Below are 271157 nucleotides of genomic sequence, written 5' to 3'. Positions count from 1 at the left end.
GTCACGTCTCAGTCTCCCTGACAACACCACACCAGCTGACGAAGTTTGGTAGAAGTGAGAAGAGATATCTGTGTCTTTCTCTGTTGAAAATGATTTCTGTGACTAATTTTGTAGTGGTGGTGGACACTGGAGCCCAACTGTCAGACAGAAAAAGGACAGAAGAGCAGAAGAAAGCTAAACAGGAGAGCTAAAGACTAAAACAAGAGCTCAACTCTTTGTGATAACCCACAGTCAGCAGTTATTCTGCAGTGGTCTGTTCAAACTTGAGAGTCTATCAATAAAATGAAGAGTGAGGTTAGTTAGCTCTGATTGGTAGATGACTGGCAGGCCATAGCTAACCAGGATGTACTATCGTTTCACATAACAGACATGTCTTAGAGCACCGGGCTGTCAGCTGTGCTAAATATAGACAGCTACTAAACTACATACAAACTGACAGCGTTTACTAGTTGTCTCATTAGCCTACAGAGTAGGGCTGGACTATTAATTGGATTTTAATCATGATTTCAATTTTGCCATCTGACAATCATAAAAAACAATATAATCGAAGAAAAACAATTAATATGCCACACAGTGTAGATGTATGCAAGTTCCTGTGCTTCATAGCTCTTCTTTGTTCCATGTGCAGCCACAGCGAGTATGTGTGACTTATGTGTATCAATAATACTGTATGTGCCACTTGCTGGTTCTTTAAAGTTGTGTTTAAATCAGTACTGAAGTTTTTAAATAATTAAATAATTGTTTATATTAATTGTGATTTCAATATCACTTAAAATAATTGGGATTCTTATTTTTACCATAATCGCCCAGCCCTACTACAGATATGTCGAAGCACCAGGCTACCGATAGTGCTACATAAAGCCTGCTACTGCGACGTTTCAAACCATATCTCTACTAACTGTACTGCTAAATACCTTGCGTTGTATCAAGTAAAAAGTTGTTTTGAACACAGAAAATTTATTCCCATCTGATCTTCTTTTAATTCCAAAACAAACACACACCTTGCTTTAAGTCATTCCGACAGTGTGCGTGAGACTCCGGCCAGAGGGTGGTGAGGCAGTCCAATTAAAACAGATCCACCTCATAGCATATCTTTATATATTGAGATTTATGTGGGTATCAAAGTAAAATGAGAAGTTTTATTTAGGGATGTCCCAATATTACATTTTCACTTCCGATACGATACAGATACTGCAGCATTGAGTATTGGTCGATACCGATATTAATCCGATACTATATCAGCATTAAACATGCATACTTTTATTACTAATTCTGTAGAATGTCTGTCATGTTAGAAAAGGCTTGATTAAGTGATGTTATTCAAACAAAGAACTGTAGTCAGCAACAGTAGGTAAGAGGAAAAACTGACCCATTTATTATTAACCAATGGGTAACAGAAACTGCTTATATCAGAGATTTTAGATGCATTCCGATACGATACCGATACTCGTTTTTTTGCTGATATCGAACCGCTATCCAATATCAATATCGGACTGGGACACCTCTAGCTTTATTTACCTGCAGGCTCCAAAAATCCCAACAGGCATTCCATTAAAATTCAACTGCTAGATTTTTTTGCACTCTGTGGCCCAGAGAAGACAATTGTCAACCAAGTTAGAAAAATGTCTGCCAATTATACACACATGGTCGCATCTTGTTTTAAAACACAGCGCTCAAAAGGGGGAACGTAAACACCAAAAACACATTTATAATACCAACAAATGACATACTTTTTGCTACCAGGACTGGGGTTGGACATGAGCGTTACATGCAGTGCCCCCAGGCTCCAACATCAACCGTGATTATCTCAAATGCAAGAATGACAACTTACCTTTCTTGCTTTGCTACCACTTGCCATTTTCTCAACAGGAGACATTAGGAGGAAACTCGACATAGCATGGCATTCAGGTGTAGGCACAACTGTTAAAAACAGAGAGGGTAAGAGGTTAGACTGTAAGATAAAAATCAGAACCCTTTCAGTATTTCATTATTTGTTGCTGAACCTGTGTTGGCTAATGGATCTCCTCCAGGCCTCTGTTTGGGGTTGAGTTATTAATGAGTGCTTTAGTTTGTCTATGACCTTGTTTCAGGTCAAACAACTAATTCTGATATGACATTGAGATGATTAAAATCTCACTTTGGTCAGGATGGACTTGTGAGTTAGTATGGTTGAATATCCTGTCATATAAAAAAAAAGTACAATGTTTTTTGCACCATTCCATGCTAAAATTTCTTTTATTTTCTATAACCTTCATGGATTAGAGACTGCTGTTAAAATTCCAACCAAGCCCTTTACTTTAAACCGCATGGAGGTTTTGAATCCAGGACAGATCAATAGCAAGAATCTGATGTTGCTTTGGGGTGTTGAAACCTCTTGCCATTTACCTCTGGATCACTTTACATGCAAGACGTAAAGTAAACACACTCTTGCTACTGGTATTTTTCACACATCATGTTTACAAAGAAGAAATGAAATTGATTCCACCCACTAATTACTGTAAACACTGCAACAAAGAGCAGCTACAGCGTTTGACATGTGTCAGCTTTATTTCCTCTCTGCTTTGCTCACCAACATAATGACTTGTTAGCAACAGGGACATGATTTTGCCTCCAATTATAAGCTTGGTTTCGACTCACTGTAATCATAACAAATCCTATTTAATATTTATTTGTCTGGCTTTAAATACAAAAATGTCAAAGTTAAAGGACGAATAATCATTGTGCAATAGAGTGTGATAGCAGGGTCTGAACGGCTCACTCTGCTGAAGCACAATAAATGGATTTCTTGTGTAATGTCTCATTAAAGTGTCGATTTTCATAGTTTTCATGCACAAATGTCATGATATTTTTTACTCAAATGAAAAGAAAGCTTTATTTAAATGAGTTTTGACATAAATGTCTACTCAAGCATAAATAATGGCACCTATGACAGCTTTCAATTCAGGTCGTTGCAAACATGGTGAAGTGAATGTGAATAAGAATCTCAACAATAAGAAGTCACAGCATGCAGCAGGTTGTGCTTGTGAAACTGAATACCCCAGTGCAATGACTCAAATTGTCTCTGCATATTATGTCTCTGTCTTGGAGCCTGTAATCCCAAGAAAGAGGATTGTTTACTCAATTTGGTTTTTAATCAGTTTGACTCAGTGCTAATAATCTTTCTGAAGGGCATCACTTGTGTTTCCCCAACAAGAGTCACATCCTGCTGCTATTCAGTCCTCACAGCTAAGGAGGGATATTAAACAGAGTCATAGTCACACCAAAAGTGACTAAAAATTTGTGACTCTTTACACTACTTTTCTTTGTCAAGACAGCCTTTACAAGATGGAGAAGCGATTAGGTAATGCATTTATTTGTAGCTACGTAGCAGCATTGTTAGATACATGACAACAATCAAACTTTGTAAGCTCGCTTTATACTGCTAAACTTTACAGGCTGACGTAGTGTTGTCATAAGGATTTAAGATCTAAATGCCATAAATAGATTCATGTTCTACTGGGAAAATCAGACCTTCTTGCAGTAGGGCTGCAACGACGAATCGACAAAATCCAGAAAAAAAACGATTAGCAAAAGCGTAAATGTTTTTCCATAATCGATGCACTTTGCTGCGTCATTACTGTATTAGTTTCTCTTCAGTTTATTTGTCTTCTCCCTTTTTGTTGGATTATTTAGCGATTGGCAACTAGCTGAAGGTGCATTACCTACACATACCTCCAAAAAATCCCAGTTTAGGAGCATTTCATGGTGAGTAAAAGCACGCAGCATGTTAATTGACAAAAATGACCTTGGATGGCACGGCAGTACGACTGCAATGATCCAGCACTTAAAGCTCAAACATGTTGGGCTCATCGATGACGAGTCAAGGAGCTCATCAGCGAGGTGAGGAGCTACAAAATCCCACATTTACTCCTTTTATATGCTGTGAAATGCATTTTATGTCTTTTAGAACTCGTTTAGGACTTTTATTAAATCACATAAGGAGTTCATTAAACTAGCGTGAGCATTAGCGTTAGCTGCTACAGATAGTGGTAGGGCAGAGGGGGTGAACTGTTTGACCTGCAAGTGAAAAGATTGAAAACGTATTTTATATATTTGCCTTTTTGACCCACTAAGGTCTTAATCTGATAACATAACAATGTACTTTTTGTTATTTTGCCCATACTTTTGATTCTTTAAGTGACAATACATTCAAACCACTTTTTATGCTTAATGTAGCATGTACCACGCAATGCGGAAATTGACTCTTGCTTTAGTGAAATCTTGGTTTGGTTCAACTGGTGGTCCTGGGAGAGGAAGTGGAAAAGAGACTACACTGTACATGATCACTCATGATGACTCCTGTCATAATATTCCAAGTTTAGCTGAATCCACTGAGTTGTTGATCTTGGTGACAAAAGTATTATACATTGATGTAAGCGCCGTAAATAGCATCTTCAATGGCTGTTATTCTCAAAACAAAAAGTTCAGTGAATCACATCTGAAGCTCTTATTTCACATTGCGTTATTCAAAAAGCATCATAAGCGCACAGACTAGCACGCAGACAATGCAACAGCAACCGGCATAAATGCACACATGCACAAAATCAAGTTCTCCTGCCAGCTTAACGCACGACCCCGACAAGTATATTTTTCTTCTACTTGTGCTACTTGATCAATGCAACAGGCTTTGAGGACTAAGAGAATACATTCAGCTTTTTCACTTGGTCTGGTGTTAAAGAACCAAACTGGAAATTGCAAAAATTGGGAATATCGAAGAATCGTAACGTATTGAATCGGCACCCCAAATATTGTAAAAGAATCGAATCGGGAGAAAAGCATATCATCCCAGCCCTACAGTTTAGTCAATAAGAGATCTAAAAACTGGCTCCCAAGAGACTAGATATCTCAAAAAAATGCTGTACTTAGATACCACAAACAGAGCTGTATGCGGTTCGGAAAATTGATGCTGTAAATCATGACGTGCCAATCTGCCAGTTATCAGCATCTGCAACGGTTTACATGATCAATCTGTTCTGCTCTTACTGCTCATTATGGAGCTCTAAGGAGACAGATTACAGGACAAAGTTTACAGTGACACATGTGAAAGAAGTAATGATGCATTTTACGTGACTGGCACACGTTGGTGCTCTGAGATTCAGTGGGTGCTCGGCCTCGGAGCACCCACTGAATCACCGCCTGTGGTTCAGAGATTGCCCTTACATTACAAAATATATATTAGTTGTTTTTTTGAGTCATGATTCATTAAAGACACCTCTACTTTGGAAAATCCAGAATCTGGTAATAATCCAGAAGACCATCGTCTCTGATTAATGGCTTTCTCCATCAGAACACATCTATTCATATCAGAACTGTGTGCCTTGTATCGCTGACAAGTGTCTCCAAGGACTGAAAAGAGCACAGCATTTCTTTGCATTTGTACTCCTCCAGATGTACCAGTATGTTCACGTTTGTCAGCTCACATTTATGTTTCTATGCGGGTTCAAGCATGTGTATGTGCAGCATGTAGGCGTGTGTCTGAGGACATCTGTTTTTATGGCTGATATCTGTGTGTATCCATGCATATCTGTGTCTTTATGTGGCTGCATGAATGCACAAGAAGAAAATCTGGCTCAGATTTTTCTTTTCATGCTCTTGTTTTGTCTTCTGACGGGGGGTAAAGCCACTGTCCCTGTGGTGATATTTACATGCCTTTAAAGTTTACTGGTGTGTGTAAACATGTACACTAAGCCGAACCATGTATGACTCCCCGTTGTAGTTGCCAGCAGCTGCACAGTAGGAAATGCCTTCATGTCCTGGAGTAGGACAGCATCAGAGAGGGAGCAGCTGGGCAGTAATGACTGCTCACTATTCTCCAATCCTTCACTGGCCTTTAGCCTTATGGGCCCCAACTGAGGCCTCATGGGAGCTCCCTCGATTGCTTGATACTTGAATCTCCCAGTAGAGACCGTTTCCTGAGCAAATGTCTCTCCTCAAGTGGCACTTCACAATTACTGCCGCAGTATTTCATGGCGAGTCGCCCTGTAAGTGCCAGGACACACAATCAGAGTTACATGCGCGACATATTCCTCGTACTTTGGCAGAAAAATGTGGCAATAACCTTGTATGTGATGGACCTTCACATTGCACTGGAGTCATTATGATTTACTCTGACTGTAATTTTGAAAGCAGGCTTTGCAGTGCTGCTGAAATGGATGATTCAAAATGTTCTACATTATGTGGTCTAATGTATGTTTTTGCTAACATCTCCCTTGCTGTCTTTAGCCACTGTGCATATGCAGTGCTGCAAAATCCTGAAAATCTGCAGAAGCACCAAAAAGTTTTAATATTGCAAGGGCACACAAGACCTTCACAGCATGAAAAGCCCCCTGCGAAAGCCAAAGTGTTATGTTACTACTTGATGGTAGACAGAGCAACATGGGCCAGTGCTATGATGAAACGGTTTATGAAAAAATCTGAGCCGTTCAGTTTTCCTCATATGCGCTTTCTTCGCTTCGTGTTTTTCTTTTTTCTTCATTTTACCACTCAGATTGAAGCAAGTATGTAGCTCTGATCATACACGTGCAGGAGTACAGCAGGACACTTTGTGGGGAAGCGTGTGTGTTGTGTACATGACAAGCAGAGAAGACAGTTAGAAAGTGTACTTGTGGCGTTGAGTCGTTCTGATGTCTGGAAGCACTTCAGATTCAGTGTGAGCTCTGATGGCGGCGGTAAGAAAGAGAAGGATAAAACTGAGTGTTGCTAACTTAGAGACTTTGTCGCTGCATTTAATGACTTTCAGACCCCTCTGGAGAGTTTTTTTAAAGACAATTCTTGCAACTTTCCTGGGGTTTGGAGAATCTGACGTTAAAGCATATCTTGATCACTTCAATGGTCATCCTGAGTGATCTTGAGTCCTTTCCTTATCCAAAACACAGAGACAGTCCTCCTCACTTGCAGCAGATGAAATCATGTGTGTCTCATCATGGTCACTTCTGCCGGTCCCCAGCCAGATAAGGAAGGAGCGTTGATATTTAGACATTAAAAAAAAAAACAAGAATCAACAGAAGAAACTTAATTTGTAGTTCTTAATATATTCATGATGTTGTGTTTACCTGCTTTCTGTCTCTCCCCCGTTATTTCTCTCTCCTACAGAGTCCATGACAATTTTATGCAAATGGATTATTTTGCAAATTAGGCAACACTGTCATATAGTGGCATTTAGTTACTTTTAGTGACTTCTGGGACAGCCAATAGTGACTTTCCTATGTTTCACTCAGCTTTAATGATGTTTTAAATGGGAAACAGCCTCGTTCTTTCGGGTTTTTCATGACAATACATGACATAATTGATAAAAGCAATCTGTTAATAGTTAATTATCAGGGTGTATAAGTTATTAGTTGCTAGGCGCCGCTCTGTTGGTTATGGCAGCAGCAGCAGCTGCATTTCTTGTAGTTTTTTGTCTTTTTCGTAGTCTTCATATTTGGAGTGTATTGTTACTTTGTATGGCTTATTTGTCGTTTATGGACAACAAACTTTTTGTGTCTTCAGTTATTTTTTACTACTTTTGCTCCTGTGTTTGTCTGGAGATCCTACGTGTAACCATGGCTGCATTGTTTACATGTGAACTCAGCTGTTTGCAGCCTGTAGCATGTCAATGCTAACTGGTGAAAGGCCTGATGTTTCCCCACAAGGTGAGGAGAAGGAAGTGAGGACGTGCTGGTTCTCAGGTGTGAGCTAAGAAGTGAAGACATGGACCTGTCCTTCCATCCATCGTTATTGGGAACGTGAGATCTATCTCCAATAAGATGGACGAGCTAGCCATGCTAACCCAGCAACAGAGGGAATACCAGAAGGTAGAGTAGGATCATGCTATTCACAGACATGGCTAACAGAGCTAACATCAGACACTAACGCCACATTGGAAGAACTTCACCTGCTGTGAGCAGACAGGATCCAGGAGACAGAGACTGAACAGACTGCTGAAGAAGCTCAGTCCTGGACCCTGTGGAGGTGGAGGCTGGCTGAACTAGAGAGTGATGGCCAAGCTGTCATCATCTATTTTCTTATGGACCTTTTTGCACTTTCTATACACTTTCTTACTTTTGTTTTCTTGATTGCTGCTGCGAGTCCTCCTGAATTTCCGGGGATAAATTGAGTATTTTCTATTCCATTTTTATTCTATTCTTTACGGTAATCCGGGGTGTTAAAAATAACAATGCACACCAAACCAAACTGAAAACCATGATGAAAGTCAAAGGTTTTTGTAAACCGTTCCATCCCTACTATCTTCCCTGTTTTTGTCTTGATGGTCCTCTTCATTCAACTTTGAGTGGCACAAAGCAGACCGGGTAAAAGTATTCTTTGCCATGATAAGTTTCCAGGATTCGTCAAGACAGTCAGACACTCAGGGGTGGCTGAATGTCTGTGCATGCTGCACACTCACCCTGAAAAAAAATGTTTGTGTGAATACAGCTTTTGTCTCTACTGTGATGCACATACCGAGAACGCCAAGCTTAGACTGAGATCTGGTATTAGCTTTTCATTTCGGGCATACGGCCAGACAGCTATGCCATAAAGCATCATGCTCAAACAGGAGACTGTAGCTGCCCGAATTAAATTGCATAATGCAGAAACAGATGTTCAGAGCACAGAGTGATAGTGATGGAGGCGCTTGTCCCTTTACTATGGGATGAAATCATTTTGCAAATAAGCAATTTGCAAGTAAAAAAGTTGCTTTAAGTGAGAAACATTGATGGTAGCACTTATTGTCTGCCACAACGTATGTTGATAAATGGATAATCAAAAGCAAAGTGGATGAAGATGTGAGGGTTTAAAAATACTTAAAATGTTTAGAAGTGTTTTCCTCACTTTCTGAATGCAACGTTTGAGTGATTCTGCTTCTTTAGAAACTTACTGAGACTTACGGCGATAAAACAATAGTGTTGTTGGTACTTTACAGCTCAAACATGTCATGTTTTCTCTCCTACACTCCCTATTGTCTCCTCCAGCGGCAGCAGCAGCAGGACGTGTCCACCCTCTTTATCCCCTGACACAAGCCACCCCATGAAATGAAATCCATACCCTTGATAGTGTGATACTACAGGAGGACAGACGAACAAGAGATAAGCCAGCTGGAAGCTTTGCACTTCTCACCCCTGTTGACATTTCAAAAATGCCATCCCAAATCATCCCCTGGCTTAAATCATGTCACACCGACATGAAGTCACTGCCGCCCTGTAATCTGTGCAGGACAGCTGCTTCACATGAGGAAATCATGGTGTTAGAGGGGAATACATTTCAACGATGTGTGGAGATGACATACACACCACTACTACACCCTGTGCATACAAATGGTAAACAAGTATCATAAAAGAGCCAAAAAATGTTCAAGTCAAAAGGAATTGTTAAACATTAAGCTGTAAAAAATCCATCCCTTTAAATTAATGATACAGTGTTTTAAATATGCATTACGAATTAAAGTCCTGAGGTAAATGGGGTCTTTGAAGTTGATATTGTGTATTATTTTGTAGTTCTTACTCTGCTGACTTTGCCTTCACGCACATCAGCTCACAGTGAGTCAGTGCTGCACAGTGACTGAGCAACTCAAGTTCAGAAACTCAGTTTACAAATATCAGGATACCAGTGACCTTCTGCTGAGTTACACCACGCAACAACTCATTTCATGCCTCGATTATACGAGAAATAACAACTGTTTGCCTGTCATTTTTTTCTACCTGTCTGCACTACACTTCTACCTTTTTTCTCCCTGTCCTTATGTGCACTGGAACCTTTGTTTTCTACCTCTCTACATGTGCTCTCCTCCTTGTCCTTTTGAGATGTAGCAACAAATAATAGCACTAAAGAAACTGGGGATTTCACTGGGCCTGTCCAACAGTATGTTTTCTTTGAGATAATTGTAATTAAATGTCAGTGAATCAAGTTTCTGCTTAATATTACATACCCAAGCCTAAGTATTATGTAGTTAAGGCAAAGTGGAAGCTTTGTCTTTGTCAAAGCTGCTGAGGGGAACTCTTTATCCATCCTGCCAACACTGTGAACAAAGCCGTGAATCTCATCTTCCTGTTTTTGTTTCATCTGACATGAACCAGCTGGGAAAACTTTAATCTAAACATAGCTTTATAAAGGTGACTTCTGTTACTCTTGATTGTCTAGTTTTAGGTCACCTCAAACATGAACCTTTAGTCTTCATGTGTAAAGCTTACACAGAAGTACCGAAGCTGCAGTTCCTCAAATGTCCACTTGAGGCTGGCTCCAAAAGCCACATGCACACCCATGCAAAATAACTCATTTTTTACACAGGAGTAAACATATGTACAGCCTAGTACTAAAACAATTTTGGCCTTAATAGCTAATTTTTCTACCCTCACGTACTGTAGCAGATAAGCTTTTTTTCAGCTCATAAGTTCTGACAGCTGTACAGTTAGGAGTTTTGCACAATTACAGGCACAGCCATCTTGACTGAAAGGTGGGCACACTGTGTCCATCAGGCTGGAGGCTATGGCCTGTCTCTTTGTCTAAAGCCCCATTTCCACCAAGTGGTTCAGTTCGGTTAATCTCAGCACACATTTTGTGGCATTTCCACTGACTAATCGCGGGACAGATCCCCAAATAACTGAGACGAGCTGTCCCACTTTTTTGGACCTTTCCATTGAGGTGCCAGAGTAAACGGATTTCCTCCCAGAAGGTGAAGCTACAACACTACAGACCGTTGATTGGTCGAAAGAATTATCACTTGCTGAGCGACAGCAGCTGTACTTCTCCTAGCAACACACTCTGAAACAAAGCTAGGTTGAGCTTTGTTTAAAAGAGCAACATGCCAATCAAAAAGAAGGCGAATTGCCAGATGTTTTTCATCGTTGCTCTTTGTTTTTAAATGTGTCATGTTTTTCTTCTTCGTTGGATTTATTAGTAGGGTGTTGCGCTGCTATGGCGTCACACCATTACATAACTGATGCAGCTATCAGCACCTGGCTCACACACCACCTGCCATAAGGGGGCACACTTAGCTGTGGAGATGCAAACAAGACCAGGCTAAACCGAGCCAACTTGCACCAAACCGTACTGATCTAGACTGGACTGCTTGGTGGAAACAGAGCTTTAATGAGTACAGCTGATGGAAAGTTAGGTTAACCTAGCTTTTCAAACTTTTGATGTCTTGGATTGTTAAACTGCTTATGTGCCTTGCTTCTTCAGACTTAAATCATCCATTTCACCAAAAAACACCAAACAAAAGTCCACAGCTAACACGTATCTTCTTTCTCTTTGTGTAATGTTTGGTCTCCACCAATCACATTCTTCCGAAATCAACTGGCAATATTACTGAGACTACATCCAAGCATTACAGTGTATATATCCCATGTAGTTAGGGATAGGTACCAAATTGGGTTCCTATCCCTACCGGATTCTGTCTGTAGTACCGAGTTTCGTAAAATCAAAAGGTCCCGTGTTCAGGTACCTAAAGGCATCCTTGTGACTGTGAGACAGAGGAAGAGTAGGTGAGTTTCTATGCTAGACAAAAACACAGCATTGGAAGTTCATTAATTAAAAAATGAACAGGTTAAATTGGAAAACTTTGAGATTTTACTACTTAACAAATTAATATTTATTACCACATAAAGACACACTTAAGTACCAAAAATTGGTACAGCTGAGTACCGATACCGGTTGCCAGGTACAGGGCATTGGTACTGTATTGTTTCAAATGTGAAAGGTACCCTTCTCTACATTTTGGTACACAAATTAGCTTTTATTTGGATAACCAGCTATAAAAATCCCCGATGAAAAACAGACTTATGAACATTTAGCAAGTGAAAATTGTAAGATAAACTAAGCTGGATAAACTGAAGACTCAAGTAATTGGATAAAACTCTTCACCCATGGTTGCTCCTTCTACTGAGGGATTTAATTGGCACAGACTTTGTTTTCATTAGAAAGAAAGGCAGTTGAAAGATATCCTCTGATGTAATTACCTGAATGACTCTGTAGGTAAAAAAAAAAAAAAAAAAAAAAAAAAAAGTAAATAAATCAGGAAAATGTGTCAGAGTCTGTTTTGACTGGGAAACATTCTCAGGGTTGTGATTTATGGGAAATTTTATGCTACAGCTTTGGGAATGATGTATCATCCAGCATACTGTTGGAACTGATAGGGCTTAACTTGTTTAACTCCACAGCTGTGGTCATATCCACACACAAAAACATGAGCATTCAAATTTGCAGAAAAAAAAAAAACATTCCCGGTGATTTAAAGTCTGATATTGGAACGATTCACTGACAGTAATCTCTCAGGGCATCTCTGTCTGCATTTCTGCTCTGCTGCTAAATGAGACATTCTGAAGGCAACAGGCTGGTGGGCTGAGTGTGTGTGGATGTCAGTTTACATCCACCTCTGATACCAGCCGTGCCCTCACTCAGTCACTATCATTGTACTACAGCTATTCAGACCAGACCAAACAGCTATCTGCCCTGAGGCAAACTCTCTGCATGGGCAAAGATACAGGCTGAAGGTTGGCATGCTCTCTTTATGTCTCTCTCTTTTTGTGCACACATCCAACAACTGCTGAACCAACTTTTTCCACAACTTTAGCTCCAGCTGTAAGCCGGGCCAACACCTGCTCATTAGAGGTACATCATCTGATTCATTCAGCCTTGACAAAATTACCTTTGTTTACCTCAGAGGATTAAATATCATTATTGGCTCTGACAACGCTGCTCATTTCATTCTATATCTGATATCTTATTTTACAAATTATGTTAAAACATATTAAAAAGGTAAGCAAATGTGCATTTTTGCTAGGCGCCTCCCTGTTGGCTATGGCTGTCCATTGCAGCAGCTCTCTCTTCTTTGTCCATTTCTTGATTTTTTTTTCATCTATTTTTCGTAATCTTTGTCTTTGGAGTGGATCATTACTATGTACGGCTCATTTGTTGGTTATGGACACCAAACATTTTGTGGCTTCAGTGATATTTTTACTACTTTTTCCCCTGTGTTTGTCTGGAGATCCTACACGTAACAATGGCTGTATTGTTTACATGTGAACTCAGCTGTTAGCTGTAGCATGTCAATGCTAACTGGTGAAAGGCCTGATGTTTTCCCACAAGGTGAGGAGAAGAAGGTGAGGACGACGTGCTGGTTCTCAGGTGTGAGCTAAGAAGTGACGACATCGACCTGTCCTTCCATCCATCGTTATTGGGAACGTAAGATCTATCTCCAATAAGATGGACAAGCTAGCTGTGCTAACCCAGCAACAGAGGGAATACCAGAGGGCAGAGTAGCATCATGCTATTCAAGGACATGGCTAATGGAGCTAACATCAGACACTCACGCCATGTTGAAAGAGCTGGAGAATGATGGACGAGCTGTCAGCATCTATTTTGTTATGGAGCTTTTTGCACTTTCTTACTTTTGTTTTCTTGATTGCTGCTGTGACTTCAATTTCGTTGTACTTGTTACAGTGACAATAAAGTTCTATTCTATTCTATTCTATACAGTAGATTGTGCATGTGGCAATAAATCTTATACTGTTGGGAAGTCTGTGTATTTCCCTTTAAAATGGTTCCACATTTGTAAGGAACATACATTTGTGGGATGAACAGAAATGCTGATATGTGGGTAATCTATCATAAATTTGCCAAATCTTCTCTGCTAATGTTAAACAGAATATTCTGCTGTAACTATTGCCTCTTATTTTGAGCATATGGTACCCTCAGGTGCTGACCAAGGGTACCTGTTTTGAACCGTAAGCATGGGCCCTGCTGCACTGCTGGGTATGTATCTGCTCGAAGAATCAAAAAATCCAAACTCAGATTGGAAATAAAAAAAAGTAAGATACTTAATTATCTTGATCAAATTCATAAAATAAATGTAGTTTGAATATTATTGCAGAATAAACACTTTTAATGTGACAAAATATGATTTAAAAAAATAATTGTTTGTTTTTTTTCTTTAGTCCAAAACATAGTTGAAGGGTCACGGGGTATTTAATTTAGACGTCCCCAATAAAATTAAAATAAATAAATAAATAAATAAATAAATAAAAAATAAAAACAAGAAAAAGATACATCCTTTAATTTAGGAGGCTGAAGCTATGACTTTTAGGAATAGTTTTGTCTTCTCAAAAGTGTTAAAGGGATAAACAAACTAATATTGAGATTGCTTGGTTGATTGCCCTGCAAATGATTTAATACGTTTCAATAAATGTGTCCAGAGTGGCAACCTCTGTTACTATTTAGGTTAATTTGGTTAACTATTACAGTTAATATTCCAAATAGCAACAGCACACTCATATGAGGGGCAGTTCACCATCAAAACTCAGATAAGTCTGTTGGAAAATAAAATTAATGCAGAATTCATTTATTCATTTGATTGATGAAAAATCACTGTTTCTTACCACAAGGTGGCATCTTGTATCTGTGGTTATACTGCCCTCTAGTGCTCCAGGCTGGCAATTAAGTACATCCAAAGAGTCAAGAACTGTATTCCCTTTGGACAAAATACAGCCCCACTTGTATTTCCTTCACAGAAATCAAAACAGTTGGTGCTGATATCGCTTGGCACACTCAATTGTCATGAGGATGTTTTTACACCACCTCTTGTGGACGTCTAATATTTCGAAAAAAAAAAAAAAAAAATTAAAATCTGCTGTCACAGAAACTCAGGTGACACATGATAATCCACGGCTCTGACACACTTATGAAGAAATGTCAAGTCTCAAACAGACCAAGGGGGAGCGCCAAGAGAAAATGGCAAATGCAAATTCTGTCATTAAGTTTGGATAACTTTCTCAGGTGGCGAACAGAATGAAATGAACACGTGGGAGAAACAGAAAGCTCCTCCACAAGAAATATGCAGAGAAAGCTGGCAAGGACAATAGAAAGGACACAGTTCAGTGTAATTATGGTGACACATTGCCTTATGCAATTCCTTTTATTACACAATGCAGTGGTAAATGCCAATTTCTTTGTCTATTTAAAAAAATAAAATAAAATAAAATAAAAAACATTATAATCTATTTACTCTTTAAGGTATAGACCTTGTCAAATGTCACCCTTTGCTGCTTTTGGGCCTAGCATGATTGCAAGTTTACACACCTATGTTAAAGATTGGTGTTTAGACCTTAAAAGTATTTGGCAGTAATGGGGTTAATGTTGTTTAAACCAACAAACCAACTGTTTTATTTACATTTTTTGTATAAAATTAATAATTCAAATTTTGGCCTTTACTTCAACATTGATTTTGTTCAGCTAACTTAATGAATCCGTTTTAGCATTTCACCAGAGGTGTTCTGACAAAAAAAGGTCAACATTAAGCCACACCAAACACCAAAACAAGACTCACTGAAGATATTTCTAATGTTACAAATCTAGAAGGAAGTTTTTATCAGCCTCTCTTCCAGAAAATAGTGGTTCTCTGTAACCCTCCTGATCTGTGTTCCCTCTGTTGCCTTATTAGTGCTGCCTCGCTGCCTCAGGTCTGCTCAACCTGAAAATATGTCACCTATCTGTGTCATTATGTCCTCATCTCTACGGGGCTCACAGTTCAACATCTTGGTCCTGCTGAGGTCTATTATCTCATTTTAACTAGACTTCTGGAGACACCGTGGTAGCACCCCTGATGGGGTCAGTAAAATCCAGGGTCAGTGATTACCTATTTGTTGCTCAATAACTCCAAAACAGCGGTGAACTCGCCTTAGCACCTGAGCTTATCAGAAAGTCTGCATCTGACCTGAAACAAACTGCAAAAATGTGGTTCAACACCTGATCCCTCTTTTTCTTAGAAGTCTCAGAAACAATCTTGCATAATACCCTCTAAGAGGCTATCAAAACCTGATATTTTTTCTTAGGCTCCCGTTTAAATTGCATCAAAACTAACTGGATAACTATGTCCCCAGATTCACAGCTGGAGGGAAAACAGAGCTTTTCAGTCAACTGACAGAATATCTTCCAAATAAACCAATTACAATCAACAAAGGGCAGTAAGGTGGGATTCTTCAAGCTTTAGTTAACTGTATCTGGTTTTTATGAAAGGGTAACAAGTGGATAAATATAGCATCTTCATTCCAAGTAAACTGGGTGTCCTGAAATGCAGATGCAACACCTTTATGAGTGAACTTTTACAAGCCAGAGAAGACACAATAAACACCTGAACCAGACCTTAGGGTTACAGTTCCAACCTTGACATAATTTCATGACCAACTTCTTCCTCAGAGTTTTTCCATAACTGTAAAGAACAATAAGGTAATTTCAGGGTCTTTGATTCAGCACCCACCTATTGTGCCTTACTGATCTATTTCTGATTATTCACCCTCATCCCCAGGTTTTCACTGCAATGCTGAGATGTGTCTTAATTTAACTAGGCTTTACCATTGCATCACAACTGCCATCCATTTGGGGAAAAAAATATCTAGCCATATCATCATCGTATAAAGGAGGAAAAAACAGAAGAATTGATGTAAAGCAATTAGAATTGGAATGAATACTGCAGTGTCATTATAACTCCATAAACTGCACAGTAGTCACGTTGAATTCAAGACCTGCGAGTTACTTAATTACACAAATTAACTCAAAAAGTCCAAAGATCATGTTATGTTTCGCTGTGAGATGAGCACAGTTTGTACTCAGCTTGTGGTGGACTCACTGCCTGTGCTCAATGTTGGCTGCAGTTACAGATCTGTGAACCCTTTATTACTGTCTGAAATGGAAGTCTATGAGGCATTTGCTGTCTGCAACAGTTGCAACATTTTTTATATTTTCCCAGCTTATAGTTGACCTGAGCAGGGTGGATAACTGCAACTAGCTTGTATTCTCATGTTAGGAGGTGAAAAGGCTATAAAGCTATAACAATGCAATTAAACAGCTGTAAACACCACAATTACATCCTGATCCATTAGATGCCATCATTTACATCTCATGGAAAATGCATGGAAACAACTTACACATATTTTTTATTTCTAAATAGGAGAACCATTAATTTACTGTTTTTATATGTTATGATTAATACCTACAGGGTAACCAATTTTATTTTCACATTCTCGCCAAAAAATAGAGGCTAAATTAAAAATGTAGGTATAAATATTTGCGGGATGTAGCAGCAAGTAGGAAATAATGTATGTCTGACTAGAAAAGCACTCAGAGAGCGCAGACCTTCGCCAAGCTTATTGTGATTGTCACCCAGCACTTAAGTCCGACTTTAATGTTATACTCCCTTTCAGCAGACTGTCTGCTACAATTTGGTGTTGTTGCAGGTTTGTATGATAACTTGTTACTTGACAGTGTTGAAAATTATGATGACCTAGTACATATTTCATACTCCAGATCTTAGTATCCAGAATATTGCCAGGATCTGGATCGTACTTTTACATCTGTCAAAAAATATTGTAACATCTTGTATTGTTTTGCAAATCAATCGGACCATTTATAGTGGAGTTATATACACATATGGTTAAAAACGGCCCTATCTCAAAATGATAAAGAATCCTTTAAAATGATCCTGAATCCAGACGGTGATCCGGATCACCTCCAAAATTTAATCACTCCTTCCTTATCCCATTTTGAACATTTCCTGAAATTTTCCAGGTCTGTTTGTTACTTTCTAAGTTATGTTGTTCACAGACAAACAAACTCTTCCCAAAACATAACCTCCATGGCAGAACAAATATAGAAAAGTCTTCTGCTTTCACTTCTGCTGAAATGAAGATATGAAAATATGCAGGTAGTTGACATGAGTGTTGTAAAGCAAAGACATTTGAATTAACAAAGGTACGCATTGAAAACAACAGTCAGGGAACAATTTATTTAGAATTACAAAGGAAAATTTAATTCAAACCAAACTGCTTCTGTTCTTTGTGGTCAGAAGTTGTTTGTGTATTATGAAAATTAAGTCTGAGGAAAACTGTCAATAAATAACTCTCTCATAATAACCCTGGAACAACAACAAAGAATAACTTTCTATTTCACTTTGTTGGCAACACGGACACAAGTTTTATGAATATTGTAAACATTGAGTAGTGTAATCTATGTTGAGTTCATTTCAGGATTTGTAGTCTAGTTCTGCTAAAACTGATCCTAGATCACTCTGAGAACTTTAAAGTGTTCAGAGTTCCTGTCATGGGAGGGTCAGCTATAGTATTGCGCAAAAGAAATACACACAAGAGGATTAGGGCACTGGGGAAAAAATCTAAACTTGCTCTCTGTGTTGCCTTTTCAATAATCCTAAAATATTGAAATACAGAAAAATCAGAGCTATGAAAAAAACAGATTAATCTTTAAACAAAGTAAAGTTTATAACTGATTTGCATCTAAAAATAAGTCAGCACACATGTTTCTTGGCACAAAAGGCTTTTTCATAGAGTGGAAAGTAGCTATTGTGCACTGTGAACTCACTCCCTAATGAGTGTGATGTTTGTTTGAGAAAGCTGACACAATAAGTGAGAGATTACACACCCAGGTCGATGATTTCTGTGAACTCCTGTGGACACTGAGTTTACAAGAAGCATCTTTTTATGCAATTTTGTTTCTCATCTTTTGCAACTCAATTTGGATCAAAGGCAAAGGTTACCTTTGGGTTTGCAACCTGCAAGGTTACATAAATCAGCTATCAACCCATCTCCAAAAAAATGTTAGAGTGAATTAAAAGATTTTCCTTGTCATTGTTCTTACTATGCGTTGAAAAGTGACCCCTTTACATATCAAACTACTAACCTACAATTAATCCCAAACTGATCATATGTCAACACAAAAGCTGTGCTTGCCTCTTTTTTTTACCATGTCATGATCTGTTCTGTTCTCCAATTTTTGTCGTTTTCCTCACTGAAGGAGAAAACAAATGCTGATAAAGATCAAAATCAAGATTACCATTGTGATTGTGCCAAAGACTGTTATGACCTTGTGTTTTGGGCTCTCGCCAGTTTGCTCACGGACAGGATAGAAGAACAAAAGCTATTGTCATATATGATTCAAAGATTTTAACGACTGTATTTTAGTTTCAGGTCTTGGCCCTGTTGTTATCACTTGTCAACCACATCTGTTTTTTTAGGGTATGAGGATCTATTTTAGTCCTTTCATTATTGGGTGGTTGTATTTTTGTTGCCATGAATGTTCCAACTTCAAACCATTTTATTTGACCTTTGCGTAGTAGCACTTCTGTGTACAGTCACAGGTTGCCACTGTGAAGGACGGGTATGACCTTATTTTTACTTTAACAAGAGGGAAGAAGTTGTCTCTGACCCCAGAGAGGTGCAAGCCTATAGCCCTGTAATAATTAACAATTGTGCTATTGAGAAAGTGTGTTCTAAGAAATACCTGGGCATACATCCAGATAATAATTTAAATTGGTCCGCCAGTGGCGACTGAGTTTGTGTCACTTTTAACAGGATTAATTTCATGTATACTCAGGAAAACCTCTCCCCCTGAAATCTTTAAAGGTCAGTGTTCACTCAAGCCCCACACAGCAGGAAGTTTTTCATATCTCATGAAGGGGGGAGGAGTTCAGGGGGTATGACCTCATGATGTAAACAGAATGCTGCCATATTAATAGTTTTGTCATTTATGATTTTGCCCAAGAACTGATCAGTTTCACCTCTGATGAACCAATGTGCATTCACCTTTAAGCTGTTATGCCATGGCCCAACAGAAGAGTCTGTTGTTGCTCAGACTTTGATAACATGACAACGCTTCACCCCAAAACATGGAAATGCTGAGGGACTGAAAATGCTGTAGTAAGCATGCCAGGCCGATAGTTGGCGCTATAATTGTCTTGTCCAGAAGTGGCTGTTGGTAGATCTCCACCAAAGTAGAGTTGGGTCAATCATCTGGTGTATTAGTGAATACTAAGTGCAGAAGTGGAGCAACAGATGCACAGCTTGTTGAAAGACAGTCAGCAGATACAGCAGCACAAGCACAACATGGCAGTCCACGACGATCATAACAACAGTACTGTTGTACAGATGTACGTGCGAAGTGTGACGTAAGCATTTCCACTGAAAACGCTAACTTGCCGTTTATACAGCAGTGGTGGCTGCAGTGTTTCAGAAAAAAATCCACTCTGGAGGCCATTGCCAAAGTTAGCATTTTAGGTCGGCTAAAACACTGGTTCCATGTAAACGAGAGGCCAAAACGCAATGATACGTTTGCATTTCATCCTAAAACCCTTGTCGTGTAAACAGCCTCTCAGATGTAAGGTTGGAGAGTCAATCCCTTTAGGGACCATTTACACAACAGGTTTTAGGTTGAAATGCAAAAGTTTTGTTGCGTTTCAGACTCACATTTACACGGAAACAGCGTTTCAGACGACCTAAAACGCCAACTTTTGAAAATGGCCTCCAGAGCGGAATTTTTCTGAAATACTGCTGGCACTGTTGCCGTGTAGACAGTAAGCCGGCGTTTTCAGTGGAAACGCCGACGTCATCTGCTTCAGGCATACAACAAGACAACAGTACCGTTGCTTCAATTGTCGCTGACTGATGTGCTTGTGCTGCTGAATTTGCTGAATCTGCTGACTGTCTTCATACAAAATGTGCATTTGTTGCTCAACTTCTGCACTTAGTATTCCCCAATACAGCAGATGATCAGCTCAACTTTACTTCAGTGGGGATCTACCAAAAGCTGCTTCTGGACAAGACATTTATAGCACCACCTGCAGGCCTGGCGTGCTTACTACAGCACTTTTAGTCCCTCTGCGTTTCCGTGTAAACACAGATTTTTTTCACTGAGTTTTGGCGTTTTTGGATGAAACGTCGTGTAAATGGGCCCTTAGTCCAGCTGTCCACATGCTGAGATGTCTATTGGCAAGACACTTAGGACGCGGTCTCACTGGCCAATCGTGCTGTGCCTAAGCACGTTTCAGCCGTAAAGCACGTTTGTAATGGCCAGTGTGACCGCAACTGTACCGTGCTCAAGCACGATTCCCTTCCCTGCTTTGGCACGCTTCGAAGAGGTGGGCTTCGGCACGGTTTACTTCATGCACGAGCACAAGCACACAGACAGCGCGTGCGATCCATCACGTATAATCACCGCGAGTGCATCTATCACAATCATTTTAAACAAAGCAGGGGTGTTAGAGGGCGGTGTCGGGTGAAAAAGACTCACCATAAGTCCAAAAGTCTCTGAAGTTGTAGCAGTGCTCTCTGTGTCTCATTGTGCTGAGTCTGATAAGATCGCGCTTCATGTAAACAAATGCTTCACGATGACGCAGGCGGGCTGTGCGCGTGTCTGTTACCCGCTAAAGTCTGGTTCATATTGGGGCAGTGTGACCGCAGTGTGACTCTACAGCTGGGGATCGGCGCTGCAGGGGGGCAATCGTGCTTAAGCACGGCATGTTTTGGATGGCGTGTGACCGCGTCCTTAGACTCAACCTGCCCCCTGTGGTTGTACTGGAAGAGTGTGAATGAGGTTGGTTAACACTGATGAGCTCTTTACATAGTAGCCCAGAGTGCCCTAGCACCAGTAAACTGATGAAATTTATTCCTGTGTTCCTCATTTTTATTGACTGAAGCTTGGGTTTTATGGAGTTATGATACTGTTAAATAAAGTTTGTTTGTTTTGGCAAACATAATCACACGTGATACCAGCTTTTAACTGAATGAAACATTCACCCACCAGTCTTTCATTTTGATGGGACTGAAGCAACCTATTGCATACCTATAATCTTCCTCTGCCACGTCTTCATGAGGACCACTTGTGATACATGTGGGACTCCATAAAATTTAAATCCTATCCCTCTTTTATAATGATATAAATTAAAGGTGAAACCACAAACAGGCTCCTAGGACACCTTTATAGCAGCAGAGCAGAGCAGTCACATGCCATTTCAGAGATCCTTGGACTGTGCCTCCTGAATATCATGAATGTGGATCATACTCTGCTGGGAGACACTGGTTTAGCATAACAGTGAAGTGGAAAACGTCTCACAGGACAATCACACTTACATACGAAAGAGTCTCAGCAGGGGTTAGAGGTAGTTTCCTCACACCTACCTCCCCCATGTTGCCTCCTCACCTTCCACATCACCTTTCGCACATAAAGTCAGCTTCCCTGTGATTGGCAGGGAGGACATTAAGGTGTTATTCATTTGTAGTCACTCATTCCCATCTGACTGTGGGCCTGGCTTTGTGAACACACATGCTGCGACTCTCAAACAGGAGCAACATTTTCCGCTTTGCGCTCTATTTAGAGTTTATTATGTGCCATATTTGAAATATATGGTTGTTTTGTCTGCATCGCAAGAATCCTAAGATGAAAACCAAGAAGGAGGCGGAGAAGATGTCAGGAGACACTTTGAATCATTTTACTAAAGGTAAGGGAAGTAAAAGTCAAACTAAAGCTGCATTACATAGAACATGGTGTAAGATTTTTCCAGCGGTAAGACTATCTTAGAAATAATCTCATAGCTGGTGATTTCATGCGTATTGTTCTAATGTTTGGAGAGCTGATGACACAGGATAAATCATCTATTTGGATGCATTTTTCTTCATGAAGTTAGATTTATTTCCAGTCTGTTGGATCACAACACATATTTCCTCGAAAAACACATTTCCCTTTGAAATACACACATTCCAGTTGGACTTACAACAAACAAGGAAACTACAATTCAAGGAAGGAGATCACGTTTTATTGGAGAAAGAATAAGCCTTTAAAGTTATTATGAAAGCAGTCTACAACACTTATCGTCTAGCTTTCAAATATGAATAATAATTACTTTGGCTGCCTGCACATGTGCTCATATTTAATGTTTGACTGCAAAATGGATCATTGTAAGCTTTGCTAAAGCCCTTTGTTACACATTTATAGCTCTCAGCCTGTGTAATATCATCAAGGGATTGATTCAACAGCTCTTATTTCTCATATGACACTGATCTGAGGCCCTTTCCTGAAATTTGTTCAGTGTTTGGTTATTAACAGACTTGAATTTGCTCATTTTTCAATTTTTTTTTTAAATAACACAGTGTTTTGTGTTCCTGTGATAGTGCCCTTCTGGTGTTTAGTGCGTAAGTGTGTTTCCCTCTGGCTCTCATTGCGTTCGATTAATGTTTTACAAATGTTTCACAGACTCTGAGCGTGAGCCTCAGAATACAGAACATTAGTTTATTAATGCAGCATTTCATTGCTTTCCTGGCGTCTGTTTTAGTGTTGCTCTGGTCACTCTTTGACTTATTGCTATGCCAGTGATGAAAGTCCAGCTGCGCTGCATTCTGCATACAAAAATGTTGTTGTGTGCCTGTGGAAAAATGGGTTGAGACTGAGTTATGTGATGTCAATAAGTGCCTTTGACTGAGATGTCAGTGTGACTTCTTTTTATCAGGACTTTTACAGACTGTGCTGAAGTTCTGCATGTTTTACATGTCGAAGCTTTCTTCAAATCCAGCTTGAGACTTAGTTTCTTTTATCTTTTAACATGTGTTAAGGCTGTTTTTCCAAACCTGATAGTAGTTTAAGATTCAAGAAGCTATATTGTCATACTGGTACATGTTATAGATAGCACAAATTTTTACTCTCAAGGTTCTATTTTTAAGTCCGATAAATATCAAAAAAATGAATAAAATTCAGAGGAGCAAGTAGAAAATATAACATTTGACTAAACATCAAAGTAGAAATAATATAATAATATGGATATGTCACAACTTTGTTGTAAAGCCAAACAAGCCAATAAATGAATTAATAAATATATAAAAGGCTCCGCTAAGACATTAAAAGATATTGGATAAGTTCTCCAAACAGAATATTAGACCTTCTTTAAACTAATTTTATTTTAAGTTTATCCAGAGAACTTGCGTTTATTTTTGTAGAATTACACTTTATAATGTTTCTGATTGTATTTTGTATACATTAAAGTTGCAATTTCTTAAACAAAAGCTATGGGTACACTGTGTTTTGACAGGGAACTAAAAGGGTGACAAAGAAATGAAAGATGTTTCTTTCTGCAGTAAACAGAATCTAAAATTGATTTTTATTCTAGTTTTGGACAAAAGCTCTGTTATCCTTTCTTTTTGACCAGTTCACTATATTTTTCAGGCAAAAAAGAAAGTAAATCATTTATAAAATATTAAATGGACTGAAATAGTGCTTGTATATTTCACCTAAGCAGGGAACAAACAGGCAGAGACTAGGGGGTACCAATCCTATACCATGATTGGCTATCTGCTTTCTCAGAGTCGCCACTTACATTTCAATAAACTGCTTGGGTTGTGATTTAGCAGACTGCTGGCAGCTTCTTTGTGTTTCAAGGGTAACATTCCCTTTTGTTAAGTGCTTTAAAAAGGTGACATTTCTTACCTAATAAATTCAGTTTAGCATTTCTAAATACTGTCTTTCTGCTGATTTACCTTTCAAAGTCAGATACAAATGACAAAACTATTAAATTTTTAAGATTCTTGAATATTAGAAATAAAAGCAGAAGTGATGACTGGAAATAACTCTCCCAGATTTGGGGTTAGCACATTGTGTTTACCCTGCAGGACCACAAAAACCTGTACTCCAGTCTCTGCCACTGAGCACAGATTCCCCTCATTATGCTGTATTGTTTTTTAATCTTCCTGTAGAACATCATAAATTCAAACCTGGATGAACGACAGATCTTTATGGTTTTATTTTCTCTTGTAAAGTGCTCAGTGTCACTGTCAGACTCACAACTTCCCTCTTGGCAATTCAGTTGCTAAGTATTGAATCTAAATATAAACAAAGTCTGGTTCTGCTTTGAGCTTTGAACACTGACCTGTGCTGCCCTCTCATGGACAACTGAGGAACAGTCTGCACTTCTACCTTTCTTTTGCCCTTTCACCTCTGTTTAAAGAGTGAAACTGATGGCTACACCGCTGTTCATATTTTCTTCACTCCTTGAAAAAACATGTGAGAGGATCTCTGGAGACCTGGTTAATGATGTTTCAGTCTCTGATCAGAACTCAAGCTGCCCTGCATAAAACATTTGAGCTCAGAGGATGCTCAGAGTGCTTTGAGTGTGCCATGTAGCTGCTTTTTATGATAATCAAAGTGAGTCTGTTAAGTTTTACAAGCTTGTAGCATTTAGAATAATAACAAGCAGGTTTCATGTGTGCAGCTGGAGCATGTAATTAGGGATTCAATGGAAGAAACATTTTTATTTTAATGCAAAAAATGTTTATGAGAAATCTTTTCTCTTGAAAAGGTCATTTCTGTTTTTCTTTTCCTTGCAACATTAAAATTCAAGTGCGGAAACAGAATAGTCAGATAAAAACACAGCATAATAATTCCTCCTACATGCAAACCAGTGAAAAGAAATAAGTCGAGTTTGTCCCTCAGGACTGAAATTAGCATTCCTCTGGAGGGAAAGTCACTCAAAAACATCACAGTCTGAATAAATAAGTGAGAGCTGAGTCACATTTTCTCCTTCACTTCAGCCTCATTCAGTCAAAGTGACAAACTTTTGAAACAGCCATGGAGTGTGCTGTTTGGGATACAAGTTATATTTCATCTTGTAGGAAATCTAGAGTTTGGTTTATGCCTTTTGATTCCTCAATTTCTAGATAAACAATTGGTGTTGTTTTCTTTAACAGTGATATCTCGGCAAGGTCTGTGTTAGTGTAACAAGCATGGACATACATCAAAGTAAATACGCGTGTTATAAGCAGATATCATTAAATTATTGCAGAAGAAACCAGGAAACAGAAGAAGATGAAGAGTAGATCTGCAACCTACATGATAGCATACTAATGTAGACTAGCAGAGGTTTTTATCATAACCTTTCAGCCCTGCAGGTTGAACTTCTGATGAATTCTATTAATCTTTGTAAAGTTCTTTTCTTTATGGTAGAAAAACCAAAATATGTTTGTCAGACCACAAAATATGCAATGAGATTCAGAAATGTTAACCACACCACAGCAGAACTTCTGCTAGAGTTTAGAGACAGTGACACATCAACATTACAAGCCTTTGACACAAACCACATCCTCTGCAAGAAAATTCACTAAAGGCACAAAATCCACAAAATGCACACGTACAGTGGCAGGGGATTAAACTGCTTGACTAAATGCAGCTTGACCAGCACTTTGAGGAGTATCACTTTGACTTTACAAGCCTCAAGAATCAGGCAACACCACTAGAAAGGAGAAAGCGAATAATGAGTTATCTGGACCTGATGCTGCAACCCTGAGGAGCCAGTGTGACCAAAACCAAAAACAGTTTCTTCACTGGACCAAAGCCAAACTTTACAGCTATATGAAATATGTACAGTTATTTAAATGCATGTATGGCAGGGGTTTGCAAACTTTACTTTCATAGGAGCCATTTTGCCTCAGCTCAACTGGATTTAAGTAATTCAGGAGCCACAAAATTAACTTTATCATCACAAAAAAATACCGTTAAGTGTATAAAATTCTCTATAAATTAAAATCTAGTGATTTATTATCTAAAATTAAAGTGACTCAAATTTATAAAATTGTACATGAGATGTCTAAAAAAAATTTTTTCAAATCTGTATTTTTTTTAAATTAGTTTTAGAAGTTGCAAAATATAATTTCAAGAACTGCAAAATTAAAAAAAAAAACCAAATACAATGACCTTTTTAAATTTGCAAAAAAAAAATCAAAATTGAGTAAATTTGCAATTAAATTGAAATTTCCCCCCAAAATTTAAGTTTAGAAAAAATGACAAATTTGTTCTTATCTTTTTGAAATGTTAAAATTTTGCAAGAATTTCAAAAATGTTCAAAACTGCAACAATTTTAAAAATAATTGAAATTAAAAAATTGCAAAAAACTAAAAAAAATGTAGTAAATTTGTAAAGATATGGAAATATTCTTAAAAAATACCAGTATCTGATAACATACATTATTTAATTTATCTCCTTATTTTTTCTTCTTTGCTTATGTATTGCCACATACCAAGCATGCATATAAAGTTGGCTCTTAAATGAACCACTCACATTTAAAATCCATATTTGCTTCCTGATTTGTCTTTTTGTAGATTTAGTTATCTTACCAGGGGTGTAAAACTTGAGGTTAGCCACAGGAGAGTGGGTAGGGCGGTAGCAGGCTTTGTTGCAAGACGTGAAGCATGTTTAGTTCAACAAAATGTTAAATAATGATTTTGTTTAGAGTCAAAGTCTTTAATCATCAATACTCTCTGTAAGACCAATACAAATTCTTTATTTCAATTCTATTTTTTAAGCTACAAGGAGCCACTGCAAAAGAGTCAAAGAGCCGCAGGTTGCAGACCCTTGATGTATAGAATAGCGATAGTTCAGATTATGGCTTCTCTAAAGCTGTATGCACTGTATCACCAAACTAAGAGTCACAGAAAATACCTGTTCAAAGTCTCAGTGTTGAAATGAACGGATATAATCATTTCTGCGAAGTCCACTTCTTATTAACAGTCTCTTACTCTGAGGTGTAATAGAAAAGGATCCATTCTGTGCCGTTTATAAAGATTATCTTTACATTAGAGACAGAGAAAGTATTAGTAATAGGATTTAAATACAGAAACATTTGAAGGATTTATTGAGGTAATGATAAAGTTAAGGAAAATAGAAGAGATTCAGAGTCACAAACTTTCATTACCATAACACAAACTGCTCCAAACGATTATTCTGGACTGAAAGCTGCTTATACTCAACTTCATATAGGCACAAGGACCCAGCAGAAACAAACACCCCTCTCACCCCCTCTGACTTCTCTCTCTGCCCTCCCACTTCCTCTCTCAAACCCATGTGCTGCTGGAGGAGGTGCAGGAAGGTGCCTTTACCTCAACATGTGTGTGTTTGGTTGTGTGTAGGAGAGACTCAAAGAGAGGATCAGCAGTGAGAGCAGGGTGTGTGTTTGGGAGCGAAGAGAATGATGATGGGTTGACCTTTCAGGGGAGCATCTCACCTTTAGAAAAAAACAAACACAGGCTGGAGAACATGGAAACTAAAAAGGTCCTCCTTTTTGTGCCATCTGGTAAGTTTAACAGGGGTGGAGTGGGGTGAGATCTTTCATGGTGCAACCTGAGCCAACTGTGTCAAACACGTGGAGGAAGCATCTATCTCCTCAGTGTGTGTGTGTGTGGGTCTGCTGATCTGAACATCTGCTATTTATGTGAAACACGTGTTATGGCGTACAAACAGCAAGCTTTTATTCTCTGAGTACAGTCATTCCTGTACAGGACTATCATCTCCACTTTCTGCTCCTTTGGCTGCTTCATGTGTGCTTCTGCTTTGTCTCCTTGATAACAACTACACACAACTTGCTCAGGATGTCTTTATCGCCAACAGCAACAGGCGACAAAAGCTATGGGTACAGGTCAATATTTACAACGTGGCAATAAATGATATGATAGACTTTACTGTCATAGGAGGTTTTTACAGCTGACCTCCAGACAGTGTTGAGCTTCTGTTTGAACTCACTGATAGCGCAACACCAGAGTTGTTCAAGAAAAGGACATCAGAAAATACATCTGGCCAAACTTTCTGTAGCAGTAGCTTTGTTAAGAGTGAGAAAATAGATGAAGACTTACTTTCTGAAATGTTTCAAAGCTGAGTTTTCAGGAAAGTTCAAAAACTGTTGCAAAACTGGAACAAAAAAGGATTTAGCTTTTTTAAAGTGAACACTTTCTGCTTCTGTTGTCAGGGTTGGTTAGACAGATGGCGAAACATTACCTGTCTCCACACTTTCAATTCCCACCTCTAAACTCATTTGTTTTGTTTAGCCTTTTCTGTTTGACCACACCATGCTCACTTCTGTTTGTAGTTTTTATGCAATTGATTGTGTTCTTGTTTTTATGAAACTATACTTTGCTATAGAAGATGGCCCTGAGTGTTGTGAAACGCGCCCATAGTTAAAATGTATTATTTATTTATCTATTTTCAATAAAGTTTTGGATTATAAGAACATTAAGTTATTTAATTAAGGAGGCAAAAAATTAAGATATTAGATGTTAACACTCTAAAATAGATGTATTTTTTTCTGTATGTTCCACTAAAGGGTTAACAAATTCAACTTGACTCGGTCAAGGTCATAGATTAACAAGATTAACAGAAAAATGCATGATATTCTAATCTGGTTTATCTGGTTTCAGCCTTACTTCAGGCACACTCTGGTTTAAGTTTCTGAAAAAGTGCCAGCTATAACTCAATTATCAATTATTACTACTCCAAACCAGCAGCATTCTCATTTCTTTTTGTCTCAATAACTGAATTACTGTCTGTCTGTGGTGGTTAATGTGTCTTTTAACTCTTTGCTCTCACAGAGGATTTGTGTCATTGCTGCCACTTAACATCTTTGATGTCTGAGTGAGACCCTGAAACCCTCCCCCCTCCTCTGTGCTTTCTAAAGTATGACTTGTGTGACTAATATTACCGTTGGTCCAGTGGTCATTTTCAGCATGCTGGAGAAACAAATATTAGGTTGTCTGTACCGCCGGTCTCTGAGGTGTTGAAGTGGAATGAGCTGTAGTTCCTCTTTCCTGTTATCAGCTTTATTTCAATATATAATGTGTACATTGTGACCCACAGAGTACACACTGTTCACGGTGCAGCTGCTTGGACGGTTAAAGCCCTAACAGGGCTGATTAGCCTCAAAGAGTTGAGCTGTAGGCCTTCTGTGACGCAGCACAGATAAAGCATTAACCCCTCTAATTCATAAATACCATGTCCCATCTTTCCTGACGGTTTAACCTTGCAGAGTTCAGTGTAAAGTTTTCCGCTTTACAGTTTGGTGTACTAGTTTCCAGAGACCCAACAAAGTTTCTTCTGTTTCCTCTTGCTCAAGGACATCCTCCTCCCACAGATATCACACTGGCAGGGATTATTAAACATGCCCCGGGCTTTGAGTTAGTCCTGCTCGTCTCGCCAGATTGAGGAATTAAAAACATTAAATCACAGGCAGTAAAGTCAGGCCAGTAAAAGCTTTGGATCAAAAACAATCAAGTGGAAAAGGAAAGCTAAAATAGTATTCAATTGTGAAAATGTCATCCATTTAATACTTAATTTGGTTAAATCATGAATAATTCATTGCACACACTGTCCAATGCTGATAAATAAACTCAGGGGGCTCAGTTTTGGGTAATCTGTCATATTTTTTCCAAATGCAGACGTGGTTTGACAATAACAGGAAATTTTTGAAGGACTATTGGCCACCAACTTAACTATTAAACTCATGGCTTAGTGTTGTCAGGGCGAACAGCCAGGAGCTTTCTGTATGAGTGTGTAAGCGTTATTCTACTAAATTATTTCAAAATGTTTATGTTTTGCAGGCTTTTTACTCAGATTAAAAAACATATTCTCTGAAATCATTAATTCAGGATTAAAGCTTAGAAAGTACATTTACATACTTGTGTTTCTGAGAACTGTAGTGCTGTAACTAAAGGCGCTTTTACACTGGAAGTACCAGGAACTCCTAGCTTCTCCTCAAGGAACTAAATGGTTCCTGTGGTCTATTGTTGTCTGTGTTTCCATTGTGGGCTGAAGCCCAATTAAGATTATCCAGATCAGCACAGAGATGTATGAAGAGGCAATTAAAATATTTGCACTAAACTTCCAGACCAGTAGAGGGCAGTAAGAAAGAGACACAGACCATAAAACAATGATGATGCCACAGACAAACATTTTTTGTTTTACATTACTGTTGCCTATTTTTGATTATGTTTAATTTGTACCGCAAATAAAACACTTGGAGTAGACAGGTGCTTTTGCAAGCAGACTCAAAACACTAAGTCTTCAACTTGAAGCAAGAAGACAGAGTTTTAAAGTCATTGCAGAGGTAGACCGGTGTTCCACTCTAAGGAATGATCGCATGAACTGATGACTTTTGACATTTTAATAAATAAATTATGTTGCGTTCACAAGGACTCCTTTCTGTGTTGCAATATGCCAACTAGCTACTGATACTTTCAGCTAAAGGTCATCAGTTTACAGGGTCACTCTTTAAACTGTAACTCCAGGATATTTTTTTAAGATCCTGTTTCTTATACATAAGATTTATTAAGAAGTCTCTTGTTCTTGGGGAAAGTACCCAAAGTTGAAAAGCACCTTAAAGTGATACTCCGGGATGGAATAAGTTGGTTTCTATCACAAGGTTTAGGGCAGAAATTACCCATACAGCAGTGTTTTTGTGCAGCAGAAGCCCAGGGCGCACGTCGGAGTGCAGAGGAAACCAACAGACGAGCAGGGAGGGGGTGTTTGGTGCGTGCGCTCTGGGCTTCTGCTGCACAAAATCACTGCTGTAGGGGTAATTTCTGCCCTAAACCTTGTGATAGGACCCAACTTGTTCCATCCTGGAGTATCCCTTTAATGAACATGTAAATATCACATGGATTGTATAGTAATAAAGGTTCTTTGTCTTTCAAATGCATTTTATAATAATGACCACTGTTTTCTAAAGCTCATGCAGAATGTCTCAAATGTCTCATAATGCGCACAACCCAAATATAATCTGTTCGTTGCCATTCAAGAGTAAAGCAAGCAGATAATTTCATATCCAATGACTTATAATCAGAGAATGAATGGCTTGTTTTCTAATGTCTCATCACAACTCTATGAAGCCGTTCAGGAAAAAAGCCACACCAAATCCTGTTTTGCTCCTGTTGGATCAGGGTGTCACACAGCAAACTATTTTAGGAGTCGTGTCGGTGTCAGTGTTGTTCAGCATCTTGAGGTTAAAAGGTTTGACAGACTTCAGTCATTGTGCAGCGTAAGCACGAGGAAGTCAGGCTGCCTGCCGACAGGAAACACACAAGCATGATAACCATCAGGGGCCTCAGGCCCGAAGGAGGCCGCCAAACCTCATCTCCGAAAGACTTTCACTGAAGCAGCCAGTATTAACCAAAGAGATTATAAACAGTGGAGTGTGCTGTCAGTTTTTACCTCTAAAGCACAGATTTTTAGTTCTGTTCTCACTCAGGCTTCACTGTTGTAACTAATGAGGGCAGTGTGTTGAATTACTCACTGGCAGTGCCAGGCGGTCTGTCTCGCTGGGTGATCATGCGGCTAAGATAAAGTCAAAACTTTCAACAAACTTGACCTTTATCTTTATTAGACAGGACAGCAAAGGTCTAAATCTGGCAGACTAAATCATGCTCCACATTTGGTCCAAACAGTTCATTGTGTAAGCTGTGAGGCTCCCTGTAGTCTGTAGAGACTCCTTTGTTGTGAGGGAGGCCTGGGAATGTTCTGTCTAATCTAATGCTTTGAGATACAGCCTTACTGGGGAGTCCCTGGAGCCATCTCTGCCTCTGGCAAGGAGAAGCTCATCTCTACAGCTGCTGCAGCGTCTCACAGATACATGAGCGCCCACACAAACAGCAGACACAGCTGGAGGCAGGTTTTTGTTGTAACCGAGAGCCAAGGTGTCTCTTTGGAGTTTCTGAGCTTGTGACATCTTCTATTGTCATTTTAAATACCTCTGTAACTGAGATCACCTTCTACCTCCTCGAGCCCCCCTTTCTCATAGGCTATCTGTAATTATGTGTCAGGTTAATTAAAAGGTCAGAGGTCACACTGACAATAACAGTTCAAGAAGTCAAGCCAGTCTTTGATGGAAAACTGTTCAAATTTTGAATTACATATCTGTCATTTGATGCAGTTCAAATGGCAAGAGGTGTCATTGTTTTTCTGCATGGTAACAACCTGCTGGTAAATGGAGACTGTTTTCTTATGAGCGTGTGTTAGGGGGAGCTCCTGCTACATCAAGCTGAAAGAACAAAATCACACTGGGGCCAGTGAGTTCACTTTCACAGCTTTATCAAACATGCTGGTCAGTTTGGGAAGACAAAATCTAAAATAGTAAAATGCAGTTTTCTCATCTATCTGCATCCTTGTGGTTCAACATAGGTATCAAGTGCCTGAACTCTCTCTGACTTCTAATAGTTTAGTCTCTTTGGCCATAAAGCAACCAATGAATTAAAAATTTAATCACCTTTGATCAGGAACAGAACATAATAATTTGTTGTGTTTAACTGATGTGTTTTGTAAACCATAAAAGCACATGTTCACATCATCTTTTTGTGGCTTTGGATAACCAAAATGGTTGTCTAATTGTTGTTAAAGTGGTAAATCCTTGGCAAGGACGTTTTGGATTCAAACACAGATTTATTTTAGTAGAGTGAGGTCAGAAAAACGCTAAAATGGACCTGAAATAAACTCATAGTGTTTGGTTTTGATTAAATCTGCATAAATTGCTCCTCAAGCATCTTAGTTCACTAAGGCCAAGGCTCTTTAACCATTTAGCTTTTGTTTTGGTTTAGTGGAGCCGCATCAAGGATGGAAAAAAGAAATATCTTTAATTAATTTTGAGAGAGTAGATATAATCTTACCATATCAATTTTTGTTTCAATAAGAAAAAAAAATGCATAAAATATTTAGTGTATGTGCAAACTATTGCATAAGGTGAGAACATGAGGGCATGTATCATCCTGTTCCATGAGTGTCCAGTTCAGGCTGGATCCAAAAGTTTTGAAGACTCAACCAACACAACCAACACAAATGTGATGATGTCTGCTTTCACAGCAGAAAGAAATGATTAGCCTGTTACAGAAGATGGTTTTTGGTCTGAATAGCCCATTTCTTCATTTTTAGACAGGGCATTGGGGGAACTGTACCTAGTTTGGCACAATTAGTAGCTGTTGTAGTTGTGACATGCATCATGAGTGAACTCAGATCACCACCTCAACTCCACCTCTTCACAGAATGTTAAGTTGAGTCAAACTTTCCAATATGGTGCCCATTGGGACTTCAAACTTTGCATTGACAACCATAACCTAAAATGATAACCTTGTAATGATAAATTCACCTTTAGGGTCTTATAAATCTCATCCTCAAAGGTAGGGTCTGCAGATATTTATGTTACTTGTTAGTAAACAAAACATTCAAACCGGGATCCTCCTTCTTGGCTCTATGCCAGCGGCAGCATACATCCACAGCTTTTGACTGTGACGACTACTGTGTCCCAAATAGCGTACTTTGCATTTTAACGCACTATTTTGAGCACATAAGTGTGTTAAGACTGACGGAATGAAAATGTAATGCTATAATGACAACATAGAGGAAGGGGCAAGAACAAATTGAAAGGAAGGTTGATGGATGTAATTGATGAAAACCTAATGAATGAACACTTGTGAAATGCGATTGTAGTTTCCAGTACGTGCGAAGCTGTGGTGTTCAATTTGGGACAACACTACTTTGCATGATTGCGTGCACTGTTCCAGTAAGTGCTGGCTGTATGCAGTGCATTTCATGTAAGTGTGCTCCAGTAGAGCACAAATTGAAACACAGCATACCTGAACAGATTTACTAGCCTAGCAACAAATTGTAGCATCCTGTTTCTACTTGGAGGGACCAACCTCTATATGAAACAATGTGGAAAATGCCAAAATCTGCTGTTTCTCAAGTGTCCACTTGAGGCTGCTTCTGGAAGTACAGAAAGTCACATACACACCAAGCCAAACAGAAAAAACATTTTCACAGCAGACATTAACCTATTTACAGACTGGTTCAATAAACGTCTCCGGTCTGAAACGCTAATTTCCACCACCCAAACACACTGTATGTGGGTGATTTTGATTCTAACTCCACAGTAGTGTTGTGTGAATCATGAACGAATCGTTCAATACCCGAGAATCACTTTACTGACTCGAGAATCATGATTCTTCAACCCAAATGACTCATTTACTGACTCAGTACAAAGCTCACGGTAGCCCAGCCCCTCTCTCACATCACGGGAGAATGACTGGTACGTAGAATGGCTCAACACACAATGTATACGGGTCATCAACTCACCCACAGTACATACGGATCACTAACTCACTCACAGTATGACTCAAAGCACATACGAGTCACTCGCCAGCTCGAACGTATGTAGCATGGCTCGACTCTTAGCACATATGGGTCGCACAAACTCACTCACAAAATGACTCAAAGCACATACAGGTCACTCACGCACCCCCTTCCTCCCCGTGAGTTACGAATCACTCAATAGCTTAATACGTTGCACGGCTCGACTCACAGCACATAATCTCACTCACCTCCCGCTGGCACAGATACTTGAGTTTGCAAACTTTTTCCAACTTGCAATGTATCGCCATATCGCTGTCATCTCACAGTTTATTCTCCTGTCTATGCTGATCTCTCATTAAAACAGCACTGCTGCCACCTATGAATCTCTCTGAAATGTAGATTTCTATGCACTTTCTGGGTAACTGACTCAAGTGACTCAAATGACTCAAAAACCCGATTCACTTTGGTGAGTGACTCATTTAAACTCGATTCAGTAAAAAGAATCGAGTTTCCCATCACTACTCCACAGTTCAGAAGAGATCAAGATCGCGAGCTCGCCCAATCAGAGGCACAGCTCAGGTCACGTGAGTAACAGGCGCCCGAGCTGTACTCTAAGCCCCTGCCACTTCCAATGTAGCTTCAAAAATCCGTTTCAGAAACAGACGGGTGACGTCGGGGAGACTGCGACCATTAATTATACACTCTATGGGAGAAACTCGAGAGCCTTGCGCTCACTTAGCATGTTAGCACAAGCTAATCACTGGGTTATTTGACACATACCTGCTCAGTGGAAAGTCGTCTTGCGTCGTCCTCGGCTGCTCTCCGAGTGCTCCAAAGCAGGTGAAAGTCGAGCTAGAGTCCACCCTTGTGTTGAAAAAGCTTAATCTCTTTAGCGTTTTTTTTTTTTTCAATTTTACTAGCTGCTCGGGATAGCTTCCTCCACTCGCTACAGAACACGCAAAGTCACTTGCACTGGGCGCGCTGTGATTGGCTGATCTAACTATCCGCCCAGAAACGCCCCGATGCAACCAAAATATCAACATACAAGTTAAGGAGGAGGTTAGAGGCTCAGAAGTGACGTTTGAGCATGATTATTCCTTTAAAGCTGGCATTTTATTTTTTTTAACAATCATGCAGACTTTACCTTTAAGGTGGTGTAAAAATCAGAGCTACATTGGGCACAGCACCTGAAACCAGCCTGCAAATCCAATCAAATGTTACTCAGAAACTGCTTAATGTGTTTGCTAATGCAGCGTCCACAGCTTAGTCTGTAGCTCCCAACTGTTTCAAACTTATTATCTCTGACTCTTTAATATGACTGACCTCTCTACTGTGTGGTTAGATCTCAAGTCAACAGTAACACTGATGAACTGTTTTAATTTAAAAAGCTTTATGAAATTGTGTTGATATTATGTTTGTTTTGTCTCCCACAGATGCTCCATCCACAGAGGGGCCTAAGAATGGATATGCGTTCAGTGGGATGGGTGTGTATCTGCAATAATACACATTTTATTTACTTTAATTGTGCTTTCCTGCGTGTGCTCTGCTCTTTTATGTACTTTGTATCAACAGCTGCACAATTACAGAAAACATTATTCAGGTGGTTTCCCTCAGGGTCCATGGTAGAAAAAAACAGTGTTTTACAATTAAATGTAAATTCATTGCAGTGCTTATTCATGCTAATGCTTCTGGCTGCTCACTGATGACCCATTTCACATGCTGGTGAGCACAGTCTGTCCCTGTACTGATGTGTTATGAGGTTAATTAATGGGCAAATAATGAGGCAGATGATCTCTGAGTCAGTGATGGACAGAGGGAATTACTGTAGCTCAAAGGTTTGTCCATGAAGGGTTAAGGTTAATTCTTTAATTCTGCTGCTCTTCCTGCAATCCCAGTTCTGTTTTTATCTTCTGCACAATTAAGGAATTTACAAGGCGGCTGCTATTGTTATACTGCTGCATGTCTGGTTTGAGGGGGAGTTTTATTGGGTCTTGCTGTCTCCCTCTTATTATGTGCTTGTCAACAGATGGCAGAGTAGTGGGAGGCTAAATTAAATTCTACCCTACCAAAGATACTGTCTACATGATAGCATCTTATCCTCGATAATCACGCAGCTTTATCACACTGTTTGATTAGCCTTGTAGCTATCGTCTTTAGGGTACTGTAAAAGTAAAGCTGCTAAGAAGCAATAGCTTGAGAAATGAATGAACTTTGTTGTTTACACTAAATCTTGTGTTTCACCAACAGAATTGCAGGATGGAGGACATGAGGACTGTGAAAGAGACTCACCTATTCCTAACAAAGACCACATTTATGACAACCAGATCCAGATCAGTGCTCCAGGTATGTTTAAATTAGTTATCAGGAACAATTGATTTGCAGAAATGTTTTCATTTTACTTGTTAGAGAGAAGACAACACAGGTCAAAAGTTTCTGCATTGGTTTCATGTCAACGTGTTTCCTAATCCTGTGACTTCCATTGTCAGAGAATAATATGCAGCCTCCAAAAATAGGAAATCATGTGTGCCAGCTCTGATCCCCTGAGCGATACGAACTGAGTCAAAGTTCATGAACATAGAGCAGCTACCTGACGATTAACACTGAAGATAATGAAATATGTTCAAGTTATTTTAAGACTGACTTGACGAATATGAAAAGTCAGTTTGAGTTGTCTCCAGAGAAAAGGAGTTGACTGAAACTAGGTAAAATATATCTGCTCTTAATTATTGTGTTGCTTTCATTTGCAGATCCTGAATTTCCTGGTTTTGGACTTTTAAGTACTACAAGAAAAGTAAGATGTTTTTTTTATTCAAGCTCTCAATGCAGCATGTACTTTTAGAGATGGAAATGGACACAGGAAATGTAATGGTATCAGCAAAGGGGTTTATGGAAAGGAGTAACTTCATTTGTTTTTTTATTTTTATTTTTAAACACAGTGGTATAAATATAAACAGTCAAAACAAACTCACCTTTAAAGTGCGTACATAAATTCTTTAGATTTAACTAAAGTGATTTGATTCATTTCATTCTCATCGAGAATGAGAATTAACATGCACGAATATGATAAAAGTATTTTTTCCCCTGCCATTGCAGTCCATAACATAAACTTAAGATAAAAAGAGCTGACTTATTTTAGGCCAGACTTTCAACCAGGGTTCTGTCTTTTCTAGCTAATAAAGTTACACAAAAATTTACAACTTTTAATAAATAAAACAGTTTTCAGATTTTTATCTGAGGAGTCTAGGACCTACAATATTCTGACATCATGACCCAAACTCCTACACTGCAAAAAAAAAAAAGAGAGAAAGAAATACTATCAAGTGTTTTTGTTCCATTTTCAGTAGAAAATTTCTTTATAGACTAAATATGAGCCACACTGACTTGACCAGTCCAGAAAATGTATTGTCTTAAGTTATTTTAAGACAAAAATGTCTAAATGTCTAAAGTGCCTGTTACAAGTAAAAAAATCGTCTGCCAAAGGGACAAGAAAAAAATGCTCAAAATTTGCTTAAAAACTAGAACAATGTCTTAACACAAGTCAAGACATTTTCTGGAGTGGTCAGGTGAATGTGGCTCCTAATAAGTCTTAAAAGACATTTTGTACTGAAAATACATTAAAAAAACTTGATAAGATTTTTGTTTTTTTTTAATAGATTAGCATTCTGTCTTTTTTAATAAAATACATGCTATTAGACTTTGTCTCAGAATATACTCAGAAAAAGAAAAGGAAAATCAGTGAACATAATCCTTTTTGTAAACAAATGCATGGCAGCATGTTCTAAGGTCACTGTCAAATGCTATTTGCACGCCTGGAGAAGTCTATGACTGTTCACCAAAAGATTCAGGAGACTCTTGCCCTTTCCTTTTTTATTCATTGATTTAAAGGGACAGTGCATATAAATTAACATTTCGGCACAGCATCCATGTGAATGTGCCAGAGTTAGCCAAAAGGCTGCTGTCCCCGGCAGGTCAGAGCAGAGTTCATTGCAATAGAAATAGATACAAATTACAGCTAGAACAGTACATCCTGGAAGCATAAAAATAGAAACAAAATAAGCTACAATTATATCACCTGTATAAAATGTGCAACAAAGCATCAAAGTCCTATTTAGTGAAGTAAAGTGCTACTCCTAGCGTTGCACCACAGAAAAAGTTGCCTCTAGTTGACTGATCCAACGTTTCAATAACCTGTTTCATACAAATAAAATGTACACATCCAGACCAGTATTACTAGCACAAGAAAACATGGATATACTTACATGCACCCACATCCACACAGAGCAATGGATACAGATTAGTGACCACAGACCTGGTGTATGTTAACAGACAGCACAGAGGGGCTAAAAGTAGTACATCTATGTGGTATTGCTTGTATACAAATGGTTTCGTTTGGTGGTAAGACAGACAGTAGATATGGCACTCTCCTCCTCTTATTTTCTGGCTCTCTGGCTGTCATGGAGGTCCTCAAGGCTTGTAGTGGAGGGATAATTATAGTCGGTAAGGCAGGAGGAGGGACGCTCCCTTATATGATCTTATCTTCTGCAAACTCTTGGTGGCCCAACTCATCCACAGCATCTACACTTGAAGAATTAAATTTATAGGAACAGGGCTTTTTAAACCCAGAGAGAATGATTAATGAGGCTTTCTGTAAAACACACAGACATCAACAATACTACAGTAACAGCCAGTGCATTAACTAACTCAACAAATATATGACATCAGAAAAACTACTGTTGTGTTTATAAGGAAAACCTCTGCACTAACACAGCCTAGTTAAAGAAAGCTATCAACACAAATGTGGGCTTAAATAAAATGCTAAAGTGCAACATCATCTTACGTTGCAGACATACACTGCATATTCAATCACACACTGAAACACATCATGACTTACTTATGGTCAAATGAGTCTCTCCCAGCAGTAACTTCTCACATCTCCGGCACAGGAAGGCATGATCTTCTACCAGTTGTTTTCAGCTTTAAACTCAGAAACAGGGTGTGTCTTTCGGTCAGAACAAAACAAAAAAAACGCTAAGCCTCTAGGTCAGCGGGTCCAGCAGTCTATGAAACAGCAACAAGACTGCACGCAGAGTAATTTTACCACTATAATGTAAGCCAGAAAATGGTTTTAATGATATTCTGGACAGTTTCCAACAGGGGTGATTTTAGGATCAGACCTTTAGGGTGCTCAGCCCCGAAAGAGATTTGGAGTTCAATCCTATCACCTGATGGATCATTTTACTGAACAACAAAAAATATTTTCCGACAGATGAGATTTTGAATTTTAATAACCTGAGTTTTAAACCATATTATGGAAGGAAAATAGGGATGGATTATGTTATTACAAAAATGCACAGGTATTATTACATTATTACAGCTAAGATTACTACCTTAACATGCAGGTCAGACAAGGAAAGGTGATGCAGGATTTAATAACATTACATCAAAAAAAGACGTCACCTTCATTCCATCTCCTAAGATGAGTAAAATGACACATAAAGACAATTTTTTCTTTTATTAAAGCCTACCTGTGGTAAAAGAAAAAATAGCCACCCAGCACTGAAATAGTCACAAACTACAATTTGAGTTAAATGCCTGCTTATACATCTCTTCAGCAACATCAAAGATGAGCTATTCAGCAACTGGACACTTTTAACTAAACATCCTAGTATCGTTTTTGTCACAAAGAGGTAAAACAAAGAGGGAAAAGGAGCCATGTGCAGACAAATGTGTCGAAAATTGGAGAGTGTCGAAATCATTAAAAGTAAAGATATCAATCAAAAACTTGGGACAGAAACTGCAATGTCCAAAAAATAATATCCACAAAAAAAACATCCAGAGAAAAACCTGTAAACCAAAGACGCAAGGTAATGCAGGTATTATATACATACTAAGTAACGAGTAACAGGTGTTTCAAAGAGACACAGGTGAAACTGATGAGGTACGATCAAAGAGGTCAAGAGGTAAAAGTAGATCAGACACACAAGGAGCAAAAACTACAAAACAAAACAGGAAACACCTCTTTAAATTTTAGTGTTGAAATAGCCCTGGATTTGTTCAAGTTGTGGAAAGTGTGAAAGACATTTGAAAGGGTTAGCATCTTATCTCTCCTTTTTGGCTGGGGGTAGTTTCTTACTCTTTTGTTTTTGAAAGGCCTCTGAGGGCGCTGCTTTTGAATGTGCTTAAACACAGGATTGGATTAAATCCTCTTTGTCACTAAGACCTATAAAAGCCTTTGGAGTCCTCATTCAGCCAAACACAACCATTAGTGAGATTATTCCATCTCATACATCTATGGCATAATTAAAAACTAATGTAACAGCCAGTTTGTACTACCACTAAAACACACTATGTGTCAGTTAAAGGAGTTATTTGTGGAACGACTGCAGTGAAAAAAAAAAAAAGAAAACCTGCAGATCACTTCATCAGTTCAATCAGATTTATACAAATCGCATCCTAAGTGGATACAATGGCGAGATGGAAACCAGTTTAAACTAATAGAAATGTGTTTGTGTTTTTTGTTTTATTGTGATGCACTTTCTTTTCTTCTGTTTTATTATCCTACACATGCTCTGACAGATTAGACTATAAATGTGCAAAAATAAGAGGGTAGGACTAGAAACATTTTTTTTAACTTCATCCTACACCCTTTTGAACAAGGTATAATGATCTACGTTATTCAAGTTGTGTCTTGAAGTGTTTTCTTTTTTCTCTGCTTAAACAGATTGCACATCTGATTTATCTCGGTTTTGTTTTTTGTTTTTTTTTAACCTATTTGAAGGAACAAATACATAAAATAGAAGCTCAATCAAACCTTGCTCCCTCTTTCCTTCAACAGTATGTGAAGCCGATGAACTTCAAGGATGAAGTGCGTGCCCGGAGAGACCTCCGCAGCTTCCTGGACCAGGCGAGCATCCTCTTGGATGAAAAAGCCACGACTCTGGATGAGGTCCTGAGAGGGATGCTGACTCATATCGTGCGGGATGGCCTTAAAGGCTGTGATGTGGAGGAGGTCATGAACTCTCTGTTTACAGATGCAGGGGGAAAGGAGTGTAATGGTGAGAAAGACAGAACACTCTCAGAAGCACTCTGAGATAACCTCTAAAGACCTCATGTACATGTCAGAGTTAAAAAGCCTTTTTGGACTCATAGCTGTAATATTTCACACTCCTACAGTTCACCTTCTGTCTGAGACCATCCAGGGCGTGACTTCTACTTCCACTGGAATCCGTTATCAGCAGTCTTGGCTTTGTATTCTGTAAGTTAATCTGTGATAGAGCTGAAATGAAACAATGTTATGTTTTGTCTAATTCTTGCAGGCAGCTGTGTGCATGCTGTGCAGATCTGGTTACTGGGTTTTCTTGTGCTGGGACTCAAATTTACTCTTGCAAATACAAACTGCTATTCAGTAAATCATTTTATAGGACTGATTTGAGATAGTTTGTCTTTTATATAAATTTTAGCTCCACCGTGAGGAGTCTGCAGAGGCGTCATGTCTGCATCGCCCGTCTGGACAGAGCACAGAACTGGGGACAAAATTGCTGCGAGGCCCGCTACGTCATCCTCATCCTGACTCCTCCCAGAACGGTAACAGGAAATTTCTGCAACAGCAAAATAGTCTCTTTTATGAGCTGAAGGCTTTAGCTACTCTGGTCTTAAGATGAAGGGATAACAGGATAAAGAAACAAAAAGAAACTCAATTATCAGCAACTGTTTGCTAATCAAATATCCATCTATTGTTCTGGGAAACATGCATCATCATTTTGTATGCAGATGACATATTAATCGACAATCAAGATAAAACTGCGCCCCAACTCACTGATGTTGTGTCAAAGATCACATTTGGGTTTCAAGATTTCAATCTTTTGGTGAAATTAGCATACAATTGCTCAACAGCATGTGATGATTCAAGACTCTGCTTCCAAACACACATCAAGATGATCTTTGGAAAAAGAAAATTTAATCTCTTAATATCTGACTAAGTTTCTCCCTCCAACATCAAATAACATCCAATAATTAAGTCTTAACTGCACTCACATTAAAACCATTTTAATGTTAATTATAAAAAAACTCAAATTTTGAAAATAGAAGCTGTCAAGTTTAGATCAATTCCAGATTCAACAGAAATACAATCTGCTTTCTGCAAAACAATCTGTTTTTCTGAGAAAACTCATTTGCGTGTGGCCTTAACAAGTGGCTTAAAGAGGAAAAATCTGCTTAAACTGGACCTGGAGGAAGGTATTTGAACTTGGACACCATGTCAAAGGGCTGGCAGTGGTTTTGCATCAAATTTTGAACTGAAAGGGGCTGGACCTGGCTCCAGAGGTGGAAAGGCATCATAGGTCTCCCCAGCCCTGACTGGACCGGTCAGATCCACAGAGGTTATAAAGCTTCTGTGAACTGAGATATAGTGACACACAGTCATGGACAAAAACGTATTCACACCCCTGCTGAAGAAGCCCCGGATCTTGGTGGGCGCTAGCGTCTTTGATGAACAACCACAGGTATGGAAGACGATCGCTTAAGATTTTCATTTCAGGAATTTACAGTTAGAGATGTGGGCAGAGGGTGTTGTGTTTGGCTGTAGAGCATATTGACATCTGCTTCTCTTGAGTAATGTAACAAGGAGGAAAATACTTCCTCCTCTATTAGCTTTGGGGCAAACTTCTTGTGTATGCATTTGTCCTCTTTCACCATTGAGGTGCAAAATGTTAGAGGAAATTTACGACGCGTTTAACTTCTGGTAAAGCAGCACGACAGAATGGTTACACTATCTTTTTTTATTTCTTTTTATTAATATCATCAGGGTGTACCGTTACTGTTTCTAATCTTATTATATAAGGATATTAAAGCCATGCAACAGGAGCACAGCTTTCTTCTGCAGGTTACACTCACAAGTGGGAAAGCTCCATCCTCTAAGCTCATTAAATAATAGTTAAGTATTTGCAAACACTCTGGCAATGCATCTTGAGAAAGTCATCTCTGTATTAACTCGTTTAGACCAAGAGGGTTTTTATTACTGGATTTTATGCTGAACACAATATGAGAAACTATTTCAGGTAATGTCAGCGGCTTCATATCAGCAACGCCCAGCTGATGCAATCTCACTTGATGCTTAAAAATCATTGAAAGAATAGAATGGCATTGTCCATCTCACATGTGTGCAACATGATTTTGGTCATGAAACATGTAACTACATTATATCTACGTGTGTTGAATCCAATTCCTCCAGTCTTAAGAAATGAAACCAATGTGGAAGCCGCGAAAACTGCAGTTTCTAGCATCTCTCCTAGTGTCCACTTGAAGCTGGCTCCAAAAGCCTCATATGCCACATACACACCTTTTCAAAAAAGCTTTACTTCAAAACATCAGATTACTTCTTTTCTTTATCAGCACACACTTTACAGGGCGTGGTTTTATTTTAAAATTCAGCAGTTCAGACAATATTAAGAGGGGGCAGCTCACCTGATTGACAGATAGGCATCCTGTAGCTGTCAGGGAGCAGGCTCAGAGCCCATCTTTCCAATATGGCCCCTGCCAACGATTGACTGCAAAACTCTGCAATAGAAACAAATGAGTGATGTCACCAATACTATGTCCATTTATTGTTCAGTATATGGTCAAAACTAATGGATTAAAACCACACCCTCTAGATCAGTGTTTCTCAAATTGTTTCAGACCAAAGACCACTTTTTCCCCCTGGAAAAATCTTGTTGAGCACCACAAGCTAAATAGCCCCAGAACAACACCCCAGAGAACAAACTGATACAGTATAAACTCGAATCATACATGTTACAACTTGCTAGGGCTGCAACTAATGGATTATTACACCAATTATTTTAAATATTAAAATTATACATACTATTTCTTCAATTCCATTTATTCAGAACAAGTATTTGTCACAATGACAATGACTAGAGTAAAAAAAAAGTCAACTTAGTCCCTCATAGTTTTTTTTTTTTTTTTTTTTCAGAATGAGGGAGAAAATGGATCTGAAAATCTGAATATAACTACATTAGTGATATATTATTCCATAATACTTAAAATTTCCAGTATTTAAATACTTAAATACTTAGATTAAATTAAATTACTCAACGCTTTTATGAACTAATTTTTGTAGATTTTATCAATTTGTGTAGCAGCCGGGGCTGCACGGTGGTGCAACGGTTAGCGCTGCAGCCTCACAGCAAGAAGGTCACCGGTTCAAATCCCCAGCTTGGCCGGTGGGCCTTTCTGTGTGGAGTTTGCATGTTCTCCCCGTGCATGCGTGGGTTCTCTCCGGGTACTCCGGCTTCCTCCCACAGTCCAAAAACATGCTTACCAGGTTAGTTGGTCTCACCAAATTGTCCCTAGGTGTGAGTGTGTGGGTGCATGGTTGTCTGTCTATGTGTCAGCCCTGCGATTGACTGGCGACCAGTCCAGGGTGTACCCTGCCTCTCGCCCAATGATTGCTGGGATAGGCTCCAGCCACCTGCGACCCTAAACAGGATAAGCGGTATAGAAAATGGATGGATGGATGGGTGTAGCAGCCGAACAACTCACAACCCCAATCCCCTCTTTTTTCTTGAATGTTCTATCTACAAAACCCCACAATTTCCTCACAGTCGTTGCGAACCACTAGGGGGCGCTGGCAGACCACAAGTTGTCCGTGGACCACAATTTGAGAAATACTGCTTTAGATTTACCTGAACAGGATGCTCTGCCCCAGCAGAATAACGTCATCTCCAAGTTCAAACTGTTCCAGTTGCCAAGTTGGAAAAAACTTGCCATAACAGCAATATATCTGTATATAAATATCGAATAAAAGTATGTATACGGCTGATTTATTGCAACAAACACTTGTCAGAAATTCGAAAGTAAAGGGAACATAACAGGAGCTTAATAACTGTTCACACCCAGGGCAGCCATCTTTGATTGTAAACTCATGGTGTGGGTCCCCCGACTTCCCAGTAGGAAATTCCGACGTCAGAGTTCAATGCTAGTGTAAAAATAATAGGAACCCTTTTTTAAAATAATTATAAAACAAAAAATCTTTGTTGATTACATTGATACAGATGATCTAATTGTATCCAACAAACCAAAGTGTTCGGTCCCACATTTTCTCTCTGGCCTTATATCTGGGCACACAATTCACTGGTCTAAGAGTGGAGTTGCTCCTTTAACAGAATGGGGTTTGAGGGGCCCTAAATGTCTTGAAAATTACACAGAACTCTATTTATCACAACTTTAAGAGAATATTCATTGAGATGGACATATTTGCCTTGTATTTTGTAAGAGAAGGAAGTTCCTAAAATGAAGAATAAACTTGAAGCGTAATAGTATAACCATAACTTAAGTATCGTTCCACTCTAAACAGGAAAACAACAATAATTTCCAACAAAAAGGTTCAGCTGTTGCGTAAACATCATGAAATCAGTGGTCTATTGTCCTTTATGAAAAAGCACAATAACACATTATTTACAGCAGGAGGTAAACCTCTTTTCCGTGACATTTGGCACGACATGAAGAAAATGCTGAACTATTATTACAGGATAAAAATATAATAGACTTACAGATTTTGGTTTGGTTTGGTTCAAACAACTCAAAACTCTTTCAGTACATGAAGCTAAAATCTGTCCTGTGCTATTACATAATCCAGATGGTAATAAAACTATAATAATGGATTTAAAGGTAGCTCAAAATTACTGTTTGATATGCAGAGCAGGTATAATAAGTAATTGTGAGAAAGATTGTGTAAGTCTTAGTAAAAAGCATTGGGAAGCAGAGATGAGTCTTCAAAATCTCTGTCAGAGGCTGTGGGATATAAAGTTAGCTAGATGAAGAGTCCATGGATGGCGCATGTTCCCCTCAAATGGAGGAAATGAACTACAATCTCTTTTTTGGCACTGCTTTAAAGTCCCAAAGTTCTGGGTTCATGTTCAAGGCCATTTTTTGTGAAAACATAGGTAGGAACACTTCCCTGTTGGAAAAAGACATTTGGGTTTATTCAATTCTCTGCTTCAATCTCTTTTCAGAAAAGCACCAAGACGGCCACAGAAATCGGAAGAACATTTTCCACAATGTTCTCCGACATTTCCTTCAGACAGAAGCTTCTGGAAGCAAAGACTGAAGATGAGTTCAAACAGCACTTGGTGATCCACGAAGAGCATCTCTCAGCGGCCACTTCAGAGCGGGTTATAGAGGAAGTGGAGGACTCAGATCCACGTCGAGGGAAACCAATTGAGGTATGGAAGAAGAGCAAAGCGTAAAAGTAAATAATCAGCTCCCTATTTCAGACAGAATATGTCGTTTTACTACAGTTGAATTTCAGTGACAAAAAGCATCAACAGCATTTTATCTTACAGAAATAGAATTCCTCCTTACACACAGTTTATCTCATAAACCAACACTCATTCTCTGGACTGATTATTAGGGCCTGCCACATGGGGACCACCCTCATGATTTCTTGCTCCATTCAGCCACATAAAGTTGTGATACATTAAATGAAAACATTTGAGCCAGATTATCTGATTATCCCATTTCCACACTTTATCGGCCAGGCCTGAGGGCTGAAAAGCAGCTGGCCAACAGATTGAGAGTGCTGCCAAAGTCTGCTATGGTTTCTGGCAGCAGAATGTCTGCAGCTCCACGTGCCTTGTGATTAAATTAAGAGGAAGTGTGTGTGTCGAGTAGGAGGTTGGACAAATGGGAACACTCAAAGACTGCCAAAAGAGAAAGGGTGAATTAAGGTAGTAAAAGAGCCACATTTACAACAGGTTGTGGCTACACCTTATGCCCTGAATGGTTTTAAAAACAGCTGTTAAGCAGGGATTGTTGCCATGAAACCAACCTGATTTGGCAACTCCAACATTGTGTAATAAAAATCAGGCTATGCAACACTTTGAATGATGACATTTACTGGCTGTAAGCTGTGTTCCTCAAAAGTAAATGCTAAAAGGGGGCTTATTAATTCAAAGCATTAAGTTCGTAGATCAGTTACGAATAGGAGCTTCACATAAGCACAGCAGAAGTCTGAACAAGGAAAGCTTCAATGCTTCATGAGAAATGCAAAATATATTCAAATAACTATTGCTGTATGCAAAAATTAAAAATGTCTTTTTCTAATTTTATTCCATCTATGGTCTGATAACCAAGGTAGGTGGTTAGCTTGGCCTTGGCCAAGATGTGGCACCGTTTAAAAGAGAAATAAACCAACTTTCCAGTGGTATAAAATCAATTGCCAAAAACAATGAAACAGCATTATACTCTACAGAACATGAATTTTATTACTTTTTGTGCTAATTTAAGATTAAGTTTCACTTTCCTTTGGGATTTTGGTTTTTATGGAAGCCCATTTCTGACAGTAAAAAAAATCTAAAAACTAAAAATTATGAGATGAAAAGACAAAATTATGAGATAAAAGGTCATAACAATAAGATAAGTCAAAATTGTGATAAAAAAATGTCATAGGAGATAAAGAAGCTTTATTAATGAGATAGAAAGTCAAAATTATGAAATAAAACATCATAATTCTGAGATAAAAAGTCAAATTTTGAGATTAAATAGTCCTAATCCTGATATAAGCAGCCAAAAATAATGAGATAAAGTGTGGAAATTATGACATATAAAGTTCATCTCTTTTTTATTGGAAGCCCATTTCTAGCAGTACAAAATAATAATAATAATAATAACATTTAGAGATAAAAGGTCATCATAACGAGATAAAGAGTCAAAGTTATGATTAAAAAGTCATGATTATAAGATTAAATGTCAAAAGTATGATAAAGAAGTTATAGTTATGAGATAAAGGGCCTTATTAATGAGATAAAAAGTCAAAATTATGAGACAGCTAAGTCAAACTTAAAAGACAAAAGTCAAAATGAAAAGACAAAAGTCAAAATTACGACATAAAAAGGTCATAATTCTGAGATCCAAAGTCAATATTATGAGATAAAAAGCCATAATTATCAGATAAAAAAATGAAATTGTGACAAATAGAGTTCTTCTTGTTTTTATGGAAGCCCCTTTCTGACACTAACCCCTTCCCCCCTGAAACGGTAAAAAAGGCATAAAAATGAGCTAAAAAGTCAAAATTATGAGATAAAAGGTCATAAAAATTAGATTAGTCAAAATTATGATTAAAAAAAAGCCTTAGTTAGGAGACAAAGATCTTTATTAATGAGATAAAAAGACAGAATTATGTGATGGTTTAGTCAGAATTATGAGATTTAAGTCATAAGTCTGAGATAAAAAGTCAAAACTATGACATATGGAGTTCATCTAACACCTACAATGTTCTATCTCTTTATTATTAAATAATTTTGCCTTTTTTTTTTTTTTTCTGTTTCTTTATTTACTGTCAGAAATTGGCTTCCGTAGGTATGTTCAGAGAATGAAGGCTAACTTTTCAGGCTTTATGTTGGTACAGGCTGTTATCAGAGAAGATGGTCTCACAACACATCAAGCATCGTTAGAAGTGAGAAGAGACAGTGATGAGACATAACACAAAAACAGGGGAGCTGCATTTAGGAGCAGTTATGTATTAAAAGGTGTTACAGCTAAACTGTACTGAGGTGACTGTGTGGGCGCTGTTTTGATTTTCATTTAAACATTTTTCTGCTCTCATACGAGCTCATGGTGGAGATTATACCCTTGGTTCTGAATATGTGCAGCAGTATTTTTTCAGCAACCACAGGGATTCAATTCTTCCAAGTAGTTTTTACAATAAAATACAGACATATTTCTGCTGTCAGTTTGAAGTCTGAAGAAAAAATACTGATACGACTGAACACACTTGACTCGGAACTTTACAAGTTGCTCTGTCAAAAGTTTTTTTTTTTTTTTTTTACATTATCGTTGGAAAGTTTGGAACAAAATTGAGCCAATTTTGCAATGTCCAAGCCAGGAGTGAACAATCTGCTTTCTTTTCTGGAGGCATGCTCGCTGCACATGAGCAGTCATGTGATATGTGCTGGAAAAGCGAGTTGATTGTTATCAATGTTCTTGACACTTGTCTGCACAAGAGTTTTCTTTTTACATCACAAAAATTAAAGCAATGCTTATAAACGCTTGTTTGACCCAAGCCCAAAAACATACGAGCACGTGCTGTGTTAGATAACCTTTTGTGTAGTTCCGTTTACATCTTTTGAGGTTTATACTGCAACAAATTTCCACATTTATGTTAACCTTACTGCTTTATGGATCATTGTTTGCCCCACAGCCGTCAAACTGGTTAAGTGTTGTCTCATTTACCAACTTTGTGCCAACATGGTCAGTCCTAAAGCCGGATAAAGAAATTTAGTCCAGTACTCATTAAAAACTTGGGCCAACTGTAAGAATCTCATCCAACATATTTACCTTGTTTCACCCTTGTAGAGTGAGGACCAAGCTGTTTCCTGGACTGTTACACAACTACGATTACCTCAATGTTCCTCTTTTTAGTAAATTTGTTGCTCATGCTGCTCATGATTGGTCTTAAAGTAAAAGTTCCTATTCAAAAGCTCTTAAACTCATCCTGACACTCGAGTTAGAGCATGGGACTATTTCTGTTTCCTGTGTAGCCTGTCACATTGATTTTCTTTTTGTTTTTCTCTCACAGTGCATAGATTTCTTTAGATTCGGAAGAGGTATTTACAGAGACCTCCGCCGCAGACTCCCACTCTACCCATCAGACTTCACAGATGGTAAAGTTTCCCATCAGCAGAACTTCTGCATCAGTACACAATCACTGTATCCATTCAGCAGATTTAAAACTGCCACAATCATCAAATCTCTTTATTAAAATCTTAAACCAAGTAGATTTTTGTTACTTTGACTTTGCTAGCTTGGTCAGGTGTTGAATCTCTGATAACTTGTTGAATGATCCATCCAGGAATGTACGGGAAGGAACGCTGTCTGCTGAAATACACTACCACTGCTATCTTCCTCTATATTATTATTCTGCTGCCTGCCATCGCCTTTGGTTCACTGAATGATGAAAGCACGAGAGGAGAAATAGGTACACACTGCTTACTTTCTCACCCTGGTCAATAATATCCTGTAAAATGATGAATTATTAACTATTAAATCTGAGGCTTACAAAGGCACTGACATGTTACTGTTTGTGTTGTGACAGATGTTCAGAAGACCATTGTTGGCCAGAGCATTGGAGGAGTGATTTATGCTTTATTCGCCGGCTCACCACTTGTTATTCCACTGACAACTGCACCGCTGGCTATCTTCATAAGTGGTGTGTATTATGACTATACTTCACAGTAGAGGGTGTGTGATGCTGATTCAGAATCAGTTCCAAATATTGACTGTATTTAGAGTGGACAGTGTGGCTCCGCCGTTAACCATTGTATGGTTTTGAAGCCAAAATGCCCCCGGTCACAGGCGCCACCATTGGCAGCAGTTGTGCAGCCAGAGTCTGCTGACAAAAATAATAATATTTTTTTCTTTCGAGAGTCTAATCTCTTCTTGGCTCTCCTTCCCAACATATTTTATAATCCCTGAAAAAAATGGAACAGCAGCTGTCAATCATCATTAAACATGACGTAAAGCCATGTTTTTAACCTTTTATAACTAATGAAAACGAAACGTTGAAGAAAAAGAGGACTTCAGTACAAGGCAGCCAAATAATACCTTCAAAACACCACAACAATCAGATGTGATAAACATTTCTACCAGCTATATTAATTTTTTAAAGTTTGACCTCAGCCCATCTGGAATGACTGGGGTGATGGATTTTTTGACCTATACTGCTGCCAGCCACCAGGGGGAGCAGTTTTAGTGGCGACCTCACTTCAAGCTGAGCAAGATGGCGTACATTTTTTTTTTTTTTTTTTTTTTTTACAGTCTATGGTTACTAACAACTTGGATTCCACTCTTGTCAAGTCACACATATTTTGACCTGAGAAGGAGGAAAACACATTTAAGAAGTAACAGTTACCTCGTTAACAGTTGTTATGATCAACATTTTGTTTTTTCCAGTGCAAGGCATCAGTTATGGGTCTCAAGCAGTGGCGATTGCTCTAAGACTGCAAGAGAAGCTCAGCTTTCCCTAAAATGTCCCTAAAAAAAGTGGAGATATGTTCTGCTGTGTGTACATTCCATTAACAAAACATGGGCTAGAATTCCTTCATCTTTTGTTCAGAATCAGCTCCTATCACAGGTAACTGGCTCCACCTCCTTCTCATTCATCCCCGCAGCGTCTCACGGTTGAACAGTCGGACGCTGAGCGTCTTCTGACTTCAGCGGGGAAGCGTAGAGTGGGTTGTTCCACTGTGGAAACTGGACGATCATTGGACAAACGCTGGGCTTTGCCCACTCATCGGACGCTCAGCGTCTCTGGGGGTCTATGAGGCAGTGGGCTGGCCTGGACCCTCGGCTTCTGCATATTTATTGGATGATCTGTCTGAGGCCGAATCCCTTTTTGATTGACAGTGAAATGATCCAGTCAGTGATCTTGAAGTATAATTCTCCACTGGAGCATCTTCTGAGTTTTACAGTCAGTTGTTCTGGACTGATCCAGAGGCTTTATCGATCCCCAGTGAGTTTACCTTTTTTAAAAATGACAAGCGTTGAGAGAACAGTGGTAAAATTCCTGTAAAAAACACCTGGTTGGTACGACAGGGTCACAGATCATTTTACTTGAAAAGGATCGAAGGGTCGAATTTACGTTTACATAAATAAACAAATATATGATGTAGTAGGCCGGAAAAAAATAGCTTCCCCTCCTTGACTGACCAGCAGCTGCCACTGTTTTTAAGTATATGTGATTCTTCTAGAAAAATCTGCAGTATCAGATTTTCTGACCTAAAGTGGTGACAAAAGTGAAACATGACTATTAGTAAAGAAGAAACCTTTTACAGGCACCAGTGAGTGTTGATAATTTCATTTCTAAGCATCTGTGGTGATGTTGTAGATGAGAAATAGCTCGACCTGCGGTTTTAATCTGACAGTGATGAGTTACATTTGCATCCATTTTCACACAATTTATGAGTCTCCCGCTTCAAAGAATGATACTCTGTTAGTGTTGAGGTGTAATAATAGAAAACAATTCCACAAGGCAAATGAATGTTGTAGCTGGCTTCCACTTTTCACTTACAATCAGCCAAAGGACAATGTCTCTCATTATGATGGCTTATTGCATTTAAATGAATTTCTTCTGCTTTGTTTCACAGTCATCAGAGGCATCTGTGACGACTACGACCTAAACTTTGATGCTTTCTACGCCTGCATCGGCTTATGGAACAGTCTGTTCCTCATCCTCGGAGGCTTATTCAATGTCAGCCTGTTCATGAAACTCTTCAAACGGTGAGCACAAACACACACACACACACACACACACCTCAGAGCTTCACACTGAGGAGGCTCACTGATAAGACTAGAAAAATCTGTTATGACTTCCTTGTCTCAGCCATAATTATTGGTTTTGTTTAGTGTACTCTCTCAGTGTCTGTGCTGTCATTTGTCCTTGAATGGGCTGTTATGTCTGTGTCTGGAATAAAAAAAAGCTATTGTGATGAAACATGAGCGACTGTGCTCTGCATTTTAACAAATGTTCTGTTCCCATTATCTCCCAGCTCAACAGAAGAAGTCATTGCCTTGTTCATCTCTGTGGCGTTCGTCGGGGATGCCGTGAAAGGCACCATCAAAAGTGAGTCAAGGGCAGGCCACATTAAACATGTTAGCAATGTTCATGCAGCTCCTCTCTGCAGGGGGGAGTCTCGGTGTCCTGTCAGACCTTTGTTATATTTAATGTAGCTTAGCAAATGCAGGAATATATCAAGAAGTCTTTAGAGGGAAAGCAAAGCATGAAATCAAATAAGACCCCTCTGTGTGTTCTCCCAGAATAATAGACTCTTTATCTTTGCTCCAGTGGGATAATGTTTGTTACTGTGATTTATCAACACAAGCATAAATGGAAGAGCATGAGGTGGATTCTTTATCTTACACAGAGGTCCACAGGCTGTTTCCTATTCAACCACCAACTGAGCAAACTCTGTACACAGCTTTGATCGACACAAAGAATAAACACATGAAAGAAAAATTTAATTTATTAGTCTGAGATGGGATCGTTAGTAGTGAGACATGCAGCAGAGTGTAAATTTGACATTAGGTTTTTTTTTTTTTTTTGATATCTCGAGTTTTGCTTTCCCGATCTCAGACATGCCTTGCCTTTCAAGTCATGTAAAGTTTTCCTGTTCACTACTTTTCTACAGTTTCATCTAGCAGATACTTTTGTCCAAAACGAGGTACAACACAAGCAAGAATTTAGATCAGGGGTGGCCAACCTGTGGCTCGCGAGCCGCATGTGGCTCTTTGCCTTTCGGTGTGCAGCTCTTTGATCCATTCATTAATATATAGATATATATTGTTATGCGTAGTGGTGTGCTGATCAATCTAAAATATTGATATACTGATGCCTACGATGGCATCATTATTGATCAATACTTGGATAATGAGATTGGTACTTAAGTTTCGGTTTCTCTTCTCTACATGTGCTCCTCTCAATCGCTCATGTGCTCAAAGATATCTAGATAGATAGATGGATATGTATTACTTTTCATTTTATGTCATTTTGTTTATATGTGAGAGGAAGTGTGTCTGTAAGACCACGTGTGTGATGTGGCTCTTTGTAGGACCACAGCAGTTTTTGTGGCTCTTGGTCTCTGACTGGTTGGCCACCCCTGATTTAGACAGAAGGAAAAACCTAGTTAGTGTGACAAAAGTGCTAACCACAATCATTTGCTGCAACAATATACTTCAAACTTCAACAACATTCAGTAATAAGTGCTGAAAATTCACTTAGAGCTGGGCATGAGACCTTCTGACACTATCTCCCCCTGTGCACAAAGAGGAGAAGGGTCAGATTAAGTGCTCAAGTGTTTCCCAAACAGATTTGTCTTCAGACATCTGTTAAGAGTAGAAAGGCTCTTGCAAAAAAAAACTGACATTTTATCAAGATTTTTTTTTTCTTGTTTTAAGTAAAAAAAAAAGTCTTATTCTACTCAATATGAGCTAAAAATGTCTTGTTTCAAGTTATCTAAAGACAAAAGTGAGGTCTGAATTACTTATAACAAGTAAAAAAAAATCTACATAGAGATTTTTTTTTGGACTGATTAGGTGAATGTGATTCATATTAAGTCTGAAAAGACATTTTCTTCTGGAAATAAGACAAAATCACTTGAGAAAGTGTCTTTTTTGCAGTGGGGACTCAGCAGATCAGACTTTCATCAGACTTTTGTCAATAAAGCCAAGCAGTTCAGTTCAGTTTGTCTCAGCATGGCACGCATTTTAGAGTGTACCCGTTTTTTGGGACCCTTCCAAAGGGGTGCCAGACTAAACTGATCCGATCCCAGAAGGTGGAGTTACAACACTGCAGACTGTTGATTGGTCGAAAGAATCGTCACTGACCATGCCACAGCAGCTGCATTTCTCCTGGTGGCACACAGACTTCTCTGAAACAAAACTTGATTGCGCTTTCTAACAAAGAGCCACATGGAAATCACAAAGAGGAAGAATTGCTGGATGTCTCTGGATGTCTGTTACTCTTTGTTTAAGGTTTTTCTTTGTTGGATTTATTAGTGGGGTACACTGTGTTGCACTGTTATTTAACTGATGCAGCTATCAGCATCTGGCTTACATGCCACCAATTGCGAGGGTGCATGGTTGTGGAGTCTGTGGAAATGAAAACAGGACCAGGCTTAACCGATGCAATGCTACTATATTTAAAACGGAATACACCTTTGGGAAAAAAAAATGACATAACAATTCTCTAATAACTGCAATTAAACAGTGCATATCTACTATAACTATCATTTCTCATCTATCTCCCCCACAGTCTTTCAGCACTACTACCACGGGCCTGTACTGGCAACCACAAACAGCACGTTTGTGCTCCAGCAGATCACCGAAATCCTCGACAAGGCAAACAACCACACCAATATTTTTGAGACCGCTAAAGGGAACGGCACAATGCTGGCGCATGTTGAGAGCTACGTCTACCTGCCTGAGTCTCTAGTTGTGTGCACGAGAGAAAGACCCATCCTGTGTCTGCTGCTGATGCTGGGGACTCTGTGGTTTGGTTACGCCCTTTATCTCCTGAAGAGGAGGTACGGTCACTCTCTGGACTGCACAATGCCACACAAATCTCAGATTTCACTACTTTAAATAAGTTGAGGCAACAAGTGAGCTGTTAGTAGGTCAACCATTTCAAAAAAACTTTGAAACTCTGTGTATTTCAGTTCGTAAATCCTAGGATACTATTGTTTTTCCGTTTTGAGGCAGTCACTACTTGACAAGGTCTATCACAAGCTGAGAGAGTATCTGCTATAAACTGAGCTGTAAGTTTGATGTGTAAATGTGTCACTTCCTCCCCCACAGCCCGTACCTGAATGACAAAATCAGAGAGGTGGTGTCTGACTGTGCTCTGCCGATCTCTGTGGTGGTTTTCTCCTTCATCGGCTCCTACCTGTTCCTCGACATAAAGCGTGAGTACACGTCTCTCAAACTCGAGAACTGACGGAGGATCCCCCCTGAGACTTAAAGCCACAACTCTGGCACAGTAAACACCTTGCACTGTTCTTTTAATGTCTGCTGGCAGAGGAAACAAGGAAAATATTTGCTCCTGGAGAGCTTTCAGCTCAGTGTGGGTTCGTCGGTCAAAGGTTCTTGGTTGAGTGCCTGTTAAAAAAAGAAGCTTACTTGCAGAAAGTTTACTTTCCACACTGTTTTTTTCACTTCCAATGTGATGCTGTCAGTTTTTTAAGCTCTGAGTTGTTTTTCATGAACCTTTTGCATCTTTCAGTTCCTGTGTTTAGTGTCCATGACCACTCAATCTTCACCTTCCCTCGGTTTGAGAAGCTGTCAGGCATGAACGCACTGAGCGCAGTTGGCCTGGGATTCCTTCTTGCATTGCTCATCTTCATCGACCAGAACATCGTCATCTCTCTCACACATGTACCAGAACACAAGTAAGATGAACCCTGCTTTTCACATCCCTTCCTTCTTTCACTTCCTCTCACACCTGCTGTGTGTTACATTTAACGGCTAGATTCTGTGAACAGTTAAGTAACATCAAGAGGAAGTGATGAGTTGTAGAGTAAAGTTCTGCTGTGAGTCACTCTCAGGCATGCTATCTTCATGCCAAAGATAATACCAGCAGTGCTGATTCCTGGTGCAACGTCACAACCTGGAGAAGGTTATTGGTTTCATACAACAGTTCAACAAAAGTGGTGAAACAAAAATAATCACAAACGCATAATTTCTGCTCCAGCAACTCATCTATTACCTCAACTAATCTGAAGATTATCTTGGCCAGAGAAAAACTGTCGAGTACAGAAGAATTATTTGTTTATTTACAACGCCAGATGCTCGCGCAACTTGGGTGCAGAAGCACTGCGAAGTAAAATGGTTTGTCAACTGACGTGGAGAAGTTAACCACTGAAAAACACATCTTTAAACTAAATTTCAGCACTTATTCAGATGGCAAATGGCTCCCAGGTTTGTGAAATAGCAGTAAGTGGACAGAAGAGATCAGCAAGTGGACATATATTAGGTAGACAGATGTATTTTAACGTGCAACTGTCACTCGATGTCCATGACTGCATTATCAGTGGACACTTACCAGACTGTGACAGACCAGAGGCCTATAGCACGAAGCGCGGTCAACTTATCCGCGGTGACTCACATCTATCCAGGATTGAGTAACCATAACAATGGCAATCAGGATAATTGATGGCACGACGCAAGTTATCAACACAGTAACTCAACCCAGGATTGTCTCATCAAGAGCTGTGAACGTGCACGTAAAAGAGGAGGGCTTAGAGGCAGCTGATCAATCACAATCATCACCGCTGAAGAGCAACGGCTGATAATGCAGCAATACAAGGAGGAGAGAAGCAATAACTCAGTAAGGGGGAACACGGTAGCAGCAGCCAACCACAGGCAAAATGCATAGCAACGCATAACGGACTGTGTAAACGCCTAAGTTACTCATCAGTGGCTCAGTATGATAGTGATCACACTTCTAAATCTCATAAAATAATAAATGCTACTACATAAGGTGTCAGAAGTTCACCAACCTGTCACCTGTGTCCTCCCTACCTCCGCCCACTGAGACGACAAACAAAGGTCAAAAGCCTTAGACACCAAAATGCAGACTTTGGTGGAAAAACCATATAATTCCTCAGAGAAAAAGGAACTGGGAACATGTTTATATAAAACCAGAGCAGGGTGATTCACGGTGAGGGTTTTGGGAACTTGATCCAGTATTTCTTTATTGCCCATGAAATTGAGTATGATGTGAAGCAACACACGTCATGAAGTAAAATCTACAAGAAACATAGAAACATCTACAAGACCATAACAAATAGCTGATACTCTAAATGTTTACAGTAACAATATTTCACAAGCTCTAAAAAAATTATAGTTTCTTTTCTGAAATTTTACAAGTAGATTTTTAAATAGATTTTATGAGTTTTATTTTCAGTGACTTGTGCATTTCCTTGTCTTTCGAATTGAAAAAAATCCATTAAAGGGAGAAAAAGCAAAAACACACTCTTTGTCCCACATCTGGCTTGTAACCACCTGGTCACCCTAGTTGAGTAACAACACTCAATTGCATCCTTCTGCACACAAGATCATAGGCTCACTTCTTTTTTGTATGTACATATTAAACATGAAAAGAAGACACATGTCTACTGTCAGTTTCTTAGATCTCCTTTGAAACAAACAAAAAAAATCCTGTTATTTGGAATCAGTACTTGTTTTACTATCTGCTACCTTGTGAACATCACTCTGTCTGTTCCAGGCTATTAAAAGGAACAACGTTCCACTGGGACCTGATGCTGACTGGCTTCATCAACATCCTCATGTCCTGTCTGGGGTTGCCATGGATGCACGCTGCCTTCCCACATTCCCACCTACACGCCCGTCAGCTGGCCAAAGTGGAGCAGCATGTAGAGAACGGACATGTCTACACAACGTGAGTCAGGTTCAAAACAAGGGCACAAACCCAGCAGTGCACCTTAAACCGGACACAGCAGTTCATCTAAACCTGTTGAACCCTGTGTGAGGGGAGGGGTGGAGGGGTTTGGAACAAGGGAGTCAGTCTGAATGCAGACCACAATGACTGAAAAGTCTCTTAATGGAATCAGAAACACATTTTTTTCTCAGATTATCTCTGCTTTTGTATAAAACAGCATCGTCAGTGTGAAGGAACAGCGTCTGACGTCTCTGGTGGCAAACATCCTGATCGGTGTGTCTGCGTTCATGCTGCCCGTCCCTCTGCAGTGGATCCCAAAACCGGTTCTCTACGGCCTCTTCCTCTACATCGCAGCCACATCACTGGATGGAAACCAGATGATGGATCGGATGGCTCTGCTACTGAAAGAACAGGTATGGGGACAGGACGGGGGTGAGAACCAGAAACAAGGACTAAAAAGAGACGATATGGGGCAAAGGAGTTCAAAACAAAGGGCTCAATCCATTTACTAGTAGGGATGTAACAGTACACTAAACACGATTCAATATGATTTACGATGACTAAAAAAGATTCTTTCAATTATTTCCGCAAGTGAAGAACACAAACCACGCAATAACTACAAAATATATTTTCTCTTATTTGAAATTAATTAAAAACAATTCCCTTTTAATTTTCTGAAGTAGGGTAAACTGTGCAAAACAAAGTATGTCCTTTTCTTAAAAGTGCAAGTGAAATAATATTTTATCTTGAATGACAAAAATAGATTAAAAAAGATGTCTTTTAAACAAATCTCATATTAAGATAACTACATGAATATTAAAAATAAACAAATTATCTTGAAATAAGCAATCTGAGGTTTGCTTGCCATCTGCTGTTTAAAGGGCAATGCGATTTTTTTTCTAGGTCTATTTGAATCCTCACACATTCCTAACGTTTTTTAACTGTCACGCGCTGCATCGTCACATCCCTTTTTGCTAGTTTAGTACTTGATCTACTTCAGAATAAAAAAAAATGACACAAAATGTCTCTGGAGCAGCATTTTAACCACATTATATCCCAATTTCTTCATCTAGACGTCATATCCTCCTGCCCACTACATCCGGCAAGTGCCTCAGAGGAAGATCCACTTCTTCACTGGACTGCAGATGATCCAGCTGATCATCCTGTGTGCGTTTGGACTGTACCCTCTGCCCTACATGAAGATGGTTTTCCCTCTGCTGATGATCCTGCTCGTTCCCATCAGGTAAGACTGAGACAGAAGCCCCAGAAACCAGCACTGTAACCATAATGTCTTTGTGGGGTTTGCAGAAGTTTTAGGTCACTCTTGACTTGTCTAAATGTCACAAAAGGAGAAAACTTAAATCTTTTTGTGCCCATTAGAACTACATCTCAGAAACCCTGAATGTGACTGGCACCTTAAATCTCTGAACCTGCTTTTCAGGACAGTTTTTAGTTTCATGGAAAAAAAACTAAACATCATGCTGGGAGCTTGTTATAGGAAAACTCAAGGTATTCCATGAAAAAAGGATCAGCTTCCTCGTTACACTCAGCATGTAACAGCTGGACGCCATCCTCTGTGACTCTGGGCAGAACTTTCTGAAGTCAGTGAAAATAAGTGAGGAGTAAATTTTAGAGTTATTTTAGCCTAGTTCAGAGAAATGTAGAGAGGTTTTCATAAATTGATAATTCAAGTCCTATCAGTGATGTACAGGGTTTAGTTAGGTGTCTTTCTCAAGTTATAAGAAAAACATATGATTGTGTAAAACTAAATTTCTGAGTTTCATGAATTTAGTAAAACATATGGATTCCAGGATAAAACCCTCAGTAAGCACTTAAAAAACAGTTAGCAGGATGACTAACTTTTGTTCTTTAACCCTATATTTTAAATAATAAGATATGATTTTGAAAGATCTGATAGACTGTTGAGTATATATTGTTTAAATGTTAGTACGCTTGTTTTATCTTTTGTATTGTATGTTTGTTTGACATCTTCCTGCCCAGGGACCACAGGTGAAAATTAGCTCTGTTGCTAACTCTGGCTTGACGGCTTTCTTGTTTTGCATGGTTGCCTGTCAAATAAACTGATTTGATAAAAGAATAAATAAATAAATAAATAAATTTTGCAAAACGTATCATATTTGATACGTGAGTTTCAAAGGTTTATAACCTAACGACATGATGAATAATTTCCTTGAAAACCTGTTGAGAAATTTTAATAAAGTTATATTTTAGTCCTTTTAAAAAATGGCTGCGCTCATGAAGTCATCCTCACACATTTTTGGGCAAATCATTGCTCATTTTCAAGAAATAATGGTAAAATTAACAACTAAATTTTTTCATAATACGTATGTTTTGCATTGAGAGACTGCCTATTTACTAAAAGCCAGAAAACTTTGCGAAAACTGCCAATTTTATTAAATGTGATCCAAGGAAGACAACTTTTCTGGTTATTTTTAATGGGTCAGGCTTTTAAGGGTTTATTTGATGTTTGGCATTCAAAAAATAATGGGAAAATTAAAATAAAAAAAAAATTAAGAACTTGATTGCAGCAGCAGAATCAGAAACAGTGAAATAGAAACAGACTCCTGCCCTGGGTCTGTATAGTATCATCTCCAACATCGTGTCTTTCTGTTCTCCCTCAGGACCAGCCTGCTTCCCAAAATGATCGACGAAAAGTATCTGGACATCCTGGACTCTCAGCACATGTAGCACCACACCGACCGCTAAAAGAAAAGATTCAGTTTCTACAGCCGGAGGGAGACAGACTCACAGCTCAGTGATTGTGTTACTAACTAAACTAAATGCATTTGGACTGCAAGAATTTAATGAGCTCTGCACTCTGCTGGTGACTGCACGGGTCATTTCCCATCCTATTGTTCAGCCAACATTTAAGTTGCAGTAAACATGAAAATTCCACCAGAAAGAAACCCTTTCCCACTCTCCTTCTGTTACCTTTTAGCCCCTCCCTGCACAGGCATCTCACCGGGTGGAGCCGAGAAGTCAGGGTGGGGGTGGGGGGGTGAGTGAGGCGGAGAGAGATGCTGTTCATTTCAATAATTACTTTTTAATTGCTGAAAAATATGTTTAAAGACCATCATGGTGATCATTGCCGTAATGAATGGCTCTTTTATTACACAACATCAGGGTGTGCAGAACCAAACACATGGTGTTGAGTTAAATGAGGCCAGTTTGGAGGTGTCCTGGTTGACCTTCTGCATGACACTGACCCTGATTGGGTGTTTTGATTCAGCCTGGACTATTTAAAAAAAAAAAAAAAAAAATTGAAGGGGCCAGTACAGAAGAGGATTAGGGCCACTGAAGTTAAGAAAAATGTTCACTTTTTTTTTATTACTATTTTTTAGGGGCAAAAGTCAGAATTCTGACTTTAATCTCTGAAATTCGACTTTTTTCCTCAGAATTCTGAGAGTCAAGTTTTGAGATTAAAGTCAGAATTTTGATTTACTTGGATACTGAAATAAAAATAAATAAATAAATAAAATAAAAAAGTCTGTTTTTTTATCACAATTTTTTCTGAGAAAAAAGTGAAAATCTCTTACTTTAATTTTAGAATTTGGACTTTTTTCTTAGAAAAATAGTAATGAAAAATGTTTTTTTTTTTTTTTTTTTTTTTTTTTTTTTTCCCTAATCTTCTTCCGTAGGACATTTTCCCCTTTTTGGCCCTAGTCCACCTCATAGGCCTTTTCTTTTCTTCCTTTTTTGGCCCTAATCCTCTTTCGTTGGCAGGGCCTCACAGACACAGTTCAGACATAGTTTTAAAGCAGCAACAGTCAAACATGATATGCTAATGAGATAATGTTACCTACTGTAGCTTTAAGCATCTTCATTCAGCAGCATTCCTTCACCTTTAGTGCTCATGATAGTTTTAGTCACAGAGGAGTGTCTGCTTCCTTTTTTTCACACTCATATCTATTATAAGCTGGCAACCAAGAAGTGCACAATTGACTGTCATTTATTTTGTATTTAATAAAGTCAATATTGTGATTTAGTGTCATGTTGTTTAATGGAGAGCTGCTTTTTGTGTCCTCTTTGGATTTTAAAGTGTGGTGTCAAAGTGAAGATGAGGTGATATCAATATTGAACCAAAAAAAAGAAAAAAGAAAAATCACTGTATGAAACAAGAATTTTTTTCACAGTTTGAAACATTCAGTATGTTAAGAGTCTCACTTTGGTTTTAATTAAGCACATCAAAGCTAGATGGTCCAGTTCTTTAGATACAGGAGATGCATCACATAATTAAACTGTAAATATGAAAGTTGTTTGTTCTGTCGGTTTTTAATCAGACAAATAAAGTCTTAAAGGAAATGAGTCTTTATTATTATTGCACTGAACTTCAGTCATGTTCACTTTAGAGGACATTATCTGTTCTACCAACCTCACTCTACCAACAGCTGAGCCAAGATCTCTGATATTTCCTCCAATAGAGGGCAGTAGAAGCTCATCATCAGGTTTGTTCAGGAGTAACAATAACCCAGGATGCAGCAGGAGAAGAGGGTTTGAGTTGGTTAAGGTTTCAATATTTTAGAATTGAGTCACACAACGCCATAATTTTGTCTTTGCAAGTTGAAAAAAGTCTGGGACAGACAAAATTAAAGTCTTCTAGCAGTCACTACTGGTCTTTTTCTCTAAGATTGTTCAGAAAAACTACTGGTTTTATTAAAGAAACACAGGTATTTGTTTTAGACAGAGTGAAATAGCAAATGATACACAAGTCCCAAGACTGTGCATTATTATTATGGAGATGATTGGGGACTTTTACTCCAAATCATTATTTCAAAAGCAGAGGAAGGAGTCTAAAGGTTGATAGATTGGCAGACTGAATGGAAAATGTATCCCCTGTTCAGCCTCGTCTTCAGTGTGTAACTTATGGATGAGTGACAATAGACTGACAAAAGAAGCACCAGTAGCTCTGCAGACGCACCACTTCCCATTAAGGAAATGCTGCACATCAGTTAGCCATTACAAAAAGCTGAATACTAATCTCTCTGCCACCTACACACATTAAGCTTAATATGAGATCTGTGGTGAATATTTTGTGTTCTTGTCTGGTCAAATGCAACTCAGCGCCAACACATTTCCAAAGCATCCCCTGTGTACCTGCACGCCATCTTGTCAAGCTTTCATTTCTCCCTTGTCCCAGAAGTGTCAGCAGCAGAGTTGACGAGCTCTTGATTCCCAGTAAGTCTCAGAAGTTTCCGAAAGAAGAGTCTCCACTTCACTGCGTGTTAATCTGCAGAAACAGACACAGGTAAGGGTTAAAACACAAATCAACACAGACATCCTCACATATCCTCACACCTTCTCTTCTCACACCTCTGCTTTTTATATCCATCATGCCCACATTCACACATGAATAAGACAAGCATCAGGACACAATGAGATGCATGACAGGGCTGGTGCTAAATAACAACACTGAGGTTGTCTGAGGAGAATCAGAGATGCTGAATTAAAAGGATGCTTGAGGACGTAAGCAGAAGAGTTTGTAGTAAAAGATCAATTAAAAAAAACTCAACATGAATGGGTGAAACACAACTGGACCTGTATGAGGCTTATGGATCAGTAAACTTCTAGAGGAGGAAGTAGAATGAAGCACATGTAGAGAAGACCACCCAGTCTACAGCAAAGCTTGGGGGTGCCTTATGCCGCGGCCCCACGGGCGAGATTGTGACGTTACTGCACAGTCAGAGTAGAGAGCCAGCTCATGTAATGATGGAAAGCCCAAAAGAGCATCTGAGAAACAATAAGCTGTGGTTTCATAAGAATGACAGGAGAGTGTGTGAAAGCCTTGAAGATCACAATCAAGGCTACTTATGTTTTCTTTTTTCTTTTTGTTTAACTGAAACAGACAGTTAAATGAAACTAAAACAGCCCAATAAAAGGTGAAGATACCAGGTATGGACAATCAAATCGACTCTGTGTCTCTGAAAAAATGTATCAGCCATCCTAACTCTGCCACTGCCCAGTCTGAGGTCACAGGGGGCCTAGAACCTATCCCTTTCATTGAGAGGCAGGGTTCACTCTGGACAGGAAGACTGGATGATGAAACACCGCACGAATCAACTTATCCTCCATCTTCCGGCGGGGCTAGCTTTTTCATTTTTAAGTACTTGGTATCGGTATCGGTGAATACTCAACTGTAAGTACTTGTACTCGTACTTGGTTTGGAAAAAAAATGGTATCGGTGCATCCCTAAAGTCAATGCAAAGATGTGTTCAGACGCAGATTTGCCCCAGGCGGCGTGTTGGATGTGTTGGCACAGTGCGTATGGAGCACCCGGTGCATTTGGGGCGTCAAGCGCCTCTTCGCTTGAGTTGAAAATTTTGTACCTTTGATGCAAGTTTTTGCTCCTCCTCTTGACAGCTTGGCAGTGCATAGTTTGCATATTGCTTTGGTTTTGTCCTCCTCATCAATGCTGAAATATTTCCAGACAGCCGACGACATGACTCATCCCCCGCTTGCCGCTAACGAGAGTTTAATGTCACATCGTAAAGTGAAGCTGCATGATTTGGGGAAAAGGTGCGATTTGTGATTAGGTGGACAATATTGCGATTGCGATTGTGCTTGCGATTTAATAAAAAAAGTTGTGTCATGATGAGTCTACAGACTTGCTTGGTTATCATGGAGAAAAATCTGAATTGCATGTGCTGACATTGCGATTGGGATATCCTCTTTTGTGATTACGTAATTGCATGTGCTGACATTGCGATTGCGATAATCGTGCAGCCCTATCGTAAAGTGGTATCGGCGTCAGAGTATCGGAGAAGTTTTACGACCATGAGTACGAGTTTCTGAAGGCAGTATTTGCCAGATGCTCAATACTGGTATCGGTTCATCCCTAATTGACTTTATATGAAATCTCAACAATTCTTTGCGAATTCTGGTGTGGCCGTGGCATTAGTGATGTTCTGGGGCTGCTTTGCTCCTTTCAGCTCAGGAAACCTGCAATTTGTATCAAGAAATTAAAATTGAGATTTTCATTAAAACACAAGTTGTATCTCGAAATTATTCTAAGATTTCATCCATTCATTCATTTTCTGAACTGCTTGTCCTGTTCAGGATCGTGGGTGGCTGGAGCCTATCCCAGCTGTTATTGGGTGAGAGGCGGGGTACACCCTGGACCGATGGTCAGTCAATCACAGGGCTGACAGATGGAGAACCATTCACTCACACACTCACACCTATGGGCAATTTAAAGTGACCAATTAACCTGACGAGCATGTTTTTGGACTGTGGGAGGAAGTCGGAGTACCTGGAGAAAACCTACACATGCACAGGGAGAACATGCAAACTCCACACAGAAAGGCCTGACAGCCAAGCTGGGATTCGAACCAGTGACCTTCTTGCTAACTGTTGTGCCACCTTGCAGCCCCTCATTTGATTTGTTTATTGCCAACAGCAGAAAGTTTTCCAATGAACCACACTTGAGTTGAGTGCAACTGCAGATGTGCATCATGACAGACAGTGAAGCTGTGTGTGGAGCCAGCTGATAAGAGAGGGTCAGGTTTGTTTTTGGGGGGTTAAACCTGGGCAGCTTGATGTGCAGAATCAGTGTTGAAACAACAGAGAAACAGCAAACAGATGCAGCCAGAACAAAAAACAGACACAGTGATGTACACTGAATGCTTCATACAGACACCAACATCACTTATACACTTTGCTGAATAGTTTGAAAGTTACTATTAGTCATTTTAGATGAATATGCCTGTTGGGTAAGCTTTGCACAAAACAGAAGACAACCAGCAAATGAAAAAGTCTCCTCAAAATTTAAAGTTTTCATAAATTCTTTAAGCTTGATTCTTCTAAGATTCCTGATGAACACTGCATCCTGCACTCACTTTGTAATACAACACAGACTTTAACAGTCTTTAGACTTTGCTTCGTTAACACCTTCCTCACTCAAAAAGATACAGATGTATGAACGGTACATCTCACAAAGCACAACACCCAGCTTGGGTGATAATTATTGCTAAAGCGTTGACAGGAAGTGAGGATGAACTTCGTTCTAGATTCTTCACAAAGTATCTAACAAAGGGTATAATGAGTAATTTCTTGTCATATTTCATTCATGTTTCTAATAGCATAAAAAGGCACCAATTATCAGCTTCTCACTTTTATCCCAAAGCTGTGTTTCTCAATTGGTTGTTCACGGACCCGTTTTCAGTTAAAAGGCTTTTGTGGTTTTCTTTCCTTCAGTTGTGTAGAAGAAAACGAGAAAAATGAAGTGTTTTTGATTTATTTAACATTGTGATTGCATGATTCAGATATTAGCCTATCGCTGTAGTAGTAGTAGTAGTAGTAGTAGTAGTAGCAGTAGTATAATCAGTAATAGTATAATCCAACTAGGGCTGCAACTAACGATTATTTTAGTAATCGACTACTCTGACGATTGTATTAACCATTAATCAATGAATCGAATAAGAAAGGATGAGAATGCATGATAGTAAAATTTGCAAAACCAAACATACGCTGTTATTTTAGTTGTTAACTATTGTTAGCTTAAAGATATTTCCAAAGACACATCATTATAGTTTAAGCTATTACCACTAACCAGATGCTTTATAAAGTATAAAAAGTGATATGGCTGTATTGTCACTTAAAGAATAAACAAAATAACATAAAATGTATTGTTATGTCATCAGACGAAGAACTTAGAGGGCCAAAAAGGCAAATAAATAAAAAATGTATCCTCAATCTTTTCACCTGCAGGTCAAACAGTAAACGCCCTCTGCCCTACCACTATCTGAAGCAGCTAACGCTAATGCTAACGTTCGTTTAATGAACTTCTCATAGTTTTCAAACAGGGTGACGATTTAATAAAAAGACAAAACTAGTCCTTAAAGACAAACCATGCATTTCGCAACATATAAAAGGAGTGTATGTGAGATTTTGTAGCTCCTCACCTTGCTGATGAGCTCCCTAGCTCGCCATTGATGTGTCTCAAGTGCTGGATCATTGCAGCCGTACTGCCGTGCCATTCGAGGTCATTTTTGTCAATTAACACGCTTTGACTCAGCGTGAAATACTCCCCAACGGCTTCTCCGGCTCTGCTATTATTCCCGTGTTTACTTGTTTCCCTCACCTGCCGACTCCTCCGCCACGCTGATGTGTTTACATGTGATGCATACAGCCCCCCAGCCCAGGTAATCTACACTCCAGTCCAGTAGGTGGCGGTAATGCACCGTCAACCCGTTGTCAACCGCTAAATAATCTGACACAAAGAAGACAGACACAAACTGAGGTAAAACTTAAGAGAATGGAATAGAATTGAAATTAATTGTCACTGTAACAAGTACAGCGAAATTGAAGTCACAGCAGCAATCAAGAAAACAAAAGTAAGAAAGTGTATAGAAAGTGCAAAAAGGTCCATAAGAAAATAGATGCTGACAGCTTGTCCATCATCCTTTTTCCGTTGCTAGGCGCTACCCAAGTAGCTGCCTGTTGCAGCAGCTCTCTCGTCTTTGTCTGTTTCTTGTAATTTTTTCGTCTCTTTTTCGTAATCTTTGTATTTGGAGTGGATCATCACTTTGTATGGTTCATTGTCGGTCACGGACACCAAACTTTTTGTGGCTTCGGCTGTATTTTTTACTACTTTTCTCCTGTGTTTGTCTGAAGATCCTACATGTAACCATGGCTGCATTGTTTACATGTGAAATTAGCTGTTAGCAGCCTGTAGCATGTCAATGCTAACTAGTGTAGGGCTTGATGATTTCCCTCGTGCTGAGGAGGAGGAGGTGAGGATGACGTGCTGGTTCTCGGATGTGAGCTGGGAGGTGACGACGTGGACCTGTCCTTCCATCCATCGTTGTTGGATGGAAGGACAGGTTGGAACGTGGGATCTAGCCCCGGGGGATGGACGAGCTAGCTGTGCTAACCAAGCGGCTGTTCACGGACGTGGCTGACGGAGCTGACATTGGACGCCGGCCCCACATTGGAGGAGCTTCGCCTGCTGTGAGCAGACAGGAGACAGGAGACAGAGACTGAACAGACTGCTGGGGAGGCTCAGTCCTGGACCCTGTGGAGGTGGAGACTGGCTGGGCTGGAGAGTGGTGGACGAGTGGTGGATGGGATGTCGCCATCTAATTTCTTATGGATCCTTTTGCACTTTCTATATTCTTTCTTACTTTTGTTTTCTGAAATGCTGCGGTGACTCCTGAATTTCCCCTCAGGGATGAATAAAGTATTTTCTATTCTATTCTATTCTATTCTATTCTATTCTATTCTATTCTATTCTATTCTATCCTCCAGTTCAGCCAGCCTCCACCTCCACAGGGTCCAGGACTGAGCTTCTTCAGCAGTTTGTTCAGCCTCTGTCTCCTGGATCCTGTCTGCTCACAGCAGGTGAAGCTCTTCAAATGTGGCGTTGGTGTCTGGTGTTGGCTCTGTTAGCCATGATTGTGAATAGCATGATGCTACTCTGCCTTCTGGTATTCTCTCTGTTGCTGGGTTTGCACGGCTAGCTTTTCCATCTTATTGGAGATAGATCTTACATTCCCAATAGCGATGGATGGAAGGACAGGTTGATGTCGTCACTTCTTAGCTCACACCTGAGAACCAGCACGTTGTCCTCACCTCACATCAGGCCTTACACCAGTTAGCATTGACATGCTTCAGGCTGCTAACAGCTGATTTCACATGTAAAAAATGCAGCCATGGTTACATGTAGGATCTCCAGACAAACACAGGAGCAAAAATAGTAAAAATATCACTGAAGCCACAAAAAGTTTGGTGTTCATGACCAACAAATGAGCCATAAGAAGTTATACAGTAATGATGCAGCACAGTAAATCGTTTATGGAAAAAAACTTTGTCGACAATTTTACTAACCGATTTTTATTGATGTTATCAATTCATTGTTGCAGCCCAAAACCCAACACAGCATTTCAGTCCATGAATTAAGTACAGATCCATCTTGACCATGTTTCTGGCTAAGATAACCCTGTAGATTCCACTGATGTTTACATGATTAAAATATTTTATTACTAAATGGTTTGACATATTGGCCATTAGCCAGCCTTCTCCCTGATTACTGGGATCAACCATTGAAAAGCTGATCAAAGACGATGCTTCATCCAAGCTCTTTACAACAGTCTTGCACATGACCATCGTTGCTCAAAGGCACTTCAGTAACACTTTTTTTTTGCCTGTTTGTTGCTTTTTACCACTTTTTCTTAACAAGAATATGTCGAGCATCTTTAGAAAGCTCAAAAAACTGTTGGATGTTAAATCAGAGAAAAAGATAGAGAGAAAAACAGGGCCTGTATCACCTCTGCAGAGAGCCTGTAATCTGATATTACAGAGAAGAAGCACAATAAGAGATACGTCAGCTGAGCAGAACAGGAAATGGAGCTAATCTGTTGAAATCTCTTCATGAGGGAGATGAGCTCTTAGGGTTTTGTATCCAGAGATGATTTGTTACACATGATCAAAACCGAAGTTTAGTAGGTCACACTGAGTGCCAGTGATGCTGTAACTAACAAGAATATGTCACATGGCATATGTGACATATTGGTTTGACTGATGATGCAACACTGTGCACACAGATACACAGATAGCCCAGAGCAGTAAAATAGAGAATCACAGGTCTGAAAATATTGTGGAGAAGTTTCTGAATCAGGAAACAGATTAATGAAACTGAAATCTGCTGTTTCCCTGTTAGCGTGGTGTTTTTGGCCGTGCATTTTCAGCGACATATGTTTGTGAGAGTTGATGGCAAAACTCAGCAAGCATGGAGACGGACAGAGTCTGGCAGAGCTGTTGGCTCCCCTTGGGCCGACAGTGAATAATACTGCATCCAGGAATCAATACTGTCACCAGCTCCTCCCTGCCTCGCTGAATGTTGATGGAAGACAGCGCACACATGAACAGACCCCAGACCCCTCAAATATTCACCTTCCAAGCTAATCATGCTGGGTATGAGAGGGATCCTTTATCTTTACATCAAATTATTGCAAAGATGATTTTTATTCATGAATGATTTATTCATATGGCTAAATAAATAATCCCTTAGATTCCATGGCTGGGTTCATGTGCAGGTTGCATTAACATTAAACTCAGCATTTTGAGACAGTTTCTGTGTATCTAATCGCGCTAAGTTAAATTTTCATTGCTGCAAAACAACTTTAATCAGGGCACTGACACATTTTTAATGGATATAATTCTAGATTTAGTTTATTTCTTTAATCCAATCTGATACAAAGTCGGATAGCTGCAGGCAAGAGTTTGTGAAGCAGGCAGGATGTGAATAAATCTGTTTTCTCCACCAAACAATAAAGTTCTGGCTTTAGGAAAGACTCTACGCTCTTTAAGCGGCTAAAGGGAAAATGCAGTTATTATTTGTTTCCTGAGGAAAAACAAAAAAGTATATCACCCTCAGGGAAATGTGGTCCTACTGAAAAAAGACACATCCTCAGGCGTCAGTTCACCTCTCTGATCACCTGTTGTTGAGCCAAACATCCCCAGCCTGTTGATAGTTTTTCTTTACCCACACTGGAAATAAGGTTGTTTTAGATATTTTTTTTTTAATACATCCTCTTTGATGACCACTGAAACTGTTAATCTGAGTTATTTTGCATCAGGTTCATCTTTTAACATGAGATAAGTGCGTTCAATGTGGATTTCTCAAAAAATGACTCTAAACTAAGCTCTATATTCACAATTCATTTAAATAAGCAATTACTGATCAATATGTCTTCAAAATAGGTTTATTTGGTCATCCTGGATGAGCCTCTAATTGAAGGGGACAGGGGTGTGGGAAACTAATAAAAACTGCACCTAAAAGTAATTTAATAAGGAAAATTGGACCTTGTTTGTACTGTCAGGTGTCATAAGACATCGAGACTCCTTCAGACATTCACTAAATCTATCAAGGATGAAGAGTGAAGAAAATGATTGACAAACAGGAAGAAAATTAATGCGCCCAAACTTCAAAGGTGGACTAGAAGTTCTGACTAAATGCAGACAGATGATCAATGCTGATGGCTAAAACTTCACAGATACTCCTGATATCTGCTGATTGAGGAGGCAACCTGTGGATGTTAGTTCACGTTGGATCTTTTTTCAGATAATAACTCCTCAACAGAAGCTACCATCAGCTCTGCAGTCATTGTGCTGGTGTCAGGGTTGGGTCAAACCTCTAAATTAGTATTCTGCTTTTGGGCTGGTGTCCAGTGATGTGCAGCTTAATTACCTTTTACCAGCAGACTTACATTCACGGATCTCTTTCAGCCCCCAGGTTGTACTCAGTCCTCTGAAATGTTTACCTCATTAACAGCCCTTAGATTCATACGTCTCATCTGAATTAACAAATATCAATACAAGATGTCAACTCTAAATTTAATATGCATGATGTCAGAGACAGCCAAAAATGACCACATTAAGAAGACATGTTTTAGCCTGGTTTTTGTATTAGTACAAATGCTAATTTGAGAGGAGATTGTAAATTTAAATACAGCACATACAGAGATGTAATAAGTTCACCTCTGACCACAAAAGGGGCTTTAAGGGCTTGAAAGACATTTCCAGGGCCAGTTAACTTGTCAGCAACCCATTTATACTTATATTAACATACCTAAATAATCAACAGTCAACGTTAAACAAGTCCAGTAAAATTAGCTTGATGACTGATACTCATCTGTTAGCTAGCTCTTTACTCCCCTCATCATCGTAAATTCTTCTTTTCATTAAAGCCTGAACTTTCCCATTCAGCACACTAACATTTATAACTCTTTTTAAGTTGTGGGAGTTCAGACCCCTTTTCACTGACCTTGGGAAGTCGGCAAAATATGATGTGACTGTGAAAAAAGTATCCGGTTCCCTGGCTACAGACATTGCTATTTAAGTTAGCTGCAGCGAGTTGGACACAGAAGGGATGTTGTGGGCCTTGTTGACGTCACAGTAGCCATCCCCATTGGTACATAGTGCATTTGATACGATCCTTGGTATGTGTAAAGCATGAATCAATTGGCGTTAGTGAGAAACAAAGGTAATTTGATATGTCAGAAATTCGAGACAGGCATCAAGGGGTTTCAGGGGCTGCAAAAAAAAACCTGTTTTTTTGGGATGAAGACTCCGATCCCCATGAGCACTTGCAGCCACAACTGACTCTTACCAATGTGCTTGTTTATTTTAAAGCAAATGATAATGATGTCTTTGTTAAAGACAACATTAAACCATATAAAACACAACAGGGTAAGGTATTTATCAACAGTTACGTAGTGCTATTATTTGAAACATCACAATAAGCTAACGTTGTAAACTCAGTTGGTAGCGTAACGTAGTAACTGGGCCATGTTTAATGCTACTAACAGCCCGGTGCTCTGAGACGTGTATGTAACTTGTAATGTTAGTAAATCCTTGTTATGCTAACCAGTGCTTTCTTTTTGGCAGTCCAGTGCCAGTGTACATCATTTCTCCAAAATTAATCAAAAAAAAATGTATTCAGCAAAGAAAAACACAGATCTTTCTTCCCACTGCTAAACTTTTACTGCCAGTGTGGTTGTATCATGGGGACTTGCACTGTAAATCAATCCAATCCTGTCTGATATGATCAGCAAGCTGAGAAATAGCATTCTGAAATAACCTATTCTGTTGCTAATAATCCCATTTTAAATATGTCTAGCAGTAAGACTGTTTCAATATCACTCAGAAATTCCTCACTGGAACTTTAATAGGAAATATTTTTTCAATCTGATAAACATAAGGTCTTATTAGCACCTGGCACTGAAGATAAAATCTATTTCACTGAGAAGGCTTCACTCAGATGCATTCATCTACTTCATGTCAGGTTGTCTGATAAGAAGTGAGTTAAGTTAGAAATCATCTTTGACAATGAGGTTCAGAGACAGCAACTAAAACATCAGGTTCTAACGACACCCACATGATCTACTGTTACAGTAACGTGTCAGCTTCAGTCTTTGTTAGGGATAATGCACAGACCTTTTCAAAATCAGATTTTTACTAGGGATGAGTCAAGATTCTCATTATTTAAATAATCATTTAATAATTAAAACTGTTTTAAAAATAATGTGAATTTTTATCTGATCTGAAAAATGTATTTTTTTTCAAGTGTTACCAGCGTTTAGTCTTACAAGGATAATGGTTGCTGTAGGGCATCTGAAAGCTGTTCACTTTATGCATTAAATAACAGTTTTTAGTAAAACAGGTACAGAGCAGTGAGATTCAGAACTGGAAAAAAAAGGCATTGATACCAAAGACTTCTAAGAGAAACCTAGGAACAATAAATGAGTAAGTGCAAACTGCTCAGTAAAACTATATAATATCAATGAAGATCATATCTATACTTAAGTCGCCTACTTCAACTCTGCAGAGTCATAAAATAGATCGTAGCAGTGACTTTCAAACAGTATTTTTGGATAACACTCTGGCCCCAACTGGATTTTGAAGAGAAGTACACACTGTATTACAGGCAATAACAAGGGTTTGTATTATTTTCTGTTTCATTATTGTAAATAAAAGACTCCCTTTGCTTTGTGTTGGTCATCATAATGAGGACACAACCCATTCCTCACTGTAGCACCATCACAACACCAGAGAGATCATTACCAACATTGGGCTATTTTTCAGCCACCTGCCCACTAACCTGTTCTGCAAATTGCACCAACTATAAATCACCGAGACGTGCAGACAGAGCACACACTTTAAGAATGAATAATGTTAAAATAACAGGTCGTAAATAGGCCATTCATCATTATCTAGGTAGCCTGTACAGGGAACATGTTTTTAATGCTGGGCTTGAATGAGGTCCCAAACCTGCAGAGGAGCTCATTATGTGCAGGTCTGCCTTACTGACCGGCTGAATCTCTCCCCCTGTGCAGAACACAGCTCATTTTTCACCTCACTTGACTTTGCACAGCATCGACTCAGGAACAGTCCAGGAGCTCTTTAAAAAGATGCTTAAGAGGAGCTTGAGTAGGTTGGACTTTTTTAACCAAAGTGTATTTATTTGTTCATTTACTAGTTTATTTTAATGGGAAGAGTGAAGAAGCATTTAGCTGGGCCAGAGTTAGCCATGAGCTGATTTCAGGGGTGGAAGTAACGAATTAAAAATCCTCAAGTTACTGTAATTAAGTCGATTTTTTGGTACTTGTACTTCATGGGTACATTTCTCAAGTGTGCAGTTTTACTCACCATGTGATCTACTTCATTACTTTTAAAATCAGAAGTCACCATCTGAATCAATATTTAAACCTTTCATCTGCATATTGTAGTTAATAAGGCCGTCCAATCACGACCACACCAATGTCGTAAGAAAAGCAAAAGTCCATCACCACAAGCACAGGTGTCTAAAGGTAATACACTGGGTGGATACTTGACAAGTGCCCATAGCCATACCTGGAGGAATTTTCCATGTACAGAGGGAGAAAAGAAGACAGCCTATAGATGCAGAGCATTGGTTGCTTCCCATCATTTTCTGAGATGTTAAATGAGCTATTACTTAGCAAATTTCTAATCAGCCAATCGCATGGCAGCAACTCAATGCATTTAGGCATGAAGACATGGTCAAGATGATCTGCTGCAGTTCAAACTGAGCATCAGAATGGGGAAGAAAGGTGATTTAAGTGACTTTGAACGTGGCATGGTTGTTGGCGCCAGACGGGCTGGTCTGAGTATTTCAGAAACTGCTGATCTACTGGGATTTTAACCCACGACCATCTCCAGGGTTTACAGAGAATGGTCCCAAAAAGAGAAAATATCCAGTGAGCGGCAGTTCTGTGGGCAAAAATGCCTTGTTGATGCCAGAAGTGCAATTCTCACAGGTTCACCAAAATTGGACAATAGAAGATTGGAAAAACGTTGCCTGGTCTGATGAGTCTGGATTTCTGCTCCACATTCAGATGGTAGGGTCAGAATTTGGTGTCAACAACATGAAAGCATGGATCCATCCTGCCTTGTATCAACGGTTCAGGCTACTGCTGGTGGTGTAATGGTGTGAGGGATCTTTTTTTTTGGCACACTTTGGGCTCCTTAGTACCAACTGAGCATGGTTTAAAGTCCACAGCCTACCTGAGTATTGTTGCTGACCATGTCCATCCCTTTATGAGCACAGTGTACCCATCTTCTAATGGCTACTTCCAGCAGGATAACGCTCCATGTCATAAAGCTGGAATCATCTCAGACTGCTTTCTTCAACATGACAATGAGTTCCCTGTACTCAAATTTCCTCCACAGTCCCCAGATCTCAATCCAATAGAGCACCTTTGGGATGTGGTGGAACGGGAGATTCTCATCATGGATGTTCAGCCGACAAATCTGCAGCAACTGTGTGATGCTATCATGTCAACATGGACCAAACTCTCTGAGGAATGTTTCAAGTACCTTGTTGAATCTATGCCACCAAGGATTAAGACAGTTCTGAAGGCAAAAGGGGGTCAAACCCTCAACACATATTTACTAGCAAGGTATACCTAATAAAGTGAGTGTAAGAGCGCGGTCACACTGGCCATCCAAACCGTGCCGTGCCTAAGCACGATTGCCCCCCTGCAGCGCTATTCCCCAGCTGTAGAGTACGGCCAGCAGTCCCACTACCTCAATACGAAGCAGACTTTAGCGGGTATCAGACACGCACAGCCCTCCTTCGTCATCGTGAAGCAATTGTTTACATGAAGCGCAATCTAATCAGAGTCAGCACAATGAGACACAGAGAGCACTGCTACAACTTTAGAGACTTTTGGACTTATATTAAGTCGTTTTCACCCGACACCGCCCTCTAACACCCCCCGCTTTGTTTAAAATGTTCGTTGAGAGATGCGCTCGCGGTGATTATACGTAATGGATCGCACGCGCTGTCCGCGTGCTTGTGCTTGTGCATGAAGTAAACCGTGCCGAAGCCCTCCTCTCCGAAGCGTGCTGAAGCACGGAAGGGAATTGTGCTTGAGCACAGCACAGTTGCGGTCACACTGGCCATTCCAAACGTGCTTTACGGCTGAAGTGTGCTTAGGCACGACACGATTGGCCAGTGTGACCGCGTCCTAAGTTACATTTGGAAATGGATGTCTTAATCTGTATAAATCAATTAGCCAATCTATCTAAGTAGATTTTTTTAGAGAAGTACTTTACTTAAGTATTATTTAAACCTAGTACTTATGCTTGTAACTAAGTACAATTCAAGCAATGTAACAGCGCTTGTACTTGAGTACAAGTATTTATTACTCTTTCCACCTCTGGCTGATTTATACATCTGTAGTCCATGGGCTGGGCAGCTGGCAGAGACAGTGCTTCTATAGCATTACACTGCACTGTCAATAATGCAATAATGTAATGTGATGGGAGGGTGTCAAATGAAGAGGAGAATGAGCATCTGGTGCATCTGTCAAATTAAAATGTTCACCAGTAAGAGCAAGTGAGCTTGTAAATGCCCATAAAAACCCTTAACAGAGGGTCAAGCACCACAGTGAGCACAGGCGTTCATGAGGCTGATGGGAGCAGGCAGGAAGCCCAACATGGCATGCTCAGTTTTCAATCTCAGTGACCTGAATGTACAGCCTGGAGCTATAAGCACTGAACCCTCTCTACCCAAGGCCGTGTGTAGTTAACGTTATGTTTTCATCTGATTTAAGGCATTTGTATTAATCAAGCTCAAAGAGGAAAGGGAAATTCCTTTTGGCATGAAGTAGGTGGGATTAAGTCATCATACATGCACAGATACATTATATAAGCACATGTTAAAGGGCATCAGCTGCTCTTATACAATGTGACAGAACAGATCTGTGTTTACATTTCGTATTAAAGCATGCAGACTTTCATTTACTGGGTGCTTGAACACAGCTGTCAGTGCAGCGTTATTCTTTATAAGTGTGCATGCTGAATAATGCAGAGATCAGATCAATCCCTCCTAGTTCCTCTCTCAGGATGTTGTCTTTCATCACACCTGTCAGCTCTGCTGTCGCATCATCACCGCCTCCAGAAAGAGGAGCTGCTTTCATCTTCACACCGAGTCTTCAACAGCAAATCCTATTCAAACATATTTAAGAGCAATCACTGGATGCTCCTTTAATGTCCTGTGGATGCAGCTTTGACTGAATCAAAGAGTTTCCAGAAAGATCCATCTGTGCTCCCCCGGCCTGCAGAGCCGGTTCATGCCACTGTGCATGTGTGAGTCAGAAAGTCAGAGTTTGATTGTGTCTGATTGCATTAGTGGCCAACTCGTCCCTCATTGACGTTTCCTTTCATTTCTCTAATTGGCTGAAGATGGAGATGTTAAAGCAAGATGACACAGAGCGAATCAAGTCAGAGTGGGAGAAGGAGAAAATCTGAGACCTCCCTACTCCACACTAGTGTTTTAAGACATGTTTCTCCTCCTTTTCCCTCCTCTCTCTGAACTCCTCCTCTGACATGACTTATCATTAAAAGGCCAATCCTCACAGGGACTGTATATGTCACTGAATAAATCATCCTGACACAACTGGGTTAGAATATGAAGGCCGTTTGCTGCTTCACAGGAGGATTCAGATACTGTAAATGTGCACACTCTGATACACGCAGGCACACTCACTTGAAAGAGGAAGAATTTAAAGCCATGCAAACTGAGTCCTGATCAGACCAGACTACATTTATATGCCCAGATCATTATTTCAAAAATGCACGTGAAAATTTCGCCTACATCTATTTCTATTCCCGTCTTTATTAGTCTCTGTGTGTGTGCATGTTTGTGTGTGTCAGACTGTCACAGACTAACAGTAAACAACAGCTTGATTATGAGCATCACTAGCACACCCTCGTTTTACTGCTTTATGTCTCTGTCACAACTCCAACTGGCAGCTTTATTCTCTCAAACCTCCATCTTTTAAAGCAAATATTTTCTTCCAATTTACTTGATTTATTTATTTCCATACAGTTATGTTAATTCATTGTGCGTTTTTGTGTAATTTCACAGACCAACTTGCCTACAGTATTTTCTCTTAGTTGGAGTCACATTTTAGACCCAGCTTTTAAAGGGGCTGTGAGGAGTTCGAAAGTGATCGTGAAAAAGTCTCCTTCCTAGACACATGCCTGATTGTAATCCACACTTTACAACCAACATTACAGGTTACAGGTTATTATGGTCCTCGGCCTGAGCCAGGGCACCTTCTAGTTTGAAATTGCTACTCCTTAGCTTCCCAATCAGGTAGAGCAGTACTGGATTGATTTACTGCACGTCTAGGTCTCTATAGCTGCATTTCCACTGAGCGGACTGGTTCAGTTCGTCTCAGTACGGTGCACAATCTGTGGCGTTTTCACTGACTTGTCCCACTTTTTGGGACCCTTTTGTATGGGTGCCAGACTGAACCGATCCACTCTCAGAAGGTGGAGCTACAACACTGCAGACCGTTGTTTGGTCAAAAGAATCGTCACTTACCCCGACAGCAGCTGCATTTCTCCCGGTGGTACACAGACTTCTCCGAAACAGCCTGATTGCTACATGCCAATCTCAGAGAGGAAAAATGCTGGATGTCTTCCACCGTTGCTCTTTGTTTACTGTGTCACGTTTTTCTTCTTCGTTGGATTTATTAGCGGGGTAAACTGTGTCACACTGCTACTGCGTCACGATATTGTTTAACAGCTGCGGCTTTCCACATCTGGCTTACACGGCACCTACCACGAGAGGGCGCAGTTTGCTGTAGTAACGCAAACAGGATCAGGCTTAACTGAACCAAATAGTGCCAAACCTTACTGAACTGAACTGAACCGGACTTCCTGGTGGAAATGCGGCTTATGACAACACCACACTGGCTGACGAAGTTTAGTAGTGAGAAAAAGAGATCTGTGTTTTTCTCTGCTGAAAATGATTTCTGATTAATTTTGTAGTGATGGTGGACACAGGAGCCTAACTCTCAGACAAAAAAAGGACAGAAGGGAAGAAGAAAGATAAACAGGCGAGAGATACAGCCCGGACACAGGAGCTAAACTGTTTGTGACATGCATGCAGTTATTCTGCAGTGGTCTGTCCAAACTTGAGAGTCTATCAATAAGCGTTAGCTCTGCTTGGTAGATGACTGGTAGGACATAGCTAACCAGGATTTACTGACATTACACATTACAGACATGTTTTAGAGCACCAGGCTGTCAGCTGTGCTAAATTTAAATGGCTACTAAACTACTTACAAACTGACAATGTTTACTTGTTGTCGTTAGCCTACAGATGCGTCAGAGCACCGGGCTGCCGATAGCACTACATATAGCTGGCTACAACAATGTTTGCTTGATGTCACGTTTCAAACCTCAGTACTACATAACTGTACTGATAAGTACCTTACCTCGGCGTTGTATCCAGTAAAAAGTTGTCTTGAACAACATTTACAACAGTATGCGGAGACTCCAGGCCAGAAGGTGGTGAGGGAGTCCAATTAAATTAGATCCTCCTCATAGCATCTTTAATTTCAGGTGATTTCTAGGAGGCTTTGAACTCTCACAGTCTCCTGACAAAATGCAGAGGTTGAAGGATGATCTCTCTTTTTGCTCCATATCTAAAAGTCATGAGCAGATTTGTTTGGTGAAACTGGCAGAGGGTTTTCACAGCTCTATTGAGAGGCTCTTAATGGTGACAAGAGTCTGAAAAGAGACACTCGATGCGGCCTTGGCTTCAAGGCAGATAATAAATTTCTTGAATTTCATCTGTGGAGAGTCAGAATCTTAAATGCTTGGCTTGGATTGTACATCAGTCTTTGTATCCTGGGAGTTTCATTTACTTGCTTCTGTGACCTCTTTGTTTAACCTCTGAGATCATTTAAACCTCCCCCGTTTTGTGCCAGCATGCTGTACATCTGTTCCCATCTGGAGGGCTCACACACCAAAGTAACAGACACACACACACACACATATACTCACACACATCCAAGATAAAGTGACATAGAATGAATCCTCCTGCTGGGCTGACATATGGGCCTGCTGTAAGTCAGCGCCCTGCTGTGCTGTTTCTTCAATCTGCTGGCATGAAGTTAACAGTTTGATGAACACAGGTACAGTTTGAAGCGCACTGTGACACAGTCACATAAATGTAAAGTAAGAATTCTGGATGTTCAGACGAGAGGTGTGCACATTTTTCAAAATGCTACTTGGTCATCCCTTACGAAAGAAAAACATATGTACCAATATATTTTTTGAAATGTATTGTAATATATTTTGATATATAATGTTACACATGGAATAATATATTGAGGGCACATATACAATATATTATATATTCATGAAATATATTGCAATATATTGCAAAATATAGAAATGATTGCCGCTTTCCATATATTGCAATATATTAGAAAATATAAATACAAACTCTCATATATGGGAATATATTACCTAATATATGATATGATATTTTCCAATATACTGCAATATATTTTTCTTTCGTAAGGGATATGTTGTAGAAATCCCCGAATAATGGTCTGTCTGCCATGGTATGGGTTTTCATTTGTGTTTGTGTTTTTCTGGGTTTTGGATTTGAGTTTCTTGGTTAATATTTTTGATTCTTGTCATATGTTTCTTGAGTTTTTCGCAGTTATTCTTGTGTTTGGTGTTTCCTGTTTCCTGTTTTTGTTGTTAGTTGTCATGCAAAGGGCTTTTTGTGATAATTTCTTAGTGTTTCTGTGTTAAGGATTATCTTATCTCTGTCTTGAGTTCCCTTGTGTTTGGTTTAGCTCTCATTGTGTTCCCCTCCTGTTTAATTGTGCCCCTTTCTACAAAGTCTCTGCGTTTCTTGGGATCTTCCATGTCAGTTCATTTTCTGTTGTTGCCCCTCGTGTCTTGTGCTTCCTCGTGCTTCTTGGTTTTCTGTGTGAATTTTTTCGGTTTTGTCTTTTGGAAGAGATTTTAGTCATAAGCTTTTGAATTTTGAGTTTAGTTAAAATAAAACTTTTTGTTTCATCTGTATTTGGGTCCACCTCCTTTGTTTTCTGCTTTTCTGGAGTTTCCTGACACCGTCCTCAAATTAGTACCAGATTCTGATAAGTTTTTGAAGAGATCTTATTGAGACTTGCTGAAATGAAGAGGCCACCTTGTAGAAATCTTCTTGGTGGCTCATGATACATTAAAAGGGCAGGCGTTGAACACTAAGGTCTGCCTAAAGCTCCACACCTGACAGACTCAAGAAGGCTGGCCAATCAGAGGGAAGGGGGGTTTTGGAGCAGGGTGCCTTAAAGTTAGGGTCTGCTGAAATTTTTATTAGTTGTTTGTGAACATAAGTTCAAGCTAGGCTCCTCCTCCTTGGATCAGTGCCAGCAGCAGCGCACACCTACAGTGGAGCAACCACCTGCAACATCGCTTTTCTATTTGGGAGTTTCTCAAGAGCTGTACACCAGACTTAGCATGTTAACACAAGCTAATCATGGGTATTTAACACATACCTGGTTAGCAGAAAGCTAACTTGCGTCACTCTTCATCCTGAGCTGCTCTCTAAGTCCCCAAAAGTGAGTGAAAGTTTCACCCTTGTTTAGTTAAAAGCTTTACCTGTTTGATGGTTTATTTCACTTGGGTTGTGTTTTTCTTTCTCCATGCTTCACCCACTATTGTAGCCGGTCATGATAGCTTCTTCCATTTGCTAATCAATGCACAGTGTGACTGGCTGATTCAACCACGCTTACTCTCTGCCCAGAAACACCCCGATACAACCAAAACACCAACATACAGGCTGAGGAGAGAGTTCGTGGCAGACAGGCGCTGACACACATGCATAGAGGCCCAGAAGTGAAAATTAAGCAGGATTATTCCTTTAAAAGTTGACATTTATTTTTTTAAGAAAATCCTGCAAACTATACCTTTAAAGAGACAGAATCTAAAATGAAGTATCTCTGAAAGCAGCTGAAATAAAACACGAGTATGAGAAAAAAATAGTGATCACTTCATGTGTTCATGCGGAAAACTAAAGCAGTTTCCAAAACGTCAAACCATAACTCTACATTTGTGAGAGATAAAAGTTCATTATCCATCCATGAGGATCTGTTGTTGATGATGTGCATCTGTTTGCTCTGCCTCTGTTGTTCCAACACTGATTCTGCTCACCAAGCAGCCCAGAGATTTCTGTCAATATCACCAGCTGGACTCTCCAATGATGAACCTGGTCTTCTTTTCTTATCTGCAGGCACCACACAGCTCCACTGTGTGTAATGACACACCTGCCTTATCTCCATGATACACAGTGAAGCTTCTAAACAACAGAAACAGAAAGACTTTATGCTGGAGGGGAGTTTTGTGATTGAAGTTGCTCTGACATAAAATTAAATAAGAATACCAGGATGGACTGGAAATAATACATAATTAAAATTTAATAAATTAGCTTTTCTGCGCTTCTTTGCTTATTTTTTGGAAGATATTTTATTTATTCAGTATTCCACTGAGCAGTGCTAGCCAGCAGAAATCTTGTCATGGTGTTTATATCATCTCAGTGGCTGCCCTCTTAATCTGGTGTAATTCGAGGTGTGAAATTGAGCAAGATGTAAATAAAAAGCAGAGGTGTGAGAAGAGGATGTGTGAGGATGTGAGAGGATGCTGGTGTCAGCTTGTGTTTTCTTTAAGGCCTCAAACTCTGTTTTCGTGTCGTGATCGTTTCTGCAGATTAATCCTGATGAGGTGGAGGATGTTCTTTCTTTCTTTTTTTTTAATCAGGAGAAATGCTTGAACCTTCACAGCTTCCAGGAAATGAAGACCACGTGGAATCTGCTTCTGCTGCTGCTGACACTTCAGGTAGAAAAGGTGTCACAGGTAAACACAGGATGCTTGAAAAAGCCTACATGTGACAGACGCTAGGCTCTACATACCCAGGCAAGAACATTATTTTTTCTACCATGTTTGCTCATATTTATGTATTATTTTTTTATAAATCAATATTCCAACTGTTAAAAAAAACATTATATTTGATTAATTTTAACACATTAAAGGAAAATTCCACCCAAAACACTTTTTTTTATGAATTAATTTATATTTCGATAGAAAACATTACAAAGAAAATAACCTTTGCATCAAAAAAAATGTACAACTGTATGTTTTTTTTTAAATATATAAAGCCTGTGACGCATTGATATAAATTCAAGTGCACCTACACGTCTAATCTGTAGCTTTTGCTCAAAGCGTCTGGTCTCAATAGTTTTATGTCAAGTGTGTTGTTCAAGCTGACATCCTGGTTTGGATCCAAAGTGTCAGTAAAGACCTGTTTCCACCAAGCGGTTCAGTTTGGTTCGTCTTGTCGCGGCACAAATTTTGCAGCGTTTCCACTGACTAATCTTGGGACAGATCCTAAAATAACTGAGACGAGCCGTCCCACTTTTTGGGACCCTTACGTAGGGTTTCCAGACGAAACCGATCCAATCACAGAAACTGGAGCTACAACACTGCAGACTGTTGATTGGTCGAAAGAATCGTCAATTACTGAGCGACAGCGGCTGTATTTCTCCTGGTGGCACAGAGCCTTCTCAGAAACAAAACTTGATTGCACTTTGCAACGCGGCAAGGCTCTCATTTTACTGGTCAATCTACATTCCAACCCTCACCTATGGCCACGAGAAGATCACAGACACAAGCAACTGAAATGAGTTTCCTCCGCAGGGTGTCTGGGCTCAGCCTTAGGGATAGGGTTTATAGCTCAGACATCCGGGAGGCTTGGAGTAGAACCACTGCTCCTCCGCATCGAGGGGAGCCAGATGAGGTGGTTTGGGCATCTAGTGAGGATGCCTCCTGGACGCCTCCCTTGGGAGGTGTTTCGGGCATGTCCAACTGGGAGGAGACCCCGGGGTAGACCCAAGACACGGTGGAGAGATTATATCATGATTGGCCTGGGAACGTCTTGGTATCCCCCCAGAGAAGCTGGTGGGTCATTGATTTTTGCTGATGGCACTGCTACCCCAGCAACCCGGACTCGGATAAGTGGTGGAAAATGAGATGAGATGAGAGACTTTGTAGCAAAGTGCCACATGCGAATCACAAAGAAGACAAATTGCTGGATGTCTCCCATCGTTGCTCTTTGTTTAGTGTGTTGCATTTTTCTTCTTTGTTGGTTTTACTAACGGGGCACACTATGTTGCGCTGCTATGATGTAACGCTATTATTTAACTGATGCAGCTATCCGCATCTGGCTTACATGCTGCCTACCACTAGCGGGCACAGTTGGATGTGGAAACGCAAACAGGACCAGGCTGAACTGAGCCAACCTGTACTGATCTAATCTGGACTGCTTGGTGGAAACAGGGCTTATGTCAAACACCAGCTCTTCTGTGACAGCTGAGGAAACAACCTTCCTCTTGTTTTAACACAAAAACAAAGCACCTTTTCCAAACAGGACACATTCAGGACTTCCAAACCGTGCCAAAGCAAATCAATCAGAAGATTGTGGCCTGTGATGGCAAAAAATAAATACATCTTTTATTCAATGTTACAGGATTTCACACCTTTTACTTACTGACAGCTTACAGAGCTGACTGCAGGCTCACAGAGGACAATGCCCTGCCCATGTGGGCAACAACTGTGTTATAATCCAGTGACTGAAGAAATGGTTCTGCTTCACCGACTCCCCTCACAGAAGCTTAGAAACTCACAGAGTCCGAGCTCATGAGACTGTCGCTGTGATTTGGTTTCAACATCCCTGTAACCATGGCAATGTCGCTTTCTAAGTCTCTGCCACCTGCACAGAGTCCCTGAAACGCTCATGTTACATTTCTCCTGCTCAGTCTTCTGCGTCCTCGACCATCAGGTACAGTCCACAGTCTTTGATATTCGTGGCTCCACACTCTGTCCTTCACATTGTTACAGAGTCCCTGATGCTGAGTCTGTCGTCTCCTCTGCGTCTCAGAAACAGACTCTACGTGCTCTTGATGCCCTGGAAGCCGCAGAAGTTCCAGCGTTTCTCCAAACTGGCTCCGACACCGGTGAGCTCCTGTCTGAAGGTGCAGGGCAGCCGAGAGAGAAGAGCCTCCACCTCTCCAGGGTTTATCTGAAGAGACACACAGAGTTTAATCCAGTTTTATTAGTATTCTGGCCTAAGTACATTTGCTACAACATGAGCCACAGTGACAACCTTAGAGTGTGGTATATTAGTCAACACTGGGAAAACTTTTTGGCATTAGAGAGGGAGGATAACATTTTGTACATAAAATAGGTCTCCTTATATGTGGCACAACAATTGAGCTCCACTTGTTTTACTGGTTGGAGTCCTTCCAGGGATGTTTCTTGTAGTAGCTATCAAGCTAACATGATAGCTTTTTGTTTTCTTTGGGCCAGAAGGTTAATTTTATCAAAATGGAAAGACCCCATACTCTCAGTATATGGCCAGTGGATAAGGGAGGTCATGTGTCTTGACCACCTAGAAAAAAATAAGATATACCATTAGAGGTTGTACCAAGAAATGTTTTGAAACTCCCTCTTAAACACACGTGTGTTTAAGATTTTAGATTGTCTGGCTGAATATTGATGACCCTGTATTGGGGGAGGGGGGTTTTGGACAGAGGCATTTTTTTGTCCCTGACTGTCCTAATTGTTACTTGTTGTTCATGTTGTTCTCTGTAACACACAACATATAAAAGGACTTTGATTAAAAAAACAGGTCTCCTGCTGCCTCACTATACTGCGGAGTTCCACAAGGATCCATCATAGGTCCCCTTGAATTTCTTATCATATTACCACAGCTCTGTTAACCTATCGCATCTTTTTCTTCTAAATGAACCTTATGTTAGTCCTTCTTTGGAAAGCATATTAACAAATATGACACCTGATTCATATCATTTTGTTTTAATATTTGATTCATAGCAGTCATATTATTCTTATGCAACTGAAGTAATGCGATTGTTTTTGTTTTTACACAGGTGTCCTGGATTATTATTCTTCCCAGAAATGCAAATATTTTTGTAAATGAGGGAAGAGAAGAATAAATTTCTGTTAATTAGTTTATCTTATTGTGAGCACTGTTTTGCAGAAAGTTTGGACCAGTGACCCACTTTGTCTTAAAATAATCACATTACAGAAATAGTAAAGGAAGACTTTCAGATTTAGAAAGCCAGTTTTAAACATAAGATCATTGAAAATTCAAAGCCAGTGTGTGACGGCACAGCAGCAACCTGACTAAACGTAATCTGGCTCACACCACTCGGGTGGGCTGAGGATCCAGAGTCTATTAAAATTCTGAGCTGACACAGCCAAAATCCACTGTACAAGCTGTTGTCGACGCTGTCTCGCATTAATCTGAAGATTGTTCAGGCCTGTGTTGATGTCAGGAAGCATTAAGGCCCATGATGAAGACAGGACCGGTGTGTCATTACACACAATGGAGCTGTGTGTGTGTGTGTGTGTGTGTGTGTGTGGAGCCTCCTGATAAGCAGAGAGGATTGCTTAGACTCTGTGTTATTGACTCAAGCTCTGTGGGCTGCTTGATGTGAGCAGCCCAGAAAGTCAACGTGGAGCAACACACACTGAATTCAAACTCATACGAAGACAAACAGTTTTGGGAGTTTTCTCACAGACACACAACAAAAAAACATCAAACACACAAAGAAGACAAAAGACCCAAAAGGCACAAGAGATTAAAAAGACACAATCTCTGCTTTGCATATGTGAGGATGAGCCAGGGTGGTGAGGAGACGATTCAAAGAGTGGAAGCTCTGACGTTTCTTCCTTGTGAACATAACGATGAAGTCTTTTCAGACGACAATCAAAATCTTTCCAGCGTTCAGAATCTGACGTTTGATTGGCTCTGACTGTAAAGGCAGTAACACTCGCTGTTTTTTTCTCAGGTCTTGTCAAGGCAGGTATGGCCATTGATCTTAGTGTTTTGGAGGTGACATGGTGAAGTTGGCATTTTTGGAGCATTGTGACGGGTGATAATATGACACCTCTGCAGGAAGGTGAGGATGAACTTTTTTTTCCCGACAGGTTAAAACCAGGGGTGTCAGAGGATTGAGGATGGCTTCAGACAGTAATTGTCAGGATGAAGCATGTAGTTCAAGAGTTATAAAACTTTCCAGCCCACATACCCCAAAAAGCAATACTGGAGATGGTGACCCCGTATTGTGTGAATATACTGATAGGCCAATGCTAAAACAAACAGAAATAAGGCAAGATACTGAAATCAGATGATCGGGAGAAAATTAGACTACCTTTGTTCACCTGTTGCTGTTTCATAAAGGATGCCATACCCCATAGCAGGGCTTGAGACTGGGACCAAAATGGTCACATGGCTTAGTCAGTCTTCACCTGTTCTTTCTCCTGTTCTGCCGTCACGTACAGCCAATATGAGCATCACACACCAAAGACAGACTAAACTCTCCTTTTTACTATGTTACAGCATGTGGGAGCTAATGTTCGGTAAAGAAATCAGGGCAAACACAGGATGAATAAACTCTGTAACCAGCGCACGAGTATAAATCATGACAATATAACACTGATGCTCTGATAAAATCTTCATCAAAGTGTGTCACTGCTTCCTGTTTCTGTGTGTCTGAGTGATTGCAGTCACAGCCTCTTCGGATCAAACTAACTACATTGCCAACTTCACTGCTATCACTGCTCTGTTTTTGGCTGTAAACAGCCACATAGTTCCATGCACAAAATTCCCATCTCGGAAGAAGACAAGACTAAGTGGCTAAAGTTCATTTAAGAGAGAAATGTGCCAGCTACACTCAGTAAAACTGTGCATGTGTGTGCTAGTCACTTCACGGCCGACTGCTTTTCCAACTTTGGACAGTACAACAGAGGGCTAGCGAATAGACTGGTCCTGAATCCAGGCGCATTACCAACCATCCACCAACAAACCTGGGACCCTGGAAATGTGAGTATTTTAAATGCTGTGTGCTGTGGAGCAGATGTAAGAGCTTTTCCTCAGTGTCCCCCCTGTCTCTGTGTTAGCTTCAGGATGCTAACTTTAGCTGCGGTTAGCCTGTTGTTTTAGCCTGTAATGTTATGGTAAAGGAGCTTCGCTGTTTTCTAAACATTGGGCACTCGGAGCTCGTGGCGCCGCTCTCAGTGACGTGGAAGAGCGGGGCGGTATCAACGGTGGCTCATTTACATATGAAGACCACGCCCACTAAATCAGAGCGTTCTGAACAGAGGGGCTATGAGAGCCTGGAAACAATGCTGCTGTGCTTGATTTATTGGCTTTTTGGACCAAAACATGTTACTACCATTTCATGAAGACATCAATGATCCATATTAAACTGCAGAAAAGGAGCATAACATGGGACCTTTAAATCGTGAAATATCAGGATTTTTGTTTTTCTCAGGTTTGTGCACATGATTTAAAATTTGGCACAAGATTTAAACTGCGGTTTTAAAATCCACTCTGTGACCAAAATTTCCTTCCAGATTACATTTTCTTAGTTTGGAATATTGTCAGGTTTTAGTGGCAGGTGAATGAATGCTGTATGAACAGATGTTAAACTTAACAACCCACTGGCACCAAATTAAACTCTTCATCAAACCTTTCCTGAATCATTTCTAATCATGTGATAATCCACCACCTGTTGCCTGTGCAATCCAGTAAAAATAGAGTCGGAGGGAAAAGCACCTTTTCTACACCGCTCTTTACGATAAAAACAGGAAACATTAAACATTTTTTTTCAGATCTTAATGAAACAGGTAATTTGCTGGATTATATTTAAATCTGGTCTTTTTTAAAACATACTCTCAGTCCAGAAAACTTCATCTTGCTCAAAGAAGAATCAGTCCAGCTTTTCAGAAATAACTTCATTTGTGCTTCTTTGACTCAGTTTCAGTTATTCCAGAGTATCAGGTTGTTGAAGCATTGACAGGAAGTGTATCATTTTCACAGCAGGAACCTGGAACAGAACAAGCTCACACGTCGTCCTGACACTGAGCCATGTAATCTAACCTGATACTAAAAGCTGCTGACCTCCTCCACAGTTTGGTGTTCATTACCTTTGTGTCCAAACGCTGCAGGTAGGAGCAGATGTACTCGATGCTGGCTCCAAACGGGTGGACGTGCAGGAAGGTGGAGATGATTCCTGAGGTGGAGAGAAAAGTTAAACACAGATTTAAAGTTTGTCTCTCCCCTCTCCTCTGACTGAGGCGAACACGAGCTCTGAGTGTTTCCTCCCTGAGTCCCTGCGCTGTTAGAAGCCTCTTGTATATTCAGGCTCCAGATTACAGAGAGTGTTTAATGACGGCTTTTGATGCTGTTGCCTCTCATACACAGAAACCATCTGCTATCAGCTCACAGGAGAGGACGGAGATAATCCTCTACCTCTGCTAACTACCTTTAGAGGAGACCAGAGGAGAACAACTGAAACAGAAGCAGATTGTTAAGTCAGACAGATTTAAATGATCTTAAGGAAACTAGAATGACTTTAAACTTTAACAGGAGAGTTACAGCTCCATGATTTTTTTATTTGTTGCCTGCAGGGGGTCGGTTGATGCTTGAGCTCAAACAACATGTTTGCCTGGAGCTGCTCCACTGGCAACGAATGAGGCCGAGACTTTTACGCACATTCAGTATTTGATGTTGTTGATTTATTTGCATAAATCACCCACTGGATTGGTTTTGCCGTTTGTTTATTTGTTTGCCTTGGAGGACGACTGAATACCTTCAGCTGACACTTCAGAGTAAGCTGTGACAACAAGCGCCCACTCAGTGTTTGTGCGTCATCATCATTAAAACTTTAAAACAATGACAGTCACCCAGACAAGTTTTAGGAAGTTCAAACTTTTCTGTGGAGTTATGACATATTGCTTTTTTTAATCCTCTAATGAAACTGTGAGCTGGATTCTTTTGATGCATACAAACCTGAAGGTTGTTTTCAACAGTTACAGGTGAGTTTGGGGCTTCGACGAGCGTTGTGTGTCCCTGAGCTCGGTGCTGTGTCAGAAACAAAGACGTGGATGTTTGTTTTTGTTTTGGCAGCATTCACACCTGCTACCGGTTAACTGTTAGACTGCCCCAGGCCAGACTGAGCTGTGTGCCCCTTCTGACGTCTGTTCTTTGAATTCTGAACAATCACGGACCCTCTGACGAACAGTCGAGCACACAGCCTGAAGCTCCATCACTCTTGGTGTGAATACTCGGTTTGTTTTGTGTCAAACTTTTGATGATACTTTCATTTACCCACGAGTATGCAGATATGGGCACAATACACAGTATCCTGAAGTAATAAAGTGCCAAAGAAATATGTTTTAGGCACAGACAGTTAGGCAGGACCCATCTTGAGGTTGTGCTGAAACGGACGGGGGGTGAGGCCGTGTATCATCTCTATCATCTGAAACAAATGCAGGCTTGAGAAAGATTGGCAAAGTTTGCAACAAGAGGGTAGCGGTGGTGATGGTTCAACTTTCCTAACTTCCTGCAGCGTCTACCTACATGATAGACTGACACCAAGATCCAAAATCTGATTTAACGTTATTTGGATTTCTTTCAACTACATTTGTTTCTGATTCATGTTCTTCATGTTGGTTTTGTGCAGTTTTACTTTGGATGCGCTTTTCAATAAAACGCTCCCTTTTTATTTGAGCTTGAGCCCAGGACTCATGAGAACACCAATCTATTTATACCCCTTTTTCACCTAACTGGTGCTGTTGCAAGTTCCAGGCCAGTGACTGACTCAGCACTAGATCTTGGTGTTTCCACAGACAAAAGTCGTGTTTTCACCAAGCAGACCAGTTTGATTTGTCTCGGTACAGGGCGCATTTTGTGGCGTTTCCACTGACTTATCCCGAGACAGATCCCCAAATAATCGAGACGAGCTGTTCCACTTTTTGGGACCCTTTCGTATGGGTGCCAGACTGAACCGATCTGCTCTCGGATGGTGGAGCTATAACACTGCAGACCGTTGATTGGTAAAAAGAATCGTCACATACCCCGACAGCGGCTGCATTTCTCCTGGCGGCACACAGCCTTCTCTGAAACAAAACCTGATTGCTACATGCCAATCACAGAGAGGACGAAATGCTGCATGTCTTCCATCTGTGCTCTTTGTTTACTGTGTCGCGTTTTTCTTCTTCATTGGATTTATTAGCGGGGTAAACTGTGTTGCGCTGATACGTCGTCACGCTATTGTTTAACAGCTGCGGCTTTCAGCATCCGGCTTACACACCACCTACCACAAGAGGGCACAGTTTGCTGTGGAAATGCAAACAGGATCAGGCTTAACTGTACCAAACCGTACCAAACTGTACTGGACTGAACCGGACTGCTTGATGGAAACAGGTGATTAAAACTGGAGCTTAGCGAGCACCAAGTCTTTGCTGGGCCAGAGCTGAGCACCTTCTACATAAGGGACCGGGGTGGGGCTCCAATGACCAAAAATCTGTGTAAAAAACGGTCATTCTTGAGGAAAGCTGCTGGCCTTGTTGTCCACTGTTTTGTTAAAGTTTCCTAATTCATGATTTGAGATGGAGGCCAAATTAGAGCACTAATGTCTTTTATAGATCAGGTCTATACCTTATTATTTTATTTAACAGCCTAAACTGTCTTGTGTTATTTCTCATTCCTGAAAAGGAAATCTGCTGTGTGAGTTGTCTGTTTTGTTTACATTTACTCATTCATAACTTTAACACACTCACACACACACAGGAAGAGAAAGACGAGCACTCTCTGTGTTGCAGACAGTTCGAAACAAGTAATGTTAAACAAATCTCCGCCTGGTTGTAAGTGCTCTGAGCGCTAACTTTGTTGTCTTCTCCTGCCCTGTGTGTCTGCAGCTGACGCTACCTCCCTCCGGAGTGGTTACGAACTGACGTTTTACAGTGACGCAATGACATGCCCTGACTTGGATAGGATAGCTGATAGGAAAACTAACTGGCTTTAACAAAGAACATGAATTGAACCAACTAAGCACTCGCACCAGTACTGAACAAGCAGTGGTGGAAAAGGGGTATCTGTAGCATGGTAGGAACAACAGCTAAACAACAGCAGGTGCAATTTCAGGTTCAGTGACCTTCGCATTGAAAGTCCGACTTGACCACTGAGCCACAACCACAGCAACTGACTCATCAATGCTGAGGTATAAAATCAGAGCAACGTCACTTTAGCCATCTGGACATGAGACATTATTTGTAACAGTAGCTCAAAAACCAACTTTAAAAAGTTTAAAGCTGCCTTTACTTTGCTGAATAGTTGATAGCCTGGGGTGAACACGCTGCTAGGACTGAAAGTAGCTTGCAGCTCTGGCTGCTGCATCATGCATCATGCTGCTGATCCAGATAGACAACACTGACTTTGCAGCAGCTCGCTGTCAGAAAGTTATTTAATTCTCAGAGAGATGAAGGAGACCGGGTGGTGACCTTTGGAACAGCTCTGAGCATTTTGACCTGAATATGACTGAAAATCTGTTGAACATCACACTTCCTTTGACAAGTACTGTAACGTGACATCTGCTTTAAACTCATATTGTACATTTTAGTTCCTTTTTTGGTATTAAATGTTACTTTTATCAAGTAAAGCTCAACACAGATGTGTGATTACAGAATTTACCACAAACTAACTGAGACTAGGAAACTTTTGTTTGAGTTTAGTTTGGAAAAGAAGAGACTTCTTGTCAGCGTACCAACGAGCAGAGCTTCTCTTTCAGAGTGGACCGGACACTGCTGGTTCTTCTCTGTGGGACCTTCTTTCTCCTGACTGCACGACACCACTGCAGCTTCCTAAAACACACACACACAATAACACAGTTAGCTAGAATACACTCCCCATGACACATTACTTTTGATAAAAAGTACACAAGTCAAACTTTGGCTGATAAATATGAACAAAAGGCACAGACGTGGATGAGAACAAACACATCAGAAAGTTTCCCTACCCACGCTTTCATATCGACAGACAATGAAATTCAGGATGATGAGCTGAGGGACAATTTACAGCCAGCAGCTTTAGTTCTGATGTGTGAATTATTCATATACAGCAAAACAAAAGAGAGACAAGTGTAGGAAGAGGACGTACACAGAGGGGAAATGATCAAGCTGTTAGTTTCACGTCTCTGACAGTTGGCAGAAAATGGGAGCAGGGTAACGGAAAAGCTTTTGTGTTGTTGTCCTATAAAGTGTTGAGTGTTCTTCTCCCACTTATGTTGTTGATGCCCGGTGGCCTTTTATGACTTTTATATATCCATTAAACTCTGAGAGTGTGGGTCAGTGTGTGTTTGTGTGCAGACAAACCCACATGAGTCATTGTGACTTAAAGACTCCTTTATTTCCTAGCCTGGTTGTGTCAGCGGTGATTTACTCGATGACAAATGTGGCGGCAGAGAATTGAATTGGCCTGTAATGATCTGTCATGTCACTGAAGAGGTTAGAGAGGAAAGTCAGAGAGAGGGAAAGTGGGAGAAATGAGGACACAGAAACAAAACGTGGAGAAGAGTGGAGGGTTATATCTGTGTTATTTCCACTTACGCTGGCTTGATTAGCGCTCTCCTCGCTGCCGCCGTCGCCCTGCTTCGACGTCTCCAGCTGAGGCATGTGGGAACATGAGAGGAGAAGCAGCAGAGAAACAAGCTAAGTGCTAATGAAGACAGACGGGGGAGAGTGGTTGGGCACAGCGTGATGTGCAAAAGCAGACGACTACGTGCGTGGAGTATTTTTAGAATTATGTCAAGAAATGTGCTAGTTTGGAGCAAACAAGCACAGCAGATACACTGAACTCTGGCTGGATGAGATTAAATATTTAGAGAGAGTATTTGCACTCAGAGGTTGGAGCATCAGTCTGTGATAATTTGACATTTCATTAGATTGCTTGATAAATATTTTGAATCACTCAGTTTCTTGTTTTGGTGCAGGGGGTTTAACTCTCTGCAGTTGGTCTGAGCACTCGTCTGCATCACACTCTTTGCACAGGATGGATGTTTGAAGCTGTTCGGCTCTGGAAACTCAATGTCTGCTGAGGATCTGTGGAGGATGTGCGAGGAAATCTGTATAAGCCTCACTGATCCTGGAATTGTAAATGTTTAAGCCTTTTCCAAAGGTTCAGTCAAGTTTGCTTTTGGATTCAGCCTCTCAGAGGGATAGACGTTCAAACCATTTAATGAAATATTTACCTCACATACTTAGAGTATAGAAACCAGGAAAGAAAACAAAGAATTTCCTGCTGGGCAATAAAACTGAGCCAGTTGACCTCTAAAAGCCTGTGTAAAAGCCTCTGTCGATGCAGAAGTTGAGGAGTGATAACAAGTAGGTCTGGGACGATATGCTATTGTCACGATTCGATTCTGTTTTTTGGTTTTTTTTTTTTTTTTGCAATTTTTAATTTGCTTTTTATCACCAGACCATGTGAAAAAAGTTAAATGATGATAATGTCTACAGACTATATCAGGAGCCGTATTTTCCCATAAAATACACATCATGTGAGTCAGAAAGAAACATTTCACCCTCTGCTGGAGGAAAGTGGTAACTTTTTTCCAATCCAGTTCACAAAAAAAGACTGAAATGAAGAATTTGAATTGGAAAAAAAAGTCAATTTTTTGATATTGCCAAACAAAAAAATTCTGATATATCATATGATGATTTTTTTCTCCCACCTGTAATAACAAGATATCCCATCCTCTTTAGTCTTAGCCTGCAGGTGGATGCTGGAGCTGGAATTTGAGGTAAGGAACAAAAATTTTTGTTGACCACAACACTGGGAGCATATGTTTGTCATGTGATTGTGCAAATGACTGAATGAATGAGGCTTAAGTTACCTGCCTGTAGTAGCTTCCAGGCTTTGTCTCATTTTGGAAAGTAGAGCATGAAATCATGAAATCAAGAATATTTGTATTTTTTGATGCAAATTGTGTAAAAAAAACATTTATTTTGACCTGGTTTTATTACTTATTATTTTTTTTTATTTTTATTTTTATTTTTATTTGATTATTAATTTTTTTCTTTTTTTTTTTTGGAGGGTGGGGGGTGTCTTGGACTTTTGGTTGGACTTCTTGTTAGTGCCAACAACTTTTCAATGTTACTGAAGGAGTGTACAGTGGCCTATTGCATTCACTTGAAAAAGAAAATCTCCCTGTTTTTACAACATAACTAGCTCTTAAAAACAGGAATTTATTTATTTAAGAATTCCCTGTTTTTATGAGATACAATCTCGTAAAAACAGGAATTTATTTACTTTAGAATTTTCCTGTTTTAATGAGGTACTATCTTGTAAAAACAGAAAACATATTTATTTTTAAATGTTCTGTTTTTATGAGACACTATCTCTCAAAAACAGGATTTCCCATGATGCTCTGCTGCATGACTTGTTGATGCTTGTTTTTGCAGCTTATCAGAGGTGCAGTGTCAATACAGGAAAGGTAGCCTTTTAATGTGTTTTAGCTAGCAGTTGCATGTTTCATGTTTCTTCATCCAGATGGCGATTAAAGATTCTCACGAATTCCTTTACTTTTGAGATTACTGTTTTTAAAAGATAGTAATATAAAAACAGGAAATTGTTAAATTAATAAGTTCTTGTTCTCACGAGATAGTATCCTGTAAAACAGGAAAATCCAAAGTACATAAAAAGTCCTGTTCTTATGTGACAGTTATGTCGTAAAAACACAGGGATTTTTTTTTTTTTTTTTCGAGTGAATGCAATAAGCCGCGGTAGGAGTGAAAATTATCATAGCCAAAAAAAAGGTTGATAATGAGCTATTTGTTATAGAATGAGAAGTTCTGGCAGATTTTTCATGTTTTCATGATCCTTACAAAAGTGGAACAAAAGGGACATATGAATGCTTTGCAACAGTGAATGGTTTATTGCCAAAACCATTTACTAAAATAAAGAAATAGTCTTCCAAACTCAAATTTCCTTACTTTTTTGTGCTATGTTTAGTTTCGAAGGTGTGTACACTGATACATGCAAAGATAATAAGAATGTTTTGCAGCCTATAACCAAACATATCTATCTGGTTTTCTCCAATAATTTGAAAAAGAATCAATACTTCACTCAATAATAAAAATCCAGATAAGCAGTGTCACTAAAAGTCATATTAACGGTCAATGATAAAGAGCTTTGTTGTGATCATACAGTAAATGTTAAGGTTAACAGGTTCAGTGATCCAGTAAAAATCCACTAACGTGTGATAACAGCAGAGCGCTGATTGGGCCAGTGAAGGAGAACAGAAAAGTCCTCATCATGACAAACCACCCAGAGAGACGGCTAATCTGGAGAGAAACCACCACTCGGGCATCGATTTCTCCTGCGCCCTATAATGAGGCTGCCGTCCATGATTCATGTTAGCCCACATGCATGGATTTAATTAGCATTTTACCCACAGCGCACAGCCACAGGGACAGGGACTCATTTCCTATCAGAATCCTCACCATTAACTCACTATTGACAGCTCTGTTATTGCAGCAGATCTGAAAGACGGACGACACACGTTAACACTTATTCACTAATTTTACCTCTGTCTTGTGTGAAAATCGGCTCGTAAATCTAAGAGCAAACAGACGACACCTGGAAAAGCTTTCCATCGTCCAATTTAATGAGGGACTGAACATGAAGCTGTGTTTAATGAGAGCCTTTCCTCTCGTTATGGCCAGAAGGAACATTAACAAAGATCAGTATATGAACACTGGGAATATGGGACAGCTCCTGAAATATAAGCAGAAATGACGTGTATCATTAAGAAACCCCTTTAGAGTTCTTGTTGTTCGATGAAATTGTTTTATAGCCCAACAGCTGGTCTGATGTTAATATGTTGTTTTTTTTTTTTTTTTTTTAAGGTAAAACATGATGAAATGTAAAGTAACCACAGATCCTGTTGCACATGCAGTGACTGCAACATACCTCGATGGATGCTTGGATGTGTTTTTAAATGGCTGACATGGGTGAAGGCCTTTCATCACTGCTTGGGACTTCAACTATTTTCGTTTTGTTTTAATTGAATTGAAGGAGTTTTTTATTCTTGTAAACTGGGGGTTTAGCATTTAGATTGTTTTAAATTTGAGGAATACAGAGTGCTAAATGTTGAAGTAGAGAAAAATATTATTGAAAAGTGAAAGAAAAAAAAAGAAGAAGAAAAGCACTCAGAGAGCGCGGACCTCCGCCAAGCATATTGTGATTTTCATGCAACACTTTCGCCCTACTTTAATGTTATACTCCTTTTCAGCAGACTGTCTGCTACAATTTGGTGTTGGTTGCAGGTTTGTACGATAATTTGTTACCTGACAGTGTTGAAAATTACCCAGTAAATATTTCATATTCCAGATCTTAGTATCCAGAATATTGCAAGGATCTGGATTGTACTTTCACATCTGTCATAAATTATGATGACTTTGTCTTGTGTTGTTTTGCAAAGCAATCCGACCATTCATTGTGGGGTTATATACACATATGGTGAAAACAGCCCTATCTCACAATGATAAAGAATCCTTTGAAAAAGTCCTGGATCCAGATGGTGATCCAGATCACCTTCAAAATGTAATCACTTCTTCCTTATTCCATTTTGAACATTTTCTGAAGATTTTATCTAGATCTGTTTGTTACTTTTTGAGTTATGTTGTTCACAACCAGATAGAAAAACTCTCCCAAAAACATAAACTCCTTGGCGGAGATAATAAATCAAACTCGGTTTCTAGTGACATATATCTCAGCCTAAAGGGGACACTCACCAGCAGAGCCAAAATAACAAAACTTAATTTTCCAACTTTAACAATGTTTGTGAAATAAAAAACAAAGCACAGATTCCTTCAATGAGCAAATTGCAAAAAAGCATCCCCAATAAGATTAAGCTGGGTTTTGCCCTTTGCTTTGTGAAACCTCTGTTACAGCACTCTTGTCTTTTATAATCAAATAGTGAAATGATTACTCAGCGTATTTTCAGAGTGCTTGTAGCCAAAAGAACCAGCATTCCCATTCCCATGTGGATTTACTCAGAGTTGATTTTGCATAAAACCTCAGCAGCAAACAAGGAAACAATTAAAGTGTGACACAACACGCTTCGTAAGTTTCTGGTTAAGACACAAATTGATCTCATGTGGTGTTTGTTATCTTATTCTGGTGAGAACACAGAGTTACAGAGGAGTGGACACAATAACATCCTGTCTGGAGGAGAAGCACAGATGTGAAGAAAAATGTATTTAGTGTGTAAGAACGGAGAAGTTTAGTAAGACAGGAGGCTCATACATTGATAATGTGTATTATTTTTTGGTATTAGAAACATTGAGGGTAACACTTTACTTTAGAGGTCTGCAAATTTCATCACACTTTGGTAATAATTAGACCATTTTTTTTTTCTAATTTCTTTGAAAATAGCACATAACTTCTTTACAATAACGTCCAAATTTATTGTCCCAAGTCACAATTGGTAGGTTACTGTTTTTTCTTCTGTTTTTTTATTTGAAACTAAATCACAACCCACCACAAAATGTTTTCAGAAGTATCCTAACGTTTCTGCTATTTCCAGAGAAGCAGGTGATAAAAAGCTGCTTAGTTCTTGAAAACAGAAGTTAGGTTCATTGTTTCCTCTGATAATTACCTTTGAAATGATAAGTGAATAATTCAATTTCCCAATAAGAAGTTGATATTTAGCTATTTGTTATCAAATTTCACCAAGTTGTTTAGTACTGACTTTGTTGACATGAATAATTGAGATCACATGCAAAATGATAAACCTTTATGATTAGGTCTATAATGTTTTACTTGATACAACTGAAGGCTTCAGATGTGATATTCTCCAAGAGTAGGGTTGGAAATTGGCCTTACCTGATTGTGATAGACACTGCGAGGACAGGCGCAATGCAAAACAGAATCTGGCCAGAAGTTATGTGCTAATTTTCACCAAATTCTCATGAAATTTTGGGGGTAATTTCAAAGAAATAAGAAAAAACTTTGTCTAATTATTACCTAAGTGTGATGAAATTTGCAGACCTTTACAGTAAAGTGTTACCACAATGAGATACAACAGACACATCCTGCTGTACCTGTCATTCTATAAAAAAAAGGCTCAAGGGTATCGGTCTGTCAGAGTATTCAGTCTCCTGGTTTGGCAATTATTTGTCTAACAGATCTCAGTGCATGAAAGCTGATGGTTAACCTCTGGTTATTTCAGGTCTGATCTGGTGTTCCACAGGGCTCAGTCTTTGGACCACTTTTATTTACCCTGTATATTAACAGTATCTGTCATAATGTCCCTAATGCTAATTTTCATTTATATGTAGACAATACTGTTATCTATTGCTCAGCTTCCACACAGAAACAAGCTGCAGGAGGCCTTTGACATTGTGCAGGAAAATCTGAGGGACCTAAAGTTGGTTTTGAATTCTGAAAAAACAAAGCTGATGACTTTCACAAACTTCAAGCAGAAGTCACAGAAACGTCCATCTATTGTTACAGCTCAGGGTCATGTAATTGAGTATGTATCTTTGTAAAAATACCTTGGGTTTGTGATTGATGATTTTCTGTCGTTAAAGCTTCATATTGAACAGCTTGTAAAGAAGTTAAGGCTGGGACTGGGCTTTTACTTCAGGGATAAGTCCTGTTTTTCATTTGCAGCAAAAAAGCATCTTGTTTCTGCTACCTTAAATAAAGGTTAAATAAATAGATAAATAAAAACTTTAGATGCTCAACAGACATGAGCAGAATGATTTATTATTTTCTGTGCTTGTCTGCAAACACTCTGCTGATATGATATGAGCGTTTTTAACCTGTGATTTTCATACTTCTCATCTTGATGGCTCCTGTAGACAGAGCTGTAAAGTCTGTGTTAACAGCTTTGAATATATCCCACCCTGCTTTCTCCTCACAAATTATAGTATCACTCCATGTGAATATGTGCTGTGGAAAATTTAAACAACAGGCGGCCTTCGGGCTGTGAGCTGTTATCTCCTTGTCTCACGCCTCCCTGTGGCAGCAGTAACTGGCACTCAAAATAAATTTATTTCTATCCCTCTTTGTGTGGAAGGTCAATTTTTGCTTTTAGAAAAGGCCTCAGTTGGATTTTTAGACTTTTTCACAAGCTGATAAAAACTCTTCAGGACATCACATTTCAAAAGACTGAGCTGCAAAAGTGCAACTAGAAATATCTGGGATAATAAACTATTAATCAAAGCGGCTTTTATCAACAGACTGATGGATTCTTTTGTACAAATTTAGCTTTATATATTCAGATGTTTGGAGTTTAATAAAGCAAAGCTATATAGAGGTACTAGGATCAGTCTTTGAGGGTTTTCATGAGCTAACTTTGGCGGAAACCACAGAAAAAAGGGACATTTTCTTCTCACAGGAGATAAAAAAAGTCCTTCAAATTATAGTTAGAGGAGCACGTTTGTTATGAGATTCATTACTCAACGCTTACAAAGGCTGAAAAAAGCAACCACAAGCTATTTCAGCCTAAAAGTACCCTGTGAACTTTCTGAAGAGGGCTTGAGCTGAATGAGTAAATTACAAAAGAAGAAGAGAAAGAATCATGCTTCAGTGAGGAGAATGAGAAAGAAGGACACTGACTGAAGTTAGAAATTGTCCTCACCATGGTGAGCTCCTCCCTGCAGAGTTTTTACTTTAAAGATTGACCAAAAATATCTTGTGAGAATAGATATAAGTGTAAGATCTGTTTAAAATACCTAATTACATTTTTCTTAGCTTTCACATTCTTTCATTTTGTTTACTGATGGCTTCCTCCTTTAATATCTTTCATACGTTGGAGCTCAGCTTGAAATCATTTCTTTCTTATTAAAATGTAAATTAGATGGTCGTGTACACACAAACAAAGAGCGTAACTCCGGAATGAACTTTCTTATGAAAATAAACTTTGGAAACTTCATTCAGAGTTGACACGTGTCTGTTTCCTGTCACACTAACCTGCATGTCTTGTGTGTTTTGCAGATTCTGGAGTCCGTCCTTCAGCGTCTGGACTTGCTTCTCCAGCTGCTGTTTGTCCTCCAAACTTTTCTCCAGCTCTGCTTCTCGCTGTTTCATCTCTCCTCTCATTTTTAAAAGTTGCTGCACAGAAAAAAAAGGGAGAACAGAAAGTCATTGAAGCTACGCTGAACTCTCTGTGATGATTAAAGTTGTTTTTAGTGGAAGCTGAGAGCAAAGAGACAATCAGGCATTTGTTCCATTAGTAATCTGAACGCAGTCCCTACAATGGTAATTAGCACTTCAGCTCAATACAAGACAGCAATTAGACACCGATGTGAATTATGTTTCCAAAACACATTTTTCAAAGAGTAAAAGTTTGGGCTGTTATTTTCTGTCTGACATATTTCTATTATCCAGACCCTGAAGGGGTGATATGACAACCGCTTTGCTAGTAAACACTCAAAACGACAAATTGAATAAAGAGGAAACACTCATTAAGATGACAAGAGAAGACAAAACCTCTGATAGCTTCATGGTATTTATCTCATAATTGTCGTCTGAAGTTTCTGCGAACACAGATGAAAAGATTTCCTTCCTGCTGAGGAAGTTTCAGTTAACAGAGGATTAATGAAAAGGATCTCTACAGGCAGGAATATTCACTGCTTTAATATCACTTCCAGTTAATTTCTGTCTGAAGAGGTTTCAATAACTCTGAGGTTGATCCAATGTGCAGAACGATGAAATACCAAAGGACACCTTTCTCTGCAGTGACTCAGCTGTCCTTCAACAAAGCAAACCTGAAAACGTTATCCTTTTGCAGCTCTTCAGAACCAACAGCTGTTTCAGACAGCTGTACTCCACTACTTGTTCCCACACCGCTCTGTTTGAGAGCGCTGGATCATGAATAAAAGATAGACTAAGTGGAAAATTGAATGGGTTAACCTGAACGACCTTGTTCTCAGAGAAAACCTGGAGCAGAACAGAACAGGAACGAAAAGAGATTAAACTTTTTGTTGGCTGTCGGAGAGGAAAAGAGCGACTGTACGCCTCTGTGTGTGCTGGTGTAAAATACCTTCTGCATGCCCTGCAGAGCCTGCTGCAGGAAGCTGAGCTGCTGGGAGTGTGTGTTGTCCTCCTCGCTCCTCATTGGCTGGTTCTTGCCTTGCTCCTGTTTGAGCAGCTCCACCTCGTTCCTGTAGGCGTCCAGCTGACAGCGCAGGGAGTCGTTCTCCTCCTTTAAGGCTTCTACTTGAGAAACACCTGCAGGTTTTAACAAAGTGAACAAAGAAAGAAGTAATACCATGATTGGTATGTAAAACACTGCAGCACTGTTCAATTTACACCTCATCACTGGCCTCATTATTGTGCAGGACGTCACTTTCACAGTGTGACAGACTTTTGAGTTTCAAGGAAATGTTCTTGCTTATTTTTGTCTTTTAAAACTTGTTCAGACTGAATTATAAGACCTAATTTACATGTGCATCTAAATATTGCACATTTAAAGATGCTATGAGGAGAAACTATTTTAACTGCACTCCCTCGCCACCTTGTGGCCTGGAGTCTTTGCACACTGTCGTTTATTGCTTTTTGCGAGGCATGTGTTTGTTTTGGAATTAAATGCAGATCGAACTGAAACATCTTTTTTTTGTTCAAGTCAACTTTTTAGATACAACGCGCCGAGGCAAGGTATTTATCAGTACAGTTATGTAGCAATACGGTTTGAAATGTGACATCAAGCAAACTTTGAAGTAGCTGACTATATGTAGCACTATCATTAGCCCAGTGCTCTGACGTTTCTGTAGGCTAACATGACGACAAATAAACACTGTAAGTTCATTGACAGACTCTCAAGTTTGAACAGACCACTACAGAATAACTGCTGCATGTGGGTTGGAATGATTGTTATCACAAACAGTTTAGCCCCTGTGTTAGCCTTTAGCTCAGGCTGTATCACTCTCGTGTTTATCTTTCTTCTGCTCTTCTGTCCTTTTTCTGTCTGACAGTTAGGCTTCTGTGTCCACTATCACTACAAATTTAATCACAGAAATTGTTTTCAGCAGAGAAAAACACAGATCTCTGTTCTCACTACAACACTTCATCAGCTGGTGTGGTGTTGTCATAGAGACCTAGACGTGCTGTAAATCAATCTGGTCCTGTGCGACCCGCTTGGGAAGCTAAGAAGTAGCATTTTGGAATAACCTGAAACCTTTAATATTGGTGATGATAATCTAATTTTAAAGTGTGGATTACAACCGGGCATATTTCTAGAAGAGAAACTTTTTCCTGATCACTTTCAAACTCCTCACAGTCTCTTTGTATACCAATAAGATGGCAGGTGATTGTATAATGTAATGTGTCTGACAAAAAACTGAGTTTAACTAGAAAAGCACTCAGAGAGCGCAGACCTCCACCAAGCATATTGTGATTGCCACCAACACTTTAGTCCTACTTTAATGTTATACTCCCTTTCAGCAGACTGTCTGCTACAATTTGCTGTTAGTTGCAGGTTCGTACGATAATTTGTTACCTGACAGTGTTGAAAATTATAATGACCCAGTACATATTTCATATTCCAGATCTTAGTATCCTGAATATTGGCAGGATCTGGATCGTACTTTTACATCTGTCAGAAATTATGGTGACCACATCTTGTATTGTTTTGCAAAGCAATCTGACCATTTATCATGGAGTTATATACACATATGGGGAAAACGGCCCAATCTCACAATGATAAAGAAACATTTAAAAGAATCCTGGATCCAGACGGTGATCCAGATCACCTCCAAAATTTAATCACTTCTTCCTTATCCCATTTTGAACATTTCCTGAAAGTTTCATCAAGATCTGTTGGTTAGTTTTTTATGAGGCCAAACACAAACACAGCTACTTCCCACAGAGAGGTGTTGGGTGCAATGATAATGATCTAAAACCTGATTTGGATGTTCAGCCTGAGCCGGATAATCAGGGAACTTAAGTATAATAACAGATTGAGAGAGTGGAAGCTGTGATAATCCTGGAGTGTTTCTGTTCTGGACATCTGACCCGACCCATCGAGCTCAGAGAGGAGACAGAGGGAGTTATTACTGTACGAGAGCCGCTCAGCTGCAGACACGTCCAGTGTTATCAGCTCTGCTCTGCTCCTGTGGGCCTGAGAGGAAGCTCTTAGGAGAAAGTTTAATACACTGACTGGACGAGGAAGATAAGCCCCATCCTGCGTGAGTCTGTGAGTGTTCAGTGTCAGTTCATGTGTGAGTGCTGCGTGCAGTCCATCACGGAGGACGGCTGGCTGTGTTAATGAACTTCTGTGGCGTGTGTGTTGCTTGTGTGCACTTCACTGCCAGCGAAATGGAAGTTTGAGGTGAGAGGAATATTGATCCGAGAGCCTCATCAGCTCAGTGAGAGGAGATGTCAACCATTTGGCCAGAATCTGAGCAATCTCCCTCTGTTACATCACAGGTAGAGCTATCGACCCCCAGATATCCTCGAGCCTGCACACACACACAGATACTAACACACTCCTACAGGCACACAGTCATACACAAGGGCAGTTTTACTCTCAATTCTGTCCACGAGTCAGACGTTGGGCATCGATTCACCTCTTTAACAGGCTGCAGTCATAACACCAGAGGAAGAGTCGGTGTGAAAAAACGCTCTGAGTGTGACAGTCGGTCTGTTAACACTAATACCATGATGTGTTTCATTAACACCTGCCACCTTGGTTGGCCCTACAGTATGGAGTGGAATGACAGGTCTTTGACAGCACTGCTAATTGCTGACAGCTAAATAGCGAGGTTGCCACATAGGAGTGGGTTGGTCTGACAACAGAATTTGCATATATTTGCATGTTGATTAGATAAAGTGTCATATCAGCAAGCGGCAGAGATCATAGTGATTAAAAAAGGAGGAAAACACACAAACACAGGGAGAGCTAACAACTGAACATGAGGTGGTCATAGCTGCTTTATAACGCCCTGGTGACTACTTTAGACTTCAGGGTGATTGTAATGGGGGCAGAGAGATTAGCAGCAGCAGTTAGATTTTGTTGCTCCAGCAAATAAAAATGCTTCTTAAGGGGAAAACTCCAGATTATGGCACTTCAGATGTACCAGGAGTGGAAATCAGGCAGATGGTCAGGCTGGGCTCATACATACACATGTACACACACACTTAATGAGTGGAGTGTACATTCGCTTGATGTCATATGGTGGTTGTGTTCCTTATCGACTCAGTGGAGCATGTACACTCACCGGCCACTTTATAAGGTACACCTGTCCAACTGCTCGTTAATGCAAATTTCTAATCAGCCAATCACATGGCAGCAACTCAATGCATTTAGACATGTAGACATGGTCAAGACGATCTGCTGCAGGTCAAACCGAGCATCAGAATGGAGAAGAAAGGAAGGTGGTTGTTGGTGCCAGACAGGCTGGTGTGAGTATTCAGAAACTGATGAGCTACTGGGATTTTAAACAACAACCATCTCTAGGGTTTACAGAGAATGGTCCCAGAAAGAGAAAATATCCAGTGAGCGGCAGTTCTGTGGGCCAAAGTGCCTTGTTGATGCCAGAGGTCAGAGGAGACTAGACTGGCTCGACTGGTTGGAGCTGATAGAAAGGCAACAAATAACCACTGGTTACAACTGAGGTCTGCAGAAGAGCATCTCTGAACGCACAACACGTCCAACCTTGAGGCAGATGGGCTACAGCAGCAGAAGACCACACCGGGTGACCCTCCTGTCAGCTAAGAACAGGAAACTGAAGCTACAATTCACACAGCAACACCAAAACTGGACAATAGAAGATTGGAAAAATGTTGCCTGGTCTGATGAGTCTGGATTTCTGCTCCACATTCAGATGGTAGGGTCAGAATTTGACGTCAACAACATGAAAGCATGGATCCATCCTGCCTTGTATCAGCGGTTCAGGCTGCTGCTGGTGGTGTAATGGTGTGGGGGATATTTTCTTGGCTCACTTTGGGCCCCTTAGTACCAACTGAGCATGGTTTAAAGTCCACATCCTACCTGTAGTGGCCAGCTTAATTCAAATAAAAGCTCCCTTGCCACTTCGTAGCAGGACTTATTACTTCTGACTCAGATGTTCTTGATCCAAAGACGAAAGTGACACCGTTTCAAGGTTTCCAAAAAAGGTGAACACTTTTTATTCTTCAAAAAACTGACATAAAGCTGAGGGTTACAAAAATGATGTGTCTGCTATCCTTCTTAAACAAAAATTGACATCTTCACAGTGTCAGAAAAACGTTGCTCCTCATCCTGCTCGAACATATTTTTACTATAACTTAACTCCTCCTCAGACACAACAGACCATTTCGACATTGGTTGACACTTTACGGAGGCCGTGGCTTAAAGAGCAACACACGCACGCACAAACAGAGAAATGCTACAATAATACTATATTTCAATATGAAATGTAAAAAACATGAAAAATATTCAAAAATTATGAACTTATATTGTATTCTGTATTAGTGGCTCCAACACTACCTGAGTATTGTTGCTGACCATGTCCATCCCTTTATGAGCACAGTGTACCCATCTTCTGATGGCTACTTCCAGCAGGATAACGCTCCATGTCATAAAGCTGGAATCATCTCAGACTGGTTTCTTCAACATGACAATGAGTTCCCTGTACTCAAATGTCCTCCACAGTCCCCAGATCTCAATACAACAGAGCACCTTTGGGATGTGGTGGAACGGGAGATTCTCATCATACATGTTCAGCCGACAAATCTGCAGCAACTGTGTGATGCTATCATGTCGATATGGACCAAACTCTCTGAGGAATGTTTCCAGGACCTTGTTGAATCTATGCCACCAAGGATTGAGGCAGTTCTGAAGGCAAAAGGGGGTCCAACCCCCTAGCAAGGTGTACCTATTAAAGTGGCCGGTGAGTGTATGTTGTTGACATGTTGATGTTTAAGCATGTGTTTCTTATTCATGCTGAGTTGTCAGATGGTTGTTTGATGGTTTACGGATGATTACTGTCAGATTAGACTTTGATCAGCACATCGTCCTTTCACACTAACAGAAGTGCTGATCTGTGAATAAAAGCATCACATGAATACCTGAGTCCTCTGAGTCTTTGCTGTCTGGCATGTCCTCCATGTCGTCGTCTGACATCTCCATCTCCTCCTCTCTCCTGATGCCCATCAGCTGCTCGTTGTGCATGTTTCTGACCTCCTGGAAAACACAAACAAAGGAGGGCGGTTCAGAGCTGCAGAGGATCATGGGTAATGCATGTACAGAAGCTCAAAGTCTTCACTGTAAAATACTCCTTCTTTCAGCCTCACAGACTGAATTTCTAATGACTTCATCCAGAGACTTGTGGTAGAAGCAGGTTTCAAAAAGGTTTAAAGATTAAAGTCGTCCCTGTGAATCAACCTTGCTCCAAATGTAACTCGACCTTCCAGATGTGTGTAAAGAGAAAAAGCGTAACACAGAAAATCCTCTTAAAACGTTAAACACATCAGAGACCATGCTAGTCCAACCATGGAGCCACTAGGCTCTTATATACTGGTGTTGTTCTGCCTCTGATCCTCCCTCAGAGGCACTAACAGAGGCAGAATGAGGGATGAAAGCGGTGATGTGAGGAGTCAGAACAGCACTGTGTGTACATGCATGTCTAGGTGCGTGTGTGTGGGTTCTGCTGTGTATAAACATGCCACCTCTTGCATTGTTCTGCAGCACCATGATGAGATCTGTAATTGCACACAAGGGAAACATTATTACAGTTTTACAGTGCAAGGTGTTTAAGAGGTTATCTTTGTGAGGTGAGTCACATGTTCCTGAAAACATTTCAGCTTTAGTTTCCTGCTGCGAGCAGCTGTGAACAGCATTTCTATGAAAATTGCTCAGTTGTACATACTGAGAAGAAATACAGATTGAAACTACAGCTTTACAAAAGAGGGTTAAAGGTCAAGGAAAATGTCCTTTCACTGTTTATTAGCCACAGATATGCAGATAAGCAAGGAGCACTTATATAAAATTAAACTGGGACACTACATTTCAATAGCAGGTTTGTACTAAACAGGTATCTATATTAATGAACCGTTACTCTGGCTCGAAAACAGATGTACTAAAAGCTCAATTTGTGGACTGCAATAGGAAACTGAATAGCTGTCAAATATTGAATGACTGATAAAAAAAAATGTCTGAGAAACTTTTTAAGGGGACACGATAAATAAGAGAAGATTATCAACTGATTGACTGGAAAAAAATCTGAATTAAGTAGATTCAAGCCTCAGGAGTATATAAACTTAATATGCTACACATTTCTTTACCATTTCAGCTAATTTGTGATAAAGGCTACATCAATCATTACAAAAAGTATCAGAAATGTATAACAAGAAAATTAAACATAGCTAGGGTAAATATAATGTATCATTTTGGCTGACCAACCAGATTTAATGCAAGTTTGCAAGTTCACTTTAATATCTCTGCTACTCCTTGACCACTTAGCAGCACTTTGTTGTCTCCAGGGCAACTGAAGCCAGGCTCCCTTCATGCACAGTACATGATGCCCACAGCACAAGATCACTGAAAGCACTACCTGAGAATTAAATAAAATTAAGTCAGTTTTGATGCAGGAATTCAGAATATTTCCAAATTTTCCAAGCTCAACTTCCCATGGAAAGTCTCAGGAAGTTTCGCTTAAAATAATCTCTGTAATAACCAACAGCCACTTAAAAACAGCAAGAAATACAGGTATTGATTGGCATGTTTTGCTGTCAGGTGATTAAAAAAAATTATCTAATTAATTACAGGATTTGTAATTAATTAATCTAATTAATCTAATTTTAATCTCATATCTGCTTAAGGTCCCCAAATAAAGAATTTGAATTGTAGGACATTAGAAAATTGTAGTGTATGACTAATTAAATGAATACATGAAGAAGAGATATTTATACATAATAAATGTCTGTGTTTGCTGCCATTTACATTGCGCAACTGTTTGGTGCATCCATACGTGTCAATTATGTTTTTTAGTAAGAGGAGGCGGGGTCTGGAGGAGCTTGTCAATCAAAATCATTGCTCGTAAACTACTGTGGTTGAGAGCGGTGTGCTCTTTGGATGAGAGCTCAGCATGGACATGAGGAGAAGATGTGAGATGACAGAGCCATAGCGAGACGCTGCAAGTCAGAAAAGTTCAGGCAGCTCACGCTCCAACTGAGGATGTGTTATGGTAGTTCAGAGAGAAAGAGCAGCGCGATCGGGAGAAAAGACAACAGAGATAATGGAGAGGATCAAAGGAGGGAGTGCCCGAGACGAACACAATAAAAAAAGTATGTTTTGTCTGTTTTAGTTCAGGTAGTTTTGGTATTTAGAGTCTTAGAAAACAATTTTATTTGGGTCTTGAAAGCCCGTTTAAGATGCGCTGAAAATGGCTGGCAGCCAATGTTTATAGCATTATTTATATAACACATTAATTAGTGGTTTATCTAATTAACCCATTAAACTGACATCCCTATTTAAAAGACCAGAGTTATCACTTTGCAACCCTAATGTACCACTCCTTTGACCGCATGTAATTTGTAAAAACTACACATAATGGAAACATACACACGTCTATAAATAAAAAAAAAGGGTCAACAGCTAAAATGAGCAAAAAGCAGCTCAAGAGTAAATAAACATCAGCCAGAGGTCAGACTGGCACTCAACGTATCTCAAGCACACACAACCATCTGGTGTCTGGAGCTGAGTGTGCAAAAACAGTACATTCAGTACACACACACACACAGACACACACAGACACACACACTTAGGACATAAAAACATAAAAACAGTGATCGAGGGAGGCAGCTGTTGTAGGACTTTGCCTCGGAGCTGCAGCCTCTCGACACCGCGGCTCGCTTCTCCGTATTTCAGCTCCAGGCTGAAGAATCAGAGTGAGTTTACAATGACTGAGAGTGGCTGCCTGTTTGATGATAAACAACCTCCGAGCTGTTTCACTTTCTTATAAAGCTCTGCACCGCTGACCAGTGACTGCCTGTATGGCACACTGCAGGTGTAAAAGATGACCTTCATTAGGAGATGTCTCAGATTTTGGAATGAAACTCTGTGTTTTTTAACAGGTTATGACCAGTTTTCAGCTAAATACACTCAGTCTGCTTTGGCAGAATTGTGATAAACGACAGAGAGATGAAGCAAACAAATCACTGTTGATAAAATCTGAGCATCAAGTGAGCCAAGACTCCAAAATATTTACTCAGTGCTGATCAAACAAACCTTTCTGGCATCATCCGCATTGAGTTAGCAAAGACAAGATCCAAACAGTAAGATCATCTTCCTCTGAGACTGTTTCATGTGAGAGCAGGACATTTGCTAACAGGCACATAAACAACATAAATACACACAGTCAGTCATGACATGCCACGGTGTGTCAGGGCTACAACGGTTAAACAAGCAGCGATTGCCTCTAGCCCTTCACACTAAAGGTTTCGGAAACATCAGCAGAAACAGCTTTTCCCCCCGAACACATCCAGAAGTAATAGAGCAACTTAAGATTTTATTTGGAGTCGTGTTTCTGGTTCAGCTGAGCATGCAGGCTAAAGTTGGCTGTCAGAGCTTTTCCAGTAAGAAGTGATGCCTGCTGCTGCTTCAGCTTCTGCAAGGAGTGAAGCTAGGCGTGAAAGAGCAGAGACAGCAGACCAAACAAGTTTATAAAATCAACACAATGAGCCCAGAAGCACTCCATCAAGCTAAGGGGGTTTACAGAGCATGTTGATAGCCACTCTGTACAAACTCTTCCACATACATCCCACACACTCAGTATCCCACTTTTTGCCAGTTGAGCACATAAATCCTGTTTATATGCTAACTTTGACCGACTGCTTTAGGTAGTGTATGTGTCGGGTCGATCTGAGTGTCAGCTAAGTGTGAAAGAGAAAAACCAAACAGAAGTTTTAAACAAAGAAATTCTTACAGGGCATTTCTTCCTTCCTTCCTTTCTTTTTCTTTTTTTAAATCCTGTTTCTATTAATGTATTCAAAGGCTTTGACAGCATATATAGAAAAAACTCAGAGGGAAAAAAGAAAATAAAAACAAAACAAAACATACAAGACTTTTATGACCATATGCTAAATTGCATCACTAGTTCAGTATTTCTTTTGAGAAAGTGTTTTAAAAAAGTTTAGCGGTAAGCATAACAGTGAATTAATGTCCAAGTCAGATAAACTGAGGAAGATGATCAATTAAAGTCTGCCAAATACTAAAAAAAAATTCTAAGATTGCCGATCAAGCATTACAGCATTTCCTTCATGTGTAGTAGAGATGTGAGGACAGTGAACCAGGCCCTGAACTGGGGCACAGTGTCAGACTTCCAAAGATTTAATATCACTTTCTTTGCAATTTTCATACTTTCATAGTGCACTGCACAGAGAGACTTTGATAACATAAAGATAGGGAGCACCCCAATAATGCTATTTCAGGATATGGTTTGAACTCACAGCCATATAGGGATGGGTACCTTTCACATTTGAAACGCTACCGTACTAATTCCCAGTACCTTGCAATCAGGATTGGTACTCAACAGTACCAAATTTTGGTACTTTTGTGTGGTTATGTAGTAATAAATATCAGTTTGCCTAATAACAAAATCTAAACTCTTTTCAATTTAACATATTTATTCTTCAATATATAACCTTGCAATGCTGTGTTCATGTCCAGCATGGAAAATCACCTACTCTTCCAGTCCCTCACAGTCACAAAGATGCATTTAGGTACCTAAACATGGTACCTTTTGATGTACATGAATTGGAACCTGGTACTTTTAACAGAATTTGGTCGGTACTTATAAAAGTACTCAATTCGGTACCCAGCCCTACAGCCATACAATCCAGAAAAACAGTCGAATATCTCACACCAAAAGGGATACAGTTTCGGACATGTCCAAAATAAGTGGGACAGAGAGCCCTCAGCAGATTTGCAGCGACCACATAAAGAGGAGATAGTGGGAAAGATGTATGCAGTTTAGATTTAGAACAATGGAGCCTGTGTTTTGCTTTTGATTGAATTAACTGGTGCCGAGCATTAACAGAACATGATTAGATTCTGCTAAGGCTCTCCCACACGTCATCATCAATCTGCATTCCCTGGTCTTCCTCCCAAGCACTTTTCAGGATGTGGCAGGATTTACTTGTTTGGAGAAAACCTTTATGAAGTCTGAAACTAATTTTTTTGAACTGGGTGAAATCTGTAATAGCTTATAGATTCCTATCAGGGCATTTCTTTCTGAATGAGAAAACACTATGAGAAACTGAGTCCACCCACAGCGCTCTCTTTCACTCATACTGTACTCCCTGGTGTACGCTGTGTGTATATTCAGTACTATAAGAGCATGAGAAAGAACAGCTGGATCCCAGAGGTCTGATAAAAACCCTCTCCAATCCACATAATAGATTTTAATACATCCTGCTGCAGTGTACATACAGACCAGAGTGTTTCCCAAATGAGAAGATCCTTAAGAGACCCTCGAGATCTGAGTGAGGGAGACAACAAAACAAAAATGGTCCGTATGTCCTCAAGTACTGCTCCTGAACATGAATCACATCCTCTTTTTACTCTTTAAGTACATGTTAAAAGCCTCAACACACACTGTTAGGAGCATGACACTCAGATACAACAGAAGCTGAAGACATTAACACTGTCTGCATTATTTTGTCCATTATAAATCTAAACATTAGTGCAACATTTTCCCTTTGCGTCACCTACCTTTATCATGAAGTTTTCAACAAGTTGGTTTTTGCTTGTGATGTGAGGTTCTGTTAAAAACTAGTGTTTGTTTGAATTTTACACTACACTGTATCTTAAAACTGCTGTATTTGTATCAAAGGTACTTAAAGGAACTTACCAACCAGATCTGATCATATATGGACCTTTAGACTGGGGCTACACCTCACTCAAAACCTCCATACCAAACAACACATTCTCATGTTTATCAACGCCGTTAGTTTATAAAGGAGAAACAGTGGATGGTAAAACTGCTTCTTTGCTTCAAGATGTTACCTGCTCAATCAAAGTACACATAAAATATAGATTTTAAAGTTTACTTGTGCAGTTCATTGGCTTGTGCAGATCCACTTATGTTCTAGACACCCTTTAAAGATGGAAAACTCACCCAGCCGCCTGGATCCACTTCAGGGAGAGGCAGTGATGGAGGACAGGAAGTAGATATCTCACACTTTCTGGGGACAGCCAGCACCTGCTCTTGATATACTTACTGTAGCAGGAGTCTGCTCTGGAGACTAATGATTCACTTTTTGAAATGTGCTTTCATACTGCCGAGAACTGTATTCTCTTAATAGAGGGTGACATATGCTGTCAAAACCTGTGTGAAGTTTATTTTGCCATAAAGCACTTGGACATCAGAATAAAAACCAAGGTGGACTAACCTCTGCTTGTTTGCGCCACATGTCCAGGTTCTTGCGCTGAGCTTTGGAGAAATGGTCCCATGCCTTTTGTTTGGAAGCAGCTTGGAATACAGACACAATCTGTTCGACTGTGGCGGGATGCAGGGAGGGACCAGAGACCATGCAGAGACAGAGACAGAGAGAGAAAGAGGACAGGTGGGAAGGAGCAGAGGAGTGAGAACGTGGAGTCAACTACGGATGTAAAGATCTGTCTGTGGTGTGTGTTTGTGTGTAGTGTTTTGTTTTTATTCCTGGATGTGCAAGGGTGTGGGCTACTTACTGTACAGACCTGCAGAAGTCTGGATCTTCTGACAGACATTTTGTCAGATGGTTCTCACACATGTAAAAGGATCATTCCATTTTTGCAAACACAAATTGAACGTGATGCACTTTTTCAAACATGCTGAAGTCCTGGGGCTGAAGTAAAAGGCTAACTGAAGCCCTTTGCACACCAGATGCGTATTTTCACAAAAATATTTCCCATGCTTTTCTTTTCTTTTTTTTTTCAATCCAGCTAGCTTTCACACCTGCAACATTATTTCCCTGGAAAACTGGCTTTTCATTTTTAAGACCGAGGTTGATTTTTCCAAAGTTTCACTCAGAATGAATACACATCCAAGTAATCAAATTGCCTGTTGTTGACAGGTCACATACCAAAACATGCAACATTTGCCTCTGAATTTTTCCCAGTTTGATGCCGTTTACTCGAAAAAGACCTTGAGAAGGGACTTTGCACAAACAAAAATGCTCCTCAGAGAATGACCCATTGGTCCTGCATCATCTCTTCTGGCTGGGATGAAAAAGTTAATTCTAAACTTTTGCATTAACTGCCTTAAATTTTTGCCTCTGTCAGAATAAATCCCAATACAACACAATCTATGACTATGTCCAAAATCCCTCCCTATTCACTATGTTGTGCACTGTATAGTAGATGCAACATTTTGTACTGCTGTCTAAACTCTGAGTGAGCATGTTTATACCCTATATAGTCTAAATGTATCCCACAATGGGTTTTGAAAAGTAGTGTATGAGCGATGCTCACTGTGTGAGCAACATATACCATCATGCATTGCGGTTCAAACAGTAGAAATGGCTGATTACACGATTATGGATTACTAATAACTTGAGAAAACATCACATCATGTCAAAGAATAACACTTAGCTCTCTGTTTAACTCTTGGATGAGCGTATGTCACGACTTGGAGCAGAGAAATACACAACACAAATGTTAGCTGCTGAACCATCAATCACGAGTGATGCATTCACTGACCGTTGTAATTCTCTAATACAGCATAAGTTGTGGCGTGAATGCATAAAAGGTATTCATTTTCTTTACCAAAAAATGTGTAATAAATGTTATTGTCATATTTGGCAGTTAATGTGGAAAAATACGCTGAGTATAATGTGAGTTATGACTGAAATCCACGCCGTTTTGCGGTGTTTGAGGAAAATTTTAACTGTCAATTCCCAGCTATCTGAGCAATGCGAGAGTAATTGCATCACTGTTAGTGGCTGATGAGTGAGTGAGTGGTGTCTGAAATGATGTTTTAATTTTGCTGAGTGGGTGGACTATATGGTCCACTACATCTAACTCACTATATAGTGGAAGGAAGTAGGGAATGAGTGAGTGACTTTGGACCCAATGTATGACTTTATTCTCTTCATCATGAACACTCCTTGTCCCTCCAATCAGCATCGTATGAACTGTTTACTCCTGCTGTGTGTACACTCAGCACAGACTCACAGAGCTGCCAGCACGGCTGCACCTTTGTCTTGTTAAATATTTGTTTAAAAAAGAAAATTCTGCTAAGCAACGGGCAGCTTCCAAAAATAACCTACTTGAAGTGTGCCACTGTTGACCGCCGTGCAGCTCCACCGCAGCAGAGAAAATCGCCCAGGGACACCATTATAAAAGTAGCACAGTGTTCCTGATGCTCTTTCTTACTGTAGGTTTTTATTCAAAAAAAGAACAGCTTTAAGATTCAAGCCTCAGGAGTTTTAGCTGCACAATGACAGTGAATAAATTTAACCCTGGATTAGGCTTGTAAAACAGACTGTGTAGACCTTTAACTCCAAGGTTCAAACTGTCTTTAAGTGAACAGCTCTGAGTCTGTACAGTTTGTCTTTTGTGATCACAGCTTCACTATATTAATAAAAGTCATCCTGTCCTAAAACTTCTCCATCTGTTGACATGTAGGTAGTCACGGAGACATGTAAGGTTGGTCTGTGTATCCCAGAGCTTCTAATGAACACAGGCTGGACTCAATATGACCACCGGCTAAGAGTGTGTGTTCTCAGAGTGCTGAGAGACAGAGCAGTGTGGGATCGATAGCCCCTTCCCAGCAGCCTGTAATTTGATGGAGCAGATCAATGGAGGAGTCAGAGACCAGAGGAAAGGGCACAGGCAGACCTGCAGGACTTTCAACTTTCTATCCACCTGTCCATCTAAACATCAAAAAGGAAAACACTTCATTTTACATAAGGAAACCAACCTGTATAGCAGGAAACTGCCCAGTCTCTCTGTCTTAAAGTCAGGTTTACAAACACACGATCACCCACATTCACCTTGGATGTATTTTCCATGTGACATTTACCTTTATAATCAAAAGCAACAGAGAATAAGGACCTTCACTTTGTACTGGAGGATATTAACATTATAATTAACATGCATGTAGTTCGATATGTTGAGACAAAGCACCTCAGGCGCCGGAAAGCTGCATGTTTCACCTTTTGTAAACTTAAAGCATGCATTTTATTCAACATGTCTGCCTTCCTGTGGATTCATGCAATAAACATACTTACTGAATTTTTCTGAAGGCAACATGATTCATAATCCACCACAATGTTTGTCATTGTTTCCATTAATGTTTGAGGTACTTGTAACACAGAGGAGTAAAAGGGAATAAGTGATACGATAACACTGTTAGGAGAAAAACAAACTCACCTTGAAGTTTTCCCCCATAAGTTAAATTAGCATAAATCAGATGACATCTAGGTCCTTGTAATCAAAAGGATTTAGATCCGTTATGTTTGGCCTGTGCATGATTTTATACTTACCATTTTCAGCATCAACTTCTCCAGGCATGGAAAGACTTGATCAAAAATCAAACTGCAGTAGTTTCTGCTTCAAACCTGCATTATGTTCATGCTGCATGTCTAAGGTTTTTAAAGCTAGCCACACATTCATTATGGAGGGCAAATTTCTGACAAGACCCCTCTGACTTAAATCTGACATTTACTATAACACAATCAGAGATCAGTCCAGCAGGAGGTGTGTTTAAGATTCAACATTGCAGTGTGTGTGTGTGCGTTTAAGACTCACATTGACCCAGAATTCCAGCCAGAGCGGTCTTGAACTTGTCTTTGGCCTCCTCCATCTCCTTCTCGTGCTGACTCTTCTCGCCCGTCAGCCGGCGGATGTGGCCGTTGGACGACTGGATCATGGAGTAGAAGTTGTTGGCGTTCCTGCGGTTGACTTCGCCTCGTTCCAACCAGGTCAAGAGCACACGCACGGCTTCGGGAAATTTGGCGTCATCTGTTTGGAAGAGGAAGAGTCAGAATCTGAGCAGTAAAATAAATAAAGGTGGTGACAGAAGAAATGAGTCAAAACTTTGCCTTGTTTAAAATGAAAATCAAAGTCTATGCGAGACACGGCTGTTGATAGAATTGAGGCCTGTTACATAATATATCTTAATCCCACCAAAAACGCTGACTCAGGGTTTGTTTCAGCAAGGTGACACTGAAAAATGATTAAATATTAGACCACAGTGTTCCAAAGAGAAAAAGGAAAAGGGAACAAAACACACACTGGATAAAGGAGATAAGTGAAGTGTCATTATTGAAGAAGCAGAGAATTCAACGACACCTCAGAGAGACAGAGAGAGGAAACAAAAGAGGGGATTAAACCCTCTAGAGGTGGTCTGGGTTAAACATTTAGCCCCTGTCATCAAACAGGAATATAACACGCAATGAAAAGGGCTGAACCCCTTTCTCCTCTCTTGGTGACAGATTCAGGGAGGAGTAAACCCTAAACTTGCAGCAAAAAGCCAGAATGTGTGTTTTTCACAGCAGCAGCCAAAAGTAATTAGAAACAAATCCTCGGTTACCACAACACAGAGTTGGTTCTTTACACCCAGGCCAAGAAAGAAAGAGCTGAGAAAGACTCCAACAGATGGTGGAGAGGCTGAAAGTCACAGACATTTTGTTAACGGGTAACGGTGGCTGAGACCTGGAAGTGTCTTTGCTCATTAGTGAAACAAGTTCATTCAGCCAGAAACCTCAGGGAACGCCGGGAAGAGAAGGAAAAGAAAGGACAAGATGAAAGAGTAAACTGATAGAGAGTGTTTAACAGTGACCTCTGAAAAACAAATCCCTGGATTTGCTCAAACATCAGAGAACAGCTTGGTTTGTTTGACCTGCTGCATTTGGAGACCATTCCCATGATGCCTTAGTTGTACAGTTTACAAACAGACAAACACAACTCTTAACCTTATTCTTCTGTGCTGTCTGTTTGTAGTTTGAATAAATAACTTTCAATTCATCTGTTTGATTCTCTGTTTGTGAGAACTTGAATCTCAGATTTGTTTTTATTAATTTTTTAGGCGATCCTACCTTTGATTTTGTCTCCTAGCTGGCTGCACTCGTGCTCGGAGTAGTGGACGATTGGAGGAGGTGATGGCGGTCGGAGTCGATCCTCCTCCATCTTTCGTCGGTGTCTCTCCTCTCTGGCCAACATGCGCTGTCGACACTCCCACTCGTAGAGGTCGTCTCTGGCCTGGGCGTAGTCCACATGGAGTCGACCCGTGTCCTTTTTGTCCGTGCTTGAGCCCAGGCGAACACGATAACCTAGGTGGGATAACGACAGATTGAAGAAGAGGCAGGTGTCCAAAGCATTGAAAAACAAAATATTTCCTCTGCTTGTCAACATTTTTGAGACCTTGTCTTTTCTACATTCTGGCTTTTATCAGTCTCGGGGTGTCAGTCTGGGTATCTGACTGAAATATTTCTACAAGTATACGATGCATTGCCACAAATTTAGTATAGACTTTTATGACTCAGAAGATAAGACCTGCAAACTCTTCCTCTACAACAACCATCAGCGTATTTGTGATTTTCAGCTAACATGGCTTGAAGCCACTGGGTTTTGTTTTAAGACATTTGACAGAACACAGAAACAAGAAAGATAGAGACAGAAACAAAACAAGATAGAGTTTGAGATATATAAATATATAGAGAGGCAAATGGAAACAAAGAGATAGAGAAAATTAAGAAATACAAAAAATTAAGATCACACTGGGTCAGTCACAGTTTCCCCACACCAGTTTACCTGGCATACTATTACCCACAATGCACGGGGCTAACGCTGTTTGTCTATGCAGGTGGCAGGTTTTGATGAAGTACCGCCATCTACTGGAATGATTTGGCATTACAACTACAATACAACAACACTAACGTGAGGCGGTCCATGAGATAGAAGTGAAGTGATATGAAAAATCTTGTTATTTCTAGTTATAAAAGAGACGTTCACTTCTACAAATTAATTAAAGCCCCTATAAACCACTTATTCACTTCTTGAAACCATACGTGGATTATATGGAAGTGGTTTTTCCATTAGCAGTATAAAATAAAAATCCCTTCCAGATTTATTTTCAGTAAATGATATAAATCAAACATGATGATTCTGCTATGATATTCATTCATTCATTTTCTGAACTGCTTATCCCGTGCAGGGTCGCGGGTGGCTGGAGCCTATCCCAGTTGTCATTGGGCGAGAGGCAGGGTACACTCTGGACTGGTCGCCAGTCAATCACAGGGCTGACACTTAGACAGACAACCATTCACTCACACACTCACACCTAAGGACAATTTAAAGTGTTCAATTAACCTGATGAGCATGTTTTTGGACTGTGGGAGGAAGCCGGAAAGAACCCACTCATGCACGGGGAGAACATGCAAACTTCACACAGAAAGGCCCACCGGCCAAGTATCTACTATGATATGAATAACAAAATAACTAAATAACTAAAATGCCGAGACCGACCAAAGTTTGTGTTGTACATTTATAATAAAGGCAAAATCAAAATCCATCACCTGTAGCTCTGTTTTCCAAATCTGTAAACCAGAGTAGTATACTACAAAACAGACCCAACAGAACAGTCAGACTAAATACTACTGCAAAAGCAGTAAGCCTCTACATTCACATATGTAGTAGCCGGTTTGGAAAACAGCCTATATTTTTAGTCTGAGTAGCTCCTTTTGTTTTTATTTTACATTAACCCATTGATGCTTGTTGTTGCAAATTTGCGATGTATCCTATAAGGTCTTCATAGAATAAAATAGAATAGAATATAACTTTATTCGGCATTGCAACAAGTGCAACGAAATTGCAAGAGTGCTTCAGTCAGTGCAAAACCGTTTCAAGTGCAAAATAGCTGCCATGTTCAGGTAATTAATGACATGAGGTAATTGTTATGTAACTATATGATGACAAATGAGGTATTGATCCAGAGCATCCATTGATGCAGCTGAGATGACCTTTGTATCTCATTATTACCTATTGATTCGTTTTCTACACAAACCAAAGATCTTATCAGATCCACTATGTCACAATGTATTGGTCAAAGTATAACTTAGTTATAACTATTGTGTGTACTATACTCAAATTCACAATCTCCACTTAATTTAACATCTGTAAGAATGCAAAAATGCATTAAAAAATATATATATTTATACAATTGTTAATTTATTCAGGCAGTAAGAGGTTAATGTATGGCTGATCTGAGTTGTGGTTAATTTCCAGTCTCTGCTCTCCCTCTCTATCTATTTCTTTGATGAGCAAATGCCACTGTTGTTGATCATTAGTTGACATCACTGAGACTACGTCTGAATTTATACCGCCTGTTTTTCCACCTTGAGCCATGCCATCACTACAATACCCAAATATTTGTAATTTGTGACAGCTGTCAGCTTGACACTCATGTCTGAATGTCACTGTTCTGTCAGACTGTGTAGATTTCTCAGGGATTTGGCACACATACTCTGTGACTGTGTCTTAAGTATCTGTTTTAATGTTCATGAGAGACTGATGATGAGTAACACCATGTTAGTTAAAGGGAAAACAAAAACATGCCTGGAGGGGTGCGCTTGATTTCTGATGCAGGATGAGGAAACAGAAGTAAATAGCAAAAAAGTAAGTTTGGGTTTTTCTCAATGTTCACAGTTTCTTTGTGGAAACGATGTGAGTTATATACCATCACAAGCCATGAATAACATGTACCAATCACTCAACAAGCTTTCAACAATCTTTGCCCAACATGTTGACCACCTCTCACTGTATCCTCATCATTATCTGTTGTACATGTTAGATCCCATCACTGGAAAGGATGTAGCTGTAAAATGTTACAGGCCCAGGCTGGCACTGTTTGGTCAATCCACTGGAGAGGTTCATAGAGGCCAATTACTACTCTAATGGCTCCAAAAGACCACAGTACCCCTCATTACCCCCTCTTCTCCTCACTTCTTCCCTCTCATCTGTGTTGCTCAATTTTTACTAATGGCTGGTTGCAAATCTGAAGTGAAATCAGGCCCATTCTGTGATTTAATTGGTTCGAAGTTGTAGCAGAGTCCGTCAGAGCAAGTGTTTGGGCGAACATGTTGAGTGTGGGCTCTCTGCAGTCATAATAATGAGGCCCATTGCGGTTCAATGGGAGAAAAAACACACTCATAGCAGGAGGTAGAGCTGGTTCATGCCAGTGCAAACAGGAAAAGAAATAAGAGCAAGCTGTGGGCTCTCTACTTCAGTCTGCTCGCTCTGCTCATGGCTCCGAATCTACAGCTTTGCTTCAATATTTCATAAGAGGGTATCTGTGTGTGTTAGGGCTGTGGAGTGGGCATCATTAGGGGCTGTGTTTTGCAGACACAGGGTGTGTACGAAACAAATGTGTGTGCGGAGATATTATTTATGGGAAAACTACACAGCTCTGTCAGCTGTTTAATAAACAGTCCACAGGCCTGACGGCTCACTGTGAGCACAGAGGCAAAGCAAATCACAGCATCTCTCATACAAATTTATTCTCTCACAAACGCACATTCACTCACGCATAACGTGTGCGTAATAAAGCTAAACTGTCTGTGAAACAGGTTTCTGGAGTAAGAATACGCAGAATATATATGTGGGAGTTAACAGGTTTGAACACCTGAGTGTGGTGTGAAAATGAAGATATAACGCTGTGAGTTGGTTTCACACAGCGAGAAGGTTTGCATGCTTTCATATATCCTCTGTTGTGAGAGCCTTTAGGAGTCTCTGTTGAAACTTCCAGCTGGAAGGAGAATATTAAGTAAAAGCCAGCCCCAAAAGTGGTCATTTAAGGAAGATCTTTGGTTATGATTGTGTATTTCTGTAGACCTGTTTTAAACATTTCCCTTAACACTCACATTTTGACTTAAAATAGAAATATGTGGGTTTGGCCAACTTAACTTTGTCAACCTTGCTAGTCACCAGAACAATGGTTGAAGGAGCTGTGAGGACTTCCTGGGATAACTAGTGTTGGAGAGAGCGATAAAGACTTAGTTTCCAATACGTACCTGCTCCACAAAAAAAAAAAAAATGGACGTCAACTTGCTCGGCTTGAAATGAGGTCGCAAAAAAAACCAAAAAACTGCTCTCCCTGGTGGCTGGCTACCGTACAGGTCAAAAAACCCTTCTCCCCAGTGATTCCAGATGAGCTGTGGTCAAACTTTAAACAATTAATACACCTTATAGAAATGTTTTTCACGTCCACTTGTTGTGGTGATTTGCAGATATCTTTTGGCTGCCTTGTATTCAGGGCCTCTTCTTTTCTGAAAAGTTTTGTTTTTATTAGTTATTAGACTCTTGAAAGAAAAAAATAAGTTTTATTTCGTCACCTGGCTCCACTTAGATTCTCTCAGAGTCCCTCATAGCCTCTACTACGCAGACTCTGGCTGCACAACGGCTGCCAATGGTGGCACCTGTGACGGGGCTTTTTTTGGCTTCAAAACTATACAATGGTAAATGGCGAAGCCACGCTGTCCACTCTCTAATGGTTGTAAGGACCAAGGCGTATGTTTATTTCAAAGTATTAATGAGATCAGACCTTCCTTTTAACGCTTTTTTTTGTTCAAGACAACTTTTTACAGCATACGAAACCACAGGATAAATCATTTATTGAAAGCTACGTAGAGCTGTTGTTTGAAATGTGACAACAAGCAAATTTTGTGAACTCAGTTCGTAGCGTGGTTTAGTAGCCGGCTATTTTTAGTGCTACTCACAGCCGGTGCTCTGAGGCGTGTCTGCAATGTGTAACGTTTGTGAATCCTTGTTCGCTGTGCCCTGCCAGTCATCTACCAATCAGAGCTAACGTAACTTCACTCTTCATTTTATTGATAGACTCAAGTTTGAACAGACCACTGTAGAATAACTGCTGACTGTGGGAATGAACATTATTACAAACTGTCTAACCCATGTTCTAGACCATTCTCCATCACTCTCTCATTCAGTCTTCTTCTGCTCTGACCTCTTTCTTTTTGACAGTCCAGCTCCTGTGTCAACCATCACTACAAAATGAATCCAAGAAATGATTTTCAGCAGAGATAATCTCATATTAAAGTGTGGATTACAATCAAGCATATATCTAGAAGAAACACTTTTTCAAGATCACTTGGAAACTCCTCCTAGCCCCTTTAAGTTTAACAAATGATCAATACTTTTATAATTTTGGTTCCAAATACTGGTCATGGGGTGTGTCCAAGATGCCACACAACCACGTCATTAGTCAGACCTGTAGCTCAGGCTTATGGCTGCTGAGATTACGTGATCTCTCTTTGTTAACACAATATAAACTAAGCACATCCAGCATCTCGTTGTGTGGCAGTATTTTGATTTAGAAAGTAAAGAAAAGTTGTAAAAAGCTCATGTCTGTTTATGGGCTGTTATGTCAGTCACAGCTGGTAAACCTAATCTTTATTATTCACACACTTACACTACAAGACATTAGTACAGTATGCTTTGATTCTGTTTTTAGCTGTGTCAAATATATTTTACTTAGTTTTGATTGTGTTTCTGTCCTCAGCTTTCAATCATTCACACTTTCTATAAGGGGAAAAATGGTTTTACACTTAGGGGTTAACTCTTTGTTTCCTCGATTGAATTTTTACCTGATAAGAAGAGAGCCTTGTCGACAGTAAACTCCTCAACAAATCTGATGTGGCAGAAGTTTTTCTTGCTTTTCCGTATTGCTATGATAGCTCCACACTGTCCAAACACCTCCACGATGAGCTGCTCTGTGGCGTTCTCTGGCAGACCGCCGACGAACACTGTCTTACACCCTGGAGGGCGATCTCTTGTGGCGGGGGGAGGCAGGTCTATGGGAAAGTAGAGAAACAACATGAATGAAAATGCTGGTTGGAAACATCTCTGGGCATGAAAACTGTCTGCAGGAGTTCATATAAAGTGATGATAGGGCTGAACTGTGAACAACAGATTCAAATAATTTATTTACTTTTGGTATCAATAAAGCTTACAAAAAAGAAACAAAGTACACTCAAAGGTAAAATTATAACAGGAAACTTGACCCATATAAGCCGACATTGTCCAAAAGTCAATATGTAAAACTATTCAAATAATTTAAGATATAAAGTTTTAAAAAGGGAAGAAGACTGCCACAATAAGCATCTGATCTCCAAATGCTGCAAATTCAGTTAAATCTTATTTTCAATCATGGTGCTTCTGTCCTGACCTAAAAAGAAATAACAGAGCCTAATGCATGAATAATGATTACTCAGTTTGTTAGATAACTTTTCATATTAAAACTATTTCATGCAGGAAAATAAAATCCCCTTTTGGCTGCAGAGTGAGATGAAGGTCTCCTGCTCTGCACAAATCATGTCCTCAGCACAGATGAGTGTGGACTGATCTAATCTCCAATAGATCAGACCTTTCAGCCATGATGAATGTGATTAGCTGGATCCGTGAGGAGTGAACAGCTAATCAGTGGAGCGCTGAGGATGTTGTATGTCCAGTCGTCCGCTGGAAAAACCTCATGATCACTATATGTTACGCCCTTACAGACATGATTACACTGAAAAGAACAGGAGGGGAGCTGCTTTGATACCTGAGGTGAATCATGCGGGTGTGTTTGATCTGTGCAGACGGAACCAAATCAGATTTCTCAGATTCTTATGATCAAAGGGATGGTGAGGTTTTACCTCAGTGGGAACATAATAACCCTGCGTCAGTGAAATCACTGCAACAAGGAAGGTATGTTCAAGTCAAAGGTAAAACAGCTCTTATCCTTTCCAGACAGAGAAACAGTTCACTGCTTCTTCCCTTTTCTTTGAGAGATATCAGCTTATATCTGTGAGGGAAAGGGAATCCTTCTTTATTTTTGTTTCAGAAATACTTTACTTGTACTTCCATAGTCAGGCTTTTTCTTCTATTCAACCCTCAGATGGTATTAAAACTTAATTTTTTTAATCTTTTTTTTTTAGGAATGACAGTAGGGGTGGGAGAAAAAAAAAACGATGTTGAGATGTCCAAGCCCCTGAATAAATCTTAAAAACTGACTCACGTGATGTGCACTTTTTGGGAAAGTATTACTCCTGATACAGTCTGTAGACATCACCATCATAATCATAAAGCTTTTTCACTTGATCTGGTGTCAAAAAAGAAAACTAAAAATTGCAAATATCGTAGCAACCAAAGAGTTGCAACCTTAAGATGCTATGAGGAAGATCTGTTTTGATTGCAGTCCCTTGCCACCTTGTGGCCCGGAGTATCCGCACACTGTTGTAAATTACTTTTAGTGGACGTGTGTTTTTTTGGAATTAAATGGAGATCGGATCAAAACAAATTTTCTTTGTTCAAGGCAACTTTTTACTGGATACATTGCCCAGAGGTAAGGTATTTATCAGTACAGTTATGTAGCGGTATGGTTTGAAACGTAACATCAAGCAAACGTTGTAGCAGCCGGCTATATGTAGTGCTATCGGCAGCCTGGTGCCACGACGTATCTGTAGGCTAAAGTGACAACACGTAAACACTGTCAGTTTGTAAGTAGTTTAGTAGCCATTTATATTTATTGCAGCTAGCAGTCCGGTGATCTAAGACATGTCTGCAATGTGTAACGTTAGCAAACCCTGGTTAGCTATGTCCTGCCGGTCATCAACCAAGCAGAGCTAACGTATCCTCACTCTTCATTTTATTGATAGACTCAAGTTTGAACAGACCACTGTAGAATAAGTGCTGACTGTGGGTTAGAATGAACATTATCACAAACAGCTTAGCCCCTGTGCTGTGATACAGCCTAAGCTAAATTAGCTGTGTCCACCATCACTTCAAAATTAATCACAGAAATCCCTTTTAGAAGAGATAAAACACAGATCTCTGTGTTTATCTCTTCCCACTACTAAACTTCATTAGGCGGCGTGGTGTTGTCATAGAGACCTAGACGTGCTGTACATCAATCCGATCCTGGACGACCAGAACTGGAAGCTAAGAAGTAGCAACTTAAAATAACCTGTAACCAGCAATACTGGCACTGATAATCTCGTTTTAAAGTGTGGATTATGATTAGACATATATCTAGAAGGGAGACTTTTTCAAGATCACTTTCAAACTTCTCACAGACCCTACACAGTAAATGATGATGGTACAGACATGACTCAAGGTTTCACAGCAGGGGACCTGGTCTCATTATAATGAACAGGCAGAAAAAGACAGAAAGGAGAAATGAGGTGTCATGTCTTTACATTTGATACCAGCAGGCATCTTTTCAAAAGAACTCCTAAAACTGTGGTAATAAATAAGCAAACCATCAACTGAACTACATAATTCTAAAAATAAAATCTATTGTGGGATGTCAGGCAGTGAAAAAATAACAAGCCAAGCTCAGAGAGTTTTTTTTCAAAGATTTAAAATATGCAGCCAATTAACTCTTAATCCTTCTGCTGTCAGAGCTCCTCACACTCTTTGACAGCTACTCTGAAAACTTACAGCTTTCAGTTTCAGGCTTCAAGCCAGCGCTGTCCCTTTCTTTAAACTTCCTCACAAAGACGCTCCAGCTGCCCTGCGTCTTCTCCCCCTTTAAATGTGCCTGCTACAGCAAAATATTGACTGGCATTTCAGTCAGTGACCTCCAGAGCCGGAGGATTAAACAAGTTTCAAGTTGAGATGGGCAGAAAACAGAAAAGGTGAGAGTGGAAAAAGCTTGCAACAGCAAGAAAAAGCTTTGTTGGCAGATCCAACAAAGAGTCCCAAATTATCTGACCTTTTCGGTCCATGAGTGGGAGATGGTGGTGGCTGTGAGGACGGCAATGAGGACAGAGATAGGAGTGTGGGTGCAGCGCAGCAGCAGATACATGAGGTGTCGAGCTGTAAATTGGACAGAAATGGTGATATTTTTGTAGCAGAAAGTTTTGGGTATATTCAGCTTCAGTTGAGTAAATTGTTTCGTAGATGGAAACAGTTTGATGCAGGGGTTCAGCTGCATGCTTGGATATCTGCTATACTTGTGGTCAGCTTGTTTTATGCACAATGCTATGAACTGACTGTCCTTTACTTCTTGACTGAATTACATAGATGCATGGTACACATCTGACCAGTTTGAGTGACTACACAGACTGACAAGTTGAGACCTGACCAACACATTTAGAGAATCTGCTGTTTGAAGTCCATCATGTAGTTTCATTGCTCTAAAAAGACGAGGGGACCATGTCATCTACTGTCTTCCACAAGTTTGTGGAGCACATGCTTTCACATCAGCTGACAGCTTTTATGGAGTTACTGGTTTCTTTTTCAGTGGACTTGGCACCTGCCTACAGCGCCAAAACTCCTACCAAAGTGTTTGCAAAGCACAATGGTGCTGTGCTTGAATAATACAGAGACTAAGGATTACATTGTTCACAAAATCCATGGTTCAGATCTTATCATGTTTTTTTTCCTTTTAACAATCATTTCATGTACAGTTGTGTAAAACCTGATAGAATGAGGCAATTTGCAATTTGATGCATCATTAGAGCCGGGCGAGACATTTCTGGTTTCAACATGCCAGCTCCTGAGTAAGGAAAGTCTCTATTGGCTGTCCCAGAAGTCACCAAAAGCTGGTAAATGACACCTTTTCCTAATTTCCATAATAAGGCAATTTAAATTCATGTCATCTTCATGAACCCTGTAGGAGGGAGGAGTAACATCGTGGAAGTGACAGAAAGCGGGTAAAAAAACATAAATGTCGAAAACCAAGGCAGTGGCTCAGTCTGTAGGGACTCAGTTTGCTGATCGGAGGGTCGCAGGTTCAAGCCCCGGCGCGGACCAAGATTGGGAATTGAGCTGATAGCTGGGGAGGTGTTGGCTTACATTCCTTAGCACTGTTGGATATTCAGAGCAAGGCACCAAATACCCCAACTGCTTGGGTGCGCACTAAGAGTGCAGCACCATCACTTTGACCTCTCTAATCATTGAATTTTTCTGTGCAAAACAGTGCTGTTTGTATATCAGGGGTCACCAGTGTAATGCTCGCAAGAACCACTTAAGGTGCCCGTAAGGCTTGTTCCAAAAAACAGCACGGATCCCAATGGGGCTCCTTACTACCATCATTGTTGTGTAAATCATTAATAACAATTGTGAAATAATTAACATTGAGCAGTCCCTCCACATAGTATTACCTGTTCTATTACTATGATTAATATGATTAAAAGTGACTGGGCAATTTTGTTCACAATGTTTTTATCAGAAAAATAGCCCTACGTGCCACTCATTTGCCGAAAGGTAGCCCTCAGCCACAGCAAGGTTGGTGACCCCTGGTGTATATATAGCATGAGTCAGAGTATAAAAACTGAATATCTCCCAGGGGGATTAATGAGGTATATCTTCCTCTTCTTTTTTTGTCAATTCTTGGCTCCTTTATCTGGGCTTGGGACCAGCAGAGGTGACCCGATTAGTACATGATTTAGTTGCATGCAGTTGTCTGCTCTGGCTGCAGCTGAGAGGGACAGCTGCGAGTGAAGAGGAAATGACCTGAATGACTTTTCAGTCTATGAACCGAAAATAAACACAGCTTACAAACTTTTAAAATGTCAAACAAAATTCCATCTCTGATGCAACTGAAATGAGCCGATGCCATTGGAAGAAGCGCTTTTCTCCGGTATAAGGCGTATAATAAACAAGGGTATCCAAGTCATCTATAAACGTCTATCCACAAATGAGTTCATGATACCTTTTTACCTGTGTCCTACAGCCCCTTGAGAGGGATCCCGATGCATTTTACAGTTTGAGAAGGTTTTAAAATTCCTACATTCCCTCCAGAGTCTCTTTTTCAATCTGGATGTGCTGAAATTCCTCTAATCAGAGGTGTCTAAGAGGCATTCTGAGGAAATGGATGATCCTTGCCCCCTTTAACTCAAGGAGGCTAGTTTTACTCCTACACTTCTGCTGGAAAAGTGAACTCTTGACTCTGTTCCTGGGGATATTTGAGTTCTTGCAACCTCAATCTCCAGTTTAACTTCATCTAGAAGAAAATAACTCTCTTTTATAATCAGCCATGGTGGACAATGGCATGTGTTCAATGAAGTCAACACATCTGCATCACTACCAGAGACAGAGATGTGATCCTGATGTGTTAGAGAGGGCCTTGAGACACTGTCCGTGTAAATCACCAAAATCGCACAATCCCTTTGATTGTTTCAGTGCCTGATGTGAATCTAATTTATCTTTAGAGACTCGCCAAGGACCTGCTTAACCTGACAAACACCTCTCAGGGTTTAGTGTCTCGATGCAGAGCTGAAGCCTGTGGAGTGACTTGACTTTCAAGAGGAGAATTGAGCTGCAGCAGCTCACTTCAGAAGTCGTCCAGATTCTTGGCTCAGAGATTCTTTTTTTTGTGGCACTGAAAGAGGAGAATGATGGGACAATCTTAAGAAGAGACAGGCATCAGATAAGTTCAGAGCATCTGGGAAAGAATAGTGAGACGCAGCAGGATGAGAGTTGTGCAATAGTATCCATGCATCACTTCAGGTTTTGAGGCACATATAATCTCAGAGAGCATTTTAATAAGTGAAGAACATTTCACAACCTAAGTAAGCTTTCCTGAGCCACAAACATTCAGGGTAAAAGTTCTGCTTGTGCCACAGAGCGGTTGTGACAGGCTCTAAAGTTGGAGGGTAAAATCTTGACAAGCTGATCCCTCACACAGCCTCGGGGTTTAAATGTGCGCAGAGTACTGAGTGTGTTTCCCTCCACTGACGCCGGGCTGAGGAAGAGATTTTTCTAGGTGAAGTTAAACTTTTAATCAGCTTTTCCCTTCCCACCTTATTGTGACAGTGACGGTTTATGCTGAGCCACCGGGCACACCACTGCGTTACAAGAAAAACTTCTGAAGATTTTCAGAGTCGTGCTGAAAGAATCATATTTGTTTTAGAAAATGCAGGAGTGTGTTTGGTGAAAGGAGCGTAAACTCCCAAAAGCTGCTGCGGTGAGAAGCTTCCGTTTTCTTTCCCGCTTGAAGACGACATGTGAGACCTGTGTGAATAAAGTCCCTGAGGCTGAAACTTTTCTGCAGCGTGAAATCTGAAAAAGTGAAAGTGGGATCAATCAAAAGGCCCCCTGCTGGTTCTGTTCTCACCCGGGATAATTGGATGTTGGAGGTGAGATAAATATAAACAATAGTGTGCAGCACACCCTCAGTCAGATGACACAAAGTGACTTGCCCTGAGGTTTTCCTGTCTTTTGTGATGATAATGTGGTTTAAGATGGAAAATGTGGTTACAGAGTAAGAGTGACTTGACAGGAAGAGGAGAAGAGAAAAATAAAGAAGGAACAATAGTTTGACGGTTACCGCAATATTGAGGATCCTTTTTTTCAGACAGCAATGAAATTATAGTTTCAAGTCTTCGGAGGGGTAGAACAAGGATTGCAATACTTTCCATGTAAACACTTGGCTGTCATTTTGATTTTGCCTTCAGTAGAAGCTAAAAAGGCACATTTCAAAATCAAAGCTAGCGCCAACGTGTTTGGTCAAACTGATCTCTAAACAGACCCCAGAACACGTCCAATGCAGGAAATCTTGTCTCATTTCCTCATCTACATGCTGTTTTTAGAGATTAGCACAGGATTAGCATGATATAATGACTTACTGGGGTTAGGAGGGAACAGGGTGCAGCTCTTGCAGTGGATGATCTCCTTAAGAGGTGGGACATCCTGGGAGAGGGGAGCTGGTACCATATTGAGGCCGGGCATCATTGGGTTCAGAGGGCTGATTCCAGCCATCAAACCAAGGTTAGGATCAAAGTCTGGAAGAGGAAGGAGAAAATAAAGACAAAGAATTAGATGTTAACCAAATGAACTAAATTGAAACTTCAGTTATCGTTCACGTAAACTCTCAAATAGCTTTTCCCACTGTTTGCTTATTCACAGAGATTACTCTGTCAACACCACTGACACACAAGCAGCCAACACCAAATGAAAACACAGCCATTCATGAATAAAACATGGTGTAAACAACATCCATATTTTAACAAGTTTTAGTGACTCTCTCCGTCACTCCTGCTGTTTGAATTATGACTTTACAGATAATGTATGCTGATGGATCTGGATCTACAGTGAAGCTTTAAACATGATGCTGATGTAAACTGAAGCTCTGGTATCCACATTCACGTGTTCCCATATGAGCACACAGAACGACACTTTTCAAATGGAAATGACTCGGCTCTTCGGGATGTGCGTCATTGTCACCTACAGAGAATTTGGTGCTGACAATTATGCTGCAGGGTGCATAATATTTTTTACACCTGCTTGTGTTTCTGCGGGAGCACTGCTTCCAAAGCACATCCCTCACAGGGGATTATGCGCACACTGTTATATCGCAGACATGTAACAAAATCAATCTGACAAGCCAGGAGCAGATTTTACTGAAGGTGTTGTTGTTGACTGCAGCTATGGTAGATGAAATTGGAAATATAAAATGTGTAAATAGACAAGTAACATAATGTGAAGGAGACGGCTAAGCCATGAATGTCTCTTATACAAAGGCTGACACTGTCAAAGTGATATTTAACATACATCTAGAGTTTAGGTTTTGTACTGCAGTAGTGTCCTCACCTGCGTTTCTCCTGAAAAACATGAAGTACGAAGAATATCAAGGAATATATGAGGAATAAAGTGACATTTAAATCAAAATTCAGACAAGGTGACCCTGACACAAACAGCGGAATAACTAATGCTTGGAGAATCTTTGCCTTAACAGGTGTAGTAATATATAAAGCCCCGTTTCCACCAAGCAGTCCGGTTTGGTACAGGTTGGATAGCTTAAGCCTGGTCCTGTTTTCCACAGTCAACTGTGCCCCCTTGTGGTAGGGGGCATGCAAGCCGGATGCCGATAGCCGCATCAGTTACATGATGGCATGACGCCATAGCTGCCTGACACAGTGTACCCGCTAATAAATCCAACGAAGAAGAAAAATGGGACACAGTAAACAAAGAGCAGCGATGGAAGACATCCAGCGATTCGTCTGCTTTGTGATTTCGTGTGGCTCTTTGTTACTAAAAGGAAGTGACGATTCCTTTGACCAATCAATCTTCTGCAGTGTTATCACTCCAACTTCTGGGATCGGACTGCCCTTCCCAATTGAAGGGTTATTTGGGAATCTGTCAGTAGAATTAGATTAGTCAGTAGAAACGCCACAAAATGCATGCAAAGATGAACCCTGCTGAACCGCTTGGTGGAAATGGGGCTTAATTCAGTTGCTCGGTTGTGTAGATTTTTGTACCGTTTCTGCCCCTTCACTACCTTGTTTCCCAATTTTTTGCTGTAAGATGTTGGAAGGTTTTCAGCAATTTTTGATGATTACTGAATTTGGTTGGCTGAACTTCACAGTTGGTCTTGAACAACTTAATAGATGAGTAAATGCAGTACCTGACATCATATTTAACCAGTAAGTATGTTAATGGCCGAAAATGAGTTTTAAGAGTTGTTTTATGCACTTAGAGTAAAGGTGTGTGAACCTTTGGATTTACCTGGATTTCTTGGTCATAAAATGTGTTGTGATCTTCAGCCTGTTTTAACCCATACCACAAAAACAACCATTCGTTTTCATGGCTGGTCTAATTTCACATCTGTGTTGTTTATGCTTTTAGTGGTGTGTATTTATGTGTGTGTGTGTGTGTGTGTGTGTGTGTGTGTGTGAGCCTATGGATTTATTTCTCTCTATCACAGAGGCTGGGACCTGAGGCAAGTATTCAGCAGAGCTGTGTGTAATAAAGGAGATTATTTACTTCTACCCGGGGACTTCACCACATCTACAAGAATTCTCCCATCTTTCCCGGTGATGTGCTGTGAGATGTTTCATCATTTATGTGACATTATTTCTTCCCTGTGTCAGTGTCACTCCTTACAGTAGGAACTGACAGAAACCACAGGTGAAAATGTACATTTGTAAGTGTGCAGTCAGTAAAGGACTATACTGAAGTTTTACACATTTTTTCAAAGAGGGTGGGGAGATAGGCTGCCTCTGTTCTGGTGCAAGCAACCCAACCACTTTGCCAAAGTAGTTATTTTTAAGCCTGTGAGTGTTGCTGTGGAGGGTATGTGTTAGAACAGGGGTGACCAACTTGTGGCACGCTTGCGACATGTGGCTCTTTGCCTTTTGGTGTGCGGCTCTCTATTCCATACAAAAATCAATAAATAAATAGATAAATAAATCTAAAATATTGATATACTGATGCCAATGTTTGGATTAGTATTGAACAATACTTGGGTGATGAGTTTAATACTTAAGTTTCAGTTTCTCTTCTCTACACAGATAGATAGATAGATAGATAGATAGATAGATAGATAGATAGATAGATAGATAGATAGATAGATAGATAGATAGATAGATAGATAGATAGATAGATAGATAGATAGATAGGGATGGGTAACTTTCGTATTTGAAACGATATGGTACTGATGCTCGGTACCTAGTAATTGGTATTTGTACTCAACGGTACCAATTTTCAGAACTTTCTTGTGTATGTGATAATACATTTTTTTAATGATAAAAATGTGATTTTTTTTTTCAATTGAACAAATTTACTCTTCAGTGTATAACCTTGCAATGCTGGGTTCATGTCCAGCATGGAAAACCTACTCTTCCACTCCCTCACAGTCTTAAGGATGTACTTAGGTACCTAAGCACGGCACCTTTTAAATTGTTTGTGAATGGGTACCCATTTTTGGTACTTTTGACAGAATTCGGTTGGTACCTATCAAAGTACCTATTTCCGTACTCATCCCTAAAGACAGATGTAAGGAACTTTGTCTCTTCTGCAACAAAATCAGACATGGCTCCAAGTACAAATTTAAAAACACAAACAATACTTGCTTTGAAAATTGGAAATGTATTAATTTTCATTTTATGTCATTATGTCAAGACTGTGTGTGTGATGTGGCTCTTTGTAGTAACACGGTTGTTTTTGTAGCTCTTGGTCTCTGGCTGGTTGGCCACCCCTGTGTCAGAAGAAGAGACTATCAGCATGTTTTCCTATCTGCATCCTGCCGGAGAAAAATTCAATGCTAACATGTTACTGTCTACAGATGTTATTCAATCCTCCTGCTATGAGAAAAATGCATCTGGGCACAGATCACAGTTTGTCAGTGACTCGATCAAGAAAATGACCATACAATTGTATTTTGGCTGTATGTAGTCCCAAATTAAAGAGGGGGAGATACACTGTCTGGACACTATACTCGCCTGTATCTCGAAGAATACTTAAAGACATCTAAGAGTTAATTCTCAACTTTCAGATGGAAATTAAGTCACTTTTCAATTGTAGTTAAAATGCCAAATTCTCTCTCATACCAGCTTTTCTCTGGTTTTCTAATCTTTCAGTTCAGTAAACTGAATATCTGTCAGACAGAAATCCATAGACAGCACTAATAATGAGATCATGTGGTGGAAAAGCAGTGAGAAATAACAACACAGTGTGCAACAACATAAAATATTTTCACAATATTTTTCATTTTCATTTTAAACTCCTGCCTTGATTACCTGACCGCTGTGCACACAGCAGGTGTTGTTTATCATCAAATTAAATGATACTTTATTGTGAATAAAAAGTCCCAATGGCTGAATAATTAAACTATGATTAACACTGAATGGTTCAATGAGACCACTTTGTTGTGTCTAATTTAGTCGACCAGGAAATGTGAATTAATGAATGAATGCTGATACAAAGGCCAGAGTTGGATGATTAAAGGGCATTTATACAAAGGCTAAGCACTCGCACTGTGACATACATGTGCATATCACTACACACCCATAAAATCTGACCTCCTAGGTCATTGATAATGAAATGATGTTATCGCAGACTGAACTGTCCATCAATCAGAAGGCGCAGATACAAAGGAAGGGATATTTGATGGGTTGATACTCCTGATTGTTAATGTCTTCTTCTGGCCTTCAGGCGCTCTCTCCTCTCTGATTTCCAGGGTACACGTCCCTTCTAGCAGCCAGCAGAAGGTGGGGGTGTTGACGGAGGTGACATGGATGGTTGCTGTGAGGCATGCTGGATAATATCCTCTAATGAGACGAGCTAGCAGCACCACCTGGAACCCTACCAGTGGCTGAAATCTGCCTCTCTCAATCTCTGCCAGGAGTCACACGCTTTGCATTTTCATGTGAACATCTCAGACTTCATTTCTCCTGCAGGAACAGTTTTCCTATCTGCATCCTGCAGGAGAGAAATTCAATACAAACATCTTACTGTCTATAAAGGTTATTCAATCCCCCTTTTCCATTACACCTAAATAAGGTTCTGTTTTTTAAGGAGTTCATCTTTTTAATGTGACACCTCCATCGTCAAATCTCCCGAACAGATCTAACTTTTAATGATATCCAGCCTTTAATTGAATATAGCTGCCACAGAAAGGGAGAGCTGTCAGAAAGTTTCATTACTGCAGCCTTATAACTCCTGCTCTATTTTCTTTCCCCACAGACACACTGTATATCCAAAGTCTATCCACTCTGTCCGCCTACACACAGCCAAAATCCTCTGGCATTGAACCAGTGCAGCTCCAGTGCAGTCAGCAGAAAGGGACACAGCGCTCAGTCCGAGGGTTGGTAGAAGGCTCTGGGCAAAGGAGCGACTGTCAGCTAATATATTTCCTGATGTTAATTCAGGTGAGCTAATGTGTGACAATGAAGGGACCCTGATTCATATCTCGGGGGGTCTTGAATCCTTTAAATTCACAGGAGGCTCTGTTTGGATGGTTGGTTATCAGCCATGACAGTTTTCATATTCCATTGTGGTTGGATGTGTGTGTTTGTGTGTAGTTGTGTGCAGCTGTGGATGCTTGAAGAGGCTGTGTGTGTTGTTGTGGAGCAGGGGTTGTTTATTCAGAGGAGCTGTGTGTCCCTCAAGCTGGCTTATCTATTCTCCAGGGTGTTTTAGTTTGTTTGTGTGTCCATGCATACGAATGAGCATCTAAAATTAATTATGTTAACCTTGCAAACACATGTGTGAAAGGCTCAATATCTCTACTTTTGAAGGAGCTTTTGGTTTAAACTGTTTTTGTGTGGTCTACAGGAAAGATACACTTCAGTTTCAAGGTCAAACAAACAAAAATGAGCGTTGAACCAGAAAAGAAAAGCTTGACTCATTCTTTTGAGGAGATGGTGACACATTTACCACCTTAACTCTTCAAAATCCATTCAGTTAAAAGAAGCTGAAAAATGAAAAATCACTCCATAGTTGAACCTCTCCGCTGAGGTCATCACCTGCAATGAAGGCTTTCAGAGCAGTTCTTGACATGTTTTTTTCTAAGTGGTTTGATGCATCAGGAAGATTTTTGTTAAAAGGTTTGAGTCACAAGGGCTGAGACTCAAGTGTGGCGTTCACTCTAAGTCAAATATGCAGAGCAGCAACACATACTGTGGAGTGTCTCTGTTAATAGAAACCATCTTGTGAGGTCTGCGTTTGGACAGGAATATAGGAGGAGGAACTCTATAGCTCTCCATCTGGTTCTGCTTATAGCCTGGGTGTGTTTGAGAAAGTTCTGATGAAAGGCAGAGAAATACACACTGAACTCTCTTGGACGGCTCAAACCAGATGTTGAAGCAGCTGTCACTGTTGGAATCAGTTTTGTTTGCAATATTTTCTGACCATATGATGACATTTGTTACACTGGTGATCAGGCATCCAAGCAGCCTTCTATTTAGTGCTCCTTGTCTGTTGATGTAGAAAGAAAAATAGAAAATACTTTATTTGTCCCCAAGGGGAAATTCAGGAGTTGCAGCAGCATTCAAGAAAACAAAAGTAAGAAAGTGTATAGAAAGTGCAAAAAAGTCCATAAGAAATTAGATGACGACATCCCGTCCACCACTCATCCACCACTCTCCAGCCCAGCCAGTCTCCACCTCCACAGGGTCCAGGACTGAGCCTCCCCAGAAGTCTGTTCAGTCTCTGTCTCCTGGATCCTGTCTGCTCACAGCAGGTGAAGCTCCTCCAATGTGGCGCTGGCGTCCGATGTCAGCTCCGTCAGCCACGTCTGTGAACAGCACGATGCCGCTGGGTTAGCACAGCTAGCTCGTCCATCCCCCGGGGCTAGATCCCACGTTCCCAACAACAATGGATGGAAGGACAGGTCCACGTCGTCACCTCCCAGCTCACACCCGAGAACCAGCACGTCGTCCTCATCTCCTCCTCTTCACTTTGAGGGAAATCATCAAGCCTTACACTAGTTAGCATTGACATGCTACAGGTTGCTAACAGCTAATTTCACATGTAAACAATGCAGCCATGGTTACATGTAGGATCTCCAGACAAACACAGGAGAAAAGTAGTAAAAACATAGCTGAAGCCATAAAAAGTTTGAGAGACGAAAAAAATTGCAAGAAACGGACAAAGAAGAGAGAGCTGCTGCAACAGGCAGCTACTTGGGCAGCGCCTAGCAAGGAAAGAATTATTTATGTCATTGCTGACATAAACCAAAAAATGTTAGTTATCAGTTCAGTTAGTAGAACAGCTCTAGATACTAAAGCCGCGTTTCCACCAAGCAGACGGGTTCGGTTTGTCTCGGTACAGTGCGCATTTTGTGGTGTTTCCACTGACTTATCCCGGGACAGATCCCCAAATAACCCCTGCAAAAACTCCATTTCCTGGCGTCTACATGAAACCATTAAAACCACAGTTTTCCAAAATCTTCACTTTGGCCAGAGTTTTCAGAAAATATCATTTTTAGAGACATAAGGCTGCAGTTTACTGTGGAAGAAAGGCATAAAACTAAACAAACAAATGCAGTTTCCCAGATAGCAGGCTACATGTAACCTGACACGCCAGATGGACAGTTTTATATATCCATCCCAGAAATATTTTGCTAGTCTGTCTGGTAACAGCTCTTCAGATTTGCTTTCAGAGGTGGGACCTTCAAAATAAATCAGCAGCTGGTGATTGGACGACTGTTCTGATTGACACACTCACCACAGACCAATCCATATCAAGCCGTGGTATGACATAGCTTATGTGTGCCGCTGCTAAAAAACAGACGAACAACTACAGGAACTCGAGAAACAGCTGTGATAACTACTGCAAGTACGAAAGTCTGCTGTTGTCACGTCTGCTCATCACTTTCCCTGCCCTTGCAGCTCCAGCCTCTCGTCCCTGATTGGGCCGGTCAGAATTTAGCCGAGTGAATTAGTACGTTCGTGGAGCCTGGGAAGATGGATCTGCAAGGTTAAGCTACGTGTGCACATAGCCTAAATCTGAAGCTTATAATGCACTCAATAAAAACTCCAGCTGCAGCTTCCATGAGTTCAGAGAACACTCAGCAGAGATGTTCTGCTAAATGTGAGTCAGAATCCTTGAATTCTGCTGTTTACTGACATCGTGTTCCTCGACTCTCTTACTTTGGGTCCTTTTATTTCCCTCAGAAATCATTTTAAGCAGAGATGCTTTGATAACACTTCAAAAAGAGATTGCTTTTTACACTGAATCCAGCAACAGTCGTGTTTTCTCTCCTGGTGTGAGTTTCACAGAGTGTTCCAGTACAAGAAGAGAAACATTGCTCACACAAGTTTTTACTTAACCCACAAGAAAAAAAAACAAAAACCCAGATCCACCTGCTGTAAAACTAACGGAAACTCTATGTGTCTTTTTTTACAAACCGTATACGACGATCAATTTTGTCCTTAGCTCACAGCAGAAAAAAAACTAGTCACCACAAGATGAAAACCCCGACATTCACTTTCCTCCCAAGCATGGGTCTTGATGTATTTGGACATTGTGTACTTGGAGTTATCCATAACAAGAATCCATGGAGCCAAAGACTCTTTTAAACAGACTTGGCACTAACTGGACTTTAAATGTAACATGCTACTGGAGTTTGGTGTTATGGTTCCAGGGAATGGGTGGGTTTCAGTTGGGTTTGTGTTTTTTATGTTTTTTTATTTATTTATTCATTCATTCATTCATTCATTCTTTTCTTCCTTCCTTTCTTATTTTTTACTCTGAATGATCATTCTTATTTATCTTTTTATTTTCTTTCTTCCTTCCTTTCTTTTAAACTCCAAATGATCCACTTTTTTAAATTCATTTAAATATTTATTTTCTTTCTTTCTTTTTAACTCTGAATGATCCATCTTTTTTATGTATTTATTTATTTATTTATTTATTTATTTATTTATTCACTTATTTACTTATTCATTCATTTATATATTCATTTATTTCTATATTTTTTTTTTATCATGATTATCACACATATTCTCACTGAACTTTCAACAGACTCAGGTTTATTATTGTACCCGTTTACAGGAAAAAAAATAAAACAAAAATTTTATATTAAAAAAAAGAAAAAAAGAAAAAACAACAACAACTTTGTCCGTTACTGATATATAAAAAAAAAACACCAGAGTTTTTAGGTGACCTTCACTTCAGACCCAACCAGTTTCTGTGTCACTTCCAATCCTGACACTAGACGTGTTTATATCACTTGGCTACAACAACTCAGGTTCAGTTTGGGCTTTTATTTTCTGGCTGGTTTCCTTTTGAATTTTTTGGCTTCTGTTTCCTTTGCAGGCCATTATTCGGTGAGGATGGCTTGGACTGTGTCAGAAACAGTCAGCGCAACGTCCTCCAACTTTGATTCAAAAGACAGTAAAACTCTGATCTCCTTCTCGATGGATAAACGGGCATGCAAAAAGGTACACCCAGAAAAGAGAAAAAATCAACCCAACAGCAGAGTGGAGAGTCAAGTGGAGAAAAAAAAACATATGGGTCTTCTCCACTTTTGCAACTCCAGCACTAGCCCCATCCAAACACTTCACCAATACAAACATCTTGATGCAGCAACTTTCAAACAGACACAGTCACTTTTCAGTTCACCTCTTGACAAAGGAATTACTGGATATGCGCATTAAAGTCGGTTAAGCAGCAGAGGTTTGATGCCCTCAGTGGTCTGTTTATCCAGCTGTCTTTCTGCATTAATCCACTTGACTGGAGGCAGAGACACGCTCCCTCACACACAGTGGATGAAACAGAGGCAAACTTCAGTGTTTAATGAAAACAGTCCAGCACAGGCACTTACTTTTTAATGAATGAGACAAACTGATGCATAAAACCCACTTAAAGCTACACGGAGGCTTACAACCAGTCCAACGCATGTATGAGCTCACTCCCACATTAAACCAGAAAGAAGTGAGGCTGAATTCCCCCCTGTTGTTTGGAGCTGGAACAAAAAGGAGGCAAAGATGACGCTCTGAGGAATCAATAACTCATCCACTTGGATTACCTCCAAACCGCAAGGTGCTGCAGAAACAAAAGCTACATAACACCAAGAGACAAGAGTGTTTCTCCAACATGGAAACTTCTATTAACTCAGAAAGAAGCAGCCAAGTTTAGCTCAATTACATCACTCAATAAAAGTTCAATTTAGAAATACAAGGTGTTAACTTTGGATTTCCTCTTCCTCATTGTTTTCTGTAATCTGAGGAAATAGAAACAAGCACGGACAGAAAGCTTTAAACTTCCCGCTCACACTTCTCCTGGGGTTCAACATGTAAAGTTGTTCTGGCCTGAGTGAAATGAAAAATGCATGATGGGAGGAAAGAAGAGGCCTGTGAGTAATGTATGTAGAGAGATGATAACACAGCAGCACATTTCCTGAATTTACATATCATAAGTGTTCCCACTCTTCATAGGACAGAGAGAATAACTTTTCTGAGCTTTTACATCATAGATATAAAATATAATTAGCTACTGGAGTGGATCTGCCGTCATTTCTCTCAGTTTGTGCTCAGATGAGCGTTTCAGTGTGACTCAGAGGAGTCTGAGTGTGAAGGAGCTCAGAAAGTAACAGCGCGTGTTTCGGTTACAGAGGCTGACTCAGCTGTTATAAGATATAAATGAGCTGTGGGTAATTCAGGCTGTGAGGGAGGAAGGGGAAACAGGATATTAGGAAAGGGAAGAGGAAGAGGTGAAGGTGGCGAAACAGCAGCTGTTACTCCAGGTGATCTACTCGGGGAGTCACAGCTGTCCTATTAACCTGCGTCTCCTCCCTCTCCATCACTGCCTCCTTGTTTCAGTCTGAGCTACAGCAGAAACACAAACTGCTCCTGATCCCTCATGTGTTTAGGATAAAAGACCCTGATCACTCAGGGGACACCCACTCAGGAAAGTCCCATTGTTTAGCCTGATTACAGCTCTTTCTCTCACCTTGCTGTGTTTAATTGACCTGTATCTCGGTTGTTAGTTTGTTGCTCCTGTTAGCACAGGACAAATTAGGAAAAGGAATACAAGATCTGATTTATTTCTGCAATTTAAATAAGCAGGATCAACTTAAAGCCTGATGGCACCCTCATTTCTTCACGTCATACACTAAATTAAACTGATTCTAGTTCCCAATGAGGTTGAGCTGATCAGTTGGGGCTAGGGATGCAGGGTTAAATAATAACCTGCATGCCCTACTGTGGGATAAGACTGGTAATGTTTTGGGTAAAAAACAAAAATGAGTATATGGAATTACTGAAGTTAATATGTATTAAAACTATGAAATATTTAAATGTCAAACATCAAAACAATTTTTCAAAATGTACACACGTTCTTTTCAAATGTAAACTTTTAAACCCTGTAGACTGGTAATTCAGCAAAAAACAGCAAGTGAATCAGAGACAACATTCTGAATTAAGGAGCAAAGAGCGCTGGTAACAAAAAACCCAAAAAGGTATAGAGCTGCTTGTCTGGATCGGCACCATGGATCGCGAGGGGCACCGATACACTAATAACCGATACCACCAATCAGTATTGGAGCATCTCTAGTTGGGGCAGGGGTTCCCAAACTTTTCAGCCCAAAAGATTCTAAATTTAAGAAAAAAACCTTCTCCAAAGATCCTTAAACTAACCATACAGTAGAAAATTAGACACAGATTACGGTGTTTCCTAAATTAATCTGTCTCCATGAAAACCATCAACCTTAGCTGTCTTCAACAAAGACATGTGAAAAACAGATCAGAATTTTCTTTGTTGGGTTTTACATATTACCCACTATTGTTTTATCTTTATTTTAACAATAGTGGATGTAATATGCAACTGTAAACAGTTTTTGATTTTGGAAGGCATTTTGCCACCCCTTATCAGTGTTTCACGACCTCCCAGTGGGTCCCAACCACCACTTTAAAAACACTGAGATAAGTGGTGTTTTAGCAAGATAAATAATCATTCCCTAAGAGCTTTTTAGGCAAAGAGAATTTCCATAAGCACATGTTTCAGATTGATTCATGTCATCTTTTTAACAGCAAATTCAACATTGCCAATTAAACCGTGTTTCCACCAAGCAGACCGGTTCGGTTCATCTCGGTAAGGCGTGCATTTTGTGGCGTTTCTACTGACATCCCGTGACAGATCCCCAAATAAAAGACGAGTCATCACACTTTTTGGGACCCTTTTGTATGGGTGCCAGACTGAACCGATCCGCTCTCGGAAGGTGGAGCTACAACACTGCAGACCATTGACATTACTGTGTCGCGTTTTTCTTCTTTGGTGGATTTATTACCGGGGTAAACTGTGATCGCGCTGCTACGGCGTCAAGCTTTTGTTTAACAGCTGCCGCTTTTGGCATCCGGCTTACACGCTGCCTACCACGAGAGGGCACAGTTTTGCTGTGGAAATGCAAACGGGATCAGGCTTAACTGAACCAAACCATGCCAAACTGTACTGAACCAAACTGGACTGCTTGGTGGAAACACGGCTTTAGTCAATGAGAAAATTGGCCAGAATTGAGCTAATTTTACTCAGCACAACAATCAGTCACCACTAAATGAAGCTGCAATTCATCTCAATTTTTCACAGCAAACACCATTTTTAATAACTGCAATTTTCACTGCCATGTTTTTGGTTTTACCTGCTCCAAGGTCTCAGTTTGTGAATGCTGGATTAATGGTAGAGACATCTCTGAGAGAGACTGATTTATTATCAGAGCTGTTTCACTGACCTTTGTCACAACACACACACACACATTAACAAACACAGGTACAGATAATGACTTTACTGATTGCTGCTTTCCTCTAATGTGAGCCAGTTTCAGGCCCTGATGTTGTGTATGCTGTACCACTGCTGGCAGGACTTAATGACATATTTAGACAGAAACAAAGTCGTCTTTAATGTTTTTAGTTACACCTGTGCTTTTCTTCATATCACAACTTACACAGTCTGCTGTAAGGATGCACTGTGAGGTTGTCTCTGCTGTCTCGTCTCAGCAGGAAGGTTTAAGTTCACTATATTTAAAAAATGCCAGGCCAGAGCAAGAGTGTGGGTGTGTGCGTGTCTGCTGTTCATTTCTGAGAGTGCACACACATGCATCTACACACACACACACACACACACACACACACACACACACACACACACACACACACACACACACACACACACACACACACACACACAGCTTGGCATATTTCAAATATGAAAGTGCATTCCAGCTAAGAAGTTGGAAGTGATTATAAAAGGCTTTCGAGAAAGGCTCTCAACTGAGGAGAGAAAAGATGTGACAGAAGGGCTCTTTCAGGAAAAAGGAAGACTGCTGCTAGAAGTTAAAGGTAACAGAGATCAGATCAGTAATGATACACCATAACTTACACTGGTAACCCAAACTTTGCATAAACAATGACCCTGAAGTTTAACATCGAAAATAATCTAGATTTCATTCCTCTTATACCAATAACAGATATCATTGTTAGCCAAGCTTTCAAACAGGATCAAGAAGATATTCCTGTTTTGGGTTTTGACTGAAGGAACAGCTAAAAAACAACAATAAACAGCCTTTGTGTAGTCTCTCTGACAGACCAGCCACTGTCAGGTTGAGATTTGTCATCTAAAGTGTCGACTCGACATCCACTTTGTAATAAAAGAGAGCACTTCCCATGCTAGATGTCAGACAACCTCGCGAAATAATGAAAGAGAGACACAAAAGAAAAGACAATGACCATTTCTCATTGTCAACAGCCAGAGACAGAACCTTTAAAGACCTGCAACTCTTTCTCTGATTCCCAGAGGATTTTGTTTGGGAACATTTTATTCTGAGACAGACAGAGCCTGGTGGTTTGTGTGTGACATCCTAAAACTGATTATAGTGTTGCAATCCGTTCTTGGTGACTCATCTCATCTGTTTATACCAGCATCCTCATTTTAAGTGACCAAAGCTGCCAATGCCACACACCAGAATCCCACAGTACAAAAAAACAGGGCAGTCAGAGCAGCGGAAATACCACACTCATGCAACTCTCATTTAGTCGGACGCCATGCTGGAACAACAAAAGTCTGTCAGTAAATATAGTTTTTAAAACACTGCTCCACCCAGCCCAAAAAAAGTTCTGTTTATTGAAGTTATTGACTTCAAATTCAAGAAAATCTGAATTTATGTTGAAGGTTTTGATTCATTTTCATTAACTTTAGTGTCTAAATGATTTCAACACTCTAGATGCTAGATGTAAAAGGAAAAAGGCAGACAGGATGAACAACTGCTACTTGACTGTAAGTTAACAAACATATTATACAGATAAATTTTGAGCAAAATCTAAAGGTTTTTTTGTTCTTTCGGGGGCTTTTTATTCCTTTAATGAGATAGAAAAGGACAGTGGGTTACGGTGGCTAGTAGGTGTCAGCCAATTTGCAAAAGCCACAACGGAAGTTGAGAGGACAGTTGTCCCAACGGACACAGAAAAGTTGCCAAAGTAAGTAAATAATTGTTTTCTTTTTTACTTTCAGCTTTGATAGATATAGATTTGATGCTAACGTTATTGATTCTTCATAAAGCTAAATATAAGATGACGTATTTTTCCGGTAAATAACAAAATACAAGTACTATGAAGGATATAACAAGGTGAGGCCCCTACATAGCTTTATTTATCATAGATGAAGTTAAAAAAGAAAAACATTGACTTACTTTAACAACTTTTCTGTGTCTGTTGGGTTAACTGTCCTCTTAACTTCTGTTGTGGCTGCACTTCCATTGTGTTGTGGCGCTTGCATTTGTGGTTTTGCTCTGGCATTTGTGTTTTTGCTCTAGCATTCATGTTGTAGCTCTTGCATGTGAGTTGTAGCTCTTGCATGCATGCTGTAGCTCTTGCATGCATGCTGTAGCTCTTGCATGCGTGTTGTAGCTCTTGCATGCGTGCTGTATCTCTTGCATGCATGCTGTAGCTCTTGTATACTTGCTGTAGCTCTTGCATGCGTGTTGTAGCTCTTGCATGCGTGCTGTATCTCTTGCGTGCATGCTGTAGCTCTTGCATGCCTGTTGTAGCTCTTGCATGCGTGCTGTATCTCTTGCGTGCATGCTGTAGCTCTTGCATGCCTGTTGTAGCTCTTGTATACTTGCTGTAGCTCTTGCATGCGTGCTGTAGCTTTTGCATTCCTGGTGTGGCTTTTGCAAATCATCTGACACCCACCAGCCACCGTAGTGGATAGAGTAGGAAAGGGGCGTGAGTCAGGAGTGACATGTGGGTTACAGGCCACAGTCTGGATTCCAACCTGGGACACCAACTTGGGGGTAAACCTTACTAGGCATAACCTAAACTGCTACACCATCTGTGTCCCAAAAATCTACAGTTCTGAAGTAAATAAATCAGCATCCAATGTTGCTATTAATTCAATATCAAAGGAAACAACATCAGATACAGACATGGCAACAAACTGGGCATTTGGACCCCTGACTGGACTGTATGATTCTCTGTATTTTGGAAACATTTTCCAGTTGATATCAGCTATTGGGTTGTTACCTGGTATGATTTGCTGTCCAGTCATTCCTATTGGAGGCATCCCCAGGTTGTTCATGGCTGTAGCCCAGGCGCTGGGGTCTGACATGGGCATCGTCATCGAGTTGGAGTCCATCGTCATGTTACAGATTCCTTCTGCAGAACAAAAAGAAGATGACTGTCAGTTTAACTGCGATACACTGGTTTCCACCTGAAAGAGTGTGACTTCATCAGCATTCTGACCACGGGATGGATGAAAATGTACCATGAACCAGATGATGGCCCAATTATAGACCAACAAAGCTAAGACTGAGGTAAAAGATTATTGTGAGAGTTGGTTTTGAGACACTGGCTCCATCATCCTCCCTTTCAGAGTTTGTTCCCAGAGTTTCGTGTCTGTGTTAGTGAAAAGTTGAAGAGGCCACCAGGACCCTGCAGTTACTCTGACGCCACACTGTCATTTACAATCTATTCACCCTGATGCTGCTGTTAGTTCAGTTTCTACGCCGAGGCTGAACAGTCTGGCCTTTTGACACTTCCTGTCTCGATGCCCTGCTGGGTCAAAAAACAGCAGTAGGAGTGAAAGAGCTGACACACAAGTGTAGAATCTGGCTCACACAGGCGATGTAAATGACAAAATGGATATGAATTCATGAGCTGACTCAGAAAATACACCAACGAGTTCCTCAGCGAAAGATCAGAAGCGAGGGTAAGAAAATAAAGCAGCGTAAAAGTGGGTTATCATGGCAGGAAGTACAAATCCTGATCCTGATGATATCAGACGTTTGCCAGGCACTCTGCCACTGGAGCTTGGAAAACTCAGCTGAAGACATAAAACACATGCACACAACATCTCTACCTTACAACCTCAGACTCAAGGCTCCCCGCCAAATGTTGCATAACAAAGCAAACACATTTAGATCCAGTAATAAAAACCCTGAAGTCAAGTCGACATGTGGCTCATTCTTTCTCTCTGCAGCCAATTTCACACCTCTAAACGCTCTTTAACTCTCTCCTCCAGTGGACCTCCTTCTCTGTGACACACCTGTAAACTGCTGTGACTGCTGGCTGAGCTGAGCTGCCCTCTTCTGATGCCAAAGCCAACACTGCTGTTAATAATGAGACGCACTGCAGCCTGCACAGTCTTCACACCTCACAAAGTCTGTCGCAGAGCTCAGTGTGGAGGTAACACGTGTGTCCTCCTGCACAACAAGCACTACATTGGTATTCCTGGTGTTCAGACACAGCTGGCGGTGTGGAATAATGTTATTTGCCTCTTTGCCTTCCTCTCCGAGCGGCTAATTTCAGAGCAGCCTGCTGTGGCTGGTGCAGAGGGGCCTGATATAACCACCAGTGTCTGTGTGTCTCTGTGATAAAGCTGCTGACTTCACAGGCTTGTTAACTAACACAACCCTGTAAACTACGACACAACCCTTGGACACTCTGCAGGACAGAAAATGAAGAGTTGGAGGCCTGGTGGTGAGTTGTTTCATAGCTGCTTTAAATCAGTTTACAGGGTGTTAACTGGAGTTGCTGTAGCAAACACACATGTGAGTTTAACAGAATAGATTTGTCTTGACAGCCTTGTTTTTTAAGAGTGTCTTTGACCCTACTGTACCCATGCGTTCATTTTCTCGCCCCCACGATTAGGTCAAATCACCTATTTGTGTCACAGTTCCACAATATCATAATGCTATTCATTCTTCCTGTTGCCTTTTCTGTACTGACTTAAATGGCATCCACTATCCCATGTGTTACACGTATAGACACACACTTTCAGACTTGCAGCTCTGTGTGTTAGTCATCCAGGGCTTTGATTCCTTCTCGGAAAAACTGACCTTGCGGGCAGAAATCACCCTGGGCTCCTTTGAAAGAAAGCATCCTGCAGCATAACATCAATATATGAAGCCCAAGGAGGAATAACAAACAGCTGCTCATGGAGTCAACACAACAACACAAACACACACATGCACACATCCAGACACACATCTTTTTGAGAGTTCATCTTCCCAGAGAGGAAGAGTAGAAGTCCAGGTAAACATTGCAAGAAATCAGACTTTTTGTTTGTTTGTTTTTTTTATTTCCTGAAATTGACGTGATCATTGTAGATACTTATTCGTCTGATTAATCCTCACAGTCCTCAACTGCGCAGAGTCAATACAACTATCCAATTGCTCCTGACTGTGTCATAGCCTCCTGGTCTGGAATGGTAAATCAGAATCAAGTTTTATTGCCATGTAGATTTGCATATAAAAGGAATGAATTGATACGACGATTAACAGGGAAATAAAGTGTACAGCATCCAAGCAACTACTTAAATAATACAGAATTACTAGCTGTACGTTCTGTAAAATAGAATATAGAAAAAGTTGAGATATAAAACATACAAAAATATAGAAAAATATTGAAAAAACATTAAGTATTTAAATAGTAATAATTAAAAAATAATAAAAACAATAATAAAAACAATAATAAAAAACAATTAAAATGAAAAAATACATAATGATAACCAATAATAATAACAAATAAAGTGTTTTCATTACTATTATTATTATTATTAATAATAATAAAAATAATAATAATAATAATAAAAATAATATAATAATAATAATAATAATAATAATAATAATAATAATAATAATAATAATAATAATAATAATAATAATAATAATAATAATGATAATAATAAGAATAAGAATAAGAATAAGAATAAGAATAAGAATAAGAATAATAAGAATGGATGGAATGGAATTAATAATAATTATAATAACACATGACTAATATTAAGAATATAAATAGAAAAACAAAATATAGAATAAAAATAGTTTGGAGAAACAGAAGATACACATAGTATTCATAAATCCAGGTCAGGTTGCTTTTCTCAGAAAACCTGTCATAACCAGTAAGTAGAGCAGACTGGGAGGTGTCAACTACTGGATGTCAGAGCTCAAAAATAACTATATCCAGAACAAAGCGGAAAATCGTCTTGGATTTAGTCTTCTACCATGTTTTTATCTCCAGACATCATGTTTGGAGCTTCTGTGAGATCTCATGTCCATGGACTCCTTGTCCTTAAAGCTCAGGTTATGCTCCTATGGTGTCATATAACTGTGTAGTGTGTGTGATGCAAGGATTGTCTAATTAAAAACCAGTCCGAACCGTTGGTTGAGATCTAAAAGTCATCTGTGGAACTTTAAGGCATTAATGACAATAATCATCAACAATGAGGATTACAACAAGTCGTGATCCCTGTGCATTTCCACCCTTGAAGTGTTTCTGTTTAGATATCACCCGTTGGCATTACATTGATGGTGGTTTTGATTAGGCTGAGGTCAGCACGACTCCAATGCTCTTCCTGATACTCTCTCTACAGGCTGTGACCAGCTTTAAGCTTCTCTTAAAGCCCCCCCAGGAGGCTGATTGAAAATTAGATCATTTTAAGGCTCATCTGCCTCGAGCCACAACAGCAGGCGGGAAGACGATGAGGGACATTTAGTCTAAAATGCACCTTTTTAACAGCTGACTACAGGTTCATTACAGCCCCTACAGGGTGAGCACAGGAGACAGCTAAAAGGATGATGAGCATTAAGACACCAAGGGAGGGGAGGATGTGGTGCTGAGGAGACAAAAACAAGGACTAAGGACTGACGCTGAGTCTATTTTGCACATGGAGCAATGACTGCAGAACAAAGACTAGATGATGTTTGTTACAAACCCAAAGTCTAAAGACTAGGCCTGGGCTGATAACAAGATGTGATGGACAATATGTTGTCCCATATTTATTGACGATAAACAATATTATGTTGAGACCAAATAAACCACAAATATAATGATAATATATCATAAGAATACATTACACCCTTTCAAAAGCAATTCACTCTTATTACATACAAGTACTTTTAATAACAGACTGCCATCAAAGTTAAGAAGTCCGATGGCAGAGGGAATGCAATGAAGCCGGCAAAGTGACCGAGTTTTCTTTTAGCTTCCAAGAAACGAAATATTGATCAAACAACACTATTCTATACCCCAAACAGATTACAATCTATTATCATACGATGAATTGATTTATTGAGAATCGTCCCAGGCCTCCCAAAAAGAAACGTCCTTCACCCAGATCTTCAAGTAATGATGCTGATGCTTTTCATTCTCTGTTCTGAGACAGAGTGTTGAAAGATTGTGCCCCGTAGTGATGTGTGAACTGTTCACACTTTTGCATAGAAAGCAAAGTGCAGGGAAAAAAAAGCCTCCAGTGCACAATGGTTCCCTGAGAGCAGACGCCTCTTTGACCTTAATCTTCTTCTGAACACGGGTCTGTCTCTCTGTCCGTCTGTCTGTGTGAATGTTTGTGTGTCAAGACGGTTTTAGAGTCACCTGGTAAACACTAAGATAGGATGCATATGACTATATATACTTTGTCTTTAGGAACAGTTCTTGAATGGGATGGCACCTTATTTAAATTGTATACTGTACCTACCAAAAATGTAATCACATCACTGCCTCAAGATGAGCTGCAATATGAGCTGAATGCAGAGCCGAGCATCCACGGCAAATAAATTCATGACAATTTAATATCTTAGTGTCAAACAGGTGAGTGTGGCTTCAGTAAAGTGCTGTCGAATCAAATTACAGCCTCTAATATGGGATTAGAAAAAAATAACCTGGACCTAATCCCTTGAAAAGGTGAATAAACTCAGACTCCAACAAAATACTAAAACTCTTAATCCGACACCTGTTACAGTCTCAAAAGGCTTCAGGTGTCAGATACGTATGACTCTGCATTTATCTGCAATGATTTTTCTTTTAGCTTCCAAGAAATGAAATATTGACTGAACAACACTAATCTATAAACCAAACAGATAACAATCTATTATGTCTATCACATTCTACAACCTGATTGATAAATCCATACCAGCAGATTGCACATACGTATGAGTGCAGAGGACATGAGTGATACGAGTAGATCAATGGGAGACAAATATGAACAAACCTGGAAGCACAACACACAGCAGCATTAAACACAATAACTCCATCATCATATGCATTCAGACCCAGAAATAGTCCAAACTGTGAGGAATAAAAATATGCTGCTGACATAATTAACTAATTTAAGAAATCTGTCATAGCAGTTTTACATCAGCAGCCACTAAACCCCTTTAACAATCCTCCCTATGTGATTCATCACTTGATGTGAAAAGGCCACATGCAGAAAAAGCCTCTCTAAAAAATCTTGATTAGACTCAGCTCTGAAGAGACGGCTGATGAAACACTGAAGCCCGTCAGGAGCTGCAGAGCCGTAAATCCTCCTACATGACAACTGCTTTCATAATCGCTTAATTAATAGTCTTTTACAGGGAATACTGCTGTAAGAAACAGATGCACTGTGGACAGCAGCTTACTGAAGACTTCCTCAGGCAGATTAGTGATGGTAAATAACTTCAATTTCTGTTTCCTTATCAGGGTCTATTTCTGTACAAATGGAGCAGAGGCACTTGTGTCTTGTCAGTGTTGTTGAGGAGGAACATCCGTTTTCAGGCAGGAGCACGACACTTTCCCTCCTTATCAGGCGGGCTAAGAGAGGTGACAGACAGGAACAGATTACTCTGATATCAGAGGTGAAGAGGGATCGAAGATAAAGATACAAAACCTGGAGCAGAGCAGCAATCTCAACACATCGATAATACTTAGAAAGCATTAAAATAAAACAATCTGAGGTCGTTCATAAGATATGTGATTCTGCATTCTGATTGGTGAAATTAACATTTAAAAACAAATCAATAAAGCTGAAACAGAGCTGCTGACATTCAGTGAAGCTCACTGTGTCTTTATCTCAGTGTGAGAAACACCGACATGGATCAGACTGAATAAACTTTTCATTTCAGAAGGATTTTAACTTTTTAAATTTGAAGTCCATACTTGAGTTTGAAAACAGCTGATCTGAAGCTTTTATAACACAACAAATCTGCAACAGCTTATCATAAAATATATTTTTTAACATTTTTAATAACATGTCAACTGAAGAAACTCCATCTGATGTGTGGTGTGTTTCACCCTCTGGGTTTAACTAAACAGACTCATCATTCAGAGCCTTCCTGATGTGATCCTCCATTCTGAAATCAAACTAAATGAAAATCACAGCTGATGAGAACCAGCAGGAAAATGACCACATGAATGACAGGACGCATGAGCACGCTGATCGCTGCATTGATCCTAATGATGCAACAACACAGCTGCTTCTAATCTGAAAAATGAGCTCTCAGAGACGAACGGCTGCTTTAATGACCACGCTCAGAGAGATGAACACAAACATTAAGTCCACACAGTGAGGAGTGATCTGATGACAGAGGATCTGATTATTGACTTGAGGAGAAAGATGGATCATGGATGGGAAATCTATGCAGCACACATAAAGGATGAAGATAAACCAACATCTGGTTTTTGATTTGGAGGTTAATTAATTTGAACATGCACGATGAATCGCTGAAGTGCTACGTAAAACTAAAGTCTTTTATTTTCCGGATGATTAATTCAGACTTTCAGAATGACCCAGTGAAGCCTGTTAACAAACTGTTTTTAAAACTGAAATTTGCTTCAGAGCCACAACAAATATCTGTGACCTGCATTTCATTCCCACGCCTATCTCACATTTACATGCTCCTGTTGAAAAAGTCAAGCAGATCTCATCACTGAGAAGGTGGAATAGTTTCTCATTTTAATTTTCCCATGATTCACAGCATCTATTTCCCTGCACTGGAGAGAAGGAGGGGGGAAACATTTCTCACATGAGGTTGTAATCTGATACTCTGTGGTTCAGGTGGGAAGAAAGTGACTCAATTACAGAAGCTACAATTTAAAAAGGAAAGCAGTGATTGGCATTTTATCATTCAAAGTGCTGCAAGGGAAAATAAGAAATCCTTCTTTGAGTCCTGCAGGACATGAGCCAAGAGTTTCTGTTACACACACAGTGAAGTGTGTGAAAACACACAGCTTTGCCAACATGAACTACGCTGCAGCCTGTTTGAGTTTACTGGAACACCCATTTATTAATATGGCTTCACTGAACTTTCATTCAATAGCACAGACGAGTCTGATATTAACTGCAATATCCTAACGACTATTATCCTTGTTTCTTGCACATTATTTGAAAAGTTTATCAAAATTAAAGTGGCAGCTGGAATGTGTTACTGAAAGTGTGTCAGCTTGGCTAACAAGTATTTTTAGACTCTGTTGTTGATATTAATTCAGCCTGTGAGCTCATTTCTGCAACTAAGACAAAATATTCTACAACTGCAGTTCTGCTGATCTCTGCAGAAAGTTCTCCAAGACATTTGGTTTCTTTTCAACTCCACAGCAAAACAAAGTAAGACCCACAACACATCCACACAGTGGGTAATGTGATCAACATGTTTGTGATGGTGTTTTTTACCGAGCGACAATGAGAACTGGGCTAAGAGGACTGTTTTTGTTTTTAGGGATGCTGGAAACTTGATGCTGTTCCTGTTGATGAGAATCAGGCTCAGTGGTAGGGATGCAGCTATCCAACTCATTAAGTCCTGATTACTGGGACCCATACCTTAGCTTTGGTATTAGCCGATACTATTTCTGCTCTAAAATTTCACAATCTCGGTTCTTTAGTATGAGGATGAGGCAGAGAATTATGTTTGGACGACTTCAAGCTTTTCTAACTTGGATTAAACCTTGTAAACCCTATAAATCTGCCCAATAGATCACTCTATTTATTGGTCTGATACTTGATACCAAGATTGGTTTGGTGCTTATATTCAGAAGCTCTGCTCTTTTAACTGTATGGGGTTTGAGGCTTAAGATTTGAACAACTTTACAGATTATGGTTGACAGGGACCGCCCACCCCTCAGTGAGGCCAATCTGTCATAAACCACAGAGCAGGAAACAAAAAGAAGGTGCAGGACCCAAGTGCAGATTAAACAAAAGAATGGTTTATTTAACTAAAACTAAAAAATGCAAAAGCTAAAAAACAAAAAAAACTCTAACAAAAGAAACAAAACCAATAAACCCTAGAAAAACTCCCAATAAAGCACAGGGAGCAACAGCAGACATTGACAATGAACTGATAAAGAACACAAGAAACACAGGCCATGTCCACGTGTAGCTGGGTATTTGGGAAACCGCAAATATTTTTATACATTTATGCCTATCGTGCACACAAAACCACGGCTTTATGTCATTAAAAACAATGTTTTCTAAAAAGTCAGTCCAAAGTAAAGATTTTGGAAAACTCCAGTTTCATGGTTTCGAGTGGACACCGGTAAACAGAGTTTTTGGTTCTTAAACATCACAGCTGAATGACAAGGGCTCATTCTAATTGGCTGGCAGGGGGTTTACATCTGAAAAACACCGCCCATTATGGGTTTGGCAAGCTTTGAGCTGCACTCACCGGCAGACTTTCATTGTGTGTAGACAAAAGGATTTTTAAAACCAAAACTAGGGGGGAATACTTGTTTTTGAAAATACTCGGCTACTTGTGTACAAGGCCAGAGACTAAATAAAAATGGGAGTAAGCAAGCACAGGTGTGGAACAAGACACAGGTAAAACATGAGGGGCAATCAAACAGGTGGGAAACACAAGAAGAACTAAATTGAACACAAAGAAACTAAAGACAGAGACTAGAAACACTAAAAAATAATCACAACAGACCAACACATGACAAAAACCCCAAGGAACACGAACTATAGACAAAAACAGGAAACAAAGAACACACAAGAATAACTGAGATAAACACAAGAAACACCAGACAAGAATCACAAAGAATAACCAAGAAACCCTGAGACATAAATGAAAAATCCCAAACTCAGAAAACAAACGCAACTGAAAACCCAAACCAATCCACAATCATCAGAAAAACAAGCCCTATGTTTCCTTTAATTATAATCCTTTCTTTGGAAACTTAAAACTTCCCAATTTCTTCAATAGAAATCAACTGCTGTAAAATCTAAAGAAATCTAATCTCAAACAGCTCTGAAATATTTCCTGTAGTTGGCGAAATGTTAGAACAAAGGTGACAACACGGAAAGAAAGTGAGGTCTTTTCATTTGACCTTCTGAGGTAATCTATTTTCAGGCAATAAATGTTAAGGTTAGAGCTGAAACGAAGCACATGAACCCTGCACAAAAACACAGGAGCAGCCTGGTATAAACTCCTCAGTGTTTCATCCAGGCAGCATGTGTTGAGTTTTGTAGCCTGTTAGGGGGTTTCTGTTTAACAAGCAGTCACAACACAGCCAAACCCTTGTTTGGAAAAAGAGACACAAATTGAATGTGTGTATTGATGCCTGAAGGACAGCTTGACACCCTCCAGAAGGAAAAACAAGCTGGAGAGCTTCTTTAAATCTGCTTTCTCTTTTCTTTGAAGTTTAAACTGTCAGAACAAGAGACCAGGGGCTCAGAGGAAGGGGAAAAAAGCTGTGACTGTCAGTCTCTGTTGTTTGTGGAACTAGAAATGCTCATGGCTTGTTTCTTATGCGATATTAAAGAGAAAACATCTTTGATGGTCACAGTTAATCAGCTAAAGAGGTCCAACAGCAAACTTCAAAACTGTTAAAAACTTGTCAGCGTGGGGCCTGTTTCCACCTTTGGTGGGACTCAAGTTTCCCTCACAAGCACAGCCGTGGTAAAGGCGCCATCAAAGACGTCAAAATCATCACACAAAAATGAAAAAGTGGCACCAAGCACTGAGTTAAGAGCAGAGCATCATCCAAACTAGCGATGGGTTCCTTTCACATTTGAAACAATATGGCACTGATGCCCAGTACCTTGCAATCTGTATCAGTACTCAACGGTACCACCTCTCTGTACTTTTGTGAGTTTTTGTGGGAATAAATATTATATTTGTTTAATATTAAAATCTCAAAATCTTTCAATTTGACATATTTTTTTTCTCCATACATAAACTTGCAATGCTGTATTCATGTCCAGAAGGATAATTGCCAACTCTTCAACTCTCTCACAGTCACAAGGATGCATTCAGGTACCTGAAATGTACCTAGTTTGGTACCCATCCCTAATCCAAACAGCAGCTGTGAAATGAGTTGGAAACTTTAGTGTAGGTTTTGTCAGCCTCAGATTGACTGGAGCGAATGCATCAGGATTTAGAGAGGGTTATATACCGCAAAAAAATTAAATCTTATCAAGTGTTTTTGTCTTATTTTCAGTAGAAAATGTCTTTTTAGACTCAATTAACCGAACCAGTCCATAAAAATGTCTTGTTTCAAGTTGTTTAAAGACAAAAATGAGGTCTGAATTGCTTATAACAAGTTTAAAACAATCTGCCAATGGAACAAGAAAAAAGTCACTTGTATTAAGACCTTATTATAGTTTCTAGCACATTTTTCTTGTTCCATTAGCAGATTCTTCTACTCATTACAAGCAATTCAGAGCTCATTTTGTCTTTTAACAAGACATTTTTCGGGGACTGATAAGTTCAATGTGGCCTGTATCAAGTGTAATAAGACATTTTTTACTTTAAATCAGACAAAAAACACTTGATAAGATTTCAGTTTTTCGCAGTGTACCATAAAAGACAGGACTTGGGAAAAGTATGGAGTGTAAAAGCAGAAATTTTTGGGGGAAATAATGAATTCAGTAGGGCCCTTCTCTTGAATGCTACAAGCAATAAGAAATAACAGTCTGGGGTTCAAGTTAGGTTCGGGGAGAAGTGGGGCCTTATGATTATTAATTATGAAGAAATCTAGGCTGAGGACACAATAACTTGTGAACAACTTTCTCAGCAGTTTCGTCCCAAACCCAAGAGACCCTGAGCCACCTCAGCCAGCGAACACATCTGCTGTATCTGAGAATCTGGCCTCAAACAAGACCACATGGTTTGGTAACTTAACAGAAACAGGGTCAGGGACTCAGCAGAGTCAGAGACAAACTTTCATATTCAGTCAAATGCTAGTCTGACAATCCTTACTTTAAATGTTGACGTACGATTGATTTTACCCTTCAAAGATAACACGTTTCTGAAGCCGTTAGCCTGAGTTCTTTAGTCTAAAAGTTTTCTAAGCAGTACAATAACTAACCGTGAAACTGTTTTTGGTAAACGACCTAAACTTATCCCTGTCCACCCACCAACTCTTGAGCTGTTGTCACCTCACCCTCCAGCTGACGGCTGCAGCAGCTGACAGCATCTTATCAGCAGCTGCCAATTACAACACAGGAATCTTATCAGCAGCAGCCGATTAGAACCACAGGAGTTTGTGTGAGGAAATGTCAACAGCTCGGTGAACTTAGCAGGGTTTGTATTCTGCCACACCTCTCCATGTTGGCTGCTTTCTCTGCGGCTGCTGTCACAGCAACACCTGCCTGTGCAATGGTGTGATAAGAAAGGCTGGAGGTACAGCAGGGCTTCGAACAGACTGAGAAAGCCAACATGCTTCCTGGAAATTGCAATATTTTGGGAGGTTTTTGACAGCTGAGGACAAGGAGCCAACAAAAATCTTCAACTAACTCTGTCACAAGCTGTTCAGACTGAACGCTGAGATCTGACGTTACAAACTAAATCAAACATCACTGAAAACAGACTAACAGGATGTGTCTTATAAGACAGGCGTCTCAAATTCCCACCAGTGTGATAGATTGACAGATTATTCCTTCTTGTCCCATGAGATGGACGACAGGTAAGATGTTATTTCTGCTTATAAATGCCTACAAACAAATCTCTGGAGAGTTTAGCCCTGATGTGAGGATTCTGTCTTGATAGGAAAAAATTAAACAGTCTGAACTGATTTTCCTCATTAATACACCACTTCTCTCCATTATCTTATCATTGCATGGAGGATCAGTGTTTTCACTGTTTGACACCATGTTAGCAGATTTAATTAATGGCTGTTCCATCACTGTCCAGCACTTTGGCTAATCTATTTTATTACATTCACAAAAGGTCTCCCTAAAGCAGAAGTAGATTGCTCATAGTTTCTATTTTTGAGTCTTATAGATTCTAAATAAAAAAATGAATTGATTAAGTAATAATAATAATAATAATAATAATAATAATAATAATAATAATAATAATAATAATAATAATAATAATTATTATTATTATTATTTTTTTTTTTTTTTCATTATCATAATTATATAATAAAAATAATAATAATAATAATTATTATTATCCCACTCGTGTGTTACTTCCCGTAAAGTATGTTAGTCCTTCTTGTATGATGAAATTCAATACCACCCCTACAGCACTTAAAGAGCAACAGTACAAATGAAAAGGAATGACAGAGCATAAGCTTTCACTGTCAGTAAAATGGCTGATAGTGTAGGCGGACAGATTTCCATCAAACGTCATCATTGTTTGATCTCTGCTCATGAAACTTAATGGAGGACACATAAAAGCAGTGACTGGTTTTGAGAGCACATCTCAGATTGCTGCAGACAGTGACCTCCACAGAGTCATGGAGTACTGAATGAGTCATGGTCTGATGGTTTCTTTGGTAAAGCTTTCAGAATGGAGATCACCGCTGCTGTTTTAATGCTTCTTCTTTTCACTAATGGTGGTGTGGTTGAGGAGAGCCCTGAGAGGTACCTGCAGCGGCAGCCTCAGAGAGCTCATGACAGGGTAATAAAAGTAGCACATCACAAAGGATGTTTGGTTTGATCTGTGCCGTGTGGTTTGGAGCAGCTCAGAGCTTTTTTACCACAATCATAAAAAGGCTCCTCTGCTGGTAACCGAGTCTGAGCAAAGCCAAACCAGGGCTCCATCTGTGTCTCAACACAATGCCCAGTGATGGCTGAGGATGCTTTGGTGGAGGTGCTAACTCATCTCCTTCATGCATATTCACACTTTGCTTTCACTTAGAGCAGTGCTAGGTTCAGTGTCGCGCTCAAGGATGCTTCACTATGGCATCAAACCCTTAACCTCCTGATTAAGAGACGCATGACTCAACCACTGAACCACGACTGCCCTGCACCATTTACGACATTCATTTTGATATTGTTGGAGTTTTCTTTGTGCAACATTTTCTTTCCATTGGAAAGACACGATTAACCTAACAGGTTGAATAAAAATTAATCACCTATTTGAAAACCAGTGTTTCCCCAACCATTATAAAGAGGGGGCACCCTACCCCCCTGGAAGTCAAGTGAATTTTATTGTCATATATTGCCAGATCAAAGCAGCAGATGTAATTTAGAGTTACCTCTCTCATAAATCAGGTCTGTAGCTTTTTTTTTTTTTTTTTTTAATTTAACGGACTAAATAACCTTATGTTATTTATCTGATTTACGTGACGGGGTGTCATTTGTTCATCATTGTGCTCACATTTCTTCTTGTGCTGTTTTGTACGGCAAAGTTCTGCCCCAACGCGTTCACAGACACAAACACGTTCGACCACACTCCGTATAGCAGACAGTGAGCTCGGAAAACCACCACAGGAAACATCTCCCAATGGCTTCTCTGTGAAGATGCAACACTTGCTCTGCTGAGCTTGCAGCCCTACACACACACACACACCCGCTGTGGAAGACGTTGCCCCCCCTCCAAGACTGTTAACCCTAGGGAAAACACTGAAAACACAACTGCACAAATAGCCAGACCAGAGGAAAAGACAATACAAATAATATTAAGAATATCTTTTGTTCAATCCAAAGAAAAAATCAAAGTAGTTATTGTACAAGACAAAAAAAAGCAAAGATTACTATTTACTTTTATAAGCTGGAGACTCAGGCCTGAAAGTGTTATTAACCTTTTAGGCCTTCAGGATGTCGACTCTAAATTAGAGCAGTACCAAGGTGCACAAGTTCTTAAAACTTTCTGAAGAGAGGGGGGACCCAGTGTGGCAGAAAAGTCAAAGAGTGTTGGTGTTCAGTGAGTGCTAAGTCCAAAAACCTTAGCTTCCTCTCAGTGGCTTTGACAAATTGCTTGGACAAGAGTTTGGTCAATGCCATTAATAAAATGCTCTGAACCTCAATGACTCTCATCACTCTGTGTGCCGACTTCAGATCAAACCTATTAGTGCTTCTTATATAAAACAAACTCCTGAGGGGAACTCTACCACGGGAAAGTCTGTTAACAAAGCCTGATCTGTGTTGGTAGAAAAACCCTGTAGACCCCAGTGTATGAGGAGTGACAGTTCAAAGGCAGAGCCTTGTTCCCTCTATACAGTCTGTGACACTGTAATCACATCAGCAACCATCTGCATCCCTCATTTCATCAATCTAATCAGAACCGATATTAAAAACAGCACTGTGTTAAATAATTTATCAGCGTGTTCCTCTTTCATTGTGCCATCATTCCCTCTATTGATGCCAGTCTAGATTTCCCATCGCTACAGCGTCGTTATCGACTTCTTCATTATTCTTCTTTATGTGCAGATTCATCAGAGCAGGCTGTGCTAATCAGGTCATCCATTAACAACAGAAAGTTTGAGCTCTGCTTTAAGAGTGTGGATCTAAAGCTGAGTCCAACCTGTGCACAAAGTTTAAAGAGGCACAGACCCTGACGTGGAGCTGAAACACTGTCATCATGCTGCTTCTTCCATACATGATAATAATACTCTCTGAACAGCAGCATGCTGATAAAGTGCAGTCATTTCAGACAAAGAGGCTTCTGGGAACACAAAGTCCATCTAACGTCATGAGGACAGAAAGAGACAGAGAAGTGTCACTGGAGGAGAAATAGAGGAACTTGATTCTGATTCATCTTGCTTCAAACTGCAACAAGTAAGATTTTGCAGAAAATGGTTCCAAGACAGAAAAACCTTGGCTAAAGCTGGAGTCAAATGTTTGTAATATCCAGGAAGAACAAAAGTGACAAGTGGTAAAAAGGTGATATATATGTAACTCCTACAGAAGGATTTTTGAAATGTGTAGGTAATATCAATGCTTGGATGACAAAATTTTACTTTTGTTGCCAATGTGATTTATCCTTCTATGACATGATAATAAAGTACTGTTAACTTTTGTACATTTTTTTCTGCCAGAAAAAAGCTTTCAAGAAGAGGAAGACTCTTTAAATCATCTGAATTTATTGTAATTTCTAGACTATTGGGCGCCAAACTTGACTATAAGCTGCATGTTGTAACATATGTTTACAAAAAAAAGGGTCAGCCTGATGTTTGCGCCATCCCCCAAAACATAGGATAATAGATATAGGCTAATATCTGGCTCACTTTTCTCTATCAGTAAAACAATATGAACGTATGCCTGACGCCAGATGAAACTCCCGGTAGAATTTTGAGGATGCATCCCTTTTGTAGTCACAGCGTGGGCTTATTCTGGATTGGCATTCATTAAGTGTTATTTTACCAACCGAGGCGCTGGATTAGGGCTGTTGGAGGTTGTTAATTTTGTGTAAACTTACATCATTTTTAACATTACAGCCAGTGTCATGTCAATTTTGTTGTTTCAATTAGGCCTGTATTAGGGATGCATGAAATTATCGGCACAATATCGGTATGGGCTGATAAAAGCTTAAAAACACGTTTGTCGGTATTGGCAGATATGAAAATTTCTGCCGATATGCACAGCCGATAAGGTGCTATTCAGTTAGCATTAGTATTATTTTCCATCTGAAAAATAAGCTCCTTAAATAAAATGTAGCGCTTCATTTATTTGCTCTGCAGAGCTCTGTGTCTGTCACCAGGTTGTTACAGTAGCTCTAAAATAATCAACTGTAACTTGGTTATGTTTAAAAATGCATTGTACATTTAAAGTTCATGTGATCTAAAGAATTTTTCTGTATTTCAATACTGAATGTCTTGAGTTTGAAAAAATAATACATTTCTTATTTATGGTAAAATCAAATGTTTTTTTTCTTGTTTTATGTGTGTTTCTTAAACAAATAAGGCAGTCACAACAAGAGTAACATATAAATTCCAGAACAGGATAGACTTAGCTTTCTTTACAGTGAAAAAAACAAACAAAATTGTGATTATCGGTATTGGTATCGGTATCGGCCCAAAAGGGGTTTTGATATATCAGCATATCAGATATCTGCAAAAATCCAATATCGTGCATCCCTAAATTTTTCTTGTTCCTTTGGCAGATTTTTTTTTACTTGTTTCAAGCAGTTGGGAGCTCATTTTTGCCAAAACAACTTGAAACAAGACATTTTTTCCTGCGCTGATCAGTTAAATGTGGCTCATATCAAGTATAGCAAGACTATTTTTACTTAAAATAAGACAAAAACACTTGAGAAGATTTTGTTTTTTTTGTATTTGCTATGTAAATCATCACTTAAATAACAATGTCCAATAGATCTATATTTGTTTAAAACATAGGGCCCCACATGAAAATGAAATAGGTCTATGTCTTTTTCTGTAGATTTGAAATAAACCCCCCAGGGCTGTGTAGATAAGCTCTGTTTGTCTCTCCTTTTGAGATCATGGGATATTACAATTGCTTAATGAGTACAACCTAGAGAGCGCCCCCTGGCGACTGTTAAAAATCTATAAATTAGTCGCACCATTGTATAAACTGCAGGGTTCAAAGAGTGAGAAAAAGTAGCGGCTTATAGTACGGAAAGCATTTTTTTTTTTTTTGAAATTTTATTCGTAGAATGAGGAAAAAAAAATACTTATAAGCTAAACAAGACAAAACAATAAAATGCAGTTAAGAGAGAACCAACGTGTTTTGGTTTGAGCAGTTCTCTATTCAGACAGTCGGACTAAAACATCAAACTTACATTTGAACTCTTCAAAACTTACGTTTAATTCATGACAAAAAGGGAGAAATCCTTCAGTGAGCAGCTGAAAGAACAGATCAAAATGAAGATTCATCCAGGCTGAAGACATTAAACGTATACCTCTAAAAATAACACAATCTTAAGCTTGAAGACAAGTCTTCTTTTCATTGTGTCAGGATTCAAAGCAGCCATGCATGCAGCTTTCATACATTCCTCCTTGGTACAAACACAGCCCAACACTTGTATACATCTACAGCTTGTATATATCTTTTTCTTGTTTTTCCTACTTGTCTTGAAGCATACTGCATTTCCCTTGACAAGCCGTGGTGTATAAATAAAGTTTTGCTTGCTTGCTTACATGCTGTATGTGTTTCTTCAGGAGGAGTCAGAGCCCATGGTCAGACACAGAGCAGCTCTCCCATGACATGTTGAGGTTCAGAGCCTCCAAGAAGAAACAACATAAAGAAAGAAAGTCGGGTTTGTTCTGCCTGTCAAAATCCAGCTTTCTGCAACTTTCCTCTAAAGTGTGAAAATAAGGAGGGATTAAAAATGGGTTAATTGCTACCAAATTGATTTTCCTCTGCAGCAGTGTTTGTGCAGTGGCCTCTCACAGAGCAGAGTGAGACGAGGCTGATGTAAAAAGACGTCAGGATGGAGACAAGCGGAGGTAGAGGAGATGTTCAGCACACTGATGTCAGGCAGTCAGGAGGAAACTGAGGATCAGTTAACCCGGCTCAGACAGACAGACAGACAGACAGGGAGGGAGGAGGGAGAGGTGTTGATTGAAGAGCTGCAGGGTCTGTGTGATGAACACGCTGCAGTGAGCAGAGCGTCGGCTGAAAACAGGGGAATCCTTCAACCGCTTGATGAGTTCACTAATATGAAGGAGGAAAGAAATGAATTCTCTCCACTTCTTGTTGGCCTTCCCCTTCGAAAGGACTTCATCATTTCTAAATAAAGCTTTGTCTGTGTGTTAAGGAGAGCTGAGTGTGTCACATCTTTTATAATTTGTTGTCATATTATATCAAACCAGCCTCTCCAGCTCCAATTATAGCACAGAGAGAGTATTATGATGCATGTCCAACTGTCTCCACAGACCATTTAAAATGAGTTAAAAAATACTCCAGAGGTTAGCTCAAACTGAGTGTTGCTTCATTTATGGCAGAAACAAAGCTCGCCCACCTAGACAGCATGAATTATTCATCAGGTAATCCGACCTATCCCAGACAGACCGTATTCTCCGGTGTGGACGAGTCAGACGTGTAGAAATCTGACAGTCGCTGGTGGCTTTATGAAAAACACTGCAGATAAAATCTCCACATCAGATTTTACATGAGTAATTGAACCCTCTGAGCCTTCAAGTCTTTGAGCGGCCTTCTCTCTTGGAGAGTTGCCCCTGACAAGAGGAAACAGAAGATTCTGGTTCGAACAGAGAGAAGGGGATGTTTGAGGGCTGATATGAAGAGACAGTGCAGCAGAGATTAATCTGTTTGAGAGTTTCATGAAACCAAAGGGTCATCTCTCTCAAAGTTTTAAGAGTGACAGATATAATTCTTACATTTCTGGTATTCTGGATTCAAACTGTGGGCTGGATTAAGGCTTTCTCTGTCTGTCACAGCTGAGTAAGTCCATATCCTTACAGACGTCAGAGTCACATTTACCTCAAAACACCAAAATGTTAAAATTCAGAATGAGCAGGGTCTTCCATTTTTGAATAATCAGCAAAATTATAACAAAATATATATTTTATTTATCTTATTTCATATGTATTGTTCATTGAAGACTTAAATTAAGAATCATGAGACTTAATTTTTAGCCGCTGTTTTTATAGCACCTCAAAATTCTGAAACTCTTGCCCACAGGCAGCATCATATTTAGAATTAATACTTGAAAAATAATAAAACTAACAACTAAAACTTGAGTAATAAGTAGCTAACAATGTTAATTTAAAAGTTAAAACTTTGCTAAGAAATAATTACCGTGGCTTCGGGTTTCCTGAAGCAGCTTTGTCCCTGAGGCTGCAGAGAAAAGCTCCTCTAAAGGATAATTGTTTATGTTCCCACACCGATGCGGTTTAAAGGTAATAACAGGAGTGGGGATGTTTGATAAAGCACCAAACAGAAAGCAGGAGAAGATTTTGGTTTCCTCTTTTGGCTCTTCAGGCTTTGAGTCTTGCTTGAGGCTCTGCCATTAACCTCAGTGTGAGTCCACAGACAGACAGAGCAGAGTAGAGCGCCTTCTGGCTCCCTGAATTATTTAGAGCTCACATGTTTGTGGGTTTTTAAGATTTGGGCAGTGACACTAAACCTGTGACCAGTGGAGCACACAGAGGAGAGACTGGGAGAAAGAAAGGACAACCAGAAACAAGGAGGAAAACCCTGGTTTCATGTCAGCTCAGGTTCACAGCCTCAATCACAGATGATCTGGTACAATAATAATTCTGCAGTCAGTCAAATAACTTGTTACATATTGGACCTAAAATGGTAAGAAACATTCGCCTGGTAAACACCCTTCAGATTAAGAGGAATCATTGTCAACAGCAGCCATACTTGGACTGCATTCTTCCTCTAACTCAAAATGTTGGATATGCTCCGTAAGCACATATTGTTCATGCAGACACGGAGGCAGCAAGGAGTCTTTATCTTTCCCAGAGCAGCAGCAGAAACAAGTGGACTGTTATGTTCTGACTGAAGCAGAGGAAATCCCAGATGAATAAGGCGAGGCGGGCTTTTTCACGGCTTTTCATGCATTTCCATCACTCTCCTCACCAACAGTTTAAACACTGCAGAAATCATAGATGTTGCTCTCAGGTAGCTGCTCTTTCATTTCTGATACTTTAAAATCCAATCATGTGCAGTGAATAAGCGAATAGTTATTGAACAACAAAACATGTAACTTTTAGTGCACACACTTTATTTAATGTTATTAAGTCTAAATGTTATTTTTAAATCTGAGTTTGAGAGAAAAATTTCTAAAACTTTTCAGCTGCTTCTGCTGCTACAGTCAACAGGGGTGTGAGCTAACATTAGCATAGCGCATTGGGCTAACTAAGCTTTATAATCTTCAAGAACAGTTGACAAGTTTTTAAAATAATACCAAAATGATACAAGTTTAGCACCACAAATCCTCAAGAACTATTTAATTGGAGACTCATTCAGTTTCCACCAGGGAGTGGGTCAGGGAGACTCATTACATCCACAACCCAGCAACATCAATCATTTACCTTTGTGCTCCTGAAACATGTCTGCGTTCTTCCTGTTTGTGAGCTAATGAGTTCATTTGCAGCATCACTCTGTCATCCTGAGCCCCTCATCCATCAGCTCTGCTCTACATCATCTTCTGTTGTTGTGTGAACTCAGCATCACACACTCTAACACCAGGCCGTAGATCTTCCTCAAACACACACACTCTCACACAGAGCTGTTCAGGACAGTGTCACAGCCATACGTCTATGGACCGTCATCTCTGACAGCTTAAGTAGCCCATTTCATTATTTACTTTCCAGAAGCTATTTTCCTGTCAGACGTCTGTCGATGAGATCACTTTTTCTTTTTTTTGTAAATCCATTACTTTAAAAATAACTTTAAAAACCACTGGTGCCTTCAGGATCATACGCTTTTATGTTAAACCTTCTCAAAAGAGAAACCTCGTTCAGTCGACCTGGAGTGAGGGGTCAGCGCTCGACACAGGAAACGTCGGTCAGAGTGAAATCCTCTCATCATAAGGAGAGTGGAGACACAGAGTGGACTGAAACTTTCTGAGGAGACCTTTAACTGACTCAAAGCTCTGACCAGAGATGAACTCAGACAGAGACTGCTTCACTCCACAGTTATAAACTGTAAAAGAAAGTAACTACAGCTGACAGCTACTTACTGAAACTGTTTGTCAGGCCACAAAAAGTTAAAGAAGAATCATCTGATCCCTGATAAAAGCAGAAAATGGTTCAATAAATTTGAAATGATGTAATTTAAATCCATGTACCTGCTCCACCTGCATCTTTATCCTGCCATGCTCAGCAGCATTAACCTTCCCCCTGAACAATCAATCGCTCTTTATTCAACACCTCCCTCTCTGCTCCTGTTAAAGGTCACTACACAACAGATTAAATCGGTGAGAAAACAACTCTTTTACTCTCCTACACTATGACGGTGAATTGATCAAATTTACTTCAATGATTTTCATGCACAGAAAACATGAGTGAGGGCATTTCTTTAACCCTGGCATTGAAAGTGCTTGGATGAATCAATACACACGGCCTCAGGTTGGAAATTATGTCTCAGTACTATCACTACTCAGAGTTTTCTCCTTTCAAACAACCTTGGTACAAAGAGGCTTGAAACAAGTTCAGCAAAGAGGTGAAGCGTGCTCCTTCAAAGGGATTCTTCATAAAACTGTTTAGTAACTTGTCACTGTGCAGACTGACAGATGAATGTCCTTGTTTCACACTTCACTCTAAACTCCCCTGAAGCAGCCTGAGCAGAGGTTGTAGGATGTTGGTGCACACAGCCCAGTGTCTGCAGCAATCCTTGACTGGGTAACAAAAACCTCATTACCAACACTGACAGGACCTTTGCCTTCTACAGCTGTGGACCGACTCGCTCTCAAGCCTGAAAAATCCCCATTAGCCTCAAAGGTTCCCCATGGAGCTCTGGAACTTAGCGCTCCCTGGTGCCCTTTTTGGCTGAGTGGGTCACAGAGTGTTTAGTGAGTGTAGAAGATAAACAAAAAACAGCCTCTGTTCAATGTTTACACACTGATCAATTGGTGGTAACACACTTTTTTGGCACTGAAATGTGAGAACAGGTGTAGGGAAGAAGGATACTGCTGGTGAGAAAACAAGTCAGTTTTTTATCTTTGTATGAGAGAGAAAAGCATCCAACGTAGGGCTGAACGATTTTGGAAAATAATATAATTGCAATTTTTTGGACCAATTTTGCGATTGCGATTTAGCATGCGATTTTGTTTGGGAGGGACATTTATCCTCTGCATTACTCACTATACAGAAGCACTTAGTCATTCCATGCACAACAAACATAACAAAAGATACTGTCAGCATATAAACATTTCTTTCCTGCAATTTTCGATTGAAAAAGAAAAGGGAACACTGTGAAATTTGGCTGACCACCAGTTGTCAGTGAGAGTAACAAAGTGAACAAAGGGTATTAAGGAAGAAGATTAGGGCCACAAGGAAAAAAATATATATATATCTTAAGAAAATTGAGAATTCTGACTTTTATTTTAGAATTCTGACTTAAATATTAGATTTCTTACTTTTTTATCACAAAAAATAGTAATAAAAAAAAAATCTGTTTTTTTTTTTTTTTTTTTGTCAGTGGCCTTAATCCTCTTCCACAGAAATATGACTTTAATCTCAGAATTCTTTTTTTTTTTTTTCGAGAAATTAGTAATAAACAAAAAATTAGAAGGTTTTTTTTTTATTTTTTTTTATTTCCTTTTTTTTTTTAGTGGTCCTTATCCTCTTCTGTAGGGTATGACTCTGCCAGCCACAGTCATTCTATTGCGAATCTCTGTACAAGTTACTATATTTCCTTCAGGTCTGTGTATATAAAACTCTTTTTTTTAAATTGCAGCCTTTGCAATTTGAAAATTGAATTGAATCATATTGCGATGTCGGTTTCAGTTCGATTAATTGTTCAACCCTAATCCAACCCATTTGTAAGATCCTGACGGGCCACAGAATGTAATTTGGTGAGTTACAGTTGATGTGCTTCACAAAAATGAAAGATTAGTCAGATTACTATGATCTCTTACGATAATCCTTTTAAAAATGTTGACGCTAAGTAAGATTAATACGTAATTCATATTAATGTTTCGTTTAGTTTTAAGTCAGAAAGAAAAATTATAAGTGATAACATTAGGTTAATAAACAGTCATGAGATATCAGCAGCTGTAATGTGCTTTAGCCTCTAAACTGACATTTAAGGTCTCTGTAGGTCAGAAAATCCAGCTCAACTCAGACAAACAGCAGCATTTGAAAACCTCATTGTCTCCACCACATGCAGCTTCAACGCAGCAGGACACGAGGAGAAACGGTCGTCTCTGGCTGTGTTCAAGAAATGAAATAAAAACTGAATGAGGAATATCCCTGCAGTGTGTCTTCTGCCCAAAGGCACCGCTTGATGTGGGTTATTTAACACACACACATCTGACAGGGGACATAAACACAGAATATGATATAAAGGAGTAAATATGAGGAGCAGGTGCATGTGTCTAACTTAAGGAAGAGGAAAATAGAAACAGCAACAAGTTGAAAAACAAAAGAGGAAGATGGTCACAACAAAGTGAAGACTTCCTTCGAGTGGACTTGATTTTCAATTAACTTAATTTCTCTGGAGCTGTTTTCACTCAGCTGGATAAAAACATGAAGCGTGTGTGTGTGAAGTGAAGTGAAGTGAAGTGAGTGGACTCTGATGAATAATGTCTGTTTATGTGGCAGAGTGAACTGAATATCAATGTCACTTCACACAATGTCACGTTTCCTGTTACTGTTTACAGGAGGTGAAGAGCTCCTCATCACCGATCTGTTTGTGTGTTGTTTGGCTTTTTGTTTGTTGGATTGAAGATAATTATTTAATTATCTGTCAGCAGGGTGGCATTAAGTATGAAATGACAGGGATTCCTCTCAGGACACATCAAACACAGCGCGTTTGTTGCCTTCTTAAATTCTTCATCAGTGATTGAAATAAAATGGAGCTGTGAGCAGTTTAAACTGAGTGTGAACAGTGTGTGTGTGTGTTGTTATGGAGTGTGATGGATTGTTAAAAGTGTGATGTCAGATATAATGAGAAAAATCTATCCATTAGGATCCCTTAACGAGACTCAGTCGACTTGGCTGATAATGAGTCACCGGAGCATCTGAAGAATAGAGGAGCTGACAGAGACAGTCGGGTCAGATTGACACTGTTTAGCTGTTTAAGGTCTTCATTATTCAGCTCATTCTTCAGGCACTGAGTTTAGGAGGAAGTAGATAACTGCTCTTAAGAAAAAAACAGCTAAGGTCTACTTTCAATAATAGCAAACCTGCTCCTAGCATCTGAGCTGGAGGGAGTAGAGGAACAGACTTTTAGCAGCTGCATTTCTCCCTAAGAGGGGCTTGTTTTGGGCTTTACAGCTCATTTTAATTGTGTGCTTTTAGTTTCTCCTGTGCAGAACAAAGACCTCTGACAGGAAAGGTGTTGGAGTGAAAGCTGAGCAGCAGAATGAAAGGAGAGATCATGACACATAACTTGCCTCCTTCCATCAGATTTTACCTGAACTAAAACTCACTGCACAAAACAAAAAAGTCAGGATGATTATAGGCTTGATTCCCCCTTCGAGAAGAGAGAGACGTCTCATTAAAGCAGCATGATGAGACACTTAGAAACACTGTTACTTAACATGAAAACATTTTTTTTCTCCAAACTTGAAGACAGAAGTTCCTCCAGTAACTTCTGATGTGGATAGCTTTGTTTAGATTGGCTGAGACAAGTCAGTTTGGTCAGGTTGCTGCAGAGAAAATATGAAGCTGTGTTCAGACAAACTCTAATGCTGCTGATGCTTTAACTGAGGCCTTTCTGAGTCACTTTAAGGCGGATACACACTACAGAAAAGATCTGGCTGATTTTTGTCCCCCTTACGATCAAAGCCAGCAAAATTACCTCTGAAAATGACATCGTGTGTGCGATTTTCCTCTAGGGGTGTGCCATATTATACCGTCTACAATAATACCGATTTAATTTTTTGGACAATATTAATTTGTCATTTTGCAATATTTACAGTGCTGAGATGCAATGACGTATGACGCTCCCTGCTGTGTACAAAACAATAATAACCAAGAGTGAAAGTAGCACGGCAGCATCAACTTCGTCCTCACATGAGGGTTAAGTGCCTGAAAGAGGAGCTACCTCAGTGATGTGGAGGTGGTTTGGCTGACCAAAGATCAGACATGCAGCAAAACACATTAAATGCAAAATGCCCAGGGCCCAGTATTTCAAACATAATCCACCAGGGTTAATCCTGGTGGATCGGATTAAACCCAGATCTGATCCAAAATTGGGTAATTCAAACAACATTTAATCTTGATAAGTTAAATCCAGGTTTGGAAATCCAATCCTGCCTTTAATCCAGATTTGAGCCTGTGTTGGGTATTTCAAAACCGCAGTCCCAAATCTGGATCAGTTTTATCCTGAAAAACAGCATTAAATTAATCCCACCTCAGGGTAGGATCAGAGTGTGATCCCATGTTTTAGTTCTACATATACTCATCCACAGATAGCTTTTACTTGCATTTCTCGCAATCATTAGTATAAACAGATATTTTTAATGAATTAAATCTCTTCATGTACAGTTTTTTATTGAACAGAAAAAAATCCAAATTTCACAATTGTCAGAAAAGTAATTCAAACAACACACATTTCCTCAACACAAAATTGTAACACCTAAACTTAAAGTTTTCACACTACCTTTCCATTTGCCTTTCCAGTAATTGTATTTTTAACAGGATGTGTTCTTGCTGAAGCATGGTAAGTTTTATTTGTTCCTTAGCAAGTAGAATTTGCTGGTGTGCTTGCTCAGTTTCCATCTTGAGGAGATTTTGGTAGGCATGATCCTCATCATGATGCCTCTTCCGGTGATGTCTTGGTGGATTTACAGGGGGAATCTCCCCACTGCTCTAACTTGTGCTTGGCTCCCCTTCTGGTCTGTCTGTCTGTCTGTGACCCTAAAGGCGGGTCGATCCTAGGGGCGGGATGGATTTGAAAATCTCAATCCGAGAGGATCAGGATTATTCTGATCCAATCTAGCAAAGTTTTGAAATACTGGGAAAGAAGATCCTGATCCATGGATCAGGAAAGTGGGATTTGGAAATCTGGATCAATTTAATCTGTATCTAATTTTTTGAAATACTGGGCCCAGGAGAACTATTACCGTGAAGGGTGGCAACAACACAAACGTGTTCCACCACCCAAAGCTGAAACACACGGCTGGACTTGAAAGCTACCTACATCGGTGGATTTTTTACCTCTACGACGGACGTGTGGTCGAGCCAAACGTCCGAACCCCGATATCAGCATTACCCCTAATTTGCACATAAATCGTGGGCACTGCACAGCGCAGGCCGCACCCATAGCAGCTGGATACCCGAGATCACAAGATCACAGGAGAACCACATGTTCCTGCAAGAATCCCACCCGTGACAACATACTTTCATGGTAATTAATTAGTATGTTAAGCTCATCTGGCCCTCTAAAAATTCCGCACCTTCAGTTTATGCCTTCTCCTTTCTGTTATGTCCTTATTGTAAGGTTGTGTATAGAAGATTAACTTCTCCTCCTTCAAAACGTCAGATTTCCTCTGGATCTGACCTACTTCCTATGTTTACATTTCAAGCTTGTGTAGTAGCAGTTAATGTTTGGAAAAGTGGCTTCCATACTGTGTGTGCAATAAAAATGCAATTATTCAGAAGCAGCATCCACTAATAATAAGTTCTTAGTTTCCCCCCCCCATGTCGTCATAAATATAGTTACCGTAAATTTCCTTAAAATATCATGATATGGATTTGAGGCTATATCGCCCACCCCTGTTTTCCCGTGGTGTGGGGTGTGTAACCCCACTGTCTCCATGGCTTGTAATTTTAGAGTTCGAAAACAACCATCATTGCTTTTTCCTGTTCATCCAACATGTTTGTTTACACTGAGGTTACTCTGCTGAAGAGTCAGTGTGTGGCGTCCTCCACAGTGCACTCCACACCCTATAAGATCTGAAGAGAAAGATCTTGTGCGATCTGTCTTTTGTTATCATCAAATGTGTGCTCTCTAAATGTGTAAAGGCTTGAAGAATCCTCTAATGTGTGCCAGCCTCTAGTCCCTGCACGAAAACTCAAATGTAACTCTTTCTACTTCTGCCTTTAAAGCTTTTTCTGAGCTCAGATATTTCTCACATTGTCTAATTATTTGTTCATATGACAATGGAGGAGAGAAGTCTGAAATATCAACTTGACAAGTGTGATTTTTCATTGAAATAATGGGAATGCAGGCGCAGAAAAGTACACTTTTAGAGCTCTGAGAGGAAATCTGACAAGAGGGAAATAATTCATATTCAATTTATACTTGTGCAGTGACAGGGATCTTCTCACATAATCATGGAGTCTAACTCGTAAAAACTCTTGATGCTGTATTTCTGAATCATTAATGGAAGTTATTTTTGCCACTTCCAGACAAATTGAATATTCTCATTGACTAAATTTCCACCCATAGTTTTTTTCCACCCGTTACATTCACAGATGATATTTCTTTGGTTATTTAGAGTAAGACATGTTCACTGACACCAAATGATATCTTACTTTATCAAGATATAAATCCTTCCATGTGTGAATATATGAAGAGATATTATCTGATGTTTGAGAGCATTTTAATGTGGCGTATAAATTCTTTCTAATGAGCTCCTGTTACTAAAGAGGGTAACATGGAAACATCAACTCTACATCTTCGTCTTCCTTTTCCCTGAAAATCAATCAATAAATCAATTTTTTTAAATTCTGCCGTCTGACTGATTAACACAAAAATACACAGACTCAGAAATGAACCCACATACAGACTAACACCTCCCTCAGTTTGTCCATCTCTGTGTGACAGGTCAGTGTTTGTGTGTTTCAGGTAGCTGATGCAGCTTTGATTGGCAGGTGCTGTTGGCACGGTAACAGACAGGCTCCTGCTGCAGCTGTCTGACCTCCAAATAGGGAAGACAAGCTGAGCCTCAGGACATGGCAAGCCAATCTAAAACAACAGGGACTGAAACCAGCTGCTTTTTTCTCCATGTTGCCTCCCAAAGAAAGGATTCTGCAGCCGCTCTCAGCACACACAGTCCATGCAGAGATATCACAAGGTTGTATCAAAGCTTTCCTGCTGGAATTACAGGTGCTTGCATTTGGAATTGGACATGGCTGAAGGCAAACCGGTGAGGATTTGAAAGCCTGAGTAATCCTGCAGCGGTGGTGAAACATGTGAGTGAGCTGTTGTCCGTACCTGGAGGCAGGCTGGCTCTCTTCCTCTTCTTGCTGTTCTCTGCAGAGTTTTCCAGAGGAGGACACTCAGTCACCAGAGGCCCGCTGGAGCCGTTGAACTGCAGAGGGTCGTTGTTTGTAGTCGGATCAAAGGGCAGAGGGTTGAGTCCTGGAAGACACAAACACAGAGAGCTTGATTAAAGTGAATGGAGTGATTGCTGCTGACAGAAGAGGAGAGAACACTGGACATTAAAAGCACAGTGGCACTCAGAGCTGCTCTGATGCTTCAAACACTGAGAGCTTTGTTCAGAAGCACCCCTGAAGAGAAACATTTTTATTTCACATCAATAGAGGAGGAACAACAAAAGCAACATTTGGGATTCAGAACAAAAAACTTGTAAAAATGGACATTATCTTACAAGTGTCACACACTGGTGCCCAGCTAATGACTTTCTTTCTCTACTCTTTTCTCTTTTCACTTGCTACATACCATAGCAGCTGACCAGGATGTTTTTTATTCTCCACTCTTTTAGAGGCGTGTTTGTTTATCATTCAGAGCAGAGAGCTGGGGAGAATCCGTCTACATCCATGAAAGATTCATGACACTCCTTTGCGCGCAGATTTGTTTTCTCCCCTATTGCACAGAAGAGATCTGAAGCTGTACGCGAATGTGGCTCCATCAGAGGTCCACAGGACACAAAGTTGAAGCTCCAAACGTCAACAATGTCATTTTGGATTAGAGCGGATTACTGCTTTTTAAAATCTACTGAACTAAGCAAAGACACTGACTTCATGTTTTGACACTGACACTTAAGAGGTTTACTTGCTGTTGTAGCATCCTTCATTAATAAACATGGTGAGAATGTGAGTTTTCATCTCAGGCTTGAGAGTTGGGAAGTAGTGTCAGTTAAAAGGCACAGATGTGTCAGCAGCCAGGCGAGCTGCTGGGCCCAAACTAAGCTGTTAAGAGTTTAGGAGGCTGATAAGAACATGTGGGCATGGAAGCAGGAAAAGAAAGAATTATATGCCTGATCATGATCCACACTTTAAAAAGAGATTAGCAGCGCCAATATTACAGGTTACAGGTTATTTTAAATTGTTTCTTCGTAGCTACCCAATCGGGTCAAGCAGGACTGGGTTGATTTAGGCACGTCTAGGCTGATGAAGTTTAGAAGTGAGAAGAGGATCCGTGTTTTTCTCTGCTGATAACGATTTCTGTGATTAATTTTGTAGTGATGGTGGACACAGTAGCTGTTCGACAGAAAAAGGACAGAAAAGCAGAAGAAAGATAAACAGGAGAGAGATACAGCCCAAGCTAAAGGCTAACACAGGGGCTAAACTGTTTGTGATAATGTTCCTTCCAACCCACAGTCAGCAGTTATTCTGCAGTGGTCTGTTCAAACTTGTGAGTCTATCAATAAAATGAAGAGTGAGGTTATGTTAGCTCTGCTTGGTAGATGACTGGCAGATTAGCTAACCATGATTTACTAACATTACACATTACAGACATTTTTTAGAGCACCAGGCTGCCAGCTGTGCTAAATATAAAAGGCAACTAAACTACTTAAGAACTGACAGTGTTTACTTGTTGTCACGTTAGCCTACAGATACGCTGGTGCACCAGGCTGCCGATAGCACCACATATAGCAAACTGCTACAATGTTTGCTTGATGTTACATTTGAAACCACTACATATCTGTACTGCAAAATACCTTAACTCGGCATGTTGTATGGAGTAAAAAGTTGTCTTGAAAAAAGAAAATTTGTTTTGATCTGATCTTCATTTAATTCCAATTTAATTATGACAGTATGCGTGAGACTCTGGGCTAGAAGGTGGCGAGGCAGTCCAATTAAAGCAGATCCTCCCCATAGCATCTTTAAATAACATCATGTGGGCGGCAACTTTGTCTCAGTTACTGGCTGATGAATAAAAGAAAAACAAAGATAGATCATTAGTTTTAAAGAGGATAATTCACATGACAAGTAAATTAGAAGAATTAATCAAATACAAAAAAAAATCCTCTTTTTCTTATTCATACAAAACACTGTTGCTAAGTGCTGATGGTATGATAACTGACATGGGGAAAGGATTATCAACTTGAAATAATGGGGCGTCAAAACAACTTCAATAACACCAACCCTGTTCTAAAACGTGAATGAGGCAATAAAAAATGCATGAAATCAGGGAAAAAAACATCTGCACCAAAAAATCCTTCAATGTGAGGCCTAAAAACAGAAGTCCTCCAGTCCTGTAGAGGGCGCTGGGTTACAGCACTGATCACCATGCTGGTGTAGAAGCTTTTCTTTATCTGACTCATTATTCTGTGTTTTCTGCTGCAAAGAAAAAAATCTGCTTTTGATAAGTAAAACAAATCCTCTGACTACAGGCAAAAAATATGCTGAAAAATGTGCCAAAGGAGTCTAATAAAGTATCAATATATGAAATCTTAACAAACATTTAAAACTTTTTGATTTGCACAGGGTGGAGTGATTATTTACAGCCCTGTGTTGATCATCGCTCAGCATCCATCCGTCTCACTTCTTTGAAAATGAATAGAAATCCTCTGGAGGGTGAAATAAATTGATTTTTGTCACTAATAAACAGCTGCAGATTAAATTCAAAGACTGGAAGCTTTTCAGTCAGAGGCACAGCTGTGCATCCAAATGCTGAGAGAAATCATAGAAACAGAGAAACAGAACCAGAAAGCTGACAGAGAAATAGCACTCAGCTTGAGCAGCTGGTGCCATTTCATCCCAAAACCAAAGCCAAGTTTGTGTTTCTCTGCTAAAGTGGTGGTTTCTCCAGAAATGTCACAAAAAATTCTGCGATGAAATGAACCAGGTCTCCACCTGTAAATGTGGTATGGAATTTGTGATGACGGCAGAAGAAGTAGGAAAACTGCACTCGTACAAATGGGGTTTAAAAGTGATGTGGAGAGACATGACTGACTGCACTTCTCCCGTATAATGTTGTTTTATAGCACCCCTGAGTGATAGCGTTACAGCATAAAGCTCTGAAGCAAAGATGAGGAAAACATTTCACAGATTCATCCTCAACGCTGCAGCTTTAAGCTAACAGTTTTATTTTATCACATCAGGCGTCTGCTGCCCTGAGTTCAAGCTCTGCAACAGTTGTTAGTGTTCAGATCCAGTAATGGAGCAGTTCTGGCCTTCAGCTGAAATATATGTTGATGTGGAAGTGAAGAGTGTGAACACAGCAGAGGAGCTGGCAGCCTGTAAATGTGTGTGAGTGTGTGTGAGTGTGTGAACCTTTATTTAGGAAAGTCTTAGCTGGGTCATCGCCTCTGTCAGCTGAGCTTCTCGTCTGTCTGTCCCTGATGGATAGTGTGCTTAAGTTTCAACATCTGGACAGAGGGAGGAGTGATGTCAGAGAGTATGGCTCCCTGAAGGGGTGTGAAGGAAAATAAACTCCTGGAGGTCCGGTGGAGACAGGTGGAGGCTGCAGAGTTAATGACAGGAAACCAAAACGCTGAACTGAGAGACAAACGTCACGCTCTGCAGCCTCGGAGAGCAAAACCATCACAAATGAAAGTGACCTGATGTAACATGGAGGCTGCATCAACAACGAGCTCCATTAATGTGAGAGGGAGCAGCAGGAGGAGAGAGGAGCGTCAGGAAACACAATGAAACTCAGAGGGTCATTAAAATACCATTTAACTGCTTCAGATGTGAAACCAAGAGGAGCAGCGACTCTCTGGAGACTGAGGAGAGCTGTGGGTTTATGATGATGTCCAGATTTTATGGGTCAATAACAGAGATAATCAATAACTACACCGATGAGGTCAGCCTGGGTGTTTAAAGACCGACAGTAAAGGTCTGAATCTTTTAAGTGTCATGTCATATTTTTAGATTTATTGATCGACACTCAGGCTATCAAAGGTTTGACAGACACTGATGACATCAGATTAACCTTAAATTGTATTTGTAGAATACATTGCAGATAACATTTGAAGAAAAAAAAACACAAATTCAGCCTTGATATGGGTTTAGTATTTATTAGAGGGTTATCATGACAAAAATGAGCCCTCAGCCCTGATGAAACAGTGGCTTACTCAGTGCGTTTTCATGCAGGCAGCAGTCCAACTATGGCCCCGTTTATACTACAACGTTTCATCGAAAAAAGTGTGAAAAAATTCTGCGCTTACACAGAAACGCCAAGGGACTGAAAATGCTGTAGTAAGCATGCCAGGCCTATTGTTGGCGCTATAACTGTCTTGTCCAGAAGCCAATTTTGGAGGATCTCCACCAAAGTAGAGTTGGGCCGATCATCTGGTGTATTGGGGAATACTAAGTGCAGAAGTAGAGCAAATGATGCTCATTTTGTTGAAAGACAGTCAGCAGATTCAGCAGCACAAGCACAACACGGTAGATCGGGACAATCGTAACAGCAGTACTGTTGTCCTGTTGTATGCGCTCGTGCAAAGCAGAATGTGACGTCAGCACTTCCACTGAAAACACCGCCTTACTGTTTACACAGCAACTGTAAAAATTAGACATGAACCGATCGATCGGTGCCGATTTCCTTAATTTTGGGGGATCTGTGATCAGGGATCAGGGATCGGGGATCAGTGATCGGCCATTCCCTATATATGAAACTGATCTTATATACCTCCAGGAAGGTCTGACAGCCAGCCATTCTTGCTTTTTGCTTTGAGACCTAAAACTCAGGACACTTTGTTGGTTGTTTAAGTTAAAACGTAAAGATTTTGTTGTTTCACAGGCATTGTTCAATGATTTTCAATAAAATAAGATTGGAACATTTAAGGTATATGCTGTCAGTTATAAAAAATAAAAATTAGAATCAGCCCAAATCGGTATCGACAGGACAGGCTTTTTAAAGATAGGTGCTCGATAATCGGCCAGGAAATAGTGATCGGTGCACCCCTAATAAAAATTCCACTCTGAAGGTCGTTTTAAAAGTTTGCGTTTTAGGTCGGCTGAAATGCCGTTTCCGTGTAAACGCGAAGCTGAAACACAACAAAACTTTTGCGTTTCACCCTAAAACCGTTGTTGCGTGAATAGCCCCTAAGGTCATAGCTCGATTTTTTAAATCAGATTAGGGGATCTAGTCTCGTTGCTTATACATGCAGAAGAGACAATCAGACTGAGATGGACGCAGCTGTAGCTCTTTTTTTATACCAGTATGTGCCATGGTGTTTGTTTGTTGTGTTGGAGAGCAGCAACCCTATTTTTCATGGTCATGTACTTCCTCCTCTGGGGGCTCAAGGTGTACATAGTCCAACAGCAATCACATTATCTAGGTGTGTCAGCTGAGCTATGCTTTGTCTGATTTTGTTCCGACCAAGCTGTTTACATACATTTTGATAGTCTGATCTCAAGCTGACTAAGCTCATAGTCCGATTCCTGAAGCTGCATGTAAATGTACTGGCTGTGAGGTTATACAGTCAGACAAATTAATCCATTTTCATTGCAGATATCAAGCCCCAGTTGAATCAAAATCAAAAACAGCCCTGAAAAAATATGCAGTACCCTAATGCCCTTAAGTAATACGCCTAAATTGATTCCCCAAAAGACACTCCAAGTTTACTGCTGGGTATGGCTCATAGTAATACAGCTGCTGATTATTTTTAATAATAGCTTCCAGGCACACCTGCTGCTGAAGGGATCAAACCTGTGATCTCTCTTAAACCGCTCTGTTCTGTTTAATGATCTCCACAGTAACACTCCTGTTAAATCTGACTCTGATCAGGAAATAAACACAACAGTACAGACACAGAAAAACAGAGAATGAGGAAACGATGTAAGAATAAAAACTACTCCACATTCATGTATCAGAACGAGGCCAAGTACCAAATGCATTTATTTTCTAATAACAGTCTACTGAATTAGAGCTCATGTTGTAATCATACTGTATTAGTGACAATGGGAAGGCAGACCATGAGGAGAACATTTGGTTGGAAAAGGAATTAAAGTCTCTGAATAACATATTTAGGAGGTATTAAATGGGTCACATTATCTGTTACTGATATGTTCATGATGCAAGTCACAAGCTGCATTCAGATAGTGCTTTACTTCATGCTACATTGTGATTAATGGAAAGTTGGCTGCTCTGAGTCAAACAAAGTGACAGTCAGCGGCTGTAACTCTGAGTCCTGTTGGCCGCCAGCCGCTGAGTTTCAAACAGGATCCTGAATTAGTTTTTAGCCTCCTGAAAGGTCAACGATCAAACAAAGTCACAAGACCGCCATTAAAAAGTTTTCAGTGAGCACAATAAAATGAGTTGTTCTCTATTCATAGAGTCCACCAGAACAACAGAACATACTGTGGCTGTGACCACAAGGTCCCAGATCCCTAAAAAGGGAAGCAGGCTGTCAGGTCTGAGTGCCCCTAACAGATGTATCAACAAGGTGTCTGACTGATGCAGCTTAGCGGTGGATGGTAAGGCATGCTAAGCAGCTGTGGTATTCTCATGAGGTCTATTAGCTGAGCTTTTCACTTCCTGTGTATTTATAGCAAAGACAAAGAGCTGTGAAAAACAACACAGTTCATACAGTCAGAGGACACACCCAGTGGATTTATGTACAGCTGATCTGTTCCACAGGGCTTTGTATCTTTCAGAAAATTCATGTAGGAAAGGTCCTAATTTATCTAGCACTTATGGGGAGAGAATATAACCTTAAACTCAGTAGACTCTCACTTATGTAAGCTGTTACTAGAATGGTTCACACCTCCAAAACAATCCAGATGGGTTTTCATACAAGAAACTGCAGTTTAAGATTACAATATACACTCACCAGCCACTTTATTGGGCACACCTGTCCAACTGCTCGTTAACGCATATTTCGAATTAGCCAATCACATGGCAGCAACTCGATGCATTTAGGAATGTAGACATGGTCAAGATGATCTGTTGCAGTTCAAACAGAGCATCAGAATGGGGTAGAAAGGGGATTTAAGTGACCTTGAACGTGGCATGGTTGTTTGTGCCAGACGGGCTGGTCTGAGTATTTCAGAAACTGCTGATCTACTGGGATTTTCACGCACAACCATCTCTAGCATTTCTGAATGCACAACACGTCCAACCTTGAAGCAGATGGGCTACAGCAGCAGAAGACCACACTGGGTGACCCTCCTGTCAGCTAAGAACAGGAAACTGAGGCTACAATTCACACAGCAACACCAAAACTGGACAATAGAAGATTGGAAAAACGTTGCCTGGTCTGATGAGTCTGGATTTCTGCTCCACATTCAGATGGTAGGGTCAGAATTTGGCGTCAACAACATGAAAGCATGGATCCATCCTGCCTTGTATCAACAGTTCAGGCTGCTGCTGGTGGTGTGATGGTGTGGGGGATATTTTCTTGGCTCACTTTGGGCCCCTTAGTACCAACTAAGCATGGTTTAAAGTCCACAGCCTACCTGAGTATTGGCGCTGACCATGTCCATCCCTTTATGAGCACAGTGTACCCATCTTCTGATGGCTACTTCCAGCAGGATAACGCTCCGTGTCATAAAGCTGGAATCATCTCAGACGAGGTTTCTTGAACATGTTACTGAGTTCACTGTACTCCAACGACCATCACAGTCACTAGTCAGTCATAGTCACAGTCAATCCAATAGAGCACCTTTGGGATGTGGTGGAACGGGAGATTCTCATCATGGATGTTCAGCCTACAAATCTGCAGCAACTGTGTGATGCTATCATGTCAATATGGACCAAACTCTCTGAGGAATGTTTCCAGTACCTTGTTGAATCTATGCCACGAAGGATTAAGGCAGTTCTGAAGGCAAAAGGGGGTCCAACCCGGTACTAACTAGGTGTACCTAATAAAGTGGCCTGTGAGTGTAAGTAGAACACATGCAAACCAACCCATCTTTCCTCAATTTCAATGCAAAAACATTTCCCTATCAACAATGATTTGGAGCAATCATACCACACAAAATATTTAAATGTCAGCATTACCAGTAAGGGATGGTATCATGGTGTGTTAGTGGAATAATCGTGTTCTTACTTTTGGAAGTTTGGTAAAGGTTAATTTATTCCCCCTTTGTTGTGGTGACATTTTAAAATGGAGCTTTTAAATTTACCACGCTGCTTTTATGAATTTTAGCCAACCCTGCATGAGACATAAACTTTACTAGAAACGGTGACATAGAAAGAAACACGCAGAGACAGGTAGTTTGTTTTCTTTTTCCAAGAACATCAGGTTTTTCAAATGACTTGTGCACTGATATAGCCATTCATGACACCAATGACAAAGAAAATTCCTTATCAGACCCCCTCTGTCGTTCCTCCAGGTCTCTGTGGATTCACTGGAAGTTAATTTATGTAAATCTCTCATCCTCTCCGCTCTATTCCATTAAACTCACCAAGAATCTCTGGTTTGAGGTCTGATCCGCTTTCTCCTGTAAGAGGTCTCTGCCCTTTTTACAATGTTGTAACTGGACGAGGGTGTGTGTGTGTGTTAACAAGGCAACACTGCAGTTGATAAGGTCACGTTAGCTTAAACATACATTTGCATTGTCCTCTGGGAAAAAATCCTTCACATTGAACTAATAAATCTATAAACATCACTGTAGGATGTAATGAAACTGTAGGTTTCTTCCAGTAGAAATGCTCTTTCTTCTGTCCTCAGGGTTTGTGAAAAGGTTAAGATCCACCATCTGGCCATGGCTTTGTCAGACAGGATGCTGTCATGCATGCAGAGTGCGGCCACATCAAGATATCAACAATTAGGCAGCAGTACAAAGGATATCTTGGCTACGTGATCGCTAGCTGTGTCATTAGAATAGCATGGCATCCAGTATGGTTGGCACAGCCCCTCATATGCTAATGACTTTGGGAGTGTTGGCCTTTACCTTAAATAGCTGCTGAAGCTATTTGCAGTCTGTCAGATAAACATCCAGCCTACGTGGATGTGTTTTTGGGTTCCAGAGGAATGGCTAATGAGAGGCTCGCTGGCTCCAACAGGCCTAAACAATGACACACAGAGAGATGTGTGCGTCTGTGCGAGGCCATGACCTGCTGAGAGTGGTCATCTCTAAATCGCACTCGGCTCCACGGCTGACTTTCACTGTCTGACCGTTACGAGCACATCCAGAGATTGACTTGAAAACTTTCTGACACTGTGGCTCAAACTTCTGCAAGTCTGTCCCTGGAGCAGAGGATGAACTCATCGGCTGACCAGGAAGTTCTCGGTCCTGGGAAACATGCTATTTAAAGAAAACAGGGGTGCTCGCACAGAGTGAGGTTAAAGTCATTCCTTCTAATCAAACAGGGATTAGGTCACAGAGGGAACGGACTGTTCTTCTCAGGCTTTAAATGTATATCATTATCCTTTGGCACTGTCTGCCCATCTATAAACCTCTTCCTCATTTCATGTCACCTCTTGTTCTTTCCCATCTGTCTCCTCAAATGTAAGTTTTTCTTAATTATGCCTCTATCTTCACTCCACTGCCTGGCTGCCATCTCCTGTTTCTGTCCTCTTTTCTGTCTGTTCTCAAGCCCTTACCACTTTCTTCAAACTACCTGTACTTTTTCCAAGTGAGATAATGGACTGGAACAGAGGAGGGCAGAGATTTATGATGAGCAGCTGCCATCACTGACGGTGGCTTTTTAAAGCAACAAGATGTGCTCAGCACGTAGGTCTCTGATTGTTTGAGACTCACCTCAGTATTTTACTACGGGAGAAATCCACGTCCACCCTTGTTTTCTTCAATTGCTTGTTCGTTTTAATGCCTGGTACAACTTAAGGGCTGATATCATTTTCTGTGGTTTTCTTGATAATAACCAAAATCACTTAGGTTCATACATTAATAGTGCTTTCGGGCATTCCATGATTTTTTCTGTCTATTTTAGTCACATAAAACAAACAGGAGTTAGTACTTGATTGCATGACCATTGTTTTTGATGACTGAAGCTATAAATCTTGGCGTGGTCTCCACCAGTTTCTGACACTGGTCTGTTGTCACAGCAGCCAATTCCTGCCGCAATAATTCAAACAGATCTGCTTTGATTTGGGCTTGTGGTTCCTCATTTTGAGTTTAATGATGTTCCACAGGTTTTCAATTGCATTAAGATCTGGTGATTGAGCTGGCAAAGGCAGCTTCGTGTGTGGCAAGGGGCATTGCCTTGTTGGAAAATCCAGTTATTTGAGTCAGGAAGGAGTTTTCCAGCTGATGGAAGAAGATTGTTTTCAGTAGCCCTGTACATGACCTGGTGTCATTCGCCCTTCATACAGTTTGCATTTGCCCTGTTCCACCCATGCTGAAACAACCTCAGATCATCACCGATCCTCCCTCATGTTTTATTTAGGGGTAAGACAGTCGGGTTTGTGGGATTCTCCGGGTCTCCTCCTAACCAGTAAGTTGGCTGTAGCAGACATCACCTCAAAATGAGATTAATCACTGAAGAGACCCTTCACCCAACCATCAACAATCCAATTCTTGTGATCCCTAGTAAAGAGTAAATAGGCCTTCCTCTGCCTCTTGTTGATGAAGGGCCTCTTCCATGCCTTGTGTATCTTCAGACAAATTTCAAGAAGTCAGTTTCGAACTGACCTTGCTGAACAAGTGACATTTCTAGACAGTGCCCACTCATTTTAAGGTTTCTGGAGGTCTGACGATGATTCCTGACATAGGAACAGATAAGTGCACAGTCATCTCATGGGGTGGGGAGACACTTCCTGCCTCGACCAGCTAGCATGTGGTAGTTCCATGTTTGGCTTGCTTTTTCTTGCTGTCTTGGAGAGCTTCAGTTTATTGGCTGCCTGTCTCTCTCATACCATTTTCCAGTTGTGCCAAGATGGCTGCCTTTGTTGCTTTACATAATTCTTTTGTTTTAGGCATTATGTGAGAGCTGACACGTTCTGAGATGTGCTACAGCTTGAATGTAATCAGGAAACCACTCTTGGCCTCTGCCAAGGTAAAATGGTAAAATGGAGTTAAAATGGCTGTGTTTATGGATGAATTAGATGACTGTGTCACTCTCCTATTGTGTTGGACTTTGTAGCATCTGTTTGGCATACAAACGGGTTATTTACTTCTGGATCTGTTATGTTATCTTTTCTGTTTAGCAATTAAAGACAGGTCTTAAATATGAGTATGTTGTATGGGTTCAGGTACAGGGTGTGGTCGTTCCAAAGAAATTCATTTAAAAACAGCTGTTAACCAGCTCAGCTGATGAGTGTGTGAACCATGTTGTAGTTTGGTTTCATAAAGCCCACACCCATCCTCTCAGAACATCACAAACACCCATCCTCTGTTTCAACTAGATTTCATTTAAAGGCATATTCCCCTGTGTGTCAATTAGTACTTATTAAGAGTTTTCCTTCATGGGTTTTATTGTTTATCTTGTACACACAGCTTCCTTTCTCCGTTTTAAGAGCAGCTGAAGTTTTATCAGGATGTTATCAGAACGTCTGAGTGACAGTACAAGTGAGATCGTTCTGCACATCCTTCTTTCAAAAGACAAGCCTTTCCTTTGATGCTATTTCAGGATGGAGCTGATGTATAGGTCTGAGGAGAAGAAACAGCAGATGGCTGCTTGTCATCCTCCAGGAGTCAGAGCTCTGAAGGCAGTACAGGGAAGCTGAAGTCCTCACTGTGGAGCTGATCGGCAGTGCTATGACAGACACAGATGCTGATTGGCAGCAAGGGACCATGCTTTGTTTTTCAGTTGGTACAGCTCATTTTTGAAGATAGTTTCTGGGAAAACAGAGAAAATAATGTAGCTGCCATCTGTAATCTGGATAATTCATGGACAAGGAACCTGCTGTTTAACACACTTTGGGTTTTCTTTGTACGTGGTGCCCCTTTAATCTGATTCTGTGCCATGAAAATATATGCAGCACTTTGAAGAGGAACACAAAATGTTAAAAGTCAATGCACCATCTAATATGTACCACCTTTAAATCATTAATGTGGGTCAGTCTTTGAATATGCTTTTGGAGCTTTTCTTCTGGGACATTTTACTCATGTCTTTCCTTACATAACACTGTTAGCTTTGTTTTATTGATGCTCATGTTTTCTTATCTTATTCAGCCCTATTTTGCTAAAGATTAGACTTAAAACATGAAGCCTTTAATTACAGTCTTAATGTAAAACACCAGTGAAACAGCAATCATGCATCTTGGGAATGAAAGGTCTCTTGGTTTTTCATCCCAATGGTTCATGAGATTTCAAATTCACATAAATTTTGAAGTTACATCCGTTCATTTTTGTGACATAACACTAAAATATCCAGGACCACAGCTGAAATTAACATTTCCATAAAGACACTTTTTGTCCTCTTTTGCCCTCACTAAGTGCAGACCTGCCAACATTTGGAGCAAAGTAATATTTAGTCACACATGAGAGTGCTAATGGACCCTGTGGCACAAAATGTCAGCCCTTGTTGTTTGGAGCCTCTTGTTGTTCTGTCACAGAAAAATGGGAGGGAGCGTGTTTTTGTGGCAAAGAGGCTTTTTAGTGGGCCAGAAGGAATTACTCAGTGAAGCCTGCAAAACTTCCTTCTTTGACCAGGGAACAAGTCAGAAAAATCAATTCCAGAAGCAGCTTTATTAAATTATGAGGCATAAACGGAGAGAATAGCTAAAGAGCGGCCAAGAGTCCTAAACATCTCTGTTTTCCTTCAGGGAGGCTGGGAGTGTTCGAGGCCACAATAGGTTGCACTCAGTCAAGTAAACATCCACTTAGGAACACAATGATTTATTTGATTTATTCAGACGCCCTCGGTTTCAGCTGATGCATGCTAAAGCTGAGCTCCGACTCATTTAAAGACAGAAACATGGTGACAAAGGGTAAAGTGAATCATCTTTATAACATGACCCCTCAGTGGACTTTTTACTGTGCGGCTGTCAGAGAATTATTAAAGCAGAAGCTCTGAATCATACCAAGTCAAAACAGCACAAAAAGAAGGTCAGTCACTGTTGTTTGACAGTTTGTGGGAGAAATGCCAACAGTGTTTCCCAAGTCCTTGAAAACAAACTCTCACTGGCTCATTCTTGAAACATTTTTGAGTTTATGCAACACAAAAGCTGTGGGGATGAATCTCCCTCTAATAGAAGAAGCACTTTCACATAATGGTTCATAATTTAAGTCTGAACCAGTGTTTCACAGCCCCTTCTTCTGCTGAGTCACTGCACACAAATCAAGGCAGGAGAAACAGGCAGCACCAGCTCTAAACTCCACAAAACAAGTCCCAAAACAGTCACAAAGCACAAACCTATTACTGGTGGAAGAAAAGACAGGTAATAGAATCTGAGGACAGCGTGACACCAGGCAGTATGACTCAACTCTCTGTGCTCAACAAAGTCAGATTAACTACTTTTGAACTCCATGCATGGAGCAAACCTCCGTCCTGTCGAGTGTGACTGATTGTTCAGCTGACAGCGCTGTCATCAGGCTCACAGTGGAGACATCCCATGGTGCACTGGGACTGAGCTACAGACAGGAGCGGACTTTCACTCCCTGGGAGTGAATAATATGTTTCTCATGAGTGAAGACAAGTAATCTGAGGAGGTCACATTGGGCCAGAGGAAATTATGACGGACATTTTTCACTTAGTTTAGACACGTTAAAGAAAGAATGATGAATTGATTCAATTAGAATAAAAATATCACTCGCTGACAGTAACAAACCACACACAGTGTTTACAGAGTACATATTAAAGTGACAACATCCAGTGTAATAGTGTAAAAAAAGTTCAGATCCTGTCATCATCTGCAGGCTACTCCTCAAAAACTGTCTCCTCTGATGTATCACATCGCTCCTCTTTATACTTATCCTTAATGCCAACAAGCACCAGGAGGAAGCAGATTTAAGACTCTGGTGTCTTTGTGTATCAGCCAACAGCTCTTTCTGAAATATGGAGATCTTAAGAGTAAGAACTGGCGGGAAATCAACCAGGATACTTAAGTGTGTGAAGAATCTGCCTCTGCTTCCAGTTCAGATAAAATTTTTCCCTTTAATGGACCCAAATAATGAGGAACAATTCATCTGATACAACTTAAAGAAGGAGGCTCAGCTTTGAGGGAGAACCTGCTGAGTCGTTGTTTCCAACATGACGAGCTAAATTAACTTAGATTGAGTTCACAGTCATCTCACGTCCTGTCAAATATTTAACAGAGAGACAAAACTGCAGGTGTGGTCAAAAATATGTCCACTTTGCATTCATGTCATTCGTTGGGTCAGTCTCACAGTTTGTCCTGACAGCAGCTCTGGGATGAAACTGTGTCAACAAAAAGTGACCACAAATGAGCACAAGCTTCACCTTCTCCTTTAGATCCAAACTTTAGTTCAACAAAAGAAGCAGGCATTACATTTCCTCATCTTACTATTCTGACCTCGTGCAGGAGCAGCGTGGGACTAATACTGCAGCAGGACAGTTTGAGAGCTCTGAAAACCATCTGCTGGCCTCTTTGGATTCAGATACATTCCCAGCTGTTCCCAAACTCCAAGCTCTCTCTGTCTCTCTCCAGAGATTAGCTTCAGTAATTCAGCAAATAAACCAAACAATGATATCTAAATAACATCATGGACAGTATTTCTCTGAGCTGTGCTACAGCTCCCCTGATGGATCCACAGAAACAGGACAGGAAATGACCTTTGCAGACAGTGAATGTCCGGCCACAGCGGCCATCAGGACAAAGACGATTAGTCTGTTCATAGATCACACTTATCCGGCTATAGAGGATGCAACCAGGCCCAACAGTGACCGTTCAACCAACATAATGAATAAAGAGTCCCACTTCCACACGGCCGTTTAGAGATCTAATGCACTGAATAGTGAGAGGATTTCTTATATCAGAGGCTGACAGAGAAGAAACCCCTTCATTTGATGTGATCTGAGCATCATTTGCTTTGAATTGGCGCACTTCTCAAAAGCATACATTGAATATTTAAAGAATAGAAGCTTGTCATATCTATAGACCCAAAAATGTAAATCAGTTGTTTTAGAAGAACAAAATACTGATTGCCACAGGATAATAACTGTCCTTTGCATAATGCATTATCATAGAAATGAGGGAGAAGGAACATCATTTGAGCTTGACTTGGCAATCAATTTCAATCCTCTTCTCAATCAATAGAGCACTTGTCTTACAGGAGAGGCACACTGTACACCCTGTACTCCAGTTTTTAGAAACCTCCCATGTCTGATGCTCTGCATGGGATTCATGAATAATACATACTTGGCACAGAGATGCTTTCTGATATCAGAGAGGAAGGATGCAGCTCCAGGAGTCCAGGAAATATAATCTGGATCACTTGCTATTTCAGCTCAGCTAAGTCAGTGATATAATTATTAAACCAAACACTTTTATAGACACAACTGACCAGCCTTGTTAAGCTAAAGAATTTTGGCTCACACTTGCATTAACTAGATCATGAGTGTTTATGTTTGTGCAAATTTGCGAGTGCAAGCTCAGAAGAATACTTAATGCACAAATCTTTGATGTACAGTACATAAACTCATGGTTCTAGTTCATCTTAACATTGAGCTGAGTACATCAAACAGGTGAACAGGTGAACGTGTCTTCACGTGACATAATCAACTCAAACTTGACCATGTTGGAGGATACTCTCACAACAGCACAGAATTGAGCACACACATACTTGTACGATTGTCATCACAAGAAATGGTAATTTACTGCCCAGCTTTTTGCTGCATTAATCAGTCGGACTGAGAAAAAAAAACACATTTCATAAGTTTTTGTTTTGAAAACCAAAAATTGATCACAGATCAGGGTGAGGGGTGCCACCAATTGTCTGAAGAATGGAGAACAATGTGGTTAGCTAAGCTCCATCAGGATTTCCAAGGCAATAATTGGTCATTAATCTCAACATTAGAGAATGTTCACAGCATTTCCTGTCAGGTGGGTCATGTTCTCTGCCCATAGCATCTTAAAATCACACTTTAGTAAAACACTTTGATAGAGTATAACTTTGATTAAGAGGCAATTCAGGGCAATAAATAGTTCATAAGTAAAACTCAGTCTTTCAATCAAATCGATAAAATCAATTAGTAAAAGTGTCAACATTTTTCCATAATCAATGCACTGTGCTGCGCCATTACTGTATTAGTTTCGCTTCAGTTTATTTGTCGTCTTTCTTTTTGTTGGATTAATTAGCGGTTGACAACTAGCTGAAGGTACATTACCGCCACCTACTGGACTAGAGCATAGATTGCCTGGGCTGTATGAGTCACATGTAAACACATCAGCTTGGCAGAGGAGAAGCCGAGCCAGCAGGTGAGGGTAACAAGTAAACATGCAAATAATGGCAGAGCTGGAGAAGCAGTTCATCCAAAAAAAAATTCCTGAGTTTAGGAGTATTTCACGCTAGGTGAAAGCAAACAGCGTGTTAATTGACAAACATGGCCTTGCATGGCACGGCAGTAAGACTGCAATGATCCAGCACTTAAAGCTCAAACATGTTGGGCTTATCGATGACAAGCCGGGGAGCTCAACAGCGAAGTGAGGGGCTACAAAATCCCACATACACTCCTTTCATATGTTGTGAAATGCATGTTGTGTTTTTGAGGACTCGTTTAGTCTTTTTATTGGATTGCACCCCGTTTAAAAACCACAAGGAGTTCATAAAACCAACGTTAGCATTAGCGTCAGCTGCTACAGATATTGGTTGGGCAGAGGGGGTGAACTGTTTGACCAGCTAATGAAAAGATTGAGGACAAATTTTTATTTATTTGTCTTTTTGGCCCACTAAGTTCTTAATCTGATGACATAACATGGTATTTTCTTTTATTTTGCCTGATTCTTTAAGTGACAATACTTTCATATGACGTTTATACTTTATAAATGTAGCATCTGGTCAGTTTAGTTTGGTTTTGCAAATTTTAATATCATGCATTCTTATCCTTTTTTTCCAGATTCATCCATTAGTCATAAATATATTATCATCAGAGTTATCGATAACTAAAACAATCGTTACAGCCCCAGTACTAACATTTTTGTTTTTGTACCTTTGGATAGATAAGGATAAAGATGCTAACACCTTGTATTGGTCTCTCCCGTTTATTAGGCGTCATTTTTTAAATATCTCTCTTTTTCTTGCTGGCTGATTCCTTCAAAAAGAGTTTTAGTGCACTCCGTGCATTTTTCTACACTAGTTGGCTGATAAGACATCTTAAAATAATATTCTACTGCACACTTCTATCTCCGTCCATTCAATATTTACATCATGACTTAAGTACAAAGAGTTTCCCCAGATGGATGAAGTAATCTACTGATGCACCACTGACTTGTGTAAGACTTATAAACAGATTAGCAAAAGCTTTCCATGATAGAGCCAGTGTTTATAAAACTCAATCATGGTCAGACCTCTAAATACCTTGAATCCCTTTGCAAACTCCTCAGTCTCAGAGCAGAAAGCAGCCTTTGTTGCATCTAGATGAAGAACCACAGCACAACATTAATCCTGGCATGCTACAAGACACAGATTCCAAGAACTACAAAGCCAGGATGTCACTTCATGTCTGGAAATATCTTGATGTTCTGTCAACTCACAGAGACGTTCAAATTTGAGATGAAAGCTGCTCAGTTGTTGTTTCCTTGAAGGTAACCTGTACTCTTGCGAAAATACAATCCTATGACTTCAAAACTGCCAACACGACTTAAAACTCCTTTGATTCATGTTGTCGACTGTCGCACTATCCAATGTAATTTCAGTAAAGATTAAATTCAAGATTTCTGTCTGAAACAATATCTCATGAAGAAGAGGACAACTTTAGCACGTAGCATGTCTGTGTTACTCTGGAGCAGCTCCAGAGGAGTTACGGCAATGCAAATGAATGTGACACTTAATTACAGAGTTTTACTGCACCGGAAGCATTTCTGTCATGATTTTATGACTGTTATAAACTACAGTCTTCATTTAACTTTACTGGAGAGGGTGAGGTGTGAGACAGAAAACTGCTGCAGAATAAATATCGAACAGAAAGTCTAGAGACAAGATGTTTTTACTCTTAATACTGGTCAATGAAACAGCAGCTGACACAAACATGCAAGTGAAAAGTCCAATTCTTCCCACAAATCTCTTGATGGCTCCTCAATAAGACGGCTTTAATCATACTGTTTCTTCTTTGATTTTTATCAGCTCCACCCACAGAAATATCAGATCCTCAGAGCAAAGTCTCCAGTTTAGAAATCTATGGTTTGCTAATCACTGTTTTGGAGCCAGCTGTCTGAGCAGTTCTGCATGTTTTCCTTTTAGATACACAGATTAAAACACTGAAACAATTAAAATACAAAGAACTAAAGAGCTGATGTGAGACGACAGGAGCAGACCGTTTTAGCAAAGCTTGGTGTCCAAATATAATTAAACAGGACTGTAAACAGTGAGGCACCTTGGGAATCTCTCTCAGCCCCACACTGCTCTGTTTACCTTCAAGCAGCTCCTGGGATTCGATTCTCTCAGGGTTCCCCATTAATGAGACACCGCGTGCTGTGTCACTCAAACAGACACGACAGAAAACAACACTAAGACCCTCCACACCTCATCCTCTCCCACTGAATCCCTGATTGTTAAACTAACTTGCAATTAGCTCGACACTTTTCTCAGGAGTGCTTCAGAGAGGCGTCTCTTTCTGGTCTGCTCTCATGGCGCTGGTTTTTGGCTAATGAGGGTCTGGACAGAGGGGTGATGCTGACGGCTCACACCTTCAAAAAGCTGGTGTCAAAATGTTGCTCTGGGGGAGATTTGAGGCGCTATCTGCCCACAGGAAGTGTTCTAGTGAGGGGATAGCTCTCATTTCTCCATTCTGCTTTTTACCCGGAGGCTACATGTCCAACTATTGTGAGTGACAAGACACATCCAGCCTGTCAGCTGCCAATAACAAGGAATAAATGCATCACAAACGGGTCAACTTCCATGGTCAAAGTAAAGAAAGCTTTGTTAAATTATCTCCTTTCATAAAGTTTGTACAGGCATGCTTATTTTTATTAATGGCAAGTCTTTATTGGTACATATCAACTATAATATTACCAAGCAAAGACAAAGAAATAGTTGATTTTTGAAGCTGAACAGATTAGCGATTGACCTTTCAGGACTAATCGGACCGATTATTGACATTTTAAAAGAATCAATATTGACCAGAGTCTGTTTATTGGCCTTGTTACCACATAAACCAATGATGACTGTTGGCAGAGTTGAAACCTTCCCTTTGATTATAGCAGGTTTTTTTCAGTCTCAAATGACAGCACATCAAATCTGAAACAGTTACTGGTGTTGTATTTTAATGCTGTCATAGCACAGTTTGATACACAAAACACAACAGGCTGATATTTTCCCTGCTTTTGTAATGACAGACACTTTAAAACCAGCACTAGTCTCTGAAGCACACACTTGAGTCTGGAGACAAAAATGAGATGTGTTAGCCGTAACACCGTTTGTGTGTACCAGCGCTATTATTTCCTGTTTAGTCAAAGCCTGGCACAGCTGCTTCCTCCATCCCACTGATATGCACCGGTGTTCAACAGCTACTTAAACAATGAGGAGCCAAACGCTGGCACTTGGCAACGATTTCAGTCGTAAAGATTAGCACGGGCACTGTGCTTTCTCCTGAGTTAATACCACCACACACAAGCTCACACACAAACATGGTCCTTTTGCTGTAAATACTCAGCAGTGCTACAAATTTAAAGCTGAAAATAGTCTCAAACAAAGCCTTCCCGTTAAAGTAAAGACTGCAGAGCACAGCTGTTTAAGGACATCATGTGATCCACATCAAACCGTGGTCTTGTTGCTGAGTGCTCCAGACTCCAGACTTTTAAAGCAGGTGAGGAATCGGCAGACACTGTTTGCTCTGTCTGCTTTGGTCTTTTTTGATGGGTTTACTGTGATTATATGGATTTGGGACATTACCAGCTCTATCCGTTAACATGCACATTAACAGAACATATCAAAAGAACAATATTCAACACTACCTCTTGCATAAATTAAGAATGATGAGGTGACAAAGTGAGCTTCTCATGCTTAAGCTGTCAGCAGTCTCATAATCCATTTAATGCTTGGCAAAAATAAATAATGATGAAGTCAGACTATTAGGATGAGGGACAAATCCTCGCGGAGAATATTCATGTCTGATCCAGGACTTGTCATGATATCATCTGCCATTAGTTGTCTGGACAGACGCCACATCTAAATACCTCGGACCACCACGGTGATGACACCCTGGCCGAGCTCCCAATAAAGAAACAAGAAGTAAGTTGAGTAAACAAGATGAATCCCTTCCATTAGCAGAGGGACTGCAGGCTCTCCGGTTATTCCACCATTAATTATCTGGTCTTATGGGAAGATTAGGGGGGAGAGAGTAAGCCAGCAGCCGGACTCCACTGAGGAGGCCTTCCCTGTTTAATTACCAAAACAGCACAAACAAATGAAGCCCCATAGATCATGAGAAAGGACAGCTCCGGAGGCTATGATCAGGCTCAGACCGGCTTTGTTCTCTCAGTTCTCTCTCTGGTCTTTCCTCGTGCCATTCATCCATCCATCATCCATCCATCAGTCATCACAGCAGACACCCTGGGAACTGGAGTCACGCTGTTATTAATGGCCAATGTGATGAGGGCCGAAATAGGAAAGAAAGGTGTGACAGGAACATGATGGCGATGTCAGACTGGCTTTTAAAAATGAAATAACACCGTGAGGAGACCAGAGTTTCCTCAGTAACCTTTCACCAGGAGCTGCTGTCTGGTTACCAACACCTCCCTCTTTACAAACAGCTGTACCCAAGAACTGAGACTAACCAACACTGCATGGGCAAAACTTTGAGCTAAAAGTTCTTCTGCATCATCTCTGAGGGAAAGGTTGAATGAGTTTTGGATTAGAGGGCACAACACTTCTCTTGTAGAGTCCAATCAATAGCCACGGTTACATGAGGAGTTCTTCGTCTTTCCGAATGGAATCTTTCCGAATGACTTTTCCGAAAACAATAGTATACATGGAAAGGAATATTCCAATCTCTGGTCTTCATGTGCTGCTATAATCAAACAGAATAGTCAATGGGGCATGCACAGAAAAACGTACACATAACAAGATTTATCAAAGCATGAGGACGACAGTTTGTTTATCATGGTGTTGCAATACTCCGTATTGCGAATTTGTCGTCTGTCCAGTCTTGAAATTATGTTCATTTCTTTCAAAGTTTGGATCAAAAACAAACTTTCCGCAGCAGTCCAGCGCTGACGGCTCGCTGCCATTTATAAAGGTGAGGAACGTCTCTAGGTGTGTCTTACGTCATATCTGAGCATGCGCTGAAAGAACGCACCCTGACAACTTTCCGTTTGAGTGGATACGTGATACCTCAATCGGTTTGGGGAAAGGAATATTCCACCCCTGTGAAACCGATTAAATGTCCATTCGGATTGGCACTTTTCTTTTGGAATGAGGTGTATATAAAGGTTAAATTCTTTCTGTTTGAGCAAATAAACCGAATGCAAGCGGAATATTTGGGTCCATGTAAACGTGGCTAGTGTTGGAGTGAAATGAGCGACTCATGGACCAGACTCAAATCAATGACCGGCCTCCAGAAAGTTGTGTAGTTTAACCTTTTTGCAGCTAATGAGATAAAGTTATTTTATTGTGTCAAATCAATGAAGCAATCTAAGAGAATAATGCTTCTGTTATAATCTTAACATCATCCTTCTCACTCTTCAGGGTCTTTTAGAGCAACATGAAACCAAACCTGGCATCAGCCAGTGTCACTTGACTTGTGACTGACTCGAGTTGATCTGATGACTTAAACATGTCTTCACTGTAAAACACGTCAGACTGTCCAATGACCCTCAGGGGGAGAATTCATCATTCTCATGTTGGACATTTTCCCCCTGCTGAAGAAATCTAGGCTCACAACCAAACTAATGCTGAAAATTTATTGTCACAACATATTGGACTTTCAGAGAGACGATATATCAATATGACTCAAAACACACTGCTGCTGAATTTTGTAGAGGCTTGCTAAATGTTTCTGAGAAGCATCTACAACTGTTTTATTAATTTGGAGCTCATACTCTTAACTACACATCATCTCATCCTGGAGTTGTTACAAGAGAAGATGTGTGACTGATCCGATCCACTTCTGAAAGAACCAATTACTTAATAACCAGGGGGTGCTATAAAGCCCACAAAATGCTGTGGGACCCTGAGTTTTGCTCTTGGAGATGTCCAGATGAGCTTCCGCCTGTCACCTCTGGAGTCCAGACCAATTTTCTTTCAGCACAGCTTCGGTCCAGAGACCTCACTAACAAGCTAAAGCTCAGTGCTCGTCAGTTGGGGAGGGGTGTGCATCGTGGGCGCTCACCAGAGGCCTGAAAAATGCCGATTGTTAGTGCCTGCCTCCACTCAGACACAATAATTACATTGATCCACCTCCCTGACTTCTGCTGAGACAGACACACAGGGCATGACAAAGAACCTGCAGTACGTTTCACCTCAAGGAAGAGGGAAAACACAAAAAAAGATTTTCCTTCCAACAAGTCTGAAAACACACACACACTTCATCATCGACCTCTCTTTGCCTCAGGGAAATTTTTATTGCCTCACCTGGGAGAAAATATCGCACAGGAAGAATGGAATATGTAAAGACTTAAATGTTTAAAGGTAGAAACTTTCACAGTGAAATAAAACAAGATGAAGTCAAAGAAAGTGTTGGTAATATTGCAAAGTCAAGGATGACAAATTCCACCATGGGAATGTAAAAAGCTGTCAGTGTCTCAGTCCATTTCACCCTGAAGCTTTAATATTTGATCAGACTGTCTTCAGGAAACACAGGTGACAGAATACGGCCTCCTTACCTCTCTGAAGCAGAAGAAGAGCTCCTCTCCTGCACCAGTTCAACATTAAACCCAGCCTCACTCTGACAAACTGCCCACCAGCCTCTGAAATATGACCCATAAAGCCCGGTGCCACTATAAACCCAGGGCCATGGCTGATTTGTGAATCCAATTACCTCCCTGTCTGTAATGGCTGTGTTCAGTGCCATGATGTTAAGTCAGCTGTTGTCAGCGTACAGCCTTAAGGCCACCGCCTCCACGAGGAACCACAGTCAGCTTCCAGGATCATCTTAATAACCGTGTTGATGGATTGAAGAAAGAGATGATGGATGGCTCTAGAAGCTTCTGACAAACATTTAGTTTGAAGACACATCTGGAAACGGGTCAAAAGGTGCTCAGTGATGTTTGGATTAGAGCTGTCACTCATTAAGTAATTATCTATACCACAAATTAATGCTTTATACAAATTAACGCAAGATTAACTCATTGGCTGCCAGCCATTTTCAGAGCACCTTGAATGATCTTTCAAGAACCAAATAATAGTTTTCTGTGACCCTGTAAACACCAAAACTACCTAAGAAGAGTGGACCCTCTTCTTTTATGTCTCTCTTCCTGTTTTGATTTAAAAAAAAAAACAGAAAAAAATGTACTTTTATTTTTATGGAGTTCATCTCGAGCGCTCTACCCTTTGATCCTCTCCATGATCTCCATCGTCATTTCTCACGATCGCAACACATCCTCAGTTGGAGCATGAGCTGCCTGAACTTTTCTGACTTGCAGCGTCTCGCTTTGTCTCTGTCATCTCTCCTGTTATTAATTAGATTTTTTTTTATTGCAATTGCTGACAACACTAGTTTTGATGTTTTCTGAACAGAGAGAAGTTTCCTGATAAATATTAGAGGTGAGGGTTTGGAGCGTGATCTCAGTTTCAACCAAATATTTTCAACCCAATTTCAGAAGCCGGCACTAAATACAGAAGCTCCCATCACTAATGTACAGAGTTAAACCTGAATGGCTTCAGTGTGATCTGTACTTTTTAGTTTCCTCCAAGCATCTGTTGTACATTATCCCCCAAAGTTCACTGACACTTGCCTGAGGGCTGACAGAGTAATTTGAGCTTCAGCTGCAGCTACTAATGGTGCTTTTTCCTGAACAGCAGTTAATGGAGAGCAAGAAAAAGCTCTCAAAAAAGACTGAAGGTAGACTGAGTGACCAGATACAAGCTTTCATACAGGAGGATTTTTCAAACTCAAAAGGAAAAAATCCTGAAGGCAGTCATGGTTGGTTGACTTTTACAGTTATAACTGTGAACCAAGAAAAGAGGAAGAAGGTTAACAGATTGGGGTATTAGAGCAACTTTAAACCTAAAAATGACCCTCAAACAGGAGAAGGAGACAAACTTCATACTAATTTAAAGGAAGTCAAATGTCATGTCCCCAATTCAGCTTGCCCTGACCGTGTCACTGAGAGGGCTCTGAAGTTAACCCAAAGCCTGACCTCAGCCAGCATTCCTCCAGTCCAAAATAGCCAGAGCCATAATTTAAAGAACCTGACTGAAAATTACACCCCACACCCATAGCCAAAATGTTACACTGGTGTTGTATCATCCTCCTGTGAATGCTGACCTCTGATTCCTCAGGAAACGGCAGGGGAAAAGCCACAGAACAAATATTGGCCAGTAAGATGTGCTGAGTGCAGAGAAAGCCTCACATTTATCCAGCGGCGGCGGCAGAGAGGCTCTGACTTTGGCCGGGCTCATGCAGTAAACATGTGAGTACAAGGCTTCCTTTGAGCTCCCACACCAAACCTTTCAGAGCAGTCCCAATGACATTTGAGATTGTGTTTTTTCTGCCCTGCAGTGAAAGGTTCTGCACAGTGGGGATCTTTGAGTCTGAGTTTGTTGATGCAAAATGAAAAAAAAAAAACTCCATGTAAAATTTGCCACAAAAATTTGTTTGCAAATGGAAAATTCTGTGCTGACCACCACTCTCTCTGCTCTCTCTGCTCAGAGCGCTGAGCTTTGAGTTAAACATGCTTCAGAATATGAACTTCTTTGTCTTGCAGACATGCTCTACACACTAACCCATGAAAACACTTTGTTTCATTCCTTCACTCAGAGAACACACAGAGAACGTCTGCAGATCCATTAAAAATGCATTCATGCTTACATCCTCTCCTTCCACTCTGCTTCTACTTTGTTTTCATGCTCCTTCAACCCCCCACCCCCTCCTCCAAGCCATTCCTTCTTCCAGAGTCAGGGCCACATAAATCTTGGCCCTCAGTCTCTATTACAGTGGAGCGATGGCTGCCTTCTAGACAGGCAATCTCTGCGGACACCACAGTTCTCTGGTCGAAACTGCTGAACCACGCTCTCAGCCTCCTCCATTTTCTCTTTCAGGGAAACGTTCAACATACCAATGTTTGTGAGAACCGATTTCAACCAAGAGGGCAAACTTCTGCTCTGTCGTATATTCACAGGGCAGCAGCAAAGGTCTAATAAATGTCTTCAAGTTTCTTGCAATAAATTCAGCTCCTTCATAAAAACATCCACAGTACATGCAATAAGCAATTCCTATGATATTAAAACAAGAAAATCTGGACACCATGCAACTTCTAAATAAAAGTTTGATTTAGTGGATTCATTTATCATCCAGAGCTGAGGCAGAGAGCTCATTGTAATACAATCCCAGAAGCAGCAGTGGACGCGGCAACTCCAGAGAGGTACAACAGTAGAATCCAGCATCCCAGTGGTGATCCATCACACCGGGTGCTCTGCTACTTCCAATTACTTCTCCTGGCACAGCTGGTGAGGAAGAAAATGCCAAAATATAGAAAATAAATAAAAAATAAAGACTCAGGTTTGTTCTCTCTCAAGGGGAGCACCTACAGCAGGACAGGCGCAGGGCTGCTGTGAATGTTTCAGGAGGATGTCCTCACCTCAGCAAACTAAAGCAGGACAGAGGGGGAGATACAGCTCTGCTCGTCTCTGCACATTAAAGTGACAGCTGTGAGTCCCTCATTACTAAAACACAAACATAAGCACAAGTCCAGCAGGTTGGCTGGGTTGTTGCTCTTTAATTTTAAAGTGGTAAAGGTCTGACAGATTGTCAGGTATGTCTGACATGCTGACAGTTTGCAACAACTGACAGTCAGTCAGTATCTATAGGAAGCCAAAAAGTTTGTCTCAAAAGTTTTTTTATTTTTGCTTTTCTCATGAAACATCACAAATACATGGTAAACCTCATAAAAAGAAGCAGAAAAGTAACTCTGGTTATCAGACAAGGCGAGGCTGACATGTCCCCGTACCATCTCTGTCCTCAGTCAGTGAAGGAAACAATAACCGACAACACATTAATGAGCAATTCTAGCCCAAGATTATCTTGCTCAGAGCTGTAACAACCACCCAAATTGTTGAAAAGCAGAACAAAAGGAAAAATAATAGGTGGAGTTACAAACCAGTTATCAGTAGACAATTTAATCTCTAATATCCAAGGAGCTTTGTAGCCAAACAAAACAGGTTTAGAGGAATCAGTCAGTTATTTTAGAAACTCTAACCACCAAAACCAAACTGTGCACACAAAATCTGCTCTTTTATTCTCTGAAGAAAACTTTGTAATAAGAGCTGAAACTCCTGTTTAGAGACTGACACAGCACCTCTTCCAACAGTGACTCACATGTTATGTAGAAACTTAGTCTCTATAATTATCTGCTATAAAAAGGCTGAACTGATTCAGTTCAAGTGACATTTCAAACTGGATACAAAAGTGGGATGAATGTGGACTTCAGAGCACAGGGGAGGAGAAACTTCTTGTTTTCATGCTAAAGGACATCTGTTGAACCCAGTAGATCGTGTCACATATGATATAAATGTCTCTTATATTGTAGTTTATGCTACTGTAGCTGTTAAAGTAAACAGGGATGAGTCTAAATATGTGAAACTTTTTCCATGTCATTGAAGGTGAAGGTAAAGTTCCTGATGAGCAGCTTAATCCTCAAACTGTTTTTCTTTGGTCTCTTGAGCTCAAAGCCACTGTCAGCTGGGTTTAACACGGCAGCTCTGCAGCCTCACTCCTGTCTCACACACCGCTCGTACTCAGCTCATACAGAATAAAGCTGATGGCTCACTTCATCCTTCTTGAAGCTCCTGAATATGCTGTTGCTGAGTCCTTTGCTCCATTTTCAAAGTTCCCTGTGTGGCTGTGCATCATGAAAGTGATTAGAAATGAAGAGCTCTGTCACTGATATTGTTGGAGCTCCAGAGCTGGTTGCCTTCAGGCTGCCAAGCTCTCTCAGCTACTCAATACCAGATGGCTGCTTTAACTGCTGCCGCTGCCAACTCTGCTGATCCTTGTGGGGATCTTGAACACAAGCTAATATACTTTCCTTCAACCAGAACAGATCTTTGACTCACTTTAATGCTACAGTTACTCAATCACTGAACAATTACACCAAGGTAAATGGAGTTTCTGCAGGGCACATCCAAGTGAGCGTTAGACAAAAAAATAAACAACGATCATTCTCTGAGATTAGGCTGCCACACAGATTCAGGATGAATGCTGAAGCAATGAAACAATCTAGTTATTAAAGCAACGGTTTCAAACACCAGATGGTGTGGCACAGTGGTTGTGCCACATGAAGGGGAATGATGTGACAAAAGCAGCCAAGCATCTCATAAAGAGTGATTTCAGGAAGCAACCACACACTGCTTTTCCACCAAGAGATATGTTAGGATTTTAAAACCAACATGTTGTTGTTTGATGAAGGAGTGTTATTGATTAAACTCTGTTTTTCACAGAACAATTAAAGTCAGGAATGCAAAATATTGGATTTTTTGCAGATAACTGATATGTCAACTCATTTAGCCGATACTGGTACAAATATTTTTCTGTTCACATAATTGCAGATGATCAACTCTCTTCTGTAGTGGACAGGGATGGGTACCGAATTAGGTACTTTTATAGGTACCGACTAGAGCCCGACCGATATGGGATTTTTGGGGCCAATGCTGATACCGATACTAGGGGCAAAAAAAAGCCAATATCCGATATATCGGCTGATATATATAATAAATCAATTGATATACATAGGATGTATACTGTATATGAACACAAGTTATAATACCCGTGAAGTTGAGTTAATTTTATTTTCCATACAGCACCAGTTCGCAGCAGAAGTAATTAGGCAGTACCTCTCTCAAAAGTTATGTCTTAAGCTTTTTTTTTTTTATTATTTAATGGACTAAATAGCCTTATGTTATTAATTTACATGAAAGGATGTCATTTGTACATTGTTGAGTTCACATTTGGCCTTGTGCTTTTTTGCGCATGGCAAAGTTCTGCCCCAACGGGTTCACAGACACACAAACATGTGCGCGCATGACAACCACACTCTGTATAGCAGACAGAGAGCTGGGAAAACCACCACAGGAAACATCTCCCAATGGCTTCTCTGTGAAGATGCAACACTCGCTCTGCTGTGCTTGCACACACACACACACACCTGCTGTGGAAGACTATGATTCAAGACAGAGACAGAACACTATTAAATTAAAACAAGGAACTTTAACTATTAAACTGTCAACATAAGAACTGTAGTGTAAACCAAGGATAAATAAGAACAAGCTGTAAACACAATAATAAATAAAGAAGGCAAACTGTAAACACCTTAAATAAATATGTCAGACTTCAAACACAGTAAGTAGAAAAAAAGTCAAACTGTAAGCACACAATGAGCAACTTACACAACGTTAAAACGCTGTATTATAGTCTTACATTAGATAATGGTGGACGTGTGGATCGATCGAATTCTGTCAAAAGTACCGGGTATCGATTCATGTAAAATCAAAAGGTACCATGTTTAGGTACCTAAATGCATCCTTGTGACTGTGAGGGAGTGGAAGAGAAGGCTATTTTCCATGCTGGACATGAACACAGCATTGCAAGGTTCTGTATTGATGAATAAATATGTGAAACTGAAAAACTTTTTATATTTTATTATAAAACAAATCGATATGTTTTATCACATAAACGCAGAAAAGTACAGAAAACTGGTACCGTTGAGTACCGGTACTGATTGCCAGGTACTGGGTATCGGTACTGTATCGTTTTAAATGTGAAAGGTACCCATTCCCAGTAGTGGAAGTAGCATACTGTATTGCGGTGCATACTCTTGTCACATTTGTTCCATGAATACAATTTTTTGTGCAAAATAAGAAAATTATAAATTTGAAACGGTATATTTATTTATGATGATTGTTTTCAAACAAAATAATTCAAACGCTAAATCCTTCTTGAAATCCTTCTTGCACTTCCTGAGTAAATCATAACAATACCCACAACCAGGGCAAATTTTGCCAATTTCATAACTGACAGTCATAAACATAACATCTTTTCACAGAGAAAATACAAGAGGTGCAACTGTTCAGCAATTAAACCCAAATTGAATAAAATGGTTTACTCTGGTAAAGGGTAAATGCGCCCAAATTAGTCAGCTACATGTGCCGTACAGACTGCTGCTTAAGTTTAAGTTTATCTTGAAACAGGAGCCAGACTCAATCTGCACTGTGAAAACAAAGTCACAAAAAAATATAAAATATCTGCAGCTTCAGCCCATTTTTTGAGTGTTTTTTTGTATCGGAGGAGTTTGGTATGGTGGCCGATATCTGATATTTTTTATGCCAATATCGACTGATACAGATAACGTGCATCCTAAATCACAGTGACAGAAAACACAAAGCATCAGACAGAGGAGAACTATCATGCCTAACTGGATTATCAGGGACAACAACTAACCCACTGCCAGAGTTGGGAGAAGTTATGTAGAATTTACATTTGATGTTATGTATAAAACCTGCCTTCAAAGAGCTTCCAGGTGTCTGTCAGCTCAGCTCAGGTAGTCAGGTGACAGCAGCAGTGCAGAATACCAATAAGAAGGCTGAGTCATTGAGTTTGTCTCAAACATGGATGAGACTGGAGCCAACCACTTTATCTCTTTAAGAGGAAGAGCAAAAGCTTTCTAGTGATGATAGATTCCTCCCGCTGTCAGTTCTCAGGGTTTTTCTCAACAATAAATTACTACTTAGTAGCACTCTCAGAAGTGGCTGTTGGCACATGATGCAACTCATAACTCAAGTTTTGCTTTCTCTTAATAATACAACCACATAAAATCTGAGTTTCCAAAGCTACCAAACCTGTCTTATTTTTTCACAGCCCTCCCATCACTTTTTTTGCTGAACAGCTGAAATATTTAAGCTTCTTCTCAAGCACCCTTTGCGCAACCTTTAAATCTTTCCTCTCTGACACATCAGAATAAAGTGCTTCCTCCCTCTCACCATTAAAGCCTATCTCAGGATGCTCTGTCCATTGATTAGAGAGGGCCAGGGCAGTGTGGGGGTAAAAAGCTCAGGATATCACTTCCTGTTTGGTTAAGTTCTCATAAGAAGTTGAGGACATGAGGGTAGTTTTGTTGTCAGGATGCTTATTGCAGTGACAAACAGCTTATTTGTGCCAACCATGGGACTAATCTTGAACACGTCGTTGCTTTTATGGACTTCAGAAAAGCTCTGGTCACAGACTGTGAACACAGAGACAAGAAGAATAGCTTAGATACATCTGTGGTAAATGTACCATGACAATAAACAGAGAAAGCTGGTGAGCAGAGTGAGCAGGTTAACGGGAGAGTTCAAACATCATCGTCGCTTTATTTCATCCTGAGGAAATGTCCATTTCAAACACCATGTTTCTGTTAAATTCATCACCTGCATCAGACACATTATGCATGATGAACAAATTATAGAACAGAGTCACTAATGTCGATGATGCTGCCTAAATCAAACAGAAACCGAGCAGAGGAAATCATGCATCAGAGGATCCAGCGTCACCGCAGGTTCAGTCAAACTTCATCCATAAACAGCTGCAGCAGAGGTTTCAGTCAACATTTCAGCATCCACTCCTTTCTACTGTGCAGATAAGCTGGTGTTACAGTGTTCAATACGCTACTATTGACATTCATTATCATAAAGCACCGTTTCACATCAAATTCTGAGGCAGATGGAGTCGGCACAGCTCCTCTTCTGCGGTCTCAGCAGCTGGTATACGCCCGACAATTAACGGACTAAACCCGGTCTGAATGTCTCTCAAACCGCGGCGTAACTTATATCAGCCAACGAGGAAATGTACAGCAAATTGTAGCTAAAATACCCAATGAGGTCCAGAGAGAAACTGTAGCCTGCGGTAACACAACTACCGTTAGTCTGCGCGTGTAACGGACCTGAAAAATAACATTTCTGCTCTAAAAATTAGACCGTTGAGACAGTTGGAGCTCTTACCTGTGTACTGCAGGAGAAACATTGTCCACTAAAGGCTAAGAACGGTTCCTGACAGGTCCTCTGCTGCAGGAAGAAGTGTACGAAGTAGGTAAGATCCTTGTATGATCACCGAGACCCGTCCCTCTGTCAGTCCGCTCCGCTCAGCAGACTGGACTGCAATGAGAGCAGTCAGTGGAAGCGGGACCTTTTAGCTGAGGCAGGCAAGCACGCGCTCGCGACGACGTGCCCGCGCTTCGCGACAGAAACAGTTCGCTTTACGTGCTCGCTTTGAACAAGCGAACTGTTTCTGCTGTGTAGGTAGGCGCTACTACAGCAGCTGACCAAACTCCTGCTGCTTGTCTGTGACAGTGAAGGCGGACTCTGGCAGGCTGGTGAGCTTTCAGAGGAGGCGGGTGTTGCCAGAAGGACTTCCCCAAATGAGGTGCAGCCAGCAGTAGCCTACATTGGCCTCCTCAAGAAAGAAAGGGTATCTGTTTCCCTCCAAAAACTCCCAACAGCTGTGTTTATATATCATGCTGTCATTCTGTAGGCTGCCAGTTGGAGGAAGCACCGAGATTATCCATTCAGTAAAGCTTGGCAAGCAGTGATGAGAGGCATTCCTTTCATTCCCCAGCCTGAAGATAAGCTCTCTATTTTCATCCAAACATATGGAAAGAGAGCACGATGAAAGCAACAATTGATTTAGATATCCATTAAAGGTAAGTGGCATTTACTTTACTAGCTACATTTTGTTGAATGCAAGCAAATGAGGCCTGTGACAAGATTGTGCCCTCTTGAAAGCAATTCCTGATTCAGCCTACACTCAAAGAAGCACTCAGTATTAAATATTCATGATCTCTGACTCATGCTGTGTGCACTCAAAACATACAAAAATACTCAGTTTAAGCAGATTTCATTGGAATAACGAACAACAGGAAGATTAATTATATGGAAAACAGCAGAGCAAACCTTATTGTGCTTCTTTAATTTGACACAAGCCATGCAGCTACAGAGACATGGACAAATGGAGTGCATGAAAACGATCTCTGAAGTATCACTGCTGTGGTCAGCTGAGTTAAGATGTAATGAACTCCCCTCACTCTTGCTTTGGATAGACTTTCGGAGGCCCCACTGTCACCACCAGCTCAGTGTTTATATTTAGCCCAACTTATAATGTTCACAGCGCGTCAAGAAGAGTTAACACTTCATTTAAGGTGATACAATCAGTCTGCTGCTCAAGACTTTTACCACTAGAAACTTCAAACATGTTCCTGTCCCTGTTAATGAACATGTGTTTTTGGAAAGCAGCTCGAACAAGCACAAACTTTGTAACTTTGGGAAACTTTGTAGGTACTGCCAAGCCCGCTCACTTTAGACGTAAAACACTTTAGATGTAAAACAGTTCAAACTTTAAAACTTAAACAGATGTCAAGTATATTATACAAAAATATTATGACAATTAAGTTTTAATTATTTTCCCAATTAAAAAAATATATTTGAAGGAAAGCTCTTTTGACAAATGTAAGCTCCTGCAGCGCTTATACTGGAAACTTACTGTTGTAGACAAACTGCAAGAGAAATTGTGACTAAAACAGACATAAAGACTCATACAGCTTCCCATTAGCATTTGCTACAAACCAGTACAAGAATCTGTCTCGCTGTGGACTGTAGAAGGATCTTTAATGTTTTATCTTTAAGTTAAAGATACTAAATAGCTACAGCTCTCTTCCATTTACCTTGCCCCACTAGTGAAATACATCAGCACTTATCTTTTCTTTGTCACTCCTATATCCCATCAACCATTTCCAGCTACCATCACCATGGCCACAGAGAGCCAGGTGCAGTTAGATAAGCAGTCAGTGTTTCTCCTTCTTCAGTCTTATTCCATTAAACCATTGCACATGATTGTCAGTCAGACCTTCAGCAGTGGAAATCAATGCAACTACATAATGGGAAAATGGCAGCTACATCGGGGATTTTAACCAGGTGACACTACACCAGCTCCTCATTGATCCTCACAGATGTCATGGAGGTTTGTCAACTGCCTCTTTAGTCCCTGTAACAAAACAATAACTGTACTGTAACACTACAGCCTCATAGATTAAGCTACCTGTATTTCATCCCTGCCTCACCAAAAACTCTGCTTTCACTGCCCTTGAAAAGTGATTCATGAAGGTAGTTACAACCAAAGGCCAGAATGTCGTTCACTTTTACAAAAACTTAAAATAGTTCAGTACTATCTTCACTTTATTTAGACCAGAGGTCTGCAACCTGCAGCTCTGGGACCTCATGTGGCTCTTTTACTTGTAGCTTTAGATTTTTTTTTTTTTAATAGAATTAAAGATTTTTGTTTGTCCTACAAAGGGTATTGATGATGAAAGACAATGACAAAAATAAATCCATGGATTTACATTTTGCTGAACTAAATTTGATAACCTCTTGCAGTAAAGCTTCCAAAATTTTGGGGGGATTTTTGCTTTGTTTCAAGTTTTTGCAAATTTTTAAAATGTTATAATTTTTTGCAAATTTTTGCAAACTATTTTAGTACCACTTTAAAAAAAATGAAAAATTTTGTTAATTTTTGAAATTTCAATTCTGCTTTCATTTTGTTTGTTTTTTTGCAAATTTATAAAAATGTTGGCATATTTTTAAAGTTTCAAAATTTGGGGAATTTGTTTTACAAATTTTTACATTTTTTAAAGATGTTTACAATTTTTGAAAATTTTGCAAATCTATGAAATTGTGTTTTTGAAAATTTTAGTGAATTTATAAAAATTCTGGTAAGTTTTTGAAATGTTCATTCTTTTTGGAATTTTTGCAAATTTTGCAATTTTTTTATTTATTAAAAAATGCAAATTAATGAAATTTTAAAATAAAAATAATTGGCAAAAAATAATTTTTGTATACATTTATGAAATCTATGACATAAAGTTTTATTTTTTTAATATTTGCAAATTTATTTAAACAAAAAACTAAGTCTTTACATGTATGATGTTTTGAATACTTTAACTTCTCATTGAGATAATTATTTTAGAGTTTTTCTATGTTAAAATTTTATACACTTTTTTGTCTCTTTTGTGAAGATAAAGTTCATTTTGTGGCTCCCTAATGACTTTAATCCAGGTGAGCTGAGGCTAAATGTCTCCTACGAAAGTAAAGGTTGCAGAGCCCCAATTTAGATCAATCAACTAGGCTTCTTCAAAATGGATAGTCCATTATGAATGTTGATACTCTCAGTAAACACTTGTTTGTAAGAGGATGATTGGCATTAATAGTAATTAAAAAAGACTGTACCAAGATTCATGTCAAGAGTAAAATCTAAAGACAAAAACATAGACAAAAGCACAGACAGCTCAAAAACAGTGTTGAGGAGCATCTTTGTTTCATCTGACAGTTTTCATGTTGTGAATAATGTTTGAAGTTTTCATTCCTGGAAACTTTCTCGACACATGCTGTAAGCTGTCATTTGATCTTGCTGTCACTTACTATTTGATGGATGAAAAAGATATTCTTATGCTCTGTGATATTGGGTTGTTAAAGGACACATTCATACAGTACGCATACATTTATATCAATTATTTCACCAACAAGGAGAGCCATATTGATAATCTGCTTTCAATGATATAAAAGATAAAAACAAAGCATCCAGCTGACTGTTATTGCAGCCAATATTTCCACAAACAATGATTAATAAATACATTTATTTTCCTTAGCAGGATTCAATTACCCCTGTCAGCCAGTAGTAATGAGTAACAGCCAGTGCATGCTCTCACTCAATTTCACTGTCCTCTGGGGATGATGTTTGTCTGATGTCTTGATTTTTTTCTCTCTTTACAATGATGTTCTGTTTGGTGCAACAAAACATTTCAACTTTAATTTGACTCCAGGCCTTAGCAGATGAAAGCAGCCCTGTGTTGCTTTTATGTTTTGGTGTGAGAGGGTGCGTGCTTGGTGTCATTACAGCTGCTTTTACTCAAATAATCTGTCTGCGCTGATGTGAGTGGACAAGATTTCACCATTTCATTAAGAAATAATTGTGAAATTTACCTTGTTCCATAAAACATGAGCATGTCTCACTTCAGTCTCACATTTAAAGACAGAAAACAAAACTGTAAAATCTGATAGCTTCAATCTAATTAATAAACTATCATGTAAATCCCTCTTATTGTAAAACATGATGCATTATGGATGTAAGCTGTAGATGATTATAACAGTCAAATTTTAACGTGAGCTTTGAGAAACATCATTGTCGTAAACAGTGCCTGCTTCTGTCGATTTCTCTTTCTGCTCTTCAGCTTTTGTGACTATTTTTCCTGGGAGATGTCGGCACTGTTGCTCTGCTTCTATCCAGTCATTTGCAGAATCACACTCTCCTGACTTCACTTTGTCAGCGAGCAGCTTCCTGCTTTATCAATATGCCCTTTCCAGCTAAACAACAGGGTTCAGGTAGCTGCTCAGAGAGGACTGAGGATGATATTTAAAAAGGATGTGCTCAGCAGTATCAGTTTAGAGTGGCTGCAGTTTTCAGTGTCTTTGTTTCAGATCAATGGATGGAGTGTTTGTAGCTCATGTACCAGTAAAAAATGTCATTAACTCCTCTGCCCTCTGAAGAGGAAGACAGCCTGCGCTGAAATGTGTCCTGAGGTCGGGGTACATTTCTGTCTTCTGCTTCTTGCTGGTTATCTCTGACCTCCATCTTCCTTAATCCTTCCCTTTCTAATTACCTCTTCCCTCTCCTCCTCTCTTCTTCCTCGCACTCCTGCCCTCAGTCTGATGGTAAGCAGATGATCACCTGGACAGGAAAGGTTGAGGTGACTCTCCAGCTAAAGTCACACCTCATTAAATGAGCCTCCCACTGTCCCAATTCGTGGACTGGTCGACTCCTACTGGTCTGAGTTTAATGAGTTCAGAGGGATCAGGCGCTGTAAAAAGAATCTGGATCTGATGTGTTCTGAGATTCAGTTTTCATGATGATCTGAGAGGAGGGAGTTACCGCTGGTTCCTCTGTGACGGCAGCATCTGTTCTGGAAACTGGATTAAGCTCTGAAAGGAGGACAGGCCTACAACTAGAGAATCCCCCTCAGCATGAATACTGATGGAAACAGGTCTCAGACAGAGCGAGAAACAACAGTTAACCCCTCTGTGCTGCTGAAATGTTGTGAACTGCCCTCGCTGCCCCGCCATCATCCACAGCCAGAGAATCACTTGAATCAAACAGCCCTAATCTGCTCATACAGCCCAAAGCAGAGGTGATGACAGAGCATGTTGGTTTGTTTTACATCATTAGCATGCTGTGTTAAAAAGCTGCGAGCCCTCTGATTCAGGCAGAAGCAGCTTATGAGAGCGAGGGGGACCGTGCTGCTTTTGGCAGCTGTGATGTTCAGAAAGCTGGATGAGAAACTGGCACCAAACGTGTCCTCAGCCTCACACAGGTACCAAACTCCACTGCTCTAAGGTACACAGCAACACAAAGAAAACATCCAGATATTTAGCTCCCAAAGAGAAGTCAGCACACACAGAGAGAGGCTAAAGATGGTGGGATAAAGAGACAAGAGACAGTCACGTCCACCTACTGAACTTTAAACTCTAAATCTCACTCAGTTTTATCAGTAAACAAGCAGCGGTTCAAGTTTTATTCTCATAAAAAGTGTAAGCACCACTCATCTCTCCTCTGATGCCTCTTTAAGTTAAACATGAAGATATTTTGTGATACCAAGCAGCGCCTGTAAATGTGGGTCAGGAAAATAGTGACTTTGAAGGATGAAAGCTGTCTTTAAAAGAGCAGAAAAACTTCTCTTGACTCTGATGTAGAAAAGCCTCCTTCAAACCATGGCCCTGTTTGTTTCACAAGAGAGAAAAAACTGTTTCTCTACAAAACTTCACTTTGTTGTGATGTTTTTGGAAACAGATGAAGATCTGCAGTTTAATCTTCTGTTATTTTTCATGTTTCTGTTGATAAAAACTCTCAATTCGTTCAGTCAAGAGGTCATTTTTTGTTAAAAGACTCTAAACTAAGTTTTCCTGTAGATCTCTTCAAATACAGTCCAAAACTTTTTGTTTGCAATCATTAGAAGTGAATTTGTTGCAAAGAAGCTTGAGCTTTGATAGCTTGCATTAACTTTCCACATTATTTATTATCCATGAAAGGAAAAAGATAAATGTATAAGAAAATTCTGACTGATTTTAGTCATGTGTTACAGTTTACTGTGGATGTCATCAGAAAAGCTGAAGCTGGTCCCTGGAGTTTCAGTGAAATGTCTGAATTCATCATCACATCTCTTCCTCCCACAGACGTCGTGCAGTGAAGGTTTTCTGTGCTCAGAATGTGAAAACTTCTTTCAGTTCTGTGTTCACTGTAAAGACTCAGATGATCCACCAACAAAGGTGTCTTCTCTTTACTTTCAGTTCATACAAAACTCACAAATTCAGCTCAGCAGTGAAGAGACTTCAGCCTGAAGTCAGAGTTTAATTAATGAAGAAAGAGTCGGAACAACTTGACATCTTTACCATCTCCCACCTTTAAGCAGCTGCAGAACACTGAGCAGGAGGAGGAGATTGTACGATAATTAAACCCTCTGGAGGAAAATAATTTACTGGATGGTGAAGAAAACTCTGCAGAGTCTGAGGGTGAAAGGAGAAAGAGAGGAACAACAGAGAGAGCAGAGCAGACGAGCAGGAGGGGGGAAGAAAGGCCGGGATCAGACGGAGCATTCATTATCAGCTGACTGACCTGCATATTGCTGTGTGTGAGAGTAATGGGAGAGGACACACTCATCGGCCAGAGCCCAGAAAGAAAGGTGATTTTCATTCCCCCTCTCTTTCCTTCTTCCTAAGCAATCTGTCACTTTCTTCCTCAGTTCAATTTCTATCCTCAGACAGTTTACTGTGGGCTCCTATTGTTTGTAAAAACACAATAACAGCTCATAGAGACGGAGTGAGGGGATGACTGATGAGGAGCAGGTTGAGTAGCTCGTATATTAAAGCTTTCTTAACATGACATTATATTTTCCTTCGATGAATGTTGTCATTATTCTCTTTATGCTGCTGAGTACTTAGTGTGAGTTACACACTGTGGCAGTGAAAAGCAATTTCCAATAGATGTTAAAAGCAAATCCAACAACAGAACCAACGATTCCATATGGGCCAATCAGTTGTTTATACCTGGGAGAGCTGATGCAGTATTTCATGTATGGAGAGCCAAAGGACTGGAAATTATTCAAGATCTTTATCCATCCAAATCAGACATACTAATGTCCTTTCAGGAAGGTAGACTTAAATATTTTTTCTTAAAACATCTTCAACTTAGAAGCTTCATCCAGAGAAACCAGATCAATGTTCAAACAAGACATACTCAGTCTGCTTTTGAATAAATAATGACAAAAGATAGTCAGAAAGAGGTATGATATCGCATATTTATAATGACGATTCATACCGTAGACTTAAAGCTTGGAACGAAGACCTGGCACTAGTGTTAACGGAGGAGGATTGGAGAGATGCATGTAATATACGTCTCAGATTAATCCAGTTCAAATGGTTAATAAGATTGTATGTTTGTATATTATGTATCCAAAATTTTGTATTGAACCCAAGACTGTTCTTGTTTGGCTTATACACAGAGAAACCTCCAAACACAAAAGCTGAAAAAATGTTTATAGATTTAATCCTGTTAAATGTGAAAAGGTGTATTTTGTTATGTTGGAAGAACGTTCATAGATCTACAATAAGTCAGTGGAGGCAGCAGATGTTTCTTATGTGCTGAAGGGCAGACCAAATATTTTTGAGAGTGTCTGGGGTCTTTTATGTCATATATCAAAGATCGTGGGTTATGAGATAAGTGATAAGTGTTGTAGTGTAAAAGTGTTGAAGGCTGCTTTGCTTTTGACATTTTTTGTGGTCCTTCATTAGCCACAGTTACATGAAGAGTTTTATGTCTTTCCGAATGGATTCTTTCCGAATGACTTTTCTGAAAACAATAGTATACATGGAAAGAAATATTCCAATCACTGGTCTACATGCTCCGCTGTAATCAAACAGAATAGTCAATGGGGCATGCGCAGAAAAACGTAAACAGTTTGCCCATCCAGTCTTGATATTATGTTCATTTCTTTCAAAGTTTGGATCAAAAACAAACTTTTTGCAGCAGTCCAGTGCTGCAAAAAAATGGCTCCCGGCCATTTTTAAAGTTGAGGAACATCTCTAGTTGCGTCTTACATCATATCTGAACATGCGCTGAAAGAACGCACCCTGACAACTTTCCGTCTGAGTGGATACATGATACATCAATCGGTTTGGGGAAAGGAATGTTCCACCCCTGAGAAACCAATGAAATGACCATTCGGATTGGCACTTTTCTTTTGGAATGATGTGCATACACAGGTTACATTCTTTACGTTTGAGCAAATAAACCGAATGCAAGCAGAATATTTCGGTCCATGTATACGTGGCTATTGCTTCCTGATCTACCGTCCTCCTGGCCCTGCTGGTGCCTTCTTAAATGACTTCTATGACCTTTTATCATACATTAAAAAATTGGAAAAAGTTCTAATTCTCTGCGATTTTCATTTGCACTTCGACGATGGCTCATCTAGCCCTGTGGCTGAACTTCTATCTATGACTGAATCTCTTAATTTCAAGCAGCATGTGTCAGGCCCCACCCACCCCAAAGGCCATACTCAGGACTTAGTGTTCTCACTCGGCCTACATGTTGGAAATTTGCCCAGAGAAGGCGTCCATCTGAGTGACCATTGCTGTCTGTTCTTTGAACTTAATGCCCCTCCTGAGCCTGTAAGGGCAGATAGGAGGATCATTACAGATTCGACACCTGAGAGATTCTGTGCTATGTTTGACCCCTGTGACTTGAGCCAGTATGCTGATATTGATGGTTTTATGTTCTGTTTTAATTCACAATGTGGCACCGGTAAAATCTAGCCATGTCTCCCGTAAGTTGTCATGCCCCTGGCTAAATGATGGTATTTTGAACCTGAGAAGATCTTGTCGCGAAATTGAGCGCCTTCGGAAATCCACAAAGCTTGAGGTCCACAGACTACACCTCAGCGATCTTCTGGCCTCCTTAAACAGAGCAGTTAAAGAGGCACGTTCAGACCACTTTGCTAAACTGATAGTATCAATCTGTAAACGGGCACTTTGTTGTGTTATGAGTATGTGTTTATTTTATTTCTTTTGCCAAAATGAATAAAAAAGACTTTTGGGGAAAAAACAAAAAAGCAAACACTGGTTAGTGATTTTACATCTTAGAGAGTGCTTTAGCTCATTTTTCATATTTTTACAGCTACGAAAAGAAAGTCTGGGAATCAGGTTATCAGTACGACCTCAGAGTGATATTAACAACAGACCAGTTGGAGTAAACTACACCTCCCTCTACGGTCTCCTCCCTCTGTCTGACCCCTGCCCCCTCACTGTATTTTGGCTCGAAGGATCCACAGAAGCTTCACAGATGATTACAGCCTCAGTTATGCTGCTTGGGACAAGAAAAGTCCTTCAGGGAAGAGTTTAGTTTCATCTTCACATCTCTCCTGCTCACTTCAGTCTAAGTGGAGTAAATATCTCTTGCTGCAAAAGAAGTTTGGAGTTCTCATTTTCGGGGCGGATAAATAAGTACTACTTTCAGGATGAAACTTTCTGCAGATGGAACTGGAGATGCAGTTTCTTTTGGGCAGCCAGTAAATTACCCAGAGCCCTCAGCGTCTGACTTCAAAAGGAGATTTCAGTTTCTGTTTTGAGGGCAGTAAACTGGTGCAATCGGTGGCCGATAACAGCTCAGTGTGCTCAAATATTCATGTGTGCAATAACGAATTCTACGTATATACAAATAAATGTTTGGTCTTCAGGAACAGATTCTCCAGTTGTTGTTTTTAAAGGGCTGCAGATTCACACACTTTAAATCTTTCCACATATCTCGATTCAGCCTCCTCGTTATTTTGTGGCTGTGTTCGTGTTTTTCATTCGGGCTCTCCAGGTCAGAGTCATGAATGAATCACATGTGCGAGCTTGAAAGAGGCCAAAGCTGTAAATCAGAGGCTGTGACACTAATAACTGAAAGGTCAGGAAAGATTCTGATGTGTGCACAAAAAGAAGTCAAGAGGTACGGGCAAAAATAAACATGATTTTAGGAGAATAACTGAAATCCAGGAAAGAGAAACACAGGTCTAAAGGTTGAGGCAGCTAAGGAGAGGAAAATCTGCTCAGGTAGATACAAACACACACTCAGAAGTCTCACCTGCGACTCGGCTCGGTTTGTTGTCTTTGTACATCCCAGTCATGCAGAGTCAGATTTCAGCTTCTCTGGTCTGGTAAGAAATCTGTTAAAAAAACAAAACCAGAAGTTGGAAAATCCTCTGGGTGTTAAGGATATTAACACGCCACACCAGAGTCCTTCACGCCACCACTCTGAGAGTCGACATTTTCAGATTGGAGTTGTTCAAAGACGCTCACACTGGTTAAGCAGGACTGAAATAAAGGGGCTTAGTTTAAAAAAAGAGACCAAAACAGAAGAGGATGTAACTCATCCGCCTTTCAGAGAGGCACGACCTCCCTGCTTTGTGAGGCAGAAGTTCATTGGAGAGCTCTCTGAGGCGAGGGAGAGTCCCATTGACGGCGCTATTAACACTCAAACTGGGTGGATCAGCGTGGAGGAAATACAAAACGCTGCCAGAAGGATTCACAGAGGATCCTGTCATACATTTCTCTCCACCCAGAGGAGCCCTGAGGGGGCCGTGATGACCAGAGTAATTGGCTTTCTGCAGCTATGATAATCTGCATCAGTCATGCCACGCCAACAGTCTGACAGGCCAATGAGAAGGTCACATGACGCTCAAATGTCGCTGCTCTCTGCTGACAGGAGACTCTGACTTTCTGTTCAAAGACACATTGAAAACACATTCCTCCATTGTTCCTGGATTTTACCTGCAGTTCAGGGACTAACCAGGTGAGTTTCCAGGGGATAGTTTGATTTTACGTCATATTTGGAGATTTGAAATGCTGTTGGATCAAATGAGCCACCTGAACATCTCACATTTATAAATAAGGAATATTTTGTTCCACTTTTCTAAAAATCAATAACCAGACTCTTCATGTTCCATGAAGCAGAACTCATCCAGCAGCTCACCTCATGTCTCAGCTGGAGTTGGTTTTATCACATCAGCACTGTTATTCTCTCCCATCATGTCAGCACTGATAAGATCTTGATCAGACATCCACACCTGCCGTGCAGGTACATTAATGCTGACATACTGTATGACAGGCATAATAATCTCTAAGCACATAAAAGAACATCTTCAGGAGATCCTTGACTTCCAGATCCATGTCTCTGCAAACTGCTCACAGATGATGAGAGACGTGTACTGTACAAAGAACTGTGACCTCGTGTTTTCGGCTCTGAATTTTTCGAGCATTTGAAATTAAGCTTGAAATTATTAGATCAATCAAACATGAAAGTTATGCTGCTAAAGATGCAATCTGATAAGAATTATTTCACTTAGAAACCTCAAATACAAAACATTGAAATATATAAACAGAGTTTATTAGAGAAAGTATAAAAAACTTGTACTGAACTGTGTATTAAAGTTATCAGATACCAGATTCAGGTAAGCCTCAAACATCTGCTTTTTATCTGAGATCTGGCTGAAACTCAGGTTCAAACACATAAAATCCTTTTTTGTTTTGTTTTAGCAGCAATAAAGGTTTCTGTTGTGATGAAAACAAATCCAAACAATCCTGTTGGTCATCTTAAAGTCTGAGCTCTTCTCAACATGACAACATGCTGCAGCGTTGATCTATACTGAGGCCTCTTTATTCACACAGCTGACCTCCATGTCTTTTTATTTAACCTCTGAACACATGGACAACAGATCCTCACACAGAGACAGTCTGATAACATAACAACAGCCTTAAAAACAGAGGATGTTTACGAGTGAATGCACAGTCCTTTCTTCTCATCCTCCTGGTTTTAATTTAAACACAATGCAGAGTGAAATACGAAGCTTTAGAAGAAGAAGAGGAGTGATCAGAACGCTGGCTCGGGTTCAGATTGGAGCTCTTGAAGCATGAATAATTCAAAAAGGACTTTATGTGGTTTTTAGGAACTCTACTCCAAAAACTAGACCCAGTTTCTCAACATAGAAGGGTCTGCAGAGTTTGTTTCACACAAACCACTGGTTATGACAATGTTTTCAAACTCTACACAAGAAAAGCATCAAACTCTTTCTAAATAACATGTCAGAGGCTGAAAAGCTGCTGGTACTTAAAAAAAAAAAAATTACAGAAAACACATCTGCCTCATCAATGAAAATTAAAGTGTGGTTTGTAACAAACAGCTAAAGGCAGGTAATGAAAAGCCTGGTAGAGTTGTATCAACATGCACATGGACGTAGTGTGAAAAACTGAGAGCTGGTGAAAATTCTTTGCTTTAAATCAAACAATGATTGGAAACCAGAGAGCAACCTCAAGACAAGACAACTTTAAACAAATTCTGGGAAACACCTAAACTCCGGATGTCAACAACATGGGAGTCAGATAAAAACACATTTGGACCTTTGTAAGAACGAAAACTAATATCATTTATCACTTTGAGGCTGCCACACCACTTATATTTCCTTATATTTTTAACTAAGCATGTGTCTGACTTCCTAAGACTTGGCTTGAAGTTCTTTTTCTGGAAGTTTGAGATGGAAGCTTAAAGGAATGTTTTTTAACAAAGCTAAGAGACACTGTGAGGAAATACTTTTCTCCCAAGCATTACAAAACCTGATACTGAAATCTGGATTCAGATCAGCAAACTTCACAATGTGAGTCTAAAAAAAACTGGAGAGACGAGCTGTAAACAGAGATTTATGTCGACCACTGACCTTATTATGATGTTAAAAACACAAGTTTCTTCAAGCAGGAAGGTAACTTTAACCTAACTTTTTAACTTGAGAGCGTGTAAACAATGAGCCCTGTAGATATAACACAAGTTGATTTTTTTTTATAGGCGGTGATGACGGAGAAGTAGATAATAAGCCGGCTGCACGGTGTGTGTAATTCTGTGTTTATGTCTGCTCATGTCAAACTTAAACAATCAATAATTTCAGATTTACTGCATCAAAATTCTCTCAGGTGTTTGTTGTGAATCCTCACTCTGATTCCTCATCCAGACGCTGTGTTCATCCTTGTGTAGGTGTGTATGCATTATCATATGCATTGTCACACACCGCTCAGTGCATTAGTCATCCTGGAGACGGCACAAGGCCAGACACCTGAGTCTGGGAGGGATTAGAGGATCCCCTCAGAGGAGGATTATCAGAGTGAAGCGGCCTCTGTAGTGATGGAGGAGGAAGATACCTCATAATATCCCTGATAGGTCCATTCATCTTTTGTCTCCACAGCAGGAAACAGCAGCTGGGTGAGACACAAAGCAAATCACAGTCTGAAACTGTTTGCAGTGTGGGATAAATCACACAAACTTTACAAGAATAGATCAGTACTTCACAGGCAGCTTTTTCCCCTGTAGCCTCGAGTTGAGGTGATAAACTACCAATTAAAGTAGGGGGTACATATTTCTGCTGGTATCTGGTGTTCTGGCACCTTTATTTATTCATTATGAACAACGCCAAGTCTCCTTTGTACCAGACTCTTCCTGTTCCTCTTATTCTTTAGTCTGTTGGTTTTGAAAAGTGACATAAAACAAGACAAACAACTTTTCGTTCTTCAATAAATGATAATGTATTCTGTTTCAAATCCAGACATTCAGGGATGTGGTTGAGGTTGTGGAGAGGTTTTTGTTCTGACTTACTGAAACTCCCAGAAACTCATCTGCAGTATGACTCTCCTAATGAAGATTGATTAGGACATAGCAGATCATCAACCCTCACCACCCACCACAGAAAAGGGTTTTAGAAACCAAAAACCAATAGCTATTTTTATATTGGCATTGATTCTAACTGTGAACAGCAGATTCTTGTTCAGTAGTTCGGTTTATTATTACTTGATGATGGCAGCAAATGAGAAGGAAAGTATATGAGCTGACAGATGTCACTTGAACTGAGGGAATAAAAGCTTCCTCAGAGACAGAGTCTGTCTATTTATAATCAGATGCTCCTCCTGGTATTGTTCCTACAATTACAATTTGAAAAAGCTTGTCACTGCAATCCACACTTAAACTCCACAAAATACACTCACACTTTATCAAGTACACATTACTAGTGCAGGCTTGGACCCCCTTTTGCCTACAGAACTGCCTTAATCCTTCATGTCATAGATTCTACAAGGTCCTAGAAACATTCCTCAGAGAGTTTGGTCCATATTGACATGATAGCATCACACAGTTGATGCAGATTTGTCGGCTGAACATCCATGATGAGAATCTCCCGTTCCACCACATCCCAAAGGTGCTCTATTGGATTGAGATCTGGGGACAGTGGAGGACATTTGAGTACAGGGAACTCATTGTCATGTTGAAGAAACCAGTCTGAGATGATTCCTGCTTTATGACATGGAGCGTTATCCTGCTGGAAGTAGCCATCAGAAGATGGGTACACTGTGCTCATAAAGGGATGGACGTGGTCAGCAACAATACTCAGGTAGGCTGTGGACTTTAAACCATGCTCAGTTGGTACTAAGGGGCCCAAAGTGAGCCAAGAAAATATCCCCCACACCCTTACACCAGCAGCCTGAATCGTTGATACAAAGCAGGATGGATCCATGCTTTCATGTTGTTGACGCCAAATTCTGACCCCAACATCCGAATGTGGAGCAGAAATCCAGACTCATCAGACCAGGCATCGTTTTTCCAATCTTCTATTGTCCAGTTTTGGTGTTGCTGTGTGAATTGTAGCCTCAGTTTCCTGTTCTTAGCTGACAGGAGGGTCACCCGGTGTGGTCTTCTGCTGCTGTAGCCCATCTGCCTCAAGGTTGGACGTGTTGTGTGTTCAGAGATGCTCTTCTGCAGACCTCGGTTGTAACCAGTGGTTATTTGAGTTACTGTTGCCTTTCTATCAGCTCCAACCAGTCTGTCCATTCTCCTCTGACCTCTGGCATCAATAAGGCATTTTGTCCCACAGACCTGCCTCTCACTGGATATTTTCTCTTTTTGGGACCGTTCTCTGCAAACCCTAGAGATGGTTGTGGGTTAAAATCCCAGTAGATCATCAGTTTCTGAAATACTCAGACCAGCCCGTCTGGCACCAACAACCATGCCACTTTCAAAGTCAATTAAATCACTTTTCTTCCTCATTCTGATGCTCGGTTTGAACTGCAGCAGATCGTCTTGACCATGTCTACATGCCCAAATGCATTGAGTTGCTGCCATGTGATTGGCTGATTAGATATTTGCCTTAACGAGAAGTTGTACAGGCGTACCTTATAGAGTGGCTGGTGAGTGTAAAGATATTGTACATGGTGTACACTCTGCAGCTCTGCTCATAACATCACAAACATGTCATTATGTTCAATGTTTGTTTGGTAATGAGTCCCTGCTGACATGTTAGAGAGATGACAGTCTGACGAGCCGGCCTACACATGAGGGAAAACATGTGAGAGATGGCAGAATTATGACACAGAGAGTACATTATTAATACATTTATTAATACGATGGTTGTGGATATTTTTGTCCATTTAAGTTGAAATGACTTCCTCCAGTGGGTAAGCAGATCCATGAACAATCATGTGAACAATTTAAGAACAGCAAGACGTTCAGTGTTTTCATCAGTGAGAGATAAAAAGTATTCATGCTGAAGTCATACAAAATGATTGGTTAATATCACACAACATGAATGAAAAACAGAAAGAACAGAGTCCACTTTTCACCACAAAACAACAATCAAAAAGAGAAACTCGTCTTTCTTTGTTTGGACACGTCTCTGATGCTGAGCAGGAAACAATTTTCTACAACGTTTAGCATCACAGCCAGAGGACTGACCAACACAGCACTATTCTCTATCACTGCAAGACAGGAAACTAATGAAACAAGCTCCTAAGTGTGAGGAAGACGATAAAATGTGCATCCAAACAACAAAAGAAGGAACAGGTTCGGTTTATGGAGAGGTTTACACAGGGCCCACAGCTCAGCTTTAACTACAAGAGCCACACAATTCAAAGTGAGCACGCACAGGTGTGTGAAGCTGTTAAAGAAAGTCTGAAGCTGTTCCAGAGAGCTCTTCATCCTGGAGTATTCTTCATTTAAGTTCAGGACTAATTAACAGATACGATTAATGCTGCAGCTAACGCTTCTTTCTCATTAATCTCCAGGTCCATAAAACACCGAGTGCTGCTCCAAATGCTTCTTTCTGTTACACCTTTGAATTATCAACATCATAATGTCTGAAAGGCTGGAAGAGCACCACGAGGTTCATCCTACATGTTACAGACACAGACTCTAAAGGACCACCGTAAACCGCTTTGTGATCCACAAACACAGTCCAGATCCCTGAGATCTTCACTGACAGACGTGGAGCTGGTTCTGACTCCACTGTTTCACTAATAGCCGTCCAGGGAAAGCTTCAGTCTGTTTTTCATGAGTGGGTGAGGAGTGTGATGTTGGACAGCCTGAGACATGTGCTGCTGTTGCTTTAGAGACCAACAAAGAGGTTTGGGAAATCAATTTCTCACTCAGACACTGAGATCCAGTCAGTCCAGCAGAGCACCGAGTGGTGCCAAAAGAAAAACAAAAATATATCAGTAAACTGTTTTAAATGTGAGCAAATGAAGAGTTTCACTCATTGAAAAAAGAAAAAGTGGATCCAAAGTGTCGTCAGTTTATTGTTGCAACACAACAAAATGATGCCAAGGAGGGAACTTGAGATTTTAAAGGTTAACGACTGATTACTGAACAATCAAGAGGAACACTGCTGCTTTGTCTCAAAGGTCTTTATAATTATCTTTGATGAGATCAAATCAAAGTTTTTACACTTCTTAAAAAACACAACGGTGGCATTTAAACACAAAACAAAAGTCCATCAAAAGTGAGACTGGGTGAATGTGTGGCAGAGAGCTGCTGAGCAGAGCAGGACGTTGAGTCAGGCAAAGGTTTGAAAATCATTCTTGCATGTGAAGAGGTAGATGAGGCTCAGCTCTCACTGTCACAAAGACTTAAGCTGGAGGAGAAAAGTAGAAGAGCAGCTAAAGTGAGTGTAAAGAGGAGAAAGGATGAGACAGGGAGGCTAATACTGCTGCACCTGACGGATCCACCAACCTTCATATCTGGTGTCCCTGTGAGGCCAGAGACACGCTGAAATATTAAACCCAGGTCCAAATCAGGCTGGGTGGGGTGCTCTAAAGCTGTTACAGGAGCATAATACTGCTTTCAGGAACCAAAACGAGCTGTTGGAGGATTTTGGAAATCCTTCCTAAATGAGCTGGTGCCTTTTGAAGCAACAATAACCATGACTGAAACAGTTTTAGGCACCAAAACACACAAAGGTTGTTGACTTGTATTAGAAGAAGTGGTGTGTGGGATGCTGTGAGTCAGTGACTACAGGCTGCAGATTCATTACACAATGTTCAGAACAAAACAGCTTTTCTGCAGTTTTCTGTAGAGAGTGTGACAACTGTCAGACTTTGTCTAATTAGCATGAACGCCAGCTACAATAGCTTTAATAGTCTGTTCTCTAAACGGCTGGTGTTTCTATTAAAGCTGAGTGTACAGCTGTCTCAATGTGAACAGATTCAGTTTCTGCCTGTGCTGAAACAAGGACTGAGTGTGCTCAATGTAGGTTTTGATAACCTACATGAAGAAAAAAAGAGACAGATTAAAAAGTAAAATATCTCTTCTAGCCAGAATCCATAATTAAAAAGCTCCTCACTTCTCTGTCAGTCATATTTTAATGTAGTAATAAACTCCAGTCTCCTGACGCAGGTGATGCAGAGTCTTCCTCGTCTGTCTGCTCCTCTGTGCTCTCTGCAGGCCCTGACCAGAGAGCACAGAGCCTCTGATTGAAAAGCAGATGAGTCTGTTCTGCTCCTCAATGCAGACTCCTCTTTTAACAGCTAATTAGCTTGTCTCAACACTGACGCTGCTGCTGATAAGAGGAACGAGCTGCTTAAGAGTAAAGAGAAAGTCTGCCGCATACTGAGGGCTGAGGCTGTAAGATACACAGTGAGCCAGGGAGTCTGCACTCCTTTCTACTTGAAGACAAAGTGTCGAGTATTAGGTGTAGGTATTGTTGAAATGAGCTTCTTTTGATAGTGTCTAAACTGTAAAACTGAGCTCAGCCACCACTGTTATTCTTACTGGAGGTCCCAACACGAAGAAGACTCTGACAAAAGGCAGAAGTTATAGTTGAAAGAATATAAATAATATACATTGTTGATAAAAACACGTAGATGTGGGTTTTATGGGGCACCCCAAGTGAAGTTAAGCCGTGTTTTCAACAAGCAGTCAAAACATTTTGTGACATTTCCACTGACTTATTCCACGACAGATCACCAAATAACCGAGACTAGCTATCCCACTTTTTGGGACACTTCCATATGGGTGCCAGACTAAACCGATCCGCTCTTGGAAGGTGGAGCTACAACACTGCAGACCGTTGATTGGTCGGTAGAATAGTCACTCACCATGCGACAGCAGCTCTGTTTCTCCTGGTGGCACACAGACTTCTCTGAAACAAAGCTTGATTGCACTTTGTATCAAAGAGCCACATGCCAATCACAGGGAAGGAAATGCTAATAAATTGTTGCTGTGTGTTTACTGTGTCGTGTTTTTCTTCTTTGTTTGATTTATTAGCAGGGTACGCTGTGTCGCGCTGCTATGGCGTCAAACTACATGCTGCTGTTGGCATTCCAGCTTATACACCGCCAACCACGAGGGGGCACATTTGGCTGTGGAAACGCAAACAAGACCAAGCTTAACTGTGCCAACCCATACCAAACCGTACTGATCTGAACCGGACTGCTTGGTGGAAACGGGGCTATAATGTTTATGCACAATAATCAAAAGAAGCAACTGTGTGAAAGTAAGGAAGATAAATAATTAAAGGAGGAAGAGAGGGATGTGTTCCTAACAGTTTCTTTACAGATAATTGAAGAGGGGCTGATCACCCACCTGATAAATGCCAGTGACAGACAGAGACAGAGGACGGCCAGCAGCCAATAAGAGGGGGACAACACCTGAAGAGCCAATAAGAAGGTGAATCAACCTACATTCCTTAGAGAAACTCTGTTAGTGAGTATACATTGGTGCCGAGATAGAGAGACAAGATCAGTCTCCTGAGCTGTCTCTGCAACATGTAGACAGGGTCTGAAGCTGCACCAGAGATCTCTCTGAATGCATATTCTTGACATATTGTTAATAAATTTGTGTTAACCAGGACGTCTCCTGATCCTTCCCTATCAACGAACTGCAAGTCAGATAAATTAATATTAAGTTATTTTGGTGAGACAGATAACACCTCATTTGCAACATAGTCTAAGACTATCAAACTGTGCAAGATAATCAGTGACAAGTGGCTTAACACACCAGACAAACATCTGACTTACAGGGTGTGCCAAGACAGCTTCTACTTAGTTCAAACAGCAACTCAATGGCTCATTGTGATGGCCCCAAAACCTCAAATCCAAAGTTTTAACAAAAGCTTTCTTTCTAGCACCTTGGAATAAACATTTCCCAGGAGGCTGAGAAGTCAAGACTTTAAGGGCCCGTTTATACAACAACAGTTTTAGGATGAAACACAAAAGTATTGTTGTGTTTTGCCCTCTCATTTACACAGAAACACTTTTAAAACTTTTAAAAATGGCCTCCAGTGTGGCCACAGTTGCCTTGTAAACAGCAAGCTGGCGTTTTCAGTGGAAACGCTGATGCCACGCTTCACTTCGCACATATAACAGTACAACAGTACCATTATTACGATCGTCGTGGACTACAATGCTTTGCATGTGCTGCTCAATCTGCTGTCTTTTATCCAAATGCACAATTGTTGCTCCACTTCTGCACTTAGCATTCACCAATACACCAGCTGATCGGCCCAACTCTTCTTCAGTGGAGATCTACCAATAACTGCTTCTGGACAAAACAGTTATAGCGCCAACTACAGGCCTGGCATGCTTACTACAGCGTTTTCAGTCCCTCAGCGTTTTCCATGTAAATGTGTGTTTTTCACTGCATTTTGAGATGAAACGTCATGTAAACAGGACCCAAGTCTCCTCCTACCATAACCCAACAGTATCCACAGTCCAGGAAGACAATTCTTCACCCTGAACCAACCTTCTCCTTAACCTCTTCAAACGTTATCTTTTTGCTTTTGTTTGTAACTCCTAATGTCAATTATTGACCATCATGTAGTTTGTTAAAGCAGTAAGACGTCCTGAAATGACTGGAGCTCACAATGAGACCTCTTCCACCTTCTTCCTCACATCCTTAACATACTGCTGCTCTCTGACTGATCCAATTGACTGATGGATTTCCAAACTCTGAATCGGCCAAAGCTATTAAGTGGTCTGCTGGAGCGAAGTGACCTCACTGTTGCCAAAGCACAACATCAAGCTCAGCAGTTCCTGCTCGCTATTGTTCAGGGCCGCTGTGACAAAGTTAATTTCCTGCCAGACATGCACAAACACTTGTGCCGACTCACAACAAATAAATAACAAATAAATAAAAAAGGGGAGCCATGCAAAGTGAGATCAGAGTAGATCCTCGACTCTTTTTATGCTTCTAGGCAATGAACCAATAATGTGGCTGAAGCCAGCGTGTAATGCAATAACTACTAATAATTGTTTCCCCATTTGGTTTGTCATGGTGCTTAATAGGAGGCTTGAAGTTTAACTCAGTCCAGAGGAGTTTCTGTGGCCTTAGGTAACTCCATAACCAAATCCTCTTGGTTTAAACCATGACAAAATGAGAACGATTTCACAAAAACAGCTGCTGTGGTTGTATGAAACTGTTGAATAAAACGTATAAAACCACAATTTCCCCACATTATTCATGGAAGTAACTGAATGGTTGGAGAAAAATCCACTGTGTGTACTTAGTGAAGGCCAGACATCTAGTTTCACTGAGACTCAAGCGTAAGCCTGCCGGGATGAGCCAAACAAAGAGCTGATCCCAGAGTCCAGAGGTCTGGCCGTGACTTTATCCCACAAGGGGCTTTGGAGGTGCAGCACACAGACAGTTAATACAGGATATTGTAGTCCTGGCACGCTGCAGAAAAGAGGTCAGGGGAAGACATAGAGTGCAGGAGATGTTCTGGTGGTTTGATTGACTGCACGTTTGCTATAACCTGATTAGAAATGTGAGAAACTTCTGCATGAAAACTTCTCCTACCCAAACGACAGCTCCTTCAGAAGCTAGAAGTAAAGTGTTCAACTAGAGCAAACTGCCAAGGGTCATTAGTCACATGTCTTGTTTTCCTCCCCTCTATTGTAAGAGTGTGGTCTGGCTGCAGAGCCTCTTTGTCTTCAGGCCTTATCTGGCTGTGAAACACCGGGCTCTGTGCTGCCGTCTCTACTGGCACAGTGATGAAGGGACGGCCTGCCATCCCAGATAAACCTCCCTCTGTTCTCCCTGCAGCCCAGCAGGCTTCATGTTTGCTGCAGGTGTCACAGAAAATGTCCCCGTAGCTATCAGCGTCGAGCGCTGCTGGTGTCTTGTTGGCACCTCTGATGGGAAATGAGTGAAGATGGAGGAAAGTGATAACGGGAAAGTGGAGATGGGCGACATGGGAACACGACGAGATGAGAGGGAAGAGATGAAAAGAAGTGGTCACCAAAAAGTGTTGCAGAACTCAAATAATAAGAGATGTACTTCAGTGTTATTAGCTTAATAAACGGCTTCACATGAACCAACCAGCCTGCACAAGAGGCTGAACTCCAAAGAGAGGAGAGTAAGAATGAAAAACATGTACTCCATAAAGAAAAAAAGAAAGAAATGTGAGGTAGACAGGATGTGGAAAGCTCACAGTAATGATGCTTGTTGTAGCTGCTGTTCCAAAAGTGTCAGCAGGGGAAAACCTTGTTATGCTGAATATTCAGCAGCCAAACTGTTTCCAGGTGGGACGAGATTGGAAACAAGGAGACGTAATGAAATCCACCAACAGTTACTTTTATTGACAACAGCACAAAATATGTTGGATATAAGAAAAATCAATGGTAAATTAAACTTTCAGACTTGGCTGACAGGAAGATTTTTCCTTCTTCTTGAAAAAAATCAGAAGTGTGACTCCAGTCTTAGTCTCTACAGTATTTTAAAAAGTACTTTGCTGATCAACCTACGTCCCCCTGAAATGTCTTGCTCCATAGGATTTGATGTTATAACCGCCCTATCAAGGGACTCAGAGTCACGTGTGTAAAAAATTCCACCGTCTCATCAAGATACAAGAACTGGCCCATCTGTGTCCACTGAGGCCGATGTTAATGTGGGGACAAACAACCGTCCCTGCCACTTTGCCAGGCAGGGAGCAGGACACTGAACTGGCAGATTAGACCACCTGGCCCTGCCAGACTGTCAGCCTATTTATACCCAGAGCCATAATTTACACCAGGAGCAGAGAAACACACATCCAGAGGGAGGCAGCGCTGTGAGGCTCCCATGGCGTAAGGAGAGAAAGAAACACTGTGATGACCTTCAGACTTCTTCTTTCCTGGAAGCTTTTCCTTAAGGGGCTGAACTAATGACAGTTCCCTGCTTTTTATCTGAGAGCTGCTTCACCCACCACACAAACTTCTCAGTGTTACACAAGAAACTGTTGGAGTGTGGGCATTTTCATTCAGCAGGTGCACGTACAGGTGTCAACTTGTCTAGGGCTACATCTTTACATCGATTTAATAATTATGTGAACACTGAAAACTCTAAAAAAAACTCTTAAGTAGTGATTTGACAGTAAAGCAGGCGTCAAGTTGAACTTGAACCCAGAGAGCTTAATTTTTGGCTTCCCTCTGACGTTTTCCCATTAGCTGCTCAGGCGTCTTTTGGTGGCACCAGTTTTTCATTTCAGGGTGTTTCATGCAATAATGAACGTGTCACCAAGTAGAATTAATGTGTCACTGCCCTCAACTGCTTCTGTAGAGGTTGATAATTTGGATCATTTAATGATTTCACATCAGATCAGCTGTCTGAGATCAGCCAACTGCATTGACGCTTTAATTTTCTGATATTTTACAGCAACTGAACAAGTTTCATCAACTTTAAAAGTCAGTTTGTCTCACGCTCAGGTTAAAGAGTTTACAGGATGGTGGTTTTTCACCCAATCCAGCATTCTTAATGTTCATCATCAAGACTGCAGCTTTAAAAACTCAGTTTCCTCTCAGTCAGATCTGCTTCAGAGTGTAACTTTAGCACAGTGTTGCTAACTTTCACTGAACTTTGTCAAACAAATGAAATCACCGCTGTACGAGCATTTTTTATGTGTTGGTGTGGAAGAGAGAGCTGGAGTGTGTGTAGGTGCTTCAACAGCAGCTTCAGCCTACTAGAAATCTAAATTTTGTAGAAACGAGCTTGGGAGGCAGAGATGAGTCCAAGATGTCGTAATTAGCTTCCACCATCAGCAAACAGCCGCTGTGGAATAAAGATGCTGGAGATTTACATAAGTTCACTGAACAAAGTGGTGGCTGCTCTACTTTTCGAGGCTGTTGGAGTTTGCCCACTTACTTGTCATTTTCTGCAGTCCACACAAAATCATGAGTGGCAGTGGGTAGGCAGCAGGCTCTAATGATGATGGAATGATTCCAGTTGACGAGATAGAAAGTTGGTTCAATGCTAGGAGGTCTAAAAGTTTTATCTGTTGGTCAGTTTTGAGTGACAATCTTTAAGATAATCAGACAATCACACCTGTTCTGCTCTCTGTGGGCAGAAAGGTGACCCAGAGATTAGTCCTGAGTGTGAAAAACAGGTGGAACAAAGTGGAGCTAATTTACCGCCTGTGTGACTGTTGTGTGTGTTTGCATCGCATGCTTCAGGCACAGAGAAATACAGAGAGAGGCAGCTTCACACGCAGACCAAAGGTTAGCGCTAATATTAGCCTGCTGCTGTGGATGACATGTTAATGTTGATGAAGGTTAACAATGTAAATCTAAACCCTTAAAGATGCTGTGAGTGGGATCTGTTTTTATTGGACTGCCTCGCCACCTTCTGGCCTGAAGTCTCACGCACACTGTCGTGAAGATGTGACTTTTAACCGGCAACCTAAGAATATGAGAGGATGCAGAAGTGCTAAAATCTGCTGTTCGTCGAGTGTCTGCTTGAGGCTGGCTCCGGAAGTACCAGAAGTCACAAACACACCAAGCCAAAAAAGCCATTTTCAAAGCAGAAATTAACCTATTTACAGCCTGGTTCAAAAAATGTCTCCTGCCTGAGTCGCTTATTTTACTATCGGCACACACTGTACGGGGGGTGAATTTTTTCTAACGTTAAGAGGCTACTGAGAGCACGAGCTCGTCCAATCAGAGGCACAGTTCAGGGTCATGTGACCGACAGGTGCCCTGCAGCTGTATGCTAAGCCTTTGCCACTGCCAATATGGCCGCTATAGCTGATGTGCTTCATTTAACAGAAACACACGAGTGACGTGGGGGAGACTTCATGTTTTATACAGTTTTGGCTTTTAACCAGACGGGTGTTCATTTTGCAACAAATTTTCTTTGAGACAACTTTTTACTGGATACACCATGAAAAGATAAGGTATGTATCAGTAAAGCTATGTAGCGCTGTTGGTTGAGACAAGACTACAAGCAAATCTTTTAAGTTTGTATTTTACATCAGCAACCAGCTACACATAGCGCTACTAGCAGCCTGGTGCTACGACTTATCTGTAGGCTAACGTGACAGGTTTGTCAGTTTGTACACTAGTTTAGTAGTCGTCTATACGTACCGTGACAGCCCAATGCTGCGAGGTAAGTGGGTAATGTGTAACGTTAGTAAATCCTGGTTAGCTATGTCCCGCAAGTCATCTACCAAGCAGTGCTAACGTAACCTCTCTTCATTTTATTGATAGACTCTCAAGTTTGAACAGACCACTGCAGAATAACTGCTGACTGTGGGTTGGAATGAACATTATAACAAACAGTTTAGCCCTTTTAGCCTTTAGCTCAGGCTGTATCTCTCTCCCCTTCAGCTTTCTTCTGCTCTTCTGTCCTTTTTCTGGCTGACAGTTAGGCTCCTGTTTTCACCACCATTAATCAATTCAGTCCTGCTCAACTCGAATGGGAAGCTTGGGAATTTCTGAACTGTTTACAAAAATTAACATCACAGTATGGATTCGAAAATCATACTTTTGTAATCTTGATGGCAGCTTCTGGTAGCTACACCTATGAAAACAGTTTACCACTGTTACTCCTGCTGTAAGACTATTTAGGGCATATTTTTAAAGGCTGAACATTTTCAGCTACATTCTTTGAAGTAATTTAAGATTGTTCTACCCTGGCAGTCAATAAATCTCAAATTTAGAGACAAAGAAAAAGGAAGAGAATGTTTGGGGTTTAAAAGAAAGGAAAAGGCTGTTTTATTTTACATCCAGTGAACAAAAAATACCAGCCTGAGCTCAGAACAAGACACCTAAAGCATGACACCCCCTACAAAGCTAGACTTATGATTTCACCTTCTCACAATGCAGCACTAAAGTGCAGACCTTTCAAAACAGACTGGAAATGAAAAATAGCAGAACAGAAATGCACAGAGCACTTGAGTGAAAATTGCTCCATCAGCCTGTTCAGCCATGAATTGACAGTGATTTGTTCTGCCCTGTAAAATGTCTGCACTAGAAAATGAATAACAGGTAATATCCCCTCCATGTCAGACATTCAGAGGTGTCTGAGCTGCACTCAAATGTCAAATAGCTGCTCTGTGTAATGACTGTTAAAAGCCTGGCAGACATACTTCTGTTTGTGTGAGGTATGGTGGTGGTGGGAGGAGTAGAAGCTTTACTCTGAGATGAGGAAGTTGTTCAGCTTCAACTTTGAGAAAAAAAGAAAGTTTTGTTTCTCTCTCAAGAATAGCAGGACTGAACCAAAGACAAAGAAACAGGAGAGTTCTCATGTTTGATCGAGTTTTCACTCTGAATAAGGAGTGTGCTACAACAACGTACTTGGGCCTTTGTACAGAAGAAAAATGAGCAAAGGGAGCAGAACAATCTCAGAGATTACAGTAACACATTTGTTAGAATCAAGTGGTCAGTGTGTGGAGAGATGAAGATGCAACCAGTGAGAAAAATGTTTCACAAACACAAACTACTGTAGGGCCACTGAGCATCCAATCTTTTAACAATGGGGGCACTTCAGGTGCTCCACAAAACAACAACAAAAATTCAAGTGTTCAATCAATTTCTCAACATGAAGTATCTAAAGGTCATATCTGTCTTTCCTTGCCGAATGTACCAAAAAGTGTCAGTTGAAACCCTGAGCATGACTTGAAGATGGACATCACAAAGTAAAGACCTATTCTTTGATTTGCCTTCTTTTTTGCTCTCTGGAATACTTTTATTTTTTTTTTTTTACGTTAACAGCTTTTTCATTAGCTCTGCAACTCGTGTCCACTCATCCCCCTGGTACTTTGCCTGATTTTGGCCTTTGAAAGAGACTACTTGCTTCAACAATGTTTTGAAGACATTGGCAGTTCTTCCCTTAAACGCAGGGTGCCGACATCATAGCCGGCAGTGTGAAATGGTTTTGCGGGTTGTGAGTTTGAGACCCCTGTTTTAAGAGAAGGCCACTCACTCTTGTGAGTGAAGTGACCCTAATCCTACCCCTGTCTATTACCTTACCCCTTACCATAATCCCATTACCCTAACCCTAATGCTAGGTGTAACTCTAATCTTTATCCAAGAAGCAACCTAACCTTAAAACACATCTTGAACCCTAGATTTTTTCTTAAAGGTAGGGTCCGCAAGAATTTCTGTTACTTGTTAGTAAACCCAACATTCAAACTGGGCTCCTCCTCCTTGGATCAGTGCCAGCGGCAGCACACACCCACAGCCTACAACTGAAGCTACATGGACACACTCACAAGCCAAGCAACCAAATGTAGCATTGTGTTTCTATGTGGGAGATACTCAAGCCATGCAACAGACTTGGTATATCAGTGTAACCGGCAGCCTTTCTGTCCCCTCTGGGCTTCCATAGGCTCTGTTATCATGCAGCCTGTGATGGTGCCTCCCTTCTTCTTAATTAGGCACAGGTGTTTCCCAATATAGGCAGCCCTGTGCTAATACCCAGCAGGCTGCAGATCTTGGTTGGGACTCATTCTGGCTTCGTGAGTCGTTTTTCTGGGCGTCTAGTGTTCTTTGCGACAGACGTGGGGTAAGTGCATGCTTTGATGCATGTGGCGACTTTTTGTTGTGGCAATATCGCCTTGTATTTGTCTTTGTTATCATAGATCCTGGTCCTGAGTAGCTGGAGCTGACTTGTACTTGTTGCTGTCTTTGAAGGTACCCCAATTATGTTTTGTGTCGATTTTAAAATGTTGTAGTGATCAGTGTTTTAACCCTTTTACTGGATATCTTTATAGATTGACTGCCACTGCTGCTTTGTTTAGGTTTTGCTTTGTTTGGGCTTTGTTTTTCTTAGGTTGTTTGAGTGTTTACTTTTTAAACTTCAGTTGTAGTTAGGTTTTGTTTTGCTTTGATTATTTTCTTTTCCTTTGTATAAACCATCTTTTAACCTTGTTGTCTTTTTGTTTGAGTCTTGCAGATCGAGTGGTTCGTGGTTTGAGCGTCTTGAGGCTGTCCGCGGGTGTAAGCCTCACCACCTGCACCTCACTACCCCCATTTATTGTGTGTGAGTGGTTGTTAGCACTTTTTTTCATTTTCTCACTGAGCACATTTTTCTTTTTCCTTAGTTGCCGTGTTTGAGTGAATGCAGGGCTTTTGGGCACATGCGAATGGTAAGTCCTCGGCACCCCCCTTTCTAGTCACAAGCGAACATATTGAAAGAAACTTAACCCTTAGTCTGCAATATTCTCCTTAATGATTGTGTTTGGATTTAATTATGAAGCATTGTCATTTAACATTCTTTCTATTTAAAAAAAAAAAAAAAGATTAAAATAAATATTTTTCTACAGCTCAAAATTGTTTATTGCCCATTTTACATATTTCTTTTTTTTTAGATAAAGCAAATTATTTGAACATCAGTTTTTGTCTCTGATTTTCTTGCTGCCAATTTGCTGTTCCTCCAAATTATCTTTGGAATTTTACTTTTGGAATGGTTTAAAGCCATTTTTCTTTAGTTGAATAAAATAATTGTTTAACCTGGTCCTCGGTTACATTTCCACAAGAGTCACATAGTCATGAGTATTTGACACATACCAGCTCTCACCACTCTTTGAGTACCCAAAAGTTAATGAAATTGAGCCAAGCTTTACCCTCGTTTAGGAAAAAGCTTGAGCTGTTTGGCGTTTCACTTTGGTCGTGTTTTTCCTTTTCCATGTCACGTCCACTATCGTAGCTGCTCTGATTAGCTTCCACTTGCAATCATCAACCTGCAGAGTCACTTGTGCACTGGGCGTGCTGTGATTAGCTGATGTAACCATGGTTATTCTCCACCCAGAAATTTTCTGACTCAACCAAAACATCAACATACAGGAAGCAGAGGAGGTTGTGGCAGACACAGACACTGACACACATGTACAGAGGCCTGTAGGAGATGAGTGAGCAGGATTACTCCTGTAAAAGTTGAGATTTTACTTTTTTAGGAAGATGCTACTTTTTAAACCTAACCACAACTCCATAACTCTAATCCCTTTGATGTGTGATGAAGGAAGCCTGGAGGGTCATAATTTAAAGACTGCCTCCCCTGCCAAATTTCAAACTGCACCCTTCTCAGTATCCTGCTCCCACCACAAAGGAAAGCATTAACAGTAATGAGAATCGATGTAGGAGGTAGATGTATTGGCAGTCCGGCCCAGGGGTTGCTCTTAGTAGCATCTTTATTAGTCTGGTCTCCAGCCTGCCCCACTTCAAATAGGACCGCATTGATCAGACGGTCAGGCCGAGCTAAATCCAGCTCCTTAATTGACCACGTCACTCCTCATTCTCTGTCCAACAGCTGTCAGTGGTCTCCCAGGTGAACCAAGGCCACCATCCGAGACAGGGTTCAGACTCTGACAGAGAACCAAACACACAGCAGAGTCAGACAGGAAGTTTTAACATCAGACTGAATCTGTAGCTTCAGACTCCACAGCTCAGGTTCATCTCAGCTGATTCAGCCCATTTTTAAATCCACTCATTGTTATTTTTAGCCACTGGATATCCTAAATATAGCCATCTTGCTGCAAAGAAGCTCAGACTCCTGATGTTGTAAGAATATTTAAGAGCACAGTGTTTGGGGACTGTTCCCTAAAAGTACAGTTTAAGCACTAAGTGGGAATAGATAACTCAAACACAGAGTCTGAAACCAGAGCTGGCAGCACTCAGGTGCTATTACTACTATGAAGGATGAATACTGATTTGCCCTCTCCTCCTTTCCACTTATAAATAATATAATCTGTCATACAATTAGAGAAACCAGTGGTTTTTAAACTCACAAATGAGTCAGAAATGTAACTACCATGTACTCTGAGAAATTACCTGTTTTAACATTTCAGTATTACACTTTGCAGAAGAGCTAATTATTTTCTTTTCATTTCAAGACATATTCATGGAGGAGGTGAACATTCACAGGACAAAAAGGTAAATGTTTAAAATTGCAGGTTGAGTTCAGCTACCTCTGATTCCAGCACTTTCTCCAAAGAGAGGAAATTCAGTCTAATCCTTTCACACATCAAACCAGATGTCTGGCTGATTCAGACACAGAGATCTGACAGAGTTGTGTCCTGGAGCTGGAGTCATTTAAAGTGTCCTGGCAGCTGATCAGCAGCTTTCTTTCATCAGAAGTCACAGAAAAAAGCCGGACTTTTCTCAACTTATTTAATTTATTCATGATTTAATTCTATCATGAATTTGACAACAAGCCTTCTACAAGATATGTCCTGGATGAAACATGTTATAATAAATAGTTTACTTTGTGTTACTCCTCCTACAATCCTACAAACAGGCAAAGCTCAATCAGACCAGTAAAGTAGGACAGACAGATGGAAACTCATAAAATCTGAAGAGACCTGGGACACAAAGACTCTGGAATCCAAAACAAAATCTAATTCCTGCTCTCATCAGCTTGACGTATGTAGATGACATTCTCACAGGACAACATGGCATCTGCTGATCAGCTGATCCTGAAGAGACGGTTAACTCCACACACTCAAATGAAATCAAACCAAAGCCTGATAGAAAGTGAAGGAATAGAGCATCCTTCAGAGCTGAATCAATGTCATCCTCAGATGATCGAGTAATTAAAGCAGAATAAAAAGTGTTGTTCAGCTTATGTCTCAGAAAAGTCAGGCATGTCTGGATCATTTTCTGCTATAAACACTGCACTAACACACTGGATTATAAGAAAAGTACATCCACCACTCCTCCACTTGTCAAAGTCAAACCAGCTTCCAGAATTACTGGAGTATGAAATTAATTGACTTCACACCTTTTGAGGAATTCACATCAGATCAGCATCCACTGAGATCTGAAGAGGAGATTTACCCCAAAGCAGAAAGAGCCACAGAGCCTAAATGAGCGACCACGGGGCTGATGGAGGAAATAGTAGAGAGGTGTTTTAACGGTGATTCAGTCTGCCTGAGGTAAACACAGTGTTTTTATTAAAGGTCAGTGTTTGTGATGAGGACAAACCTGTTTTCAAGCACCAGGCCATGTCCTGAAACTAAAATGTGTCTGTTTTTTCCCATGTGTGAACTGCAAGGTCATGGTGACATTTTTCTTCATCCTCTACGTTACATACGTAGGACTACAACATATCCCATGAGGCACTTGGAGTATGACTGAGTGCTCTATTTTTCAGCCTCCAGGGAAGAGTACAGCGTACATGCTCCCATACTGTCATTTAAGAGAGTTTATTTTTGTCCCAGAAAGGAAGGAGACGTTAAAACTGAAGTAGTAGATTTATTTTTATCAGCTGTTTGAATAAAGCAAAACAGAAAGGAACATGAGATCTCGATTTGAGAGGTTACTTTAATGAAGTCACTGTGTCAGTCTGATGTCTTCATCTGAACAGGTTTCTACTTCCTCAGGCTGTGCCTGTTTGATAAATATACCAATATAGGATACACCCAGGGGAACTCAGCTCAGTTATGAATAATTACATGAAAATAAATCAATTAAAGGTCCCTTTGGTGCTGGTCACAGGCAAATATGAAATGATCCCATTTATGCACCCACAGGTGTAATAATGGCTTTCGAGTTTCAAACTGTTCCTCCCAGGAAAGGTCTCAGTGTAATGAAACAATTACTTCAGTGTGAAGTAATTTCCCTGCCAAGTGTTTTCGATCTTTAATTCACTCTTTTTTGTTGTTTTGTCATCTCTACTAACTGACCCTGAAAAATGTAACATTATTGCTTCGTTGATATGGCATCCTCTCACAGCCTGCCTCTCCTTATCCTGTTCCTGTATTCCCTCGAGAGCTGACGAAACATCTCATAATGAGAAACTTCACCTTTCCTCAACCCGAGAGGGACAAAAACAATTTGCTGCAGAAGTCTGGAAATGTTCTCAATGTGGTGCCATCCACTGAGCTAAGTGTAGTAACAAGGCCTCTGGCAGGTCAGGTCTAGTCAGACAGATTTAGCAGATGGAACCAGAGCAGACATGAGAAAAGTTAGGGGCACAGTGTTTAATGAAAAACAAGCAGAAAATAACAATGAGGAAAAAAACGTTTTGGACTGTCAAGTATCTGCATCCTGAGAATTCGATATAGAGTGAAAAAGGAAAGAGTAACATCAGCTTTTACAACTTCTGACCATTTTAAAACAACACTTATTGTCGTAAGTGACAGCTTAATCATTTGAATCATTTGCTAAAGCTGGAGACTCATTTGCAGATTCTTAAAAAAAGCTTCTTAATAAAGCCCCATCCTTGTTTGGTTAACAAGACAAAGTGTTTCTAGAACAAAGTTTCAAAGAGCCTTTTTCCAACAATTCTTCTTCTGTTCATAATTCACCATTTAAAATGAGATCATCAGTGCCTAAATTGGTGATTACCTCCACCAAGGAGGTTATGTTTTGAGGAGAGTTTGTTTTTCTGTGAACATAACTCAAAATTTAATTTACAGATCTTGATGAAACTTTCAGGAAATGTTCGAATTGGGATAAGGAAGAAGTGATTAAATTTTGGAGCTGATCTGGATCACCATCTGGGTCTAGGGCTTTTTTAAAAGGTTCCTTATTATTGTAAGATAGGGCCGTTTTCACCATATGTGTATATAACTCCTTGATAAATGGTCGGATTGCTTTGCAAAACAATACGAGACAAGGTCACCATAATTTCTGACAGATGTAAAAGTACGATCCAGATCCTGGCAATATTCTGGATGCTTAGATCCAGAATATGAAATATGTACTGGGTCATCATAATTTTCAACACTGTCAGGTAACAAATTATCGTACAAACCTGCAACTAACACCAAATTGTAGCAGAAAGTCTGCTGAAAGGGAGTATAACATTAAAGTAGGACTAAAGTGTTGTGAGAGAATCATTAATATGCTTTGTGGAGGTCGGCGCTCTCTGAGTGCTTTTCTAATTTCTAAATGCTATGTCCCAGTATTCATGGTCAAGTCAGATATTATCGTGAGAGCACAAATCTGTTTACGGCACGTTGACCAAAAGTGCCTTCGATGACTTCTTTTCATTTGTAGTGAAAGCAAATGCACGCCTTGGAAAGTGTAACATCTGTGTGATGCACCTGACTGTCCACAAACTGAACCAGAAATTTTGTCATTTTTGTGTTCCTACCTCTGCACACCGAGGCCACCAGGAATAAAAACTCAATAACTGGAAGATAATGAAGGTTAAATGTACCAGCTTTAGCACTGTATGAAGAGGGCCGCAGATGACAAAATGCCATCCAACTGGCTCCAAAAAGTAACTTTTAGGGAGCGGCACACCTTTAAAAAGTCTGACGTTTTTTTTTTTACATTTGCAGACAGTCATTAATGCAACATTTTAATTATGTACTTATCCAGCCTTTGTGTATCTAAACCTGTAGACCTCATTAATATTCCCACACAAGCTCTTAACTACTCTAACATTACACATTGTATATAGGAGGCTTTGAAAGCAGACAGACTGCCCACCTCTCTCAGTCTTTTATTAACATAATGAAAATGTTGGCCATATGGTCGTGGAGTGGGTTGTTATGCTAATGTGTTTTCACACAAGCTGATTTTGTATAGCAAAAAGAGTGAGTACATTTCTCCTTGTGTGTGTAAAAAATGATGCATAGAGGTATTTATCAGCTATTTAACATACAAAATTAATAACTTAAACTGTTGATTGGCTCTTATGGTTCTTAATATTGTATGTATGTACACTATATACAGAACACACATGAACTGTGACTGTTGAAACTGTATATCAGAGCACGTCACTTCACCTGGCATCCTTAAGTTTTATCATTAAAAAGCTTTAGACTGGTTTAACCATCTGGATTATTTTGTTTGCTGGTATATTTCTGAAATAAAGTCATCACATAACAAGAAGAGGGCCAACATAATTTGGGAAATGTATCATCTACTGTACACACTAGTGTTAAAAGAATCCGAATCTTGAGAAGTTCTGGTCCTTGGGTGGAACAGCATTAAAAACAGCATTGACTCTGTAGTGGAAATCACTGCATGGAAAAACAATTACTTTGTATCTAACTAAAAAGATTACACCGATCGTTTAATCAAAAAAAGAAAAAAAAAAAAGATTTCTCTGATTGCAAGTCTCTTGAAAATGGACAAAGACAAGCAAGATGACAAAATGAGCACGGATGCAGGATGAAAGTCTACCCCCAAACAGGAACACAGACCAGCCGTCTTCTTCATCAGACATATCAGAAACAGATAGGCTCTGATTGCCAACTGGTCTTCAGTATGATAGAAAAAAAAACTATTAAATGTAATGTTGAACTGTAAACTACAAACAAAGTGAAACAGTGAGCTTCTTCCTGCTCTACAACCAGAATCTCCTCAGCACTCACATCACCAGCGCCCATTTGTCTCTGTCCTTAGCCGCCAATAAGTCAAGCACAGATCCATCAATCAGGGCAGGTAGTAGATCAGGTAACACTGGCACGGCTGCAGTTTTCATTTGTGCATAGCAAGGTCACCGAACAACATGGATGCTGGATCAATCAGACAGATTAATGAAGCGCAACCTGCTGACATGACCGATATTGACACCCCTATTATTTCTCAGTACTGCAGTCCTTAACGCAGCTTAAATAAATCAGGTCCAAGAAGAATGAGGCAGGTAAACTTCTGAACCTAATCCTTCACAGCATAAACAGAATACAAGAGGAGGCTGAGTATATCAGAGACAGGGCTTTACCTGGATGTGAACTCCAAAATGTCTCAGCATTAGAAATCCATTTGGCAGCTGTAACTGCAATAAACTTTGTGTGAACATTTTATTGACATCCAGAGTCTTTCTATAATTTCCAAACTATGCGGCAAAATTATGCTGTGGGCAAAGTTTATCGATGTGTCACTTTTAAAACACTAGTGTCAAACATTTCATGTTTGTAGCCTCTGATATAAGACAATAAAAGATAGAATAAGCCAACAGTTCTGCAGCATACAGAAACATCTTAATTTGCTTTAAAGCTTAGGAATGTCAAACAACCTTCTTGTCTAGAGTCTTACCATAGACTGTCTTGCTTGGTTTGAAGTGAGGTCGCCACAAAAACTGCTCCCCCTGGTGGCTGGCTGCAGTATAGGTCAAAAAATCCATCTCCCGAGTCAATCCAGATGGACTGTGGTCAAACTTTAAAAAATCAAAACACCTCTTAGAAATGTTTCTCACATCTGATTGTTGTGGTGATTTGAAGATATTACTAAGCTTGTTTTCTGGTCCTCTTTTCCCCTGAAAAATGTTGTTTTATTTAATTATAGGACATTTAACACAAGGCTTAACGTCATGTTAAACGATGATAGACAGCTACCGTTCTTGTATATTTTTTTTTCAAGGATTGTAAAATGCGTCCGCTCTTTACCCGGCTGCACTCGGAATCTCTCAGAAGCAGTGTTTCCACCAAGCAGTCTGGTTTGGTTCAGTATGGTTTGGCACAGTTTGGTACAATTAAGCCTGATTTCTTTGTGTTTCCACAGCAAACTGTGCCCTCTCGTCGTATGCAGCGTGTAAGCCAGATGCTGAAAGCCACAGCTGTTAAATAATAGCGTGACGCTGTAGCAGTGCGACACAGTTTACCCCGCTAATAAACCCAGCGAAGAAGAAAAACTGTAAACAAAGAGCAAAGATGGAAGACATGCAGCTTTTCGTCCTCTCTGTGATTGGCATGTAGCTCTTTAATACAAAGTGCAATCAAGTTTTGTTTCAGAGAAGTCTGTGTGCTGCCAGGAGAAATGCAGCCGCTGTCGGGGTAAGTGATGATTCTTTCGACCAATCAATGGTCTGCAGTGTTGTTGCTCCACCTTCCAGTCTGGCACCCATACAAAAGGGTCCCAAAGAGTGGGTCGTCTCGGTTATTTGGGGATCTGTCCCCGGATTAGTCAATGGAAACGCCACAAAATGCGTGCCGTATCGTGACGAACTGGCGGCTCCTGTGACAGGGGTATTCTGGCATCAAAACCGTACAATGGTAAATGGTGAAGCCACATTGTCTACTCTAAACAGTCTATGAGTCTGGGCAAGTATTGGTATCAGGTCTTAAGCTGATACCAGCATTTTTCAAGGCTTGTGAAGGCTGCAGATACCACTACCCAGTACTCTCAGCAAAAAAAACATACGCTGAGTTAGTCCGCCTCACCAGTAATTGGCGCTACAATGCTGTGGTTTGGTACCATGGCAAATGTGTGTGAGATCCTGTTCGGACAACATGAATGATCAAGGGAGAGTTAAAAGTTAAAATGTTTTGTTTTGCTCTTCAGTTTAAAAGAAAAAAATACTAAGACTCTGAATATGTATCAAAAGTATTAGTGGTATCTCTACTTGGTATCGGTAAGTTCTCAAGAGGTAACATTTGTACTGGTATCGGTCTGAAAAAAAGTGGTAGCAAACATCCCTACCCCTGGTATAAATCTTTAAAGCACATTTTTTCCTCTTACTTCTTGAAACATGTTTGCGCTTCAGTGGACTTCAAGCATTTCTAAAAGCATACTTTGTGTATATCCCCACGGTTACAGCAAAACTCATCTGATGTAGAATTACATTGTCATAAGAAATGTCTCAGTGCACATTTTTGAAGGTTATTGAGAGTAGAAATACCTCTGCAGTACTCAAACCACAGGGGTATTTCTGGGACACTGATTCAAGCTAATCAGGAACAGTCTGCTTTCAGTTTGTTGCTTTACACATTTTCCTGTCAGCCACAGAGCTTTGATACAAAAATATCCCAGTGGAGACATGAAAAAAGAGATTTCCTCCACGGTGTATGATGCTGTTGACCAGAAACATGTCCTTTTCTTCACTGTGTATGTGAGCACATTCAATATCAGCCCTCCTGCAGGCATCCAATCTCCCTCCAAGCTGCTGTCTGTGGTCCCACAGCCAGTCTCTTCAACTTTCTCATTAGGTTCCCCCCTCTTTGCATCCCGAGTATTTCTGAAGTGCATAGTGTGTGGAATGATGCAAAGCATTCAAGTGTCGAGTCTGCACCAATCTCATCACGTCCAGGGAGGAAAGTTTGAATCCTAGCAACAGCCAATCATAAAGGGCTTTAATGTGGCTGTCCAAACTGAAGAGCAGACAGGATGGCCTCTCTGTGAGCTGTTAGGAAAGTGTTTACAAGCAATCAAAGGTTGTTTTAATCATTCACAGCAGAGTGTGTTAAACCAGAGAATAATGGGTTTTTTCTCGTCTCCAGTGAGAGCTGAAGAGCATGTAATCCCTTCTTACCAAGAGGCTGATTTTTACATGAGCGCAGACAAAACAGAACCAATCAGGTGTTTGAGCAGGGAGCTGATTGTTGAATCAAACCATCCGACTGCCTGTCACACTGGAGGGTCACACTTCACGCTATGTTTCCGTGTGTGCGACTGCGACTGATTGTGGCTGTGATTACTGGCACTCGGAGTGAGAATGATTTCTTAATAAATGTTGAGTCTCATTGTGGATTTATCACACCCTCCAGACTACTAATCCCAACCCCAAAGACTCTTTCAGCCTGATTTCATATCTCACCACTTTAGTTTCTATTTGTATCACTTCCACACATTTAACACTTAATTTATCATGAGACAAAAACTTTAATGAGGAAAGTAGTGAAGAAGTTTGTCGGTTTGAACTCCCAAAAAAGAGACATGATGAACAACGCAGCCAGAAGCTAATGTTAGGCTAACTTAAGCTAATATTAGAGATGTTAAAGATAACTTTACATTTCTGTCCAGCGAAGTGACAATACTTTCCCTCATATATGATGTTGACTTACCTCAGAACAGATTTAGACATCCTTGTTCATTTTATCCATGTTGAGTTGATGTTGTGGTCTACGGCACAACTTTATCCAAAAAAGACACTTTTCTTGGTTGAGATGTGGTTTAGGAAAAGCCTCTCATGGCCATGTCCACACGTAGCAGAGTATTTTCAAAAACCAGCATCCCCCCTTGTTCGTTTTTAAAAATACTTGTGCCCACACATAGTGCACAAATCCACCTATAAGTGTGACTCAAGGCATGCCAAATCCATATTTAGCACTGTTTTCCAGATGTAAAACCCATGAGCCCCTGTTATTCAGGTATGATGTTTGAGAACTCTGGTTTACCGGCATCCACACAAAAACCATGAAACCAGAGTTTTCCAAAATCTTCACTTTGGCCAGGGTTTTCAGAAAACATTGTTTTCAGTGACACAAAGCTGTGTTTTTACGTGGAAGACAGGCCTCAATGTGTAAAAATATATGCAGTTCTCCAGATACCCAGCTGCATATGGACATGGTCTCAAGATAACTTGTGCAAGGGTTGCATGTTCCCCATGGAAACTGTTTGTCCATTTTTTTAAACTTAAAGTTGTCAGGAGTATCCAAAGGAAACAAGGGAGGGGAAGATGCAACAAAAAGGTTTTAGTTTAACTAAACACAAAATTCAAAAACTCAAAACCAAAAACTCTAACAAAAGAAACAAAACCAAAACACTGGAAAATATTTACACAAGAAACCAAGAGGATGTGACACAAGAGATCACGGAGACATGTGAGGCAACAGCAAACACAATGAACTGATAAACAAACTCAAAAAACACAGAGACCACAAAATGTTACAGATGGAGCTGTTTTGTGACCTCCAGCCCTCCTAACGAGCTCTCACTCAGCTCACCTGTCCTCGGTGCACCCAGCTGCTGCTCATCAGCCTGGGGAGTCTATAAAAGGAGGCTCTTTCCCTCAGTTAGTGTGTGACACCAAAGGGCCAACACCTTCAGTTGGTTTCTCTTGGTTGGTTTGTGGAATGAGTGATTTGGGAGTGTTTGTTTTGAGGGAAAGCGGACATGTATATAAATAAAAAGCGATTTGAGAGAGTTGAAGAGATTTCTTTTTTTGCTGTGTTTACTCCCCACCAAACAACCCCACCTTTGTTTGAGGCCTTTTTCCTTTAGTTTGTCTACTCTTTTAGTTGATTCAGTGGGTGGCTGTGGGGAGCGAAACCTCCAATCCACCTTTTAGATGCCAGAGGCCTTTTTTTTTTTTTTTTTTTTTTTTTTTTTTTTTTTTTTTTTAAAAGGTGAAGATTTCCCTTTTTGTTAGTTTCCCTGACCGGGACCCCTGTTCTTCAAGTCATGCAACTTGTCAAAACGTAACAATGTTCCCTGAAAATTCCAACCAAAGTAAAGATTTTGAAAAACTCCAGTTTCATGGTTTTGTATAGATCCCAGAAAACTGAGTTTTTGGTTTGCAAACATCACACCTGAATGACAGGAATTCATCCCTATTGGATGGCACAAGTTTCACATCTGAAAATCACTGACAAATATGAGCATGCTTCAAACTGCAGTCACTGGCAGATTTGACCACTGTATTGTAAATATTTCTAAAAAGTAATAAGGGGGAGATATTCCTTTTTTTTTTGGAAAGACCTGGCTACATATGTGCAAGGCCTAAACCAAACATAGGGAAACTAAAGACAGAGACAAGATAAATCCAAAGCATGGAAACTCTAAGAAAGCAAAAGACCCACACAGACAAGAACCAAAAACAAAAACTACAAGGAGCCATAGACTGTATAAAACATGGACGAAGCATCTGCAATGTCACCCGTCCGTTCCTGAAACCGTCAAATGGAGCCCATCAACTGGCGCAGTCACATTCGCTCTGATGCCAGCTGAGTTTTTCTTTGAGCAGCAACAGGACGCCTGGCGGTCACGTGACCTGAGCTGTGCCTCTGATTGGAAAATCATATATCTTTATAACTTCTAAACTGCAGAGATAGGGAAAAAAAATCACTCACCATACAGTGTACCAACAGAGAAATTAGTGTTTTAGACCCAAGCTGTTTTTTTTAACCAGGCTGTAAGTATGTTTTTAATGCCGTAAAAATCTTTTTTTTTTTTTTTTTTTTTTTTTTTTTCCATGGCTGGGTGTGTATGTGACGTCCCGTCTTTTTACAGCCAGCCTTATGCGAAGTCTCGACAAACAGCGACTTTTAACACTTCTGCATAGGCTTCATTTTTACTGACCGGATGTTGCCCTTTGCAAGGAGCACAAACTATAGACTAACAGAAAACACCAAACAAGATTCATGAAGAGACAAAACAAACAAAATTCAGGGGACACAAGTGAAAAACAAAACCAAAAACCAAGAATTACACAAACCCAAAACCAAATCATCATGACAGAAACCACAGAAAAAACTCATAACCAAACAAAAACAGAATTTCTGCAATACACTTCAATAGCAGAAAATATCTGAGTGTAAAGGAATGGATTTTTTTTTTCTAGCTGCCTTCTCGGTATTGAGCCCTCAGTGGATTTTATTGGACCCACTGGAAGTAGAGCTCCTGTTCTTCTCGATGGTTTGAAACCATGGAGCACTGATTTGCCACCCTGTGTGCAATAATTTTCAAGTGACCAAACACATCAGAAGTATCTCTTGTGATTTAGATAATTGTATAATTGGCTATCAAGACTCATTCACATTTCTCTTTGCAAATGTTATCCATGACATGCACTCAATTAGAGGGAAGAAATGAATATAATTAGAGATCAAAAAGGTTGAACATTACAGGGACATCTATTGTTTGGTTCATTTGTTGAATAGGAATAATTACTTATTATGAACGCAACAATAATGCATTTAACTGTGCGTACAACCCAGCATATAAAGTCAAATACAACAGCAGAGTTACTTTCCTCTTTTATTTCCTGCAGGAGGAAAAGAAATGTTCTGTTCTTGTACTTCTGATGTGATAATCAGTTGCAGTCAGTGTTGGCTGCTTTTCATGTGCTAATGACTTTATTTAAAAATTAGCACAAAAATTGCATGCACAGAGCAACCGTGCTGTAGCTATTTATGTCTGTAATTAAAACTCTTGTTCATTAGATGTGTGATGTATGTATCCTGCAAGAATTTAATGATACAGACAGATGCAGCAATGTTGTAAAGCCAGTAATAAGAAGTACGATTTGATTTTAAATCACTAGAGGACAGAGGAAAAAAAGTGGGCTCTCAAGCAGAGTGACAAATCATGGATTATGTGCCGGAGCTGAACATGAGAATATGGATATCTGAGAGCTTTAAGATTCATGCAGGAAAAAGTCTTTGAAGAGGACTCCAAAGCTGAGAACTCACAACTCGACAAAAACACGACAGAGGATCACCTGTGTAGCCCCCGCTTTGCAACACAAGTGGGCTCATGATGAGGGGAGATCCACCTACAGAGCTCTGACTTTGAAGAGATTGTGCAAAAGATGGTTTAATACAGCCCAGAGTTTTGATGACCGTTTGAAGTTTTGGATGTCACTTAAAACGAATCCAGATCCACTGAAACATGTGTTTTTGGGCTTTATTTTTTTGGGCATGGAGAGTATGAGCAGTCGGTGTTCAGAAAAGCAAACTGACAACTGCACCATGAAGAGTTTTAGGGCTGCATTTAGTCACTAAAGCATCTATCTAAACTACAAATGACTGGACATGATTGGAAGTAGCTGGTTTAGCGGTTGAGTCTAAAACTGTCGTATCAGCAGCTTGAGGCTCATTAATCTCTTTAACTGATCCCCATCTGCTATATCATGACCTTGCACTGCTCTGAGACCTGGATCCATAACTCTGACACTTGATCTGCCTTTTAATGCATGTGTTTTAGAAACTGGAGATCCATGGATTTGCTTGGTAGAGTAACAGAGTGGTTGGAGACCTTTCGGTGATGAATCAAATCAGACACCAGCAAGAATACCATTTATGCCATCAATAATTAATATGATTTTCAAATTAAAACAGAATATTTTGATAGGTTTAAAAGTTCACAGCAAGTTGAATTCAAGTAGGTCTTTACTTTTCATTAAATGATAAACTCTTCCACAACAGCTGATAACTTACCCTGCCCGTAAAATCTTGTTAAAGTAATCTCAAAAGTCGCTTGAACTACAAAACCAGAATAAACACTAATAGAGCATGACTGACTAAACGATCTAATCTTACAATCACTGCCTCTGGATTACAGATTAACTCCCCTATGATGACATACTGCCTCTGAAAGAACAGAGGACACATTTAGCAGCAGGATAACATTATACTGTGGATGACAGACCAGGTTTTCAGTGGAAGTACCACGGTAAGTAATACAGTAAGATATTACCTGAACATATTTGCGGCTTTGTTTCACTCCGTTTATTCTTCTCTTGTTATGTCCTTGTGTATGTAGCTTTACCTCTTGCCTTGGTGCGTTTGCCTCTCTGATCTTGACATGTCAGCTGGCTGGTGCTCTGTCCTGTGTGCACCCTGCCTTTCTCCAAATGATTGCCCACTTTAGAGAGCTAACCTGTTGGAGGAAGGTGGACTTGTAATGGAGATAATCTTAAAGATGCTATGAGGAGGATCTGTGTTAAATGGGCTGCCTCGCCACCTTCTGGCCTGGAGTCTCATGCACACTGTAGTAAGTGATGCTTCTAATTTCTGTGTGTCACAGATGTGGCCCAAGCTATCTTAGCTTGGCATAAGGAGCGGTAAAAGATAGCAGTGTTTGGTCAGGAGGCTTAAAAACCCAGTCGCCCCTCCAAAGCAAAAGGCTGTGTTATATTTTCTGCGTGAATATGACACGCGAGATCCGCGCAAGAGAAGATGTGAAGGCTTTTATGGTTTAAAAGACCCTGCGTGGCATCCATTGGTATCCATTCCCAAACTGCAGGGGGCAGTGTATCACAAATGTACCTCTATCACATAGACTGTATAAAACATGGACATAAGCTGTGTCCCAATTCAGGGACTGCAGCCTACGGGGGCTGTAGCCTTCGAAGTACCTGGCCTTTGTAGCCGGTGTAGACCGCAAAGGCCGAACTGAATTGAGATGGTCTGGTCTAGGAAGCATTTCGTGTTTGTCACCCTCGATGTCACACAGCGCCGCCCTCACCTGTCAGGCTTACATTACTTTTTAACACACGTAAACCAAAACCTTACATTTAAAACAGGATGACTTTTACTATCTTTTTATTACTTTGCATTATTATCATTAATTTTTATTATTATTATATTTATTATTATTATTATTGTTATTATTATTATTGATAGAGTATAGAACCACCATTTACATAAGAGTAAGGCAACAACGTACATTTCCAACATTTGATCAAGTGCTGGGGGGATGATAAATAAAAAAGTATAAAATACAAGCTGCTGAAATGATTAAATGTGTTTTTTTGAATTCCCTGTAAACTAAAACAAAAAAACAAAAACAAACAAAACAAAAAAATAAATAAAAAACACCAAGTTTTTTTCCCAAGAGAAGTTACATTTATGAACATATTTTTATATGGTAATGAGAAGATTCATAAAGAACTGTTTTTCCTCAGTATATTACTTGAAAAAAAAAAAATCAAACAGCACATTTTCACACAGAAAAACAAAACAATCGCATAGTTGTTGCCAGATATCCTTCATATGCGGATAAAACAGGACTCCTTTTGGAGTTCGGCCGTGTCCATGTCTGCTGTGAAAATGGCTCTTTTTGTTTGGCTTGATGTGTATGAGACTTCTGGTACTTCCAGTGCCAGCCTCAAGTGGACACTTGAGAAACAGCAGATTTTAGCACTTAAGTATTGTCACATATTTTTAGACCAAAGGGTTGCTTCTTGTTCTATCAGAGTACTAAATGAGAGTCTAAGAAGTTAGCCTTTCTTTACAACAAGACGCACCTGTCCAGGAGATTTCTTCAGAATCTTTGAACCGATTTCTCTTCTCTGCCAAGAGAGGCTGGCAATTTCACGCCATGAATTATTTGCCACTCAGTTATCATGATGATCTCTTTGTGAGGATCCATACAGATGCCTGTATTCCTGCACTGCGAACACTAAGAGATCCTGTTCTTCTGCCATCTTGCCTTTTTGCATCTCCGTCTGGCAGGTTAGAAATTTTTGAGTTGCTGTTTTGGATGTTGCTTCTTATTGAGTTTTTTGTTAAAGTGTAGTCAGCGTACTTTTGAGTGCTGTGTTTTGGGATGGGTACCAAATTATATACATCTATTGGTACTGACTGGATCCCATCTGTATGGGAATGCATCCTTGCGACTGTGAGGGAGTGGAAGAGTAGGCGATTTCCATGCTGGACATGAACACAGCATTGCACGTTTATATATTGATATATAAATATGTTTAATTGGAGAGCTTTGAGAAACAAAAGTACCAGGAATTGGTACTATATCATTTGAAATGTGAAAGGTATCCATCCCTGTGCTGTATTTCAAATTTCTTGGCTGGTGTTTTGGCAACTTTTTCAGTAAAACTTTTAGTACCCGCCTCTCTGCTGCTGCACTGGTGTGGTTATGTCTCCATTTGGGGTTCCTGAAACTTGCTCTGAGGTCGTGAAGGAGCCTGAAATATATAGACAAACTCACTGCCTTTTAGTATCATGTGGCTCACTCAGTCTGAAGGGATTGCTTCAAATATAATATACGTATGTTTAAAAACCCCTTGGACTCAGCGGTGACGTTCATGCTGTTTTATTCTGAGCTGTTCTCTGGTGGACTGAAGTACGTACAGAAACTGTGCAGTTTGATGTTTTTGAAGATGTACATTTTGTGTGTTTCCACGTTTTAGTCGATGTTATTGATATAAGTTTCTTTCAAAGTGCCTATTTCTATATTTGCTGCTCGCTGTTTCATTTTGCCTCCAGGTTTACACCGGGCAGGTTTCAGAGATTTGTCAGAGCTGAACTCAAGAGGCCAACACTTCCACTGCCGCAGGCTGTAAACACAAAACTCAGCCCCACAGAAACACCAGAATGGCACAGACATTAGTCCCTTTTACTACCCATCCTGGCCAAAATTGTTTTTGCCCTTCACTGTGAGGGCTGGCCTGCATTTCCAATTACCAGAGACACCGTGTTGACCCTCAAGGGCAGCGATGAGATGAGAAAAGATGTAGATGTGAGGAGGTTCCAGTCTTTCCAATCAATATGCTTTTTAAAGGGCGCGCTTGTCCGTCATCTTCACAAAAACATCACTGACACACACACGGCTGAATCACACAGACCTTATATAGCATGACTTGGAATATCTTTAACTTTAATATCCTGTTTAATATTCTGAACTCATTCAAAAAAGTAACATTGTACCTTTGTACAGAAATCTTACTTGTGTCGGTATCCTGCTGGTTATTTTGAAACTGTTTGATTTGTTGATGGAGCATTGACCGGCTAATTGGCTGGCAGTGAGAGCACTGAACCTGCTGAGTTCGACAAAGGACCAAAGTGATTCCTGGTCAATGCTTCTACAGCAGGAAGACAGAATAAAAGGATTGTGGCTGTAGAAGAAAATCAAAGCATTACAGGATTTCAGGAGGAACATTTTCTGCATCATTTCACTTTAATGAGACTGAACAGGAAAGTATTCAGGTACAGAAAAGCCAACTTCTGCTCACTTTACACAGTTTAACTTAAAATAATGGGTTATTTCTGACACCATGGATAGTTCATCAGATTAAACTGAACTCTCACTATTAGCAAGTACAAAAGTTCTTTCAATTTTGAGTTTTTTTTTAATTTTACAAATGTGGTAATTCAATAATCAGTTAATTATTTCAAAATGACAGAAGTTAGATACCCAATGATATCTGCTGAATTAATCCTATGATGTCACAAAAACAAAAGTCAGTTTTTCTAGAATTGTTCATTGAAGACTTTTATAACATAATAGAAAAGCTGAAAGAGGCTCAGTTCATGAGTCATTCAGTGATATGACAAAGCATTTCTTCACATTCCCATAGACTCATGCCACCATCAGTCATAGTTTGGAAATATCAAGTTTTTTTCATCCTCAGAGGTAAAGCCAGAGCAGAGAAGAGAAGAATAGCTGGTCTGTGAAAATGGTCAAAAAAGGTTTGGGACCGCTGTTCTCAATGAATACAATTATACATGTTTAGTTAAGTTGCACTGCCCTGTTACTTGTGGCTGACTGTTGCAGCAGCTCTCTCTTCTTTGTCTGTTTCTTGTACTTTTTTCATCGTTTTTTTTACATTTTTGCATTTGGAGGTGATCATTACTTTGTATGGTTCATTTTATGGTCATGGACACCAAACTAGTTTTGTCTTCATTAATATTTTTACTATTTTTGCTCCTTTGTTTGTCTGGAGATCCTACACATAACCATGGCTGCAGTGTTAACATGTAAAATCAGCTGTTAGCAGCCTTTAGCATTTCAATGCACTTTCTACACACTGTCTTACTTTTGTTTTCTTGATTGCTGCTGTGACTCCTCCTCCCCCTCAGGGATAAATAAAGTATTTTCTTTTCTGTTTTATAATCAGATTGTTTCAGCTGCATTGTTGGACTTGCAATGTGCACAACTCAGTTTTTACGCAGATGACACTCTCATCTCAGAGTCAAGCCATCAGTACCTCTGAGCTGGCCCTTAAAACAGCTCATTCTCTTTCAATGGACTCAAACTAGCTTCTACTGGAGACGGAGCTCATTTGAAAGCTTTATATTGACCCTCTGATGCCTTTGTAGCAGCTTTACATGATTTACATCTCAAAAGAAGTCTTTATCTCAGGCTGGTGGCAAGCCTCATTTTAGCCTGGCTTCAAATTAAGTGCTGTCTCTTGAGCCCTTTAACCCCAGAGAGCACATCAGATCCAGCATTAGTATGTCTCACCAGCCTTACATGCAGTGGCAAAACCTTCAGCACTCAGACTGCTGCAGTAAAATGATTGTTCCAGTCTTTTACAGTGAAGTTGGATTAAAAGAGGCCACCTTAACCTCTTCTGTCCACTAGTTTTAGCAAAGGGCAGTACAATTGCTTCCATTCAGAGTCAATGGAAGAGGATATAAATTGAGAAAAAGCACAAATGATTCTCCTTAAAAGCCTGTTGGTGTGGATATGTCCCTGACAAATCCAAAACCAGAGTTTCTTTTCATCCTCTACTCTCTGCCTCTGCTGCTGGCATCAGCACAGCACACTCTCAGTCGCACTTTATTCCACAAAGGCCACACAGCCGACACATCTGATTCTGCTAACCTTACATCCAGTTCTGCTATTATTTCCTCTCTGGAGCGTAAGCTGCTTTGTTGAATTTGCTGCAGGCAGCCACATGCTGTAAGTCGTCCCATCAGAGCGGGATGGCCGCTGATTCAAGATGAAGTCGGAGGAGAGGTGTGAAGTAAATGAATTTCATACACCAGTAAGCCTGAAAACTCAGTTCAGACTGAGCGCTCTCTCTGATGGAGGCTGACATGTGGGGAACTGTGCTGTATGCTAATCCTGCTCCGTGAAAAGACGTGCTGTGTTGTTATGCACACTCACACGTTTGCATTCAGCACTCAGATGTTCATGCTGTCGTTCTTCCTCCTCATCTACTCGGTTAACCTAAACACTGTGAGCCATTTAACGGACTCACTGCTCTCCATATGACTGAACTTCTGGCCTCACTCTCGTAAACACCATACTTCTCTCACAGACAGCTGCTCAATGCTGCTCTGATTGTATTTCTGCGCCTGGAAATAAGCCATCAATTCCCGTGGCGATGAAGCATCAAGCGTTTGATATAAACCAGAGAAAGTGACAAGAGATCATCTCTGGATCTCACCTTGGTCGATCTTCACACTCATGAATAACGTGAAGGACGTCAAATAAAGCTCAAAGTGAGACATCTTCCATGAGGAAAGGGATCCATCCAATCCATGAACATGATTACAAGGTCACTCCTGCTACACTGGGGTGATTCTTAAAGACGGGGTGTCAAACTCATACTCACTGAGGGCCACATCAGCATAATGGTTGTCCCCAAAGGGCCAGATGTCACTGTAAGACAGTATAAAATGTAGCTGAATATAACTAAATTTACTAATTACGGCTGTCACTTTAATGTGTTAAAGACCCAAATAATATTGTTTTCGATGACTATGTAAACACCAAAAGTATATCAGAAGAGTGGACCCTCTTCTTTTATGTCTCTCTTCCTGTTTTTGATCCAAAAATACAGAGAAAACGTTTTTTTTCTTTCTTTCTTTTCTTTTTTTTTTAATCCCGATACCCCGGGCACTCCATTCTTTGATTCTCTCCATGTTCTCCGTCTTTTCTCATGATGGCGCCGCTCTTTCTCTCTGAACTACCACAACACATCCTCGATTGGAGCATGAGCTGCCTGAACTTTTCTGACTTGCAGTGTCTCGCTATGCCTCTGTCTTCTCACATCTTCTCCTCATATCCATCCTGAGCTCTCATCCAAAGAGCGCACCACTCTTACCTACAGTCGTTTACGAGCATGATTTTGACTGACAAGCCCCGCCAGACCCCTCCTCTCCCCACTGAATAACATAATTTACTTCTTTAGACCTGTTGCACAATGTCAATGGCAGCGAACACAGACAATTTAACTTTGGCCGGTTGAATTAAAAAAAAAAAAAAAAAAGATTTATAAATCCTCTCTTCTTCATGCATTCATTTGATTAGTCATGCACTGCAATTTTGTAATGTCTTAGAATTTAAATTCTTTATTTGGGGACCTTGAGCAGATATGAAATTAAAATGTGATTAATTAATTAATTACAAATCCTGTAATTAATTAGATTATTATTTTTTAATCGCCTGACAGCACGAGTGTTAATGTAAAATAAATGCAACTACTGCTTAAAAAATGCACCCTCTGAAAAAGGCTTTGCAGCGTGGGCAATTTCTTCAGCCACAATAAAGCTAGCTTTCAGTGCCTTGTTGTTTTTGGTTGTGGCTTTCTTGTACACATCCTGTTGTAATTGCAGTTTGCATTATAAATCTTGCACAATTTGTTGTTTTTCTTGAAGGCTCACTTTGGCATACTTGGCTCTGCATTTGGTGTCAAAACGCCGTCGTAGCTTGCACTCTTTGAAAACTGTCACGGCCTCGTAACACAAAAGACACTCCAGTTCTTCTCCTTGAAGCTCAAACATATATTGGCCTCTTGAAAACAGCCTTCACTCTGCATCAACTTTTCTCTCTCTGGACATTTTCAGATCATTGTTTTATTTATCAGTTCCACAAGTTCGGAAAAGGATACTGATATGAAAATGCTGCAATCTATCACTAGAGGGATGCAGTCACTTTGCGGATAACATATTTGGTTGATATTATGGGTAATGTAGTTTATGTAGGGGCCACATCCAATGGCGTGGCTGGCCACATTTGGCTTGTGGGCTTTGAGTTTGACACATGTGCTTTAAGAGCTGACTGTATTAAATGCTGGCATCATTTTAATTCCTGATTTTGTCTTAATGGTTGGCTTTGGGTCTCGTGGGATGGTCAATGCCCTGAAGTAATGAGGAGCAGATGGTGACCATGCACCCCCATAGCTCAAGACCAGGTTTTTAATTGAACAGATTTTAATTAAAGGAAATAATCAGCCAAGTATTCAGTTATATTCTTTTACATATGGTCTAATGTGCACAGAATCCAAGTGCTTTCTTTATCACAAAAATTGCACAAAAAGGTACATGGGGAAACATTTAAAAAAAAGATGTTCATATGTTGTTGATGAATCAGTAATCCTTCCTTGGAAGCATTTAAATACTGAATCTGCCACAGCAGTGTGTTAAAGGTGTCACAGCATCTGGCTGCATAAACATCTTACCTTACAGTTCTTGCCAGAAATTTCTACGACTTCCATCACATCTGTCATGTGAGCATGGCTCTAACTACCACAGATAATCCAGTTTTCATTACTGGAGGCATAATCCACAGCTATTACAGTTTGAACATGAGGGGACAGTGACTGTCGAGATCACTTAACATGAGAATCAAATTTATTTTTTTTAAAATTTTCAAAATTAAAACTAGAAAAGCACTCAGAGAGCGCAGACCTCCACCAAGCATATTGTGATTGTCACCAACACTTTAGTCCTACTTTAATGTTATACTCCCTTTCAGCAGACTGTCTGCTACAGTCTGGTGTTAGTTGCAGGTTTGTACAATAATTTGTTTCCTGACAGTGTTGAAAATTATGATGACCCAGTACATATTTCATATTCCAGATCTCAGTATTCAGAATATTGCCAGAATCTGGATCTTACTTAAACATCTGTCAGAAATTATGGTGACCTTGTCTTGTATTGTTTTGCAAAGCAATCTGACTATTTATGGTGGAGTTATATACACATATGGTGAAAACAGTCCTATCTCACAATGATAAAGAATGCTTTAAAAAAAATCCTGGATCCAGATCACCTCTAAAATTTAATCACGTCTTCCTCATTCCATTGTGAACATTTGCTGAAAATTTCATCAAGATCTGTCTGTTACTTTTTGATTTATGTTGTTCACAGACAAACAAACAGACAAACTCCCAAAAACAAACTCCTTGGTGGAGGCAAAATCTAAAACCTTGATAGTCACTGACTTTTCCTAAATGTGTCTGTTTTTTAATGTGCAATTGATATTCATACAGTGCACTTATGACACGGACACAGTGCCCAGCTGAACTGTGCCATACTCAAGCATGATTGCCCCTTGCACTGCCTTTCAGTCTTCCATAACAAATCAGACTTGAGGCACACCCATGGCCCACCTATGTCATCATGAAGCATCTGTTTACAAGTAGCTCGGTCAAAATTAAATTAAATTATTTCTAGCAGTGATGGACCTCCAGCGCTTCTCATGTTAATCCTGCCTGGTCTGACCTTTGTGCTCATGACATTTAGAGCTGTCAGAGTTCAAACCTGAGCTCCTTCAGCAGGCGCTGACCAGGAGCACACAGAGGATCACCAAAGCTGGACTAACACTACATTTCACATCACTTCACCTCTCCTTTCACACTGAGCTGATGTTTTGGATTAGAGGTGAATTGTTAAAGCAGAGCCTCTCCGGACTCTCAGGTAAAACTGTAAAGCTCAATAATAGATACCACCTGACAGAGCTTCCAGATTTTGTGCCAGAAGAGAAACTGTGCTCAGAATAAAAACACAGCAGCAGCCTGAATATTTGAAATTCTGCTGGATTAACCAAACCAAATCCTCCAAAGGACCACCCTCCTCAGAGTGGTTGCCAGAGTGATATGCTAACTAAAAAGAAAAGAAAATGAGAATGAGCAGCACTCTGCTTTGAATCCTCTGAGCGTTTTCTCCTCTGCAGTGATTTCTGATGCTGTTGTTCTGGTCAGCTTGTATTGTAATAAATAGCTGTGCATATTTTACTAAGCTGTGAAGCTGAGTGTTACATCTGTCCATTTGGCTGCAATCAGTGATTCATTCAGAGAGGAAGGGTTATTTTTGTGCCAATTTAAAGGAGCATAAATCAGAGGTCTGTTCACTTCTGGACATACAGAGTCCTGGATCACAGCATCATCACAGCCCATAATCTTAAAGCTGTAAATCTGCTCAGTGAGGACTCAGCTGTGATGAGTGATGTTTTTACTGAAAGGATGTGGTTGTGGAAATGTTATTTTTCTGTTAGTAACAAGATCCTTATATGTGGTGGTACTGGGTACTGAAAACTGGTTACTATTGTTGATATTGTTAGCCTCTATGCTTAACAATTCCCTTGTCATTTCTATGGTGGAGCTGCCAGACCTTACGTCAACTAGCCTGCCACAGCTATCTTAGCTTAGCAGTTAGATAACAGTTTCCCAAGAAAACTCTGACTCAGGATTTTCTGCTCAAAGTTTTACCGAAGAACTTAACACACAAAAAATATAGATAACTTTCTCGCAAGAAAGTAATATTCAAATGTACGATTCATATTCAATACATTCAACATGGTATAAGTCTCAATATTTACCAATAAACAATGTAAACGAAATGAGGCTAGCTTAACGCTAACATATACAAGAAATTGCATTGGTATGCTAACGGTTAGCATATAGCAGTATAACTTTAGTGTCAAAATAGAATTTCAACTTTCATCCTAAAAACATATCACAGTTAATCTTTGTAAACAAGACTGAGAACTCTAAATGTCAAAATAGTTGCACGCAAATGAAAGACTATAGCAAGGTTCCAAACAACTTAAACAACTACTATAACCACTTCGAGACACTAGATGGCCTACTTCAGTCAATAACATATTACAAAAGTCTATCAATGTCACGTGATGTACAATTTTTTACCCATTTCTATACAGGCAGTCCTCGAGTTACGAACTAATTCCATTCCTACGACGCGTTGTATACCAAAATTTTGCGCAAGTTGGATTTTTACCCTAAATACCCCCTAAATCTCTCAATAACTATCCAAATACATGTTTCATACTTCATTTTCATGGGAAAACAGTACAGAAGGTGAGGATACTATGAAAATTAGGGAGTACAATAACAAACAATCTACACTGACACGACACGATGCTGATGACCGCATAGCACTGCGTAGCTGTGTATTCATCCGTGTCAAAAACTAGAACGCATCGTAGGAGCTCACAAGCAGAGCAGCATAACTTTGAAACCTTCTCTGTTTTACATATTTATTGGCATCATAAAGTCAAAACGACGACCAGATATATCCAGCTCCAGTAACCATTTTCATATTTACGTATAAACTCGAAAGTTGTTGACACAAGAAACCTGTAAAGCTACTTTTTGTACAAAAAAAAATAACAGCAGGAATTTGTAAGGGAATTAAAGAATCAGATCAATAAGCAAAATTAATAAGGGTATTTGTACGAATAAAATTTTATCCATCCCTCGTACTGGAAGGATCTCTCTGCCCTCTCATATGTCTAGATGTACACCTGCTGGTCTGACAGCCTTGATTTCCTTTGTACTTTTGTCTCCTGAAGTTTACCTACTGCTTTCTAAGAAGCTAATTGTTTGTTATGAACCAAACCTTCAAAACCCTCTATTTTTTAAGTAATGTTTTGGAAACCGAGAAGCGGCACTTGATGGTTCCTATTAATTAAACTGTGACCACAAGAGAGTGTTTTTATTTTTTAATACATGTTGCTGAACTAAGCTGATACTCCACATTCCACAACTGGTTCATTTATCATCTTCCAGACTAAAAAAGCAGAATTTTAATTTCTTTTGTGTCTCCAAACAGAGTGTTTTAAACTCCATCACCAAACTGTCAGCGCACTGTAATTAAAAACAAAACATACTTATGAATTGAGGAGTAAAGATGTATTTAACAAGGAGTGTTAGTCTAAAATAATAGCTGTAATTTGGAAAAAATAGGATCTAGTGTCTCTGAAGCTAAATAAATTGTATGAGTAGGACTAAAAGTCTGGACACATCCGTCTCTGCTGCATTGATTTGCCAATTACTGCCTGGGCTGTAACACCCTACACCCATCTCCAATCCAACATGCTGGGAAATGTGGAAAACACTGACAGCGTGCAGTACATAATTCATGCAGAAATTACATTCCCTTCAAATTGCATTAGGCAAATTCATTTTGATAAAAATAGCTTATCAAAACCTGGTGAGAGCTGCTGCTTATTGGCGGAACAAAGAATATAATTTTGTTTTATATGAGGCCATTGCCTCAAACCGACTTTAATGGGATCATGATAAAATAAAGAAATAGTAAGAGACAACTCAGAGAGAGGCATAAATGAAGCCCAATACTTCCAATGAGATTATTTTAAAAGTAATTTTAAATTTAAAGACATCAAACATGCACAGAGGGAGACATTAATTTTCATTTTCTACTTATTATGGTTTAATTATTAGCCTCATGTTACACACAAATCACAGCTTCTTGAGTTGGGAAAAGTGGGTCAAAGTGATTCAGAAAGTTTGAGAATTTGAGAACTGTGTTTGCACAAAATCTCATTTATCATTCTCCTGAAAACTGAGATTCAACCTTGAGGTTTTTTTTTTTTTTCCCGACACAGTACAGCGAGGGAAAGTTTCCCACAATGACTTTATTCTGTATTCTGCTGCCAACCACACAGGATACCATCAGGTACATGATATGATGGGATTTCCTCTAAGGCTGCTGTAGCAGAGGGTGTTTTCACTGAAACTCAGGCAGCACTGTCTCCACTAATTTCCCCTGTGTCCGTGAAGCACACTGAGAACGATGGCAGCCGAGCCAAACAGTGTCCTCTAACTCTGCATCGTCCCTTCATAAAAAACACATTAAGTTTCATTCTCCCTCACATTAATAGGTTTTATTCTATCTGTATTCCAGTTTCAATCATCATTTCACCTCTCAGTGATTGGATCTTTTCTGTATTCCCTCTCATCACACCTATCTTTCTCATCTCTCTGTTATTAGCTGCAGATGTTGGGTACTCAGTCCTCACAATGACCTGTGCTCATTACACAGAACTCTCATCAATAAGCTCATAATTCACCCTCCGTCCTGATGGCTGCTGATGTAAGTACTAATCACCTTTGTCCTATTGAGGAGCCTATTGAAAATCACTGATGCATTCATAGAGTGAAGCGTTCACAGAGAGCAAAATGTTCAACCTGGAGGTCGATCAATTATCACTCAAAACAAGGTCATGTCTGCCTCAGTTTGATGAATTGATCACAGCTGCATGAGGTGGATGTCTGTTTTAGGTACTATATTGAAAACCTATAACAGCGTGGTCGGGCAATATGTTAAGCTTTAGCAACATGACCTTGCACCTGAAACTCTGTGAGTATAAATGATGACGAGTGCCTCTGGGCTTTGTTTGAATGACAGAGCAATTACTGCCGGTCTGCAGCCTCTGTTCATGGGTACAGAGTAGACTTACCTCCTCTACTGACTGAGCATTATCTCAGTTTTTGTCCCTCTGCTGAAATCCGCTCTTAAAGGGACTGTGAGGACTAGCTGTTTAAAGTGGATTGCAGTGACACCTTTGGCTTATATCAACAAACACTGTTGTGACCATAGACTGTTGATACCATTGTATGGTTTTGATGCCACAACACCCCTGTCACATGTGCCACCATTGGCAGCCAGAGTCTGCGCAGTAGATGCTACGAGGGACTCATAGAGAATCTGAGTGGAGCAAGGTGAAAAAAAAAAAAAGTTTTTTCTTTAACGTTTCTAATCTCTTCTTGGTTCTCCCAACATATTTTACAATCCCCGAAATAAAATTCACAAGCTGTCAATCATTGTTAACTGTGACATAAAGCCTCGTTTTTAACCTCTAATAACTAATGACACAAAACTTTCTAGAACAGAGAGGACTTGAATACAAGACAGCCAAATGATATCTTCAAACCACCACAACAATCATATGTGAGAAACATTTCTGTGAGGTGTACTATTTTTTTTTTTTTTAAAGTTTGACCACAGCCCATCTGGAATGACTGGGGAGCTGGATTTTTTGACCTATACTGCAGCCAGCCACCATGGGGGAGCAGGTATTGTGGCAACCTCACTTCAAGCCGAGAATATTACGTCCAGTTTTTGTTTTCTACAGTCTATGGTCATGATAACATGACTCTTAACAAGGCATGTGTTTGTTTTGAATAATGAATGGAGATTGGATCTTCTTTTGAATTCTAGTTTTCTTTGTTCGAGACAACTTTTTTATGTGATACAAAGCAATGGATTAATGCATTTATCAACTGTTACGTAGAGCTATTATTTGAAACCTGACAACAAGCAAACTTTGTCAGTTCTTACAGTAGTTTAGTAGCCGGCTACATTTAGCGCTCCTGTTAGCCTGGTGCTCTGAGACATTGTTTTATTCTGCCAGTCATCTACCAAGCAGAGCAAACGTAACCTCACTCTTCATTTTATTGATAGACTCTCAAGTTTGAACAGACCACTGCAGAATAACTGCTGCATGTGGGTTGGAATCAACATTATCACAAACAGTTTAGCTCCTGTGTTAGCTTTTAGCTTGGGCTGAATCACTCTCCTGTTTAGCTTTCTTCTGTTTTTCTGTCCTTTTTCTGTCTGACAGTAAGGCTCCTGTGTCCACCATCACTACAAAACACACAGCAATCATTTTCACCAGAGAAAAACACAGATCTCTCGTCTCACTACTAAACTTTGTCAGCTGGCGTGGTGTTGTTATGATCAGGCATATTTCTAGAAGTGAGACTTTTTTAAGATCACTTTAAAAAGTCCTCATATTCCCACTAAATTGACTCTGTAACTAACATATAGAAAATTGAGTGGTGGAAAGATCAAATATTTCACATCATAAATAACAACTGAGTAAAATATACAAAAACAAAGCTTGAACTAATTTAATTTCTGGACACTCACAACCCTGATACTGATGAATGCAAAACTTAAGATCAAATAAACTGAAATGATCTCAAACAAGTTAAATATCACATTTGCATCTCATGCTTTTAGCATCTTTCAATTCTCTGGATGCCCGGATTGCAGGACAAGATTTATCGTCAAGACAACCATGTGTGGCCTGTTGATATAGCACAGGAACTAGAATCACGTGCGTCAATGCAAAGTAAAGAAGTCATTACAAAAAAAATGACAGAGAGAAATTAAGATGTGTTTGGTGTTAGATGTTACGTTGCTTAGGAGACCTGCTCATCTCAGATCTCTTGAGTGTATTATGCCGCCAATTACCATCACTCTTCAACATATTACATCTCTTACATGATAAAAGACACATGCTAACATATTCTTGTTATAACCTTGTGGTGAATCAGTTCATCCATCAGACATTAACTGAGCGTGCCTGTGAAACGAGCTTCTTCTGATGAGGCCTTGGAGAAAATGAAACAGCTTTTAGATTCAGTGATAATTTCAATCCAACACAGTTTCTCCTATCTGTTAAAGCAGTCTGATGTTTATTAATGGTCAGATATAAGACGAGCAGCGTTTCTGCAGTTATCTCCAAAGCACGCAGCACCCTATGGATTTGAGAAATGAAGTGCATGTGGATTAGATATACATGACATGAGGGTTCAGTGTTTGCATTTTCTAGTAATGATCTGCTCTTCAGGGAAAGCTATACAGTTTTTATTTCTGTGGGCTAAAAACCTGACCTTTGACCTTCAGTGAGAGTGGGATGAGTAAAGCTTAATGATGAATCACCGAGGCAGCAGAAGAAGAAACAGAGGGAGGTGTACTGTGGAAAATGGGTTTACTGAAACAACTATTTTAAGAGTTTTTGTGGCTCCACAACTGTTTCAGTTCCCTCAGCTGTCTCAATAAAAACTATGATTCTGTGAATCGGACAGAGAGTAGATTGAGGCAGAAATTTGTGCTTTCACAGCACTGAGACATAAATTTAACTTTTCATCTGCACCACAGGGGATCAGGGTTTAGGCAGAAAAGAATACTTGAGATTAAAAACAGCAGAACACAAATCAAGATTTACACAGTGATGACAAAAGGGATTATAGATTTGTCCAAAAGCTTTGTGAGCTTTTTTCAGTAACATCAGCAAGACAGCAGGAAATCTTAATCCATTGTTCCAACACTTTATGCATGCCATCAGAGAGCAGAATACTGGCACCAAACAGAGAAGTTTGATATCAAAATGTGCTTAAAGGGGACAAATCATGCGATCCCTAATTTAATACTTACACATAATATAATACATTTGAAAACAAGACCTTTCACCCCCTGAATTTTCAAAAAATGAGATATTGTATTTTTTCTGATACCCTAGAACGAGATTTGATGCCTCTGAAAATAGGTCATTGCCAGTTGGCCGCGAGATTTCGACCTTCATGACGACACGAGGATCCTTTCTTTTTATAGGAGTAATCTGATAAAGCAGTTCCTCCTCTGTGATGTCAGTTAGTCACACAACCGCCACCGAGGGATACACCCACCAAGAGCTGACTGACTGTGTGCTGGATGCATGGACTCTGCTCTGCTGAGCAGCTCGGCTTTACATGGTGAATTAGCTGTTAAAACACTGTAGTTTTAGCAGACGTCGTAATACTTGTGAGACTGTGATATTTGCATGCTTGTTCTGACATGCATTGGGAACCTGGACCACAATAATGCTGCGGTAATAACAGTGAGGAACTGACGGTAGAGGCGATCTTTAGACTACACTTTCAGCATGATGGATAAAACAGACAGAGAAAAGTGAAGGAGCAGGATGGAGCCCTGTTATAGAAATAGTTTATTGGTGAGGTCTGCCTATAGTTCCACGTATAAACTATACATGTTACAGTACCGGTTTGACTCACCACACTAAAGCGTCCTGAGATGATCTGTGTCCAGGTGGATTTTCTTCCTCCTGAGCTGCAGAACCGTTAGGGTCTGACTCGGGGTCCACTACAAAAGGACGTATCCTACACTCTGCCATTTTATTAGTGATATCAATGCCTTACGGTGAAGTTTTGGCGAACAGCAAACTCGCTCAGTCTGCTCCATTCAATGTGGCGATTGTGTAAATACTGCCATGCTGCAAAAACCGCCCCCTGGCTCTACCCCCTCTGCCCCTCTGATAGAACTGACCAATCAGAGCACAAAGGGCTGTGACGTTGCGAGGTTACTGGAGGTCATTCTCGAAACGGAGCGTTTCAACGAGATCTTCAGAATGGCCTAAAATGAGGATATTGAGGACGCTATTGTGGGGCAATGAAGGAACTAAATGACTTGTACTGAGGGCAGAAATGCTTCACAGGCATCCTAGTCTGGCATAGTGAAAAGGAGAAACAAGCATGATATGTCCCCTTTAAATAAGAGAAAATACAACCAGGAATGAAACATGTGGCTCTGTGAAACGTGCTGACAGTGTGAAGTATCTATGACGTGAGCTGAGTTTGACGCAGAGTGCGATCACTCTGGAGTTCAGCGCTCCCTCGGTCACTATCAGCGGCTGAAGAGAGATAGAGGAGAGCTCATCATTCAAGCTTCAGTCATCCATCTCTCCATCCCTCCATCTCCATCTGATACAGTCTGTATCAGCCCCCTCCTCCTCCTCTCTCCTCTCTGCTCTGTCAGGCTTCTGCTGAGGTCAGAGACAGTCGTGTGGATTCAGGGGACTCGAGCCAAGAGGCCTCCTGGGTAAATTACCTCGCACTCGCTGGCCGTTTAATGAGGTTCACAATGATTTATGTTTCTTTATGTAGAGAAAATAGAATCAGGGAGCTGCGTATTGGCTTGTTACTGATTAATTCCACTCTCTAATTTTACCCTGGATACATTTCAATATCATATTGACTGAACTGTGATGTCCTGAAACTCGTTGCTTTACGAGGAGGGAAATTAGAGCTCCAGCAAATGAAGCACATAGATCCCCGTCTGAGGGTTGTTACGCGCTTTATCCTTTTGTTGGGTGGAATTTAAAGGTGAAAGGGTTTTGTCTGAAATGAACTGGGGTCTCATCTGTGTCAAACTGAGCTCAAATTCCCATTTTCTGCCTTTTTGGTCTCAATTATCATCCTGACTCAGTGCATTAAAATTCACACCGTGGTGCATGGCCAAAAGCAGCAGGAGGGTTTTCCAAAAGGTGCCCTGAGGTGGAATCCCCTCGATCTAAACACAAATCCCTGCAGGGGTTACTGCCAGTTTTCAATCTGTTGAAGCTGTTGAGTCATTGCCGTTGGAGTCTTTGAGCTGTTTTTAGTTGCATTTCCTCGCTGGGTGATACGAGGCCTGCTGGTTATGTTCAAGCTGAGGATGAATCCAGACTGGCAGTCTTGTGTCCAGAGGGAAACTGGATTATCTGCCATCAGGTCTGCTCCTTTACTTCTCAATTTAAACACCAACAAGTCTATCTTCACATCAGTTAATAACTTGGCACTTCTCCTGCGGCCGGATCTTCACGGTGTGTTTCAATTAGAGCTCCCCTCTCTGACCTGAGATCTGACAAAGACTCTCTCCACAGCAAAGTCCAGGAGAACAGGGACGGTTTTTCGACCAGGATTAGAGTAAACCTCTGAAATGAAAGCGTTAGATCATGGAGCTTTAAAGACTTTCAGGTGAAGATGAAGGTTTTTATTTTGTCTGAATCGGAGCTCAGGAGTGGCTCTGTAGAGAAAACTTTCGCCTCACTTCATCAGGATTTTGTGCAGGTCTCCATTTCCTTTTCTTTAAATCCCCTTCTTACCCAAAATAATCAGACCTCTCTCTGTTTGTTCTGAGCAAATATTCTCACAGCCAGCGCCGGCTTTTAAAACCCAAATCAACAAACCTGCAGAACTGTATCCACAAGTTATTAAATAATCACCAGTAATATATCCAGGTTTGCTTTTAGTTCAGCAGCCCTGAGGCGTACAGTGATGATGAGTTCAGTTCTCTGTGATCTCTGTCCAGCACTGAGCCAGAGAGGAAACACAAGGTGTGGACGTGTCCCAGCATCAGGCCTGAGTCACATCCACTCCACCAACTCCTCACATCTCTCTCCTTTTCACCTTTTCACCCCTTGCTTGAACACACACACACACATACACACACGTTTCCATGTATGCATGAACACCACCTGTTCTCACAATGAGCTCTGTACACCTCCTCTATAGAAGAAGAAACACTTCCAGAACGTTCCCACATTGTAAACACATGACACTGTCACTCTGCTGTATTTACATGCCTGTGTTTGAGCACACGCTGCTCTGTCCCTGAATCATCTTCATCAAACATCGCTCTCTGCAGCTCTGTGAGGAACTCTGAGCTCTCTGCTCTCAGACCTCGTGACATACACACATTTCTGATTATCGTCTGGTTTGTGAGGTCTGTGAAACCCTAAAGGTCTCCTCCTGCCACCAGAGGAGTATTGATTTATTATCACAGAGGTATAAGGTGTTATTGAGCCGAAGGTTAAGCACTGTTTTCTCTGTTTAGAGCTGAGATTGTTCTTGATGGACGGCTAAAGCCAGACAGCCTGACACCATCTCAAACTGCTGCGGGTGTTTTCAGAGGTGGCAGAAAGAAACCAGACGAATGTCACATGCCCGGTTAATGTCTCATGTTACACTGGCTGACATTTTAAACTACAGCAGACCCTCCCTCTAAATAACTAATCACAGTGTGTTTAGCCTCCTCCGCCTCCTCTCTACCTCCAGCCTTTCCTCCTTTCAGAGCAGAGCCAGAGGACAGGATGTCTATTAATTAAAAGGCTGACTAATAGTCACTCCAGTAAAAACTCCCCCCTCTTTCTCTGACGCATTAAGACAGTGTCTCTGTGGTTCAGACACAACTCTGTTTGTACTGAGGCATCAAACGTATGCAGCCTGTCAGACATGAGCTGTTCGTTACAACATATGAAAGAGTTTTTGTTTGGACTCCTCGTCCTGGTTTAGCTTTTAGATTAAGAAAGCCTTCCTCTAATTGACAACAACATTCAGTGAATTGTTTCCTGAAGCAAGTGAAATCTAACACGATGGAGCAGCACAAAACATTTAAGGATTTGAGCTTTTGTAAAAAAGCATCTTGTTTCCAACTAGCCAACACTGTTAATTTCAGAGTGTTAAACGGTGACCAATCAGCTGTTATTCTCAGAAAGCTTTATTTTGGGGCCAAGATTAATGGCAAGCCATTCTAACATTTAGAAGCTTGACTGGAAATTTAATGCAGATATCTGCTATTCAATTTCAATCAGACAAAAAAAAAAAAAAAAAACATTTCAGAAAACTGCAAATACATTCAGCCCATCCACAATTGTTGTTTCAGATATTTACATCATTTTGACAAGGAAAAATGACATCACTTTTTGCTATTCTTGTGTTGGGGTTTCTCATTCAAGATATCTACTACGTCATTTTGGATATCGAAAATGTGAATTACGGATGTTTACAAATGAATAATAGATATCTGTTATTCCAATTCAAGATATCTCTAAAAACATTTTGACGAGACAGAATTAGAAAAGAATAGAATAGAATAGAATAGAATAGAATAGAATAGAATAGAATAGAATAGAATAGAAATACTTTATTAATCCCCGAGGGGAGATTCAGGAGTCACAGCAGCATTTAAGAAAACAAAAGTAAGAGAGTGTACACAAAGTGCAAAAAGGTCCATAAGAAAATAGATGACGACAGCCCGTTCACCACTCTCCAGCCCAGCCAGTCTCCACCTCCACAGGGTCCAGGACTGAGCCTCCCCAGCAGTCTGTTCAGTCTCTGTCCCCTTGATCCTGTCTGCTCACAGCAGGCGAAGCTCCTCCAATGTGGCGCCAGCGTCCGATGTCAGCTCCGTCAGCCACGTCCGTGAACAGCACGATGCCACTCTGCCCTTCGGCAGCCCCTCTGCTGCTGGGCTAGCACAGCTAGCTCATCCATCCCACTGGAGAGAGATCCCAACAACGATGGATGGAAGGACAGGTCCACGTTGTCACCTCCCAGCTCACACCCAAGAACCAGCACGTCATCCTCACCTCCCCCTCTTCACCTTGAAGGAAATCATCAAGCCTTATGCTAGTTAGCATTGACATGCTACAGGCTGCTAACAGCTAATTTCACATGTAAACAATGCAGCCATGGTTACATGTAGGATCTCCAGACAAACACAGGAGAAAAGTAGTAAAAATATCACTGAAGCCACAAAAAGTTGGGTGTCCGTGACCAACAAATGAACCATACAAAGTAATGATCCACTCCAAATACAAAGTTTACGAAAAAGAGACGAAAAAAATTACAAGAAACGGACAAAGAAGAGAGAGCTGCTGCAACAGGTAGCTACTTGGGCAGCGCCTAGCAACGGAAGCAATGGAATTACAGATAACTTTAATTCACTGTAGTTCAAGATATTTACAATTTCTTTTTCAGATATCCAAAACTATATTTTGACTACATGAAATGCATTGTGGATATCTGTAAATAGAGTTTGGCTAGTCAAAATGGAAATGTAGATATCTGAAATAGGGATTAGGGATAGTCATTACTCAATTGTAGATATCTATAATGAAATAAGAAATAGCTTGAAATAAATTTTGATGACGGATATTTGAAATTTGAGATATCTGTAATCAAATTTCCCCTATTCAAAATTGAATTACAGATATCCTGGATTAAAATTCAGACTATATGAAATGTGGTTAGAACTAGTCAGAAATATGTTGTTGATATCTACACTGTTAATTTCTGACAGTCAAACTTAATTTTTAAATGTTAAAATGGCTTGTCATACAAGTTCACTTAGTTGCAGTTCAGGAAGTACATCTCGACAATTAGATCTAATTTAAAACTTGATTGGCTTTAATTGGAACAATTTATTAAAGTACAGAACAGTTTGGAGCCATTCTGCTTCATACAATGCCAACTTATCTAAAAAACAATCTGATAACAGCATCACTATTAATAATATTTACCGTAAAGAATTTTATTTAAACTTTTGTTTTAGATTTGGGAATTTTTGCATCAAAGTGCAAACACTGAAGTTTCCCTGCGAGTATATGTCAGCGATGTTTCATTGTTAAACTTTACAGTATCATTGATCTTCTGACAGATGACATCCACAGACAACAAGGATAACATCAGAAGGTTTTATCATGGAGCTAACTCTCCATATGGGAGTACAGAGTAAGCTTTTGTGTGTCCTCGTTTGCTTGTATTGAAAATCTTGTTTGAATATCATTAATGTCTCTCTTATCTCTCTGGTGCGAAGGTGACAGAAGACAAAGAGGTAAACACTGTCACGGTTCACTCCCCAGAGAAAGACTTACTGAGGGATAACAGCTGAAGGTCAAACTGGATCTGCATCAGATCACTTTCTTCATCACCGTGGAAACATCCTCCTCTCTGGATCTGCCTCTCTGTGGAGTTGAGCCACCCCTGCAGCAAATGTTTGTCCTGGGTGTAAACAGGCTGACAGTTTGGCAGGACCAAGCTGCCTGGAGCACAACAGCTCTGTTGTCCTGAAGTGGACGTTTTCCTCCAAGTCATAATGACCTCAGATCGTCCATGAACGGCAGTTTCCTGGAAAAGTGAAACAGTGCCGCTCTTTGGATGAAAGGATGGCTTTATAGAAATACAAATACCTTCTCAAATCCTAAAGATAGCTTACCTCAAATATTGGTTTTATGATTCTTATTTTGAAAAAATAGATGTGAGTGAGCAACCTCTACAGCATAGCTGCTTTCAAGACGATTTATGCAGGAAATCAGTGTTTTCTGATCTCGAGCTTTGTTCCTCCTCTTGACATTTCAAGTAATTAACCCGCTGATACCTGTAAGATGGATTTAAATCTCAAAAGGTCATTATCATGCTGTTGAGATATTATCCTTTGTTTACAGATTTGTTTTTTATGCTAGACAGAAAACAGAAATGGAAATCTGATGTGAGATGATGGTAGAGCCTGAAGAATGAAATTCAGAAAGATAGAAATCTGTTGTAACATTTTGAAGATTGGTACAGTCTTACAAAAAATATTGTTTTTCCACTTACTCCAAAAAATGCAAGAGGAGTTTAAGATAAAAACCATCATGTGGAATCTAAAAAAAGAGTTTCCCATCCTCCTTCCCCCCTTTCCTCCTGCAAACCTGATTTCTCCTCCCTCCAGTCATTTGTCCTCTGTTCATGGGGCCCGATTTGTCACCAGCAGACGTGTTGATGTCTGATGGTTGTGGGAGCATTTCTCTGCAGCGCCTGCAGCAAACAGGGAGCCCTGCAGCCTGCAGGGAGGTTTATCTAGGAAGGCAGGCCTTCGCTCTATCACCGTGCCAAGAGAGACAGCAGCACTGAGCCCGGTTCTCCACAGCCAGATAAGAGCCCAGACACGGGAAACGATGCAGTCAGACCCCACTCACTACAACAGATGGGACAGGGCAGAGACAGGACGTGACCAACAACTTTGTCAGTTTTTCCTTCTTCTGACCTTCAAATAACTCTGACACAGTGAAGGACAGATCATTCTCACAAGTGCTGGCTTGACTTGCTGCAGTGTGTAGAGGGTATGTGTTTACGCTACTTCCTCTCTGGGACACGCCCACTTCAGTCAGGCTGAGTGGCAAGACAAACTCCACTTAGCATTGCGGAGAGCGGCAGTTAACACGTCTAGATCAGGAAAAAATGTGGAATATGACATGAAATGGAGCAAAGTTGGACACGATATTGATTTGTTAAAGCTATCAATAACCAGGAGTCCAAAAACCTCAACATGTGGTTAGAAATCATATCCTGACATTTATTTGTACCTGATTTCAACACCAGGAAAACACACAATGCAAAGCATGAAAGCTACAAAAGCCTCGATATGATTCAATTTACAGTTTACAGCGACTGACCCAAGTGAATACATGTATAACCAGTGTTGGTCATCCTACTTTAAAAAAGTAATTACTTACAGTTACAAATGACTTCTCCCAAAAAGTAATTGCGTTAGTAACCCAGTTACCTCATTGTAAGAGTAATTAGTTACTCAGCAAGGTAACTGTGACGATATTTTTTCATGTTCTATATGTTGTTATATTCTATTACATTTTCAACGTCAAAGATGTTCATATCAACTGATTAAAGAATAAAAACACTATATACAATATTTTAGAACATTTGGTATTTATTTGAACTAAAAAGATTGCAAACTGTTAAGAAAACACAAATGTAAACTTCTGGCCATTAAGTAGTGCAAATCTCTAACTGTACATAAGGTCTACTGCACAATAAACAGAGCAATATCCAACTCTTAAATATTCAGTGAAGTGATAAAAATTAAATATTGAAAATAAATAATATTCACACACTTTGCATTGAAGTACAAAACCCCAAAATATAAAATTGGGTAATAAAAAAACAAAGGAAAATCTGGCCTTTATAGTGCAATGCTCTGTATCTGTATAATACTGCACAATGAAATAAATAAAATGCTCACATTTAGAGATTTTGTAACTTAAGGAATCATTTAACCCAAAAATACAACATAAATTAATGTTAACTGACACAAAATGGGAACCGCAAATCCAGCTTTCGTTGCCTGGATTGTTTCTGAAAATTGCAGCGATCTATCAGTTTCTTTGTCTTTCAGTCACCTGTAAGAGATCTCACTCTGACTACTTTTCAGACATGTTCATTAAATCGTACAACAGCTCCTCCCATTTTGTTGATTTTGTTTTAGAGTTTAGCTGGTATGTAAGCCAATGCTGACACTCATCTCCCTCTTTCTGCCACTCACTGAGCGTAACCGCAGCGACTTACACTTACTGTGACATCACATGCATACCCTCTATTCAAGCAACTCATATTAAACAATTTATTTAATTCTGGATGCCCATGCTTTAACAAACTACATGAAAAAAAAAAGAAGCTTTCTGCTGCCTCTTCTTCTCCTGACTGTTGCTGCAGCTCCCTGGAGACAGCACAGGGTCTTATGGGAAACGACTGCATTCAGTAAGGTCTGTGCTGCAAGATCCAGTCCTGTGTTTCACCAACCATGTCAGGCGCTTAAATCACAGAGAGCCTGAATCCCTCCGGGTCCCCACAGCCTGTCACCATGAATGTAAAGAGCAGCTTTATATCCTCAGACTTGAATATGAACATGAATAATGTAGGAGCAGGTAGAGCAAGTACTGAAGAGAAATCACTGATGGCGGCGCAGACTCCACGCCTCTTTTGAATGAAGTCAGCGGCAGGATGTCACTGAATCAACAAATCTTATTTACTGCTATCATCTTGGAGTGAAAGAGGAATAAAGTAATCAAAAATCAACGAAAACATCATGAGCTGGGGGATTTCAGACATGATGGATGAGGCAAGAAGCAGATTCATAATGAGAGAAGCTGTTCCAGTGAAAGAGGAGAAAAAAATGTCTCTGAGGGGATTCGTTCAGTTTGGGTCAGCTCTTCTGTCTGAATTCAGTCCTGATAATGAGCAGGAACAAAAGACAGAGCCAGGAATGTGTTTCTCTGTATCTCTCTCTGAGTTTGTAGCGTGTGTCAGCACATACATTTGTGCTTGTCTGGCAAGAAATTAACTTAGTCACAGAGCTCTGAGACAATAGCAGGCGGGAATCTCTGAGCCATTTGCAGCACCTCAGCTACAGAGAAAGCATTTCGCTCCAGCAGACCACTTAATAGCTCCGGCTGATGCAGCGTTTGGAAATCCATCAGTCGAGCGAGCCAGAC

General features: G+C 40.2%; 2 protein-coding genes across 3 annotated transcripts; one reads left to right on the top strand and one right to left on the bottom strand.

Moving 5' to 3' along the window:
* The first annotated feature begins 27689 nt into the window (after window positions 1-27689).
* On the top strand, window positions 27690-62917 carry LOC141793774 (solute carrier family 4 member 11-like). The gene is made up of 20 exons (XM_074674635.1): window positions 27690-27898; window positions 36141-36191; window positions 36955-37050; window positions 37455-37498; window positions 41543-41762; window positions 41881-41962; window positions 42168-42291; window positions 46719-46928; window positions 50282-50366; window positions 50555-50680; window positions 50798-50911; window positions 52848-52980; window positions 53250-53323; window positions 55511-55781; window positions 56053-56159; window positions 56477-56642; window positions 58481-58654; window positions 58872-59067; window positions 59728-59897; window positions 61297-62917. Exons 1-20 carry the CDS (start codon window positions 27862-27864, stop codon window positions 61361-61363), a joined length of 2547 nt encoding a protein of 848 aa, XP_074530736.1. The 5' UTR covers window positions 27690-27861; the 3' UTR covers window positions 61364-62917.
* Window positions 62918-83609: 20692 nt separating this feature from the next.
* Window positions 83610-215011, bottom strand: LOC141793225 (ecto-NOX disulfide-thiol exchanger 2-like). Of its 2 annotated transcripts, none has more exons than XM_074673733.1 (15): window positions 214966-215011; window positions 173674-173820; window positions 146016-146147; window positions 130908-131063; window positions 123939-124145; window positions 118377-118610; window positions 117088-117300; window positions 113748-113854; window positions 107424-107538; window positions 102418-102605; window positions 101346-101486; window positions 93974-94030; window positions 93133-93229; window positions 89513-89598; window positions 83610-85580 (listed from the first exon to the last, which is right to left on the bottom strand). In XM_074673733.1, exons 1-15 carry the CDS (start codon window positions 215006-215008, stop codon window positions 85449-85451), a joined length of 2055 nt encoding a protein of 684 aa, XP_074529834.1. In that variant the 5' UTR covers window positions 215009-215011; the 3' UTR covers window positions 83610-85448. The 2 variants fall into 2 exon arrangements, with proteins under 2 accessions (XP_074529834.1, XP_074529835.1); XM_074673734.1 differs by lacking the exon at window positions 214966-215011 and adding an exon at window positions 204750-204929.
* Between the last annotated feature and the right edge of the window lie 56146 nt (window positions 215012-271157).

This window comes from Halichoeres trimaculatus, unplaced genomic scaffold, assembly GCF_033239565.1.
Source record: "Halichoeres trimaculatus isolate MK-OKI-2021-1 unplaced genomic scaffold, fHalTri1.1 fHalTri1_scaffold_7, whole genome shotgun sequence".
In the NCBI taxonomy this organism is placed as follows: Eukaryota; Metazoa; Chordata; class Actinopteri; order Labriformes; family Labridae; genus Halichoeres; species Halichoeres trimaculatus.
This window is presented reverse-complemented; position numbering and strand designations above follow the sequence as displayed.

Bases quoted from the DNA above. Each gene is read 5' to 3' on its own strand.
- LOC141793774 (XM_074674635.1), top strand. From the start codon at position 27,862: ATGGAAACTAAAAAGGTCCTCCTTTTTGTGCCATCTG. The intron at 41,763-41,880 runs GTGAGAAAGACA...ACACTCCTACAG, and splicing joins AGGGGGAAAGGAGTGTAATG to TTCACCTTCTGTCTGAGACC. The intron at 50,912-52,847 runs GTGTGTATTATG...TTTGTTTCACAG, and splicing joins GCTGGCTATCTTCATAAGTG to TCATCAGAGGCATCTGTGAC.
- LOC141793225 (XM_074673733.1), bottom strand. From the start codon at position 215,008: ATGACTGGGATGTACAAAGACAACAAACCGAGCCGAGTCGCAG. The intron at 117,301-118,376 runs GTAGGATCGCCT...TCTTCCAAACAG, and splicing joins GCTAGGAGACAAAATCAAAG to ATGACGCCAAATTTCCCGAA. The intron at 101,487-102,417 runs GTATTTTACACC...TTTTCTGTGCAG, and splicing joins CTCTGCAGGGCATGCAGAAG to CAACTTTTAAAAATGAGAGG.